The 288,358-nt window shown below is 40.0% G+C and overlaps 2 protein-coding genes across 2 annotated transcripts in view; both read left to right on the top strand.

The window, feature by feature from the left end:
• Nucleotides 1-84,050: 84,050 nt before the first annotated feature.
• On the top strand, nucleotides 84,051-261,168 carry RPS6KA2 (ribosomal protein S6 kinase A2). Its single transcript, XM_074896652.1, has 21 exons — nucleotides 84,051-84,426; nucleotides 154,970-155,086; nucleotides 159,215-159,296; nucleotides 183,925-184,005; nucleotides 184,817-184,896; nucleotides 187,951-188,057; nucleotides 195,291-195,328; nucleotides 196,076-196,218; nucleotides 204,083-204,153; nucleotides 205,006-205,094; nucleotides 212,774-212,838; nucleotides 221,559-221,661; nucleotides 226,411-226,541; nucleotides 228,272-228,397; nucleotides 243,391-243,480; nucleotides 248,289-248,447; nucleotides 250,637-250,798; nucleotides 255,034-255,110; nucleotides 257,516-257,633; nucleotides 258,790-258,927; nucleotides 259,308-261,168. The coding sequence occupies exons 1-21, from the start codon at nucleotides 84,328-84,330 to the stop codon at nucleotides 259,431-259,433; spliced, it is 2,202 nt and encodes a 733-aa protein (XP_074752753.1). The 5' UTR covers nucleotides 84,051-84,327; the 3' UTR covers nucleotides 259,434-261,168.
• Nucleotides 261,169-280,614: 19,446 nt separating this feature from the next.
• MPC1 (mitochondrial pyruvate carrier 1) overlaps nucleotides 280,615-288,358 on the top strand; it is an 11,405-nt gene continuing 3,661 nt past the window's right edge. The window contains exons 1-2 of the mRNA XM_074896649.1: nucleotides 280,615-280,890; nucleotides 285,945-285,948. Coding sequence (XP_074752750.1) covers nucleotides 280,820-280,890; nucleotides 285,945-285,948 — 75 coding nt within the window. The 5' untranslated portion in view covers nucleotides 280,615-280,819. The remainder of the gene's footprint in view (nucleotides 280,891-285,944; nucleotides 285,949-288,358) is intronic.

Raw genomic sequence — 288,358 nt, 5'->3', positions numbered from 1 at the left:
TGGAATTTGACAGAAACATTTTACCAACTTTCTCTTGCGGTCATTCAGTACTAGAACCTTTTACAAAGACAAGTGAAACTTGACTCCTTAACAACCTTTTTGCTTGTTTTAATATGTAGACTATTTTGGAAAAATTGTTTCTCTGGGCTTTACTTTAAGAAGAATCTTTATTCCCTTGCTGAGTCTAAGGCATCTTAAACTACCATTTTTTTCATGTGTTTCCCCTTAAGGAAAAGCTAGTGGCTGAGCATGGAGATTTTTGTCAGGTCTATTACACCTTCTCCTTGCATTACATCCAATGGATGCAGTTTTGAAAAATGAAACTTCTTTTTCTTTACCTAAATGACTTTAACCTCTTTCTTTGCTAAATACTCCAGTTGTCTTCTGGCATTATCCTTGCATTTTTTGCCTTGTTTTAAAGTGATTTCCCATTTGTTTTGTCTGTATCCAAGATTCAGCACTGTAGCTAACAGCAAAGCACACATGCTGTGCACCTTCTGCTGCAGGCACAAGTCATCCTTCCTGCTAGTAGCTGCTCCAGTATTCTGAATGTCATTCAGGCCAAGTTGTCTTTTCTCTTTTTTTTTTTTTTTTTTTTTTTTTTTGTAACGGTCATCTCTGTCTTTTGCTTTTTCACTTTAATTCATATTGTCTTTCATTTCTTTAATTGCATCCCCATTGAATATGGGTATTGACTGTCTGTGTAGCAGGTATATCCTATATATATTTCTGCGCATGCAGCTCTATTTTTTGCTTGCCATACTGAGTCCAGCAGGTATTAGCACTGACACATTTAATCTTTTTTGTAGTTTTCCAGGGTGATGCAGCATCTTCTTCCAGCAGTCGCTGCTGACCTTCAGAAATTATTTTTAAAAGGGAGAAATATGCAAGTATTCAGTTTTCAAACTCTCAGGAAGTAAAAACTGCAAGCTTGGCACCAATCTTCTCTCAGTGACTCTTGGTGCTACTATATAAAGGTAGGTATGAGTCATGCAAAGAAGGTTCACATACATTTCCAGGTATCATGCAGACATAACTGGCTCTTCCTTTGCTTGGTGTATTTCGTACCTATCTTGGAGGAAATATATTTCTTCCTTGAGAGTATATTTATTTCTTGATAGTAATAAATCCACACTAGTTGTGTAGGTGTAGGGATATCATACCTTTTTCTTACTAGGAGTTGTCAACGCAGCACTGCCATCTTTAACTTGAAAAAATAACTGTGAGATATGTCTTTATTTTCAGCTCTCCAATGGGCATGTCTGTATTCCATCTCTAACTCATTTCCTTTACCAAGCAGCATAATATTCCATCAAGAACATTAGAAACTATTGCTGAAGGTACCTTTGTAACCTAGCATGTAAACCAGGATTTAGTACTTTCTAAGGAAGTATTGTATACTATATTTCTAAGATTGGAGTTTCCCAAAGATACCCTCAGAGGTGAGGAGTGATATGCTGTGGCTGTGAGGTTCACATTAGATCTCAAGTGATGCTCTGAATAGAAGTCATGGGATTGTTCTTTGGCCCAAGCAAAACAGTAAGCTCCTTAGGAAGACTTGTGTCAGACAAACAGTCCCCAAAAGGTAAGACTGGGGTGGAGGGTGTAAAAGAAAAGTGAGACTGATTTTACTAGCTGTAATCCAGGATGCCCACTTTCTCATCTGAATTTCTGGTGATAGTTAAATGAGATTTGCAGCACAGACCATGTATTTTGTTTAATCTGATTTTGCCCCCTTCAATAAATTTTGGTTTCAATTACATTGTTTCAGCCTTTGACTAAAGTGAAGTCAGCCCACCATGACATGTCCTTAAAAGAAAAACAGCTTTCTGGCCAATTGGAAACTGAATCATTTTCCATAGGAAATTATTTTTCTTCAGCTCTGCTCATAGGTTGGTGAAAGTGGTACCATTACCAAAGCAAACAGTGAAGGCCCTTTCATGTAGGTATGGGGTCATGCTCAGTAAGATCTGAAAAATGTCTGTGGGCTGGGGTGCACATTAAGATTAGGGGATAGAAGGTTACAAGTGTGTCTTTTTAGTTTTTCATTAGTGTGTTGAAATCAGGGGTGTTTATGCAATCTTTGAAACTTAAAGGGAAATAGGCAGTGTTGAGGGAAGAGTAAATAATATGTCTTTAATGACCATCTTACAAGGAATTGAGTCTTAAGATAGTTTGCTGACGTTTTTCTACTTTATATTAATAGAATCTAATAGGCACATGGAAGTGTTATCAAAGAAACACAATACATGTCTTTAGCTTGAACTGTGGTTAGCTTTCTCCTCTTTTACCATAAAATTTTATATTGAAGTTTCTTGCTTTTCTCACAGCTCAGAGTTCAGGTATTTCTCAGCTCTGCCTTCAGAGAAGTAAACTATAACAGGAGCCATAGGATTATGATATGATATGATATTCCCCCCCCCCCCCACTAACTGGTTAGAAAACTCTTGTTGTTAAATAATAATGGGTCAACGAATGGACTTTATTCTGGCTTTTTACTTGTTTCTTTGGAATTTGGATTTGCCTTGATGTGGTGGGTCTTTTTCCATGCTAGATTATTTATTCCCTTCCTTATTATGCTGCACTACACTTCTCACTTGTGAAAAACTGCCACACTAAAAAATCTGCAGACAATATATATTTACCAAGTGATCATTTTTATGCTCTTCTCAATCCATTGCTTGATGTTGTTTGAAATGAGCCTCTACAAGCCAGGTGATAGACTTATATAAAAGAAGTATTTTCTGTGTGAAAGTTATTCTCATCCCAAACTGCTTTAAAATTCTGTTGGAAGTTCTCTGCATTGTAACTGTATAATTATATTGTTGTGAGTCATTCAAATCACAGAAATGGGAAGTGAATCTAGATTTTCAAAACAGAGCTTTTGTATGAGCTTACTCACTTGGTGTAGTCATTAGACATTAGCTGCAAGGTGTTTGTACTGGATTTCTGTGGAAGGCTGATGCAGCAAGCAAATCATTCTGTTTCTTAATGCCCAGTTTTTGATAGGAACTCGTTCCCTTTTATTCTCTCCTTCCTATCCTGCCTTCCTGATATTCATACTGTTTTCCTTCTCCCTCAAGGATAAAAGAAAGCCCCAGTATAAAAAAAACCCAACCCCCCTCCCCACAACCCTTTCCCCCCCAACCTCAGTTCACCTTGCTCAACTGTAAGCAGCCTGTAAGTCTAGAAAATAAAGTTGCATTTACATAGACTGAAACAATCAAGGCAACTGCTACAGATGCTCTGGCTTTTCCTTAAGCTTTTGAATAAAAAGGAAAATGAATGCTTACTTAAATTTCATCCCAAGGATATTTTCTCTGGAGGCTTTAACAGAATGTGTTGTTTAGCTCTGAAAATCAAGAAGATCTTGCAGCCATGGGAGCCCTTGTTGTGTTGCACAACAGGTGCAGCTGGTGTTTATCAAGTTTCTGTGTTGAAAAGCTTAGAATTTAATTTTTGGCAAGCTGCAGTGCAAGAGGTGGCAATATAGGGAGAGGTTAAGGAAAGGGGAACAAATCTATGTTATTAAGGTTATGTAATTAATTTAAAAAGTGAAGAAAAAGGGTAGGAATCTTCTAATACTTTTTTCCCTCTGCTTTGAATGATTTTGGGGAAGAATTTGCCTGGGGAGCTGATTCCTGAATTGGGTAACACCAGTCTGTGTTGGTGGACCTTGAACAAAAATCACTGTTAAATTTGTACACCATTTCCAGATTTTCCTCCTACTCGGTCCACTATGTACACAAATTTGTTAGGAGGAAATGGGAAGTAAAATCTTACCACTATTTCATGCTCAGTATTCAAAACTTAAAGCTTTTATTCACAATATTAATGAAAAATTTGCATGATCATGAAGCATAAGACACACTTCCATCAGATACTAGGAAAATAAAAAGTGAGTTAATGTTGTTGAATGTTAGTGTTTTCAGAAAATTGGTATAAACCATTATTTTTTACGCTCTCAACATGTTGTGGCAGGAGAACATAGATTCAGTATAGTAATAAAATCTCAATTTAGAGTTACCATAGAGAAAAGAAGAAAGCAAATGTATAGTTTTAGTCCCTGATGGAAACTTTACACAAGCTCCTCATTTGGCAACCTGTCAGGAGTATTTTACCAGCTCTCCCATTACATTTCAGCATGTGGTTTCTGGTTCCGATCAGGGCGGATGCAGTTCAGGGGTCTGAAGCAGCATGCTGTTTCTGGTATGCTGGGGAAAAAAAGTAATCTCTTGTTTACCTGTTAACATCTGATCCAACCACTTATTCAGTATTAGCAGTAATGAATAGTAGTTTCTCAGTATGCTCTGTGTGTGCATGTATGTGAATACACAAGCTGCTCTGCAGTTCGATGCCTATCTTTAGGAGGGAGGTTGATAAAGAGTAACAGATGTTCTCCTCAAACAGCATTGAAGCTAGCAAGGTTGCATTAGCGACCAGCCTCATGGACAGAAAAGACGCAAAACACAGCCCGCTGAATAAAATATGCCCAAGTCCTGGTTTTAGCCATTGTTTCCATGGCAGTGTGGGGCACCAAGGCCTGATGCAGCTGAGCAAACTGGCCTCCTCAAACCTAGATAATGACCCTCTTGCATGCTTGCCAAGGGAGTGAGAGGGAGAAGTCTCCCCACCTAGGATTGCTGGGCAGCAGTACCTATCACAGAAACAGCTAGAGTTTACAGAAATTAGTTTAAAGGCTGTCAGAAAAAAGTAGGAGATGACAATGAGAACAAGGCAGAAGAACCATCAGAGACAGGGGTGACTGACACTAAGTGTCTGTTCAAAGAGATGTGGGAGTGGGAAGAAAAGGTCAAAGAGAGAGCTGTCAGCACCCGTCTTCAGAAAACTGAGCTGGAAAAAGAAAGCAGGGTGGCTCAAGAGGGGATGGACGTCTATTTTGGGGAAGGTAAAAAGGAAGGTAGGAGGGAGCATCTTCTAAAATGTTGTAAGGACCTGGTTCAGGTGGTCACCGTTTGTGCAGACTGTGAGCCCTCCTTTCTTGGGGCAGATGCCCAGAAAGGATGCAAACAGAGAAGAAGGGAAGCTAATGCTTTTGCTTGCTATTGCTTTACAACTCCTCCCAACCTGCGTCACTCTAGAAGGATCTATATTGTACATTTTTAATTAAGAAGTTTAGTCTGGAATCCTACAAGCCGATTTGAGAACCAGCATTTACAGATGAGTGACTTTTTTAATTTTCCTCTTATGTTCCCAGCAAAAGGCTTGTGAATGAAAAAAAAAAAAAAAAAGACAGACACTGTAACTACTGTAACTCAAGATAAAGTAATGTTTGATGTGGGAAAAGTGCTTGTGATGAAGTTTATAGTCTTCAAGGTCCTGTTAGATTGAGACTGATGTAATTTGAAATAACTTATAATTCTGGCATGAAGTTTATTTTGTGTAAACTGTATTATTGTAACAATATATGATAAAAACACCTGAGTCTGCCTATTTGAGAATATTCCCCAAATGAAACCAATTTGAACCTTTTATTACTAGTGAAAAATATCTAAATTTTATATACCTTTGCAAATAACTGAAATGCAAACTGAAAGGGATCCACAGCTGTAGACGGAGGTCAGCAATGTGATAGTTTCACATTAACTGAATTGAATGAAGGATGAGTACAAAACCATATAAAATCCATTAATTCCTTTAAGCCCCCACTAATCTATGTGATAGTGTCATCCCAAAGGATTATCCACAAAAATCGATATGTAGAGTGTAGTCATAAGCATGATGTTCATCCTTGCAGCATTGCTCGTAATCCAGCAGCGCTTTTCAGAAACTGCATTGCGCATCATTTTCTTCTATTTGACCAAAATATGAGTGTCTTGAAATTTAGAAGTGCCTGTATCATTCTCTTCCTCCTTGTCCTCTGCCTTTGGTTTCCTCAAGAAGCTTACATTGAATGGTAACATGTTTTTCCAAATAGTCTAAGACACAGGTTTTTATTTATTTTGATTGTGCTTAGTCAAGAATGGAAACATTGCAAACAGGAAAGTTCCTGACATGCTGGGAAAAAGCGAATTAACACCTGCATGTTCATCATCTCTCTTTACAAATCACATGTTGTGGCTATTTATTTCAAGCTTAATATTCTTTACTCAAACTACCAGAGATTAATAATGCTCTGTCTACTCTAAAGACCATTTGACCTACCATGGTTTCCTCTCATTCCTTTCTTTTCCTTTTCCACTCCTGCCACTTAGAGAACTTCTCAAGAGAAACAAGCTGGAAAATCCAAACCCTCATCTTAAAGCAAAGAATTAAAAGATGTCTCAGTTATGCCTGAACAAGTTGCTCTTTCTTGTTACATGCATATGTTATTCTTCCTTCACTAATCTCCAGGTTTAGTATTGAGTTTTATTTTCAAAAGATGGAGATGTACTTCAGAGCTGTCTTCAGTCTGTGACACTGGAAAAATTAAGAAGAGGTAGATATGGGGAAAGTGTTTTTACATTTGAGATATCACAGGCTTCATTAGGAATACAATTTAATTGAAAACCAGCTTTGTTTACAGTTTAGCTTCATAAACTTTTATTTACTCTTTGCAGCACTGATTTCTGTGCAAATAGCTCCTTCTAAGCTTCAGCAGCATTACCACCACAACTTGTTCAGACAGATGGTGTGCTGTTAAATCCACCTGACTGCCTTGTCAACAGTGAGGCTAGTCATGAATGGTTTAGCTGGTTTTAGTGAGGGGGCAACCCCAGCATTAATGCTGAAACAAATCGATTCAGCATTGTTCACAGCAGCCCTGACAAGTGATAATGGGAACTCCTGAAAGTCTTGACTAGATATTTTTGTTAATTAGATGGTTCTTTCACTTTACTGTGGTTTTCATGGCCTCATTCTGAACTTGTGATTGTTTGAGCTTTAATATATTGCGCTAGATGAAAATAAACCTAATACTTAAAGATAATTAAAGGGTTCTATTTATTGTGAAGGAATTGCTATCTAAATATGATATCAATTATAATATGTCTTATTGAGAAAGTTAAGAGCAGTAATTAAAAAAAAAAAAGCATCGATCTTGTATGTGTGAATAATCTGCAATGACTCATGCAGGTTGCTGAATCACCTGACTCAAGGACTTTGTTTCTGGTAACCACTATTCCATCAGAAAAGGCCATGGCTATTAATCACTGCCCTTTCTAGACTTGTCAGGAGAGCCTAAATCAAACATATAAATGAAGAAGAAAAAAACCAAACCCCAAAGTATTAGTCTATTTAGTCTCATCCAAAGTGAAAAACTAACTTGGTGAATCTTGCTTAGTTCATGATTTTCCCCTTCTGTATGTGGTTTTTAATATTTACCTGGGAAGCAACTACCCCTGCTACAAGTTTTTCTAGCAGTGGTGAAGGGCTTTTTGGTTTGGTTCCAAAATTTGTGTTGTTTGTACTGGAGTTGGTAGTATGGTGAGAAATGATAGCACAGTATGTACTTCTGACAGTCTGAGAGTTGGCTTGTGTTTTTATGTGGAACTAGTGATTTAGGATCCTCTTTCTATTAACTGATTGCTGTTGCCTTCTATAGCATGTAGAAGTACATAGAGTAGTTTTGGTCCGAGCCAAACTCAAAACACGAAGTTATTCAGACCTACAGAATTTAATCTCACATGTAGAGAAGCTTTTAAGTATATATTTCATTCTTTCAAACACTAAGAATGAATGTGCTTCTTGCATCTACATGTGTATCAGTTATTTCTGTTTGCTCTCAAAACTGCTTTTTCTTTTTATTTATAGTGGAGACAACCCATATATTATTTTCTTGCTTGCAAAAAACTCAGGTTTCATGATTCACTTGGAGCTAAGCCATTTTTGGGGACCTATTGATGTATGGAAATATGTGAAAATAAAGTTCGAAAGCAAGTGGCATGATATGGGACAGAGAGACAGTGGAAAGCGCTTAGCTTTTCTTACTTTGTTTTATTAAAGAAATAAACTTCACACTTTCCTTGGAAAAATTCCTACCACTTTCCCAGGATCACTTAATCTTGAATGAGGAGGTGGGGTGGAAGACTTTAAAAACTGGATGATAAAACACAATGCCATATGAAAAATATAGGAGAGCCTACAGAGATACTACTACAGGATATGAGCCCCAGAAGTAGAAAACTGACCAGCTATTCCTATGAATTCAGAAATTGATGTTTTAATTAATAGCTGCTTGTGTAAAAATAAGGAATCAGAATATACCTCCAAAAATGTATAACTGTAGCCTTTTCAGTCTACTCCAAAGTTTACTTCTCCATCCGCTTCCCCATACCTTCTATCTCATCTATTTTGTTTTGTTATTCGGGTTCACACAGATAAAGTATTTGTTATGGATCCCAGCAGTGTTAGTTCTGATGCACTTAAATAGCTCCTGTGATTCTCCCATAGTCTGCTTCACCCTTAATTTAATTTATTAGAACATTAGCTCCTTCCATCACTTTCCATTACTATGCTTTTCTTCTCTCTCAATTGCATCTTTGAGAATACTGATAATACATGTTATTAACTCCCTGACCCTGGACTTGTGATGTATAGAGAAGCTGTTAAGGGTTTGAAGTATTAACGGTCAGAACTGATGACAAGCTTTTCAAGCATGTTGCTCACCTGATGTACAAGGTTAATGTAACTGTTTGATCTATTTGATGATGACCAATAACATTAAATATTTGCTGAGTAAACTTCCAGGAATCTAATTGGTTATTACAGATAGGAGATAAAATGAGTGCAAGAAGGCCTAATCCATATTAGTTTAAGAGGATGGCCGTGAAAAATGCCCTTGCAGATGTTGTATTATTTAACAGCTCTTAGTTTTGGGCCTCAAGAAGCACCATCAGACACCATGGTTAAAGATTCTGTCCTCCTACCGAATTAGTATTTCTAGACACTTTCTCAGGTAGTGTTAGTAATGGATTATTACAGCTAGATATTTGCAAAAGAAACTGTAATCAAAAATTTTCAGTGATGGCTCTTTAGGCTTTATGTTTCTCTTTTTGCAGTTCAAGACAGGTATCAAAGGAAATCAGTAGTCTCAGTGTGGTCAAAAGAATCCAACACTTGTTCAAATGCTTATGTTCCCCTTGAGGATTGAAACGTGTTTTGTGTATAGCTGGAGAAGAGATTACAGTTTAGTTTTCTCTGAAGGAATACAGTATACATGCACTAAAATTGTTAGGTGATCCAAAGCAACATGAATTAGTGTGGATGATGGGTGGATTTGCTTCACAATTCCATTACTGCTCTTAAATAAAACAGTACTCCAGTCATAGTGATGGAAGGAGATGAATCAGTGTTTTCTAACCTCAGGGAAAGAATGCTATGTGGTAATTAGTGCATCCCTACCTTTCATAGCAGTAAGAGGATAGTTTGTTTTCCACAGGCTAACCTGGGCAGAATTGTTCTCTCATAATTTGTATACCTTGGTCTTCTTTTTTTAGAAGCTAACTTGTATTGTGTAAAATTAAGCATGTGGCTTGATGGCTAGATTGTTCACACACATAATGATGTGGTTTGACTTGTTTATTCCCTGAGTTCTCTTTATGGCCTCATTTTGATATCACATTTTTTCAGTTACTGATGTGAGTAGTTCAGGAGATGGCTGAACACTACAATTTTCCACTTCAGAAATGGCAGTGCAGCAGCTGCAGTGGAAATGTTCACATACATATAATCTTTAGTTTGTATAAATCAAAAGGGTGACACTGATGTACTGCAGCTGGGGATCTAGGCTATCAGAGAGAGAACATACAATGAATAAAATTTGATTGAAGTGTGCTATATGATTCATTTGTGTAAAAGATGTTATTTATGGAAAAAATACATAATACTGCAACTACACAGAGCTGGAAGTATTGCTTAGGTAGACTGTTTTCTAAACAGAGTTAGTAGCCAGCCAAGTTGTGGGCTTTTTACTTTTAACATAAAAGAAAATGATCTCTCTCGAGATGCTCTTTCTTCTGTTGTTGAGTTTTGTGGGGTTTCATAAGCTGCTTAATTTTACTTCCAAGCTTCATAGACTTGATCCCACTTCCCATAGCAAAGCCAAGCTCTGCCAGGTGATGGGAAGTCCCAGCAGAGCTGTTTCTCTTGCCTGTTTTATAGGACTGAGTAGTAGCTGAGAACTTTTCATGGTTCTCTCTTTTTTTTTTTTAATTTTTTTAATTTTTATTTTAACCTAGTTTTCTTCATTTACAGAGTAAGCTCTTATTTCTGAAATTGCTATACTCTTCCTCTACAGGGAACCAAGTGCTTTGGAGCCTGGTGCTTTGCTCTTGGGAAATAACAGCATCCATGTCTGCCTTTCATATTTGTTTTCCATGCTCTTCTTCCAAGAGTTCATCGATCTCTGTTGGAGTATGCAGTGGGACTTTCACTTTTACGTCCCTACTCTACGTAGGATGCACTTAGAATAAAGCAGTAGCACTTTTGCTATTTATTTTGAAAAACATATTTTCTTGGGGAACAATCTCCTTGGAAAGTTCTATGCTAGCAGAATGCCGAGTAAACAGTGAGAAACATGGCATTTGGCTAACATAAGTATTTCAGCTGAGAAGAGAAAAGGAAGTGGATCTGAAGTGCCAACTGTAGAGAGGTTCTAGGAAAAAGGTAAATATTTCTTGGGTTTCGTACTTATGCTAGTAGAATTAGCATGCATAATAATGAACATTCGTACACTTATTTTAAATGAACCAAACACCTATATGCAGACTATTTCTGCTATGATTTCCTCTCTTTGTACACTTCAGACTAACGTTCTGTACTAAGTAAACCTTTCAAATATGTATGAGAAGACAAAATATAAATGATGAAATTCTCTTCTACCTCATTCTTTTGAAAAGCTCTGCATCAGTTCCTTTAACTGTTTAGCTGCCAGAAGAAGCAGCTTTTCACTGATGAATGGAAGAAGTTCTTTACAGTAAAGTGCTGAGATGTTGTTTATTAATTTATGGATGGATTGATTTGAACTAACTTTCTTCTTTTACCACAGATATTCAGAATGTCGTAGACTTGTTAACCATCACAATCCTTTTCAGAACATTTCTTCCACATTTTTTAATAATTTAAACTAGCAAATAATAATTGCCATTCTGTCATCCTAAAATTATTTTGTGATACAGCTGCTAAAATGAGGACTGTATAATGTCACAGAACTGGATTATGGTTTTGCTTCATTAGCAAGCAAAAGATTGTGAGGGAAAATACAGAAAGTTGCAGTCAGGCTGTGTTTATATCCCCTCTTTTCTCCTTGGAAATATGCCCCATTTTGAAAGTTGCGATTTCTTTGTCTCTTCGATAATTGTTTTAGACACTATGAATTGTATGGTTACTTTGCTTTTGATGTTTCCTTGAAAGAATATAATACATATTTGGGCATAAGTATATTTTAAGTTTCCACCACAATGCATAATGTAACAACACTTTGTTGGTTACCAGCAGCGTATCTAATATATTTAACAGGTTCTTTGCACTTCAGAGTTTCTTTGTTAATTTTGTCATCTCTGTTCTCCATTTACACTACATCCTTTTTATTACTGCTTCACAAATAAACTAGGACTTTTCTCTCTCTTTTTAAATATCTAACCATTCTGAGGAATTTCATTTTGTCTGCAGACTTTCTTAATCACAAACCTTTAATCCTTGTTTTCTGTGACAAAAGCTATGATTTATATTTTTTTATACGGGTTGCCCATATGATGTGTTTTATAATTAACATACATCTATTGAACACATCAGCAAATTTTAAGAGGGGAACTCTTAAATAGGAGAATGGAGGATTGTAATATTAATGTGGCAAATGGTGTGTGGAAGTGCTTTTTTTGAATAATTTCATGGAGCACTTTAATTATTCAAGTACTTTAATTCACATTTTTTTGAGGAAAACATTGTTGAACAAGGCTGTTGTCTTACAATTCCAAGGCTGCAATTGAACATTGCTATTTCAGTTTACATGGCAAGCTATTAAAATGTTCCTTTTATATGCTTCAACTGTTGAAGTTGCTGACTTGTTCATAGCTTTATTCTAATGTCTCTCATCAGAAAGAAAATATATAAAGAGTACAGTAACTAGTATATCATTAAAGGGATTTTCATTCAGTATTATCCACACTCATGAGAATATTCTGAGAAACCTAGAGAGGATCTATGGGTTTCAGAGGGCATAATCAGATAAAGAACCTTGCCAGCTCCATGGTGCTGTAGAGAGTTTGAGTGCACACTGTGCATAAGACAACTTGCATTCATACATCTGCTTTCATCCAGAGGACAATAAGATAATTCTTCAGCAAAGATGATTACAGGCCAGGTTCTGCTCTGCCTTATACTTCTTGGAGCTGATAACCACCATGCAAGTCAGTACTTTCTGATAGGGCTGCAGTTTGAACCCCCTTGGCCAGGGTAAGAGACTCCACAGACAAGACTGAAGAGTTTGTCCTTGTTTTTCCTGTGCAGATCATAACACATGGATGAGTTAGACGCTCATCTGATCGCCTCAGTCAGGACTGGGATTTTGCTTTACTAAATGCTGTATAGGCATTCAAGAAAGAAGACTGTCCTGTCCCTAAGCTTGATGACCTGAAACATATGTCTGACAACTTAATGTGGACTGAAAAGCCAAAACGGGTTTCTAAATATATGAAACTTACTGCTTTTTTTCTCCTCCCTTTCTTGCCAGGTCAGAGGAGCTGCTCCAGAAACTGAATATATTAAAACTTTCTAACCTGCTTGAAATTAATTGGTTCTTGGCTGTTGCTCCTCCTGCAGATATGGGATGTAATAATCTTAGACAATGTCGATTTCCTATGGGCCAAATAAGACTTTGAATAGAAATTGATAAAATAAAAAGACTGAGGAATTCCAGTTGTATTAACAGGGGGAAACCTGGTGCCAGGTGGGGTGGGAATGCTGATTGTTTCTTGTAGAACTTAATGCTGGGGAACCACTACAGTATCCTGTGTAGTTTCACTTATTGTTATATCATTTTGGCATGCAGGTCCTGAACACTGTATTTTTTAGCAGAAAAGCAGCATTTTTCAGTGTTTTGGATGAACTATTTATTATTTCTTGTTTCCTTGTCATTTATAGTAGTTATGCCAAGAACCAGTAATAGTTTCCCTTTGGTAATATTTTCATTCATACTCTTATTATCTTTTGATATGCTCTGCTACGCAGTGTCATGCACTTTCACTAAGAGTGGGACTGCCCTATCCATAAACACTTTGTACCATCCAGAAGAGTTACAGCTGAAATGGTTAAAAACAAATGGAAATTGTTTTAAAAAGCCCAAACCCGACAACAACAGCAAAACAAAACATAAATCAACCATGAAGTGAGAGGGAAATGGTTTGCCCTTTCCTCCTATGTTATGCTATAGCTTATAAATTCTTTTTTTAAAAATAATTTGTTTCCTTTCTCTATATTTGAACAGTATATGAGAAAAGGTCTTGGCTACAATGGGAACTTAAGTCTTTGTTATGGATGTTACTATCCAGCTTTCAGAGAGAGTTGACATAACTTCCAAATCAAATGTTAGTGATCGTTTCTTTTTATGTTGTCTTACAAGTACAGAAGAGTTTGGATATTATGCTGTTGATAGCACTGTGGAAAAACAAATAGAGAAGTGGAACAGAATAAAATGTTATTAATAGAAAAAAATATTTCCTCGTTTGCAGATAATCTTTGATTGTTTGTTTTTCCAAGTTAAATTTCTCATTTAAAACTCAGTTTAGCTCAATATTTTTTCTAGTGAGTTTTTTCTCAGACTTTTCAAATCATAACTGTGAGTCAGAATTATCAAAAAGTTATGATAAATACTCACTTGCCATAATTTTGTATTAGCTGATGTACCTGACAAGCTAAAGAGTATCTATAGTACCTGTTGAGGATAATGAGGCATCTCTTCTCTCGTTCTTTAGAAGTTTTGGTATGGCTATTTATTTTGGTGTAACATTTATTTCTCACTTGCTAGAGGCTTTTATTTGAAGTCTATGAAATGCAAAGCTGATAGCACTGAACTTATAGATCCATTTTCCCATTGGTGGTGATAATGTGTTTTTAAACTATGAGTGGCAGTAGTGATACACCTGTGATGGTAAATGGTCTTTTATGAATGTGAAGTTTTCAAAAGTAGAAAATACAGTAACTGCCAGACACCTACTAAAGTTCATCATGTGGTTGACAGCTCTTGAAAACTCTTGTATCTAGTCTCATTGGTGCTTTTTGCTGCCTCTCTCTTCACAGGCCTCTTAGTTTTTACATCAGCATACCCACCTGATGTTGAAAGAATCCAGGTTTTGCTAACTTTTCCACTAGAAGAGCTGTGTATATGTTTTGTGACATGGGGCATTCTGAAAGATCTGAAAATGAATGAAAGTACATCTATAAGAATGCTTAGCAGTACCCTCAGGGTATGACAAAGCTACTGTTGGTTTGGGCAATTAATTAACTAGTTGTTATTAGAATCTGGGAAGTTCTGTAAAGGCTGTGGGAGAAAGGCAGAAAGAGAGAAATTTTTACATACTTGTCCTTTTTGTTCTGCTGCTTCCCCAAACATGTTGTATTTGCACCTCTGAGGCAGGTGCTGGCCTAGCTGATCTGACCCTGGATGTCCTCTTGCTTTTGTGCCTCCATCATATTTGATAAACATGTGAGGTTCTCCTGACTCATTGGGGTAGTTTTAAATACAAGCCTGAGGGAGACATAACTAATGCAGCCTTTTTGAATAGCTTTTCATTAAGGTCACTGCTATTGCAATTTAAGTTCACTGCTGTTAGGCATGGCTTCTGTTCAACGTGTACTGTAGTGATCTGCTTCAGAGTTGACTCTACCTTGAAAGGCAGAAAGTTCTTTCTCCTCCCCACCCCACCCCATTTTTTTCTCAGCTTGATGTGACTTTGTTCTGATTCAACATGGCATGAGACGACTACTTCTGTGGCAGAAATGCCACACAAGAGGTCTACATCTCCTGTTTTCAAAAGTAACCATTATGTAGACTTTTTTTACATTTATTTTTGCTGTAACAGCTGTGTTTGAAATCATAGCTATCTGTATCCCACAGTCCTCAAAAAGGAGGAGTCATTATTAGTTGTAAAATTATATCCATTATGAATTTTGGTTTAGTATCTGCTGTAAAATAACTAGAAATTAATCCCTTCTTGCTACTACTGTAATCCTTCTGTTTGCTCTGTAATAGCTGCCTTTCAGACTAGTATTGATCCACACATGAAGACTGGCAGCATTTGCAAGTTCAAATCAGAAGTAATTGACACTGTTGCCATATGTTGTTTGATACTTTGTTTCAGGCAAGATATTTTAAAAAGCATTTCTGCCTGAGGTTGCCATAGAAAGAAAGAAAAAGGCCACTTTTCATCACCTGTTCTCCTTGCCCATTGTGAATCTAAGGTGTTGGTCAGTAGGCTATTCTGTACCAGAAGTTTTTCAAATTGTTTTGTATATCACCCTCTGAATTGTTTAGGCTAAGTCAAGCAATTTATCAACACATATGCGGAGTTTGCTTCAGAAAACAAAACAAATCTTTCTACCCTGTTACTGCTGCATTTTCATATGACGTTTGACAGTGGAAGTCACGCTCCTATTTCACTGTTGTGACTGAAGTTGTAAGTTCAAGTTCCATGTTCAGCAGCAGGAAGCTTTTGCTCCAAGAGGCCTTTTGGCTGTGTTCTCCCTGCACCCACCAGAGCACTTGCAGTACTGCTGGCATATTCCAGTTCATCACCTGCAAGCCCATTACCCACATAGGCAGGATGCCCTCAGCCCGTGTTGAGATTGCCCCTACATCCACCTGTCCTTGTGGCAGTGCCTTCGTCCTCCTGGGAAGCCTCCTGCCAATGGTCTGTGCCTCTGGGGCACCAGCTGCTGACTGTCTGCGTGCTGTGATCCTCCCTGTTGAGAGTGGTCTGTAGGGAGGTGGGCCTGCATGCAGTTAGTGTTTTCCCTGATGAATACCCCATCCAGCTCTGAGGGAGGCAGGTGTGACATACATGGGGACACTGCTTGAGGTTTGCAGGCATTTAATGTGGCTTTGATATCTGTATGTTTTGTGACCTGGATCAAAGGGATTCTTGTTTTGGAAGCAGTTTATCTTGTGTAAACATACCTTGCCAGGTGCCCAAGAACTGTTTATTCTGAATGAACGTCTTGTGAAGAGTGCGGTGAGATGACCTTAAATTTGCATATCAGCAATTTATGCAATAGGCATCCAAGCTTCTACCTGTATGCTCAACTGTAACTGGTAAATGAGCTGTTCAGTCTGTAGTTGTGCAAAACTGTCTCATATTTCTTTTAAATCAGCTTAACCTTTCCTCCAGCCTTGTTTTTCATACCTGTTAGTATGAGGGGCAGTGTGGCAGCCTCACACAGAGCGTCTTTGGCCAGAGGAAGGAAAACGGCTAACAACAGAGCTCCATCATTGTTTCCTGCTATACTGAATTCGTCTGTCTCATCGTTCTGTCAGATCATTAAAGCTCTGTACTGAAGCATGTCAGCTGCCTGATGTGTTTGGGTCCCTGGGAAATCAAAAATGTGATCTGATATTTCCAGGCTTCTGCAGGATGACATGCAGCTGACTTGCATTGCAATTCATGTTTTGCCAGCTGTGTGCAGTAGGAGCAGGATCTCTGCAGTGTGAGTGGATGACAGTGTTGAGGGGTGAGAAGGGATGGGATGACTGGAATATCATAATACACATGTCCAAACAAGCAGTTAAGCATCTGGTGTTCATTAAGCATCTCTTAGGTAAACATATGCCAATGCTGACTGCTTGCAAAATGGGGAGAGGTACAATTTTACAAACTCAATAGAGATTTGAAGGGTGATCAGACAAGAATTTACAATTTTTTAAAAAAACAACCAAACCTGAAACCAGTAGTGTACCATATTGTAAATATATAAATGCGCTGATTACAACCTCAGGTGCTAATTCTACACTTGAAGCAGTTGAAATGATCGGAGGAGAACGGTTCATAAGGTTTAGGGACAAATGGAAATTTGTGTCTGCCTGCATATAGATGCTTTAGAGTTTATCTGAGAAATTCTACACAAATTTTTGGTTAAATTGGAGCATATTTCTTTAGAAAGAAGGCTTATTCTCAACTTACAGCTTTAAAGATAGAAAAATGTGTGTGCAGAAATATGCAAGTGTTGGCTTATATGCAGCTTTGTTTTCCAGCTAATATGCACATCCAGCTTATGTATTGTTTCTTCCTCAAACGTTACCTTTCAGTTCACAAACCCACTTTGTTCTGCACCATCACATCTGTTGCCATCATGTTCAAGCCTTGTTCCTGGTACAACTCTGCATTTACTTGAAGCTAGCATGTCTCTAGAGCAGGGTACCTAGATCCTTGTGACTTGGCCCCACTGGCAACCCAGTAGTTTTACTTCAGAATAACTTTTCTGCTCCTATGAAGCTGTGGTGCTTATAAGTGACAAACATGACCCTTCTAAAAAATCTGCATGCTTATCTGGCATCCATCCACAGGGTTCTTGGTATCTTTCAAATACGGATTAAAACACTGCTATTAGGACTTGGTATTTTCTCCACTATTTTTTCAGTGAAGTAGAAGAAGAAAGAAAACAAAGTTGACTTAAAATTTTAAATAAAGGCAAAAACTTTCTCATCTACTTCTCCAGTTTTCTCTTTTACTTTAAATCATGTTTTTGCCTGATCTCACCACAGCAACAGTAAGAGGAGGAAGATACAGTGACAGCTGGAGAGAAGTTTCAATGCCTAACAGGAGGCTGGTTTTGGCCCGTTGTTTAAAGGGCTTGAGAGATGTGCAGAACATTTTAGGATTGGTCTAGTAGCTTTTTTTGAGTTAATGGGGCTATTGTGTTATTTGAGTGTCAGGCTTTCTTAGGAAGGAGACTGATAACTTCCTCAGACCCCCCTGTAGTAATTTCGGTGGCTGTCAGAGAGATGGAGGTTGTCTCATTCCTCGCTTATTCCTCAAGCCCTGCCAAAGTGCTTCCATGATCTCTGTAGTTTTGGTATTCTACAAGTTTTGTTACTTGCCAGACCTCTGTGTGGACTGAATCAGGATGCTAAATCAGAAGAACTTTTTAAAAAGTAAAATGAATGGTTTTCTTCCAGTTTATCTCCCTGAAATGATTCCCTGTGGTGCTAGAGCCTGCACACACACAAAAGCTGTCCGTATTGAGTAACACTGTTGTATATACCCACAGGCAAACTTACTTAGAAATGTAGTATGTGATTTGCCAGTGTTTATTTTGTATTAACAAACAATTAAATCCCATCTGTTCTTTCTCAGTTAACATACCTGCAGAATTAGATCTCTTCAAGGTACAATAGTCAGGATAAATGGGTCTTGTTTTATTTGTCTGGTTATTAGTGCTCTCATGGGTTCATTTGTTGCAGTCACCAACACTCTCTAATGGACACACTGAAGCCAGTATAACTCTAGATAGGTGTATCTGGGTTTCCAAAATCTCTTAACAGAGTTTAAAACCAAACCAAACCACCTTGTGCCTGTTATTTGCCATGTGAATTGGTGAATTTTCTTCCCTCTATCCTTTTGTTTGTGGATTTCATATGACAAGCTGTCTAGGGAATGAGTTAGTTTATTTTATTAAAGTGGTGTTTCTGTCAGGTTAAGTGTTTAACAGTAATGATGTTAATAACAGGGTGATTAAGTGGAGTGATGTTTGCTTATTAGTGCTAGGAACCATTGTTCTGAATCTTCCCTTACCCAGGTTTGCTAGGCAGATGTTCAGAGTTCACAAACTCACTTGTACCATTCAGCTTTCAATGATGGTGGAGGAAAAAGATTCACAGTTTTGATTCAGACACAGAGGAATTTAGCTCTTCACCTCAGTGTTTAATGTTCATTGTCATGTATTCTAGCATTATCTTTCAAACCTCAGCTGCTGTAACTCTGCTAATCCATTAGAAATGTGGCTTTAATTTATCTTTTCAAAGCAAAGTATCTACTTGCCCTTCTAGAAGAAGCCTTGAACATGTGATTCAGGTGCAGTATAGTCTGAAAAGCTGTAAGGCAAATAAGAAGAGTTCAATATTAATCGATTCTGGAAAACCTGGTTGGTTTAGATCTAGCCCTGCCATTTCTGGGAGTCAAGCCTCCTCTTTCTGAACTTTTGTGTGGAGCAGCTGTGCAGGCTGAAGGCCCGGGGGGGCTAGCTGGGGCTCTCCCCTGTCCTTGCGTGGCACAGGGGCTGTCACTCCAAACCCCCCTCCAGTGCTGCTGCTCTCCAAGCCCCTGGGCTGGGCTGGGAAGGAGTGCAAGAAGGGAAGTCTAACGAAATTCAAACCCAAATGATTAATTGATCCCTGCCCTGATTTTAAAAGAAATTTATTGAGAACGTGAATCAGGCATACAGACAATGGATAAGGTAACACAAGATGTACGTTGCTTTAAAGACAGGTGTAAGCAGCACCACTTTACAAACTTAATAGAATCCTGATGCTAGAATTCCTACAAGCTGTTGAAAAATCCTAAAAGCTGGCCAGCTTGTTACGGAGGAGTCTGCCCTTAAGCTGGTGTTAAATTGCAAGGTGGGAATTTCTGTAAATGCACAAGATGAATGCTAAGGGCAGGTAGTTTTAGGACATAGACTATTTTTTCTGATGGATTCAGTAATACGAAGGGGCACTATTGCAGACAGGGTACCTGTGATCATTGTAAGATCTTTGGCACAACAGAATATTGGTCCAGGACTGGGATTTCCACTGTAGGGCTGGCAGTCTACATTGTTTCAAAGCTATTGATAACAAATTCTTATTTTGCAACAGTTGAACAAATGTGTATCTTGTGGGACAGATCATATTTGCTCTTCTAAAATATTTTTTTTGCTAGCATCAGTGTATTGCTAAACAAAATTTCATGTTAGAAAACAGAGACAGAATGTTTTCGTAGTCCTTCATTTATGTCGTTTATGCTTCATAGCTTTCACTATGGTAAGAGGTATCTTCCATGGTTACATTTTCAGTTTTTTAAAAAAACATTGAGTTGCAGTATATTGTTTGACCACTGAATGTCTCTGAAAACCATGTAAAGTTCTAGGAGCAGCAACTATGTCACCAATAAAGAGCAGAAAAACCCACGTAACCTGAATTCCACAGTTGTCACTGGTGATAGTCACTCAGCAAATTATTCCAAATTATACTTCCTGTGATTTAGCATATTCTGATAATTGGCCCTTTTCTTCAAGTTACTCTGCTTCTTCCTACTTCACGTATTTACAGAGTATAAGCCTGGAGTGAGCTCCTGCACTGTGTATCCTGCTGGCCATCTGGTTATCCCTGGGTTATCCTGCACAGAGCCTGCAATTAGCACTTACAAGAGAGTGCCCAGGAGACAGCCAGACTTCACTGAAAGACTTCAAGAGACAGATGCATTCTTCACATCTCGTTTATTCCTGTGTCTAGTAACTTTTGCTCAAAAATTTTTTTGCCTTACTGGAAATATGAAAGTGGTGGATTATGGACTCTGCCATTGTTTCTTGATGTGTCCTCCTCAGCTCAGGTAAAAGTGTATTAGGGGATCTAATGTGTCCTATAGTTATGACACCTCCTTAAAGAGCTGATTCTATTGAGTTTATCAAAAAGGGAAAGAATATGTCCCTTAGGATGTTCTTTAGCTGTTGGTTCATACTTTCTTCAACTTCTCTGACTTTTCTACAGTTTTCTAGAAAAGTGGACCCCAGACCTGGATCAGCCCCATTTGCAGAGGTAAAATCCCAGAGAATTCTCACTGCAGAGCAGTGTCAGGAGTGAGAATATGGGTTTCTGAATTTTCCATTTAAATCTCATTCTTGAGTCACACCATTTTTTCTATGCAGTGGTGACTATTCTTCATGTAATCTGTTGTCCACAGTACCTTCTATCCACTTGATTTTGGTCCTGCCCATTCTCTAAATTTTCTCCTAAACTTCTCCACAGAGACACAGAGCTTCTTGTTTCTTGACAGAGAAGTATTTGTAGTAACCTGAGTCTATTACTTTTTGATCTAGTAATGTTAAGCACCTTGAAAGGGTTTTCATTAACATTTAATCTTAAACTGAGCAACTCACAACTTTTATTTGAATACCTAATCAAATGTAATCTACTTGTTTCAAGCCTGAAAGCCCTTCGTCATGGAGAGATGATGTTCAGTAGGGAAGTAGGGGTCAGGACTTTGGTTTGGAGAGTAATATTGATTTTAGATATGGATTTGGGCTGTTTATCTTAACACTTCAGCTTACTTATGAGCATGTGCATCTCTGCTTCAGAAGGGTATTGAGATGTTTTAGACAATGGTTTTATAGGTCTTTGAAATCCTACAAGAACGGCTTCTGTATATGTTTATTTCCAACAATAACAGATTAGAAATAATTATTTTCCTTTATTTGAACTTTGGACATTGAGCTGTTCTGTGTGGATTATTTCATTGCTTGAAGAATGACCTATGAAGTAATGAAGAAAAAAAGGAAAAAATTATTCCCAACAAGAAAAAAATCTCTACAATTATTAAATGTTGATAAAAGGCATGACTCACTGTGCTTAAAACAGAGTTGACATTTATTATTGAATTTTAGAATAACAATTTTTAGTAGAGTTGAGTTTGTTATCAAATTTCCAACTCCTTGTGCTTTGATGGGCAGAGGGGGGGCAATATATCTGGCTGGTTGGTTTCAGGACCAAAACTTATCATGCAAACATTTTGTCAAGAAAGCTTTCCTCAGGTCGAGGTAAGGAAGTGCTTCTGGGGGTGTGGAAGACAGAGCAGGTGCATATGGTGACACCCAAACCAGGGGTCGTGGAGGAGGGACAAAGACTGTACATGTGCTCACAGTGGTTGCCTGTCCCCTTGAATCAGGGCTGAGCCAGGAGATACAAGAAGGAGCTAAGGAGGGACAAGGGGGCATTGCAGGGGGCAGAGCCAGTGTGTGGTGGGGAACATGTTTGTTTAAAGCTGTGTAGAGTGTGAGTTGCAGGGAAAAGGTTGTGGCAGTGTAAGATACGGATCTGTAAAATGGACTTCTTCAGTCCCGTGTGCACAGAACAGGCTTGCTAATTGCCTTTATAGTTTGGCAAAGTGTTACATATGTCATGATTTTCTGAGCTGTTTAACGAATTTTAGGGGGAAAGTTTATGATGCCTAATAATACATTGTTTTTACGTGAAGAATGTCTTGGGTTGCCATGGATGGATGTTGCTGAGAAGCAGTATCTGCAGTACAGATGTTTGTAATGGTTAGAAACCATTAGACACAGTGGTGTGCCTGACCATATTTCACAGCAAAGTAACTGCAGTTTATATCCTACCCTATTTTTCCTATGTGTGCAGTTCTTTATATAAAAGATCTGAATTGTTGGTTTCAAGAGCGACAGTAAGTGCTAATGTTGCTACCAAAACATAAAGGTTTTCTTTTTTAAATAGATCACAACTGAACTTGACCCCAGTCCATGGGTAGCAGTGGTAGAGTTTCCACAGCCATGTAAATGGAAAACATGTGGAAGTGATCACGTGTGTAAGTGCATAGGAGGGTACTTGGGCAGGTACAACTGCTGGGTAGGATTTTCTGTCACTGCAGTTCATTTAAGACTTTCATGTTTCTAATCCATCTAGGTTGCAAACACTTTAAAATACAGATTGAGAAGTAACTACCACAATGTGATGATCCTTGATATCTGTTTACAGTGTTTGATATACAGAATTTGGCCTAGGATGTGAGTTTTTATTTATCATCAAATAAAAGCATAATATTTTTCTAAAAGTTATTTTTGTATTTGCTCTTTACACTAACAATAAGGTTACAACTTTCTTGCTCTCTGCCTCTGTAACAAAATCTACAGGTGTTTCCTGGGGAAGGTACACATTCTGGGAAAGCAAATGTCATGTTGCAATCATTAAAATTAAATAAATTAACCTACAAAAATGCTGTTTGTACTGTGACAATGCCCAGAGGCTTCAGAACTGTGGAGGCGTGTTAGGCACCAAACAAGCATCAAGAAAGATGACTGTGGGAGGAAGAATCTTGAGCTGGAGGAGTTAACCAGCAACCTTACACCTGTTACAGTCAAGAGATTTCTTTGAATAGGCTTGTGTAAGGAACTAGGAGCTCTAGCGGCCTCCAGCAGACAACGGGTTAGAGACCTGGGCTGTGATCACACAGTGTCCACTTTGTAGGGTATGGGCTTTGAAGGATGATAACTATTTTATACCATATTGAAGTGACTTATAAAGTACACTTATTTCCTATTGAGAGGTGTGGTAATCTACCAGAGAAACAGGAAGGTGGTGGTCAAAGATATACAGGAATCAGAGATTGAATGGGAAATTCTTACCCTGCTCTGCGTTAAGTCTTTCAGATATATAATCCCCACACACGAGTCTGGCAAGGAAAAAGGAGAGAGCACTGTTGTTGGCCTAGAGCAGTGTTTTGGTTTTGTTCTTGTTTGTTGTTGTATTTAAGAAGGGGGTGGGGAAAGAAGAAAGAAAAAGAGCAGTCTGATCTCATTTGTCCTGAGACTGGACCAGAATCTGTGAGTTCAAGTACTATATAGACCTTTTGAAGTTGTTACTGGCAAACACAGCTTGGTGTTTTCTTGATAAAGTGTTTCTGCACGCCCACTGTTGATAAAGATCATATGTTTTTGAAAATCTGTCCCTAGAAATAATGGGCTCTACCACTGCAGGGCATTGCAGCCTTTAAAAAACACTTCATCAGGTCTGAAAGACAAAAACCTTCTAGCTGAAAAATTAAAAGAAAAATGATAAAGCAAAGTATGAAGGGATGAATTCTATTATCTACTTTTTTTTTTTTTTTTTTTAATGAGCCTTTTAAAAAGAAAGAGCTAAGAAACTGCTGAGGTCTGTGTGGCTGTCACTGGCATCTTGGAGAACATATGAGTGCAGGGGACACTTCCCTGCCTGCCCTGGTTCAGCAAAACCTAAATTCAGAGAGGCTGCTTGTGCTACCTGTTGCTGTTCAGCTGGCAGAAGTTCCTACAGTTAGGTAATTTCTTTTGGATGATTTATATAACATCTGCTATTTATCTACCTCTCTTATTACACAGGAGACTTTGGAGAGAATATGCTGTTTAAAACCATTGCCAAAATAAGAATTGTAGGGTATTTAATACTTGGTGTTGCATGAGTAATAGCACTGAACTAGAGATGTGTAGAGCAATGCTCCCTGTAGCTCTTCTGATCAGTTAAAAATTATTTATAATTATTTAATAAGACATATTTGCATGCATTTTTAATTTGGTAATTTATGGATCAAGTCATAATTCTGACACAATTTAAGATTATAATAACCTTAATTTTGATGCTGCCCCTTTCACGGTCCTTGCAATAAGTAGCTCACTGGCAAAAATCATCTACCAGAGCTTGCCAAGAGATAAATTTTTGTAGTTTTGAGGAACGCACTTTAGATACGATCTTTAGGTGGGGGGAAAAAAAGGATGCTTCATTCGCAGTAAAGTTTCTAGCTTTACCTATGATTTGTTTCAATTTTATGAAAAGAATAACTTCATTAAGGCTAAAGGGAACAGATTCAGCTAAAACGAAACATTTTGCCTGTCACGTTGAAGTATTTTCCTCTTCCCCTCCAAACATTTACAAAGATATTTTGTGTTTAGAAATTACAGAAAAACAACTTCATAAAATGGCTGTGATAATCGTGGAAATAGACTATACACTTCTCTGTTATTTTAGATGCACCCGTCCCCTGTTATTTAGGCAGCTATACACCCTTTAGAGGTGAGGATGGGATTTTACCCTAGTTTTACAGACCAGTAAGGCACAGGCAAATTGTGGTTTCTGTGTTGTGCAGGGAGTTGGTGACTGGGAGGGAATTGAATCCAGGCTTCTTGAAGCCTGAGCTAATAATGCCTTTCCTCCTGCTGTGGAAAGGAGAGAGAGTCCTCAACAAATTTAATATATCCTGCCAGGACTAGAGAGACAGGGTACAGTTGTTCTATTTGTGTAAAGTTCAGAGGGGTAGAGGACATCAGGATTCAGTCCTCCTCTAGTGCTGGACAGTTTATAGAATCTTTCACAGTCCTGGTGTTTGGTGGCATCTCTGTTGCTGAACAGGGCTGGTTCTTTTTCAGAACATATTGGAGGCAGTTGGGTGATATTTGTGTAGCTTCTTTTCCTTCATTTTTCCTTAAGTATATTTGAGATAAATCTACTGTTGCAGAGGAAAGAGTGAGGATTTGGAAGAATTTAGAGCTTGTCAATATGGAGGATTCCTGTCACTTCTACTTCAGGCATGTTTTTGTCTAAGCAGCACAAAAAGCTTTGCATATACTTGATTTAAATGCATGAAAAAATTCAGAAATTTGGGACTTGGCACTGATACAGAGATCCATATTGGTTCAGAGATCTTAATCTTTGTCTTAACAAAATGTTAGATTTTGCTTTCATTCACGCTAGTATAAGTCATAACGCACTGAAAACCACTGATTTATTCCAGACTTGCGTGACAGAGGAGAAGTTGCTTCATTAATTTTGTCTAAGAGCAAAGACTGGAGTATCTAAGTAACTGAGTGATGGTACTTAAAGTGAATTACTTCCTGTATTATATTTTTTTCCAGCAAAAAAATTGTGTGGTGGTTGCCATTTTTTTTGTGGTTTTTTTTGTTAAAAGATTTGTAAGGATTTGCAGTCAGCCTCGTCAGGCTGTAGCCAGCCTCTCTGCGTGAGCTGTGTGCCATTGCCTGTGGCTTGTGCTGTGGAACTGACACCCAAGCAGGTGATTCAGATGTCTGGGCTTTGGCCCAGTTCCCTTTTTGTTCTGGCTGTCACTTTTTCCCTTTCCTTGTGCCAAGATTACCCTCTGCCTTGGGTATTGCCTCTCGTGTCTCTAGGAAGGGTCACCCTGAGGCACCTCCTTGCAAGCTGGTACCACACATGGTGCGTGCCAAGTACTGGAACAAACTGTAGAGAGACTCTGGTGCAAGGAGCGAAGCAAGCCTGCAGCTACTCTACCCCTTCCTGTCGGTCAGATCACTTACGAGTTCATAAGAACAGAGCCTGGCTCTCTTTGTGCATTGATTTTGGATTATCCCTGTGTGTGTATATATATATATAAAGGCGGTTATTTACTGAGGGAAGTGGATTCTTGCAGTCTGTTCCTATTGCTTCTTGTAATAGCTCTTCTTGACACTTTCCTGGCTCTTGTCACCCGAGAATTTTTGAATGGTTTATGGGTATAAATTTATTTAAGCATTAGTGCACTCCTGTGATACTTGGAGGCCAGAGTGAGAAAAGCAGTTAACACTGCACTACTATTTCTCTGTCTGTCTAGGTTTGGAAAATTGCTCTCTCTTCACCTTCCAAAGGATAGCATAGCTAGCAGGCCATAGGTAGTTTGGTCAATATCATATGCTGAATCACAGAAAAAGAACAAGGATATCTGTTTCATTGATTTTTTTTTTTTTTGATTTTTTTTTTTTTTTTTTTTTTAGTGATGACTAGGAACATTCCTTCCCCTGTTTAAGATGGGAATGAGTGGGTTAGGTGCAGGGGAAGGTGGTCAGCATTTCATAGCTAGCTGTCCTTTTGCTGATCCAGTCCTCAAGAACTGCATTATAGTGTTGTCCTTTAGCAGAGAACTGTACTTGCTGAGGAAAGCAAGTGCTTTGCAGGATGAAGATACCTGTCTGTAACTGGTTAGAAATAATTCAGGAGGAAGATGCAGAGAATATATCCCCTTTCACTTGCTTGTCAGGTACAAAGTTTTTTAACATGTAGGGTTTTAAATGTGCTTGTCAAAGATTTAGCAAAAGATCTCACAATATTGTGGTTGAATAGTGCCTAGGAAGTGGAACAGTTCCACCACTGCATGAAATTTAGCTATATGGCCAGCTGTGCAACCCAGGAACAAATCTAACAATCTCTTTGCAGGAATTAAGGGATGTTTCTGTTTAGATGGATTTAGTTAGGTTGTCAGAATGACTGAGGTGCTTCTACAGCATGTCTTACAATAATGGATTGTGCTAATTGCTACTAAAACTTTGTCAGAAAAAATCAAAATGGCTTGAAGAATCACAGGCAAAAACATCCTTGGAAAACTTCCAGTTCTGCGTTCATAATCACATATACATCTCAGGAACAGAGGAGTACCTTCTCTTCAGACCTACTGTAGACTCATGAGGACTAGGGGGAAATAAAACACCTACACACAAAATCCTTTTCTTCACTGTTTTTAATGATTTTTCTTTCATTGATTATGCCCATTAAATATATCGTAGTCTGAGAGATACTGAAATTAGTAGGAAAATAATCCACTCTGAATTTCTGCCATTTCAGTTTTCCTACCTGCTTCCAACAATAGATATGACCTGATGTATCAGCTTACTTATAAATCTATTAATGATACTTTAACTTTCTGAATGCTGTAAATAAATTTATACAATACTTTATTATTAATAAAAGTATTGATGTATTAACCATATGTGTTTATAGGCATTATTCTAGGCAGTGATTTTCCTTCTACTTCTATAAAAATCTGGTTATTGTTTCAAGATTTTATTACTCCTTAGTTAAAACCCTTTAACCTCTTTTATAACTAATTAGAGATAAAGTTTATGTGACTTAGGAGCCTGACAGGTGCTTTATACTTTCTAGCACATGGGAAAAGAAGGAGGTGCACCTCAGGTTTTCCAAGGGAGGGTAAGGAAGAAAAATGCAAATGAAATTAAGCTGAGAAAATTTGAAAGTAAACATAGATGACATTTCTCTAAGTGATACCTATAAACTTATGCAATTATTTCTCAAGAAAAGTGCTATAGATCATGCTATTTGTTTCTTTTCTGAACAAGCAACAGGGAAGACAGATCTTCACTCTAGGAACTCAACTGCAGTTTAACCATGTGGTTTCTTACATTCATAATTCTCTTAAGTCCTGACAGTGTAACTGGTGAAGTGTATGATACAGTATGAAATGTCAGAAAGAGAAGACAGGATTTGGGAAAACTATTATTTTTTTTCTAACCCATACGGGTTATTATTTCCTTCAGGGGAATAACTTATTTCCTTCAGTATACTTTTGTTTATGTCTTTGACACTTCTGTTCCTCTTGCCTTTGAGCTGCTTTTACAAGACTTATTATAAAATAATTGCAGAGTGCCAGGGCTTGATGCTGCAGCCATCTGGGTGTGGATGGTGGCAAGGACAAGCAGTCTGGATGAATAGCTGCTGTCTTGCTCTTTAGCATGGTGCACACATGCTGTGGGGTGGTAATGGGAAAGGAGATCTCCCTGCCCAATAAATCCTCACCTGTAATTCTGTTGGGATGGAGGGACTGGTATTGTGTCTCTCATTTTCCATAGTAAGTCTAGTAAAATTGTAGCTTAAGCTAGACATCACTGAATGAACCTGTTTGGCTGGAGAAGGACATCCTAAATAATTCCTATTTACCAGGGCAAGTAGGGGCACTCCATTTTCAAGTAAAAGAGGGAGCACTCATGAAATAATATTTTTATTTCTGAGAGTACAGTCTCTTTTCCATCTGTGTGCTCTTCAAAGGGCTGATAAAGGAGCCCTTACCTGACAAGACTCACCTTTTTGGTATGCAGTAGAGAAAATGAGGTAGCTACAGTCAGCTGAAAAATCAGTGCTGAGGAGTGTACAAGTCAGTTGCGATTGCCATCAGTGAGAGTTAGGTAGCTGACTGAAGTGCTTTTCAGGAAAAACGCTTGAAATACAATGCTTTTCCATGTAAAGAAGTGAAGGAGTATAGCTGTGTTTAAAGATTTATTAATCTTATATCTTCTATCGTAGCTTGGAAAAATTCAGTCACAGATTATCTTAACATATGTAGTTGTCATATTGAAAAGATATCTATGGGAAAATATCGGGATTTTAAATTTTATACTGTTGTTCTGATTATGGCCGATTACGGATAAGTTGTAATGTAAGAGAATAATTAAAAAGTATGGAAATAAGTCTATCTTGTGGGTTTAAGTGAGGACTTTTATAACTTTCTGATTCTGTTTTAATTGATGTGACTGTACAATCTGAAGTGTAATTTAGTGCTTCTTATATTGGGAAAACATACTCAGCTGTTTCTCAGCTTGGATAGCTGAAGAAAGTGAAGTTTTTCAAAGTCCTGAATAAACATCTGTTCTGAGTATGCAAGTATTTGGTGAAGCAAAGCCATAAGATGTGCATAACAATGCTTCATTCGCTATCGTTTGTTTCAGTTCAGGTTCCTCATTGCAGTCTGTTTCAGCTCACAAATTAGCATGCCAGTAGCCTTTTACTGCATTGATTACAATTTTTTTCAAGGAGCAACAGCGAACTGTTTGGAGGGTCTCAGACCAGATGGCAAAAAGCTTGGAGCCTGATTCTGATCCTGCTTAAATGAGGAGAAACAAGAAATAGTGGTGTTTACATCAGTGAAACAGTGTAGAATAAAATCATTTCAGAGGGATCAGAATGAAACCCATAGTGTTTTCCCTACTCCCCAGAAAGTCTTAAACTAAGACATTCATATTTATTCCATCTGAATTACATTCAAATTTTAAATTTCTAAGCAATCTCAACCTTTGAATGCTTCAATTAATATTCTGAGCCAGATCTTACCTAGGTGCAACTCCACTGAAGTTGGTAGACTTACATTCAGAATTAAATTGGTTCCTAAATTTTGTTTTTCTAGCACAATGTGAAACCGATTCCCAGAGATCTGATATGTCACATATATTTTGTTTTAAAATGAACCTGAGTTTTAATATAGTCTGGATTTTAAGTGTATTGGTTTTGTCTCATTTTCTGCTTTTTATTCTATTCTTTTGTACAGTGATATTTGTTCTAATGGTAATTATTCCTTATGTGATTTCTCTAAAGGCACAAAGAACTTCAAAAGCCACAATGAAGATATGCAGCATTCTTAGGAATTTGGCAAGTGTCATCACAACCTTTTGAGTGATCAGCATATCTGGTCAAAACAAAGATGATTTTTTTTTAATTTTTTTTTTTTCCTGGATTTCAAGATCTGGGAACTTTAACCATTATCTCAAAGTGATAGCTGCTAATCCAGGTATGAATAAAGAGGATCCTCAATTAAAGATATCTGATAAAAATACTTCTATGGATTATTTTTGCAACATTTTAGTATATTTTGTTCAAGTGTGTAAATTGGTGAGAGATGAACCAGTTAATTGTGTTTCCAGCATTTTGAGGTTGATTTGTGTGAAGTGTACAGCAGCTGTGATGAGGGAAGCTCATATAATGTCTCAATGTTGTTTCAGGTGCCCAAACATAGAGACAGGCAGAATTTGTGTACGCCACCTGAGTTAGAGCCAACACAACCCATTTGGATAATGTTAATTTTCTGTGCATGTTCAGTAATTCCGTCATGTTGGGTAGAAGGTTGTTGAAGAAGAGTGCAGGAAAAGGCAGAGAGTTTTCATCTCCCTGAGTAGCTTCCCCACTGGACCCTTCTCTTGAATGGCTCCTGTTGACCTGAACTTACTTACCCTATATATATTTTCTTTTTCGTTTTACTTTTAGTAGGTAAAATAAACCGTCTGGCCAATAACTGCTGTTTAAGAGTGACTTGGAAGATTATGGATATGTTATATTGACACTGAGTCAGCAGTCGTCTTGTTGTACACATGTCAGAATGAGGTTTTGGCTGGCAGCCAAAAGCCATTTGTAGCATATTTCTTCACAGAACTCTGCTGTAGTAAGGAAGAGTTGGTAGATTTAATTGCCAGACTCCCAATTTTTGAAATATGTCTTCAGTATCCTTTAACTGTGGCCTTTTGTAGTAATTTTTGTTCAACTTCGTCTACGAAATTCAATTATTGGTGATTTAATTAAATGATAAAGGTATAAAGCAACATTGAGAGAGCTAGTGAGAACAAGGCTACTTGAAGGTCTGCCCTGAGCAGCTCTAATTTGCAGTGTGTAAAGAGAGCTTGTGCATGCTGTAGCCACATCCATGTCAAGGCACATGGCAGTGCAGGGAGGCACTCTGGGAGTACAGGCAAAACCAGGGTTTTGCAGCGGGTCTCACTGCAAAACAAGTATTCTGCTCATGTATGCAGGTAGGTTTTAATATTTGATTTTGACCTTACACCGAAGAGAGGCAGAGACATACAGAAATATTCTGCATTCAAAAGCATTTGGATGGAGAAGCCCTTGATGCAGAGCAGTCATCAAGAAAGAATCTGGCTCTTCCCACAGTCCAGATAAGAAGACTCTGTGAATCAACTGATTCTGGAAGAATTTGGTTTACAAAAATAGTAGTAGGAAAAATTGCCCTCAAAATGAGATGGTCCAAGCAAATTGTGCTTAGAAGACTGAAAACATTCTGCATCTTTTTTCAAACTGCTAAGTGAGATTAACTTCAAATGAACTCAGGAATAATAAAACACAGTTTAAAATGTTGTAGAATTCCATTTGAATTGCAAAAAGACACCAGAAGGAAGTAATTTTATTGTTTCAAGCCAAAGAATTCAAAAGGCTGGGGTTAAAAAGACAAACTTGTGATTTTTGAGTACTTGTGGCTATGTGGTCTGATGCTGCAACAGTCACGTAAATACTTCCTTTGGAAGTGCCTCATTCCTTGAACAGAATTGAGAGTGTTCAGTTAATTCGTGTACATTGACTTTTCTTTCATCTCTTTCAACATGTGGTTGAAGGATTGAACTTACTACATGTTACTCTTACCTACTCTGAAGATCACGTTGTTCATTTCCTTTAGGTGCTTTTATACGCTGTGTGGTGTTAGAATCTGAGGTGCTTTACCAAAAACACCATTATGAGATAAATGAGCTGTTCTGCAGCTTGAAGATGGGGAAACTGTCATAGATATGAAAATAAAAGTATTCCGGAAAAAAAAATATAATTGAGCTCTACGGTTTTAACTGAAGCTTCCCTACAGAAGTCCTGTGGCAGGGAACTGACTGGAGAGAATTCTTGAAAGATGCTGTAGCCCTGCCTTGTAACAGCAGCAGACCTGCTTGTTGATGCTTTGAACGTATGTATTTCATTCAGCATTTTCTTTCCTAACAATTTGGTCTGTAATTTTGTCCAAGAAAGAAGTTAGACTAACGTAGGAATTGTATTTAAGAAAAAAAAAAAATTTAACAGCGCAGGGGTAGAGCAGAAATGAGACATGAATCATATGTGTCAACTTGTGTGATACACAGTGAAGAGGAGACACTTTCAGACCCTCTTCAACAGTGTATCTTTACAGTCCAAGTCTGAGTAATTAGTGTTGCGTACTGTGCTGCTCTACTAAGTTTTTAACATGAAGATGGCACATAAGTTGATGGCATGGTTATGCAATGCTGTTTGCAATATCTGTTGCATTTTGTCTCAAATCACATCAGACCTGTTGCCATGCTGGTTTTTATGCTTTCTCAGCTTTGAAGAGCAAGAGTGCCAAATATCTATTGATTTTGTTGGCTGAATTAAAGATGCAATATGCACAAAACCTAAACTAATCCTAGCAACTATATCAAAATCTTTAATTTTCTGAGTCTTTCGTGCTAGTAAGATGAACATGGTAGAGGGTCTAAGCAGATACCACTTGATCTGTGATCTTATAGTTTAAACTCTGACAAATCTCTCCCAAGATATGCAAGAGGGATGGTACTGAGTAAGATATCTCAGTGTTGTCCCATGTCCCAGAATACTTTTAGATGTTGCTGGAGGTGTTATTGTCAAAGGTGTTTGCACAACAGAGCTCAAGAATAAATGCTTCAGTTCTCTCCACAAGAGTAGGGGCTGTTTACAGTGGTGTCACAGCCAAGCCCTTGTTAGGTGAACCATTAGGACTGCAGATAATTTTCTTCTGATTTACAAAGACTTACAGTGTTTGGTTTTTTTTTCATTAGGTTCTGTGTGGAGAAGGGTGTAAGCTATTGGAATTAACCCATATAGGCATTACCAAGTGACTTCCTGATGGTTTACAAGGGAGTTTGTGGCAGAGCAGCAAGATGAACTTGGGCTTTCTGAAAAATAGGGTAGAAATCTGACCATAGAAACAGTCTGGTTTTCCTCAGACTAATCTGTAGAACTGGAGGAGACTTCCTTCTAGGTATTTATTTTTGATTGCCAGTAGTAGAGAAATGCTAAAAGTTAGATCACACCCACCTAACAGAATCTCTTCAAGCATTTGGTGTTTCTATGGCATGTGCTGCTTCTGACTCACTGGCATCATTAGGAAAAAAGCATTATCAGAAAGTATTTGAGCCTCTTTCCTGAGTAGCTGAATAAACTGCTTTCTTGAGGCAAATATTGTTGTACTGTAGACGGAAATTTTTATCGTGGTTTAGTCTGAAGCTACAAGATATTTCTTGCCTTCCTTTCCTCTTCCCTTCACCCCATCTGCTCCTATTCAGCCTCTTACTAAAAGGCTTCAGTGTAACAAAAGACATAAGTTGTCCTTGGAAGCCACAGTGTGTATGAGAGCAAAGGCATATTTTTGCTGTCGGTTAGCAAAGTAGCAGACCATGTTTTCAAACTGTTGATGAAGGGGTGAGGCATTTTAATCCCCTTGAAAATCTGGTTTCTACTCATAACCTTTTCTTCCTCTGTTTAAAGAAGATACTAGTTAAGGGTCATTCTGCCTTTTTTTGACACAAATACTTATTAATTGTTTCTTCAGGCAGACTTCCTGTGGATTTGATGAGAATGTAGAAAACAATATGGGAGAACATTGTTTAGCAGCTTATGGGAGAAGATTGTTTAGCAGCTGTTAGTACAAGAGGATACAGGATAACTGGAAATGCTGGCTATAAATATTAAGCAGCAGGATCAACTAACTTTGGCAGTCCCTCACACCTGGTGTGTTCCGAACACACCCTTTAGGCTGTCTCTAGCCAGCTTATCTGTCTCAACCACTTACCCTGACAACCAAAGCCTCCTTCCAGAACACATCATGGCTCTCTACAAGTGGACACAGCAAGCAGCCTGCTAGATTTGGTACTGTCTTTTGCTCACAGTGAACTTCAGTTTCACCATTTTTTCTCCCCTGAGGTTGAAGATGGGCCTGGGTCTTCAGAGTGGGAAATGAGTATCATCAACTCACTTTCCTGGAACAGTTGGAACTTCATTCAGTAGGATGTCTCTTATTTCTCCAGAGACCCATATGCCTGAGAGCTCTATCTTCTCAATTAAACCACAGCCCCTCTCTTTTTCAATTTCCTGTTACTGCTGAAAGGTGATTTTTCTTGTACTTGTTACCATTTCTTTAGGGTTTTTTCTTCGTTTCTTTGTCATTATCTGTATTCCTAGTGGAATTTGACTGTGTTAACAACTTGTTTGTGGGTATCTGAATAAGGATTTTCCAGGGCTGGAAGGGTGGTTGTGTTTAAAAGGGGGCTGTTTGCAAATTACCTGTGTTCCAGTTCATTCAATGACTGAGACTGCAATGGAGAGTAAAGAAGAGGAAAAAAACCAGAATGCAATAGCATGGAAGATGGGAGAAGAATCCCACACCTGTTTTCTTAGTTAGCACCAAACTTACCCTGTTATCTCCTGGATTTCCCCTATTCAGAAAAGGGAGAGTACAAAACTGTCAGCAAAAGAGGCTCCAGGCCAGGAACTGTGCTTGGTTAAAATCCCTTCTGCAATGAATATATTTTTTATCTCCTGTTTTGGTATTGCATCTTAGCGATCTTCAGTAGCAAGCACAGTGTGGGTTTCTGTTCTTTTCACTCCTCGTGTTAGGCTTTTCCTGTTCTACCGATAATACCAATTTATTGCTCATATTTTGGTTTTGTCTTATCAATTGATCTTTAATCTAGAAAATTTTGACTATATTAGGTTGACTTTTTTTGATCATGTTGCAATTCTTTAGGAAAAAAAAAAAAGGACATAGTATGGAGTCCGTGTTCGTCACCCACCCCAATCTAAGCTCTTTAGGGTGGGTAGTGTCTGTTCATTTTGTTCAAAAGTCAGTCTCAGAGCCCTCCTCTGTATTCACCCACTTGTCTACATTGGTATGCCAGGGAGTAGATGTTTTAATTGGCAGACTGTATGTGAGGGTTTTCCTTGCAGAGGTCTTCACAACTCCCTTCCTCGAGGAGTCTTTTGCAAAGGTTCTGCTGATGCTCAAGTAAAGCTGTTTGCCTTGTGGTCCTTCACAGGGATGTAGGAGTGAGTGATGAGGAGCTGAGCAGAACTAGTTTGATTGCAAATGACAGCAAATCTGTGACAACAGAGGAGCAGAGGCAGGAATGAGAGTTGCTCTGTGATTGCTGAGAGGACTTGGGAGAAAGGATGGATGTGATAAAAGTCTTGAGTTTCAATATTATAGGAACACAAATAATGTTGGTTGTTTCTTTTTCTTACTCTGAGATAAATATGGACACCTATAGCTCCAGCTGCAGAATGAGGAACTATTCAGACAAACAGTAAAAAATGGATGCCAGATAAAAGCAATTCAAAATAGATATCTTCCTTTCTGAGGGATTCCATGAGTATTCCTTATCCAGGATTACTTGCCACTGAATAAGGGACAGGTAATGCAGGATACGGAAACTTGAAGTTGCTTTCTTCATATGTTTTCAGAAAAGGGAGAGTCAAGTGGAGAACCAGACACTAAATAAAAAAGGACATAAAATTATACAATATATAAGTTTTATTTATTAAAATAATATTTGAAAAAACAGGAATGGGCAAAGCTTTGAGTTGTTGAAAGGATCAGACAAGTAGTTTCTGAATTAATATTATGGCTATCAGATCCAGCAAAGTTGTGACCGCACCAGATAACTCATGAAACTTCATGGACTCTGAGTCAGGGAAGCATTCTTTATTATTACATTTATACAACTTCAGTAAAGATACGATGTTGAGAACCTGTAAATATCAAATCCAGGTTATTTGAATCCTGTTACTTTCATGTCTTTATTTGGTTAAGAGACAGAGACAAATATTAATTTTATTGAGAACGAGATAAGTGAAAACAGGTTCCAGCCAGGTAGATCAGCCCTGGGGTGGGAACATGCTGTGCTGAATTGCCCACACAGTGCTGCCAACGTATATGAGTCATGAGTACCAATGCCACTTCCATTTATAGATTCCTTAGGAACAGAGGCAGCTATACATGCCACTGAGTGGCAGGTTTTTTTAAGAAGGTTTGGGCAAAAAACATTGAGCTCCACAGAACTGATTAAATCAATACAAGGTGTCCAGTGTAATTCCCCTTTGAGAAATTACTGAAGTGTTTGCCAGATGCAGCTCTTGTCCTCTGGGGAAGTTCCAAAGCTTCAGTAATTGCTGTTGTCCCCAGAACATTCCAGCCATCAGAAATGGTCATATAAGACATTAAAAAAATTAAGTACTATGCTTTAGAAGAATATCAATAGTTTGAAGTACAGACCTCTTTAAACAAAATGTTTGATTCTTATTTTCCTAAGGGAAGATTCCAAAATACTAAAAGCAAATTGAATTAGACTCACATTCTGAAAATTTCTGGGCTAAAATGTTGCTGGGTTCCAGTTATTTCATCTATAAGGCATAAGCTGATCACAGATTGAAAGACTAGTGTCCCTCGAACTATCTGTATATACCATATGTGAAGTGAGCCATATAAGCTGTGAATAACCTTATACTAGAACAGACTTTAACAGGCTGAGAATATCAGTATAGTGTGCAAATATTCATGTAATACTCATGCACGTACTTATACACATACATATATAATGTATTAGGTAAGTTAATTTACATCTCCATGCACCAAGTATTTATTGAGAAACCAAGGTTCTGAAGGAATAGGAGTTCCAGACTCTTCTTCCAGTATCTTATAGAAAGAATGGTCTTCATGGCCTACATAATTTAAGTTGGAGAATATCCACTGTAGAGAAGATTGTGCCTGAAATAATTATCAGGCACTCTATTGGGATATTTGTTGTTTCTATTTCTTCCGTTTTAAAGAACATTTTTCTTACTCTTTATTCCATGCTGAAAAAGAATTTAGGGAATGTTACTGTTCATACATATATACATACATGTGTGCATATGTATGTATATTTTTATAGTTACAGCTACATCTAGGACAGTCTCTCAACATCAAAATATATCACTTCTCAACAGAGGAAGTTTCTGGCATCCAGATGGGAGCACCTGCCCTGGCAAAGCACACACACAATGTCACATATTAATTCCTATGAATGTAGTTCAGGTTGAGAGCTTGAAATTATCACTTGTGTCCTATATGAATGTCTTAACCTTGAGGCAATTTTTGGGGTGTTATGATTTCAGTCTCTCTTGCGAAAAGAGTTCTGTTTTATGTAAGTAATTAAAATACTAATTGAATCTGGATCTTTCACAACTTGAGATGAGTTCCATAACCAGTGGGCTCAGAAAAACAGCCTTGTTAGCCCTGTGAATGTGTAATTAGTTATACAAGATGAGGTTACTCCAGTAGAATAATTGAGAGCAGCTCACCTGAGAATTGCAGACAGGCTGGTAATTAGTCACTCACCTAGGCTGTAGGAGATCCACTCATTCCTGCTATGACTTAACCTGAGCTGGGATTTGAATTATGGCATCTCAGATATCTAGTGAGGCTGTGACTAGTTAGACTGTGGATTGTTTCAGAGAAAGCTTGTCTAGATTTTCATAAGAATTTTTAGGTGGTTTGGGGTTTCTTTGGGTAAAGAACAAGAGAAAAATAAATTCTTAAAATGTTTTGTAGCAGAAAAGTTTCTTCTCATGTACCGTTAATAAGGATAACTGTACACAAAATTAACAAACTTAAAAAAAAAAAAAGTATTTACCACAAATAAATGACTCCTGAAATCATTAATTTGTTGATATTATGATTTACAATAATACATGATAAAAGTCATTCCTGTTGCTGATAGGAAAAGTAGACAATGGGGTGTTTGCATTGGCCTGTATTTGTGTCTTGATTTCTCTAAGTGTTTATCCATTTTTCTTTCTCCTGATCTCAGAGTTATGGAAAAGCCTCAGGACTGTGTTTATAGTAGACTCTGCATACTTTAACAGCAGTTCCTTTGGGAAAACAAAACTCGAGTATCTAGGAAATGTTGCAACCTATCTGCCTTTCATAGGATATGACAAGCTTCCTCCTTGCACAGTACGTGGTGTCTGCCTGCATGCCTGCTGGCACTCTCCACAGACAGGTCCCAGACACTTCTGATATGGGCTGTTCTCTTCCAGATGTTCTCTACCCACCAAGATGGATCAGTGAAGAATATTGGCGAGACATTGTCGAGTAGCTTGTGCTGCCAAAATACTTGACTGTATTTGTTCCTTGGAATGAATTGAGAGCTTCTCTCCAAAATGGCATGGGACTGTGTATAGCACACTCCTGAGCTCCAAATTGTATTAACCCCTTACAGTATTCTGAGCAGAACACGACTTCGGAGAAAATCTGTTTGTACTCTCTACAGCTCATTGTTTGTGTACAACTAAATAATCTGTGTCATGCCTTAGAAAATAAGAGGCTAAACACTCCTGTGGTAATTGCTGGCTTTGACATTTAGTAGATTATATAACCCTACTCATGCAAAATTGTGCTTTAGCTGTCCAATACTTACTTTAAATTGCTGAATCTGTTTATAAAGCTTATCTGTTCTGTTACCTGCTTTGGTTGTCTGAGAGTAATTTTGCTCCATAATTTGTATGAGGGAACTGGCATGCTGAGGCAGTTACATTTCAAATCAAAATGGTTGCTGTCCTTAACTGCAAACTCGCTTGGCTCCAGAGCCTGTCTTTTTTAAAGAAAATTCCATTGTGTTGCCTGGTACCAGCGAATCATCCTAAAATGTGCCGTTTCTCTCACCTAAGCAGCCTGTGACACTGCCAGACTCGATGGGAGCAGTCCTCTGACCACAGTAGAGAAATAGTAGATGGATCCTTCTACAGCAGCCCCTTTTTATTCTTACTGGCAGTTCTTTGGTTTTTTGGCATTCAGAGACAGATGTTACTGAAGAAGCCTTGTTTGACTTTACTGAACATCATAGAGAGCAGTTATCGGAAGCACTACAGTGAAGCCTAGATCCACTACCATGGGTAGATTGATATTCAGCGGTGAGATAAGTTAATCACTTATTTTTATTCTAACTCTGAGCTGTCTGGTGCCCTGTGCATCAACATCCTCATTTGAGATGTCTTGAAGTTTTGGATGGGAGTTGTTTCTGCTCCTGCACATGTGGGTCAGTCAGAGGACCAAACAGTTTCTCTAATGTCATGTTCCATAATGTTCTCTTTACACCAGTTAACTGGAGATGTAACTATTTAGGTTACTATTCTAGCTCTCCTTTTTGCTTTCCTTCAGTCATCAGGTTATCACTTGATCATATCAGCAGCAGCATTCTTAAAGCACGTGCTAACAAAATCTGTCACTTCCTCCTTGTTAGGCTTTAATATTTTACGTTTGCATGCTCAGCCTGCAGTACCTATTGTATTTCTGTTAAAGGGATTCTGGAGGTCTCCTGTGAGATCTTTTAAATGAGTTAATGTCTTTTATCAAATGCTGTTGTGGAGTTATGTGACACTGCTCCAGGCAAGGAGAACAGATCTAACAATGTGACTGAAAATTTGTATTTAACATAAATTTTGATTGATACTTCTGTTTTATTCCTCTCTTCAAGCTTTTAAAAGTTTATAAAAAACACCCCCGCCTTGGTTTTCTTTGCTTGAATTCTAGGGCAGTTTAATCATCATCATATATTCCACTTGCTAAAAAGGTAAAAATGCTATAAATTTATTGATATTCCTCTGTCTGCTCTAGGGTTGGTTTGGAATAATTATTAGTTCTTTTTTTTCCCCCTTTGTGTCAGTAAAATGACCGATATGTTTTGCTGTATCTGCTAATAACTAGTCTGTTTCTTCCACTTAGAAAGTGAAATTAAAATCATCCAAATGTACCATTTGTCCATGAAAATTCTCAGTTAATCACTGCAGCTATTTTTGTTGCATCCCAGTCATGGTCAGTATTAACAATAACGGGAATATTATACATTCTGGTCTTATTCCAGTTATCATTACAAACAACGAGACTTTCTGACAGCACAGTTGCTATCAAAAGCTTTTTGGAAATCTCTAGTATTTTTCATGAAAGGTGATTGTCACTTCACATTAGTTCTATTAAATGAGAACAGTCACTTGACACTGGTTTAAAATCTGCTTGGTGCTTTCTGGTCCAGAAACCTACTTGCTTCTTGACAGGTTGAAATAGGAAATTGCTCTTGATTTTTATTTCCCCACCTCCCGTGTGTTGAGAATAATACAGGTTTTTGCTAGATGTTGAGGCTGACAATACTACTATCATCCGAAATGCCTGCTCTGAGTCTTTCTTTGGTTGCAGTGGTGTATTTTGTATTTTCTGTATTATTTTTAAAAGCATGAGAAATGACTAATGGACTGTTTGCCACTTGTTTAACAAATGCTCTCTAACCGGTTTTCTCTTTTTGTATTTACTTGCTTTTGTAATTTTTGACACTGAGGCTTTTAAATCAATGTCAGACTATCAGAAGATCTTTATCACCAGATCTTGTCCATCTTTTAGGCTTGATCTGTTTAAGAAATATAGGCATATCTTGAATGTTGCTTTTCCTTTGTACTTGTTCTTTACTGAGAATATTTCTGGTTATATGTGGGGCAGGACTGTTGATACTGCTTTAAAGACCATCCATTGTCTGTTTAGTCTCTTTTGGACACATTTTGGCCTTTCAATCTACATCTCTCTAGACTTTTTGTCACTTTTTTTTTTTTTCTTCTTGCTTCTCAACATCCAGTCTTTTGCTTTCTTTTTCTTACTGCTACCGTAGTAACATCAGAAATTTATTCCTTCCTTTATCATTTAATTCTCTTTGGAAAAGTCTTTCTACTTTTATAACTTTACTATAGTAACAATTGTAGTTATCACATGATGCCTAAGTCTTCAAGGTTTTTACCTTTTTGGCTTTTATTTATGAGCCATTAACTTCAAGCCATTTTTTGAAATTCTCATCTATAATTTTCACTTTAGCCATAGAAAAGTTATTGTTTATATATTTGCTTGTTTGTGTGTGTAAATATTTGCTGAAGAATTGTAAAATTTTACTCTAAATGAAGTCATTCTATATAAAAAGTTGTACATTAATTATAATATTACTTTCTCTTTTCCTGAAAAAAAATAGGGATAGACTTGTAGATTTTCCTTGTGGAAATCACATAGTTCTCTCTGAGAAAAATATTCTGATAACCAAATTAAAGGCAACTTGAATTTAGAATATCTGTACCGCCTTGGAGATACCAGCTCTGTTGTCATGAGGTAAATAGATTCAATCTGTTGGTGATGGTTAAATGCATTTCAACTATTTAATAGAGTGAATTCATTAATTATTTCACCGATAAGTATTTGGAAACAAAATCTATTTCTTCAGTGGTGTGCTGGACAGATTTTGTTCATGCTGTGTAACTGAATGTTTAAACTGTTGCGCCAGGGGGTGTGTTCATGCTGCAGTTCTCATATGTCATTGAAAAATTCAGTTAGATCTTTGCTTTTCCTGGCAACATCGTGGCAACATGCTGACAAGATTTAAGATGCTTAATATCACGTTCTGGCAACTGACTTCCGTGCCTCCACAATACTCAGTATCTAGTTTCTCTGCAAGGGATTTGCAGGGATAAACACCGCTGATTTGGTGACAAGGCAAGGTCGGAGCATTCTTATGCTGCAACTCCCTTTAAAGTCCATGCAAGGATGCTCAGTTATTTTAGAGACATCCCTATTTTGGAAAACAACTGCTGTCACCTCAACTTGCCAGCCTACCAGTGCTCCCCCTAGTTCACTGCCTGGGAGAAAAATAGTAAAAATGAACAATGTCTCCCTACTGGAAGATGTAGTAGTTTGTCCCTTTCACACATGCCTCTTCACTACCCCTGAGCCTTACCTGCATTATAATTTTTTTTTTTTTTTTTTAAGACAAAAGGTGTTCACCTGCCATGACAGTGACAGTGGGGTGCTGAGGGTGCACAGCCCTCAAGTTCTTGCAGCCACTTGCAGTGATAGATCATCTTAAGTCAGCTCAGAGCAATTCACTGGTTTTTGAAAACAGCTGCCAGAGCTGACAAGCCTCAACTGCTGGTCCTGACAGTCTGGATACTATAGTGCTGAGCTGCCATTAGCTGCAGAGGATGCCTTTGTATAGATAAGGCTGTATGTGGGTCAATTTTGAATACTCAAAATCCAATTAAGACTGAGGGCTTTAAATTTGCCCTTCAGCTACCTTGAGGGCAAAATAATCTCAGTTTCCCAAAGAAAACTGTCATTAAAAATGTTTGTCTTGGCATTTTCTATGAGATTTTTTTTTCAGTACAGAAGCAAACTGTACCTTCATCCATCCTGCTCACAAGCAAAAATCCATGTCAGTGCAACATTGTGGTGTTTGCTGTTTATAGAAAACATGCTTACTTAGTGACACTGTGAGCAGTTAAAAAAGAAAAAAAAAACCACAAAAAACCAACACCCAAAAACCCCACCCAAAAAACAAAACCAAACAGAAAATTTGATGGTAAACATTTTGGTATGGATTTTATCTATCCAGATTGCTCAGGTGGTCACAACACAGATTTAGTACACACACAGAAGGAAGCTAATTGAAAAGCATGCATATTTATTTTCTTATTGTATGTTTTATTATTGCTAGCCCTAAACATCTCAACCTTAGTGCATTTAACTTTTTTGTATTTTCCCATTACGTATGCAGGCATAGTGTGGTGAATGCAAATGCTTAGCAAATGGCCATAGTAATACACTGTACTTCAGCAATAATGTTCCTTCCTGTCTTTTGAAAGCCTCTTGATGCTGTTGGTACTCAGGTTACAAGAATTTCTCCATCAGAAACAAAGTGGAACAGCCAAGCGACATGAAAGCTTTCTTCTTATCTGTGGGTGAATATTGTTATAATCCAGCAAGGTTAAGATTCAGTTTGCTCACATTAAAAAAAAAAAAAAAAAAAAAAAAGGCACTTAATTTCTCTGGTGGTTAGAATTGTTCGTAACTGGATTTAGAACCTGGTTTAACTAAAAGCCCATTATAGAAGGGGGCAGTTAGATTTCCATTTTGACTTTGTTTATAAAAACTGCCTAATGAGTGCCCTGTGTGCCAGCTACCACAGCCAATTGAAATGTCCTGGTTCTGCATTCAATAATGGGTATGACAGTGTTGGTATCTGCAGCACTTCCTACACTTCGTATGTGGTGAATGGAATAGCAAACATTGCAGTACCATGCCCGAGATGTCCAAGCCAAACTGCTCGCTGTATTGACTCTGAGTGTTTATTTCCAGAGAGGCAGTGTTTCTTCAGTGGCTTGTCTCTCTGATGCCTCTCCCCCATGCGCGGTGTCATCTTAGTTTCACCAGTCAAGCAGGCATGCTGTCGGTATTGCTCCAATTCCACACACTCAGGTTCAGGCAGTGTGAATTTTGGGGAGAGCCTCATCCTGAACATGGGATAAACTGTTCTAGGCCTGGTTTAGATCAGCAAAGCTGGTTATCTTGTGCTTTGCAGCAGGACAACACAGTAAAATCTTGATCCATGGTTAGGAATCCCAGGTACTATGCAATACAAACAGTTAAGAATATCCCGGTTTCAGGCAAGGTTAAATCCCAACTGTACAGATAACAGCTTTCCTTTCCATGCTGGAAGTTAATGCTAGTCCAGTTCAACTGCTGATTGGTTGATGGCTGAAAGGAGGAAAAACCTCTGATGAAACAAGATATTGGGAACAACTGAGAAATTATATGGACCACTGGTTCTAAGATCTGTTTGTTCTTTTTTCTTTTTCCCTGCACTTAGTAGGATTTTTTTTTTTCCTCCTCTAAGAGCATGAATTTAAGATATGAAGCTTATGCAATTACGCCTTCAGGGATAAATGATGTGAAGATCTTGCAAATCACTCTTAATGCTTCAGACACAGTATGACTAGAGGTTGTCACTGGAGAGGGTAATGGTTTAAAATTGTGTGTTTGGTGGAAGTTTTTCAGTGGAAGAATCTTATTCGGGTTAGTGTATGGATAAGAGAAGAGCCACAGACAGTTTTTAGGATTTAGGAATTGACTATTAGAGCCTGAAATCTGGGAGACCCCTATGGTATGTCTGTCCGAGGCTCCTAAGAAAGCTCAATAGTCATAATAGCAATAAGAGGATCCTCTCATTGAGGAAGAAATGTTTGGAAAATTAGGAAAAGCGGCAAATTAAATGGTAAGCTTTTTCAGTGTAGGAAAGTTACTACCGGGACCTGTGCCATTTATAAAAAATCTGGAAAGGGAGACACAAGGGAAACAATTAGTTTATTGGTACTGTGTCGCTCAACATAGTTAAAGAGAAGGGCTGATTATGAAGAAATTCCAGGACCTTGAAACACTGCATGTGCAATAAAATCACAGATGACATTCAATCCAGATAAATGTAAACTAATGTATGTGGGGAAAAAATAATCTATTTTATATTGGTTGTGAATGTAAACAGTCAGCCACAGCGATTGGCCCTGGGCTGACTGTTGCCACTTGGCGGGAGATGTGGGGGTTATTACAGTTCCATGAAAATGTCAGCACAGTACTCAGTAGCTGTGTAAAACACAATGGACTGCTACAGATTATTAGAGAAAAGCAGAGAACAAAATGAGTGTCTTTATACCATTGTAGAATTGTATGGTGCACCCATGTCTTGAATACTGTATGCATCTCTAGTCCTGCATTTCAGAAGGATGATACTGAAATTAGAACAGTACAAAAAGGAGGTAAAGATGTGAGGAACGATTAAATAACTAAGAACTCTTAGCTTGAAAGAAGACAACTGAGGGAAATGTGGTAGAAACCTACAGAGTCATGGTACTTGGAGGAGGTGAGCAGAGACTGTCCAGCTTCTCCTAATGCAAGAGCATGGGGCTACCAGATGAAACTAGTGAGGGCCTTCTTTAAAGCAATGAAATGAGCTGCTGCTTTTTGGCCTGTGTAATTAAGCTGTGGAACTCCATGTTACCATATGTTAATAGTGTGTGTGGGTTCAAATGGGGCTGGACAAACTATAATGGTATAAGAAACTGTAAGTGGCTATTGAGTGTAAAGACTGCTTTTGGCTCATCACTTCCCTTACAGTCCAGTGCCAGGAAGATATTTGGGAAATATCAGTATGTTCATGCCATGCCCTTTTTCTTTTTGGGCAACTCCTACAGGCTGCTGTTGGAGAGAAAGTACTGGTCTCTGTGGGCCTTTAGTCTGATCCAGTGTACTTTGTTGCAAGACTGATAAATCCCTTGTTTCCATCTTCAGTGTCCCTTGCTCCAGATGTAGCAGACCTCTCCAAGACTCCTGATCAATTTCTAGATCTATACATTTACCAGAGACATTTGATACCTGACATCATAGGACAGATTACCAAGGGTTCCTATTTTGGCTTCAGTAAAAGCTTTAGCAAACCTAAGATATTTCTGAGAAAATATTGGGAGCCATTAAATGGATATCTTCTGACAAAAGTTCAGCTCATCAGGAAATGTTCAGCCAACTCTAGTCTCTAGGAGTTTGGGATGGTCAGCAATTTGCTTCCTAATAAAGGGCAGAAAAGTAAACTGGGTAGTACCACTGCCACCTGTGCCTGTAGGCTCACCAGCAGCTGACATAGAGCAGCAGTGCCATGCAGCTAGCAGTTCTGTTCTCTGCCTGGTTGGGTGAACACCTGCATCAGTGCTTCATCGTATGAGTGGATGTTATCACATTTTAGGCAGTTTGTCTCCATAACAGTGCCCTTTAGTACCGCTGTAGAAAATCCGTGAAATAATAAATCTGCCTGTTCTGTACTGTTCGGTTACTCTGCGGTAACTATTCTGTCTACTGTTTCTTTTTGCTGTGAAAATAACATAATATCTGAAGCACAGACTAGGTAGGAAGTCTAGTCAAGAGAGAAAACCAGCAGGGTTTACAGGTCAAGGAGACAAAGAGAACACTTTTCTAGTTTACTAATTCTGGCCTGTCAAATTTTCCACAGTTCTGCAGCTTGTAGTCAAGTTACTGGCACATACTGTACCTGCAGCTGAAAGCCCTGACTGGGAGTACATGATTTGTTGCACAACCATCCAGGTCTCTCTAGAGACTGATGGCATATTCCTTGTGACAGGTAATACCTGAAGCTACTGTCTGCATCCGGTTAATGTTACCACTAAAAATCTGTCTGTATTGATTAAAGCAATGGATTTAGTATTTTGCAGCACTTCTCTGAAAACAGCTGTTACCTTACAGCTTGTAAGAGCTGTAAAAATATAATCGGATAGATTTCTTTAGGGGACTCATGATCATTCATCTCAGCTCACAATGGATCTTCTTGAACAAGTTTTACAGGGTTGTCTTTGGTGGAGTTACTTCTGATTTGCAGGAAGAAGAACAGAATCATGCCCAAAATATTTACTTCGTTTATGTGGAAACTTCACAGAGCTTTTCCCTGGAAAACCTTTCCCCAACTTACTCATCTACAACCAGTCTCAAAATTGTAAACACTTTACAAGTCCTCTGTGGTGTAATAATGTTTCTCTCTTTTTTTTTTTTTTTTTTTTTTTCTTTCCTTCCTGTTTGTACCACAGTCAGTTTTGTTCAGGGTGTTTCTAAGCCTGGTCAGACAGTGTACAGTTGGAGTATAATAATGCACTGGTCTTTATTCTTTTCCCAGTCTGTGATTCACCAGTCACCCACTGCATTGCTTTTGGATCCCCTGCTTTTCTGCATGCAAGTATTAACTCAGCATCTGGCCCATTTTTTCCTGAAAAAGTAAAGCTGTGTTGACTCAGTACCCTGGCCAAGTTTCAGCCTGGGTAATTACATGCTTGTCTACATAAGTTTCCCTCTGACTTCCATTTCAGTAAATGACTGTATTCTGCTTGTTGCATTTCAAGTCCTCCTACCTTCTGTTTTGTTGTTCAGTTGTTGTCCTGTGCTACCTGGAAGTACCTTCATTTTGAACTGTGGTAATCCATTAAAATATTTTCTCTCTTGACACACAGTGCGTATTGAAACCTTCAGGAAGGAAATATACTTCTATGTGTCACTATTATTAGCTCAATTACTATTATGTAAGAGAAAATATGGGCATATATTCAAGTTAAAGTCAAGGTGAAAAAACAGAGGACAAAAAACAAGAACAACAAAATATTTTAACTAAAAACTCCAAGATTTTAGGTCAACCATTGAAGTTTAAATCTTTTCAGAATGTCTTATACACAAAAGAGTAAAAGAATTCTGGTATCAGCTTATCAAACACAAAATTTAATTTGTATTCATTTTTTTCTTTTTTTTGACACTCTTCTGCTTTCATCCCTGTAGTCTTGGCCCTGAGGAGACAAGTAGGTTCCACAGAGATTTTTGCTAATTGCCAATTAGTTAATTTCCTTTTTTTTTTTTTTTTTTTTTTACAAAGTCATATATTTGCTTTAGTTTATACAATTACAGGGATGGTAAAGGGCCTTTACTTCCAAAACACTTGTCATTGCTCTTCATTAAATTTGTAATTTGTCTGCTTGCAAAGTGGATCCACTTCATACCAGGAGATGGTCATCCTCACAAGTCTGCTGTATTCAAGGACTGTTGTCTGTTAGGTGGAATTAATGATGCTTACCTCTGACATTTTTACAGGTGCAGCATTTTTAACAGGTTTTGTTGTCTCAATAGCAAGATGTCTTTCCGTATTAGCTTCTGTATATATAAACATGCGTAAGTTTAAAGATTAATAAGTGACAGTGTGAAGTCAGTTTTTATTTTTAACTTATCTTTAATCACCAACCTAAGCTGCACTAGGATATTAAACCACACCTCCATTTTGTCTAAAGCTATTGTATTTCTCCACTTTGTTCTCCTCTGCTGTTGACATATATGGCACTTTCCTTCTTCCTACTTCTGCAATTTTTTTCTGGTCATATGTTGATTCATTCATGTGTCTTAGATTCTGATGGACTGGACCTGTTTCTTTCATGGTGTTTATAAAGGGTAAACTTTTATTGCAAGCAGTAACAGCTGATAGTGATCTGTTTTGGGGGCAAACTGCATTTCAGTCTTTCACAGAGACTTTTGAGTTATTTATCTCCTCGCATCTGGAGTTTTTTTAGATACAGTTACTCCTCCATCTCTCAAGAGATGCCCTTTGAAGTCTAGGTAAGATGGGTCAACATTCACTGTGAATATTTCACATTCACTTAAAATACTATGCAGTGGAATTAAGAGGCCCTTTATTGCTACAAAATATGATATTGAGAAGGAAATGCTGCCATCTGAGTCCTTGTAGCCTGCAGACGCAGATTTCATGATTTAGAGCAATGTCCATAGAAGGTGAGTGGGAAATATCCAGTGTCAGATAGGGGAAGAGAATAAGATTCCTTTGTGCCATGCAGCGTTTGTGATAACCTACATACTTCTGCACTGATGAGTTGCTTTAAACAAGTAAACCTCCAAGCTTTAGCACCTTGTGCCAGTGTTCTTCAGGCTGTTCTCTAGAAGCACCGGGTGTATCAGTGCTGACCCTTAACCACAGCTTTTTGCTGAATGTAGTACTGCGACCACTCAGTCTGCCGCCAAGCAAGTTTGATTAGCTTTGTATGGTTCCCCTTAGGGACTGCTGACTATATGAAACAAAAGAGTACAGCGATCATTCACATTCCTTTTGGCAGGTTAATTTATATGACATGAATGTTGGATGGTACCTTCTGGGTGCATTTTACATGACTTGCTGGTAGCTGATGTTCCCTGCCTTGAGGCACTCATCATGACCTAGTATAAGCAAGGATGTATGACTCAAGGAATGTGTTGTCTGCCGGCTGTCCTGGCTGGTGCACTCTTTCAGATGTGTCTCCTGAGGCTAAGGAAAAGAATAAAGCAGCTGGGAAGATTTTGCCCAGCTTTAAAACACTTTCCTTTTGTTTGGGTATGATTTAATCTTTTAACCAATAATTCATTATACAAAACCAATCAAATATTTGTGGTTAAAGTTCAGGGGAATTCATGTGTTGTCCATAAACTTGTCTGAAATAGGATTGTCATAGTCCTAAGTTACAGTTCTTGGTAATTCTCTGTGAAGAAGGAATTGCCCAACCTAATTCATTTAAAGTCGCCTAGTGTTAGGACATCTGTACAATTTTATCACTAGGCTCTCGAAACAAACCATCTGTTAGTACAATTTACATCGGAAAACAGCTTCCCCTCTGAACTGGTCATACAGTGTAGAGAACAATGCTGTTATCTCAGGGAGCTTTGTACTCTGTTTCAGTGTTTGATGATGGATCACAGAAACTTTATCATGCATAACTGTATGCTGCTTGTTCACCAGAACATTTTTTCATAGTTCCCAGTGATTTCTACTGTCTTTCGTCCCTTTTATTTACCTGTGATACCATTCACTCAGTCTGTAGAGAATTTGAAGACAAAAAAGAAATGTAGTGCGTATGCTGGAGTGAGTGTAAACTGAACTCCTCAGCCTTCACAGGGAGACAAATAGTTATACTGTAGTCATTTTTCAGCTTTGATACTTATGCACCCCTGATGGTTACAGTCTGAGATATCAAATTATTTTTTATTTTTTAAAATGGGAGCCAGTTTAGAAATATGTGTGATACCATTTTGTGAATACTGACATTTTATGACAATTACTGTTTTGTAAAGCTGATTTGGGCTGGTTCTTTTCGTTTTCTCTGGAAGTGAAATATTCTTTTCCCTCCGTTCTAGTTATTAATCTGCAGCTAAGACATCACCATTTGGTACTAACAAGACTAGTAAAGTGCAGAAACATTTTGGGTCGCTGCACTCATATTTTTCCCCCTTGCAGATAATTTCCCTCTGCTTGTAAGGAAAAAGGGAGCCTGTTGGAGGATTTGTAAAAAGGAACTTCACAACCCTTAGGTTACTGTAGACCTGATTGTCTCTGTTCCTTGGTCCTCACATTTCTCCTTTTCTAACTGCTCCTCTGTATGGGGAGTAATCCATGTTTGAGTGGAATTGAGTGTAGTTAGTGTTGTGCAGCCCAAGTTTAGGGTCGTGTTATCTGGCCCTGAAAATTATTTAGAAGTCTGTGCTTTCAGGTGCTTAAGTAAAATTCTGAACCGTCTCCAGGGTTATGGTTAAAATAGTTCTCTGCTGCTCTTGTTTGAGTTGACATCTAAACATTAGTGAGGACTGCTGCTGTTCCAGTGCTCTTCCTCAGGTGGCTTTTTTTCACCACCGAGTATCTTTTTTTTTATTTTCTTTTTCCCTACATGGTAGGTGTTCCATCTGCTTCCACGTGTTATTTATTGCAGACTTCAAGGCAGCGCAGAAAAAATATTTTGCAAGGGAAAGTTGAACTGTTACTTGTTTTGAGTGGTAACTTAAAATATTAATGAGGTTAAGTGCTCTAAAATATATTTCTAGGTTTTACAAAAAGTCTTCAACTTACGAACTGTATGTATAAATATGGATGACTTTCCCAACATGTTGTTTAATTCTGATTTGTTTTGCCATTCCTGAATACTGGAGATAGTGGAATGCCAGAATTAATTACAGGAAGAGCCATGAACAAATATTGCAGTCCACGAATATTGCATTGACTCTGAAATGCAAATTTAAAGAGTCTCTTAAGATACTATTTTGTAAACAGTGTTAGTGTAAAGCAGGTGGTTTATGAAATAACTACTGTTGCTTTTATTGTGTTTCCAGCAACATTAAGTGCTGTCCCACCCAGAAAAACAAATTATAGCAACTGGAAAATAAAGATGCCTTTTATTTCTGTAATTTGTATCTTTGTCAAAACAGGGTCTTTTAAAAGTTTTAATGATACAAGCAGGTATAATTTTATGTAAAATATTCCAAACCCATGTTATTAACATAATTTTAAAAGATTTTGCGGCAGTCTTATTGTTGAAAAGTGTTCTGATATGCAGCTTAAATATTCCCTGTTAACTTTATCGTATTGTCTCTAGTTCTGATGCACGTGATCCTCCCTAATACTCCCTTATCATTCCAGTTAGTTTCTCCTTGCTTTTGTGCATTTTAATTCTCTTTTAGCATTTCTTAGTTCTCTACAAATAAATAGAAAAGTAAAATAAAATTGTGTTCATCACATTTGATTCTGTGCGCTACCTTCTGCTCTTGGAGCAGCTGGCCCTGTGTGAAGGTGTGTGCACAGACTTGCTGCCCTACGGCTTTCACTGGGCTTCCTGGCAGCAGCAAGGCTGGTGAGAGCACTGCTGCGCTGCCTGAGATACTGCCGTAGGTTTGGAGGGCAACAACAGTCAGGGGGCGATCAGAAATGAAGAGGTTTATAGCATCTCCCTGAGAATATAACCTGCAGCAGCTCCTGCTTTTACTAGAGATGCTTTTTCAAGGACTTAGAGACACGTGTTCTTCTCCTCAGATGTCTAGTGACTGCTCAGCTGTGTTTCCAGTGACATTCTGAGCTGCTCTCTGGGGAAGGATGATCCAGCCCTCCATAGATTGAAGGATCATGCTATGTCTCTATGCATCATGACAATATTGCAGAAAATGTATTGAACTAAATAGTATTGTTTATTTGGGCTTGGATATTTTTTAAACAATTTTGTTCATGTAAGTGTAGAATAATAATTGCAGTTGAAGGAAAAAAAAAAATGCACTACAGATGTCCCATACTGAACCTATGTCTCAGGCTCCACTAGTTATGTCTGTGGCACCATCCCTGGGTAAAAAACTTCCTAAGTGGTTTTGCTTCTGAGGAAGCAAGATCAGGAGATACTATGTAAAGACCCAGCTATCTGTGATACAATTCTAACTGCAGAAACCTCCCATATTAAAATAAACAGAACAATTACCACAACGTATTTAAAAATGCGTATTAGCTAGATATCTGTAAATATGCATGTATGTATGTCTAGGTACCTGACGTTTCTTTTAAAGATAACAGTAGAAATGGAATGATTTTGTCTTGTTAACAGCTGAAATTCCTTCTTCAGCTTGTGTGATAGCTGTGACTTTGCACACTAAAAGCAATCTGGTGCTCCTGCTAATCCTTTCAGCCCCTCCTGAGTATTTCTGGGGCTATGTAGCCTGAGTTCATCAGTGTTAACATAGAATCAAATAAATATTTTTCAGAGAGTATTAAAAATGTTGTTTATAATAGAAGTCCTGTAATTCCTATCTTAGCCTGTTTTGAACATGCTAGCAGATGGAAGGCTTTCCGTGCAGGCTGTGCTGGGAGAACACCATCTGCTTAGCTGGGCCACCATCTCTGTGCCTCTCTTGCCAATCTGGTTCTGAAGTGTGGCCTGAAAACACTTAGCTTTTGTCTCTGCTCTTCAGACTGTTATGTTTGGGTCTTTCCCTCCCGCATCTCTGTGATTCAGTTTCTCCTGGTGCATTTCTACAGATCACAGCTCTCTGAGCTAGTGGTGTCTTATGTCCCTAACTGTGATGGCAGCCTTGACTCCCCAGTAGTTTTCAGGATATCCTTTCCCAGGATATGTAGCACTCCTTGGGTAGAGCAATGCAGTTCTTCGACCTTTCAAGCTAGTGTAGTCTATATAAAGTTGAAAAATTATTACATTTCTAGTCAGGCCATTTGCTTTTCTAACCTGAGAAGGTAAAGGAAGTAGAGAGTTAATAGCAGCAAAAGCTGAGATAGAAATGCAAACAATTTTATATTTTATTTCTAAAATCTAATAATATAAACTGAACTGGCATATTGTCTTATCCCACCAGTGGCATAAGAAAACATCATAATGGATACTTGCTTAGAAGAATGCTGTGTTTTAAAGGCATCATGCCATGTCCTAAGAAAATCTTTAGAGATACATTAGGTTTTGTCTTAATCTACTAAATGGGACTTGAACATCAGTTTAATTTTCCAAGAAGTCCATTAAACAGCATAAATATTTGAATGTATCAGCAAATTGAGTCATCCAGTTACACTCTTAGCATTGCATGTTTTTGCTTCCCTGCTCCAGAGCGAGCAAAGCAGGGCAGCAGTAAAATTGTAATGAGCTGCTGAGATTCAGTTTCTGGCAAATGACCTTGTAGGGATGTACATTCATTAATCTGCCAAGACTATGACCCAGATCCCTGTTCCTCCTGTGTTGATTGGGTTCACCTAATTACATCAGCTGTCACCTGATTTCTGGTGACATCACAGGTTCACCTGACGTAAGCCCTGTGCTTGAAGCAGGTAATTAAGATGAGCAGAAAAGAGCAGCAACTCAGAAAGACAAACTGGCAGAAGCTGTTCAGCTTTCAGGAATGTAGTTTCAGAAATATTTTCTTATGGAAGGAAGACTGCTCAGTGACTGCTCTGTGGGTTTTGCTTGGGCTTTTTTTACAGACTGGTCATAAAGAAAATCTTTCTTAGTTTTCTTGTTGGCTTTCTAAAATTGTATTCACCTTCCCCTGTACAACTTGTCTTGTACCTACATGGGTGTCCACTACCTCCAGCCTCCTTCCTAGGGCACCTGTCTAGCTTTCCTCTGTACCACCAGACATGGTATATATGAGTTTGGCAGTGGCCTCTGCTGTAACTAGCTGGTTTAGAGATTGCACCCTGATGTTCTGGAGACTTCCATCATCTGTATCCTTGTTGCTTTTCTCTAGGTGTGAGGAGTATGGCACAGGGTCTGCTGGGGGAGACTGCAGTCTCAGGGAATGAGAAAGCCTGTATTTACTTTCTCAGCCATTGTACTCAACAGGTGTGTGCCAGGGGTTAGATTAGAAAATTCTTAGCTTAGTTATGTAAAAAGACAGTGTGAACCTTCAAAAGTAGTCAAGGGAGTTGTAACTTTGATCTCAATTCAAAGTGTATAGTCCTCTTTTGCACAGTGTAGATAGGCTCCCAGAAAAGTTTCTTCCTTTCTGTGAGAAGTATGGAAAATGCTTCAGGCTGCCTACTCAGTTTCAGACAGTCCTAGTCCTTTTCCTGCTCATCTATGCTGGGGAGGAATAGCAACAGCCACCGTGAGTTGCTCTCTACCTTGCATTGACCCAGCCGGTAAGAAATACTTGCCAGAGAATAAGGGGACACCTGGAGAGCTTTGTTTTCTTCTCTGTCAGTTTAAGGGCAGGACAATCCAACAAATTGACATTTGCAGCATGTGAATTTCCATTTGCCATTCTTTGAGGTTTCCTTCCTTGCTCAGACACAAACAACAGTTTATAAATGAAGCTTAAACGTTCCTGTTGGAATAAAGCCCGTAGTCACAAATGCACATTTACTCAAGCAAAATTCTACGTGGAATAAATGATGGCTTGTCCATAATCTTCCAAGTCTTGCATTAATCTAAGAGATTGATTGGTTTTCATTTCCATAACTGTTTAGTTGGCATCTTTTTTACTTAAATGAATAGTAGAAGCTTTAATTATTGGGCTTGCTGGATTTATCTATTCAAAATATTTCTTACTGGAAAGATATGTAACTGAATAGCAAATATTCCAGTAAGAAAATATAAGTTTTGATGGGGTAGAAGAACTCCAAGTGGGATTTCTTGTATTATCTTCGTTTCTTTTGAAGAAAACTGTTTTCCCCTGAAAATTGTCAGAATTTCCACACCCCCCCACACCCCAGATTTGTAAACCTTCATCAGCTGGAGAATGGGAGCTTGGCTGTCTTTTTAACCTGTCTTTCTTTATGAATGTCTTAGTGTTTAGTTCTGAAAATTATTACTCTTGTTTTCATGTGTCAATTTAGAGTATAAATTCTTGAAATCGGTTTTCTACATAAGCCCAGGAAGAACTGTTTAACATGTTGTATTTAATCTGCACAGTGGATTTATAAATTTATTTTGTGTACGTACATCAGGATTAGCAGGATGATAGTGAAATGTACGTATGTTTCAGCCCAGTGTACATACAGATTACCAGCTACGTGAGATCCATTTTGCACTGTTTAAAATTGTAAAGCAAATTTCAGAAAGCATTTCATTTAATCTTTTTGTCTGAAAAAACAATCGTTTTTCAGTGGCAAAAATTTAAAAAGTGCTCTCATCAAAGTCACTTTTTAGCTCTCTAGAACCACATTTTTAAAGGTATGCTTTAATTCTACTACTTTCATAAAGAATGCGTATCTAGCAGTATGTTTACTCTATTAGTAACTTGTCTTCATTTACAGTCCCATGAATAAAGTAACTAGCAGAAGAAGAGGTCTGTATTTGTAATGCAGGCACCACTTTTACTTTTGTGTTAAGTATCAAGCCACAACACTCTGTACATACTTCTAAGCTGCATAAATTGTTCTGGGACTCTGCCAGTCAACTGCAATGCCTTGGACCAGTCAGCTCTCATTACTCTCAGACGGGTCAGCTGCTTCCATTAGTGGTTGTTCTAATGTTCACTGCACAGTCATCTGCGGGTCGCTATGGATAGGGCGATTGCTGTGAACTGCTACATGACCTAGATAGAAAATTCTTCCCACTTCCCAAGCAGCAAATTATCCTTTTGACTGCAATGCACAATGTTGTTCATAACCTGAGCACTCTAGACTGACTTGTAATATTTTTTTAGTTTGACTCGGTGTCAGAGGAAGTAAATTCATGGAGAAATCACTTCATGCCATAATGCAGAATATGGAAGTAATTTGAAACTCTCCAAACAGATGAATTTGAAAAGCTTTTTCAGTATGTATTTAATAGGACTTGTTATTTCCTTCATTGTTTGATTTTTTTTAAAATTATTTTTTTAAGAAGAAGAGATCAGAGTCCTTGAGGCACATTTTGGTTTAAAATAATGTTTTCATTGTGTTAGAAACAATAAGGAGTGGACAGGCCTAAAATTGTAGCTTGTCCTTAATTTCCTCTTTCTGCAGTGGTTTGATTATGTCTCGGAATGAAATTTAATGATGTCAGATGCTGCCTGCTAGCATTATACTTTTCCCATTTTGACCAGATAAAAAGATTTTACTATGGTCCTGGTTGAGTATTACATTCTAGTATAGTACTTACTACATTTTAGTATAGGTCCTGGATACATGTTACACAGTCAACTCTTGCTTCGGCCCTTGTAGTCTTTGGCCCTTGAACTGCTCTGTGCACATTGAAAATATTTCTAACAACAGTGTAAGGTCAGCTTGCCAGCACTGGGGCTGTGCTGGGTTTGCTGAGCAAGCCGAATCCCATACAGTCAGAAGAAATGACCCAAAATAAATGTTATCAAAGGTCTGATTCCCTGGGACCAGTTACATGCTGTAGCTAGACTTATCTTCAGTGAGGCTGTGGAGTCCTAAGAAATCCAACGTCTGTGACCTGTATAATATTCCTGGAGCTCTGTTTGGTATGTAATAGGTGTTGTCTGAAGATATCTTGTATAAGTTATTAGGTTATATGTATTGACTGACCTAGCCAAGTTCTGGGATAAAAGTTTCTTTTCAGTAGAAACTTTCATGTTTTAAAGTTAGGAGGGCATTATTTTCTTTAAGTTGTATTGAAGAGAAAAGGTGACAGTTTCTGCAGTTTCAGGTCCTACCTCTCAGTTTGCAGAGAGGGTCACTGCTGTCATTCTCATGAGGTCATGAGTGCTTCCAACCAGTGATGGCATTTGGGAAAACTTATTTTCACCTCTAATCATCATTACTGTGTGGGGCAGCACAATCTCTTTTATCCTCCTCCTCCTTCTCCTCCTTATTCAATGGATCTTCATCGCTACCCCTGCCAATTTAATTCACTGCTTCATTTCTTTCTCTGTCAAAATATCCAAACTGCTGTACTCTTCATTAGGTGACTAGTACTAAAGGAGCATGACTGAGTTGAGGTACAAATTGATTTGTACAAACTGACAAATTTGAAGTTAGCATATTGTATACCACATGTTGATGGATGTTAACGAGCTCCCTGTTCTCCTAGCTGTGTCACCTCTGATTTGTCATTAAATTACGAAGATCTGAATAATAAAATGTATCTGGAGTACCAGCAATTTATTTCCTGCCATCAGAGAAGATTAATCTGTATCCATTTTTGGGAGAAAATCGACTTGGATTAAATTTTGCTTTGGCCTTATGTGGTACCAAATTAGAGCACATGATGGTATTTTCAGGTTAAGAAAGGGTAGATAGTCCTGCCTGGAGCTGACAGCTGAGAGCAGTATGGCACCTGGCACTCTGGGGGGAACTGTGGCCATTGTGGTACTTTCCCCTTGTCTTGTGTATTTGTTGCTTCCTGCCCTTGTAGCCCTTCAGAAGGGGGGACTAGGCTGTGCAGTGTGCTCTTTAATGGGGTTGAGGTGATGCATATATGTTGTGGTAATGGCAGAAGTGTCATCCGAGCCTTTTTTATCTGTTTTGTGTGCTCTGGGGCTGTCTCTGCTTTGTTTACTGGAGTTTAGTGTCACCAAAACCAGGACCTGGAAACAAAGGCTGGGACGGTCTGTCAGGAGCCTGGGCAGCTGTGAGCAGGGTTTACAAACAAGAGAAGCAGGTTCCATGTCTTGGTACCTCTGCTGGGATCTGGCCTTGACACATCTCACCATCTGCAACTGAACAAGAAAGGTGCGAGCATGCACAGAGTCCAAATGCAGACATTGTTCCACCAAACTTCTTTTCCAGTCACTGTTGACCTTGTGCCAAAGGCTTTTGTGAGGCCAAGCTTTCAGTGCTTTGCCTTAGCCCAAAACTCAATAGTTCTGGAAATTCTGACCTCAGTCTAATTGTCACACAGCTGGTTAAAGTATTCGTTTTCTTTCTTTGGTTTGGTTTTGCCTGTGAGCCTGTCTGAATACAAAGTGCATTATAAACAGCTCATATTAACACCATTTGTGATTAATGTATTATTTAAGATGAAGAGTAAATGATCATACATCCACTACATAAGTTATAATACAACTGCATTACATCCTTTTCTTAAGAGAGTTTTCATTACTGTGAAATAATGATGTTGTCATACTACTATGAATAAAACCTAGTAATATACAAAATAAGTTATATTCATTTTATATCACTTTAACTTGGGTAGATACTGGGCATAATGTAGAACATAGCCCAAAGTGACAAATCTCATTCAGTAGTGGGAATTTAATTTCACATAATTTTTTTCAAGGTCATAATATCTCTGTCATCTGGGGTTTAAAAAAAGGGGGTGAAGGTCAGCTAGTAAACTAATAAATTCATATATACAGGTTTTTAAACATATATTGGATAAATACATAAAGAAATTGTAGTATTTTTAGAGATGTTATCAGTCTTTACTGCTATTCATCATCTGAATTAGGGGTATCTCAAAACTGTTATGTTCAAAATCAAAATGCAGCCTCTATGGAGTGTCTGCTTTAGATTTTAATCTGTTGATTCATAGTACCCACACATCTCTCTACTCTTTCAAGTGTCTGCAATTAATCAGTAACTTAGGTTTAGGTTCTGTTACATTTTTTATACTTCCCCTTTCTTGAATATGATGAAACTTTTGAGAAGCACATTATGGAGTCTCTCACACTGAGGATCCTCCCTTAGATTTCTGAATAATTAGGGAAAATACTAAAATTAAGAAATTTTTCAAAGACAAATTATCTTTTAAAATTGTAACCCCTTGCTGTTGGTATTAACAAGTTATTGCATTTCAAACAGTATGTGCTCATATGCATACATACAAAAGTATCTGGGCAAAAAGACACTGCATGGCATTTTCAAAGGCACAGATGGCAGCTAAACAGTTCAATCTTTCTTGGCCCAACACAGGACCAAATGTTCTGTCACAGCTGTGGGAATTAATAATGTAGTAGGAAAACTGATCGAATGTTATAAATAGGTCAGTTTGCATTTCCAGGAGTCAAGTAGAAAAGAGAAATGTCTCTGTCTGTGTAAGTGCTGGGACTGTATTTGTTTATATTGTAGACCCTTTCCTTTCTTCTGATGATGTGGAGGAGGAGCTACAAGTTGGTGCAAACTATAGTTTTATCCAGTTTTAGGTCTCTTTCTGCTGACAGAGCAGGTCAAGGGAGGTTGTAGTTAAATGATAATGATTCTATTAATTATAATGTTCTGCCCTATGTTATTTTAATGAGGAGAGACTTCAGATGGGAGTGTGAATTTGCTCAGTGGTAGGTGATGTCATTTATTATTCTTCCTTGAAGAACAACCCCGGCTAATAGTTGTAAAGCAGCTTTGGTTACGGAAAAGGCTAAACTCGGGAGGTGCTAAAAAGCACTCTATGATGGATGTGGCAAGTGAGTTTTATGAAGGCCCTTAGAGACCAACGTCCCTGAACGTCACACAGCTTGTCTTTGCATGAGAATTTCTTCTGCATGAAAATCAAGGTGCAAAGGGAGTAAGTGCAATTCAGGATCATCTCCTAAATCTGCAAGCAAGGAAGCACATACATCTGTGAGATCTGATGTCAGGGGACTGAATACTAACCCTGTTTTGATTCTGAATGTCTCTATAATAGCATAGGCTGTCACTTGGGGTGATATGTGTATAATTCTGCTGTGTCATCTGCATACTGGTTTAGGGAATTTGAAATAAATTTCAGCATTACAGGACTCAGTCCTGCAAAGATTTATGTGGAACATTTTGCTCTCTTTCATAAGTGTTACAAGGTCACCTGTGTTACTCCGTAGGAACAAAATTTGCATTTGTTTTCCTTACTAGGAAATTATTGCAGGAACAGTAGTAAAGAGTATGATAAGAAAGATACTTAGTAACCAGTTCTCAGGTTTTGTTTCAAAAATAGACATGATATTCGAACATTCTGTGTAAACATGTTCATGCTTCTCGCTTTTTTTTAAATTTCTGTTTTAGTCTTTTTTAAAACAAAATTTAAAATCTGCCATTTCATTCTGGAGCAGAAATCAGTGGTACAAATTTTAATAACCCTGAAGTTACATGCCCATCCAGTTAATTTTTCCTTTCTCTGCAGCCCTTCCTACTTTTTGCTGTTCTGCTGCTTCCTCCCTGAAATGCCTGAAGCAAACCAGGATAATAAAATCAATAATGAAAATAATAAACTGCAATGCTTTATCAATGGCTAATACAAAATCTACTCTCCTGAATGTTTCTCTCCCAGAAAATCCAAGTGAATATGCTGCTGGGCAGCTCCTGAAAGCTGTGGCATTGAGAAGAAATCAGTTTAACCTACTGAGTGGGTGCTAATCCTCACTGGGATTAGCAATATAATCAAACGAGATGGATAAATATTTGAGAATGTCTGAATTGCTTATAATTACCCTGGTGATGAGAAGTACATAAATCATGGAGGAAAACCTTATGTTATTTGCTTTCTGTGGTCTGTTTTGATTGTTCTTTTTCATGGAAATACTTAAAACTGCAAGGAAGGTAGAGCCTGTTGTACCGAGACTTGATGGCTGCATTGGCTTCCAGGAGGACTTTTTCCCTTCTGAACACTACCTGTGTAATTTACCAGTTACCTCTTCTGTCCCTGAAAGCTCACGCCCTGTTTTCTGAGCTGGGAATATGTTAATGCCTGTCTTCATGGTCTTCATTTGCCAAGGCTAAGTCCAGTGACTGACATATGTCAAACTTCTCTGGTTTATAGGGGAGAGGGAAAAATACTCCAAATAGGAATTGTCATTTTTAGGAGATGGCTGTTGGCCCAGAGTTGGAGGATTGCTTTAACTGAAAGTCTGATTTAATTCAAGAACAGTGAAGTCTGAAACAGAAGTCACATTGCTTTATCTCAAATCCTGGATGGGGCAGACCTTTTGAAATTGCAGGGGAAATTTTTGCAGCTGTTTTGCGTTTGGCTTTCTATGTAGTGACAACAACATTAACATAAATGTGTTGACCATTGATACCCAGGAACAAACTCTACAACTCAGAGCTATAAAGCAGGTATGTTTATTCTGGGGCTGGGGTGCAAGGGGATTTCTCCACAAAGCTTGCACACCCACCACACATTTTACCAGAAACTTATAGAGTGTGGATATCCATATTCATTGGATTACATAATACGAATACACATGTGCCGAAGTAAGGATGGGTTAGTTCAGAAGGCTGGTGTCAGCAGTTTGTTATCATTGCGCCTGCACGTTGCCTCCTGGTGGTCGTTTTCGGGGTTCTTTTGGAGGAAGGCTCACAGTCCTCCTCACCTTGTACTTTTCCTCGGCACACATGCAGATTCTCTTAGCCAATTTCTTGAACAACAAGAGGGATTCCAGCTGGTTTACCACCTCTATCTTATCTAAAAGCACGAGTGTATTAGTTTCTACTGCCCGTATATGGCTATCCATCCACTATAAAGACTCAACTGGTTAGAACGCATCTGCTTTCCAAGGACATGTCTCTTATTTTTGCCGAACATAGTAGTTCTTGGTAAGTTTCCACAGACGGGGCAAGCAGGATTATTAAGGAATATTCAGAAATCATTATAAGTTGCTATAAGTAAGTAAGTTGCAAAGCAGGTGATCATTTCCTTGTATCACCATCTAGAAACAAAACAAGTAACATTACTGCTCCTCTGTTCCCCTTACTGGTTTGCTGATTCATGTTCAGGGAATGGCCCTCTGCTGCAGTAGCCAATTTTGATTTCAGGTGGACTGTTCACAAAGTTATCCTGCTTAGCATAACTCTGCCTGGCTGGCAGTGTACTCAGAGCACAGAATATAGAGCTAATTCTCCTCATGCTTGCTTTTGATTCATTCAGCCTCACAGATTTCAGTAGCGTTCTGATTTCTTTATAGCGCCAATTAGCGTTAGTGAAAAATGAAAGCAGAAGCAATTAGGAATTTATCTTTGAAAAATTGTTGACATTATGCTAACACTTAACAGTATCACCCAAATAGCAAGTGTGGCAGCTGTATGCTGGTCTAATTAAGGTTTTCAGACCAGGTGTGTAAAAACAAAAAGAACACACCAAATGCCCACGTATTTTAATGAGTAAAGCTTCCTTTAATTATGTGTTTACTAGTCATCTGGGCTGAAATGAAAAAGTAACCTTTCTTTATTCTGGATTCTGTTTGATTTTCTCTTTGTTTAATTTGGACATGTCTGTTTTACACATTCAGCTGTTGCTGTTGGACATCATGTGGCTTCATGTGTAAGTATCAGCATTTGCTGTATCTATATCGCTGGCCAGAAATTCCTGCTGAAGGCGGAGCCTTTAATATCATGGATCCATTACAACAAACAGAGACTTCTGCGGAGACATTAGCAGTAAGGTCTTTCACATGATAGGGAATGAGGGCCCCACTGAAATCCAGCTTTCCCTTTAGAAAAGCACAATTATACCCAAGGAAGGGCAGTGTTGATGGGTTATGAAATTTTTGCTTAGAAGCACAGAAAGTAATGAGTTGTTGTAGATGTGTGTCATGTTGTCTGTTGTTTTATGATTGCTGTGGGAACACTCATTACTGAGTACGTGACCAGCATCCTACCTAAACCTGGGAAAGGTTGGGGAACAGATAATACGGATAAAAGTAGATTAGGGTTTCTCAAAAAGGAATTTTAAACAAAATGCCAATCAAAGTGAGCTTTAGAATTAAGTGTTACCATTCCATCTTATTTTCCAGATGTGAGAGATACTATGTATAACTTACAGAAAGCAAAACAACAGCCTTTGACCTTTTTCAAACCTAAACCCTTCTGAATGGTTTTGAGTAGTTTCAAACCTAAACCATCAGCCTTTTAGGGCCTGGATTGTTAAGAAAGTTCCCTGGGATCTGTCGTGAGCTGTATGCTGGGATGGCATGAGGCTGGCCTGTAAGGTAGAGTAACACTGCATCTTCACAGACAAGATGGAGATCAGGTGCATGTATGTGCTATATGAGGAAGTCATATACTAAGAAGACAAGAAAAATAAGTCCTTCAAAAATTCTCTCAGGAATTTATATGAGAGTCTCTTCACTGACAAACCTGTGTGAGCTGATGGAAGTGGTGACATAGGAAATCCTAAGTACCGTATCAGACAATAGAAGTATTTATGTATAGTGAGCTCTTATGATAGAGTTATTGTTCATTCTTTTTTATTCACATATAGAGATTTTTGGAGAAGTAGTAACATTTTGGAACTTCATCTCTACTCAAGATTTTTATAGACTTATAGTGAGAGGGTACTTATTGCTACTTATTTTCTAACATGCAAGCTTATTACATCTAAAATAAACTGAGTGCTTTTGGAGGAAGGTTTGTGGTGAAGCTGAATTGTTGGTTGCATTTTGTATTAAAAATTTCCTTGTGGAAGCATCTATTTTTAAAATTGCTTTTTGAAGGACGGTGCATAAAGACATAGTGGTTTGTGGTGTTCGGGCAGGTTTTTTTGGCCACCTGGAAAAGGAAAGTCTTCAGTTGAAAGTATAACAAAAACTGTCCTTGATAAATGAAAAATGGTGATGATCCTGATGTTTATTGAGTATCAGGTGTGTATTAGGCATGCTTGAAAGCTGAATACAGCTTACATTCAAATAAGCATGCTTTCGTTATCTTAGACTTCCCTGAATTATAGTCAGTTATCTGTAAACTCGTGTTAAAGAGAGATTTTCGTTAATTTGGAATCTAGTAAAACTCAGATCAACCAATAAGACAAAAAAAAATTTGAAAGCATAATCAACAGCTATTCTGATGAGTAAAAAAAAAATGCTGTTATATTTAACATCATATTATTAGATATACAGAAGCCAGCTATGTGAAGTGCAAATTGTTGGAGCATGTAGTTATTTAATATTCTGTTACTGTTTTCCTATATTTGAAATAATTAAAGGTTCTGATTTCTTTATCTGTACTTTTCTGCATTGCCTTTGATTAGCTGTTTCTATATTTTACGAAATGTTTTAGTTCTTCAAATTAAGATGCAGTAATTATTGTTTTTTGCACTATTTTTGTATTAGTCAAGCACCTAATGTGTGCTTAATGCTTATATAAGGAATATGTGTCTTCTCTGTAGATCTGACTGTAAAAAAGGTCTTGATCCTGAGAACACTGAATGATGCAGGTAGCTTTTTGCTGATGAATAATCTCTTCCTGACCAAAATATTGCTTGAGTATATTTCTCCCTATTGAATTAAATGGAAACATGCTTGTATATACTTCAATGAGTCCTGTATGAGAAGTAAAAATACTTGTATTTGTTATGTGTACTCTCTTCTTTTTGTGTAATTTAATTGAAGATGTAATTCTGCAAGTGATTTTTTTTTTTTTTCATATTTGATCTACTGGATGTGGAGACTGAGGGATTTGTTTTGAGGGTTTCTGTTTTTCTCAGTTACAATATTACTGTTCTCTTAATAATTCACAATACTGAATCCTGCAAATCTACTTAATGGCAAGAAATCTATGGTGAACTTCCAGATAATGTCATTGTTGGATGCAGGTTGCCTTCTTCATTCTCTTTTCAAAAAAAGGGGAGGAGGCATTGTGTCATTACTTGTGTCAACTAGTAAATTACTAACTTCTCATCAAGTGTTTTGAATGCAGTAATTAATGTCACTTCATGTCACATTTCAAAGCTTGGCAACCCTGGAGTTCAAAAATGTTTTGAAGTTTTCCAGGCTCATGGGTAAAGAGACACGGTGACAGAATGGATGAAATCTTGCTGTTGGTCCTAGTGTGTGTGTGTTTAAGCCTTGCTCTGGACCTCCACCCTGTGTAAGCACAGAACACCCACAGTGAATTGTACAAGTGATTTGAGCTCTAGTAGGCACACACTGTACGTAGACACGTGTGTGTACTTACCGTGGGGAATCCCAGACAGAAGTGTGGTACCCCCAACCTCCCTGCTGTTCGTCTGCAGTGGGATTATCAGGGCCGTGGAACCACTGACAGCTAATGGCATTAGCCATGTGGCTCCCCTGCATGCTGCTTGCTGCACAAGATGGTTTGTCTTGCCCATGGAAAGCTCAGGATAGACCTTTGACAGCTCTAAAAGAAAACACTACTTCCTCATCAATGATCAGAGCAATCATTCTCAATTCACTTTAAAGAGGGGATCTGGCTGCAAGTAAAATACCTGCCAAAAATATGTGAAAGACATAAAGCTAAAGGCAGTTCAGGGTATGGCGCCAGGTAAGGTCAATTTACAGTACCAGTAATGTCCTGTTCAGCATTTCAACTAAACCCATCTCATGGCCAGCTGTCCTGGAAGGGCACAAACCTGTCTTCCTGCTCCTGCATGCTCCCATAATCTCCCTTTGTTCAGCTACTGAAGCTCATCCAACCTCTCGGGGGCCAGTTCAGGAGCCAAGCCATCAGAAAACTTGTGTGTGTAGGGTACTGCCTCTGTTCCTTGCATCAATCCATGGTAGGCTCCCCAGCAAAAGGCAAGCAAAAGAGTTAAGGGAGAGGAAGAGGGAAGGTGACAGAGCGTGGAACTCCTCTATCAGTAGCAATGGGGTGCTATAATGTTGAACTGTATCACTGTAATGATCATGAACTAAAGCTGTGAATGCCCATCAAGTGAAGCAGATGGTGTTATGTGATGAGGTGTGGAGATGTAAGGGCATGACCCTGTATTTGAGATGGACCCAGGTCTGCTCAACTCTTTCACAGACTTGCTGAGAGTCCTTGAGCAGAGTTTCCCACCTCGTTGCCTGTTTCTGCATTTAAAGTGGCAGTAATAGGGCCTTCTCATCACCACTTGCTATTAGATGTCCTCTGGTAGGGAACATTATGAAAGCAAAACCATAAAGTGCAGAACTCTAAATATGGAAAATTAGTAAAAGACATGCTAATTTTCTGTACTTCAGAGTTGCTTGGACCTACAGGCTTTAAAAAAGGAGCTTCCTTTTAATTAAAGTTAAAGCTTCATTACTCCTGAGTAGATAAGAGCTCAACATGAAAATATCATTGCTATTCAGAACTACCAGAGTCTATTGCAAGTCATTTGTGAATCATCTCTAATTAACAAGGTGCTCTATTACAGGGCTGTCTGAACAATGACAGGCTATTCTTTGAAATCCTCTAAGCTAAAGTCTATTAGCTTTTCATTATCTCAATTATTTTTAATATTCTGGGAAGCTGTTTGTGGGTTTTGCCTGCCAAAGCACTCCAAAAAGCAAAGCTGCCATTGGAAAATAAGGACATGAAATTTGCCTCCGAACTCTCCAAGAAGGATATGCAAATTCCCTGAAATATCTAGAAATCAGAGCCGACGTGGAGTTTCTGTATGATCTGCCTGTATGAGCTGTAGACCCACTGTTCATTTTCAGCCAAGGTACGGCTAGAAAATATGCTAGGTTTGAGAGGCAAAATAAAAGCAAAGAGGGCAACAGAATCACCTCTGTTTAAGTTGAGAGCAAAGATTTACAACGTGCCAATGATTGGAAGACATTCAGTGTGGCTTCCTCATCTCTCTAAAAGACAAGTTACTGACTCTAATAGGTGAGGGAGAAAAGAAAAATAGGTAGGTATTTTCCACACCTAAAACCTGTAAATAGTAAATTTGAGCTGCTAATAGCAAGTTGTCTATATAGCCAATGTGTCTTAGCTTCAGCAACCATCTCAGAGCATTTGAAGAATTCAAACCCAGGATATGGATATGAATTCGTCAGCATTTAATATATATGAAAATAATATATTATGTGCCTGCTGATTTAGAGGTAATACAGTGAAAAGACTACTTATGGAAGTGTTTCTGAGGAATGGATTTCCCACCAAGCATAAAGGGCCTGGCCTGGTTAGGCAATGACCCTTTGGTCATTGAAGGCTTAGGGCAGCTCCATACCCAGTGTGACCCATTTGGTAGTGTCACGTCGTCTCTCACAGGTAGCTGCCAGAATCAGATATGTGTACATACGTTGCTCTTGTATTTTCCAACCTATATGTGCTAAATCTCCATGCTATAGTTCACAAGTGTTTCTTCCTCTTTCCAGGGACATGTAAATTTTTCAGATAACTTTTCCTCCTTTCCCTTCCTTGTGTCTCTTAAAGGGGGAATTTTTTGCTGGTATCTTCCCATGGCTACATAAGTCAGGCTGGGAGGACAGTGAAGATGAGGCTTGTTTTGTTTTCACTGGAAAGAGAGGGGCAGTATGATTAGCAGAAGTTATTAGCATTACTTCACTGAGATTTGAGACACTAAGTGCCAGTAGTTTAGCAAATATATTTTGGATGATGAAGGTAATTAGAACAATGCTAATGCAGTACTGTAATTCAAAACAAAACAAAAAGCTCAGGATATTTACAAACAGGAAAACTGAAATAGAAGCATTGCATAAATTTCATATTCTCCTGTTAACCAGTTTGACGTGTCATTTTGCTGATAGTAGGTCTGTTTTGTGCCTAAGAATAGGAACAGAGAAGCTGTGAGTGACACAGTCACTGTATCTGCTCCGTGCACACCAACAGTTGAAAAGGTAGGATGTTTGGGAAGGGGCTGCAGAAGGATAAAGAAGTTTGACAGTAATGGCCTTGTAGTATGAGAAGTACATAATATCCCATTTACGTTATCTGAAAACATAATCACGGAGGAAATAAGAAAAGTCTAGAAAAAGTGATGCAAATGTCTAGAGACGTACTAGGATTTAGTTAAGAGATCGGCATTATCCAACTTGAACAATAGTGTCTTCAAAACCACAACACAGTAGACAACTCTCTTACTGTATCATTGGTACAATCGTGACATAACTGCAGGAAAATTCGCATTAAAGGACAATAAATGCACATCTAATCCAAGGAAACACAGTGAGCTTGCTGTTAGAAGAGGTTAGCAGCAAGTGCACATTGTGTTGAGAAATTACTGAGGGAAGGGCAGTTTATTTTAAAACTGTCTTCAGATTGTACAACCAAAACAAAGGTAATCCCATATTATCCCTCAGGATATACATGAGTGCACAGAAGTTTCCAGAATATGTGTCATCATGTCCAGAGGCTGCTATGTAAGTGGCTTAGTGAATTGTGTTGTCTTTTTTTTTTTCTTTAAACATTAATTATTGGTCAGTGAAAGACACTTCTTACTGAGTTGTGAGGAACTTTAATCAGTACAAGAAATCCCATGTATCCTTGAAGACTACTTTAAATAATGCAGTTAGTGTTTCCACACTTTATTGCTTATCTTGAATGCATAAAGATTAGCAACAATAATTTCTGGTTCAGGGGTGGTTGCTTTTTTTTTTCCTTTCTGTTTTAATACAGCAAAGTTGCATGGAGAAAGCAATGGTGCTATTGCTAGTAGTCACAGTAGTGTATATTTCAGCTCTGATGCCGAGGTACTTTGAGATAAGAAGGATTTGGGCTGCTTCACTTCTACAAGAATTAAGGAGTCTGGTGAAAAGTGTATATTCAAATGACAGTAATAGTTACAACTAGTTAAAAGCCTTTGTAATATAAATGAGTTTATATATTTTTAAATGAGGTATGCTGAAGTAATTTAAATCTGCACTTTTTTTACTTCAGTTTTGATGACCTTTCTTGCAGAGATAAAAGTGCAGTCACTTCACTTTGAAATTTTGAATTTAAATGTGATTTAAACTTTTGAAGTTTACATATATTAAAGCAATTCTCATTAAAATATAAATAATGATATTTTGTTATTTCATTATACTAGTCATAACACATGCATCCCTGCTATTGACAAGTGTTGTGAAAATATATCTTTTTTTAAATTTAAGAATAACTGTGGGTCACAGTTGCTTCTTACTAATAAATGTATCTTATACTATACTATCCATTTTGGGGAAACCTAAGTCAAGAGGGTTGTTGAAAAAGTGGAAAGGGCTGCCAAGATGGTTGGGCCCTAGAGCACATTATTTACAAGGAGAAGTTGAGGGAACTGGATTTGCATACTTAGTAAAGATGATGCCTAATGGGTGTTGAAAGAGCAATCTACACCTATGTGAAGGATGGTCAGAAGATGAAGGTGCCAAACTCTTCTTGATAACACCAGGCCAAACAGCTGTGATCTGTGGATACAAGTGCCAGCAGGGGAGGCTCAGGTTGGAGGTCAGAAAAAACTTCACCTGCAAGGTAGAGTAACACTGGAGTAGGTCACACAGCAAGTCTTTGGAATCTTCATCTGCAAATATTCAAGATTTAGCTAGAAAAAGTCATAACTGACCTGATCTAGTGCTGTCAGTGGCCCTGCTTTGAGTAAGCGAATGGGCTAGGGACCTGCAGAGGTCCCTTTTCACTCACATTTACGTGCTTTCTATTATATTCTGCTATGGTGAAATAATTCAAAATATTGCATGGTAGTAAAAAATGAGAAAACCATTTAAGAAATGTTCTCTGAGTTTTTCTGAAACTTCACAGAAAATTTTGAGAATGTCCTTTTTGTCTGCCAAGTTGTGCATATTTTTTGGAAATACTGAGTATTAACTATCTCCAAACCAGAGTGCTCTACGAAACCACAGGCTTTAAAATGTCTAAATTCTAGAAGTAATTTAAGAATTTTACATTTATCTCAGAAATATTAGGTGATATTATTTATCCCATGATTGCTTAGCTGCCTTTTTTTTTTTTTTTCAAATAAAAATCCTCAAGAAATATCCAAACAAAACTTCAGTCAAGGTAAGGGTAAAATTCAGATTACGTGTTAGCAGTTCAGAGTGGCAGATTTCTCACAGCAATGTTGAAGTTGTCACCAAAACAAGCATTTTAATACATTCCAAGTTAATGGCATGCTTAAAAGAAATTATTATTTATCAAGGGAAGAAATGCACTGTTAGGGCATATGACCAAGGTGAATTTTGACCACTGATGATTCCAAGATGCAGAAAAATATGAAAAAGCTAATTTAAAACCAAAATAATTTCTTAATTAATGCTCCATAAAATTCAAGACCTGATAGAAGAATTCAGGTGTACAGAAAAGGTCAGAATACTCTACTGATGTGGTAATACAGATAACTAATGACTTCAGTGCAGGATTATGAGGTGGGTTCTTGTCCCAAGGGAGCCATGAAGAAGGAAAAGGGAGATGGCTTATCTGGCTGTAATGCTTCCTTCCTGAATTTGAGAGAGTCCTCAATTTCTTTCTATCTTTATGTCTGTCTTTCTGTCTGTCTTTTTAAAATTAATTTTCTCCCTGTCCCTTGAAATCCTTCCCTTTCTAACCCACACTCTGGATGATCCACGGCTAGATAAATTGGTTTAATGCTGTACGGTTAGGGCAAGTGACTCTGCAGCTCCCCAGAACAAGAACTAGTATTATCAAGCAACCTCATTTTTCTTAATGTGCTTCCCAAATTGGCAGCATAACAAATTTTGCTTTGTCCTCCACTAATTCTTATCTCCCATGTGTCTGAGAATGTAGGTTATTATTTGGAACTTTCTAACAAAGGGAATTGAGAGATGTAAAAGGTCTATAGACAAAAAGGTTGACATATGCCTGATATGCTTTTATTCTGTCAATCCTTTTTCTAAAAGTTGGTCTTATACTCCTACCTCTTATTTTCTAACTACAGCTTGACGTTTTTGCCTGTTGAATGAACATTTAAAAAATCAGATGTGTGTTCACAGTGTGTACGTAGAGTAGCCTGAGAAATAAACATCTTTGATCCCAAGTCAGGGCAGCGTATGAAGCAACTAATGCAAGAAATGTTGCTTTAGAGTTGTAAGAAGCCTTCATAGGTCCAGCAGAACACCTCCCAGCATGCATGAAGCAAAGGAAGGAGGCTTAGGTCCAGTTATAAGCTAGATGTATGCCATTAATATAACAAATAATTAACAAGATTTTGGTTATAATGGTATTTCTAGCTCCAAATGTGTTAAAGATTTTGTCAAAATCCCCAAATCTTAAGACTGTCTTTTAAAATGACACTTTAAAAAAAACCCTTATGTTTTATGTGAGATTAAATACTTTTCAGCCTTTATTGTGTATGGCATGAAATCTTCAGTCTTTGTATGTCTGTGTACCGTCATGTCCAACCCTGTCCCCCCTCTCCCCCAGAAGAATATAAATTCTGTGAAATGACAGGGAAGACAACATACACTGCCTGTAGGAACATCTTCAGCATCAGAAAGGCATTACTGTGAGAGCTTCTGAAGGAGTGATCTTGAGACTGCTCAGTATTTTTATAAATGGCATCAAAACCAAAGCTAAGAAAAAGGTGAATTTGTTGATAGCATAAAATTAGGAACTGTCAACAATACAAAGAAATGCATCATTGTTTCTGTCACTGATTCTGTGATTTTGTGATCATTGCCTAGGAAAAGTGGTTGATGCTCATTTCTGTAGACTGAAATCAATAAATCACTGGGACAAGTCAGGTACTGAAGAAAGGAATTTGTCTCACTCTAGCTGCTTAAAGTTAGGCATCTAATCAAAGATATTTGTCTAGCCTCCTTTTGCAGTCAATGTAAAGGCATTCTAGAAGATCATAGAATCACAGAATCATGAAGGTTGGAAAAGACCTTGAAGATCATCCAGTCCGACCATTAACCTAACACTGACAGTTCCCAACTACACCAGATCCCTCAACGCTACGTCAGCCCGACTCTTAAACCCCTCCAGGGACGGGGACTCCACCACCTCCCTGGGCAGCCCATTCCAACGCCTAACAACCCCTTCTGGAAAGAAATGCTTCCTAATACCCAGTCTAAACCTTCCCTGGTGCAATTTGAGGCCATTTCGTCTTGTCCTGTCGCTTACTGCTTGGTTAAAGAGACTCATCCCCAGCTCTCTGCAACCTCCTTTCAGGGAGCTGTAGAGGGCGTTGAGGTCTCCCCTCAGCCTCCTCTTCTCCAGACTAAACACCCCCAGTTCCCTCAGCCGCTCCTCGTACGACCTGTGCTCCAGACCCTGCACCAGCTCCGTTGCCCTTCTCTGGACACGCTCGAGTCATTCAATGTCCTTTTTGTAGCGAGGGGCCCAAAACTGAACACAGGAATCGAGGTGCGGCCTCACCAGTGCCGAGTCCAGGGGTAAGATCCCTTCCCTGTCCCTGCTGGCCACGCTATTGCTGACACAAGCCAGGATGCCATTGGCCTTCTTCTGGCTCCTGTTCAGCCGGCTGTCAATCAGCACCCCCAGGTCCCTCTCTGACTGGCAGCTCTCCAGCCACTCCTCCCCAAGCCTGTAGCGCTCCTGGGGGTTGTTGTGGCCCAAGGGCAGCCCCTGGCATTTGGCCTTATTGAGACTCCTCCAGTTGGCCTCAGCCCATGGCTCCAGCCTGTCCAGATCTCTCTGCAGAGCCTCCCTGCCCTCGAGCAGATCAACACTCCCACCCAACTTGGTGTCATCTGCAAACTGACTGAGGGTGCACTCGATCCCCTCATTGAGATCATCAGTAAAGATGTTAAACAGGAGTGGCCCCAAAACCCAGCCCTGGGGGACACCACTCGTGACTGGCCGCCAACCGGATTTAACTCCCTTCGCCACAACTCTTTGGGCCCAGTCGTCCAGCCAGTTTTTTACCCAGCAAAGCGTGTACCCATCCAAGCTGTGAGCAGCCAGTTTTGCCAGGAAAATGCTGTGGGAAACAGTCAAAGGCCTTACTAAAGTCAAGGTAGACAAATAGATAAATGACTCCTCTTACCCTTTGCACCTCAGAAGATCTAAAGTGAGCTTTCTGTCTCTCTCCATTGAGTACACAACAGGTGTTGAAATTGTTGTTCAAGTATAGCACTGAGAAAGACTGGGTTTGTCTCCTGCTCAGTTACAGGGCAACAGTGAACCACAACTCTGAAATAATCATGGAAAAATTGAGGAAAACCCTGAAGCACTTCTTGTGATGAAGAACTTCTGGTTAATGCCACTCCCGAGGCTCTGATCAAGCCTCTTCTGTTCATGGCATCTACAGGGAAAATGAATATAGACATGAACAAGTCTAGGACAGAGCTGTCTATTGGGACACAAGCATGGAGAGGTGATTGATTGACAGGAGGCTAAAAGAACCTGCTATCATTTAGCACAGACAAATCAAGGCAGGGAGGAGATATTATTACCCTTTCAAAAGCAAAATTTGATTATAGGTAGGAAAAAGGAATACTTGAGTTAAAGATGCTGACAGAGGAGCAAATCATTTTAAGTTGGTTGTGGTGCATCAAGGCTAGACTCTAGAGTGAATAGGAAGTTGAGTTTCTAGACAGCCTCCTAAGGGTAGCAGCAAGTACTGGAAACTTAAGTAACTGCATGATGACTTTGTGATGGCATTAAACCAAGTTTATAAGAGTTCAAGTAATTTGTATGTTGATTGGATGCCTGTGGTTACATCCGTGTTTCATTTGATAGAGGTTCTCAGATTCACTGAGCAATGTGTGTCAAACGCATCCAAACTGTAGAGCTCAGGTCACATCATTTGTATTCACATTGATGTCTCAGACCTGTAGCACCTAACCTGTATGCAAGTTCTGCATGTACTAGCATAAGTGCTAGTTATGTACAGAGATTTGTAAGAGGTGCATGTTCGTGCGTGCAGTTATACAGATGTAACAGAGCATGGAATAGCCTGATAGGGGAAGTGTTAGCAGCCACAGAAGATTAGATCAGACAAATGCCAGATAATATCATTCAGAAAATCAAATAGTGCGGTGCCAGTTAACACCCCTGTAATTTTCAGTCTTAGTTCTGCACTGCACTCCCAGTGGTTGCATGCTGCACTGAAGAGGTGCCCAATCAATTCCAGTAGGGTTCTTGGCTTTCCCAGTGGGTGGGCTTGGCACCTCTGAATCAATTAAACAGCAGTATAGCCTCCTGAATTACTGTAGCACAGTTATCGGTTACTCTCTCACACCCTTTGGGATCTTTTTCCTTTTAAACAAGCTGAGAACCTTTTATAGATTCAACTTTTTGGAAAGCATATAATGGCAATGCATGATTTCAGTTTTTGTATGCATTTAGCAAGTTCACTTCTGCTAGTTTTATAATAGAGAAAAATACTTTGGGACATTTTAAAATGCTCTTTCTACACCAGATCTATCATCTTAACCTTTGCTGTGATCTAAAGGGTAGTTTGATGTGGCCTATTCAGTGATTCTAGTTCTGTTGGGCCAGGCAGCAGCAGCATGCCACTTTCATATGTGGAAAGCAGGCAGTTTATGTTGGTGTAACCCATTCCTGCCAATGAAGAAGACAGAGCCACCTTGCAAGCACATGTTCCTGCCCTGAGCACAGGAAAAATTACTGAGTAGGCACAGGTATTTGTATAGTGAATCAGATCAGGGAACTGAACTGGTTTAAAATTGACATTCCAGGTGTTTTTTAACTTGGACCAGTTCTCCAGTTTGGTTCATCCTGTGGCTGTGTGAATCATTGTGCAAACAGAAAGGAAGAAGAAAATGGTGGCCTGGAGATGGCAGACTGAGGCCACAAGTGATGGCTTATGCTAGGACAAATGATATCCCTCTTACAAGCCAAGATCTTTTTGTGTAAAACACAACAAAACCTCCACATAGCCTCCAAATCCACCGCTAGGCCTGTGAGGAGCAGGTGGTATTAGCTTCACTCCTCCTTCTTGTGAAGAACTTTTTCAATTCCGTTTTTTCAGCATCTCTTACAGCTGCACCTATCTTGCAGCAGGTTAACTGGGCCAGGGCAACCACTTGTATTTTCTTCTTCAGTGAAATCTGATGTTTCTCATATATTGCCATGACTCCAGAAGCTAATAGTTTTTAAAGTCAGGTGTGTTAGGAGACGCCCAAAAATACTGCAAAAATCAGTCATGCTGCTAAAAGGATTTCTCTCTGTCTTTCTGTGACCAGCCTAAGTGTTGCTACATGACAGGTATAGCCTCCAGAATGTCATTTTCTGATTCCTTCTCCCTCATATTTCTTGTATGTTTTCAGATGTCCTGAATTCCAGAGATGTGCCATAAAATAGTCCCTAAAAATCAAGTATGACAAAGCAATCCTGCTTCCTTCAAGCTGAAGTTTTGGGGGCTTCTATTATTATTTCAGCTTTCTCGATTTAAGATATGAGGGTTGAAGGTAAGAAGCAGGGAAAACATTTGAAGAGAAGATCTGAGGAATAGGAAGTGAGAGAAGAGATGAAAGAACTAGACTAAGAAGGAAGAGAGCAAAGATATTGTAGATGTTAAGAACATAGTAAAATCGTGGTAATAAATAAACCAGTTTTGAGTTCCTAAGATGTACAGCTGCAAGGCTCTGATGTGCCTTTTGAAATGCTCCTTGATGGCCTTGTTCGTGCCTTTTTTCTAGGCAGCTCAACCAGAGCAAGCTGCCCTTGAAAAGCTCTGTGGAAGATGTAAAAAGTCTCTGTTGTCTGTAGTGGAAGGAGAAGGGAATCTTGTTACAAGTTTGTGTAGTAATTGCATTAATTGTTCCTCACATTCAAGGTACACATCTGTTTTCTCCTTTGGGAGTTGAAGCAGAAGAACAATCTCACTCTTTGGTGGTCTCCTAAAGGGTAGATGTTCTGTCCCATATTGCTTTGCCATGATAAAATTGCATGTCTGTCATCAAAGGAGGCATCTGAATACAAAACTGGATCCCAGTAACATATCAGGACAAAGGTGTCGTACTTCAGTGAATGTATAACATGTGAATTACTTACTATGCACAACATGATTTGTGAATTTGAGATGGCTGTTTTGTGACGTTAACATAAGTTTCCTGTTCAGAGACAGGTGGTTCCTATTGGAGTTTTCATTGATTCAAAAAATATTAAACATCAGATTGCTGGTGAAGTAATAAATTTAAGATTGCTGTTTTATGTTAAAGCATGTTTCATTTTTTTGAATACCAGTCACTGTATTTAGGTAGACAGTTTCACTTGGAAAGAGTTTTATAACATCTTGGCCACAAGTGTTCATTGTGCCACATAGCATACTAAGGAGGACAGTAGAAGTTCTGTGGGATTTTAATCAATATATCTAAGGGTATGAAGAAGCATTTGAACTTCTCTTAAATGGTATGGATCTCTTTATGGTGGAATTAACTGTACATTTTAATCTCTAGTTGATGAAAAACAGACAAAACAAACTGCCAATTTGGCATTGCACCTACAGGAAATAGATTCTTGTTTCATATGTATTTGTGTTATATGTAGTCAGTGTTGCTTACTTCTATCTATACCTCATGTTGAAGTATAGGGTTATTTCAGGGTATAAAAGGATATACTTAATTTACTGAAAGATGTCAAAGGCTTTAATTGACTTAATATGATGAATTGGCATTTCTTTGTCTGCTAGGTTGTCATTAGGTTAATCAAACATTTGGATGTGGTATATTCTGCATGTGCTCTTTATAACTAATGTCACACACTTGTTGTGTGAGTAGGAAGACATATACAAGATGTTGAAATGTTTTCCAGATATTTGTTGAAGCCTCAGTCAAGACGATTTATCTCCAGTGTGGGCAGGAGCAGTTCTGCAAAAAGAGCCTCATGTACTTTCTGCTGCCTGGTGGCTTAGGCGAGAGAAGTGGCACTACAGTTAAAAGAGAAGGTGACGCTTTATGTAGCTGAATTCAAATAAGGAGAAGATCATCTAACATATTGAAAACATCCAAATTATAACAGGCTCTAGCCTTGTAACAGCAATCAGTCCTAATCCAGAGAATGAGACATTTCATATGGCTTGTCTTTCTTGCCTTTACCTAAGATGCTTTCACTGAACTGTAACACCTGTCTCCAGACCCACCTAGGCCTTGTGGTGTGTGGAGCCCTGTTGTTATCCCTGTGTCTTCGGACAGCTATTGGATGGAGGCTGCTTTGCTTTGCTCCCAAGTGAGCTGCCTGTGCACACACTCCTACAGTGGAGTGCTGCTCTGAGAAGTTATACATGTGGAGCCCAGGGCATGTGGATGTTTTCAAAGTAAACATTTCAAAGTTTCATAGCCAGACAATTTAAGGTTCTTCAAGATCATGCAAAATAGCCTCAGATATATAAGAAGGATATTAATTCAGTTCTAAAAACTTGGGCTTTATTGCTTCCTAATGTCATCAAATCTTAGAGTAGCATAAGTAATTTTGCTGGTACTATTCCCACATCATTCTCAGTTTCTGGTGTTATGAAATCCTGATGCAAATTTCTTTAGCTTTACTATATAAAGTGGATGGAAGCCGAGTTAAAGGCTAGTTTCAGTTTGTTAGCAGTAAAATGGGACATTGCACTATATTGTTCTAGGTGAATTAAGAAATCATTTTGTGGTTTTATAAGTATCAGCTGGAACCTAAATAACTTTTTTGAAGGTTAAAATGATTTTGCATTACTTTTTTTCAGTTTTGCACTTTCTGTGTAGCTGTATTAGAGACAGAAGGACAGGGTGTATCACAACACCCTTTTTTTTTTTTTCTCTGCCTGTTTCTTCAGCTTCCATTTCAAAAACCTCTGCCTGTAATCTGGAATTAAGTACTGTTATTATGGTAATTTAAAGCATTCCTTCAAAATGTGTCAAAACCCAAATAAAACAAGTCCAACAGAGAAGGAAGCCAATGCCCAAGATTTCAAGAGTGACTGTTGGGTTTGTTATTTATTTATGAATCACTTTTGCAGTGTCTAACATGGGGTAGGTGTTCATACAACCTTAAGCCACATTTTCAGTGAGTGTTAGGCATGTAATATTTTGAAACTATCCCATGTAATTTGCCCTTCTACATGGAAGGTAAATTACCAAGGTAAATTTGCATGTCTTATTGGTTTATTCTTTTTTGACACAGTTGATCTGTTAACTGTTAATCTGTTTCTGTAAACAAAATTATCAAATATGTGCCAGGCTTAAACTGAAATTTTGGCTATGATCATTGTATTTACTCTGAAAGAGCTCTCATGCAGTGGCAGAGTGCTCCAGCCCTATTTTGTCAAAGGAGGTTTGAAACAGAGAGGTGACTAAACTGCAGTGTAGGTGCAAACCTTTGGAGGCCTGAGTTTTACACACTCAAAATCAGGAACCTCACTGGAGTGCTCTCTGGCTCCTTTCTGGCTAAAAATACCTGGGCTTTCTTCAGTGGAGACACGAGGTGCCAGTAAGAAAGAGTAAGAGCAAACCAGTGCAATCTATGCCCCCATTCTAATAGAGGCTCAGGATGTGACTGGGATTTGTACATGCCCTAGAGCTAGACATAGCCAGAGAATTTAAGGTTCTTCAAGGTCACACAAAATAGCCTCAGGTATAGAAGAAGGATATTAATTCAGGTTACTCAGCTCAACTAAATATGATGCTTTTTGTCTACCTAGTTTGCTTTTGTGCCTTGGTGTGTAGTTTTGTTAGCTAATAGAAGGAAGAAGTTTTACCTAAAATTGATATGTTCCTGAATAAAGTTTGCAAGCCTCATTCTACACTTGTCACTCTCTCAGGATCTCTAGCTTTTCTGCCTAGTGCAGTGTCAGTTTGGTCTATGATTATTAAAAGTAAAAATGAGGGGTTTGGTAAATGTTCCACACATTATTTCTCCTATTAGGTGTTTGATACTTTTCAGAGCCTATCAAGGTAAATTTGTCTATTAGCAGAGTTCTAGTGAATTCCTTTTTAGTATTGTTCATGGCTAGTCTGAATAAACAGTAAACATATGCTGTGCATAATGAAATTCTTTTATCCAGTTCTGTATTGTATAATGTTCACCCAGTGTGGATTTTCATAAATATTCATGTGATAAGACTGTTCATACTTCAATTACCAAGTAGCACCCTTCTTTCTAGAAAACTTCTAGTCCATTATAGGACAACAGTATGATTTTCTGCATATTATCCAAAGGCAAGAAAGCAGAATTTAATCTTCAGCAAACTCCTTCAACAGTACTGGAGCAGAAGCTTACATAATGTAAAGGAGATTGGGTTTTGGGGTTCTTTGCCTTATATTTCTGTCTAAACCACCAAAATCCAGGAAGACCAGTATACAGTATCAGTCAAAAAAGTAAAACTCTTGGTGACATCAATAAAAAAAAAAAAAAAAAGAAAATTTAAGCTGACACTTCCTGGCCTGTTTTCAATGGAAATTGCTAGACGACCTGATCCCATCCTAGAAGTAGTCCACCGCCAACTGACATGTATGTGGCCAGTGATGCTGTTGCACGTTCGTGTGAGTCTGTAAGCAGCAATGCTCATACGGGAGCAGTCAGAACAGCAGTTGTGATGCCAATCTGATGCTCAAGCGTTAACACAAGATGCTTTTGTGAGAGTTAAAACATCTGTCATCTGCTGAAAATTCAGTCAAATCTTGTTATCTTGGAGATACTACTACTTCTGCAGCAGTCCCAGTTTTCCCTGCACAAATAAGAACAAGCCATATGTCCTCATAGTGCTCCCTGTTTGATATCTCTGTAAGTAACATTATCATCATGTGACTGGTGGGTGTTTAGCAGGGATTGAGGAAGTAGATTTTTAGGAGACCCCTTCTGCACCAGCATGACAAACACAGAGATTGTTTGCCCTCTCAGTGCCACTAATTTTTTTTAATCTCATCTGCTGAAGTAGTCTATTAGAGAGAAAAGTACAGAAGACTTGCAGTCTAAGATACTTGCTTAGATGCAAAATATTGGTTTCAAATCTATTAAGAATTTATTTTGATGCCTAGTTTTAAGAACATTTGAAGCTGTTGAATGGAATCCACTAATCGGAACATCGCTATGTTGAGCAAAACTGGTCTTTTCAAAGCAAGTAATTCTCTCCTGTGATTGCTGCAGTTGTATATCACTTGTCAACTTTCATATAATTGCCAGTGTGTTGGACAATGCTTTTAGCAATTATGGAATTAAAGATACGTGGATATAAGAGATCCTCTGTCTTTGCCCATACTCCCAAGGCCTTGAGGCTATGAGTACAAGATCAAACAGGTACTGTAGGTCTGTTATGTTGCTCCTTGGAGCAGAGAAGGCTGTGGCTGAGTCATCCGCATCTTGTCAATTCATCGGACACAGACAAGATGTATGTTTGTGCTATCTTCTTCCTTCTGAGCAGTGATTTTAATTTTCAAAATGGCCGAGGGGGCCTGCACCTCCATTGGAATCTTTTAATAGTTCATACATGGGAAAGGCTGAAAATTACTGAAGTTTGTGACATACCAATAGGAGCAGGAGGAGCTGAGAGAAGGGAGAATAAGCACTTTCTTTCCTGCTTATTCCCCTACATCCCCACCTAGCCAATGTTGCTGATCACTTATCACTGCTGGTGAGAAGCATGTTTGAGATGACAAGCTACTGCATGGTGCTGGCTTGGCAGTGGATCCTTTTTTTGAGACAGAGAAAACTCCAGTCAAGTAAGTGGCATGCTAAAATGGACAAGGTGTTTAACTAGGTATGGCAGCTGAAGAGGCTGGGACCCACGCTGGTATGCTGATCTAATGAGATCAAAGCCCAGGCATTTCTTCGAGCAAACCCCATCATGTTTTTTTAAAAGAAACATCAAGAAAAATAACCCTTTTGCTTGTTCATTGAGGAAACAAAAGCCATATGGAAATTTATCCGGCATTCAAGATCAGGAAACAGCAATCACTGAAAGAGTCATGTACCATCTAATCACTTGGGGGAAAGTGTTTCTTATTCTGCTCATTGGCGTCTCTTGGAAACATCTGCTCTTGCTCCTGATTTTCTTTAATGAGAGCATAAATGGTACTGTGTAATTCACCTTTTCTGTAGCATTGTCTCTTGGGCCTCTGTTGTGGGAGTCTCATTTTCCCTTTCTCTGCATGCCATGTTCTGCTAATCTTATTTGTTCTGTCTATGGTGTCTGTGCCTCTGACACTTTCTTCCTTTTTTCTGGGTTTTTTTGTTTTTCTGATGAACTTATTGAGGAGGGGCAGGTAATACTGATTGCACTTGCAAGGAATATACTATCAACTCATATGTTTTACAGTGATCTCCAAATTTGCTCAAGTTAGCAGAGTCATTCTGGTTTTGCTCATAAATTGTTGATTCACATATAAAAGTTAGAGGGTCCATTTTGGAAATATGGCCTGTGGTGCTGTGTAATATAGCGATACAAAATTTCTCTCAGTAATTTTATCATCCAGCCTGTGGTTTGTGGTAGATGTCTTGGACTTCCGCATTCTTTGGTGCAAACAATTATCGCAAGTGACTTTGTTTCTTTAGAAATTGATGATTCATCCAGCAGCAGCCACTGGCATCCTCCCTGCTTGAGTTCTGTGCAGACTGCTTTGATGCCCGGTGTGAATACCCTAAATCTAGGTCCTTCAGCCTGTTACTGCTCTTGGTATGGTCCCTCTAGAGGTACACGTGAGAAAAGAACCTTTGGCTTTCTTTGATATTAATTGGGAATTCTCCATTTATCTTTTAAAAATTAGATCCTGGGATGTGTAATATCTAATTTCAAGTGGTTTCTATTGGAAAGTTTGTCTGGAATCCTGGTTTTGGGCTTTTTTTTTTTTTTCCTGTTTGCTTGGTTTTTTAAGCCTTTTCCCAGTGGAAGCAAACTTTGTTTTGCTATTAACTTCACTGGGAGCAGGAGCAGCCATGGTCTTGTATTTATTTATTTTGTGTTACACCAAATATGACTCGTTCTAAAAAGTATAATTCAGAATACTGAGTATTGGTGGTTGATGCCGATGAGTCATATGCCCCCTCCACCAGTTTTGCTGTTTGTTCTTGTCCTAAACAGAGACATTTGGTGGATTTCTTTTTCCATCAAGTTCCTCAGCAGTTAAAATTGCTCAGAGGGGAGCTAATAAATAATTTACAGCCATGAATTTCTAAGTGCAATGAATTTTTTACATTGTAGGTTGATTTGACAGTTGTATGTTTATAAATATAACGATGAATGTTCCAGTTTAATCTGATTTATTTTTTGCTTGTGCCTTTTTATTAGAGTCATTGGGAAAACTGGATATTGGCTGACTAGCTGAAAGTTTGAGTTAATATTTTTGAAGCATGTGAATGCAACTGTAGTAGAATTTGCTCTTCAGGTAGCTATCCCTATGCTTTAGTTTTACATGCTTATGTATTTTATTTTTGTATTTGTACTCTTATGTACAGTTTTGCAACTCAGTTGCTTTTGATTTTTACTGTTGGGAGATACGCTCTGTAATATGTCTATTGCTCTGCTGCCCAGCAGTTCAAGAGCAGTGTCCTGGCACTGGTGGTTGGTTGTGCTTCTGTATTTAATCCACCTTGTTGAAAGGGGAGTAAGAAAACAAGGAGATCATGCCTATCTCCTTGCCCGTGTCTTGGCAGAGATGCACAAAGAGACTTACTTCTTAGCATGCTGTTTGTGTTACAGTCTAACCTTTATCATCAAAGACTAGCTTTTGCTCTGGTGTACACAATAAATTGCTAATACATTGTAACAGATTTTTTTCTCTTTTGTGGTAAAGAACACAATTCTGAATGTAATAAGTGTACCTGATAGGTATAAAGTCATAGCCTGTGTAATCTTCTCAGAAGTTTATTACAGAGCAGGTACACTTAATTGTGACTGCATGTCCTTGTATGTTAACGTACTATGTGCGTAATGGGATGGGACAGTGTAAATAGTAACAGCCTGTCATATACTGCTTATTACATAGAGCAAAATAGTACCCTGTGTATTCAAAGCTGGGAAATTACCATCTCCTCTGCATAAATAAAGATGTCAGTGCCCAGGTGGGACTTTGTTGTATCTGTGATGGGAAGGGTTCAGGGAGTTACCCTGATCTTGTCTGATTGCTATTTAAAGCTCAAGTGGCTAACAAAGGTAAGAATGTGCGTGGCTGCCAAAAGCCTTTGCCAGCGTGAAGCCTAGCCTAACTCATGTCAGGACACCTTTTTGCCAGACAGAGGGCAGGGCACAGGAAGAAGCAGTTTGACAGTTACACCAACCACATGGCTTTCTTACCTGTTTATTGTTTTGCTTGTCAAAAGGGTTTTGGTGTACCATAGATAGCTCATTTTTGCTAGAGCAGTTGCTTCCTTTCCAGGATATTTTGCCTGTTAAGAGTGGCAAAGGGCTTCCAGGCTTACCATGGTTTACACCGGGGCAGCACCTTGAAAGCAACCCCAGAATATACACTTCTGTTGCAAACCAAGAGAATTAGAGAAGTGAGCAGAAGGAGGCACTGAGAAGAGAAAGGGATAAAGCAGATTCCCACTGTGCTATAGTTATCTTAGGCTGGGGGAGACAGCAGTGGTCCAGGCACAGAAGAGTCAGAGGCTGTAGGAGATTATAGAGCCCAACACTGAAGGTAATGACTCCAATCTGCCCTCCTTCTTAATTAAATCATAAATGCCAAAATACCAAAATATTTTTCTTTTTTCTTTTTCCCTTTTTTTTTTTTTTTTTTCCTAAGGTATATATAGACTGTGTGGGCTTTAGACAGAGGAGAGGGACAGAGAACCTGTGAACAAAGCAGGTCGTCACAGGCATGACCTGCCAACATAGTTCACAGCAGAGTCCAGACATACAATTAAGGCAAAATGCATCTCTCTCTTTTAGAGCAGATTGACTGGAGTGGTATTGTCATTTAACCTCTGAGAGTCTTCTCGGGAAGAGGTGTCAGCTCTCTCTGGGTTTATTTATCAGAGTCGTTAATAAGTCATCAGAGTCATTCACCTTCTGTATGAGGTTATGGGAGAAAGACATGTCTGGGTGCTGCTTGGTAGTCAGAAAGGAAAGGCTGCCAGGGACAAGGAGCCCGAGCTGTGTGCGGCAGGCAGAGAAAGCTCTTCAGTCTCTGGATCACACTGAGATTCATTAGTTTTTGAAGAAAGGCTGAAAAATGTGATTATGTTGGGGAGGTGGGGGGGCAGCTCTAAGTCTGCATGCTTGCAGCATAGCGAGCAGCTCAAAATTACAGCCTGTAAATAGATGTACATATTTAACCTCTTAGAAGGGCTGTAGCTCCCTGCTGTAGTACAATAAGAATAGTAATACTTACCATTTAGATTGTGCTTTCTATTTTTAGAGCTGTGCCAGGGTTAGGTATTTTAATGTAAAGCGGGCGGGTAACCTGTGAACAGGATTTTAAGCTTTTTCTTTTCTTTTTTTTTTTTTTTTTTTTTTTGGGGGGGGGGAGTGGGTGGGTGGGATGGGGGCAGTGTCGTTTTGCATACTCCCCAGAATAAAAGAAGGTTCAGACCCTTCTGCTCAGGCAGTGGGGTCATGGCGTCTTTCAGCCTTCTCCCAGGAGAGACTGTCATGCGGGAGCTGATTTCTTCTCGGATCTGACCACCATAGCCCTCAGTAATTATAGCAGCGTTGAAATTCCGAGCTAAAAACAGAAGTGCAGCATGTGCCTATTCCCCATGTGATTCAGAAACCAGGAAATTGAAAGAGCCTGACTGAGAAGAGAGGGAGTGTAAAAGCAATAGACACATCTATTTCTCTCCAACCTGCTCCGCCTGGGACGCAGGAGCTGTCATCTGCCGGAGCCGATTATGCGTGCAGGCAAAGCTGAGCCTGATTGGATGTAGTAGGACCTAAGGCGAGGGGGAGAGGGAGCGGAGCGAGAGTTGGGCTCGCCGCACCGAAATGTAAACACTGGAAAGCGAGAGGGAGTATAACGCCTGTCCGCTCCGAGCGGCAAGCAGCAGGCTCCTCTGGCTCCGGCAGCGTACCTCTTGCAGGTCTAGCGGTGCCCGGCTTGATGACCAGAAGCAGGCACCTCGGAGGCTCTCCTGCCTGTGGATATAAATAGGGGCAGCGGGATGCGGTAGCTTTCTCCGGCGGCGCCGCAGCTCCTCCGTGCTCCGCGCCGCAGCTGGGACAGGGCAATGGACATGAACATGAAGAAGTTCACAGTGCGTCGCTTCTTCTCGGTCTACCTCCGCAAGAAGTCTCGGTCAAAGAGCTCGAGCCTAAGTAGATTTGAGGTAAAATTCGCCTTAACTTTGTTAAATGTAGCAAATACCGTTAGGTGCTGGTAACAGAGGTATAGGAGAGTGCCTGCGCTGACTGACGGGATAAATAAAGGTGGTCTTGCCCTGGAGGTGATGATGTTCGCACCTGATGTTCTTTGTTTCGGTGTAATTCAGTGCTTTTTCTCAGTAGTACTCAATACGTTGCATAATATATTTAGTGTGTTGCTAAGGCTCCTTTTATCAGCCCGGCAGGGGAGGAGGAAGCTGGTTCAGGACATCATGAAGTTGTAGGAAATAATTATGAATTCACTTAAAATAACACAAATGGCACTATACTTCGCAATAGCCTCATATTTTAGTCTTCCTCTCCTATGCACGTACCATTCTCTCTCAGTGCCAGATTTCCAAATAATTAATCAGTTTGCTAGTGCCTTTTGTATAGATGGTATGTTAGGGATTTTCTTGCTTGTCTGTAGGTTCTCCTGGTTGCACAAATTTTTGCATGTATTTTCTCTCCCATGCATCCTGTTTGGTTTTGGGTTTTTTTTAAATTTCGTTGTAAGGAGAAGCTGTTCTTCAGGAGCAGGGGGACAATGTTACATTAATCTGCAACAGTTTAGCACTGTGGGGAGATGAAGGCAGTTCAAGTCGGAGGTATTAGCAGATAGGAATGTGTGAATGGGTTAGAATCAGGATTTCTGCCTCTCTTCCTCGAACCATTGTTCTTCATCCCTATATTTGGAGCTGTAAATAGTCGGCAGGATGTGAGATCAATTGAATAGATGTCAGTTATGTTTGTGTTGTACACTTTATCGTTGCAGATGATCTGCAACCTCTGCATTAAAAGAGAGGTAGATGGGGCCTGATTCCCCTCTGCCTCACATTTGTTTTGTGCTGGTGTACTTCAACTGACCTCGGAGGAGTTACTCTGATTTGTACCAGTGTTCCCAGGAGGAGAATTAGTCTCATGCTGTGTGAATACATTTTAAAATGTTATTCCCTTAGTGTCCTATTTAAAGTATCAGGTAATTTGAACATAAAGTTCTTCATGTGTCATTGCTTAAACAGGACATGAGGAAAAGTGGAGTTTTTGGCTGGTTGTTTTGTTGTTTTTTTTTTTTTTTTTTTTCCTTTCTTAACTCTTTAAAATCAGCTTTCTTGAAAAATGATCATGTAAGGTACCTAATTTTATTTCACTTATCAGATAGTCATGCTATACATTTAAAGTAAACTAACAAATGAAAGTTGTTAAAGCTTCCTTCTTGCACCATCTCTGTCCCTCTAGGACTGAGGGGAGAGGGGGGAACCTTTTCTTTCCCTGTTAAAAATGCAGAATTGCAAAGGCTAAACTGAAATAGATGTTCCTTATAACACACTGAAAAGTCACTAAGCTTGTGCTCCAACAGAAAGTAGACCTGGAGTTACATGGAGCAACTTGGAGACAGACAAGTGTCTTCAAGCTGCCAGTGTCAGGGCACGATGTTAGGAGGGGAGGAGATTTTGAGACAGCAGAGCCCCACCAGACCTCGTAACTACTCATTTGACAGTGCTGTAGTTTAGGATTCCACCACACTAATTAATTAATTTACTGGGTAATCTAGCGTGAATGACCAGTACAACTCAGCATTTATAACAGGCCGGACTCGCTTCATTTAAAAACAAACAAAAAAAGCCTTTACAGTCCCTTTGATCATCTCTATTATATCAGATTTACTGGACTTTTTTCAATATCTACAAACTTAGTTTTCCCTTATGTGAGTTGTCTTATAATGATTTTTTCTTTCTGATTTTAAATAATTTTCTTCAAGAAGCAGCCTGATATGTATCCTATCACACATGTACGTTCAGAGCATTTCGTCTTAATTCCCTCCTCTCCCTTGACTTGGCAGTAATGACCAACTTTATGCAAAATGACTCAGTATTATAATGCAACAGGGAATAGGGGTTGTTCCAATCAGGAAGAAAAAATGATTCATAAAATCTGTTCTGCTATTTAAGTGTGAAAATCATCAGAGATGTTCCCGCTAAGAGGGGGGAAAAACCAAACATGAACATCAAGCCCCCTCTGTGATTTCCATTCCTGAGTACTGCTGTGTATGAATTTGTAATTGCAGGCTAATGAGTGCTTGTCAGCCAAACAGAAAGTTCAAGGATGCCTGTTGTCAGGCTATTCTTCATCCTAATAGTTAGATATTTTTAAAGAGTCAGTAAAAACACACAGGTTATTATATCATGGAACAAGTAAGAGAGAAATAAAGGCAAGAAATTTGGAGAAAACACATGTGGCATTGCTTTGCTTAATGAGTGTTAGCTAATAGACCTGGCAGAAGTTATGTATTGCTAGATATCATTTGAAATTTGGAAGGGGACTCTTGTTCCTAGGTTACATGGGATTTTTGTTGTTGTGTTCTTTTGGCCAGGTGGGAAAGAGGGTTGAAGGGTTTAAGATAGATACTCCTGGATTAAAGCATTTGATATTTTAAAAATACCACTATTAGAGTAGATTCAAAATAATACGAGTTAGTAATATCATATGATTAATTACTTTTGCTGCTGTGGTATTCTGCTGCGCTTTAAATTCACTTGCAGTGAGCTTCATAACTTACAAAGCAGGGATATAGATGCAGAAAATGACTTAGCAAATCACAGCTTGTAACTTGACCTTTACTTAATCATTTCATATGCCAATATCATTGCGGTATCTGAGACAGGATCATTACCTTATGTAGATAGCTGGGTTTCACTCTTTGTCCTGCTGAAGGAGGCAGAGCACACTCTGGTAAATGAGATAGATATTAAGGGGTTTTGTTTCATATTGCCTAAAATGTATGCCTTTTTGATTATTCTAGGAAAACCTGGTTGAATTTTGAACTTACTTGGCTACACTTTTGCGTTTTCAGTTTATATTATTTTTCAGTATGGCCTGCATTGCCCTTCATTTCTAAGGTATCTAGTGATGTAATTTTATTAAATGTGCAGAGCCAAGTTTTGCCCTTCCACATGCACAGAGTTCTTATTGAAGTCAGCTGAAAATCCAGCAAGTCAATGGGAACTGCATGTGTGCAACTGAGAGAAGGGCTTTGTTTATGGTTCTTGCTGAGTGTTGATGAACACGAATGTGAAACCATCAGGAGAAAGTACACACTGTAGATCTGCTAAAGACTTTGAGCCCCAGTGGAACGCATCTTATGGCAGTGAGCAATATCCCTTTTATAAATCAGAAGTTAAATATGCCATTTGAATAAGCTAGGAAAGACCTAAGCATGCAGAGAATTTGATTATATTTGTTCCAGTGATGCAGAAGCCTTTTTTTTTTTTTTTTTTTAAGAAAATGATCAATTAAAACATTGCCCTTGTTTCTTTTGGGAGATGTTTCCAACCTTTGCATTCCTGATGTATCTTTAATCCGTTATTCTTTAATTCTTTTATTTCTTGTTTTGTCTTACTGGTAATAGTGAATCCAAATTTTGTTTGGTTTATGTATGGGCTTAGAGCCTAGCAAAGTTCTTGCAAATTAATTCAAATTTAATTTGGAGCCTTATGTATCTCTGCACAGTCAGTTATGAGAGGCAGGACCTCCTGTGGGTGATTCAAGTGTGGGTCCTGCTCGGGTTGCAGCATTGGCATGTAGGAAATGGAAAGCAAGTTTATGCAGTTTGATAAGGAATAGTGCGGAAAGACCGGCACTGGCTTTATAATACTTTGTTGTGAGAGATTTTGGGGTCTGATCTTCAGCTCTGATTCTGATTTCCTACAGGCTCAAGTTACAGCAGCCTTAGGAAAGTGGTCAGCAAACGCTGAGCTAGACTGCTCCTTTTGCACAGTGGGCTTCACTTGGCAACACTTGTGAGCTCTTCTGTGCTTGTATAAAGAACAATTCTGTTGTAGTTTGTCCTTTATTCTGCCTTTTTTATTATTTTTATAGATAAACACTTGATAGAGGAATATAGTCTTTTTGTCAACAGTTAAACAGAAGGAGGCAAGTTAAAGCATGGAGATACGGATTAACAGTCCAGGATCAGCTCTGCAAGGTGCAAGTCCTGAGGAAGCTTTAGATATTTTTTTTTTTTCCCTTGGTAATGATCATCTTTGTGATGTGTGTTCTTGTTACAGCAGAAGTTGCTGACACTATTGTAGTCTGACTTCCCCCAGCTGCAAGCAAGACTTTTATGAGGAAATGCTGCAATTCTTGTAATCTTGCATGGCTTGCTAGGGGGAAGGGAGGCAGGGCAAGGGAGGGAGAGCAGGAGTGTGTAGTCCATCAAGTCCATCAGATAGGGCACTTGAGGAGCCAGGAAATCCAGCTTTCAGGCTCATTTTGATAACTTGACATGTCATTACAGATGGTTCAGACCCCTGTGCCATGCATTTCCCGTTTGTAAAAAACATTATTATTTATAAATATATATATATATATATATTTATGATGATTATTCAAGTCCTTTGTAACAATTCTAACTATTTACATTGGGTTTGGTGGTAAGAGAGCTTATTCACATGTGTATACATTCATAATAAAGAAATCACTCCCTAACTTTCCAAATACTTCTGACTTTATCCCAAATAAACAGTCTCTTGTGCCTCAGGCCTGCTATGTGCTCCTTCCCACAAGCCTCAAGTTAACTGCTGAGCTACAGAAAAGGAAAATTAAGCAAGCATGTGTAGGGATAACTTGTCCACAAAAAAATCATAGCAAACAGGGCTGGGAAAAAACCTTAATCTGTACTCCTTGTCCTCCTTAGACAGCATCAGCTATATCTAAGCTATTCCACCAAACCAAAAATGTTTTTCCAACCTCTTCCTAAAGGCCTGGAATGGTAAATGTCCATAACCTCCCCAGGGAAGGTATATTTTGCAACATTTGCATTTCTTAGCATCTAAGACTTTTTCTAATGTCTAACTTTTTTTTCTTACAGCAATTTAAGCCTGTGTCTTCTTGTCCTGCCCATTGTACCTGTGAAAAAGAGATTGTTTCCATTCATTTGCAGGATTTTTACGCATTTGAAAGCTTTTCAAATCCCCTTTCCTCAGTATTTGCTGTAGGGTGGGAAAACTGGCTTTCCTCCTTTCTGAAATTTCGGGACTTTAAGGAGCCAAGACCCTGTACCAGCCGCAGGAACACTGTTAGAGAGAAGCTCTTCCTTTCTTTCAGATGCTAATGGTCCCTTGACAAAGGACCCTACCTTGTCAAAGACCAATCCAAATTGTCATTTTATGTTCCATTTCCACCATCTAAATGCCTGCATGATGCCTTGGTCTGATGGTATCTGCCATCCAGTCCAGAGCTGACAGACCCTATCCATGGGCTCTCATGTCAGATCAATTCTGACACACATCACACTATTGAACACAGACCCTGGTCATATAGGCAGGGTACATGCATGTCTGGGCACAGAGTAGGGGCCTGATACTCTCATATAACAGAGGAGGTCTTCATTTGGTTGTGGGATGGCTCCTGTTCGATCAGCTGATGGAACACACACGTGTACCTTATGTGGCTGGTGATGACGCAGTGATATGATGAATGCATGTTTGGTCATGATCATGAACAAATGATGAAATGAATGAAATGGAGAGGCCAGTGCCTTTCCACTGCGTCAGTGGGCCCTAGTTCCCTGAACCTGGAGCATCTGTGTGAGGGTGTTCAGGAGGATAACAGCTGAACCTGGTGGACTAGTTGGGACCTGTGGGCAGCTGAGCCCCCACCTAGCAGTAATTTGGAGTAACTTGGTTTTATGCAGGTAGAAAATGTGTAATTTCATTCTAGATTTTAGCTCATGATATTATGGCTTGTCTGACTCTGTAGCACAAAAAGTCTGTTCTCAGAGGCCTGAACTCTCCTGCACCTATTTATATTATCAGTAACATCTGATTCATCCATTTTTCTGCTTGTGTGAGCAGAAGACTGCTTTTGTGTGTGCTTTTTGCATTTGTGTCCTCACAGGTAACTGGAAATATTTCTAAAGACAGACAGAACATTCAAACAAAAAAACCTCCTTATGTTTATTTGCCAGTTACTCAAGTATAAATACTTTAAATATTTGCTAGTCAGCTCCTTTTGTTCACTTAGTAAGACTTACAGTCCCAGTTCTGCAATGATTCTATAAAAGTATTTGCTGTTAAGAAAGACTGAAAGTACTACAGAGAAACAGCAGTTAGTTCTGCACTCAGGACATTCTCTGTCTGTATTTGTGTGTGTGTGATGCCATCAGTTCTTACAGGGCACAGATTTTCTTCCTGGAGAACAAAGCCTCAGGAAATGGGAAAGAATGAGTGGACCACTGAATCTGCCTTGAAAATAGCTTCCTGACTGAGGATGTGTAAGGAAGCAAGCAATACATCTATTCAAGGTCCTTGCAGCACAGCTACAATTCGCACCCAAGGAAGTGCCTAGGCAAGCAGTTTGGGATGCAGGTTCCCTCCGTGGGTGCATGCATGGTGATGAGGTGACCACAGCATGGCTTTGGGAGACTTGGAAAGCAGCAGCCATCCTTTAGCTGTGAAATCTCTCTCGCTGCTTTGAAATGTGCTGCCAGCATCAGTATTTCAACAGAGCTGCTTTTACTGTGGGATGCAGGAGAGCCTAGAGCTCCCTTCTAGCTGAGTGCCAGGAGTTCAAGAATACTGGAAGTGCAAACCACTGAGAGCACAGAAGACAGAGCTGCAATGTTTCCAATGATGGGAATTTTTTTCTCAGGTTGCAGTGATGTGTAGCAGTGCATGGTAAAAAAGGGGAGATACAGACTGCTAGCATGCTTTCAGATGATAAGTAATGATTGTAACTGGCTAAATACCAAATATTTTATGAAACCTAAATAAATGAGCTCATATAATCTCTCAGTGTAATTAAAGGGTGTCATGCCTCTTTCCTGCAGGGCCAAATTTGGACCTGTGCATGACTGGTAGAAAGGCAGTAAATGGTTCTCTTCAAGAGTCGTTATGAATAAACCAAAGGCTTTACAAGGAAGGGAACAGAGTGTGTGGCTTTTATCTATAAAATTCACCTTTACTTGTTAAACAACAGAGGCTCCCCAGTCCTGCTTGTTTGCAGAAGTACCACCCTCCAGAGAAGTTTGTGATACCTTCTTGTGATGCCCAGCAGGACAGTGTCAGATCAGTCTGCAACATGGGGCTTCTTTAGGGTATTCTGAATGCTGGGAGGTGTCAGTTCCTGCTATAAGTTATGAGTAAAAAGTAGTGGTGAGCTGAGAGTGATGGTAAGCAGGAAATTTTTTTTTTTTCAATTTTCATGTAAACATGTGGAATATATTTTATGCACATGTATATATGTTCAGGGTCTGGAATTTTATGTTGTGCTTTTTTTTTTTTTTAAGTTCAGTAGAACTCAACAAGGAGAACTGGTATCATTTTTTTAAAGTTTGTGTGGAAATTCAGTTTTAAAACTACAGAATTTAATAGAAGCTGCTGTTTCTAGTACAAATAATGAAATAATATCTAAGCATAACAAAAACCTGACATTTTTATTCCAGAGGAATATTAGAGGTTGGCCTTAAAAACTACAAAGAAAACTTAACTCTGTGCTGAATTTGTGAGTCTTTTCTATCATTATTTACAAGATCAAGCCTTAGACATCTCCATATATCAGTTAACACAAATATGTATTCCAGACTCAAAGCTTTACGATGTCCCTAGGAGAGAAGGAATCCAGTAATTCCTTCAGCCAGCAGTATGGCACAGGCCACTGTATGCCATAAAGAGTGAGTGAACTAGTTGGTGGTAAAAACTGTTGACAAACACTCAAAAACATTTGATAAAGTTCAAACCTATTGATTTGAAAGATCTGTGTATTGTACAACCTGCTTTAGGACTGAGCCTTTTTTGAGGTGGTAACACTTTGGAGAAATAGGGTGTGGCATTTGCCAGGCCTGACCATCCCTAAAGTCAGTACTTTTGTCCCTCATTTGGACACAGGACTAACCGTGCTATGTAATTTATATGTAAAGTTGGCCAGCACTGATAAATGATATGAAAAAAACCCTCCAATAATATATGCTCGTATGAGCAATTTTTCTGACAAATAAATAAAAGGCTTGGGCAGATAATTGTTTTTTTGGTCAGAGGAGAGAGTTTTTTCTATGGAAATTAGTGGAAATTTCTGTTGTTTTGCTAGTGAGTAACAAAGAAAATCCTGAAGCACTTGAACTTCGTCTTGGCCACTTCCATGATGGGGGCAACTAGTGGACAGGTCTTGTGACTGTGGCAGGTATCTTTGCCTTTAACTTCTGCATCAGCACATCTCCATGCCAGTCTTTCCTGTATGAGACAATGTCTGGACTAGAAAATACCTGGAACAACAATTAAATATTGTAGTTGCATTAATTATAAAGTCGTCTCTCTAAATATCTTAAACCCTGACGCATCTGCTGCTAGCCTGCACAGTATCTACCTCATTCTTGTATGATTATGTGTTGCAATTATTATTAAACTATAATCTTGAAAGCAAAGCTTTATATTCGATTATTTCCATGACACAGTTCAAGACCATGTCACTGAATTTGAATTTTTGATTACTAAATGTGTGCAGATGTTAAATAGTACATACTTCAGAAGTTTTTTAATAACATCTCATTATGTTGAAAAGACTTGAAGCTTTTTTCTGGCAAGTAAAATCGCTAATTTTTCTTCCAAAATGAACTACTTAACATTTCATTAAGTCAGTACTATCAAGATAGCTAACCCAAGACATTTTCAAAATGTGAAGGGTTTTCATGTGATGGCAATACAAAGGAATTTTTAAGTGTTGGCATTTTACAGCTGATTTTAAACACATTGCAGCACCTTAATCTCAAAGAATACAGGCTTCTCTGGAGAAGATGATGTATCTGTCCTTGTTTTCCAGATTCTTGTACCCTTGGGAGTTACCTTCTCCTTTGTACATGGCAACCAGTGAAAGAGGCAAAAAAGGAGGAAAAGAAAGTGTGGTAGTTAATCTTAGCTCTTCTGCATTCTGTCAACTTCTTTTCAACTTTTCCTTCCAAAGGAGGACCATGTGTTTAGGCTCACTCGAGAAGTGGGTGGAAGTGTGTTATGTGAATCCACACAGAAAAAGCTCTGTGTGGTGTAAGGGCAGGAAAGCCCCCACTGAAGTAGTCATCAGCTAATCCCTCTCAGTCTCTCCAGCATGGCAAACTTGTCTGGGTTTACGATGCCTGCCAGTCTGAGGTAATAAAACTATTTTCATTACTGAAGCCTCCTTTGTCCATGGAGAAGGTTTAGCAATTGTAAAGCAGAAAATACGTAAAGCTACTAAAGCAGAAGTTGGGTCAAACTAAGCTGGAGGAGAGTGAGGAGAGACATTGCTTTTTCCTTTAAAAACTTTTAATGTACATTATCCTTAGTTTGCTGGCTAACTCAAGCCTTTATTTTATAAGGATGAACACTTCTGGGGCGTTAACTCAGGTCAGAAAAAAATAAAGCTGCATGTACCATGTTAACTGCAAACTGATAGGAGAAAAAAAAATCACCAGTATTACCAGATCTGGAAACCATAGTTTTCCACCATGGTCTGTAACCAAGATAATTTTTTTCCCTGTGATTTTGATTTTTTTTTTTTTTTTTTTTTGCATTTGCAGAAAAGAAGAAGCACTTTTTTTTTTCCTACATTTTTGTGAAAAGTTAATGTCACATCATAATACATTGAGCAGCAATGCTGATAAGTACAGTGGGCAGCAGAACTTACTATACCTGCAGAGTAAGATAATTATTCACGGACTTCCTTCTGTTTCACCAGTGCAAACATGGCAGCATCCTGATGTTCTCTTTTCCTTTTCTATGCCTGTTAATGCCATTGATGCTATAGAATCCTTTCTTGCAAAGCAGAGAGATTCAGCCTGTATTTACTTTTCTCTGAAAGGCCATGTGCTGAAAAACATAGTTGATGGCATCTTTTGCCTGATGGTATGAAAAGAATTTCTAAAAGCCTTCTCAACAATAGGGATTTTGTAATCAAGCAAACAAATTTCTCATTTTTCCAAGTCAGGAAAACGCATATGGGACATTAGAAGGAATATCATTAATGGTTTTGAGGACTGACACTTCCAAAGCCATGGATTAGCTATAGTGATTATCTGCCAAAAGATACTTATTTTATCTCAACTGTCTTTTTGAAAATATTCTCTCCAAACATCAGGATAAAGTTTACAATTTACTTTTGAAATTTGGTATTCTTCTATAAAAGTGTATAAGTTACCTATAATCATATCGTTTGCTTAGGAAAGATTACGTGAATGGTGCCAACTACCTGTTCTTCCCCTGCTTGGTTTAAAAGTGTTTTCTCCTTCTGTCACAGACTTATAAAAGAAGCCATAAAATTCATTTGAGTAATGTTTGTATTGAAAGAAAAGCTGTAACAGGCAGATGAGTGTGATGTTATGGGAGAAGTTGATCTTGGACATCTTTGTATGGAAGATTTTCCCTGGAGTTGCAAGGAAGGTCTTACGTTTTTGATTTAATATTTCCATCTTTCTCATAACACATGTCAAATGAGTGGATTAAAAATGTAATCTTTTCTAATGCAAACAATCTGGGTCGTTTCAAAACCAGAGCTTTTTGTAGAGCCTTATTTATGAAAAATAGATCAGTGCTTTGCTTCTGCTCTTGGCCGCTTGTTCTTTTATTGATTGGTTTAGGTTTCTTAGACTGTCTCTTCTTTTGTGCTTGGCTGTTCCTCTCTGTTGTTTTCCACATGCACAACCATGGCATTTATAACCCATCCCTTGGGAAGTGGGGACTTACAGAACATTTAACATATTGTACACTCCACAACTAAGGGAAAGTTTGCCCTTTTCCCCTTTGTTTTTTTAAATCCTTTTGCTGGTGTGACATTCATGGGACTGAAACAGAAATAAGAATAAGCTCTTTCCATGGAGGACCACTGTGGCTGACAAGCACTAATTTATCTTTCTGATGATTAGAGAGCTGTTGCTGTCTGGGATTTTGTATAATTTTTTCAGGGAGGCACATCAACTCCCCATTTTCCGGTTACTGAGGAGAAGAAATTAAGTTGTTCTGCCCTCCTGGGATGATTCTTCACTCTTGTCTTCAGGCTTTTCTTCCCTCTTGTAAATAAAGGTTGAGGATTTGAACATGCCGTGCACTGGCATGTAGAGTCCCACAGCCAGACTGCGGAAATGCTGAGCTCCGCACTCATGGAAACTGTACTCTTGAGACCAGGCTCTTGGCTCTTGGTTTCTACTGAAACTCTCCTTTGGCCTTCTCAGATGTTTCCCTTGTAAGGTAAGAGTTCTGCTTTCTCCTTCTTCCTCACCCTATCGTTCATCTGATTCAGCTTTTTAAATTTATGCTTTAGACTCAGACAATGGGAATCACATGTTTTTTGCTTTTCTTGTACTGCCTCTGTTTTGGTACTTTCCACCCTCAGTTTACTGAGGGTAAGTCAGGAGTCATCAGTGAAAACAAAGCTTTGTTTGAGGAACTGCTGATTCAGAGGAGACAGCTCCAAGGCTGGGCAGCGGTCAGATATCTCCAAAGCAAATCCCAAATCCAGAACATACTATATATTTCAGAAATGTCCCCCTTATACATACTTCTTACCTATTTCTCTTCAAATGTCCCTGCATTCTGGCTTTCCATAGTTTAAATGCCTTGTGATTGTTTCAGAGAGAGCATCAGCAAAAACTCCTAGAGAGTCCTCTTGCATCACAGGCTCCCGAATGTATTGTTGAGGGTTTCATACCTATGACTCAACTCTGTTTCCAGCTGAGTATGAACGTCTGTCTGGGATTTTAGCTCTATATAGTACCATTTTCACAGCACCGTACTCTGTTTTTAAAGCATGGTTACTATGGAATCTACAATATCTTGGAAAATAGTGAAATAAAGATACTCATGTTACCATTTTGCATTGCATGACAACTTTTGTTCCTGTTTTGCCTCTGTTTTCACCCTCTGGGTTTTCTTTTGAACTTTGAACAAAAAACCTCAAAGTGAAAATCAGCTACCAACTTTGGTCCATTGTCATTTTAGATATGTGAAGTCTTGCAAAGCCATCAGGCTTTGCGTGGTTTCCGCTAGGTCATCATCCATTTCAACTTGCTGAAAGAAGTAAGCTTGTGTAGTTGTTCATCTTGGGATTTTCATGACAAATTTCAAACTAGCCTGCATCAATTTAGGCATTTATGATAAAAAGATCTCTCATTCAAAGCACCTTACCCTGGTAGTTAAGGGCTCCTTCTCCCTTTACAGTGCTATAAAACCTAAACTTGTGCAAACCTACACAGTTCGAAGCAAAAGGAAAAGCAAATCAAATTGCTCTTTTTTTCCTTCTGGAATTCTAATCAGATCTGAATTACAAGAAAACTTATATTATTTTTGTTGTGACACTTAACACATTACCAGACTGGCATTGTTGTTGTTGATACAGCAGTATTCCTTCCTCCCTGCCAAAATGCGAGATGTGACAGAATGCTTTAACAGCCTACTCTAGGTAAACCTCCTTGGCTTCTGTCTGTCTCCTGGTTGGTGGCCTCAAGTTGCCAGCAAGGGTTACACCAAACAGATGTTACCTTCTATTTAAGTGCCTTTTAAATTACTACCAACTTCTGGGCTAGCACAAAACTGGTGTCCTTATAAGTGGACATGTAAAGGAGAGCTATCTCCTGACCGAGCCTGTGAACCGGGTAGGCTAACTTTGCTTGAGCTGGAAGCTAAAGTGTAGGATGGCAACACATCTGGATCTGAAATTACAATATTCTGTACATTTGGTCTCTAAAATGATATTGAGATTGTTAAACTGGGAATCTTCCTTTTCCTCACTGTAATTCTAACTGTTGCCTAACTGAATCTTAGTGTCTTGTTCTTTCCTCCTAAATTGAAAAATCTTCAAGGCATAGGAGAAAGAAACGGTCAAATTGTAGGTGGCAGGCCCTTGGATGTATGTGTGTGCACCAGGAGTGTTGAATTCATGGGAAATTTTTATCTATCTGTTTTCATTAAATAAACCCAAATAAGTGAATTTTGAGCTGTTGAGGCTCCGAACCAGCAGTGGATGAATGAGATGTTCTGTTATCTCATCAGAAGCCAGTTCCCTTGTAGGCAAACTAAAATGTCAGGGTCTTAGATTGTTTCTCATTTACTTTTCTGAAATGGTGATCTGTCAGCACACTGTATGTCTGTAGCACAGCATCTGAAGGGGATTATCTGTGTGTGAACACAGGAAATTACTGAAAAACTGAATTGTTGATTTGGATTAATTTTTAGCCTAGTTTCCTAAAGAAACGAGGCTTTATACATATCCACCACAAACCCCCCCCCACCACCATTTGCTTTGAAAGCATTGTCAAATTCAGCAGATAGGCAGAAGAATAGTGTTCTTAAAAACATAATGTTCATGTAAGATTCGTGAAAACAGGGGGCTAGAGAGACACCACTACTACCACAAAATGAAGGAACAGGGGGAACAAGACTGTTCAAAGCGTAGTCCTTAGCCACTAAAGAAGGCGAGCAGAGGGGGATAACAGGAGAGAGGACATAAGAAACTGCACTGCTTACGGAACAGTTTCTATACTTCAGTGCTAGGAAGCAAGCTAGGATCATTTAGCAAAGAGTATATTTGGATTTGCTGCAGAAACAAGTGTCAGTCTATTTAATTGAATACATATTTGGGCTTTGAAATACTATAGTCCCAAATAATGAGATTATTTATTGTAATAGTGTGTTTTTTTACTAATATTTTTCTCATACTATGAAATAAACTAGCTCTCTTGTTTTAGTAATTCCTACTTCTAATCAAATGGGTGAGGCAGAAGTAAGTAGTAACAGCATTTTGTCAAGGTTACTGAAATGCTTTTGATCTAAGGGGGAGGTAACGCGTGATGCTGGCTGGTTTTGGAATCCAGTAATCATCTTTGTGTTGAAATATATTAAAGATGTTTGTTTGGAGCTATGGTATACTATAATATGGTGTACTGAGGGTGAAAAAAGAGGCATCGTACTATAATTTCTGGAGACAAAACTCACAGAATTTAACATGAAATGACTGATTTATCAGTAGAATTATTTTAACAATCCTACAGATGTTAGTAGAAAGTGTAGGCTGCCAAAGAAAGAATCCATCAGAAAAATTATCATAGTACAGTAATTCACAATGTTTTAGAATGCTTGTTACAGAATTACAATAGACCATCAGTATTTGCTTGAAACATCTTGTCTTGCTAGCTGATATTGGTTTTGCTGGCATGAATAATTAATTTCTCTGTATAAAAGTGGATATTTAGACTAGGTAGTAAGTGAGGCTTTGGAGTGTGCAGTGAAGAGTCCTCAGGCAGGAATCTCTGGAGCAAACAAGTCTGGGAAGACTACTGTTTTTTACTTGTGCTCTCCTTGAAATAATGCATTATAATAATTACTACAAAATTCTGTTAGATAGGACTATATTTATACATTGTCAAATTACTTAGTTTGATGTCTCATTTTCATGCTGAATGGTCAAATGGGTCAATATACAAAATTTTGACATTTTCTGCTGATTGCAGGATATGTAAATAGAACAGCAAGATTTCTTCATGATGACACTGTGGAGCTGCTAAATTTGTTAGCCAAGCCCTGGCTATATACCTGTGCCCCACAACCTGGAATTAAAACTGACCTGTTTTGTACAGTCTCCTCACACTTTGCCTCTGAATTACAAATGAGGCATTAATGTGTACACGAGAGAAGGGGACTTATGTGGGCATGTATAACAAATGCTTTACACTAACCAGATTATACACATCTTTTTGTCAGACAATCTGTTCTGCTGTTTGCGATAAAGGAAACATAAGCAAATAATGCCTAGTGGCATTTTGCTCCTTTTTGGGATAGTTTCTGAACAGGATTCAGGTTATACAACATATAAAGAATATGTTGTAATTAAAGCCATATTTTGTGTGTGTGTGTGTATATAGCATTTATATGAATAATGCGTGGTAACAGTGTAAATACATATAATATGACAGTTGTAAATACATACAATATAGCAGGGAAAATGCTACTAAGAGGATTAGAGTTTGATCTCATAACACTATACGCAACCTCTCATTGACTCAGAGTAGAGGTTTGTTTAGTTCTGGACATCAAACAGATTAGCAACTCAGGTTTTTGCTGCTGACATTCCTTTTGGATTACAAATTTCTGCAAAGTTCACTCTTTTTTATTCATGGAAATCTCTCCCAAAAAACGGTATTGTGTAACTTATTTTAAAAATTGTGTCTCCCTTTCAGGATCTTCACTCCTCTTTAAAGTGATTTTCAGGGCACTATTGAATAACTTCTGACCTTCTTCCTTCCCTTTTGTTCTCGTGATTGAGCTGCTTTTCTAGATCATCTCCTGTCCCCACAGGTGTAGGCTTTTTCCCTTCTGCTCTTCAAGAGGCTTTTCCTGCCCCTGAAAAGTGCTGCTAGTCAAATCATCTTTTTCCCAGTTGCTTCAGATGTATCTTCTATTCCACTGCTGAAGCCCATTCTGTAGATTAAGCCACTTCCCTCTTCTTGTTTAAATATCTTATAAACACCCATCCTTGCCACTAACTGAAACAAACAAGTTCAGCGGAACATACCCTGCTGTAAGCGTCCTTTCCTTGAAACTCTTGTGATCCTTCTGTTGCCTTCATTTTCACTCTGTAGCCTTTCCCTTTGTCCTCCCTTCTGGTGTCATAGCAAAGGCTGTGGACCCCCTTTGGCCAGAGAATGTCTGCTAGTCATGGAGATCCACGTTCATATTGAAATCCTAAGTACTGAGAGTTATTCTTACCATTGCACAGGCGTTTTTCTAATCCACACTGTGCACCATCTACTAGTGACACACACAGGTTTTCACCCAGCAAAATTAAATGTGAAATCACTAGTTGCATAACTTTTTGGAGTTTTTCAAATACCTTTGATGTTTTACAAAGTCCTCCAGCTTTTGCTTTCATAGTTATTGACACGAGGGAAATGAATGACTTGCACCCAGTGCTCCCCTTTAGCTGCCAATGCATTTACTAACATGAAGACTATCAGAGTTATTGATTCTGTGGTGTAATCAAAGCTGTTTACATGATTATAATGGTAAAACTTTGAAGCAGAATTCCGGACAACTCTACCTCCACCCCCTCTGTTCACAAGCTACTTCTTATTGTTAGAAACTTGAAGATAGGAAACATGGACCTATGCATTCTCATCTGTCCTGATTTCAGTTGTGCTGCAGCCAAGTTCTTGAGAACCAGCTTTATGCTTACTACACCTACACTAAAGACACTCTAAGTGTCTCTGGGTCAACCAACACCAAACTCCCCAGTAGTCTTAAGTACACTTTTCCCAGAGCTTTCATCATGTGTGCACTCTGGATTCACATTCAGGGGCTCCTGGTAGTTTGAGTAAGGAGACACAGGTATTGTAAGGTTTCCAAAGCCAAATCGTTTTATCTTACTTACAGGGGAAAAAAAGCAGTGTCAAAAAAATAAAAAAGTTTGCATGTGTTTTCTTGCCTTTGTTTCTTCCCCTGTCTTAGGTGTTCCTTGGCTTTGATCAGGCTGCTCTAAGGGGTTTTATGGATTAATATTCAGATCTCTGTTTCTGATTTAGGGAAAAAGTTTTCTGTCCTACCCAATCCTGTACAGCTTCTCATCCCAGTTACTCTTCTGAAAGGATTTGTGCTCTAACCGCATTGTTTCTGTTCCTGTGACTAGTCACATTCAACAATACCCCTCTCTGGAGGGGTGTATAAACAGGAAAACAACTAAATATAGATCACAGACAGAGAAGGAATAGAATGCAACAGTGTGCATAAAGAGAAGGAGTGCTTGGACAGATGGTGTAGGGCCTAGAGGAAATCTGGAGGGAGAGAGAAAGAGGCTTGGGAATGAACAACAGAGACGGGTGGGGGTGGGGAGAGATTTACCCATGGCGTAACTGGTCTGTGGGAGAAAAGAGGCAGACAGAACATTCCTCTGTTTCCTGGAGCAGCCTGTAACAAACTGAGTTAGCATGACCAGAGAGCAGGGGCCACACCAGACCTGAAACCTTGTTTACTTTGTGAGCGTCTGCTGCCTTGATCACAAGCCGGTCAGCAGAACAGTCCTGGGTACCACGGCCACCTCCTCCTGAGCAGTGTGCTTTGGTAGAGCTGAGTCTTTGTATTAAACAGAACATAAACATTATTCAGTGGAATGGCAAACCATGAGAAATTTAGTGAGGTGCTATTTCAGATATCTTCCTGACTTGATCCCTTACTATTTTATTCTCTTCTTTCTGTATTTATTCTCTTCTTTCGGCTGAGGGAACTGGGGTTTAGTCTGGAGGAGGCAGAGGGGAGACCTCATCGCCCTCTACAGCTCCCTGAAAGGAGGTTGCAGAGAGCTGGGGATGAGTCTCTAACCAAGTAACAAGCTATAGGACAAGAGGGAATGGCCTCAAGTTGTGCCAGGGAAGGTTTAGACTGGATATTAGGAAGCATTTCTTTCCAGAAGGGGTTGTTAGGCGTTGGAATGGGCTGCCCAGGGAAGTGGTGGAGTCCCCATCCCTGGAGGTGTTTAAGAGTCGGATCGACATAGCGCTGAGGGATCTGGTGTAGTTGGGAACTGTCCGTGTTAATCTTCTAGGTCTTTTCCAACCTAGGTGATTCTGTGATTCTGTATTAACATCAGTTAAAGCAGTCTAGTAGACTCCGGTCAACAGACTGGTTTAGAGGAGAAACAGGGGCCTTACATGTCTCCTCCTCCTTTCTGCAGCTCTTACCCAGCTCTTACCTTCCCTGCCCAAGCCAGGTAGGATGTGACTGTGACATACTGCTGTGTGCTTACACATGCATACCAGGACCCAGCTGTATTCCCAGTTATCACTCACTGCAACTCTCAGCAGGCATGCGTTGCTACAAGTGCCTCTAAACTGGAAAGATGAAGTACTCCTGCAGTGGGTTTTCTGCCTTGCAGCAATGGCAGGAGGAGGGAATGGGTGGCCATGCTTTGGTAGCCTGCAGATGTCTGATTGGTGTGCTAGCTCAAATTATGAATGGAGCAGGGCTGGCACTAATGCACTGGGCTGTGAAATGGAGCAGTGATGGGCAGATGCACTATTTGTTCTGCTGCCTCTGACAAAGGGGCACTAATCTCCAAGGTGCAAATGGTTGGAAGCAAAACCATCTTTGATTGCCATTGATAAATCTGCCAAACCCTGATGGTTGGAGCCTCAAGGCATTCATGGAAGGACACTCAGGGATCTGGGTAAATTAGGACTGGATTCAAAACCTTCTGCTTCTTTCTCTGCTCAAAGTGGCTTCTCTGTCTGTTCTCTTTTCTGTGGCATGCTGTCTGTCTTTTTCTTTCCCAGCATCCTTCCAACAGATCTGCACAGGCTAAACTCCTAGTTGCTGATGACCTCTTTTTGGAACATGGGGCTTTTTATATTGCCAAGCAATTTTATACTGTTTTTCTTTTTCTTCTATGTTTAAGTCTTGTTTAGAAACACATTTGGAAGAAAAATACAGTGACAGAAAATAGCCATCCTATATCCCATTTAATGTTTAGCAACATTCTTCATCCCGTTTTTTATTCTTGAAGTTCATTTGATGAAAATTTTTCTTGTTTGAGCAGGCATAAGGAAAAATAAGATCATTATAGAAAAGCTTTAAGAGGCATAGTTTTCTGGAAATATGGCAAGCAGCACAGGTAATAGCATTTTAAAACATTCTAAAATTAGGAATCATTCAGTTATTTTGTTTTTTTAAATTTACCAACTTATTCAGAAGAATATTATTTATACAGTTGTGAGAGACGAGAGTCACTTGTCTCCCTCGTCTGAGCGGGACGTGACAACAGTTAATGTGTTTTTTACAAACCATGCATATCTGTATGAGTATTGTTGGATTTAAAGCACTGGAGAGCTAAATCTGATATTCATGTGACTGTGGAAAGGCATGTCATCTTTGGTGAGACTGTATCTTATATGCACATGTCTCTGCTGGATTGAAGCATGGGTCTTTGTACTTTTTAACTGTTTTCACCCAAGTACCTCAAGCTTCATTTTTTTCAGGAAGTGATCATAAGGAACGTATTGATTTTGATATTTTGTGAGTTTTGAGTCAGAATATTTTAACATTGGTACAGAAGGACATAGCAGTTAGTAAAATGAAGTTCTTTGAAGGCAGAAACATTTGTAAAGATTGTTAATATAGCCTGAAGTCTAAAACATTCTATTGCGCTTGCAATTACTCAAGCTTTAAAATCGAAGATACATGTAGTCAGATATTTTGCACCGAGTTTACTTTTTTTTTGTTTTGACTGTCCGGAAACACTACCTAATGTTGAGGAAGAACCAGTAATTGTATTTATATTACAGTAAAATTATGAGGAGTAAAGGCAACATACACCATTTGTTCAGTAGTCTTCAAAATACTGCAGACTGACTCCACCCCATATTCTCCTCTGTGGTAAAATCTATGGGTGTACCTGCAAGGTTTTGGTTTTAATTCCTGATTTCAGACTGTCAGAGCTGATACTTTACCATTTGAAAGGATTAGACCAATTAGAACACAGTAATAAAGGACCACAGATCTTATCCCTTCTGACCCCTGCAACATGGAGGTGCCCCTGGCAGGAGAAACTAGTGCAGGGAGGGCTGCAGAGTTCTGTACCCATCCAGTGTCAAATAGAAATATGCCGTTGGTCCGTTAGAGCTGGGGTCCTGCTGCAGACTCCAAATTGTTCTATGACTTTTTTTTTTTTTTTTACCAAGGAGGTTATCTAAGAGAGAATTTGGATTGTTTTCTAACATGGTACTAATTGGCATTATTTTTGATGTTGAAAGTCTTTAATGGCAGTGCTTGTTATATATGTCTAATCTCTGTTAGACAACCGTCAATGAAAAGGAAGGTAAATGGTCAAGAATCTGGTTTCTACAAGCCAAATAAAGCTTACTGTCATGTATTGCTAATGGAGATCTGTATTTTTGAAGCTCTACATATTAGCTCTTATTCTAAAAGTAGATAATATATTGTGCAACTTTAAACGTTATGTGTGAGATTGTAATTCAGATGGACAATCAGATAGCGATGAGTTGAAGCCTTTGGTTTCTTTACCCAACATACACACATAAAGCACTGTAGATTCTCCATTGCCTCTGCCTGCTTTCCCCAGTTCTGGCTCCGCAGTCTTGCTGCAGTCACTGGACACCCACAGGTGTGTGCACACAAATTCATGCGCACACACATCCGCCTTTCCTACCTTGTCCATGCTCTGGACAGCTTATTTTAGTTTTTCAAGCCTGTCCCCACCTGGGAACCAGCAGCCACCACAGCCTGACTCCTTCGGTCCATGCCCTGAGCCTTGGGCATGCCTGAGAAGAGGCTGGGATGTGAGGGAGGAATGAAGGATTACAAATACTTTTCTTTTTAAGATGTTTTGTCTCACTAGACATGTAAGAGGAGCGGTGAGCTTTCAGTTCAGTTGAGTAGCCATTACTATGACTGTGGCTATTCCATGTTGGTACTCACCAGCTAAGTGAGAACAGGACATGGCTGTGCTGGGTACTTTGTGAAGATAGAAAATGCCTTGAGGACTTTGTAAGTAGCAGATGTGATGTGGGGCTGGTAATGAGGGGCTGTAGGACAAAGAGGAAGTTCAGCAAAACTCAGACTCATGAAGATGCAGTGCTTCTGGAAGGGAGGAAGGCTCACTTAGAACTAAATCTAAAATGGGAATAGAGAGAGGAACATGGCAGAGAGGGGGCAAAGGAGGCACGAGTAAGTAAAGGGCAGAGAAACAAGAGTGTGGAGAGGATTGGAGTGAACAAGCAATCAACACAAGGCCACAAGGCTGAGAAACTCTCACTCAGAAGCATACAGTGTGCTGGATGTCTGGAAAAAAAACCCTGTTTTGACTGTTTCAGCAGCTGTTCCTGCCAGCTGGTTTTGTACTCTGCAAATCTTGCCCCCCCGTTCCCCCACCCCTGTCCCCCCCCCCCCCCCCTTCCCTGAAGTGCAGTGTAGTGAATAACAACTGGTAACTCCTTCTGCTGTAGATGCAGAGCTTGAGCTGAGAAAAGTTAATATCCTCTGGGGTTTCCAGTTTTTGGCTGGAAATCCTGTGAGTGATAGATAATCCACAGGCTCCTGCTTCTTCTAGCATAACAAAGTCCAGCAGCTTGCACCTGCAATATTACAGGGGAATGCAATAAAACATCTCCCTGAAAGATGGAAGCAAACCCAGCAAGAGGACTGTGGCTGCTCAGAGTTACATCTGTGTACCAGGCAACATTTCTTTTTCATGTTCACAAATAACAAAGCTAGGCCAGCAAAACTCTGATGTTGTAGATCAAACCTAAAACGCTACTGACATAATCCCAGCAAATTTAATTTCTCATTTTCAGTAACATCTTTTCCAAGTTAGATTTTGCTGGTTTGTAACATATTCAGTAGAGCATCACTGGCAATCTGCCATTTAAGATTTTGTTTAAGTGCTTTACTAAAAGAAGAACCTGCTCTTTACAACATCTACTGCATGTGCATGGGGTTACAGTCATGATCCGGAAAACATCACTAGCGTGATGTTATTAGGTTATTATACACATGTTTTTTCTAGATCAGGTTTTTATTACTCTGTAATACAAAAATGCTAGTAATTTTTGAAATCTCACTTGGACTTTACTTTTTACATGGTTCAGGTACTTTATATTCCCCTAAATCAACAGATTTTATTTTTTTTTCTTTACAGTCAGAGACCACTGTGTTAGTTTTATTGGAAAAAATGGGCCCGGAGACTTAAATATTCATGTGTCAAGGTCACTAGCTATTGAGAATGTAGGGCCCATGCCAGTTTTTCAAAAAACACTGTGTTAATTTCTGTAGAATATATGGGACTAGAGAGAAAAACATCTGTGTGGCTCTATCTCTACAAAGCATTAAAGATGGGTACAAAACCAAGGTCCCTTATTTAACTCTTCAATAATTATTTCATTTATTAAAATTACTAGCATAGCTCTGAAAAGCAATGCTATTCCTTTCAAAACCAATTCTGTTGACAAAAAATATTTTTTAATATAACTTCATTTGATGATATGTTTAAGAAAGGCTTTCAACGTGAAATCTAGGTATTGAATTTAAAATGACATACCTTTTCAGGACTTCAGCCAATGTTACTTGCTGAGACAAAGTGCCATTTAACATAGAATATAAAAGTAATACTTTAGAGTACAATGAAAACTAAAGCTTAAGGCTTAGCTATTATACACTCACTCTGAAGCCTTGACTGAGGCTTCGACCCATGTCATAGCCTCTTAGATCAAGTTTTCATCTGAAGGGAACGTTTTGTAGTACTGCAAACTGTATAAAACAGCAGTAGCAACCCACAAAAACATGCTCCCAGTCTTGCGCTTATGATGAGTGTGCATTTCTAGTTGTATGTGAGTCAGTAATCATTTGATAGTAAACTGGACCATGGTACTGGGTAACATTTCCAGCTACAAGTCAGAAGAATGAGTTATTTTCTATGAGCATGAAGTGTAAGCAGATGATCAGTTTCTGTTGGGATGACATGCTGCAGTGCACTTGTTCACTGGGCTGCCCAGGCAAGTGATTCAGAGCTGCTGGTGTGTGAGCTTGCTGTCATTAGCAGTAATGGACTAGGTTTTTCTAAACCTTCCCCAGTACTTTTAGCAAACTGTGATTCTCTTCCTTTGAACTCTTAAGTCTGTAAGATCATGGGATCTATTGTGTCATGTGAACTAAGCATTAATGTGGAAAAACAAATCAGTAATACACAGTACTCTTGTGTCAGCAAGTGAATGTCCAGCTCCTAGGCTATCTTGGGCACTAGTTTTACCACCAGTTAATGTAAAAGCCTAATGCATCCTCTTCCTGACAGTTTTGTCCTCTTGCTGTTGACAGGATGTAGTAAAAATAACCTCCAGCCTATAGATATCTAAACAATGAAATTTACTGATACAACTTGGAGGGAGGGTGGGTTGCCCCCAAACTATTCATTAGCACTAAGCAGCAGCAGGAGGCAAAACTGGTTTCAATAGATTTAGCTGAGTAAAAATTTCTCCTGAGGTTAGAATATAATTTCTTCCTCATTTTGTTTTCAGGGAATAGTTGAGATAGGGTAGAAATATACTTTTCCCTTGAGGAGCAGAGCAGTTTGTTTTAAATTTCCATAGTAATCTGTACACAGCTCAGAAATTTATCTAGCAAACCTGAAGGATAAGTGAGCTCCAGCATGCAGAAATTAATGGAATTTCACGTTCTGCTTGAGACGAATATGGCTGTTTCCAGTTATGGTGCCTGATTAAAAGGCTGTAAGTCTTAATGGTTATGAATAAGGTGATCTTAGAAATAGGTGAGTTGATTCTGGTTTGTCTTCTAAAATGGAGCAAGGTAGAGATGAATATCTGTACTCATCTCAAGGCAGACAGTGAGATTCTGCTTTTTTAAATACATTTACTGTACCAGTCTCTGTTGAGGCAGTTTATGCTCGTTCTGATTGTTGTATGTTTACTTTTTGCACTGAGCATGGTTAAGGCTTGCAACCTCTACACCATTGTCCCCAACAAGGGATACAGCTGGGGTCTTTGGCCCGTTCCCACCACTGCAGGTCTGCGGGTGTGTTGTGACAGGCCATTATTAAGGAATATACAAGAGAAACTGTTTGCTCTGGAGTGCACGTGGGAGCTGAAGCTCAGTTCACCCTTAGACCTGCTGGGAAGATTTGAGGAGTCTAAGCAGGTCAGTGAAGGTATGGATCTGTGGCCATGGGCCAAATGCACCTCATATTGAGGAGTTTATGAGAAAGGCAAACCAGTTTATTTCCCCATCACATTATCAAACTTGATATAACCTACATTGGAATGTATCATCTGAACCGTATTTATGCTGTTTTGTGGGTGGATGGGAGATAGGAAATATGTTTTACTATTAAAAGCAATGTGTGACCTTGTAGTGCTATTTACATGCTTATTATTAACGATGTAGCCTAATGCATACTAGGAAAAGAAGGCAGATGTTACACTGCTGCATTTGTCATACAAATCATAATCACTAGGCAAGTCCAGGCAAAGACTGCTAAAATGCTTATGAATAATACAGCACTATATGTTTTAGTTGTGATTGGCTCTTCGCAAAAATTTTTACTATTTCAGGAAGGTGAATGAGCTTCCCCTTAAATAATGCTCACTAGCTCTCAAAAGGAAAAAGATTGTTGGTCTGCACATCCTGTAGCTCTTACTTCTCACCACCACCCACTACATTGTCCCAGGGGTTTTTTTTTGCTGACCTCAGGTGGTCTTCTCTGCTTTGTTTCCTTCCTCTGTTACCTTCTATGTGGTCCCATGTGCATTCACTGCTGTTGATTTCTCTATTTCTAGTAGGTCAGAAACATTCTCCCTCTTGCGTGGAGGCACACAGTGTTAAGCCAGAGAGGCTGCCTATGTGGCATGCAAGCTTCTTATCATCCATACCCATGACTGCCAGTAAGGTCTGGCAAGGAACGATGAAAGATGTTTGGAAGTTGTAGGGACACAAGCAGATTCAGGCCATCAGCATCCCCTCATCAGTTCTACTCCTATATTCATCTGTGTCATGAGGCTGAAGAGATACAGTGCACTATGTGTCTTCCTCTGTCCCAAAGCTTATCTCTAGCCATGACTCTGCATGGCTTGATGTCATGTCGTGCAACTGAGGGACTACAGATGACAGGAAATTTCAGGAACCCTCCTTGACCAATGCATCCCAGGTTCCACTAGGGATACAGGCTGACCTTAAACCTCCTGAGGTTTCTTTTCGGGCAAGATAATAGAAAACTAGAGTTGAAGAGTTTATTTTGACAATAAAACAGTAATCTGAATGTAAATGAGGTTGAATTTTGGAAGCAGTTAAAAAAAAGGGATTTACGTCACGATGTCAAATCCCAGTGTTCTTTCTCTCCCTCTTCTCTAGTTGTTCACGTGATTTCCCGTGGCATGTGTCAAAAGTGTGCCTCTATGCACTTGGCTGGTGAATGATGAAGTGTGTGAGCCTTTCACTCTTGTGCTATGCTTAGGTAGAGAGGCATTTCTGAGAAGTGGGTACAAATTGTGATGAAAAAACTGCCTGAGAGAGTCTGATAGTGTGCCTTAGAGATGCTCTCGTTTCACTTGACCTCATCACCTCTAGCAATGTCTTTTACAGCTCAGGTTTTTCATCCAGTAATACCTTACCTCTGTTTCTCATGTGCTTTGCTGTGGTCTCTGCATCAACATGCAATGGTGGAGCTCCCCTAGGTGATCATGAGGAAGGAATACAAGTCATGGGCTACTTCCACCCTAAGGAAAAGTAAGCCATTTCTAGATCAAGTGGCAAAAATTAAAATGAAAACAATGACATTAATACTTACTCGACAGCTTCCTTTGGTAGATGAAATTATGCTCCACTTAGCTTAAAGTTGTATGTGTGACTGCAAGTATTAAAATCAGATGAACTAACTTTAAAAATATGTTTGGGAACATCAGAGTTCTGAAATGGTTAGATATACCTGCAAGCCTCTACTTTTTTCGGTGTCTTGCTAGAAGCAGATCTCTCCTCAGTAGTAATTGTCATGAATTGTTGAATACAGGGATTTGCTTGGCAAATATGCATTTATAGTATTTTCATTAGTAATAAGGTCCAAGATTTTCTGCTGATTTTTTTTTTCTCTTGTCCTTTTTTGACAAAGTGCAAGCAAGAAGAAATAATTTTATTGAATTTTCTGAGTGACATGTCACACCTGACTGCCTCCCTGCATTTTGATTCCAATAGACATGAGTTGTAGCACAGTCCAAAACTGTCATGACAGAATGACATATTTTAATACCTCGCTTGGGAAATATGAAAAGGGCAGCAGTCTGTGGAGCAGACAGTCAAAGAACTTTGGTTTTCAAAGAAAAAAGAATCTTTAGGCAACCATGCTTCTTGTTCTTGGAAGGAGTGGGGTGGGAATGTAGCTGTTAGATAGAATACATTGGAAAGTGCAGGAGATTTTTACTCTTGCAGTTTCCTTTCCATTCTTCATCCCTTTCTTGGCGTGTTCTTTCACTCCCACCTTTGTAATGCCTTTTACAGCTGGAGTTGCCATCTGTCTGTCTGAAAAATACCAAACAAAAAACCAGTGACCTCAGACAAACAGTTTCTGTGTGTGCAGATATTGGGCCCACAAAAGCAGCATCTTCAGAGAATCCAGGACATAGGAGATCTAGTACAAACTGACTTGATGTGCCAGGTTAGCAGGTAGAATATTGTGTGCCAACCAAAAAACCAGCACGGCCAAGTGGAGAGGAGGCAGCCTCTGTCTTGGTCACTCAAGTCAGTGGATTACTTGCACAGGAGCTGTTCTAATACACAGGTATACGTGCAGTTTCAAAATGAGTTTTTTGTGTTGGGGAATTTTCTCTGCCTTGCAAAAGGTCTGGCATGCAAAGGGCACTGAAGAACTGTGCCAGATACAGCAGTGAGGTGGAATGGCCCCTTGGGCTGTCCCACATTTCTAGAAGCTATGGGTGAATGTCAGGACACTTCATACTGACCTGTGTCCAGCAGAGGAGGAAGAGGATGTTCAACTGCTGCAAGTTGCCTTAGCTCGCATCAGCTGTCCCCAGAGGTTTACCCAAGCCTTATCAACAGTGACCATTTCCTTTGACTCTTGTAGGAATTTAGTGTGGGGAGGAAAACTGATGGATTCACAGCTTTGCAAACCAACAAGTCATTTTGTTTATGAACAGCAGAATCAAGCATACCTTTGCTACTTTACTAATGCACTTCGGATCTAATAGAAGCACGACTAGATAATAATTAAGTTTTTATACGCAGTCATATTCCTGCTGATCATGTGGCATGAGGTAGCAGTGATCAACACACACATTTATAAGGAATTCATTGTAGAGCGTAATTTACACAATTTAGTTTGCTTCTGATAAGTACAACCTGGCAGCATTTTAATAAATAATAAATTTAATATCTCATCAGTCAATATTGCAGCCTTGACCTCATCAGGTTACAGTCTTGCTTTTCTTCCTAAATGCCACCATTTTTGTATTCAGAAAGGTGGGGTTTGCTTTTGGCATCACAAATAGTCTGCAGCTGCAGCACTAAAAAAATCTCTAGCAAGCACTTAAACTGTTTCAGAGTTGTTTTTCAATTTCTTATTTTCTTCTGTTTCCCTTCTCGCAAGTTGTTACTGTTCCCTTTCAACCATGATCTGGTGAAAAAACAGCTGTTTATGGTAAGCTGTGTGCAAACTACAAACAGAACGGTTCACACCTTGAGGCAGCTGCCCATAAACATCTGGGGGTTTTCTTTTTTCTTTCTCTTTTTTTTTTTTTTAACCTTCCTGAGAGCTTGAAGGTATTATTTCAGAGGGTCCAGGATAGATAGCAGTTCATTAACAGTCCTTTTTTGAAGGCACATCATATGCTGATGGTGACCTTTATCATAACAGTTTTTTGCTTTGTGACTGCTGTCTGGGCTTGCAAATGAAATATGGCCTTTGAAGGTTTATACTGCATTGCTAGCAGTGCATCTAAGGTGGCAGCAATTGCTCTGACAGTAGTCAGAGTTCAAAATTTGGACTTGTTTTTCATCCTTTGCTAGAGGCCCTTTCCTAAAATGGTCAAGAGATTCCAGATAATGAATAAGATTATCTTCAGCATCAGAAGCCAAATTACAAAAAAAAACAAAAATCCAAAAACAAAACCAGAAGTGGAAATACAAATCTGTCATGTGGGCAAGAGCAGTAAGATGAAACAACAAAAGCCAACTGTGAACTATTGGATAAGCATATTCATGGAAGCGGAGAGAGAAGTGCCTTCAGTTTCCTCTTGAGTAACTGGAATTCTTTATCTGCGTGTCACTGGAAAATAGTAAAAGGTTATGGGAAAAAAGTATCTCAGCTCTCTGCTGGTCTGTTCCATAGATGAGAAGGATGAATGGGAGGTGCCCCCTAGAACTAATGACAGAATTTGACTCATTGTATTTACTTAGGTTTTTTTAAATGTTAGGTTTAGTAGTGATTTTTAGCAGTTTACTTAGAGCATGCAGGGACTAGGGATATTTTGTCAGAATTGCTGAGCTGTGACTCTCCCACTCAGTCCTCATGAGATTTTCATATTGTGAACATTTCTGGTTCTCAAATACACCAAATCAGGCAGAATTGTGGAACTGTCTCTGCAGTATGTTTTCTTTCCATTTATTAAATTTATATTTTAAAATCTTGCTTCAAGACTGCACCTACCATTTCCTTTTATGGGACAATATACTATCATACTCTTTTCCACTGTTCGATTTGCAGTTGATTGCTTTCTTCAGTAAGGCTGGAAAATTAATTTGGATACACATTAAAGTAACATTTCAAAGATAACACATTTTTGCTTCAGTGGAAGACAAAAAAGGCTTTTGGTGAAATATAGAGTACCTCTGAACTAGTACTAAATCCAATGGCTTGGTTTCGTGGCAACAAGGATGCAAATTTTACAATTTTTTTGTTCTTGTTAAGGCTGTGGATGAGGAGTTGGGAGTTAGGCATTTTATTGCAAGACTGTGATAAATATTTTCAGGCATGTATAGAAGAAAGCACAGCATGTTGCCATGTTCCTATACTAGCTGGAGTCTCAAGAACATTATAAATCATCAACACAGGGCTGGACAATCCTGTAGAGACATGATTAATGAATCTGGCAAAGTGTTTGCAATATGGTTCATACTTCTTAGGTCCCAAGCTGGAGTCTCTGTTTAGCTCCATGTTAGCTCCATGAGGTACTTAAGTCCCTAATTGTCATATAATTGTTCATAGAGTAATTTGGAAGTGTGGTGTGCTGTGAGTGACTGGGGTTTTTTATTTTTGTTCCAAAATACGGATTGGAAATATGGCTGAATTGAAAGGAAACTGAGAATTAAGCCCATATCCTGCAGACACTTATGCAGATGTAGCAGATGAGTAGGCATGCTTATATTTAATCATGTGCATAAATGTTTACGTGAATAGTGCTTCAGTTTCTATTTTTAAAGGGATAAGGAACTTTTAAGTTGTCAATTCACGTGTTACAAAATTTCAATACCTTTTCTTTATAGCTTCTTGAAAAATCTGCTCGTAGTGCAAAAGGTCTGTTCAGATTTGTCACAGTACACATTGTATAGTTCTAAAGAACTAGTGCAGATACCAGAATTATCCAGTAAAATAATTTTGGTCGAATCAAAGTCAGAATTCAGATGCATTTCAATTAAGAACCATATAGAGCATATAGTTTCTGACTTGTAAAACAAAAGCCCTCAATACTTGCAAATACTTCAGACACACAAGAAACTTCATGCAGGTGAGTTGTTCCCTTGAACTTCAAATTACTGCAAATTGCTTCAAAATGTTTAATTTGGAACATTTCAAATATATGAATGTGGTGGGTTGACCCTGGCTGGACACTAGGTGCCCATCAAAGCCACTCTGTCACTCCCCATCCTCAACTAGATAGATGAGAGAAAATATATTAAAAAAACCTTATGGGTCAGGATAAAGGCAGTATAATAAAAGCAAAAGCAAAGGCTCTGCGCAGAAGCAAAGGAACAAAAGATTTATTCTCTACTTCCCATCAGCAGGCGATGTGCAGTCACTTTCTGGGAAGTAGGGCTTCAGTACCTGAAGCAATTGCTCTGGAAGACAAATGCTGTAATAGCAAATGCAGCCCCCTTTCTCTTAGCTTTTATTGCTGAGCAGATGTCATATGGTATGGAATATCCCTTTGGTCACTTTGGGTCAGCTGGCCTGGTTATGTCCCCTCCAAAGACCTTGCCCACCCCCAGCCTCCTGGTGAGGGGGGAGCATTGGAGAGACAGCCTTGATGCTGTAAGAGCACTGCTCAGCAGTAGCCAAAACACTGGTGTGCTATCAACACCTTGATAGATACCAATACAAATCACAGCACTGTGAGGGCTGCTATGAGGCAAAGTAACTCCATCTCAACCAGACACAAGAGAGTGAAAATCCTCCTCTGCTCACATTGGAGCTAAAGCACAGTGCAAGTAGCTATTACCAGTTTCTTATCAAACTGCTTAACCAGGGACATACAAGGATTCAGTCTCCCAAAGACCCATCTCCAGTACGCAAAGTCTTCATCAACTGTAATGCGGGACTGACTTTATTACCCCTTCTCCAGGCAAGTAAATTGCAACTATTGATTCAGAATGTATAGGGTTAACCCCTCTAATTAACTGAAGCAAATACCACCTCACCTCAAAACTCAAAAAAACGAATTTTTGTTGAGACTTGATATGATCTCAGGAATGTGAAAATTTCATTTTAAAAATTTCATTTTAATTGGCAGGGGGGGGTTGGCTGAGAGTCTGTGTCAGCTTTCAGTTGGCCTTAACTTCTCATAATATCTCAAAATGCAAACTGGAAATGTAGCGGTGCCCAGTGCTATGTGGCAGTGGAGCCACACCAACAAAGATTTCAAGAGTGTGCGCTCTGTGAAGGCTTGAGTAAAATCTTGCTGAAACTGGTTTAACACTTACCGTTTATTTAGAGTAAAGGTGAGCGAAGAAGGTCCTTCACAGAGCTCATAGGAAAAACACTAAGGACCATTGCCTTACGCAAGGCAAAGTAGTCCAAAATGGTTTGCCTAAACTCAGGGGAATGAATAGAGCCAAATGAAACTGTGTGTGAGAAGATGTGAACAAGGAGGCCCACAGAAGACACCTCAGAAGCTGGACTGCACTTTCTGCGTGGCCTCAGGAGAACGTCTTGGCAGAGAATACTTGCCGGTCAGGGTCTTGCAGCTGGGGTTGAAGGCCCAGTTTCTCCTCTTCTGTGGCTGTCCTTGCTTTGTAGATAGGATTGCATAAAGTAGCTAATTCCATCAGCTCCGTTCTTCCAGTAAAAGTGGTCATAAATATTAGCCATTCCTTGGATGAAAGAGGTCAACAGGTATATTATTAAATAAACCTACAAGTTTTTTCATCATACTGCATTAAATTGAGGAAATTAATGTAGCTTAAGCCTTTACATCAGAAGTGATTATGGGGATTCACTTACTCTGGTGGTTTGAATCAAATATGTATGTGTAAAACGCTCTAAATTTCATTTGTGGGTTGATGGGCAGGCAAGTATTTGTAAAATATATTTGGTCTTAGTTATTAGATTTTCAACAGAGGAAGTTGATAGCATGGTTTATTTTCCTACAAAGCATTTTTCAAAGATATGAAAAATAATGGAAACCAGCAGATTGGAAGCAGTAAAAGTATGAGCTACACTAAGTAGACATGTTGTCTGAAATTTACAGAAGACCTACAGAAATCAGCTAACACTATTGAAAATACGGGCCATAGTATTTATATAAGCTATTGTACTCAGTATCTGATTTTTTTTTTTTCTCCCCAATGTGTCTTTTGTGACTCATCTTTCTTAAAATAGTTCATCTGGTAATTCACCAAAGACAATACATCACATATACTTTTTCCTGCAGAACTGCAGGGTGGTAATGAGGAAAGATTTAAATAAACATATCTATCTACAGAAGAGAGCAGAGCTGAGGCTGGCTGCAGGGAACAGTAAAAGTTCTGTCTCCTGGATAAAACACATGTAGAAAAAATGTCTGTATCGTATTTAAAGAAACAAAATTGAAGTATTTAACCAATAGGAGAGTGGCAGGCAAATGAATCAATATTTAGTTCTGGTATCAATCTATCTAAAGGAAGAGTACAAAGCCAGAAAAAAGAAAGAGGACTTGATCTGGTTTCTGATTTGCATCTATCAAAATACTGCTGAAGAACATGCCCAAATTCTGCTGTACTCTTATGAACTTTGGAAAATAGCAGAAGCAGTAGGAAAGAGAAAGAGGAAGCCAACAAAGGCAGAGAAATAAGTTACAGAAATGAAAGGTATTTCCAGTATCAATGAGAAAACTGTTTCTGGAATCAGATATCTGTTGAATGAGTTCTTCTCATACAGAGGACAGGGGAAAACAAAAGGATAAAAACTTCTTTTTGTGTGCGTGTCCTATTATGTACCAGCTTCACCGTATCATCTCAAAACTACTATTTACCATTCACCCTTTGCTCTTCTTAGATAGGAATAAGTATTTTCAATAATTGTCAGAGTAGATGATGTAGGATTTTTAATTTTTTTTTTCTTTTTTTAGTAGACTGTTGGTGATGGCTGTAGCAGAACATAGGCCAGCAAAATTAGCATTGTGGTAAAACAACTAAAAATGGTCCGGCCTTCCTGAGGAGGGCTGCAACTACAGATACTGCTTTGTAGGTGTCATTGTCAGGACACCTGTCCTTATGCTATTGGAGGGGAGCTCAGCCATGGGGGACACTGAGCGTGTAGTGTGTTGTGCAGTCAGAAAGAGCCATGAAAGGACATGGATGGAAAAAGTAACAAAAATTGCATGCAGATCCCTCCCTCTTCCCTACATCTTTCAAGAGTTTTTCAGACCTATCAGTTTTCAAAAAAATTTTTTGTCTAACTCTTCCTGTCCCACCTCATTTTCTGATCTCTTCCTGTGTTTTCTTAAAAAGCTCTTGGGAGCACAACCTTTTAACAAAAAATGTCAGTTTCGATTGTAACATACCTATGATTCTTCTCTAAGGGCTTCAAGTTCTTCACATGACTGATCACCTGTTCATCTGTCACCATATATTCATATCGTATATTTACCAGGTTCATGTATCCAGTGTTACACTTCAGGATGAGAGAGGCATATGTATAAGCTGCTTTTTGGTTTGTATTCCTGCTGTTAAGATGAAACAACAGCTCAGTTTCAGGAAGGCTGTCTCTCCACTCCTTTCCATACTGATCACACTCTCTCAAAGGAAAGAGCTGATGACCCAGGTGTACCTGCTGCTGCAGCCCACAGGTGCAGAAGAGCATACAGTCCAGATGGTGTCCAAGGAGGTAAAAGAATCAGATTTGTCCCTCTGGAGGCACAAAGCGTGGGTTGCAGAGGGTATGTGATCAGACAGAGTGGAATTATCCTTGCAACCAAAGTACTGTTTCTTCAAAATCCATCCAAATTACATGCCATGCGTTCTCACATCCCTTTGGCTAATGCAGTTAATGATGCAGTTGCTCAAATTGGAATGGAGGAAAACTGTCATCCTTCAGCTGGGGCTGGGACAGGGGAGGTGTGGGTAAAAATTGCTATAGGCTTTAACTCTGTTCAAATCGTGGAGGTTTTAAAGCATGCAATGTAACACATATGTCTACTAGTGCGTATAATTTTTATGTTTTATTTTCACATTCTGAATTTACTTCGAAGTACTTTCAGGAATTCTTTTTAATGAAATCTTTGTGGAGAAGGAAAACCCAGATCAGAAATTAGCATCAGCTAAATGAGGAGAGTTAAGCAGATGGCCAGCTGCTGCATAAAGCTTAGAGAAAACTACCTAGTGTGCAGACTTGGAGTTGGGGCATTGGCCTTCTGTTTGTCTTCAAGTTTAAAAGCTTGAGTGGAGTTTAATGTTACCTAGTGTTACTTAAAATATTTCTATTCCTGCTGTGAAACTACTTTCAAAGGCTATCGTTCCAACATTGAATTAAAATGGCTACAGTCTTTAAGACCAAAAGTCTTAAAATATATCAAATCTCGTAACTGCTATTCTTTCAGATGTAGAATCTGTCAAAAAATCTCTGCTTTGAACTCAAATGCATGGCTATATTTAAAGTATGCGCTATACTTAACTATGGTTTTTTTAAACAGCATTATTTATGCTGGATTAAAGTATGTACAGCCTTCTGAAAATCTTCAGTGCAGCAGAAATCTAGATATTGGTCAGTCAGTTTCAACATCACCTCTGAAGCCACAATTCCAAAGCCTCACCCCAACACCCCCACCCCCCCCACCCCCCCCTTTTTCTTTTTTTTTTTTAACCTTTCCAGCTCCAGATTTCCACCTGGCCACATTTTTGAGATACACTGAGTAATTTCAACATAACAGAAGGTATATTATTTAAAAACAGTTGAACTCTGGAAATCATGAAATTCAAGGATTCAAGGCTTAAACTGTGCCCTAGTCTACACTGTTGGACCTGTTGAAAAAGACTATGAGAATGCGGTTGTGTATCATCCAGTGAGGCTTTGCTGTGAGTTACATTTCTCCTGAGAACAATGCTTGGGCAGTGAGCAGATATGTGTTAAGGACCAGTTTACAGTGGTGTGTTGCAATTCATTGTAATCTACCTGCCTGTATTTCTTGTGTATGAGCTTGAGTGCTCCTAGCAAGTAATAATAGAGTCTTATGGCCTTCAATGACCATTTGAAACAGACTCTAAATCCCTTATTTAGGCACATGTTTAAAGATAGATTTGACAGTAGCAGCAGCATCTCCATTTAGTTAGTTGTCATATGTATTTTATATTTGCTTGGCTACAAGTACTGAATTGCACAATATATCCCTTCCTCTTTCCCCACCTCCCCACCTTCATGAAAAGTGGTGAGCTAAATTATCTATGAGACTGTGAACCCGTATGACATTTCTGTGAAAAGATTTTGCTTTAGAGAATGAAGCGGCTACTTCACAAAATTAAGTGTTTGAGATCTTTATCATCAAAACACTGGGTCATTTTATGGATTGATTTGCCAAATGCGTTTACGAGTATGTATACCTCGCACTAGTAATTCAAGCTAGTTTGCTGACGTTATCATACTTGCCTTTGCTTCCAAGTGCACAGAGCAGGAAAGTATATACATATCCCTACCAAGGATCTCTTAGGTCTGGATGATGTTATTGACTTTAACTCTCTAGAAATGTGTCTGTGGACAGTATACACCTATGTGGTTTATTCACTCTAAATACTATGTTTGTAGCTACAATGCATAAAGGAAAGTTGCCTGACAGCATTGTATGAAGCATAATTTCCTAGTCCAAGGTGGAGTCCTGGGTCCAAGTTGGTGTTAACACTTGGAGCTCACGAATTCAGGACCTCTCTATGACGCCCCGATACAGATGAGGTTTTGTTTGCATACTTTGGGATTGCTTTACACAGAGGACTCAGACAGAATTTAACAGGTGAGCAGCATGTGTCTTCCATGGAAGCTGGAAGGAACACACACTGGAGAGACTTCCAGTGTCTTCAAGGTTCTGAGGGATTTTTTTCTTACTGTGAAATACAGTGCTTTACTTGGGTGCTAGTTCTTAAACTTCATAGGGTTTGTTTGGCTTTCAGATCCAAATTATATTGGTACCTTTTATATATGCAAAATAGTTTCTGTATTAACTTCTTTATCATCATTTGGGAGTGAAAATAATACTAGTGTTTTGTCAACTGTTTGTACTTGCTCCTGGATTACCTTGGAGAAATGTAAAGCATTGGTGTGTAAGTGTATTTATCTGTGATTGAGGAGGAAAATTTAAAAGCTAACAGATAGAGTGTGCAATGTCAAAAGTTTGGGAGTATTGTGCATGTGGTAAATTAATTGCTTAGATGGATTCCAGGAGTACCTAGTGAAGTACCTTGGTTGAGCTGTATGGCCAGACAAAATAGTCAAATACAGTCTGCCTTCAGGTGATCAGGTCAACAGAAAAAGCAGTAGAAGATTAAGGACTATTCTAAGTTTTGTTAATTGCTAGAAAATTTTTATTTGTAGTGTTTTAGCCTCTGAAAACTACTTTCACCTTTAAAATATAGCTAGAGGTGAAAATTCCATTAAAGCGGATGCAGGATGACACTATTCTTGTATTAATATATTGAGGTTTTATCCCATTAAGCCAGGATCAAAAGCAATGCTTGGTTTGTGATTTAAGTCTATACATGGGATTGGGAGAAAACAAAAAAAAAACAATAAAATTATGTTTAATTAATGTAAAGTTTGATGAAGGCCATTTGGGTTTTGGACCATGAGGTTTTTATTTGTGGAAGAGGATGTGTATAGTTGAGGGAGGAGGAAGAAATGGTAGTTGACCCAGCAACGACCGAATATAAGCTTGATGGTGTCAGGTTAACTAAGTACATTAAGAACAGCTGCTTTTCATGTATACTAAACAGGATCCCTGACTATCAGCTATCAACTTTTCTAACCAGCATCTGGAATTCCAAATGTGATACACAGCAGCCCATTACTATTTTGAACGAGACCTCATATTTCTTTTTCTGAAGATATATGAGAAACTGCAGTTCTGGTGACCTCTAGGAGACCTGTATGACTTAAGCACCCAGGATCTCATTTCTTCCTTGATAATTGTTTTTCTCCTCCATATCTCCCTTGAAAATTGAAGGTATTAGCTTGTTTCAATCATGTGTGACACGGGTACTCTCTAAGCTCTGCATTAGAAATCAGTGATGTGGAGCTAGCCTGGCTTGTCATACAGGATGAGGTTCTGGAGGATGGAAAGTGGAGGGGTCCTTGCTCCGAGTCCCTCCCTGATAATCCCGATCAGTAATGAAGAACTTGCTGAAATGGAATTTGTGTATAAATTAGATTTTTTGGGGGTATAGAGCATGTACATCAGAGTAATATCGGAATACCAAAAAAAAAGTAATTTACAGAAGCTACTTGAATAAAAACCTTTCCTGTTCTGTGTTACACTAATGAGAGAGGATGAAGGAGTTGCACTGAATAGGGAAATGTGAGTAGCTTTCCAGTGGTTGTCCCTCCTGAGGCAATTAGCAAGCTCCCTTCTTGGGCACAGACCCTATTCAGAAAAAAAAAAAAAAAAAAATTACGTTGACTTTGGCACAGACATATGTCTGTAGCTCTGGGAGTAACTTGTCCCTGACTGAGTGGCATAGAGGATTTGCATTCAATTTTTATGAACCCTTATAAAGCCATTGTTCTCCAATTTCTGATTGATTATCTTTATGTAATTAGGATAACTAATATAGACTTGTCAGAGTGACTGAGGAAGGTCAGCTGTGACCGCTTCAGTTTAACAGAAGCTGCTAAGGTTGCAGGATGAATTATGGTTTTTTGCATGCAGCGAAAAGAACATTATTGAAGTGGGAGTTTTTTTAACCAATGCCTGAGGAATGAGCTTTCTCCCTCTAAATCTTACTCTATCATACAATAGTCCTAATTGCAATTTTATCTCAGGTTGATTGATATCCTCTGGCCCCAGTCCCTCTGTCAGTTTTGGAAGGTTGATGTGGAGTAAATGTTTTCGGAAGGCCCTGATGAGGCACCCCTCTAGAGGAGGGGTGTCAGTTTTCAGAGCAGGCAATCAGTCACAACTCAGAATGAACAAGATCCATAAGTATTCAGCATCACAGAAAGTCAAGCCCAGGTGTTCTGTTGTGGACACCTAGTATTATTCATTACTTGTGCTGCCGTGGAGTAAGGGTAGGTAAATGAGAGACTGTAGACTCTTCAATAAAATCTTCTTAAGGCCTGCAATTTTACTTCATACAATCCCCAGCTCAGTTGCATTATATATATTACAGGGTAATGCTGAAGGGTGTGTTGATGTGGGCATGACAGTGGTGCCTGAATCACCTGTCTGGACTTCTGCAATAAAAAAAAATCGTCACTTCTGCCAGACAGCCTCAGTCACAGACCCAGAGCCCATTGCATCAGCCCTCCACAAAACCAACACACGAACAGGGCAGTTCTGCAGAGAAGTAAAGCTGTCCTGGGTGCACCCTTGCACCCAAGCTGGAGTATCAGAAGGAGCTACGGGCTGCAGTTAATCTCAGATGAGGTTCCCAAACTGTCCTCTTCTGTCCCTCCACCGCCCAGACTCCATACACAGTCCAGAGGTCCCCACACCAGCCCCAGAGCCTCCCAACACTTCCACCCACTCTGGAGTTCCCCACTGATCCTAGCACAAACCTATTCATAGTCCTTATTCTGCCCCAAATACTCTTTAACTTGAGCCACACACAGAGACAACATCATCTGCTGTAGATCTTTCCCAACTACTCCCTGTTTACTCTCCCAGTCCCAATTCCCTTCCCACCTGCACCATTTTCCCAATGTCAAGTTTCCTCTTGGCATTCCTCTCCAACCTCACCTCTAGGTCCCTAGGGTCCTACTCCCATCTTACCCTCTGCTTCTTTGTTGCCGCTACTGACTTCTTGGTGGCCACTGCTGCTTCCCTGTATGTCAGACCTGACCCCACTGTGAGCTCTCTTGAGGCACCTCCATTCTGGGCTCCCCTTTCAGAAGAAAACCCTTGTCTCCTGGTGTAGGGCTGTAAAAAGCTCAAGTATGAACTGCATCCACCAAAATTACACAAAATAGAAGGCAGAAGACTCAGAGGTTTGCTTCTGTTTGCTCAGCTCCCTGTTTGTTGTCCATCTCAGAGAAGCTTGTCCAGTGGGCCACTTGTCACCCTGGAACAAGTGGTTCAATTCTTGAGGCTCTACAGCTACACCAGGTTTAGTTTGTCTCTATTTTGCTGCTGGATACTGGGCCCTGCACCTAAGCTGCCAGTCCTCATGACACAATGTCTCATCTTAGTTCACTTGTTATGTAGGTTGCTCACCATTGTCTCTCGTAGGGCTCTCCACTTAGTGGATGTTCTTTACAGCCTGAACTCCTCTACTTCAGCCTTAGTCTGGCAATGCCACCCCTGGGACAGGGTAAGAGCCACACAGTCCTCTTGTCTCAAAGGGAAGGGAATCTTCCTAACTGAAGGGCTTTTTCTTTCCCTTGAGAAAAGGCCTCTTGGAGCAACCTTTGCCTACCAGTTCAATTCACACCAATAGTAAAGACAGTAGTTGTTCAGCACTGGAGCACAGACACAGAAGGGTTTTCCTTGTCTGAGTATGACTGTAAATGCCATAATTTTCTGGGCTTTACCGCTCAGCTGGTTTTAGCAGAAAGTTCCCCTGTGTGTGGCAAAAAATACTGCTCCACTGCAAGCAGTTCCTGTCCTCCAACACCGGCTGAACAAATTTGCTTTACCAGTGCATAGGAATGGACTGCATTGTGTCTCTGGTGTCAGGCTGCTAGGCTCACAAAAATCATAATAGTTCTGTCTGTGCGTATTTATATGTATAGTTCAGAGGGTAATTTTGGTGATCTGACTGACTTTCCAGCCCTCAAGGCAGAGAAACTGGAAAACCATTCATGGAAGTCTTGTCAGGGAAAGCGGATTTTCTAAGTGGGTGAAAAGAGAGTTCCTGATAAGAGATGTGTTACTGCCTCATTTTTATATCTGAACAGATTTTAATTCTGTTGTATTGTGAATTATAATCTGAGAGGCAGCTAATTTAGTATAATTGCAAGTATATTAGTACTGGTTGTATATTTTCTACATGCTATGCCGTTAAATTAAATGGCCATTGTATGAAGTTGCATCAAATACTTTCCTGGTTATAAATTCTGATGGCCAAGTCATGCTGTAAAAGTCTTGGTACCAATCTTCACAAATATGTTGAAAATATTTTCTGTAATTAAGACTTTTACATCCAGACAGTGGCACTTCACTGTGGTGAGATTCACTAATTACAGCTCTTTGGTCAGACTTCTGTGTTCTGTGTGGCTGGTGTCATGACCTCAAAAGGGAGCAGACCTTCAGTAAAGGTTCAGGTTTCCCCAACATGTTGTTTGTGGGGTAAGTGGGTGATAGGGTGAATATTTTGGAGAAAGGTGACACTCAAACTGGCTTTGTGTTTTGATCTGTTGCCAGAAGGATTTAGCTTTCTTGCTGTGTTGGATGGTAAGTGGTGCCCCAGGGCTTGGTAGAAAAAGGTTCAGGGGACCTTTTTGGACTCTGCCTATACAGCATGTCTGCATCTTCTTGTGAGACCTGGTGACAACAGCATTTCTATATAGACTATTTCTCTGTCATTATAGAAAGTTTTGGTGGCAGACCTTTACACGTAGCTGAAATAAAAATATAAAAGTCTAACTGTATAAAAATGAATCATGAAATAAGTATTGACTGTGAATTAAACAAATTAATGGCGTTGGTAAATCCATGGATTGCTGTTTGCAAACACAACTCTTAAGAAAATCTGCCTGGATTTAAGTACTTAAGCATAATCCATGGGAACATTGTGTTAATTGTAGGATGAGAGGTGATGTTTTTTATGCTGTGCTCCTGTACCCTGTAAATAATGTATAAAATCGTGAAGATAGATGTTAAGAACAAAACACTCTTACCAACAGGTAAGAGGTTAGTGTATGGAAATCGGTGTAGTTTAGATGGTGGGTCTTGACTCCTGTGTTTGTTGCTGTTACAGTTTGAAGGGACCTGTATTGAGAATATATGTAATATATTCCTGGAGAAGGCCTTTTTACATTTCCTGAGTGACATGAAGGAAACTGTGGAATAGTTTTAACTGCAAAGTAGAAACATCCTTGTAGACATTGATTTACATTAGTACTCAGATTGCCAAGTAAAAAAACCAAAGTCTTATGAAAAATAGCATTGAATGTAATAGAGCATTTGAGAAGCTGACACTGGGAGGGGGAGAGCAGAACTTATTTAAAAAGTCCCCTTGCCTACAGTACTGCCCTCAAATTATCTCCTTTCCACTCTGCGACCCTGTCTGGCCTCAGAGCTGGCTTCAGTGGTAGCACTGTATTTTCAGCAATATTCCTCACTAGGCAGCTTTTTGTTTTGACTTATTTTATATTTCTTCTGCCGAACAGCAAATTTAGTGATAAATCTGTATGAGAAAATTATTTTTAAATTGTCTTTAAAAATGAATGTTCCTATTTGGTATTGTTGTGCTCTTCCGTTCTGCCATCTGTAGCTTTTCTGTGCTTGCAGAATAGAGGCTAGGTAGAAAATCTGATTTAGGATTAGGGTCAATCTCTGGCTAAATCTGACCTGGATGGCACTGAACAGTGAAGGATTCACTGCTAATAAATAATTTTATCAATCATCTTCACAGAGTTCATTAGAGTATTAATTTATAATTTTAGCTCAAGAATTTTGTAATACAAACTTTGAAACAAAAATTAAAGTATGTTTTATACATCATCTATTTATACAGAAATTTAAGAATTTTCCTGATAAAACCAGTAATTATTCACAAAGAGAAAAAAGATTATTTTTTTATTGATAAGTTGATATGAGGTGTGATAATTTTTATAGCTTTGCATACCTAGAAATGAGGATATTTTAAAAGGTATGACTAATGTAATAGATTTAGCAAATGAATAAGAACGTTTTTGTTGAGAAAAGGTGCATATAATTCATTCGGGCATTCTATACATCACTAAATTGGTTGAATTTGTTTCTTAATTTTCAGTGCTACTGTTAAGGGTGTATTAATATAATTTTATTCAGGCTTGCATCTATCTTTCAATAATAGTTGCCTGATTTATTTCAATGCAATTATTTAATCTTTGAATTCATGGTAGTTCCTGTAATAATCTCAATTTACATTTAAATTTGTCTTTCTTTGTAGAAGTTAAATTTGATAGAATTGAATTCGGTTTTTCTGCAAAAGTTTTGCAGGTGGTTTTCCCTGTCACTTGAGACTTGTCTGCCACAGAGTCAGGTGCATGAGTCTCAGCAGAGGGGTGGGATGTCAGAAGTGGCAGTGATCATTGCACCTGCTCTCCTGGGCAGCGGTGGGTCTGCAGCCTTCCCTCTTATGCCTCTGAGACTGAAGTCTGGCATCTGCAGCATCTGGCTACACCGGGAGACAAGTTGTTAGAGAAGCAGTTTGTGGCAAGTGAGTGCCCTGAGCTGCTGCCATACCAGGTGCTCTTTGCAAAAACGCAGTTACTTCCACTGTGCATCCTTTGAACGTGGAGATGTTTCACACTTAGCTGTTTGGAGACCCTTTTAGTGCAAGGCACATCAAGTACCCTGTTTAATATTGTCTTGTCTCATCACATAAAATCCATGCATTTCAGAAAAAATGTTTTGCCATTTAATGTGATTGCTTTGCAGCAAGAAATGAAGTTTCTGCAGCATAGGGTCTCTTCTGCACTCATGGCTGTGTTGTGTTTGTAGGTGTATGTACTGTTCTCAGTCTTGCCTCTAATGGAGTTAAGTGCCTTTGAAGCACAAGTGGAGTTTTTTAATGAGACACAATCTCATTATGTGCTTTTATCCGATCCTATCATTGCTTGTTCCCGACATTGTAGGAAAAGCTAAGCTCCCTGAAATCTTGTTCTGAAGTGTGGAATTGGTGTGAAATCTTTCTTTTTAACAGGAGGCTGGCAGGGAGGGAAGGGAGTGGATCAAAGATCAGAAACACAGTGCACCAATAAAGTGTTTTAGACAACATTTGGCTTTGGTTTGGTGTTTATTTGTTTGCTTTTCCCAAAGCTGAATGATTAGAGGATTTCAGTGATTTCTCTCCTTTGTTTTGTTATAATTCTCGTTAATTATATTGCTAATCTCTGAACTGTAAACTAAAGCTCCAGTTCCTTTGAAGTTGTGACCCTCTTTTCGATTTATCCATAGTGCTTGTTAAGCATCTAACTCTAGTGGGTTTTATGTGTTATTATTTTCTGTTGTACTCAAGCCTACAGTGAAACAGAGGTATTACTCAGCAAATGTCTGTGGCAACAGTGGGTTGTAATTGCTAATTAGGCAAATTATAGTAATTTAGCAAGTGAGATATTTTAGACATCCTTGATTTAACTATGTTCTGTATGGGTTTGAATAGCACATGAAGAACTAGAGAGGGAAAATGCATCACAGATTGCTCAGATTCCTTCATTAAACAGAGTTTGGCTTTTCCTTGGGATATAGTTTTAATAAACCATTTTAAGTAGACTATCTCCTTTAGGAATTCAGGCGTAAGTCACTGCCTGAAAAAATGTCATTCATTATTCACAGCAGGTCTCAGCCATTGACAGTTGGTCCCTGCTTCACAGGGGAAGGTTACCTCCTGTCTAAGTGTTTGTATTGCTAAAATTCCTGCAGATTTTCTATAGGTGTGGAGCACTGCAGATTTGCTGAAACAATATATAGTTATTTCCTCCTTACATGTATAATCTGTGAAATACTTACAATCTGCACAAGTAGTGGATGTGTTCTTTTCTTCCAGAATATATTCATGGTGTGTGGGGGGACAGGAGGAGGAAGGAGTGAAGTGGCATGTTCCATTTTAAATTTTCCAACATTTTTAAATATAGTAGGCTGGATACTCCACTCCAGCAAGTTTCTTTGATTGATACAACATGGTATGCAGTGAATGTGGAAGACAAGTGGAAATCCTCACATAAAACTCTTCCTAATTAGGGTCATTTCCGTCTACATATTGGTCTCTTCTACGGAATGCCTCCTTCTCTTCTCCTCCTGGAATAGAAGAGATGAGGCAGAACATGTGGTGGAAGGGGAGGATATTGCTCCTCTGCTGGTGCTGCTCTCTCATTTTTGCCAAAAAAGGTACTTACAGCTCCAGAAGCTGCAAACGAACCTTTTTGCTTCTGAGTCTGATGCTTGCCATGTCAGAGTACAGCTTAGGTAAAGGAGAACTAAGCACGTTGTTACCTATGAGATATTTTTAAAGGGTTGAATGTTTTCTAGCTGTAAGGCACCATGCAGAGATGATGGAGCTGCACCTGGCAACACAGCTGCATTAGGGCTTCTCATATCACAGTAATGTCCTCTTGCTCTCCTGGCAGCATAGTATTGCTACCTGGATCTAAAACAGATGACACACTTTATATTTGTCACTTTGGTGGGTAAGAGGGAAGTCAAAGCAGAACTGAGAGCCATACCTCTTTCTCAGCACAATGCCCCACACTTCACATGTCCATTAGGGGGAGGTCCAAAGAGCTGGGTTGTGCATGGAGTTTGAGCTCCAGGCAGGAAAGAGGGAATTTAGAACAGCTTTTTGATCTTAAAGTATTTTTACGTTATCTACTAGTTTTATGTTCCATAAAATGTATGTCCAATAATAATTTGTTATAAATTATTTATTGCAGAAATCAGTTATTCCAAAGTTATATTCCCTTTCCCTTTCAGAAAGTATCCACCCTTCTCTGCCTGACATTTCATTCTTATTCATGAGCAGCATTATTGAAGCAGGTGTATAATGTAATTTTTTTTGCACAAGAAATACCTGACTATAGTATCCACAGTTCATTCCAGTGAGGAAGAGGCATTGAGGTAGGCTGCTGAAAATGAAAGCTGTTCTCTCTGCTTCTGAAAGCTGTAAATATGTTCAAATACTAAACAGAAGACCCTGACTTCTTCAGGTTGTAGCAGTAAATAGTGGCAGCAATCAACCCTGAAAAGCAATTAATTTACACAATAATTAGTAATCAGTTGCTTTTATATGTAAATCAAAGGTTGACAGCTTTTCTCAAGCACTGAATGATCTGAAACTTGGTTCCAAAGCCAGCTGGTCTTCCATGTCCCAGCTTCAGTGGTGTAGAATTTGCTGTAGTGGGTTTGCTGCCAGACACTAAGGTTGAGTGACAGATCTTTATTAGCAGCAGGGCTGCAGATCTGCATCTTCTCTTTCACAGTGTTTTCAGTCATACTTTTATGGTTCAGCTTCCTGCAGTCTGTCTATTACTGCCTGACAGCATTTGTTTGTCTTTCTGTCGGGTCCCAGGTAGATGACTGGGGTTAGTTCGGTGCATATTCCAAACCATTTTAATGATACAACTTAAGGATTTTGGAAGGCATTTCAGTACTCTGAGAATGGGAACTCAGCTTTTTCAAATATCAGGGCATATGTGAAATAAGCCACATCAGAATTCTATGTAATGATTCATAATTGCCAGGAGGCTGTGATATTAGTATGTAGACAGTTATATATTGTTTAGATGTGCGCAATTTGGTATAGAAAAAGTCTGAGAGCCTAGTAACAATGTTTCAACCAACCTGTTTTGGATAAATTCAGGTCATATTTATCTTAGATTGACTCCCAGAATGATGTGTCTTGGAGTGTTTCCAAAAAATAATCAATACATGTGGTGTGATAAACTGTTTTTAAAATGCGCATGACCGTTTTTCAGTTTTAGATCAGTCATGATAGGCAGATTATCAGCTCCCACTGAACTCCTAAGCAAGCTAAATCATTCACCACAGTGATGGGGTCAAAATCCTATGATCAGGGGCCTGGCAAAACACCAACAGGTTGCCCAGAACATTTGATAGGAATAAGGAAGAAGTTCTCCAACCTCTCAGGTTTCTTGTAAGGAACTCCTCCCTTCCCGCTCCCCTCAGCGGAACTGTGAAGTTTGGGCAGGATTTTGCCTAGGGAAAGAAGACAAATATAAATGCAGGAGACTAATAGTCGCTAGTTGCATCAAATGCAAATGGAATTTTCACCATTGTTATTGCTTATTGTATGTATTGCTGAAATGAGCAGCATCCCTGGCCAGGAGCCATGGTCCTCCACTCTGGCACTCCACAGGGGACAGAAGACAGTCTTGCCCAGGGATCTTGCCAGGCACATGCAAGATGGTGGAAAATAAGACAAGACAGACAGACACAATGGCAGACAAGGGAGTACGAAGAAACACTAGAACTGGGCAAACTAAAAAGCAAAATGCTCAGCAACCGCTAACCCTAATGACAGACAGTTTTGTTTTTTCTTTTTTTTCCCCATAAAGTAGATGTTTGATATACTCCTTATTTTTTACTAGTGAGATGTTAATCCTGTCAGTAATTCATTGTCCACATCAGTTCCTGCTAACTAAATCCTGACATTTCCAGAACACAATGCACATGACACAAAAATGAAAATGTTACACCGGATGTGGGGAAGACTTGCATACTTGACCTTAAGAGAATGAGTAAGAAGATGAAAACCTCAGTAAAAAGGGACATCTGTCATGTTTGGGTAGTTTTCTCAGGAAAGGGTAGATGGTCAAGAATAGTGAAACAAATGTTTTCATTTGCACCCTCTGAATCTTAACATTGTTCTCATCAGTGGCTTGGTTGAATATTGCTTGACATATTAGGGCTGCGTGTGATGCTGTTGAGGGCCGCCACAGTTGCAGAAGGGCTTTGAGGACTGTTCTGCTTTGCAAATGATGTTCTTTCAGTCTTGGCAATTTTTGAAAGTCACGCAGCATTTATGACAGCATGTAAGGAATGTCAGTAGTAAATATTAAGAACAAATTCTGGGAATATTTGAGTAATTTCCTCTGGGAAGGGTAACTGCCTGCTATGGAATGGTTTATGCCAATATTTGTGGGTGAAACGTGAGCCCAAGGGTTGTAAATGGTTAAGAGGCATCATGCAGGTATAAAAAGCAGAGTTCCTTTCCTCTTAATTTTATCCATGATGGAAATTAAAGAGTCAAATGTTAATTTTTTCATTCTTATTCTATGACAAATCTCATAGATCTTCTAATTTCTTGAATATATGTCTGGAATATGCAGTAGAAATTTTCAGCAGATAATTTCATGTTAGAAATGACAGTGACCCATATGACTGATCCCCAAATATAACACTGTGGATTTTATATGTCAGATTTCATTTTTGACATTTCAGTTGCAATTAGAAATTCTTACTCAATACATATTTGAGATTGGGTGTAATTTTAAATAAAAAGATACTTTACAAGATCCTTAGGGCACTTGATATTGAACTAATAGATGCCACTAGGAAAATCATAGCACCAGTTCTAAAGTCTGATGGAGTGATCCAAAAAGATTATCATCTTCTAAAAAGAGAAATAAAACATGCTCATAGCTTTTAGCTTCTAACACTGATGGGTACTCAATGTGTAGGTGTAATTAGCAGCATATGAAAAGTCCATTTTTTCTGTAAGACAAAAAAGACAGTTACTTTGCCCTTGATGATAATGCTGCTAGATGTGAGTAATCTTTAGGGTTTTATTGAATTGATGAGCAATCATCTGAAGTAACTGCATAGAGCTTTTAAAACTCAGTAGCAGTTTTTTAATTAGCCTTTTTTTTTTTTTTCTTTTGGTCTTAAAATTCAATTCCCTATAGAGAAAGCTAATATGAAATTGGCATTTCTGTGTTATTTAAACGTTACTTTACTGAAAAGTGACCAAAATCTTTAATTCTGCTAGGAATAAAGATGGATCAGTTTGGTAGTGGTTTACTACAACAGGTAAAACAAAAGTATTACAGCATTGTGAACTTTGTATGACTATACTTGTAGTAAAATGTAGAGAATAATATTCTTCAGATGTGTGTATGCAACTCTATGTCTTGCTATCTGCTTATATATTATTTTCTGTACGTTATATTACTCATAGGAAAAATTAAAAGCTCAATTAATACTTCAGAAGCTCTACTGCATAGAAACCAGTGTTGCACCAACTTCCTTTCTCTAACAAAGTTGCCTAACTTTAGCCTTTTCTTAGAGGGATCTGAACTACATGTTGACTATGACTGGGAGTTGAAAACTTCTACTGGGGAATGGAATGTACCATAGGTACGCTTGGTGCTGGCCTTGACATCAGTTTTAGAAGATGGAGTTTTCCCTGGGAAAGCCATTGTGGGTGCTCTGAAAACGGCAGTATTCCCACAGCTCTGCTGATTGTCAGGTTAACTGCCTGGAGCTGGAGTTATCCTGGGTCAAGGGATAGGGGGAATGACAGCACTTTGGGAGCTGAAAACTCTTCTTCATGGCAAACTGTAGCAGGAGGGGAGGTTTGGTTGCTGATGTGGAAGGTGCTGTAGTACCAAGGTAACAGCACCTGCTAAACTAGGCTGGACCACAAGCTCCCCGGCACAGACTGCTGTAACAGTAACAGAGCCTGCACATGGCTAGCTGACTTATTTGAAGGGGAAAATTAAACAAGAATAAGCAAAAAAAGATGAAATAAGTATGTTTACAAGTAACTTGGTTCAGTGGATTTCAAGGGTCGGTGAATTCTGTGAATTACTTTTTGCATAAACCTTTTTTTCAAAGCACTTTCATATCTGTGAGCTTCTTCGGTACTTTCCTCCATGGCCAGAGGAAAGCACGCAACCCTCAGGGAGGCAGTAAGTGTCACTGTTAATGAAGCTGAGCAACTCCACACTCAAAGTCAACAGGATGGCTGCAGTCAGTGGGTTTTGTGGTAAGCATAAGCAGCACAACTTCCATTTGCCATCTCCTCAATCTTCAGGATTGTTTGGATGTGTGAAATGAATGAATGTGTTCATCTTTGGTTTCTGTAGTCCTTAAAAGTCAGTGACAGTGCAGGTCTACCTCCAGCTGAGGAACCAGAAGAAGGAGCTGGTGGTGATCAGAGGCACAGAGTGCTACAATGGTCTGACTGAAAATGAATTGAAGTCATTGATTGACTTTAGCTGGCTTCAGTTCAAGCCTTAATTCCCAACAGTGCTGAGCTTCTCTTATTGTGGTGAGCCTATGCCATAAGCTGGACCATAGAGGACCAGCCTCTTGAGGCCTGGCTAGAAGGGACAGGGGCCTGCACCTCCTGGGGCTCCTGTGGCCAAGGCAGCCCCTGCTCATCTCCCACCCACCCCAGTCACCACAACAACGATGAGGAGTTCAGGGGTTTTACCCAGCAGCACAAGCTTCGTTTGGTTCATGTTGCTGTCAAAATGCTAGTTCTGAATTTATTTACTTTGGATCTAATGCAAGGCATTGCATAACCTTAATTTTGTTCTTTTCGGAGTGTTTAGCCAGCAGCACCTCAGGCTGGGAGAGATGGTGTCCTTAACTGCCTTTATACAGAGGTTTTATGGCCCTGGTTTATATAAGCCACTTAAATCTTTTTTTTCCTTATATTGTTGCCAAATGGCACCCCTTGTACGTGTTTGCCCTTTACGGCTCACTTAGCTTTTCTTGACCAGTGCTCTGCCTCTCTGCCCAAGAGGGAGCAGACAGCTCGGAAAGGGACGTTGTGCTTGACCAAGGACAAGGGAGCAGAGCATGGTCCCACCGTTCCCAACAGCCATTCCATAGCTCCAACTGGCTCATTCATCTGGCGACAAGGTGGCTCTGAATCTGCTCCGTGGTCTCACGTTCAGCCCTGGGGAGAGAGGAGCACCTGTACTTTCTGCAGTGGCTGTCGACCCCACATCAGTTCTGTGGGAAGACCCCTGTATGCAACTTTATGAATGAAGGTGAAAGAACTTCTGAAAGAACTGTGTCACACAGTGGTCAGTGTATTTCATTTATTTTAAATAGGTACGGTGGCATGTCCAGGCTGCTGTCACAAAATTTTCCAATAATTTGAAGTTTACTGAGGTCTTTAAGATTTCTGCTTTTAAAGTCCATACCAGGTACCTGTGGCTGCATACAGGGTTGCACAGTGAACTCCCTCTTTTCCAGGACAAGCATTCAGTCACCGGCACAATCCAGGTGACACCAGGAGACCTCAGAAGTCTCCAGCATCATGACCAGTCTGGTCTCTGGCAGGGCAAATGGTTCTGTCCGGGTTTATTTTTCTAATTTTGGAATGAATTGGTTAGTCCTGTGCTGTTCCCCGCGTAGAGAGAGGTGCTATGAAATACTGTCATTTGAGGTAACAACAGGCCTGGAAGATTTTGTGCCTATGTGTGTGTGTGTGCCTTCCATCTCAGCCTTACCCACGCCTCCTCCTGTTACTCTAGTATGTTTACTTCCACAATAACTAATTTAAATTGCAGATACCTAGCCAACATGATTTTCCATGCAGACATTTTTTATTTAACTGGGGGGGGGGGGTGGTTTAAGTCACCAAGTCATAATGTTTATAACAGTTTTCAAAAGTTGCTTTAATTTTATAAACACTTCCCCAGAATTTTTGCTTGAAAACTGTCATGCTTTTGGTATATAGTTTTTCAGTTTTTGTCTTGCGATGTTCTTGAAAAGCAGCATCTTATTTTTTTTAAATTTACCTTCAAGCTAAGATGAAACCGGAATTTTTTAAAATGAGGGAAAATCGCTTTTTACAACATCTTTTAAAGATCTATTATAAAACCCCAGCTCAGAAACTGTTTTCAAAACATGCTTGATTAAAGAAAAAATCTAGTTCTAGTTTTTATATATGTAAAAATGAACTTTGTTACAAAATCCAAAATCCAAAAAAATCCAAAATAAAATTTCCAACAGATCCTTAGTTGAGTACAATATTCTTTCTAGTAATAGATTTCTCAAATTAAAAACAAAACAAGATGAAGTCTATTAGAGGTTGAAAAGTGTTCTTACATTACAGGTGAGTTGGAGTTCTTCAAGAATGCATGTCTTTATTTTAGTATTATCCAAGTAACTGGGGTAACTGGATGCCTCCGGTTCCGCTATTGAACACATGTATGCTGCTGTACATGCAGGTTGTCCCAGAGGTTCATGAAGAGGTGATTGTCAGTGAGAGCTGAAGCTGTTACGGATTAAATGGTTTTGGTTTTCTTTCCCTCATGCTTAGTCCCTTATTCTGGAATTGGTTAATCACTAGAAGTATGACACAATCTACATTTAGTGACACTGCAAGCACCAGTTTAATTGTTTATTTCCTGAAATACTGGAGTTGACATTTTTGGAAACTGAGAAACCTATTTCATTGTGTTTGCTACTTATAAGATTAAAATACTCTTTCTGTGCAAATACTGTCTGCCTCTAGGATTACTGTAATTGATGGCTCTGTTGTATTTGTGGAGATGGCTATTTTCAGAATGTTTGCAGGTAATGACTGTTCTCTGACTTGTTAATCTCTTCGACTTATCAGAGCAGATGTTGCTTAACCTATGAAACGGTTAGGACTAGTAAGATCTGAAAGACCAATAAAGCGTGCAAGTCAGGGGAACTTTTAATAAAAAGGTGGCGAAGAGACAGTCAGTTGGCAAGAGAGGTGAAGGCACAATGAAGACAATGAAGCTAAAAATAAAATTTGAAATTGTATTTTGCACGTGCAAAACTTTCTGGAATGGTAGACTTTGGTTTTAGGCAAGTACTGGTGGTAGTTTCAGAACACAGAAAGGCTTGTCCACCTGTATGGTGATCTGAAGCGTGCGTGCTTCTCTGCTTCTTCTGTGACCTGTGCAAATGATGAGTTTCTGAAGACTGGGTACATGCAGCTCATCTTGGCTCTCCACATTTGGGGGCTCTTAGGACCTCTGGAAAAAGTCAGTTTGGGTTTCCTGCAGAGAGATGTGTTGGGCACATTTGTATCAGCAGAAGCAGGACTGGGGAACAGGCAGTAGAATCCTATAGTGGTTTCTCTTAACAAACTGCTTGTTTGATCTCTTGGAAACCCAAATATCCTTTGAGTGCAGGGTAGGTAACCCGCCGCCAACACACAGTGGGTACTTATCCCAACTAGTGGGCATATGATGAATATCTGTAAAATCTAATGGGACTGACTTCTCATTGTGGCATTTCAAGGGAGCTGTGCTTGCAAGGGCAGGGTCAAGGCTGTGCCTGCCTTACATAAAGAGGAGCTGTATGGAAACGTCCCAGGCAGCCCTCTGCAAGCTGATTGCCAGCTCTGATGACATGAGTAATCAAACCCAAGAGCTGCATACAGTTCTCTAAGCATTAGCATGTTCTAAGCAGCACAGTGTTTTGATATGGGCCATTTCATTTCCATTAAACTAAAACAAGCTTTTAGTGTACTTAATTCTTTTGAATCTGAAGTGAAACATTAATACCTGCTGTTTACAAACTCTGGAGATTTAGACATACAAATTATACAGATGGTTAAATTAAAATTTAGTAAATACATCAGTGTTGTCTTGTGATAAGGCTGGAGAATCAGTGAATTTGGGATTTATTCCTCGTCCTGTCAAATTCACTGTTTGACCATAGACAGGCAGCTTAACCTCACAGTGTCTGAGGTTAATACATACCCAACTTACAGGGGTTTTTGAGAGTAGATTAGTGTTTCTGTTGTTACTTTGACATCCTGCAGTAGATGATGTTTACAGTGCATGTGCTGTTGGTAATAATAATATGGAAAAATGAAATGTAGATTACTCTTCATTATTTGTTACAGATGAAAAAATACAGAAATTACAGCCTATGGGTGTTAACATTTTGAAGAATGCTGCATAGTATTTGATAGAAACAGTTACATATAATCAAGCGAGGAACTTTTGGTAACAATTCATTTTTTGTTTGTTTTTAGACATGTGATTAATCCTAGGTTTTTGATGACCCAAATTAGGTCAGCACTGCAGCCACTTTAGCAGTGCAGGAGTACAGAAACTCTTCAATGGAAAATTGTAGCAGTGGATTCCCCGAGGAAAGAAATGTACAAAACAACCCTTTCTATAGCAGTCAAAAAGAAACCATCAATTTTTCATTGCTTTATAGATGCAGCTACAAATTGCAAAACTCATCTTCTTTCAGAGTAAGTGGTTTGAGGGCCTTTGGCATTAGTGGTCAGTGGAGTAAATCCTGTGTTTGGATTGTTGAAATGTTTTTCAATGGCAGCGGAAACTCTGAAGAGAATTTAATTTCCCCCTCACAGAGAGGGAAAGCAAAAATGAAGGGATGTTGCAGTACTAATGCAATGCTGCAGTGTTCCTCAGGCAGTTACTTTATGTGCTTAGAAGCAAAGGCTGTGTATTCACCTCCTGTAGTCATGTAGTTTTGTTTGGCAAATTATTTTAACTGGATTAGTAAAGGTTCTGAATCTTTCATAAACCAGATGAACCATGCAGCTTCTCACTTAGCTTTCAGTTGAATTAGTTTTGAATTACTGGATTTGATGAAGATCTATATTACAGAAAGATTTTTGTAAAGACTGCAACGTTTGCTGGCATCCTGTGCAAGTAGCTTTCAAATTTGGATGAAAACCTAGATTTTCATATCCATTTTCTATATATCTGGGGGTTTTTTTGTTAATTGATCATGTACTCAGACTTGTGTCACTTTAGGAAATATTTCTTTAAATACCTATGCCACTTACAAGATTATTTTTAATCCACTTTGTTTATGGTTGCTTTTTGTGTAGCATTATATTCTGGAACTGAGCTCTTTTGCACTGAGGAGTGCTAAAATATAAATGGCTATGGAGCTGGAACTCTTCTGACTGGGATGGTGTATCAGGAGCACTGGGAATTGCCCCCTGCAAACATCCACATCAGGAGTAAGTGGTCCAGGTGCCACCTTCTGCATACAAAGAGTAGGTGGCATTTATCTTTTCCAGAGAAGACTTGCATTCTAAAGGGAGATAAGATGGTGGAATTCTGGATTTTCCTTCTACTGTCCTTTACAACAAGAAGTGGAATAATACATTATCTGGTAGTTGTCTAGACTGATGCAGCCAAGTAGCAAGCAAAATAAAGGCCTAATTCTTCAAACCTTTATGACTTCATCAATATAGTGTAGTCACACTGTTGGAAATCCACAATCAGGATCCTAATAATTTATTCTTTTCTCAAATAATGTTTAAAAACCAAAGTAATGAATCCTTGACTTTGCTTCATGGAGTGATGCTATGTATATATTTTGATCCTGATCTAAAGTCTGTAGAAAGTCCTTTGATGGTCTTTGAATTGAGACAGTAATTTGTTAACAGGATGTTTCCATCTTCTTTTACTGATTCAAACTTACTGAAAACAAATTTAGAAACTCTCCCTGTTTACAAAGGAGATGACAGTGCTAGTTGATTCAAAGGGGACTAATTTGTTGCCCCACTTATCTCATTTTGTTGGTTAGCTGCAACAGACGGTGATGCCCAATTCACTTTTTAAATGAGTAAATTTGGCACATATGCATGACAGTTCCTCCTCTTCTTGTACCGTCATCAGCAGGCTCTAACTAACTGGCATTCTGCCACCATGGAAAGCAAGAGTTGTTTTCACTCAGCGTGCATCTTGTGTTCACCATCTGTATCCTCCATTTTCAGGGCCTGATCCTTAAAACTATTACAAGAGCTGTTTCTTCTCAAACATCTACTTACATTGCTAGTAATGGAGTAAAACCATAAATCATAATTATGCCTATTGGTAAAGTCAGGTTTTTTTTAGATCTGGACCCTGTATTTGTAAAGTGGATCCTCAATATCTGCTATAAATCTTGAAATATCCACCATTTCTTAATAGTATTTATTGTATTTACAACCATGTGCATACACTGTGGGCACCTGAAAAACACAAAAAAAGAGTGTAATATCGGATAGTATAAAACAAAAAAGAGGCAGTTGAAGGGAGGTAGGATACAAGTTGGTTACGCGTTAAGTGGCATCTGTTCTGGTGTTTCTCTGCTTTTGCCAGGGTGAGGATTTTTCTGATGTCTAACCTGAATCTTTCATGCTGTGATTAGGTTTATGGCTCCTAACTTTATCCATAATATAATTTAGATTTGATTCATGTCTCCGCTCTTGCATAACTGGCTAATTAGAGTAGGTAGCCATTATCAGGCTTGGTTAAGGACTTGCAGTTTCCATGAGCAGATTAGAAGGTGGGGAATGGCTCCAGTTTAGACCAGCAGTGTTACTGGTTTTCCCCAAGTTCCAGAGTGAGCCTGGGAGGTGGTTGCAAGATCAAGTCTGAGAGCTCCCCTGGTACCTGTCTGCCGTGTTTGCACAGGTTACAAACCTGTTTGTTGCCTTTGCTCAGGATTTCTGTGGCATTTATAGTAGCCAAGGGATTGCTCTGCACTGTTGAATAGTTGTGTGGCTGTGGCGGCTGGGAGATTATGTCAGATTCCTTCAGCATGTCTCTCACAACCTTAACCCTTCCATCATCAATATGAGGCCGTGCTGCTGGAACGTGCCCTGTGTGTTTTGCCTTACATCTCTCCCAGAGCTGACCGCAATTGCCACATGTCCTGGCTCCTTTCATTAAGGCTGCTTCTCCAGGGTGTTATACACTATGTGAGCTTCAACCTCACTTGCCCACAGCTCAGTTTCAACTTGGGATTTAAGAGTCTGGTTACAACTTCCCAAGCGCAGAGCAGCTGAAGACCTATTTGAGGCAGGGTCGGGGAGCTGGTGATGGACCAAGGGGTGGCTGCTCTGCTTATCTCCCCATTGTGCCCTTTGTGATGCTGGCAGGGCTTCTGGGGACGTGCGGCTGCACCCCACCCCGACTCCTGCCCAGCCCAGACCTGCTGCTCCTCTCAGCATTCTCCCAGACTCAGCTTATGACCCAAATTTTTGCGATGGGATGACTGGAAGGAAGGCAGGAGGTTTTCAGGCATGGTGAGAAGGAACCGGGTTTGCTTTCTTGTTGGTAAAGAAAATACTGCAAGGGATTATGTGCTGTTCGTTGGTGACTACTGAGGGAGAGGTGCTCAGTAGCTAATTTGACTGATAGTCACTGTTTAGTATGTGGTGGACTCCTTAGGTCTTTAGATGAACTTGTATAAAAAAATAATTTTCTTCTGATTTTGCTCCAGATAAAATCCAGTATATATATGTATGCATACACATTTTTTTCTTTTTAATAATTGGAAATAGTGTGTATTTCCTCTAATACTTATCATGTATGGTATGGGTCACTCTGGGTCAGCTTGCAGCCCGTGTACAAAAGGCTAGCTCTATTTTCAGTACCCTTAACTGTAAGAAAAATGGCTTAGATTGTTCTGCTCTCTGCAGTTCCAGGAATCTTAGTTATAAATGCACCTAATCAACCTTCAGTGTCCTTAAAACATACAGTTACAGCTTATTGGCATAAAAGTAGTTACAGAAATGAGAAGCTGATGTGAATTTTTCCTTCTCTTTTACCTCCAAATGAAGACTATTTACACAGCAGTGTTGTGTGTCACCCAGCTTTACTTACTTCTGCATATGACTGGAAGTTTAGATACTGCAGATGTTCAGGGCTGTAATTATGTTACTTTACTTTTCAGATGGATCCAGCAACATAGCTTAACGCAGACTCACTGATGACATCCATGTGTATCTTCACAAGCATAAGGTGTTTTATGAGGACTAAAGATTTTGATATTGCCCTGTACAAAAAGTTTCAGTTATAAGGTCTGGATAAAGTTCAAGGATAGCAGATGTCAATTTGCTCAGCCTTTGTGGGTAAAGAAACATTTCAAACATTGAAAATCAATCAGAAAAAACACAGTCCAAAAATAATGTTTTTGAGAAAACTGAGCATTTAACCAAGCAAACTGTAACTCTGCTTTGGCACAGCGGGACCCTTCTGTGTAGTCAGCAATGAAGAAGAACAGTTTTAAACGTAAATAAGTTTTAAGAATACAAACAATGCAAAATTTGTGGCAAATTCGTAATCAGCTTTTCACCGTGTTTTACATTACAGATTTTTTTGCTTCCAGTATTGGCTTAAATTACAGAAACTTTACCTCCTATGGCTTCTTGGAAAAACTGTGGCATTGCTCATTGTTTATGACAGGGCAAATGGAGAAAACAAATGAGCACTGGACTTGTGTGTTTGATTAAACACTTCTTTGAAGTACGACTTTTGTGTGGTTTCAGCTTTCCTCTTTGGCTTTCACTTGTCATCTTCTGATTGTATTGTCTAGTTTTTCTTTGTCCATAATATTAATTTTAGCTTCCTGTTGTTGCTGATTGAATGAATTACTTCTCTTGCCATTCAGTTGTCTTTATGCTATTGTTTATAAAACATTAATATAGTAACAAGTGGTGCAGATATGTTTAGTTGGCTAGGGTTATAAAATAAGATTCAATATAAAGGCTGTGTAAAATCTACTGCAGACGTAAATGCCTAGGATTCACAGAGTAGCACAATAAGTGCCTTATCTGTAAAGAAACAGGAGTAGCTGTTGCTTGGTGTCCTGTGTTTCATACAGGATTACTCAGTTCAAGTGGGCTTCCAATTTTTTATGCAGAAAAAAAAAGCAAGTGATGATGCGGTTGCATCAGTTTCTTCAGAATTTTGTCTCCTAGCTGCATTAAACATTTCACTGGCATCGCAGCCCAGTGGAGCCAGCTGGTGATTTTGACTATCAGTGTGATCATGTCCACCATACAGACCATCAATAACCATTTTTCTTTTATTAGCTTTATATTAAAACATCGGCTTCTGCATGTGTGAAGTGTGGCATTGTATTTTGCTGTTCATTTGTCTTTATTTAGTTTACTAACTGAATCTATATTTTAAATTAATGTTAAAAGTAGAATATGAAGAATTCCTTTAGTCTGTATTCATTCCATTTTCTCTGAATAGGAGTTCTAAACAGCTTTGTGGCTGATCTGACTATAGGAACAATCCTGACAGTCTTGCAGTTTACTGTACAGCAGCCTTTAACTCCTCCACTTCCACTTATGGGAAAGGTCATGAAGTTGCACTATGCACTTTTTGTTGGTGGTTCAAAAATAATAAAGTTCTCTATCTGTGCTCTGGTCTTTTTGTAGGTGTAGTTCTGTAATCACTTATGAGCAAATCTGTCTGTTCAGTAGGACAGGAGGTATGGGTTTGTCTTCTCTCTCCACCTTGTCCACTTACAGTGTGCAGCAAAGGGAACTGCAGAGTCTAGTATCCTTTGGGATTGAATTGCCTATGGGGCCAGAAGGAGACTGTCCCACATACTTGCCGAGGCTGGCAGGCATGAAAAGATCTGGGTTCTGGGTTTGCTGCTTACAACACAAAAACATTGAGTTTCACAGTAAATCCCTTTGTGTCGTGATTTCACCCTGAAGATGTGCCGTATGTTGTCAGGAAAATGTGTATCAGTCTAGGCCAATCATAATTTTCAGTAAAGCCATTTGGATAATTTTTTTTTTTTTTTTAAAAAAACCCTCAACAGGTAGATGCCATGTGGATTTGTTCTAACAGTTTTCAGCCAGAATGGGAAAATGTTGAAATAGGCACAGGTCAATGAAAAGTATCTGGCAGGAACTTGATAATCTCAGTTTGACCTTCTGCATGTTTGCATATACATTAAAAAAAAAAATGCTTATAGAATGTAGGTTAGAACAGTGAATTTGCTCTAAAACTGGCATCCTCAATACTTTAAAACCCTGGAGGCTTCTGCATAGAAATGTATTAAACAAAAAGAGCTCCTTTCCACTGCTTTCCTTTGTCATCATGTACCTTTGCTTTCAATAGGGCTTTTGTGAATAAAGTGGTTGAAGATGAGAACCAAGAACATTTGATGTAAATGTGGCTTTAGGTGACTGTGACAGCAGGGCAGCTGAAAGCCATATTTCACAGGCAAGTGGTGATAAGCACTGCAACTGAGCTCAGTTATAAGTTGTCTGTCTTCTAACTGATGTCAGGGGATCTAGTGGGCCAAATACTGCAAGGATTGTGCTAAAGAGAAAAAGGTATTTTCCATTAAGAGACTGAAGAAACTGGTATTTTCTCATATTTGTTGAATCTTCCACCAGTGTGAAAGCTTGGCATGATGTCTGACATAGTGTTGTGGTTTTGCTTCCAGTTTCATGTCCAAGATTTCTCTGATTCATGGTGGCAGGTCGTGGCAGTAGCCAGGCGGGGTAAGAATGTCCCTGCAAAAGTATGTTGCAATAGTTGGTATAAGTATACATCAGGCCAGAAAGATTAAATGATGGGAGCATCTCACATTGTCTGTTGGAGACTGTAGAAAATCCATAGTGAAAAAGGTGGGTTGATCAAAGACTGACCTGGAAATATCTGGTATAGTGCAACATACATCTTTTGAAAAGCACATATACTCTATCTGATGCTAAAGGATTCATTGAGGCACACGGGAAGGGAGTATTAATCTGTATCTGAACTCCTCAGCATAGACTTCTTTACAGTCAGCAGAGAGAAAGGGACATATTTGCTAAGTCCTGTTTCAGAGGCCTGCTTTTGCCTGATAAAAATTAAAGCCTAAAAGCTCCTATTTCTTTGTCAGCTGTACAGAAGTTTAGACAGCTACCTCTGACAGAGACATATGTTTGGTTGAATCCTGCTCCAGAAATCCTTCCAGACTTCATTAGACTGTAGATCAGTTTTGGCTGAACTGTTGTTGGTTCATTTCTGTATTTGAGCATATTAATTTAATGGCTCTTTTCCACACTTATATATATAGTTGTTATATAAATAATAATTAAAATCTAAAAAAAAAAAGTCTGATTGTATTTAGGAATTTGGCGTTACAATGTTATACGCAAATCTTTTGATTTTTGTAGCTGTGAAGCTGTAATGATAAGCTCATCAAGATCCCTATCAGCTGAGAACCATGAAACTTAGCACACATGCACTTTTGTTACACAAAAACACATTATACGTTGAAAATCTCTACAAAAGGGCAAGCCTGGTGCGGCAGTTTGACCCCTTTGAAATGAGAGAGTTTTCCAAACAATGTTGCAAAGGTGTTTCTTTGTGTGCAGGATTTTCTGCATTATGTTTATTCTCATTCCTAAACTACACATCTTTTCAGTGCAGTGTATATACGTAATATAAGCTTCTCTTTAGTACTGTATAATTTGTAAACAATTTTTGCCATCGCAAAAAAGAGGATGTGTGATAATCAGCTAGCAGCTTGTTCCTTTGAGTTCCACTGTATTAATCTTCGAGGGACATGAACTAAACGAGAGGCTTCTTAGTAGTTCACAAAACCGCAAAATGTAATGGGCTTTTTCCTGGGCCAGATTGCCAGCAGACTGCTGAAAATCTGTTTAGACAGGTACTTGCGTGGTAACAGTCCTTAGGCACTGAAATACATACTTCTGCAAATAATGACCTGGGTCTCAGCCATGGATGTGATAAAAGTACACAGCTGAAGAGATAAATATGCCATTCTAGTATCCCTTGTTAAATATTTGTCCGAGAAACTGAAGCCCAGCATGAGATGAGATATTGTCATGTATGTTGTGTGACTTTTTTTCATTTCATCTGTGCGCTTTTTGTATCAGTTAAAGAATTAAAGCCAGAGTCTACATAAATAAGGAGAGCCTGGATCCACAGCATTCGTTTGTGTTTTGGCAGCCCAGCTGAGTTACTGCGTAACCCCAGGGCTCTTAGCTGTAGCTGTGCAGCAAAGCCTGTCGGGCTCTCACCCTTTATTTTGGGAGCAGTTCTGAGCATACAAGGGCTGCTCACCAGCTTCCCCAGCGGATTGTTCCACTTACATACATGCATGCCTGCACTATCTGGCCTCAGCCCAGGTAGATGGCTAAGTATTTAAATAGGATTAAGCTGCTGCATAAAAGGGACAAAAGTGGCATTTCAAGTTGTTTAATATTACAGTTATGATAGCTTGCAAAGTTAAAACAATTTTCTCCCAGTCTTCTCTCAGTTTATTTCTCTGTTGGCATAGACACAAACCACAGTTGCCTTTGTCCTGTAAATCCGGTATCTTTTTTGATATCCCCTTTTCTGACTGACCTCCATGTCTTATTCCTCTGTCCATGTTGCTAAATCTTGTCATTTCTCTGTGGCACTTCCCTTCTGCAATCTTCTCTCTGCCTAACTCACTTCCATCACCCTCTCTCCTTCAGTGCCTTCACTGAAGCTCCAAGCTGTGAACAGTAGCAGTAAAACCAATCTGTATTTGCCTTGATTCAGTAATGACCTCCCATTAGTCCATTTCCCTATTAATACTCTGCCTGTAAAATGCCACTGAGATAACAAACCTCATTACAACATATTTTTTCCTAACACAATAGCGACAGTATTCCTGTTTGTGAAGTACAAGCTGGTTGAACCCTTAGCTGATGCTTAATTTAATTAATGAGAGGACACAAAATGTGCTATCAGGCTAGTAGTCCTCTCAGAGAGAAAATTGTAATTACCAAACCCTACAAGTGATTTTTTTGAACAACAGACTAGTATTTTTCCTAAACTGACTAATCCAACATTTCAGTAACGTGATTATCTCTCATTACAGCCTTTTGTCCACTCTGCCTCACAGTTCCAGATGAAATCTGGTATTTTTCCTTTAATACACATATTAAAGATTATTCAGTTCTTTAAAATCACCATGCAAATGCACCAGGGCTTTGTTACATTATTTTCCACTTACTGGGCTGTGGTGCTATTTACACTGCTGTGGTGAGCAGTATTTTATTTGGATCACTTGAGAAACGGTGAGGAAATTATTGCAAATATGTTTTGCTTAAGCAGTTTATCTTCCTAGTGCAGTTGGAGTTTTTATTTCACACTCATATGCACTAGTGAAACATCAGGCACTTTTTTTTCTGAGTACAGCAATAAGGGAACTGGAGCCATTGAGTAAGTATTTATATTTCTTGAATAGTATCCTAAACAGATAGACCTTTTTGTCTGCCTGCCTTCTTATCTGAGCTTAATAACCTAGTACCTGAACATTTCATAGTCTTCCCAGTGCCCTTATAGTAACCCCATGAAACAGGAAGATGGCCTTACCTGCATTTCACAGATGTAAAGCTGGGATGGGGATGTGGGGGCTGCCTGTACCCTGTCATGAAAGTGGATAAACAATAGGTTGCCACCACAATAGGACTGTCGCATCAGGGCTTCCCTGTGAGGGCTGGTATGTTGCAGCAGCTGCCAGGCAGCCCGTATGAGCAGGCATCAGTGGTGGGAAGCAGTGGCACCCCTGGGAAGGAGGCTTTCCTTCACAGAAAGTCTGCAAGTGGCTCAGACAAGAACACGTGGGGCATGTTACTGACCGGGGAGCAGGACTTCATCTGTAGTGGAGGGTAAAATATGAAAGGCTACTCTATAAAGTTGTTTTGTTGGTTGTTTTTTTTTTAATTGCAGTGATGTATACTGTCCCCTACTATGCCTGTATTCTTCATAACCCTGTTTGGCGGTGATACAACATCATCCTAAGGAAACAAGAATACTGCTGGTGTAACAACAGTTTCTTCTAGGCACTGGATCCAGACTTCCTTGCAGTTAGTTCCTTGGTGAATGAGCATCAAATGTTCTTCTTTTGCCTAATCACCAACAGAAACAATCAGTAGTGGACCTTACAGCCCTTCTGAGATGTAAAGGCCAAAGGCACACCTGTAAACCATGCCAAGTAGGATGTTGATGAAAATATTCTTGCTCTTATTTACTGTAGCTTAGAGCAATACAACTGAGTTATTTGTCCTTTAATGGTGTGACTCATTTTGAGACTGTTTCTGTTAAAGTTCACAAAGGTATTTGAGTATTTGTAGAGTGCTGCTGTATGAGTAAGGCTGGCCAACTGTTTTCATTTTTTGTGACCAGATGGTTCTGCTTTTGTTCTGCCTTTTCTAACCCTTGCTTCAATATTTTTTTTTAATGAGCTCTTTCTACTCACCACTTCACATAAACTATTGCAGTTTACACCAGAATTAACATAAAAATTAGAGTTACTCTGGCTAATGATTTGAGTCCAAAGCTGAAAGTTAGGTCAAGAATTGGAGTCTCCTCTACTTCATGTATATCTGCACTTCGAATAGGACGATTTCTTTTCATGCATCTTCAACAGTCATTGTGTTCTGTATCTTTGTTCTACTCAGGAACTGAGTTTCTAAAGACACTACAGTCATCAGATAAGGAGCACCAACCTTGAAGACCATGATGTCTCAATCTGAGCTAAAGGAGAACCCAGTTGGAGGCCACCTGATACTATTTATTACTGGATACATTTCAGATGATTTGTCTATCCCTTACTGAAGTATGAGATAATTTCACTTTTTTTCTGTGCTAATTCTCACAGTATTCCTGTGAGAAAGAAAAAAACAACTATCCCTGTTTTTCAGGTTGGGGAGGAAGTAGAAATAATGCCTAATTTACCAGACTTGCAAAATCCTGATAATTGGATTACTTCCAACAGCTTAGAGTACTTTTTAAGTCCTTGAATGTTTCAAGTATTTCAGTTCGTTTGAAAAATATTTAATTTCAATAGAAGTTCTGTTAAAATTTCCATGGCATGTATCTGCAAACATCTTTCTTGTAATGCCATTAAAAATCTGGCCACAATATTACTCTATTTAAGTGTATTTCAGAATTTTACAGTAAACATGAAATCATCTCATGCAACTGCAGAAGCCTTAATCTCAGCAAGTGATCTCAGTCTTTCTTCATAGTCAGCAGAGAGAAATGTGCACTTTTAGGGTGTGACTTCATCTGATCTCTTTTAATCATGAAGTGCCTGCTTCTCTCTATTGACTGTAAAGTAAGACTAGACAATTAGTTCAAAACATTTGTTTCCTGCACTATATTCCTGCACTATAAATTCTTGCATTCATTGAGCTGAATCCAACCTTAAAGTGATTCCTCAGATTTACATAGGAAGCCTGGTAGCACAAAAGATTGAACCCAAATCTCCCAAATATTAACCTCCAACTCGTGGACTTCACCAATCTATCCATCAGATTGTATTCACTCCCTTTGCTCTCTGTGATTTCTCTCTTTACATTTAGTTTGTTTGATTTTAGCTGAACCTCCACTGTAGAGATATGCATTAGGGAGAAGAAAGAAAAAATGTAGGATAAAACTTTAGAGAGAAGTACTAAAGAGTGTAATAAGTGTTCTTTTTGAAGAAAGTTTGCTGAATTTAACAGGGACTGAGAGTGTTGCGCTCCACAGAAACTGTTCTAAGGTTTTTGTTTTCCACTGAGTTTTGGCCTGCTTGGTTGAATTCCATATGCAAGATAACACTTTCTGTTCCCATTTGTCAAAGATCTGGGAAAGAAATCCCAACCTCTCTAAAATTTATTGTGTATTATTTTAACTCTATATGACCTTTTGAGAAGGTAGGTGACCCTATGCTTGAAAGCCAGCACAGACCTGGCACAATGTCCAGTGAATTCACTGTGAGTTCCACATGCTACTCTAAGGGCTCGGTAAGTCCAATTCATTGTTGCTAAAGCAAATGTTAGTTTGACAGTAGAGGACACAACAACCAGACCCATTTACGGTATTATTGCTCAGTTTACATCTTTCCAGACAAAAATAAAAGTCAGAATTTGGATTAAAAACCATTTAAAATGGAAGATTTCTTTTTCAAATTTTACTCCAGCTGCTGGAGACTGACTTGGGAAGAGGCTAATGAGAATTCTCCTATACTTTTTTTTTTTTTAATGTGGATACTTGTCCTCAAAGAACTGAACACAGGCCAGCAATTCATTTCCTGCACTAGGCAGCATTTGAATAGCCTATTATGTCTGGACAAAAACTACTCTCTTATGGGCTGAGCCAGATTGGAACCTGTGAAACAGAGGTGGAAACCTGGCTTCATCTTTATCAGACATATCCTTCCTAACTATTCCCATATCAGAGTTTTAAATATGCTTTCCTAATGAACCATATTATTTTGGAATGCTCTATTGCCTGTGATACTTGGAAGTTAAATAGTTGTGGTTTGGGCTTATATTAGGTCGTGTGGTGGGTTGACCCTGGCTGAACACCACATGCTCACCAAAGCTGCTCTATCACTCCTCCTCCTCAACTGGACAGGGGAGAGAAAATACAACAAAACGCTCGTGGGTTGAGATAAGGACAGGGAGGGATCACTCAGCAATTGCAGTCATGAGCAAAACAGGCTCAACTTGGGGAAAATTAATTTATTACCAATCAAATCAGAGGATAGTGAGAAATAAACCCAAATCTTAAAAACATCTTTCGCCCACCCCTCCCTTCTTCCCAGGTTTAATTTTACTCCCAATTTTCTCTACCCTTCTCCCCTCCAGCAGTGCAAAGGGGCAGGGGATGGGCAGTCAGTTCATCACACTGCAGCTGTCTCTGCTTTTCCTTCCTCCTCAGGGGGAGGACTCCTCACATTCTCTCCCAGCTTCAGCATGGGGTTCCTCCCATGGGAGACAGTCCTCCATGAACTTCTCCAACGTCAGTCCTTCCCATGGGCTTCAGTTCTTCATGAACTGCTCCAGTGTGGGTCCCTCCCATGGGGCTCAGTCCTTCAGGCACAGGCTGCCCCAGTGTGGGTCCCCCGCGGGGTCACAAGTCCTGATGGAAAATCTGCTCCAGTGTGGGCTCCTCTCTTCATGGGGCGACAGGTCCTGCCAGGGGCCTGCTCCAGCGTGGGCTTCCCATGGGGCCACAGCCTCCTTCAGGGGCATCCACCTGCTCTGGCGTGGCGTCTGCCCTGGGCTGCAGGTGGATCTGCTCCACCATGGACCTCCATGGGTGCAGGGGCACAGCCTGCCCCCCCATGGGCTGCACCACGGGCTACACCACGGGCTGCAGGGGAGTCTCTGCTCTGGCACCTGGAGCATCTCCTCCCCTTTCTTCTTCTTCACTGACCTTGGTGCCTGCAGAGTCGTTTCTCTCACATATTCTCTCTCCTCTCTCTGCCTGCAGTTGCTCTTGAGCAGTAACTCTTTCCCTTCTTAAATATGTTCTCACAGAGGTGCTACCACTGTCGCTGATGGACTCAGACTTGGGCAGTGACGACTGTGTCTTGGAGCCAGCTGACATTGGCTCTATCGGACATGTGGGAACCTTCTAGCAGCTTCTCCCAGGAGTCACCTCTGTGGCCCTCCTGCTATCAAAACCTTGCCTTGCAAACCCAATATAGGTGGTAACCTGCCAAATGGCAAGACTAGTAACAAAATAAAGTCTGTATCTTGATCATATGCTTTAGACAAATAACAGTTATCTCAAAGAACAATACATTCTCTTTAGAGTTACAATTATTTCTTATTTCCTCTTGCCACATTTTCATTCATTTCTTCACTGGCCTCAGGTTCCTTAAAGCATTCAAGCCCAACAGATCTGAAGGATGTAGAACTGACACATCAAAACTGCACATATTTTTATTGGAAAATTAAGCTTACCATTTATGGTCAAACCTGCACGGCAGTCTTGATCCTGTGCAACTGGGGAGATGGCCAGGCAAGGAATAAAAATAAGAATCCTATCTTACTGATTTTGCCAAAACAATAATCTTACATTAGCACCATAGCTTTTTCCTATGTGATATGGTTGCATAAAATTGTCTATCACTAAAAGCAGATGATTCTGGAATGACCCCCTCTCCAGATGTTTCAGATCATTTCAGGAAGTCTTGGTGAGGAAAGTTTTGCATGTGGTTGAAATATATTGGGCACAATTAAGGTGGTCTCTGGATCTGAGGATGACTTTAGCTCTGCTCCTTCAAAAATGTGTTGGGAAGGAGCCAGATAAGACTCCAAAAGGGGCTTAATTGCTCTGTTTTCTAGGAGGCATTCTTTCTATAATGTTTGCTGAGAGGCTGTGGAGCAGTGAACATAAGAGGCTGTACAGCTGAAGAGCAAATTGCTACACTCTAGGAAGGCCTGCCCTTTTGCATGACTTTTTGTACCCCTTTCTCAGGTCTATACCCCTACACTTCCTGATCATACTCAGACACATTGACAGTGATTTGGGAAGTATTGCTGCAGTCGGAAGAGTTTTCTGTGGTTGGTCTCCAGCAGTCATCAAGGATTAGTGCCTCCCTTTCTCCAAGGTCTGCATGAGGACATCTTGAAAGTGAGCTGAGATTAGTGCTACAGGGGACAGCTGCCTCCAGGGTGCGTCAAAACAGACATGCCTGTGCCTTACACAGTCACAGGGCAAGAACAGGGGCTAACTTCTCCTACGTCCCAAAGGAAAGGAAATCAAAATGGCCTTTCCATTCAAATACTGGGTTACTTGTGTGTCCAAAACCTCTGCCAATTTGAGGGGTTTGAGGGGAAGCCTTTAAGTGAACAATGCAATATAGAATCAGACCCTGAATAAGTCTTTCTTGTATTAATGTAGAGAAGCACTCTCCATTCCTCTTTTTTCATGTATTCCAGTTCATTGCCCTCCCTCCCCTCGTCTGTGCTTCTTGACCATGTGCTTTCTTCAAGCCGCTGAGAACATCCATCTCACTTTTGTCACGGGATGATGCTTTTTATGCAAAGATAAATATTTAGAGAAGTTTACAAAAGATTATTCCTGCTAATCCAGTGTCGGGACAAGTCAGCAGGGAGCAAGAGCCTGGGCTGCTGTGCACAGCTGTTGCAAGACCAAACTGTGGAATTTTTGTCTCCGCCGATTTCACTGATCAAAACCATTTAGGAATTTGGCTCATGGTTTTTTCCAGAGAGAAATCCTCTCCATCAAAACAGCTTCTTTAGCGTGCAGGCCTTGTCCACATTGTGAATCTCTTGCCTCAGTTTTATTGTTGTGAGGCAAATTACTAATGCAGATATGCTGCACTTGCTGGACCAGTGAAAGGAATCCATGTTAGAGAAGTCCCTAAGGTGCAACTCAGAGCAAAAATAGTTGAGAAGTCTACCCACAATGCTTGTGCACTGATAGTTTGGGTTTCACTCTGATCATCAGTACCTGAGAAACAGTATGCCACATTCCATATTAGTTTAATACAGGGAGACTTCAAAAGACATAAATGATAAGGGAAAATCCCAAGTAAGAATATTAAAAGGGAATTGTAAAACTGTTGGTTTGTGGGTTTTTTTTCTAGTAGTCATTCCAGAATGACAGAAGTCACTTCAGAATTCATGTGGCAAAATAAATAATAAGAATATAGAAATACATGTAAGGCAAGTGGTTGCAAGTGTGCAAACACATCAGCGTATATTTCCTTTAAGGGGCTGTGTCCATCTTTAGTCTCAAGTACTGACAGTTTGACTTTTTGCTCCGCTGGGAAGTTGATTTGTCATACCAGCTAAAATATATCTACCTCTTGGACAGCTCACAAGTAACGCTACTGTAGTGTTGATCAGTGAAAGAGGAGCTGTCTGGCATGCTTTTCTTCAGTGCTGCTTTGCTGCCTCTTTCTAGTGAGAAGACCACAGGAAATCCACAGGAAACCCTAGAAAAATACCCTGCTTCCTCCTAAGGACCTGTGGAGCAGGCAGCTTGATATGACTGCAGACATTTCTGAGCTAGGCAAATCGAAAGAGAATAGTCTTTCATAGGAAGTGTCTCAAGTCTCATTGTTTGAGACACTGAGAACACAGTGGACGAAAACCAGATGGTCTGATCAAATGTCGGTGATATATTGGGCAGGAGTGTTGGGCTAGATGACCCTCAGAATCCCCTTCTAACCAACATTTTTGTATTTCTTTGAAGTCACATAATCTAACAGGCTTTTTCCATCTTCAAAATCTGTGCTTCTCTGATAAACACTCCTAGGCCTTGTATTTGGTCCCATTGTTTTTAAGTAATTTATTTCTGAGATTTTAATTAAAGATACATGTAATCAAAGTGTTGTTTTTATTGCAAGTTATGAATTAATTATGCTGTTCTCTGGGAACACTAGAATTTTTTAAGCATTCTTCCAGTAAACTGAATTATCTTCACTTCAATACTTCCAATATATTCCTATAACTGAACACATTTCATGAACCTAAAGAAGCTATATTAAATTTAATAATACCATGAGAAATATGCTTAAGGTTGTAGGCCTGTGACTTTGATGACTAATATGAATGAACAAATTGAAACTCATTCATCATTTAAACTTGCAAATGTAGCTGAAGCAACTACATGGTTCAGGCTGAAATACAATCTAACTGAATTTTAAAATGTTGCTTTTTGTGGTAGATCTCATCCACAGTTTCTGCAATCAAGGTGTCAGCTCAAAGGAGAAGTAAATCTGAGTGTACATAAAATATCTGGTGTACATAAAATTGGGGTTAGTTTCTTATTTGGAGAGCTTTGTCTCCTGAATACATTTCAAAATTTGGATCCACATCCTGCTTCACCTGGTTGCAGTGGATGGTCCTTGCTCTGCTGTGCTTCTGTGCAAAACATAGGTGGGCAAAATCATGAAATGGTGGCAAGGTGCCCTCAAGCTGCACTGACCTGAGAAAAGATCATGCAGTTTTTCATTGTATGATAGCTGTAAGGGCGGTGTCCACACACAGAGACTGGCCTGCAGAAGCCAGTCTTACCAAACTCTGCCTCTGCTCAATGGAGAGCAAACTCCCAAGAGTATGAGGTCTAGTGTAGACGTGATTCAGAAGCCAGACTCTGGGGAGTAATTTTTAGCCTCAGCGAGTAACCGCTGACCAAGATGGGTGGTGAGCCCTGCAGACCAGATACTTTACCTAAACTGTAGTGTCGCAGGGCAAGCTAAATTCGCAATAATGTTCTTACCAGTGTCCAAGTCTTTCAGCTGCAGGCAGTTTACTTAAAGACTTGTGTCCCTCAGTATGAAAGCTCATCATTTCAGAACGTGGTGAAGCCTTTGATAACACCATGTAGGTAGTTCCTGGTTTCCTTAGGAAATAGCTAATAGAGTATATCGAATTTGTATCCATTTACTATTGTTTCTCTCATCAAGAAAAAATTGAAAAATTGAATATTTTTAATATTGGAAAGATAGTTTGTCTCCCACAGCAATTAAAGTCAGAAAAACAAGAGGAGAAGTCCTGGCAGTTATATACTTAAAAACCTTTCAATCTTTCTGTGAAAACTCGTCATTGGCTTTAAGCCTTTCCTTTCAGGCAAACCTTAAACTACAGGAAAATTAGTTTCTGTAAGATTCAGAAAAATGAGTTTCTGTAAGATGATGATTATTTTCCATGATTCTGGTAGCATGCACGAAGTAGAGGAAGCTTTTCAAACCAAGAAGACGATATAGTCCCTGTTCCAAAGGACATGAGCATAAACAGGCAGGGTAGGGAAGAAGAGGAATGAAGATACAGTATAGAGAGCAATCCAGGCAATGCTAGCCATGCATCAGATGAATTACAGCTGGTAGAAAGTGATAGCAATTTTTCTGGAGGTGAAAGGAATCAAATTTATTCTTGTTTAGTAAATGAATGTATTTTAGCCAGAATTTTTTGTGAATGTATTTGAATTTTAAGATGTTATTTATATTTTCTGCACATTAGTTGTTAAGAATGGGAAACAAATGTTATATTTCCAGGTTTTATCAAAATATTTTCTTGGGGAAAGAAGACAATTGGAGGAAAATTCCATGTAAAAATCATGTTTATGAGATTCCAGTTATTTCTGCTGCGTGCAGAAATATTCAAACCTATTCCTAAATGAATAGTTCCCTTCAATGTGGGAGTTTAAACAAAAAAGTTTCATACTCACAAACCACATTTTAGTTGTAGAGAAGTTAGAACGAGTAGTTTGAATAGGAAAAAAATCTCAAATGTAGGCATACAAAACACTACAGAAATAAAAAGGTGTGTAAATGTTGTCTTTCCTCACCAGTGTGTCCTTGAAAAGCGAGTCCTTTCTTCCAGGTTTCTTTTCAGCTCAGTGACTTTCTGGGTTACTGCAAACTATGTAGTCCCTCTGCGTCTCACATGATCTGGTCACTCTCTTTTTAGAGGAACATGACAAAATAGCATAAAATAAATGCCATATGTTATAACTTGCAAGGTAAAAGTCCTAGTTCAACTGGTGTCTTTGAGACGTGTGCATCTATTGACAGTGGAAATGTTTTTTTAAAAGAACCTGGAAAATGCAAAGTGTTTAAAGCTAATTCCTGCAAGCAAGAAAGCATGTCATTCTTCCTCCCACTACCACCCCGTTTTCACATCTAAATCATTAACTTGTTTTCTATTTAGTTTACTGGTAGTGACTTTCAATTCTTTGAGGTAAATCGGGAGAGATGCTTTTAGCAATGCCTTTTCTTTATTGCCTACCCATAAGAGGAATTGCTGCTTACAACAGGAAGCTTTTAAAGATGGATTTAAATGATGCTTTGAGGAAGAATGAGAAAGTATAATATATGGAGAGAAGTGTGCTGGAGCCTCTGTAGTACAGATCTGAGTACACGCCACTCTGCTGGCAAGGTCTGTGATGGGTACACCAAGCTCTGCAGTATATTTGTGTGTTTCAGCTTGCATGTTTTATCTTTACCTAGTCATATCTTGAGGCTCAATAAACAGAAGTAGCAGGCCTGGATGTCCCAACATTACCTTACCCAGCCAGTAGCGGGCACGTGGAATATTTGGGCAAGCATTTGTTTCTGTTTTCAAAATTTCATACATGATTGTAGCATCACAGAAGATGAGATTTTACTAAGCAATATGTTTCCTTAGGATAACAGCTCTGATGTGGGGATTTTGTATTTTGTTGTTTCCTTTGCAGGAAGACGGTATCGTGAAGGAAATAGACATCAGTCATCATGTGAAGGAAGGTTTTGAAAAAGCAGATCCTTCTCAGTTTGAGCTGCTGAAAGTATTAGGACAAGGTTCATATGGAAAGGTAATTTTTAATGCCATCTAATCACCTAGAGCAACACTGAAAATGTCATGTCCTTTCTCTGAGTTCACTTACATTGATAACATCGTCCATCTATAAATTACATTGTAAAGGCAGATAAGCAAGCCCAAAAAGCTTCTAACTTTTGTCTCTTAGATGATTCCTGTATATAAAACAGTTTAGGAAATAGTGTTTATGGCTCTGGATGTGGATTAATCAGCAGAAGTGAGCATTAGTGAGCATTGCTGTTTATAAAATCAGCCCACCCCACCTCTTTCTGACCTACCCATCAGGGAGGTGAGTGGCCACTGCTGCTTGGCTGGAGGATGTGAATACAAACATTCAAAGGCTTAAAGTTAGCTGCCCAATTCTCGCTGAGGGCAAATGGGATCTCAAGCACATTTCAAAGTTCCAGACTGCTCTTAGCCCACACTCAGAGGCCCATATGCTTTGCTGAGAGAATCCTGGAGTCATACCCCAGTGCTGAAGAGAGCAATTGTTGTGGTGAGAGCATGAGGGAAAAAAAACCTATCTGTATGACCACAAGCTAATTTGTGGAGAAACAACATTTTTTTACTTTTCTTACTGCCAAGGACAATTCTTCTTTGGCAGGATGTGTCAGTTAGGAATGAGAATAGGAAGGAAAGATACAGAGAAAGAGGGAGTAGTCAGTTCAGTCTTAAACTCTTTCCATGGTTTAAATAAGTAAGACTTTGAAACCTGTGAAACAGTGAGCCTAATTTAAACCAGGCGTGGAAGTCCCTATAATTTAAAGTATATTATTTTGTGGAATTTAAAAAAAATATTTTCCAGCCTCCAATTCAATGGTGGATCATTCTGGCTAACTTGAAAAACTGACTTATACCTAAAAGTTGCTGAGGTACCTAGCACAAAGCTGGGCACCCTGGTGGTAAATCAGGGCCTTAGTTTTATTCCTGAAAGCAACTATATTGAGAGTATTTAACAACTTCCTGGCTATTCTTGAATTATATTGATAAGCAAGTCGTTTAGAAGTTCTCTGAGATGAGAGACATTAGGAAAGTTAGCGTTCACTAGCAAGTTTTGATCTAGAGAATTTTTTGGGAGCACAGCAATGGTATTTGAGCTTTAAATATTAAAGAAATGTGAAAAATCAAACAACTCAAAATTAGTTTTACTGTATGACTCAATACAAGAGGGAGAACAAGTGTTTTGCAAAAGTAGCAGAGGCAGAATGGCAGTTTTCAGATTCAGGCAGTAAAGAGTTTAGAAATAGTTCACTGGCTGTCTTAGACTGTACTGATGTATTTTATTATTAACTGTTTGAGCTGGCTTTCTAGCTTTAGGCATTTTGTAACCAAAATGCTTAATCTCTGCCATCGCTTCCAAAAAGGAGATCTGATTTCTGGAATATGCTCCACCCAGTTTGCTGACATCTTACCTTTTTGGAGCTGTGTGATTGCAAATCATTTTCTCTATCTTACATGAAACAAGTCAGCAAACTCCCCAGAGCAACAAAGACACAGGGGAGGGAAGTCTGCGCTGTGTTTCTTATGCAGGCTCCAACCACCTAAATTTTCATCACCTTGATATTTGAGTTAATGTTCAAATCCATAAATCTCTGGGGATGCAAACCAGTTGGTTTTCAAGTTGCTCACCTGAGGTCTAAATAATTTCTTGCAGAATTAGAGAAGATACCTTCGGTGTCAGAGGGAGTGCTCTCAATACTCTTGTAAATCACAGCACTTGCTTAGCTTTCTAGGTCAGGATTGAGGTGATATGCCCATTGCTCCAGCTAGGGGAGTTTTCCTAGTTCAGGTGTTAATAACCTGAGGTGTTTGCATGCATATCAAACTAGAAAATTGAAAGTCATGCTCAGCCACTTGTTTGTGCTATTCTGGCAAACTAATATAGTGTAGCTAACATAACCAGTCAAGTAAACTCTAGGACCACTTGCTGCTTTCAAGAACAATGTAACTTTACCTTTAAGAATAATCAGGATTACATCATTTTGCAATACAATGCATTTTCATTTGTTCTGTTTCCTTTCTGGTTTGATGATTATTCTGATGTCCTCTGAAACAGTACACAGTGTTCTTGACTCATCTGTTTTGGAGGGAATGTAGACAAGTGCCTTATCCCGTGCTACAGGGAACAGCTGACTAGTGACTAGTAACGTAAATTGATAATTTTGCTTATTACAGCAATACGAGTATTACAGGCTTTGCAAGATTACATGGCAGATAAGACATTTCTACAACTGCAGCCTAGTATTTCTGCAGATGCAGCATGCTGTGCTGTTCTGTGTGCAGTACAGTTTAAAATCATTATCTTAAGGGTTTGGGTTTTTGGTTTTTGGATAAAGATTCCATAACCATTTTTGGTTATTACTCTGCAACATTTTTGCAGAATAATAATACAGCTGAAACTCTAGTGTTTGGGCAGGTTTACTTTTGACTTTTTCCTCCCTTTCAGTGTAATGCAAAAATTAAATCTTACTTGGGCTGGATAGAAAAATATCCCAACATTTCCCTGTCGAACTGAACTTCTAAATGAATTGACTTCCTGTTAATGCTGGAGCAGCTGAGCTTAATTTATCATGAATTTATCATGAACAAAAACCACTTCAGAAAGTCTTATGTGTTCCCATGGCATCCAGATTTCATCATTTGTTCCTGCAGTTGTGAGCACCGAGGTATTTGTATGTTCATCAAACTGGGAAACAGGAGATGTGCCCAAGTACAGCTAGTTAGCACAGCTTGGCTGAAGAACTGCATATCTCATATGTACAAGAAACATCTTGAGAAGAAAAGTCTCGCCAAAAACATATCAGATCATATTGCAGAAGTGTTGTTGCCGTGATGCTGTCAGGTGTAAGAGCTCTGGTTAAGGTGTTCATGGAAAATTTACCTTTTTTTTTTTTTTTTCAGCTTCTTTACCTGTTAAAGGTTGTTCTCCCTCCCCACAAACCTTTCCTCAAAGGGTGTTTGAGAAAATCATAGTCTGTTTAGAGATTTTTTTTTCAGGAGGAATTGTCTTTCTACTTGCAAATAATGTGATAGAAGCAGACTTCTTCCCTTCTTTACTTGATTTTTATATTTTGAGTGGAGACAGTTAACAAAGCTGTGTGGCTCCTGAACAGACAGTAAATAAAATAATTGCCACAGATTTTTGTAATCCAACTAGGCACTCATAATTTATATAATTTCACCTATCTTTTTGTTAATTTATAAAAGTATATGCTATATCTGTGGGCTTGTATTTATTTCTGCCTTGGGCCTTACTTCTGCTTCTGTCCAGGAACACAAGTGCTGAAATAAAAAAAAAGAGACACTGTTGTCTGGTATGTCTGACCTCAGCAGACAGAGTGGGTCTTGAGAATCAGCTAAAAGATTTCTTAATTTCATTTTCAATTATTAAACCCCTGAAAGTCTTCTAAAGACCAAACTAACTGATTCCTTTGTTCACTACCCCTCCAGTGCTCAGATGCATTCAGGGCAGATAAGAAATAGTTGCATGCAGTAAAACAAAAAAGATCAGAATTTTAGCGGCAGTTTTAGCTTATTTCAATGACAAATTTACACTGTCAAAAGATGTAACATAGGTAACTATAACAGGGAAAACTGTGTTTATTATAATAACCTATTAATCAAAATAGTCCTACTTTTTGTTAAGTGTGCACAACCAGGTTTTCAGCTGTATGAACTTTTTGCTTCACTTATATCTTAGGCTAGTCACCAGTCATGACTTACAACATAAATTAAACCAAATTGTTTTTTCTCCTTAATTTAATTGATGGCAATAATCTTAAGACACTGCACATTCCTAAGCACAAATCAGACATAACATTTTTTCATATAAATCTGAAGAATATGAAGAGATGTGCACATGCTGATTATGACTATTTACCCATCTTTAATTGAATGTGTAAGGGTAATCAGTAACGTTGAACATATTTTCTTTGTGAGGTAGTAGAGGTTTAAAAATGAAGCTTTTCAGAGCTAGTTCAACCAGTTGCAGGTGAAATAGATACAGAGTCCTTTCAGCTAATAGTTTTCATTAGAATTCCTGAATCTATTCCTCTATCGAATGCCACAAAGCTTGTAACTGGAAGTTCAGTACTCATCTACATAAGACATCTGCTTTTTACAGGTATTTCTAGTGAGGAAGATCAAAGGATCTGATGCGGGTCAGCTTTATGCCATGAAGGTACTTAAGAAGGCAACTCTGAAAGGTAAGGATTAGGACAGTGGCTGCAGTCTCTATTTTGTGCTACTTTGTAATTTACTTGTCATCTTTTGCATTGCTGCTGTCTTACAGTATGTAAGAGTCACACAAATATGTTTCCACCAAAATTCTGCCTTGCTGTAGTGAATGTTATAAAAAAGTGTACACAAAAACATTACCTATATACAGTGTGGGAGCAAGAAAACAGGGCTTTGGAGTCTTCCAGCTATATGACTTCTATTGGGCATACATTAATTTGTATGGCAGTGGCAATATCTGTCTGTTGCTGAAATAAACTGAAATAAGTATTTCTAAATAAGGATACTGCTGAAGTAAAACATGACTCCTACTGGGCAGGAAGGCCTTCCAGCTGGTGCTTCTCACTATAGGCCTGAAAATTCATGGGAGCATATTTTCAGGTGCAACGAGTAATTCTGAGATTGTTGAGAACATGCTGTTTCCTAACTCAGAACAAGTCAGCGCATGGTATACAGTAGGCTGGGGCCACATGACTAATGTTTGGATCTGGTCATACTCTTCTGGGGCCATTGGCTGCTACAGCCTCACTCAGACCAAAAAGAAATTTCAAATAAAACACAAGACTGAAAAGCAAACAGTGTAAGTTTGGTCTGAGCTGAAGTACTTACATTCCTCCACAGAGTTAGGAAGATCCAGTCATCTTCTTGTTTCCCAGACCTATTACTGTACTCTGATTTTTCCCCTCAAAAGCCTGTCATTTTTTGAAGGTAAGGTGGATAGCATTTGTTTTACCCAGAGCAGCTCTTTTGCTTTTTCTTGGACAGTGTAGGTTTGCACAATGCAATATAATGCCTAAATTTCAGTCATAATATGAAGCAAGATCATTTTGAGATAGTTCTGATGACTTAAAAACCCAAATCGCTTTAGCATCCCTCAATCTGGGGAACTGAGGAAAGAATGAAGGTCCAGTAATTGCAAGGTAAACTTACAGTGAGCGGTGGCAGGCAGACACAGCACCTCTTCTGAGTACTAGTCAAAATGGGGAAGTGGCAAACCAAGTGTTTATACAGCCCTTTCCCCTAAGAAAGCCTTTTCAAAGAAATGTTAGTTTGAAGCAATGCTGGCGTGCTGATCTTTTTGTTTGGAATGTAGATGGGAAAGTTTGTTCTGGCAGAACAGCGTGGTGTAAATAACCACTTAAATAGTACTGAGCGTAATACATAAAAAGTAAAAGGTCAGGTCTGTGTACACAGTATATATAATAGAGTGATTCTCTGACTTCTCAACCAAGAGCAGAACCCTGAAGTGCCCAAACTGAGTCAAACTCAACTCTCAGAGCCTTCCTCACCAGGGAAAGACATCTCCTGCTGGGCACAGTGTTTGAGGAAGAACTGTGTGATCCCTCTGATGTCAACTCTGTACTACAGAGACTCGTTTCAGTTTCTTTTGAGAGCCCACAACTTTTCACCTAAGATGAAAAATTGATATTATCTATTTTTACGTATAACTCCGAGGTGTGTGGATCAGAAAGAGCTTTGCAGCAGGATTTCTTCTGCATCCCCAAACACACACAAATATTTAATAGCTAAATCTGTAGTGTTAGATTCCACTGGGGGGGGGGGAAATCTGTATTATGACAATATTTTAGGAATTCTCAAAACTTGCATGGTGATTTTAAACTACTCAGAGTGGTTTAATCTCTGTTCCATCAAGAACAGGCAATTCTAGATGCCCTCTGTGTTTGCGGTTCCTCAGTTTGTTATACCACTGAACCACTGCCTCTCTCCTCCCCTGGCCATTACAGCAGGCTATTTATTGTGTTCTCAAGCCTGGATCACAAGATACAAAAGTTGAGGCTGCTTTGTGATTTTGCTGGATGGCATTTCTCTCCCATTGAGACTACTTACCCCCCTGACTGGTGGCTCTGTATTTCCCACTAATCTCAAGATAACTAGCACATTGTTAGGAACTAATTTATCCACACTAGTTCCTACAAATAAGTTAAACTTGACAGCTGTTTAACTCGAAGCACAAAGATAAGGCAAAACCCCATAGGCACAGGGCAAGTGAGATGAGCGACAAGGAGGATTGCTGTCAGTGAGCTTCCTGTGAACTTTTGGCACAGAGATAATATTTGTGACAGCTTAATTTCATCTTTTAAGTGAGAATTGTTGCTGCCTACCTACCCTCAAACAGTCTGGAAGTCACTCCAACGTGAAGTATTTATTACCATGTCAAGTAATGGGAGCAAAGCCATAAGTACTTGTTAGCACTGCATTCAGTATTTACTGACAAAAGGCATGCTGTGAGACAAATTTCTCAATGATTTTGCTTCCCAACCTGTACTCTGCACAGTACAGCATGGAGCAGGAAAGTCAGCTGTCAGTGCTAGTGCCACTGACATGGCCACACAGCCCTAAATATCATAGCAGTTATTTTCTTTAGTGAAATATATTTGTAAAACACATAAAATGGAGAAATGAGAAAGAAAAGAGGAGTGGGTAGCAAAACTGTTTTTTCTTTTCTGGATTAGTATGAAGAATTAAAACCTAAATAAATAATGTGAGGAAGTTAAATGCCTTCGGGAGTGATGGGTTAAAACTAGCTTTGTACGTTGCTCTGAAGAACAACCATAGTGGGTCCTGCCTAAGGGTTCCCTATCTCAGGAACCTGACCCTGGCCATGGCTGGCTGGTAATGGTTAGGAAGAAGAAGAAGTACAAAACTATGCTTCCTCCAGTGAGTCTGCTGTCTCCTGCCTCTTTCCAGGGTAGTTGTCTCTTGTTAGCATGATCCCAACTTCACCCACATCAAAGGATAGTGTAAGAAAGGTACAGCAATCAGCAGCGGTGCTCTTCAAGCATTTACAGCTCCAAAAAGTTGTTTGATACAAAAGAGGCTTTGTAGATCAATTACATGTGTAGATTTAAGCTTGGAAGATATCTGCTAAACAGCAGAACCGCTCCTGCTTTGAAGGGAAAACTAGATTCCAAAATATTCCAGTTTAGATTGTAAACTGAGCACACAAACATTTTGCGAAAATGTTTTTAATCTTTACCTCATGAAAGTTTATATTAAATGTAGAGTATATCTGAATAAGCACCTATAACAGCATGGATCCTTGAAAGTGAGAAAGCCACTGCTCCTCTCAGTTGTAAATGAGAGCATCACACACAAGTTGCTTTCCTTCATGCCTCATTTCTTTTGGCAGGAGCTTGTGGGTATCTGTTTTTTAAAGCAGAGAACTTCCTGAAGAAAGTAGATAAGCGTTTCATTCTAATTATTAATTTTAGGAAAACGTTGTCCAAAATGTTTGAGAATGTTATGTATATTAGGTGCCAGATGGTGAATACATCAGATTTGAGACTACATGCGTGTATAATTCTAACTCATCTGACTTTGAAACACTATTTATTGAATTACGATACCCTAATAGCTACCTTTGCAAATATAAACCCTTTTTTTTTTTTTTGGGGGGGGGGGGGGGGGGAGGTGTCTAGCTGCTCAAAGACATTTAGGCACTTAAATACTTTCCGAGAGTGAGACTTTTGCCTTTCAGAATGTCATTAGAGAATACTATTAATACCATCTTAAAATGTTTCTTTCACATCTTCATTACACCCTACTTTTTTTTTTTCCTTGAAAATCAGATTTTTAGATTAAAAAACTGAAAGAGAATAAAGTTGGTCTATATGTTTAAAAACTTGCAGATATATGTCAGTGAGTCTTGACTGTGTGGTCTGAATGCACTGTGAGGCTGAGGAAACAGAAAGAAAACAGAGACTGTTTATTCTGTGTACATGTGCCTTGTATTCACCAGCAAAGCTGGAACAGAGAGGAGGGGCAGGCTGATTATTTTGATTCACTCAATATTTCTTTCAAGGTGTCTCAGGCTCCATCAGCTTTACTGGATGTGCTTCAGGATTCTGTGAACAATAGCTGTTTGGATCACTTACAGTATAAGCCTCATGAACCACCCGTGAAGTGCCCATAAATTCCCAACAAGTTGCTGTGCTGGAATATAAGACTTGCCTCTGGAGCTTGAAAATCAAAGACTCGTCCCTCCAGGAGACATGCAATTTTAGAGAAAGAGGCATGAAGCCATAATTCACTGACATAATGCTTATGAAGTTTGAATATTTCAGTGCTGATCTGGTGAAGGTTATGTGATGGGTCACAAGGAAGTAATTTGCAGCTGCCCATCTTGTTGGTGATGGGCTGTGTAAATCTCGACACTGGAAGCTGTTTGACCCTGAGAACTGAGAGAGTCTACCTGTTTCTGCTTATGCGATTTAGAAATGATAATCTGTTTTGTCAAAAGCTCTGAAGCGCTTTGCGGTTTATGATCCCCTCAGTCTAAGCCAGCAGGCTTATGGGTTTACAGTTGTGCTGAGTGCGTGTGGTGGTTATAGATGCAGTAAGCGGTGAGCGCAGCTTTAGTGACTCACAGAGAACTTGCGGTGTTCTCGGGGATGTTGGATTGGTGATAGTAATTATACACTAAATTGAACAAGTAACTTAGATGTCACCAGATGGACTGTGATTTCCATCTAAACCATTGATAAAATTGTAATAGTGGCTTCCCAGTTTGGACACCAACTGAAGTACCTTCTTCAGTTTTTCTCTGTATGTGGCTCAGTTTCCCTGGCATGATTGTGGCGCCTGGATCTAAGATACTGAACTCCAGTGGTTTCCTTCTGGTTTGAAGGGATCGAAAATCCAGCAAAACAAAAAACTGAGGACAATTTAACCTTTTAAGGCAGAACTCAGAGCCTTCACTTCCAATAAACCTAGCGCTTTGGTGCTGAGCTTCTCAAGGTGTCTTGTTCTATTTTGTTCAGCCCCTGTGTTTTGTGAGAGGACCTGATATTTACCCAGGTTCACCCTTTGAATTCTAGTTTATTATCTTCTCTTAAAGTGTTCTTCCATATGTTTTATATCCTCCTGGGCCTCTTTATCACCCTTCTCTAAACAATTCAGGAAAATTCTGACCCCACATCCAGTTTACTCTGAGTCCAGACCCCGCAGCAGAGGTTCCCTTGCCCTGCTATTTGGAGGAAAGACTGCATGCTCTGCATCCTTGGGAACTATTGCCCTTCTATGGCTTCTTTACCCTGAGAATTATAACTCTTCAAATGTCAGGGCTCTGAGCTCAAAAAAAACATTGCTGGACCTGAAGTACCTTTAAAGATCCAGCTGAGCCACAGGGTCATCCCTCTCCACAAACAGCCATACACTAAATTTTCAGTCTGGGAAGGAAGTAGCAATTTCTGTGTCCACAAACACAATAACATTTGATTCCTCTGTATGTTTCATAAGTAGCTCTAAAATGTAGAGATCAGCCTAGTTGGTATGTGCTCAGCCACACAGCAATGCTCTTGGGTTACCATCTGGACCTTGCCCATTCACATGCAAGTTTTGTGGGCTGGGAGTCAAGGAGAAGATCTCCAGCTTTGTGCTGAGCTGCGGAATGTGCCAACGTTGCCCATCACAATTTGGGAGCAAGCTGGAATTAGTAGTTGTCATCTGAGGAAGCAGAATTTTCTTTCCCCCCGTGGGAATTTTGAAAATGAAACCGAAAAGATCCTCAACTCTTAGTGCTTAGAGATCATTATTGGCCTTGTGGCTTTATAATGCCTTTGCAAGGCTTCTTGGATCAGGTCATCTCTTTCCTCCTTCCCTAAAAAGTCAGCTTATCTAGGGTTTGCTTTCTGAAGGGGAAAAGGGTACAGTACATTTGAGAAATTAACTGTGGTTAGACAACTAGCTCACTGTGTGTCAGCATATATTATAGACCGTCCCAGCCTGAATATACAGCAGACTAGACAGGTCAAAAATGACAAAAAGCATTGCTGGAAGTTTATTTTCATAGCATTTACTAAAGAGCATTGACTTGTGTTCATCGAGATTGTAGCATCTGGGTTAGATACTTAATACTCTTTAGTGATTCTGTACAGGGTTTGGGTTCAGGTTTGGATGAGAAGGGAGAAGTTTTGCCTATAAATATAAACTGAATATGCATCACTTAAAGATTTTATTAGCTGTTTCTATTCAAGCCATGTGGGACTTCTCATTGTATGAAGTCCTGATTAAATTATAGCCTCTTCACAATGCTGAGTGCATCATGAAGATCCTGTTATCAGGCAAAAGTTCCCACTGTTAAGACATTCATGAAATGAACTCTGGATAATAAAAATGCTCTCTGCTTTGTAGCGTGGGAGCATTTGGGCTGGTTTGTTTTTATACAAAAACCTTTTGTTCCTCTTCTCCTAAGGGCCAAAGAAAATTCAGCTTCCTCTTCATGAAAATTTTGACTGTTGAGTTCTGTATTGGGTCACTTTGTTAAAATGATGCTAGATAGCAAGTTCTTCCTGTTGTCCTAAGGAGGACAGAATTACTAAAAATTATAATCAACTTTCCCATCTTTCTCCCTGCCAAACTGATTTGCATGGGAGCACACACTTCTACACTTGTCATATATGCTGTAGGTAAATGCAGCAGTATTACTCAGTCCTTTCCTGTCCACACGTTCCTGTCCAGTACAACTCTACTATTACAGTAATATGAAAATATAGCTCACTGCATCGTTGGATGTTCATTTGGAACGCAGCTTCAGCAGCTTAGTATGTTGCTGCCTGAAATAGTTTTTTCTTCTCCCCAAAGAAAGCACAGGACAGGACTCATAAGCAAACCCCAGCTTTCTGCATGAGAAATTCACTGGTGTAGCCGAAACTGTATGGATGTCCTAGCATCCAACAGCACTGGTGATTTGGCTTGGACTGGGCTTCTGAAGCAATTCTTCCAGCCATCTCCATTTGCTGTGCCTTGGTTTGCCAGGACATAAGCAAGTTTTGGAACACATAAGCTAGGTTCCCTCCTGATGAAACTAAACCAGGAGCACAACCAGTGCCCTCCAGCCTCTCATGGGCATTCAGACCATGGGACCAAAATGAGACATCAAGTGTGGGGCAACTTCAGGTCCCAGCACGCACTGTTACTTTCCATAGATTGCTGTCTGCACCACACTGTTTGACAGTGCAGTCATAGATTTAAGCCAGTTTTAGACTTTGCTATGAAGACATTGAGTGCACCTCTGTTTGCGTTTTTCACTAGGTACAGCACAAAGCTGTCTTAAATTTTCCCATCTTTTTGCTAAGTTAACATGCCCACGCCCTTAGTTTCTATTCCTTGAGCAGTTCCATGGGCCCTCTTAGCAGCAGCTGAAAGTGTTGCATTATTCGGGTAGTCATATGATGATTCCTTAGAGAGCACAAAGGAGATTCAAATCTGAAGTCAGAGGAAGAGAGCACTAAAAAGTCTGCTGATTTCTTTGGCAGAAAAGATACGTTCTTCACCTGTGATCAAATTATACAAGTTTGTTTTAAATGTTTGTTGAGTCACAGTCTTCTGTCAATGAAATATGGAAAGAATGACTTCTTTAAAGAAGGTTCTGAAAAGCAGCATCTCTTGCAGGTTTGAATGTGTCCCCTGGCTATTCCAGCCAGACAAGGAATGGTGGCTGCTTGTTTTCAGGAATGAATAGTCCATCATACTCGTTTCTTTTGATAGTAAAAAGCAATTTTCCAAATTGCCTTGTAATTTTCAGTCAATTTGTCATCTATCTCGTTAAAGTTTCAGCTGATTCTGCTGTGCGTGACACAGCGAATAAGTAGCAATGGAGACACTTGAAACTGCAGCTCCTGCAAGTGCCACCAGTAAAAACCTTTCAGACCAAACTCATTCTTTAAAGTGCCCATAGTAGACTTGATCAAGGGCTTTCACTACTGCTTGCTTTCCCTTGAATTATTCTTTTTGTCATATTCATTGCACTGTATATCTAATGACAGATATTTGCAGTTATTCCCAAATCGGTTGTCTCTTTATGGAAAAGACCACATTTGATATTTTTTTATTATCAAGTAGCAGATTGCTGTTAGTTGCTTTTGGTGTAGTTTCAGGAATGGAAAGACTAAGGGAGAGTTGCCCTGAAGACACGAGTGAAATGTTTATCCTGTTTGACAAATGCAGTGCAATTCCATTTCATCTGTAGAAAGCCCACTTTTACCAGGAAAGGACTGGGAGGTGCAATGGCCTTTGTCAGTCCTCACCAGCAATAGCTGGAAATCACAGAGAAAGGAGAGAAGAGCACAGCTTAGTTTAACTGGAACAGATCTATGAAGACTGACATGAAGCTCCAGGTGAATTAATGAGTCTGGAGTGAGAGAGGGACTGCTGGCTGTGTGCAGTACTCTGCCTCAGCCAAGTACTTGGGAGTAAGGACTGGCTGATCCCCAGGGACAACCACAGAGGCTCAGTGGTTCTGCTTTGGAAGCCTAACTCATGTCCCTGCCTGGGTCTGCACCAGGTACACCCACTGGTGTGGGACTCTTGGAGAGCACCCCATGTCTTGCACTGCTACTAAAGCATTGGCTGGAAGGCACCTGAAGAAGTCCTGCAGCCCACCTCTGACCTAGGGTGGCACAGCTATGCTTTTGTGTTTTCCTCACAGATGTTTGCCTAACTCGGTCTTAGACTGTCTCTATCCCTACTGTTATAAAATGCTTCCTAAGATCCTGTATCTGCCTTGCCACAGCTGAAACCATTGGTCCACATCCGCCCCTCTGAGAACAGTTTCCTCTCTGCAGTTTTCTTCCACATCTTGAAGATTGTTATCATGTTTAGCTTCCATCTTCTGTAGGCTGAGAATCTTGTATCTTCCTTTCCTTCCTCAGGGTTCATTTTTTCTAGATGTCTGGGTTAGAAAAAGGTTTAGCTATATATTAAATGTTAGAGGTGACTGTTAAGCAAAATGTGATCTCCTCTGCCTGCATGTTCAGATCTCAGGTTCTCTGTGAATGTTTTGTTCTAACAGAAGTAGCAGCAGTATCCCTGTTCTACCAAACAGACTGTTGAAAATTCAGGATTTTTAATTGAACGGGTAAAATGTTCTACTGCAAAGATGGCAGAATGGTCATATAGTTAAAACGTTGAATGTTTGTTCCTTTAGGGACTCCCACTCAGAGAAAGTTCCTAGGAAAAGACAGTCTTTGGGTAGAAGGATTTGTAATACAATTCTTCTTTGCATTGCTGCTCAAGATAGCAGCATTTCTGGAGGGTGGTTCTAGTTCCTCATGGTTGCCTGCAGCTGTCAAACTCCATTCACCTTCTCTCATATGCTTAGCTTCAGAATTAAGCAGAACATCAGTGGGCAGAACGGACCCAGACCAGACAGGCTTTACCAGTGATAACATAACACTGGTCACTGGTTTATCTTTCCTGCTGCCCTTTTCCTTCTGCCTTTCTGGCTGGTGTCCTGTAGGCCAAATGGAAATCTTCATGTAAAGGTCTGCTTCTCTGATTTTCTTTTGTTTTGGTCTTGGGTCTCGAAATTTTGTATGTCTTGTTTATCTTGAGCTGTCTTTAAGGAGCTTTGTAAACTTCGTTTGCTTTTAATGCCTTAAGAAACTCGCTGCTGAAAAAGAGAAGCTATTGCTGGCAACCCACTGAGTCAGCTGCGCAGCACGTGAATGAACCACTGGGAGCCTTTTAATCCTGCCTGACGCCCAAGAGCTTGCTGTTGGTACCACGAGGCTGCATGAATTACAGGAAGAGAAAAATTGCTCTTTTGGCAAATACAGGCACAAATGCTTTTAGTCTTCATCTCCTGTGAATTTATGTCATGTAGTTCTTTCATGGCAGGCTTTGTTTAATATAGGAGCTGATACCCTAGTTTAGGAGTTACAAGACTTTGGCTTTGCCTGCATCTCTGCCACCAGCCTGATGCATGAGCATAAACCAGTAACTATTACTGCTACTCCTCAATCTCCTTATGTGTAATATTAACCTAATTATGCCAGCCTCCTCTTCACAGTGCTCGATGTCCTTATGAAAAGTAATAATCAGATATTAATGGAGATGTTATTAACACTCCTCCTCACTTAAGTGCAATCTGCCGCATTATGGAATTTAATGGCTAAAGAATCCAAACCAAGAAATTGTTAGGAAGTATCTCTTCTTATAATGCATTGACTATTTGAAATAATCAGAGCTATGAATCAACTGTACTTTTGCACAACTTTGTTGCTGTAGTGGAAAGCGAAACTGGAATCACAATAACTAAATATCCCTGGGATTTTAACCTCCCTGATGGACTCTGCAAGTCTTTGGCCGTGGTACAAATCCATTATCTATATGAAAAGCATTTGTTTGTTTTGTTCACTGAATAAGTTGCACCAGTTGGAGCATCCAACATAATTGCCATTTAACCATTTTTAACTGCCTGCAACTGCAGTGCATTTGTAGTTTGTTGGAAACCAAATTCACATGCATCCTCTGGGTGTTTTATCCCACTGCTTTTACTGGTTCCCATAATGCAACAGAAAAATGTTATTTCCTTTCAAGCATGAGGACAGATTAACAGAGAGGTCAACACTGCCACTCGATGCCATTTCAAGTCAGAGTGATGGCAGAGGGTAGGGGGTCAGTTGCACAGGTGACGTTTTGTCTCACAGCACTGCAGTTGGATCGCTTGTAAACCTTCACTAAACAGCTGGCCAGGCGTTCTGTTCACAGCTGCTGCTGGAGGCGTGCTAGCACTCAGCTGGCTCTCCATAAAAGTTACATGGCACAGTGTGGGAGACTACCATCTGGGATTTGTTTCAACGGAAACAAAATTATTCTCTGTGTTTTTATACTCTTCATGTGGGTTACACATGTCAGTTACGGCTTCCTCATGGCTGTGGCATTTGCTCCAAGTTGGAGGTTTTGATGATGTTCAAAGAGAGACTAGCAATCAGTGTCAATGACAGCCTCTCCTTTCTATTCTGTCTACAGCATTTTCTATCTGCACGCGACTGTAATTGACACACTTGAGAGGTTTCCAAGGCACAGTAATTTAACTGACATTTTTTTCAACACCGGTAGATTATTTTTGTAAATTTGGGCAAAACCTGAATTTCTCAGATATTTGTGCTGTGTCTCTGGTCATCTTTCAGACTTTGTGGTGTATGACATAGTTGCCTTTTAGTGGGCAATTGTCATCATCAACACTGTTAACTCAGAGCTGCCTTTCATGTTCAGAGGGAGTTTCAGGTTTATGGGATTGTACTGCTCTATAGGTTTTGTCAATGCTGATAATTCAATTTTGTTTTCATTATGGATACAATAAGATATACAATGTAGAATATTAATGTCATACATCTAAGTAGGATGTAAATAGATGCAGGTACTAACTTGACCCTTACATGTTATCATAAGAAAGAAATCTTTTCACATGTACCTTTAGAAGGACTGTTTTGTATTTTTGTTTTTACATTTTGTTTCCCATATTTGGGTCACCTTTGCCACCTATCTGTCTCCTAGAAAACTTTGCCCACAAAGGGAAAAGGATGGGTCCCCAGCTTGTGCCCCCTCTCTCTTGCTTTGTTCAGGAAAATAGCCAGTGGCTTTGCTCAGCAGATCCAGAAAGCACTCAGGAGCAGACTTTTACACAGAAGATGGTTTCTTCAGCAGCACATTTTGACCTTGGTACCAAGGAACCCAAGAGGCTCTTCCTAGGCCACCCCACTAAATTCACAGCCTTCATTTAGTTGAATTTCCAACCTACTTAAATCCAGACATTATAATTTCCCAGAAGCCCCTCAGCTGACCCCAGGTGAGCTGGTGTCCTCCAGATTCCTGAGGGTGGCTTTCTGGGGCAGGGGAAAGCTGCCATCTGCTGAGCCAAGCAGTCAGGTGTAGCAGCGGGCTTGGAGTTGTGATCTACTGTGTGGAGCCAAGGGAAAGGCAGTAGGAAGGACAAAACTGCAAATTGAGAAGTGGGGGGCTGTGAAGATAGAGGGCTGTGGATCATGGGCAGCACTTGCTCCAGGTGTCATTTCAAGGAGAAGACTAAGCTTTGTGGTGGGAGTGAGACACAGACAGAAATAGTCTTCTCTGCAACTTTGGGAAGCATGTGATAGCTGTCTGCCAGCTTCTCCAGAGCATCACCCCTCCTGCCTCCTTCTGTTTGGTACCTGAGGGGAGGCTGCAAGGGAAGAAGGCTCCTCAGCTTCAGTGCCAGCAGAGCGGGTGCTCGGTGGCTTCCCTTGGCAGAGAAGGGAAACAGCAGGAGTGAGGCTGTTCAGCCCTGGCATCAGGGCAGGGATGGAAGGGATTTGAAGAGTGACTATAGGTGAGACTAGGGAGTACAATGGAGGTCCTCATGAGGTGTAAGACTTGACTTTGCTACATGCTGTTTTCCAGTGTCATAGGACAGCTTACATGCATCTTCATTAGAAATATTCAGAACCCCTGCTGTGATGTTATGACACACTTGGTTTTTAGTTTGCTATAGAGAGTTTATCACATGAGAGGGTTTGAGAGCACTTTTTCACAAGCAGAACAAAGCAAGCAACTTCCAAAGCAAAGCCTTGAGGAAGCCTGAAAGTTTGCACTCTGTATGTGAGGAGTATGGTTTGCTGAGCTGTCAGTAGAAGGACTGTCACAGGACTGGTGGCCGCTGTGCTGGGTGGCCTTGGACGAGCTGCATTACCCCTCTGCATTACTCCAAACTATCACTTACAGGGTAACAGGCATAGTGATCCCTGGCTCTTGATAACGCTATTTGAGATATCAGAATTAAAAGCACTGTGTGGAAGCTAAACTCCTTATGGTAACTCTTCACAAGGTTTTCAAGTCCATTTCCAATATGAATTTTTAGTTTCTCTTGTTTTTGTTTTTGTTTTGTTTTTTTCATTTTGCTGAAATATTCCAACATAATGTAGCAGGTATTAATCCTGGTACAAATGCCCTGTTTTGGTCAATCTCCCAGACACTTGCACATAGTAGTGAAATCTAGAAAAAAAAAAAATTTAAAGCATGCTTTATTGAGGTGGAGTCACTGCAGAAAAGTAGCACCTAGTGAAAGATGCAATCTCATTCCTCTGCAGCTAGAGCAAGCTGGTATCTTACTAAATCATCATTCTGTTCAGTTTTGTTTTAAAATATGCCAAGTGATGAGGCTTCAATCCCAACCCTTCACTCTGCTCCACAGGGGTTCATCCGGTTACAGTTTGCCTGACACAGCATACATTTCCTTTTTTTTCTGTTTCACTTACTCCTTCTATTTATATTCCTTTCTTTCCTTTTATTTTGATAAATAAGTCTTCTCTGTCATTCATGTTTATATCCTTTAAATATTTATCCACTCTCCTCCTGTCTCCCTTTAGTCATTGCTTAATACGGTTTATGTTTAGCTCTTGGCAGTTACCCAGTGACATAGGAAAAAAGATTTCCTTTTCAGTTAGGTACTCTTTTAGAGTTCAAGCAGCTATGTATATTTTCAGAACTGTATACAGGGACTGAGATGTAGATTGTGAGATCCTATTAATGTCAACAGCAGTTTTACTACTGACTGGTTTAGGGCCATGATTTCACCCAGAAACTCTCTGAACTTAGTCATATCTTCCATGAGGCTCCCTATACAGTAGTGGAATCCAGGCTGAAAGATTATTTGTGGTTATTTGAGCACTGTGTTTCTCTCCTCACAGGAGAAAACACTAGATTAGCCTTTTTTTCTTGCTGTTTGTGTGGCCAAGGCTTACTGGTTGCAAAGCTTTAGTCATTGTGTTGGTAATGATGCGAGACCAGGCTTTTCCTTATGCTCTAATTTAGGAAATGACCTTGCCTTGACTTCACACCCTCCTTGCTGATGGGACTGGAAGCTTCTTCGATGACAGACAGCCGTCTCGCAGATGCTCATTTATTTTTATGAGGCAAACATGTCAACGGAGCTATATTAAGCATGTCTGCGTAGCATATCAGGGCCTGGGCAAAGCAAAGATTTGGTTTGCTGGAATGTTGACATTGAATGCCCCAATTTTCTTGAAATATTTGAGTTCTAAATTACGATCTATTTTGTGTACAAGTAGCTCAGAAGGCAAAATTGCAGGCAACCTGATAAACCTCATCCTGCATGGTTTACAAATAGAACCTGTCTCAGGGCTTCATATCTCCTAAATCATCTGACTGTCCTCAGTGTTGGATGATAAGCCACTATCCCAGTTTCCTCAGTGATGCCTTAAATATACTAGTTACTTATTTCACAAACCAAAATATTTGGAATTCAGTAACTAAAATGCTTGTCCTAAACATTTTGTTAGAGCAAGTCAGATTGGATTGGTTCTGTGTTTGCCACATCCAAGCAGCCTAATGGACAGTGTTTAGAGTGAGAAGTCAGCCTAGTGCAGTCATGGCCAGGGCTGCTGCGTAGCACAGGGTGAATGTTATAATTTGTCTCATGCTTTGCAACCAATCCATCCATACCCTCCCTCCCTTCTGAGAAATACACCTCTCAGCGTCCAGCCACTGCCTTATGTTAACCTGTATCAGCACTAAGCTGGCAAACTGCTCTCCGATTAGGCCAGTTACAAAAACATTACTTCGTAGTATTGCATGTTTACGCTACGGTTGTAAGATGGGGGGTCCTGTTTTAAAAATTCCTGGTGGACTCCGTGAACATATTTTTCCTGAAGCACCCATAAAGCTTCTTTTTTATTACTTCATCTTCTGAATGAATATTACAATTGATTAAAAAAAAGATTCAGTGTAATGTTTCTGGTAGTGTCCATCCACAGGAACAGGAGTGTTGGGTGAAATTTCGCTTGAAAAAACATCGGTAATAAGCATTTCAGCAGAATGCTCTGGTTTGATTGTATTTCTTTTTAGAAATTTTTATAGTTATACATTGTAATTACTGTTTAATAGTAGATCAATAATAAATTAAAGCCCTTAACAAAACAGTACTTTGATGCACCCAAAACAATTTTTTTTCAATTTTGGCTTTTTTTCCAATTCAGAACAAAAGCATAAGCATCTTTGAAAATATTCAGAATTACAAGTTTCAAGCAGTTCTACAGAAAACATTTACCAGGATTAGTTCAGCCTATGAGCTAGACTGCCTGGTGATAAATGACAGCATCCCAATACATACATTTTCCACAGAGGGATAATACCACATTTCTGCTTCTTCCAGGAATTCTTACTCAATATTATATAAAATATTGTTGGTCTTGTCCATAAACATCCCAACTGGATGAGGCAGAAGGTTCTATACTGTGACATTAAATTAAATAGTAGGGGCTCATATAACAAAATAGAAGGCACTTGGGTGGGCTTTAAATCACTCTCCCACGGGGGTATTTTGCCCTGAGTTAGTGACCTGAGGAGCTCCCTGAGGAGCTCCAGCACCATCCTCACCTCCTTCCAGCACTGCCAGACTTTGCATGTGAATTAATAGTTGCTCAAAGTTCTTGAAGGAGAAGAAACTTTCCTTTCAGTACAACTGACTTTTTAGATCTGGAGAGACTAAATAAAGGGAACTTTTTTTTTTTTTTTTTCTGTTGAAGGCTGGTATAATAGTGAATGTCTTTGCATATTCACTGCTGAGCCAGTGGTCACTCCCAATACTTTTCAATTGTAAAAGCTATATTTTTGCCTTTGATGATACACTGCAGAACGTATTTGTGGTGAATACTGAAGCACAGACAGTTTTCACACTTCCAGAGTAAAGTAATTCACAAACTTTATCCAGTCCTGCCTGTAAGACCCACAAAACAGGTGTGTTTTGAGAACAAGGAGCAGCAACGGTGGGTTAAACCATGCTGGGCTTCAAGTTTAGAAGGCAAGCAGTGAAACTCGTTACCCTGAGAGACCCAGCAGTTCCTGGACATCTGCATCCTCTCCATCTTAAGCAGGACAAGAGAAAAACAATTTCTTCATTGCTTCTGTTGACGTAGCAACATCACAATAGCAAACACAAGGCAAATGCTCATTTAATACTGGAATGCCCCACGGGTAGGAAACTTGAGGCTCAGTGCTGCCTCTCCTTTGCAGCTGCCTGCGAGTTAGCCAGTGCTGCAGCAGAGCAGTAGCTGCAGGGGAATTAGAGTCTGACAGGAGGTACGAGAGAAGTTTGATGGAACAAATTCATCCTTCTTTGGACAGCATTTAAGAGTAGGACTGAGGACTATATGTACCTGTATATCTTTTCTCTGTTGGATTTGTGTAGGCTGGAACTAAATTGTATGTATCTATTTTGTGAGGTGAAAAAAGACCAACTGTTTCATAACTGTTTTAAGTAACTTTATTGCAAAACTACATGAAACAGCCACCAGTTTCTCCCTTCACATCATCATAATTTCCAGAGCTACTGATGCATGGTGTTTACTGGGATGTCTGAATTCCAGGGTCAGCACTCTTAGTGCTTAGTTTGTCATTTTGAAATTATGCCTATTCCTAGAACATAGGTAATTATTGTCTGTCAGTAAGAGTTAATATTGAAATTGTTGCTATTGACTGCAGTAGTAATAATGATAATAATTATATATCTGTTCAATTGGAAGAAATCTAATAAAAAATAAGAGTATGTTACAGTAGTATTCAATAAACAGATATATTACTTCCTGGATCATTTGACAGGATATAGCATCCACTAAGGTAAATAAATTTAAAAAAAACATATGCTTTACATCCAAAGAAAAAAAAAAATGACCCAGGTGCAGCTATGCAGAGGTGTTGAAGGCTTTCTGTTTTGCACGAGTCATGGACAGATGTATTTCCAGCTGTAGGTTTTGGCTTTTTGGAGGAAGTTCCACACTAGTAAATGACAGCTTTCTCTGCTCTTAATTGAGCCATTTATTCAGTTTGTTTTTAATGATGTTAGCCAGAACTGATGTATGCAATTGTAAGGGGTGTAATTCTGACTTTATTGGTGTTGTACATCACCATAGGATTTGGCTTATTGGATATCATTGCACATCTGCAGCTTACAGACCTTGCGGGGGAATAGGTTCACCTGGGAGCTGTGCACAAGCACATTTGTGTATATTCAGTTCGTCTAATCCTGTTTAAAAATACACAAAAATTGAAATTTCACCTCTGCATAAGGACATGAGGTTTATACGATCATCTGGCTGGTCTGTTGGTCAGTACTTCTCTAATGACAGGGCTGAACCCACTGGCTAATTTCAACCAAAAATCTAAAACACATTTAAGCTCCTGCAGCGTCTGTGGTATTTTGGGCCGGGGAAAGAAATCCAAATTGGTGTCTCAGTGGGGAAACAGCAGGAGGTCACAGCTGCCAGAGGCTCCAGTGGGCAGGAGGGAGCCCACCGAGCAGCACCCACAGAGCTGAGACCTGCTGCAGCCTCTGCAGGCTGCTCCTCCCTGGGCAAGGGTGGCAGGAGAACACAGGGAGAGCTCAGGTTTCTGCTGTGAGAATTTTTTTTCACCAGAGTTAGTATGTCCTAGAAACCCATGTTTGCTCCTGACAACTCCCATATGATTTTTTTTTTTTCTAGCATTAGACTTCATCAATCTGTTCTCCTTGTTAGAAAATTGGGCAGAGGTACTTCAGAGGGATATTGCAAGATTTAATTAACTTTTCCAAATATTTAGAGAGAATAATAAATAGGTGATAAATAATGTAAATGGCAGACCAATATTAAAATTTAGGATTAATATAGAGACATCTTTAATTCCAAATCTGAACAGTGAAGCATCCGAGCTACTTTAAAAAAATTATAGAAACAAATAAACAAACAAAGGAAATTCTTTGATTTCTTTAAAGCAAAATGTGTTGTTTCATGTAAAAGGAGAAAAAAATGGAGTGGAGGAGGAGATAAAATGACCTCTTCCAGACCCTGGACTCCTAAAAAGCAGTCTGAGTTTGTATTGATTTTGCAGAGTGCCCTTCCACAAAGGAGTGTCTCCTGCTCTATGAATCTGGTTTTTTCCCTTTGCTGCAGCAGCACTAGGGCTGAGTGGTAAAGCTCTGTTTTTAATGGCTCTTTCCCCATCTCTAAAAGGTTCTGTATTTGGGGACAGAAAGTATCTTTCTTCCAGAAAAATAACCTTCACAAAATCCTATTTATAAATATATTATAATATAAATATATTTTAAATATATTCATACATATTTATATTGTATGTATTTATAGAAAAGAAATGCACATAAAATCCCTACGTGACATTATTGGTGTATTTCTACATTCAGGTGTCAACAGGACACTTCTGTTTTCCTTTGTGTTGTAATAATGCTCTGCTTATAAGGTACGACATGAAAGGCTGCTCTTTAGAAGATTTGAGTGTAATACTGTGTGGAGCAGAAACACAGTAATGCAAATAGTATTTCCAAGCAGAACCACTGAAGCCAGATTATGATCTTTTTTGGAAAGCCTGTATTTCTCCATATCTTCGGCAATTAGTCACCACACAAGTACTTTGTCTTCCAGACATACACAGTGTGGATTTGAAGTTAGAATCCAGTTCTTTGCCTTTGTCTATAACAGCCAGCATTAAAAACAGATGAAAATAACAGAAATAGAATTGAAAAGACTGTTGCACATAGTTTTGTGCATATATTCCATTTTATATATCACTGCATGTACCAGTGCTATGTGAAGAATTTGAAACTGAGTTGCGTGCTCCTGAATCTGAGTTATATTTTGCTTTTGTTCCACTCAAGGCATGGTGCTGAGTTTTAGGGAAGTGAGGAAGATGATGGATGAAATTTAAATCCATCGTTTTATTCACAATTTATTTCTCCTGATACCAGTATTTTTCAATGGTGATTTAATTAAGTTAACATAGTTTCTAACTCCCCCCGTTCTTGCTCTGTTAATTAATTAGTGCTCTGCTCCTGGCTGAGAAGGGACATGTCTTATCAAAAGGTTGTTTTGAAAGGTAGGGACAGGCAAATAATTTCGAACCAATAACGCTTTTTTCCAAGCATCTCTGTGAAACTTTTGACACTATTCATGTAATTTCTTTGTGTATCTTCCTGCAGGAACAGCTTTCTGTAAGGGACAGTTGCTGGTGTCAGACACGCAGGGGGTGTTCTTTCCCTGGTGTTGCAGCTCAGGGGATTCAACAGCACTGCGTAAAGTTGTCAGAAAGGACAAAAGGCTGTAAGGACAAGTATCTGAAGCACCAAATCCACTGTCTGATAATGCATTCCTAGTTGAAAAAAAAAAAAATAATCAAGCTTTCAAACGCCAATTTCAGCCTGGTGACACCAAGAAGGTTGTCTCCAAAATCAGTGGAGAGAGATTGGCCCACTCAGAGAGGCATCCAGAGCACCAGGTCCTGCCCTGAGCCACCTCCAGAGGACTCTGGGAAGCAACCAGGCTCCTGTGTCTCAAGGCAGACAGCAAGAATTCACACTGGGATTAGAGTTATAAAAAGGATCTATCCACCTAACACCAACTTACAATAAATCAGAGTTCACTTCAGTGCTATTGAAAAGTGGTAGATGTGTCTTCAGCTTTAGATGCCTTGCAGAGCCCACAAAACCTATCTCCATCCCCTTTTTAAAAAGGATTTAGTCTAGAAGTAATTTAGTTATTTCTAGAAGTGTATTGGAGGATCCAAGTGCTCTGTTTGCATTTGTGAGGCTGCATCCGTAAGTCAGAGATGTTCACAGGGCATGATCAGGCAAATGACTGCAGTCATGAGCAAACCAAAATTGTGGTGGACCTCAACTAATGTGTACAGAAAATATTTCATCCATGAGATTCTGTGCAGTCAACCAACAGAGGTGAGAGCAACACCCAAGTTTGGCACCTATTGAGGAAGTTGGAATATACTGCATAAGTCTCCACACCATCTGTATGCGCAGCCAAAACCCAGCTCCTTGCATTGTGCTGATCCCCAGAACGGGCAGGATGGAGGCAGACATCCTCCTTTGCTCCATGCTGGTTTTCCTCATGGACACACATCTTGGCTCCTGTCTCTTAGCCCTGACGCACCACATCACCATTCCTCCCGTGGGTGAACCTGAGACGGATGCATTGAGGATTTTGCTGCTTAGGAAGTCTGATTTGCAGATCAGTGCCTTTAGCTAAGGCATTAGGATGTCTTACATAACCATTGCTGAATCTTGCCCTGCAAAAACCTTTTAAAGAGGAAAGCCATAAGTGGAAAATGGTATCAGTCATGGGAGCACTAGCTTAAAGCATCCGTGTCCTGACAGGATCCAGCTGGGACCAGGGGAAGCATGGTGTGGGACACATGCACAGCACCAGGGGCGTTGTAGCCCAGGAAGGAGAGCAGAAGGAAAAGCTATTTCATTTTTATTTGAAATTTAAAAATTGAATTAATACCAATTTAAATCTAATGTATGGCTCAGCTTCTACAAGGCTGTAGGTAAAACCCTCATGCCTTGTAACACCAAATCTATATGCAAAAAGCAAAACTGTACTGCAAGTTAAATTGAAAATTACTTCTCATGAAGTAGAAACATCAACTTTTACTCCAGGTAATTCTGAAGACAGAGAAAAGATCAGCAAAGTATTACACGCTAGTTTCAGGATTATCTTCTTCTAGTAGAACTAAGAATTACTCTGAACAGCAGTGAGAAGGGTACTATTAAGTAAAAATGTTTGGAAGTTATTCTTTGGCCAAAATGATCTGAGAAGCAATACTGTGGTGCCACTGAAACCGATGCCTGAACAGTGTTTAACTTCACAGAGCTGTGACTTCAGCTCAGCTAGCCAGTCACTAGATACATGACAAGTTACTTTCCCCTTATGGTGAATTACTTATAAATTTTAATCAGTATTACAGTGAATAAATTAGTATATCTTGTATAAACCCCCTTTACAACTCCTGTAGGCCATGATTTACTAATTAAAGTTCTCGATGGGTTGGCTCCACATCCTGCTGAACTGATACATCAAAGGATGTCCCTAGATCATCATTACTTGACAGTGTACATAGCTTAGAGATGCACTGACTCTTAGTTTTTAAATGAAACATATGGATGAGAAGTTCATTGGCTTTATTTAATTTATATTTCCATATTTAAATCTCAACCAAAGTTGATAATCATGAGAGCTTCAGAGAGAGAAGCAGAATTACAGTTTTATTTTCTTATTCAGAAAATATACAGCTAGTCATTTATTGAGAAGAAACTTTTTTTCTCATCTTGGAAGATGCTCTGAATATACTTTTCCCTTTTCCCCATTCCCTCTGTTTCTTGGTTATTCAAATTAAAACAGCCCAAGAAGTAAAAGTTCATATGTTAAATAAAACCATCTCCTTAAGCATTCAGTGTTAAATAAAGTAAGCAGTAACATCCTCCTCTTTCATGTTCAAAGCTAGACAGACAGAAGTGGGTAAGCTCTATTTATTTGCACATATCCTCAGCTGTCTCCACTTCTCTTTCATACCAATTAATACCTGGAAATGGGAACTGTTTTTATTTCAAGGTAGCAGGTGCTTCCTCTGCTGTTACAGGCTCCACCAGTCTCATGACACCAGGCATTATTTCAGGGAGAGCTAATTTGTCCAAGAGCATATAAACAATCTGCATGACTTTGTACTTATTGCGCCGGGTTGTGTTCTCTGCTTCTGTCTGACATATAATTTAAAGATAAGTGGCAAAACTCCCCTTTCAAACCAAATTTGATAGTGGGTAGAAAGCGCAAGGGTTTAGCAGTCAAACACTGTTTCCAATGAATATTTTAATGATAGAGGTAAACATCTGGTGTAAGCATTACCTGCCCAAGCTGACTGTGTGCTGCATTGAGGCCCCTGCAAGTGGTCAAAGTGAGGATAGGGAAGCTGGGTTATTTGTACTTTTGTCTGTGTCTTTGGCACACATCCCCTGACATTACAGAGAGGTGGGCAGATGGGGAAGCTGTTCTGCAGCACCGGGCAGGTCCCTGTGCAGGGAGAGCTCGGCCCTGTGCTGAGCAGTGCTGAAATGAGTCCCTCTGCCATCTTCCCTGTGGCTACTGTGCTGGTTTTGCAGTTCTTTGGTAAGACCATCAGAGAAAAGAGATTCACTCAGAAAGGAATCCATAGAAATGGCTCCTTGTCAGAGATCCAGTCATTTTGGAAATGAGTGGAGAAATTCATGGTGGTACATGTTCACTGATCCCCAGATGAGACTAAGCAAAGACACATGTTTGCCTCACCACCTGTGTAGAAGTATCTTTAATGTTCAGGCCTTATCATCCCTGGCACTGCCAGCAGCTGTTCAGACCCTGTCTATCTCTCCCCACGCTGCTGGAGGAGCCCCTTCATAGCCAGGATCTAGCAAGCTCAATAGGCAGCCAGAAATAATTCAGATGATGCTTGAGCAAGTCAATCTAATTATCTGACTGCCACGATGTAAGAACTAGAAGGGAGACTCCCTCAGCAGAGCAGACTGGGGCTGCTGAATACTAGAAAAAAAATTCCAAAGTGCAGAAGAGAGGCACTTTCCCACTCACTGTACCTGGAAGACGACGTAGGAGTCGGATGAAGCCAGAGCCTCATGCTGTTGAAATGTTATGTCAAAGTGTAATCTCTTCTTAAAACCTTTCCTGATTGATTGTAAGACCCGCATTGCCCCAATCCCAAAAATACAAGAGGGAGGAAGAGTAGGGAAATTCCTATTTCCAGGTGTATCTGGAATAAGAGAAAATAATTCTTCCCTCCTGCTCTGACAGAATTAATAGTAAAAGGAGAAGAGATTTAACCTTGCCCATTTATGAAATGTCATGACAGTGGATTTGCAGCATTTAGTACAATAACTGACAGTGCCCTGTGGTATATAAGCTGGTGCAAGCACGTAGATACCTCTAGGGAGGCTACTTTTGAGGTTAAGATCAGGCAGGACCAAGGCATATGGAAGTGATAGGGTAAGAACAGGACAGTGGGAGAAAGCAAGTGGACTTGTCTTTTTAGATACTATGATTAATCGCTTCTTGGTGGGTAGGGTTGTATAAAACTCTGGGCCTGTATAGTTTCTGCACTCAGAGCATTTAAATCAGACAGTATTTGATGCTGGAAGATGGGGAGGACAGGTCACTAATTCACGTGCCAAACTGTAATCCTACTAACAGGTTCCAGTTACTTTTTTTGGAAGCGACTGTGAAAGGTGGTGATTAGAGCAGCTTTGGAGCAGACTAGGTTCAGAGCGGTTACAGGGCCATGACTCCAGAGAATGAGGTGTCTTCTGTGTTGACATAACCTTTTCCTTAATGTTGCTGTGGCTGCTCTATACGTGTGGGGAGGGGGGTGAAATGGCAGCCTGACAGGTCCACAGACTGTAACCACCATAGAAGTGAGCAGGGCACAGCGCAGGGGGCTTTGGCAAAGCACCTGGCTGCACGGCTGTGCCTTTACCTGTTTGGAGGTTGAAATGTTGAGGACAGGAGGGTGCACTGCCGTTCTGCCAGCCTCCTCACACACCTGTGCAGTGCAAGCACAGAGAGGCACTTTGTTAGCCTCTCCAACCAGGATTAATGGGAAGTGTCCCACACAGAGTGTTCAGCAATGCCCACCTGTCCAACAAGAATTCCTGCCTGGGAACATTGCTGATCTACAGCATGAGAAATGCTCTATACTTTTACATAGGTTAAGCATTTTGTGAATGTATGGTGTGTGATTTTTTTACTGTGAGTTAAGACTAAAATTCTGAGATTCCCTTTGTTTTGATTTTTAGCCACAAGGTAGCTTAGGTTGAGCATTGTAAAGCTTGCATTGCTGTTGACCTAGGTAAAGCATCAAAATAGCAAGAAATCTGAGTGTCCCTCCACTCCTATTTCAGGTTTTCAGATCAGCTGTTTTGGACCTATTTCTGTGTATCAATTTTTGATGTACAGCAACAGAATATGTGGTTTCATTATGGCATGTTCATTACCTGGGTGCTGAGAGTGCTCAGCTTCTGAGCAGCTCCACAGCATATACAGGCAATGACAGGATCTCACTGAGATCTCAGTCTTTACTGCCTCAAATAGTCTCATAACATCCATTGTAGATGCTTTCAGCTGAAAAGTATATTGGCATAGTGTAATGCAGAGTAAGAAAAAATGTCAATACTTTCAGAATTATTAAAACTGTGATTGACTGAAAAATGAATCTATAAGATCAAGAGCTGATAATGTGGGGACTGACTTCAGACACTTCTCAGTGTCTGAACATTCTGCTAAATGTGTTTGCTATGAAATCTTCAGCATCAGTTTTGATTAGTTTGAACCCAGTTCACCTCTTTAACTATTTTTTCTCTTACTCTCTATTCATCTCAACCACAAAGAGTATTTTTCTTTCTGCTGTCACATAGTAATTTATCTCTAAAATATTTTTTTATATTTTTAATCAGCCTTTTTTATTTATTACTGATTGTTTGGGTGGTTTATTGGAAGCTTAAAATATTTTATATAAATCTCTTCCAGAGAATGCTATTGAGTAATATCTCATAAACGCTGCATCAGCATAGTACAAAAAGTTAATTTGCACAAGGTTAACCTGATGAGCTCTGGGACAAGTACATTCTGTTTAATCTGAGATAGAGTTATTAATCTGATATAATTTTAATTTTCAAATTAACATTCTCTTCTGCAAAGCATAATCACCTTTCTGTTGTTTGTAATACTACAGTCCTTTTAGTTAGAGCTGTTCTCTACAGAGGAAGACATGGTGCCTTACTGAATAGCTTACTCTTAGTAGAGAAAAGACAGGTATTAAAAGGGGACACTGGAGAGTGACATGGTTTGCCAAAGGTCACACCACAAGCCATCAGCAGAGCGAGAAGCAGAATCTAAATTACCTAAACCTCATTCCAGTACCGTATCCAGTGACCATGCTGCCTCTTAATATGTCGTTATTCTTACTGTTTTTTCTTTGTAGTTCGGGATCGGGTGCGATCAAAAATGGAGAGAGATATTTTGGCAGAAGTGAATCATCCTTTCATAGTCAAGCTTCATTATGGTAACTATAATAAAATATAATCCGTGTTTGTTCTTAGATTGGTTGGGGAATTGTAACTAGATGTGTTATAATTTCATACAGATACCCTCTGCCTACTTTTGACTCTGTCTCTAACAACATCACAGAGGCTACCTGTGTACAATTCTTCATTTATGCTAAAGGAGAATTTCATTATAAGTAGGTTTTAGCCATTCCTCCATTAAAATCCATTTGTCTTAAAGTCTGATGTGATAGTGCTCATGGTGTAGTTGGTGAGTATACATCTGCCAACTCCTTCACCTGCTGTCAGGTATCATTTAGAAAACCAGAGCATGTAAATAAAAACTGTTTTTAATAATCAGCCTCACTCCAGATTTGTATATGTGAGTGTATGAATGGGGTGTCTTGCTAGAGCTGCCTTCCTCTTCCTCACCAGCTCCCCGAGGAGCCCCATTATTACTGTAAAGGGTCTTCTGAGGACATTTTGGATTGTGAAAGCTCTCCTTCCACACAAACCTGGGAGCTTCTCTCTATGCTTAGTCCTCAGTGACTCCTGGTACCTTGTGCAGTGGAAGGCAATATTAATTCATAGGTACTTAGCATGGAAAAGAATATATTAGTAATGCATTGTTGTCTCTCAGCTGATACCATTTTTTCCCATAGTCTAAGCTTGATTGCTTAGTTCTATACAGAAATTAAATTTTTCTGTTCTCAAAGTGCAGAAACAACAGGGAAGCTAATGGCATGAATGATACACTTCTAGTCAAGATTCATTCTTTGGAGAATTTATCTTGATTCAAACTTCCAACATCTCCATCCTTTTCTAATGCAGCATTTCAAACAGAGGGAAAGTTGTATCTAATACTAGATTTCCTGCGGGGAGGGGACCTTTTCACAAGACTCTCCAAAGAGGTAAGCAGATAGATTTTTAACTTACAAATTAAAGACTGTCCTGGATTTTCAAAACTTGGATTAAATAGCTGGGAATGAAAAATGGCCTTGGGAATAGTCCTGCTATATATATGTAATAGAGCTGTATCATCTTGCATCTTTAAGTTGATTCTTAATAATTTTAGTCAAATTATGGCGTAGTTATACGTTATGGCACCACTAGTAAGCCATTCCCATAGCAAAGTAGCCCCAGACTCATTGCTTGCAAAATATGTCTTGGATGTGATGAGAAACAGTCTGAGAAATCAATCCTCAATACATTTTGTCCAAGACACGGGCAGAAAACTGCTGGAAAATCACAGTCACTGCCAGCAGAAAGAAGAGGTGTCCCCAGCCCCTGCAGCGAGTGTGCAGACAGCCAGGCATCAGCCAGCGAGTAGGGCAAGGGCCTTCTCCTGCAGCAGCTGCTGGGAGCAGTCTGGAGGCCATGCGCCACCCTGGGGCTTGGAGGTCTGCTGTCACAGCCCTTACTTGCTCTCCTCTTTCTCCTCCTGCCTGCCTGGGGGCAGCTGCTGCTTCTCTCACCTCCCTGGGCTCCCATCCCTTCCCTGTCCTCTGCAGCCACTGCCCCTGGAGAGGTGTTGCTGCTGGAGAAAATGGCAACCAGGGACTGGTCCAAACCTGAGTCTCACTAATGCCTGTGGAGAGCGGCAGTGGCAGGCTTTTGAGGTTCATCTAGCACTTGCGTGATCTCCAAATGCCTCTTAGAGCCCACTGTCTGCGTTGCTTGTGGCAGTGCATCCTCATGCATGTAGCCTCAGAGAGGGCTCTGCAGGCGGACAGGAGGCTCCCACCAGGCAGCCCTCCAGCCTCAGGGCATTCTGTCACCAACAGGATGTCCCCAGACCTTGGTCACTTTCTCGGGTGTGTGGACACAGGGGTGCAGACAACCACTTAACACCCAACCTTGAAGAGGTTTCAAATTTTCTTTTCAAAAGAGACATTTCAAATGCCACCTTGAGGGGAAGCTCTGTTCACTCTTCTTGGTTTGTGGAGTTATTGATGGACTAAAAAAGCTGTGAGAACAGTACTTTTATTCAAAAGTTCCCTGGCTTTTTTTTTCCCCTTCTGATTCCTGGTTCGGTGACATGCTGCAGGCTGCTATGTGCACCACAGCTTGAGACACCAAGTATTTGCTTTCAAGACTTGTTTGCTAATGTGAGAAGACATTAGTGACAGGTTAATTACACTCTGAGTAATGATACTTGTAAAACTACTCAGGACATCATAGCAGTTATTTTTAATATGAATAAAAAACATTAAAGAAAATACTCTTCTGCTGTTTGTTCATGAAATCAGGCTTTGTTAGTGAGACAGCATGCTGTCTTAGCAAGGGCCTCTCCAATTTCATGGAAGAAGAGAGAAAAAGTGATTTTTCCCTACAGAGGGCAGTTAGAGCAGTTACCCGTTCTGCACAGTCAGTGAACTCAAAAGTGGAAGAAAACAGCTCAGATTTTGTACTCTTTTAAAACTTCACATTTTTCCCAAGGCTTTTCCATTGCAATTCCAATACTATCAAGAATGCCTCTTCTTAACTTGACAGTCCTTTTGAATGATTCTTTTTTCAATGTTTGTAGCTCATCTTGTCTACCTGTACTTTGCAGCTGTTTAGTGGCAAGGTATCACAAGGGAAGAAATTGTGGGAAAACGTCTACTGCTTGCAATTTGTTAGTTTTGGATTTGGTCAAATGGTATTGATTTCAGTGGACTTTCAGTCAAATCCCATAAACTACAGAATGCATGCATGCAAAGCTTGTCTCTCTCTTATTCTGTCTTAGACATCTGACTCTACATATATATGTATAGATTAGATTTTTGCTGATTCTACTGATTTTATCTCTTGTCTACATTATTTATTTTAAACCTTATAAATAATTTAAATTTATTTTTATAATTAATACAATTTTTATGTTCAGACCAATTAAATTTTTAGTCAGTTTTTGCTTTTGTATCCTTTTCCTTTCTAGCCTTTGCAGTGATATTCTTAATTATGTGACATTTGTTCTCTGAATCCTCTCTTTTTGCTCTCAGCCCTCTGCGGCTTCTTAGAGCACTCAATTATTGTGGCTACCCCTTTCCAAGAGCAAAGACTTAATTTTAAAAATAAGCTTAGCAACTTCTACTGTAGATATTTACATTTACAAGTGATGTGTAGATTTCTACTGGGCCTACTCATTTTACTTCTGTCATACATAGTATTCACACCTGTGTATCCAATATATCAGCTTCTCTTTCTGCATTATTATTGCTGTACACATTGAAATATAATTAAAGAGAACTTAATAACATCTGGGATATAATGAAAGTTGAACCAAAGGGGTTTCTTGCCATCTGAGTTTTTCCAAACTTAGTGGTTTTTCAACTACAGAAGTTTCTTCCCATCTAAACCAGAGCTTTCAGTGTTAGCAGTATCCATATCAGCTACAGAAAGGAAATAACTGCTCTCACTTTAAACTTTATCAGGCCCTGGATGTTAGACAGCACGTCACTGCTTAGGGTACCTGCACTGAAATTCTTTGAACCCTCAATGCCCAGCATTTTAAATCCATCTCTGAGTCTCCTCGTGCTGCATATTCTTCTCAGATTTGGAAGCATTTCACTGCCCCAAAGAGGTTACCCCATGTTATTTTGTGGGAATTTGGCAACCAAATGCCAAGGGTTTAGCAAATTAATAGATATGAAAGTAATAAGGGCTGCACTGAACATATTGAATTTTACCATTTGTTGCCAAAGGCTAAGGGGTTAGAACCTTATTCATCTTATTGTGACATAGGGTCATCTAAACAGATCAAACAGATGAGAGCAGCATGTTTTAAGGAACAGAGTACTCAATGGATCAAACTTTGTTTTTTAAGAATTGTTAGTGTGAACTCAGCCAACTTATGGAAAATTGAACCTGATATGATGGTCCTTCCAGCATTCCTGAATTAGACCATTCCTTCTCATGTCCGTTTAATGCAAGCCAGCCCACTACTGTCCAGTAAAGAGATGTGTTCTTCTCTTCCTTCTCTCTAGGTGATGTTTACAGAAGAGGATGTCAAGTTCTACTTAGCTGAGCTGGCCTTGGCATTAGACCACCTCCATGGTCTTGGAATTATTTACAGGGATCTAAAACCAGAAAAGTAAGTTAATGAGAAAGTGTGAATTGAAACATAAGTACATGAGCTTTTAGGGTGTTTCTGCTCCTTGTCACTCTAGTAAGTCCGAAGGTGTCAAAGGCTCTACCTTCCTTCTTGTATGTGAGACTGTAGACGTGAGACCCTCACCATCAGCAGTGGGGTCTTCCTATCATATCATTTTAGCATGAGGCCAAATATTTTGACTGAGCTCCAGTATGATGGGGTCTCTGTGTGCCTGGCCTTCAGTTTAGTGAATGACCTCAGCACGAGATTCAGATCTCTGTGCCTTTGACTTCAGTAGCACTGTTCTCCATTTGAAGCATTTAATCTGGCCTTCCCTTTGGTGCAGTATGAACTGCTCAAAGCAAGTCCACTTCCAGCTCATAGAAAACATGTGGCACTGTTCAGTTTTATTGTAGTCGTTGCTTAAAGTAAATGAGCATCTCTGAAAACTAGTGTGCATATTAGCTCACAAGAGACACAATAATCAGGATTTTCAAAACACTTTTATTAACAATCTGAAGTATTTTTCCAAGAATTATTCCCACTTATATTTGCAGTTATTTTCTATTCCTAATGTGGTGTTATGGAGAATTTTCCTTTCTCTTTTTTCTTTGTGGTACATTAGTAGATTAAATGACACCTTCAGCACTATCACTGGGAGTGATGTGATACTGTTTCCATTCTGTGTCACATGCCTGGGGCTTTGCCTACATCTTCTGTCCAGTCTCCAATAAAACAGGCTGAAATGTTTCAAAGGTACCAGCCTTCTTAATGTCGTGGTCACCGTCATTTAAAAAAGATGACCACCAAGAGCAGTCTCTTTGGCTGCTGTTGCTTACACTTCCAAAGTATAACAGAAGAGCTGCCTTTTCCTTCTGTGACATGAAATTAAAAAGTATACAGCACTTTCTTTAAAATGGAGTGCTACTGCTTTTACACTTATGGACAAATTAAGAGAGACTAAAAGTTATGGAAGGTGGACTCTGTAGGTGAGCAGTTGAAGAGAACACTGTTTATCTACAATACAGTGCTATGTGATTTAAACTTTAAATTCAGTTCTATGTTTTGGTTACAAAAATAGTAGTAGTAGTAGTAGTAGTAGTAGTATATGAATTCACAGAGATGTATGTAACAAGCTCTCAGTCCTTTGGGCTAGAGACCCTTTCACAGGTGACTGAAATTTCCAGTCTTGACCATTTATGCAACCAAAACTGAAAACCAGAGTCTTTGGCAAATACAGGAAGCCATCCTCCATATTAAACAACTGGAGGGAGAAAGGTACCAGTTTGTTACTACTATGAAACATAGGTAGGCAGCAGTCACGCCATAGCTGCCACTGCCATGTGCTGTTACACCGTCTACCAGCAGCTCTTCAGTTTCAACTTCGTTCTGAATTGCTATTTTATTCATTCAGCATCAACAAACATGTACATAATAGAATAACTCCAATTATAGGTTTCAGTTTTAAACTTTTTTTCTAGTGAGCGTGAGTATGAATCACGCACTACTTTCTGGTGTTAAATGAAGCTGGCTTTCAAGCTAACACGTGATACATGAAGCTGTTATTAGAAGGTATGCAAATATGAGCCTGTATATTCAAATATAAGTCACAGTGCTGTTACATTTATAGGTACATGCCATAATTTTTTGCTTTAGGAGAAGTTAAAAACTGAGGAGAAAATTAAGTTCGTGTCAAAACTATTCATTGTATTTGAGAGACTGAGGACCTCATTTTTCAGAGTTCTCAGCATTGAGTGTCACTGTGCATTTCAAAGCACATCTCTCACTGACTTCAGTTGCAAGTGAGAGCACTTAAAATTTCTGCAGACCAAACTGCACTGCCTCAAATCAGGGATCAGTGAACTGAAAAATTAAAGCTCACCTAAGAAAAGAAGGTGTCATTGATTTATCATTGTCACATAGAAGCATGTCAAATCCAGTTCTTTGTGCATTTTTATCTGAGCTGAGACCAGCCAGCCATTCCCCTTCATTGCTCTGCTAGAATCCTTGAGTATTACCTGTTCTGCCACCTTAGGCAAGATTTCTCTGGAAGAAAACAAAAAGTATCATCATGTAACTAAAGACCTTTATACAGTGAGATCACTGTGTAAAGTTAACGTGACAGTCCTCGTGCTTGTATTTCCTAACTTTTGAATATATGGTTTATGGTCTTTGATGGACATTTAAATAGATACCAGTGATACAGTTGAATCTGGATACAATTGTCATAGTATAAAATTAGTTTACATGAACATGACTATTCTTGTACAGGAAAGGGAATGACACAGACTGGTATAACTCAAGTTCATACTTGGGGATAAATCAAGGCATCTGTTTGACTGAAAACCATATGCATCAAAAATAGCTTTATAAGTGCAAAGCCTATGCGTAGCCATGCCTAGGACAGCAGAGCATGACAGCCTATGATTTCACTGGAACTTTAGGTTTACAGTAAAAAACAAGATACAGCAGAAAAAAAATATTTATTCTGAAGGGAAAAAAAATGCTCTATTTTTAAGTTACCTCTGGGAAAGGATAGCTTTCTAAATAAGATGATAAAAGAAAATTAGGGTCATCCCAACATGTTCTCATGCTCCCCTTGCCTCTGGGCAGGGACAAATATATCAAGACCATTACAGGTGTGTTGCTAACCTAGTCTTAAAATAGCTGATGGAGACCCCATGGTCTCCATAGGAGGCCTCTTGGCAGTGCTCCACCAGCTGTACATCTAGCAAGTTGCTCCTAGTAGCTAATTTGAAAATTCTTTGCTGCAGTTGCAGGCCACTGCTCCTTGGCCTGTCCTCCTGGACTCCCCAGCCTGCTCATTCCGCTCTCAGCAGCAGCCTCAGGGGATTGGGAGCACATCCTTGTCCTTGGACCCTCTTCTGTACCCTAAACAATCGAGCTACTGAACTCTTCTTTACTGGCCAGTCTTTCTAGGTCTTCAGTCATTCTCATTCCTCTGCTTTGGTTTCTCTTGATCCGTATCTCCTTTGAAGTGCAATGTGCAGAATTACACCCATGTCTTCAGGAGAAGCATTACCAGTCTAATTAGAGCACAAGGCTTACTCTATCAGATTTGCAGAACTGGAGAGAAATGAATTAGTTTGTAACTTCCCAATTCTCTCTCTCCCCTTTTGTTAAAGATAGGGACTGCATTTGACCTTCTTTCATTGTTCAGTGTTTTTGCTGTCCTCCAGAAGCTCCCAAACATAAATGCTAATAGATTTGAGTTCTCTTCAGTTGGTTCTGTAAGTATCCTGAAATGAAGTTCATCAGAATTATCAAAGAAGACTAGATAGAAAATAACACTGTTCAGACCACTTGAAAGAACCTTAAATTTTAAGCTTCAACTTTTTTTTAAGATTTCCTGAGCAAAAATCCATATTAACAATTCAAAGCTGTGAATTAATTTTAAGTGCAACCAGAATATAGACTCTGGAAGTTGTTATAAAGTTAGCTGTACCTCAAAAAGGCAAGCTATTGACTTTTCTGGTTAACATCTTGTTTCGAACAAGCACATGCTTTACTTGAATTGTTGCAGCCAAATTCTTCTCCTTGAGTTGTCTTGGTGGTTTCAGTGGCATCCCTTGTGGAACAAGGTACTGTTCAGTCACACTGAAACCCATGGAGTTACTTTACATGGTGAGGCATGTTTCTGTTTAAGAACTGCAGGATCAAGCTATTAAACATGGTAAATATAATGAAACAGAAAAATAAGAACTTATAAAGTAGTATATGATGCATATGTATTTCTTACGTGTGGCTTAAGGGTATGAGTGACTTAGAAGTAACTCAACCTTCTGAAAATGCACAGACTTTTTTTATTTACCTTCGCCTTTTCTATCTCCAGGTACCCAAATGCATCTAGATACAGTTCTGTCGTAGGGGCTTTGATTACCAAGGAGTGGTTTATGTTGTAAAGACCTCAGTGTCTTTACAAGGGACAGCTCCTATAACTGCTCATATAACAACTCCTGAATTGCTGAACTGTATTTAAAAAAACCCAGACGACTGCTGCTTAATGCACCATGTTGTAAACTGTGGAAATTCATTCATGAATGTAGCTGCCCTGTGTAGGGAGGAAAGATCTGAGAATCAGTAAAGGACAGAGACTTATGGTAGAAAATAGCCATTATCTTCCATCGAAGTAAGCAGTCCCTTTTTGGGTCTTCATGGTGTCAAAAAAGCTACAGTAGAGATGAGTTTGGCTTAGGACTCTTCAGCATGGTGAGATAGTATGGGTCATGCAAGCACTGAAATATCACAAAACATGGTCAGTTTCTGAGAACCTTCATCTCTTTGGGAGATATTTGAATATTTCACTCTATCCAGTACTTTCATAACAAAACATGCAATCAAATTAAACATACTTTATGAAGTTTCAGGTTTTCTTTCCAACCTGAAAATTTGGCTACAATTTCTGAAAGACATAAAGCATGGGTTGAATTCTTTGCAAAACTGAGCTGACTTGTAAAGAAACTTAAATAATCTGAAAAATCCCCCAGCATTCTAGTTTTAATAGATTTGACAGAACTTCACATTGGTTTGGGTATGCTGGAGTTCAGAGTGAAGCCTAAAAGACATTACTCAAAGACAGAAATAAAGAGAGAGTGGCTTTGGCCTTGATTTCAGATATGTTATAAAATAAAGTCAGTAACTAATAACAAAGGCTTTTTACCTCTGTGCTGAAGGTGCAGCAAAAAAACTACTATAGAATTTGCAGGCCTAGCTCTACTATGAGCTTTTCCTGTAACTTGGACGGTCATTCCCCTGCTGCTAATTTAGCTGCCCAGCCTCTAACGTGGAGATTTTCAGCCTTTCTCAAGGCGTACTTTTAAACTGAAGTCAGTGAAAGCAGTCTGAATGTTCATGGGATGATCCTGAGGCTAAAATGTTGTTATTGTTTTGAAATAAAGAATGGGTTGACACTGACAGTATCCTGTAAACACACTAATACCTTAAACTGAACAAATAAAATGGAAAAATCTCATAGTGAAAGGTAATCGCTCAATGCGATTATAGCCTAGTTTAACATTTAAAAGTAGTCTACTTCTCATGTTTTTATAATTTTCAAACATTTTTTTAGAGGAAATATTTTTTCTCAAGTCTGATTCACATTAACAGCTTCTAGTTCTTTTTTCCCTTCTGCAAAATAATACTATCTTATTTCAGATTAGCTGATGCTGCAAACCATAGCTAAAATAATTGTGATTGTCACAATAGAATTTCTATTATGGACAGTGTGGAATTAAAAGGAACTGTAGAGCGACAAAGATAAAAAGAGAAGACAGAAAGTATGATCAGATAATGTTTGCTTTTACAGCCAAAGGAGTGCTATTTGTCGTGATTTGGATGTTTAGAAGCAGGTACATTGTTCTTTGCTTCTTAATGTCACTCTAGGCTGATTCAGTGCAAGTTATCTTTTTTCTCACTGTTAGCATATTCTTTCCTTTTTACATCAAGTGTCATTTTCCATTCATAGCCATAGTATCATACATGTTGGCAGATGGCAAATGTGGAAACACCCAGCTGTCCAAAGGATACTGCCAGGGGCCACAGGGGAAGCTGCAGGCGGCTGAGGGCACTGTAGAAGGGTGATTAGGGAACACGAGACAGAAGAGGGACTGGAGATCAAGTTTTAGGGGATATAGGATACACACCCATAGGAAACCAGGACCCATTCATTTTGCTGCTCATGCGAACACTGAGTGTGCGAAAGTCTGTTGTATGCTTCTGGCTCACTTAACCTAAGACAGTATTATCAGTCTGATAGCCTCCATCCCTTTAATGAGAGCAAAGGTATGAATAATGTGTTGTGTACATAGAAAAGCAGCATGGATTTTCAGTAGAAAATCTATGAAATATAAAATCAACGTTTCTGGAGAAAATCCCACAACCTTTGAATTGCATTGTTATTCACAGGGGCTTCCTGGGCGTATGACAAAATTTGGGGTGATTTCTGCTCCCCCTTGCCATTCTTCCAGAGCCAGGTCTATGGGGTTCATACATTCACTCTCACTTCCACGCTGGCAGATGTTTTATTCTGTTCTTTTCTGAAGCACAAGCCTCTTGTTTAGGGATTGCAGTCACAAAAGTACATTTAAACATGCCTGTTATGGACTAGTAATTAAAAATTATGCCTCTTCAAGAAATCTGGGGAGAAAGAATAAAGATAAAGATGCTTTTATCAAGAAGAAAAAGTTTTAATTATTGAACACATAGTAGTGACTCAGCTGCTGGCCTTTGTTTGATGTATTGCAGAGTAACAGTCTGTTCTAAACACACAAATTAATGACAGAAGATCATTTCTTTTTCAGTTATGTTTCAGTACAAAGACAACCTTTCACAAAAGTATAGCCCAATGTGTTTGTTTCACTTCTGTCTTATTTTCTTCCTGAATAATTAAAGTGACTAAAAGAGGAATACAAAAATAGCTGACACCTTGCTAGACCATTTTGAAAAGAGAAATAATCCTGAATGTAACTAGAACTGAAGAAACACTACCCTCATTACTGTGTTGGTATTTATAGGCAGAAAAGTTACCAAAAGCATTATTTTTCAGTTTCATTGTTCCTTCTTGTTTCTATAAAAATTAGCAGTGCTTTTTGTGACCTACAGTCATTTTTCTCACAGAAATGTTGGAGTGTCTGTGTGAGAATAAAACATGTTGGCAGGTGGCAAACATGAGAACACTTGAGCTTGGCTTCCAGGCTGAATTTTCATTTGTGCTTCTGGACAGAATAAATTAGCAGGGGCTGAGATCCAGTGAGGCAGTTAGGCTGTGACTAGACATTGTACTCTACAATCACTTTTATTCAGCATGAACGTATCTACCTTTGGAGTTTATTTTAGGTCCAGTGAGTTCAAGCCCTGATTATATGTGTGCTTGCCTTTATTATTATGAGAAGAGAAGAAACCTGTAGCTCCTTCTCCTGCTGGAAGCAGATTCTCTCTTTCTGAACTCAGTTTGCATGCCCACCCTGAGCATGCTATGGAGTAAGGAGGCTCCCCATGCAACTTGCCACAGGCCGTGCATGCTTCAAACACAAGATTAGGCAGACCTTTGAGGATCACACTTCTTTCTGGAGGCATATAATACACTGAGGGTTTGTTGGCACACGTATTGGAGTCTTGCATATCTCCTTACCTGTCTTAAACATGTTTTATTCATGTTTGTTACTGTACTCTGCACCTGCCTACTGAATGACTGTTTGCTTTTTTGCTTTACAGCATTCTTCTTGATGAAGAGGGCCACATTAAGATAACAGGTATGTGAGGAACAGAAAACTTAATGTCTACAAGCTGATGTTTTTCTGCAGTATGTTCCATGCATCTTGGTCTTTGCTTGGAAAGAGTTTGCTTACAAAAACTCACAAGCCAGAGGAGTTTGAGTGTTAGACTTTTCTTCTCTGGCAATTCGTCAAGGGCCTGTGCTGCACAGCACATGGAGAACATAGCGTTTTCTTAGTAAAATTGCACTCTTGACTGATGTGAAGCATGCAGGCTTGGCTGCCTACCACTGTGGATGGAAGGATGCTTCCAATATGACTGCTTACTCCAGATTAAATTCTCTAAATTATAACTGTGCAGAGGACACCTAGAAAGACATTCCTTTTCCACCCTGAAGGGGCTGTCTGGCCATCCTTTTAACTGGTGTCCATCTAGGATTATTATTCCTAATGTTTTGGTTATCTGAGCAAGAATCCTTACCAGTATTGTCTTAATCAAACCTGAGCTGTGCATTTCTGATTGTTTAAACTCTCTTCTGCTTTGGGACAGAACTTCATTCTCAACAGAGAAAATGATACACCTACTTTCAGGACATATTTACAAATGACAACTAGGCAGTCCATGTAGGCAGGGCTTCAGCACACGTGCTTGTGGCCTTTCTGCACATAGACAGAAGGGTGCTTCATCAGCTGGTTGGTGTGTTTTGTTTGAACAGTTTAAGTGAGCAAAAGTGAAAATAATAATTTTATAGATCTGACAAGTTTTTTTCATTTCAATTTATTTAGACTTTGGTCTGAGTAAAGAAGCCATTGACCATGACAAGAGAGCATATTCATTCTGTGGGACAATAGAGTACATGGCTCCAGAGGTGGTCAACCGACGAGGACACACACAGAGTGCCGACTGGTGGTCTTTCGGTGTGCTCATGGTAATGGAAAAGTTGTATTTGTTTGTTGGAGGGGTGGCCGTAGGAGTGATCAGATCCGTTGGATGAAAAGTACTGTTTTCAGCAATTGAGAGTTGATAGAAAAGGAGATGTGTAATGATTGCTTAGTCATTTTCATTGCATCAGCGATAGCGAACCAGCTGCTCCTGGCAGGGTATGAGGTAGCATTTGGCGCCAGATTCTCTCTTCCTTCCCACAGTCCTTTGCTATCTTGGTTGGTTACCATGAGCTGTGAATATTTCTACTGCACAGAAACAGGGCAGGGCAAGCTCAGAAGAGCAGAAGCATTCCAGAAGAAACACCTGCCTAGTTACTAACATGGTTCCTGTTATTAAACAATTCCCTAAGCAGCAATTTTCAGATACTAGGGACATCCTCTTAGAGAAACTCAGAATTTTACTCTTTTTCTGAAAAATATAAATTGAAAAGGACAGAGCACTCTGAGTGTTTCACAGGACCTCAGTGGTTCTTTTGCCATTTGTCTGTCTTCACATCAGCATTGCTGACTGTTGTTCCACTAATGAGATTCATGTGGTTTTTGTACTGGCAGTGGATCTCCTTTAGTCTTATTAGCTGGTGGGAGAATGTCACTCATAAGCTTCTCTTTTTCCTGGTGGAAAAAGAAAACAAAAACAGATGGGCACCGTGTCATCCTCCTTTCTTCTTCTGTACCATTTTGCTGTGTCTTGATTATGACTAGTCTGGGATGTTTTCTTTGTCCTGAATGCGTGATGAAGCTAGCTTCAAAATGATGTACGTGAAACAGTTTTTAAATGACTGCTCTTCACAGGGGAAGGGAAATCACCAGAAACAGACACAAATATACCAATTGGCACAGACAAATAGCTAGGAATTAATCTTTTTCTTAGACGTCTTTGCATTGGATTAACTATACAAAAGTTGCAGTTTTTCCCCACTGTTACTCAACCTTTAAGAGTTCTGCAAGCTGTTCTGGAGGTAGTTTACATAGAATCAATATGAGAAACTGTGCTAATTCATTTTTTTATACATGGAAATCGATTAAAAGTTAGTTAAAATGCAACATGAGTTTACCATAAATCAGTCATGCTAGATTAATATGATATTTTACTTGATGAGGTAGTCAACTTTTTCTAAACAGAGTAAATTAAGTGGATCTCATGTGTCTCCATTATAATAAAGTCATTGATACAGTGTTGAATGGGAAATTCATTAATTGAAGATGCTTATTAGTCCAGTAATAGTCCAAAGATGGTATAGGTACTAAATACATCACAGGGAAAAATACCACAGAGAAAAAAGGAGCTGTTTCAGCTAAAGAGTAACGTTGCCTTAAGAAAAGGTAGGAATAAACTCATCGTGTAGTTAACCTCTCATCGTGAAGTGTAGTTAACCTGGAAAGCAGAAGAAAGCTCCTGACTGCTTAAGAAGTGAGGCCCTGGAAAACACTTTCTAAGAAGAGCTCTGTGAGAGATCTCTGACAACAGAGGAGCTGCTTGGCTTGTGAGAAGGACTCAGTAACATCCTCCTGAGTGCTGCAGTGTTTGACACTGGGATGCAGTGTCAGGAAAGTTTTTCAGAGAGGTATTGAAGCCTCTTCAAGCCAGCCATCTAAAGTTAGGTGCTCAGGTGCTAACCTGCTCCCTCCTGCACCCATCCAGCTGCTTGCTTCAGTCTGTGGTGCCATTGCTGCTGAGGAAGATGAAGAGATTATGGAGAAGTTGGTCTGTGACACTGTGATTTTTTAAAAGCTATATGTTTTTTGAAGCAGTTACTCCCAGCATCATTTTATCAGGCATAGTGCTGTCCCTTGAGCCCAGACACCATGCATTTATTACACTCACAGGGATGAGGCTGCTGTCTCCCGAAGTGTGCAGGCTGCAGGTCCACCCAGGTGCTCTGTGCACGGCCACCAGCAGGCAACGCAACACAGCGCAGCACTGCAGCTGTACTTCACATTGCACCTCACCATGGTTGTTACGGCTCTCCTGCAGAACCAGGGCAGAAGCTTAAATTTACATAGCAATCTGCTCTTCTAATACAACTCCATTTCCTGTGATATGGAAGCTATCTGAGGTAGCTATATATTACACTACATGCTGCAATCCATAGACTGTGTTTAAATTTTGTTTACTCTAAGTAGACAGCTGGTGCCACCGAAGGAAGTAAGGATAGGAAGCAATGTGAAAACTAGTGAAAATTTAGCGTGGGAATGGCCTACAACATGGTTCTAGCTGGTTGACAGGAATTAATCTAATTAAATATTGTCATTTATTACCTGAATTTAAAGGGAGTGGAACATCCTTATCTCCTATGGCTGCAAATCCATTTGTGGATACTCAGCATTTCTGAACCATGTATGTTTATTCAGAAAAATCAATAGGTTATGCCTCATATAATAAATATATCCCAACCCTTTAAATTTTTTATTATATATTTAGTTTTGGAGGATAGCTCTGCCTTCTCACTATCTGTCTGCAGTTAAATGATGCTGTATTTGGTGTATAGATTGTTTTTATTTCACCTGCTAATGAACTTGGCTCCTTCCCCCCTTTTTTTTGCTAGGCTTTCTTTTTTTCCTTTTTTTGTTTTTTTTCCCTCCATCTCTCTTTTCATCCCCTCCCCCGAGGATTCAGTGTATTAGAATTAGAAAAGATAAGAATCCATATAAAAGGAGATGAGATAAAGAGAGTAAAATCTTTTTAACTGTAAGCTAATGCTTTATGCCTTTGAGTGCTACCAGACAGAGAAAAATAGCTCTAATCAGTTCAGTCTTTTCTCCTCTTTAACAATTAACTGCTTGGGGCAGAAAAAAGGTATTTCCATACACTAAAAGTGCAGGAGGATTTTCTGGTGCTGTCTTTCACTCTGCTCATTTCTCTTGTTTTCCTTGGTCTGTTATTTGTATGTTCTATCAGGGAAGCTGTTTTTCTGCCACACTGAAAAACTGAAGAGAATTAAATGGTATCCAAATGATTTATTAGCATTTCTCTCTACATAATTTGCAGTATGATGTGAAATATATGAAGAAAATATACCAGTTGGTGAAATATGCATAGATTGAAAGGAAGTGAATGTGATAGTGTAATTTTCATATCTAAATTTTGATCAAAAGAGGGAACATATTAGGCATAGTGGTAAAATGGCCTGTATCCTAGCCATCAGAAGAGCAACCAATCAATTTCTTGTCTGTTCTGTTCTGTGAAGACGGATTAATGCTACAATATGAAGAGTCAGGTTGTGCTAGCAGCTCCTTGCCAACCTGGCACAAGCTAGAATCAAACTGAATGATCCTTATTAAATGTGTCATGTTGTGATTATTAATAGCAAAACAAACGTACCTGAAAAAGACTAACTTCTGGTCTTGACTTATTAATTATTTTATTAATTATTATTCGATGGGAGTTTTACTATCAACAACAGTAAAACTTCATTTACCACCAGGTAAGTCTTTGACACAGGCCACAAAACCAAAAATGTTACCTGCTCTCTTTGCTGCTCAGTTTGTTTGAATTGTTTTATGGTAACTTAATATATGTCAACTCCTAGAGTAGGACAGATCTTGACATCTTGAAATTAACCGTTTCCAAGCATTCCAGAGGACAGTTCCTGCCTCTCAATGAGTATGTGATGACAACTGCTGGGACCCAATTAAAATTTTGTGCTGGCGAGTTTATGTGGTTTATCATGACCAAACAGATTTTGTTTTCTGCCTTCCTGCATCTTACTCATTGCATTGGAGATTTTGGATGGAATGTATTCTACAAAGGCTTTTCATCAAGAGATCTGCATTAATAAGCAATTGACTTAAGTTGTTAAAAAGTTGTGTATATGACCAATACCTTTTCAGCTGCATGGCAAGAGCCTTGATGCCCACTCTGCTGTCTCTGAAGCCCAGATAAACAGGTCTGCATGATACAATATGCACAAGTCTCCTGGAAGGCCTCTCAGAGCAGTGGTTTTGTAGTTCATCATACCAGCTTATTTACAAGGCCACAGACCTCATGGAAATTGTATCTCTTTTCAGTTCAGGAAAAAACACTGTACAACTTTGAGAGGCATGTGAGCAGGGAGGGGAATATAATTAGAGAAAGAAGGGGTGTGATGTCTCAGTAGGCAATCCCAAATAAAAAGAAATGTGTTTATATTTGGCAGCAATGTAGTGAATATTTAGGTAGTGAAGTCTTCACAAGAAAATAAAATATCCTTTTGGTATCCAGATAGAGTAGTCAGCTCTGTAATAATTTTGTAGTAACTGTACAGTAGCATTGGAAAAATCAGTACATCAAAGCAATATGATTATTTATAAAATCCCATCGTAACACTTGTTTTATTCTCAGTACAAAAGATGGTCTTCATGAACAGTATTTTGAATGTTTATGTTAGCTGCTATATGAAAGTGTTCAAACCCTTTACAAACACCTGGCTAATAATGAAAAATATTTAATGCATTTTACAAATGGAAAAAACTGAGTGGCTGACCAGCTCCCAGCTACCGGGAAAATTACTGTAAGTGTTGAAAGGGGAACCTGGCCATTCTGACAAGAGTGTCTCTGCTCTCCAAAACTATCAAGTTTCTTTGTAAGCCTGAATTTTATCCTAGGCTCACAATACTTCAACAGACTTGAGCTGAAGTAATTTGCACAGTCTGCTCTCCTTCCATCTGCTAGGATAATTGATTTTGGCAGTTACCATAGGCTGTGGATTTTTTCTTGTTCGTTATCTTCCTCAGTGACCTACCAGTGTTGCTTCTTGAACCCATTCCCTCAGGAAATGTGGCCCTCTTTCCCAAGGTCTTCACACTTGTATGTCTTCTGGGGTCTCCAGTGCTGGTGTTTTGCCTGCTGAAATTGGCAATTGCCCTGAAAACTAAAGGAAGAAAGGAAGCACTGCAGAGTACATTGAGACCTAAGCAGGGTCTGGTTTAGGTGACACCAGGCTCTTCCAGGTGACACCAGGAGGCCTCTTCCCATCGGGTTTTAATTCTGTGGTTCCCTTAATAGCTGAACTGGAACAGGGAATATTTGCCCTTCTTGCTGAATATTGGTACAGAAATAAAGTCAAGGTTGGAGGAAAGCACAACCTTCTGAAGTTCTGGCAAAGACAATGTGGCCCTACAGAATACCCAGGAAGCAAATCATTGGGAGACAAGGAGCAGACAGATGGTTTATACAGATGGGGAAGGGGGGAAGAGTGAAAACTGAGTCTCCCAGCAAAAACAAGGTCTGCTTTAATAGCCAAAAATACTGCAGTTTCTTCACACCTAGGCTCAGCTCCTTGTGAACCTGCTGTGACCCATACAACTCTGTATTTATGTGCAAGGGTGTTAGCAGCAAGTGCTCACTTCTGTCTGCATGTTTGCATTTAGCAAGATTTTTGATTTTTTGAAAAAATAAGCAAGAAACAGGTTGCTGTGCAGTAAAGCAGTAGCTTTAATTGATGAGATGAACTATTTCAATATATATTTCTTTTTGAGTCTCATTATTTCATTTTTAACCTTCAACAGATTCAACCTGGACTGAAATTGATAAACCAGTGCTTTCTTCCAGCTGCTGCTTAGTTGAGTTCATTAAAGTAAAAAGCTCTGGTACATTTAACTCATGTAGCTGCCTTTCACTTTAAATATTGATGTTAAGTGCATTTTTTCTGAATCTGAATTAGTCTCAACATTATACTTGCGTAATTGTAGACATGTGGTAACAAAGTGCTAGCCATTAAAGCAGTGCAGTAAATATTCCCTGCAACCTCCAGGATGGTCATTGCCCCTGCTCCCTCCTGTAACTTAAATTCCTCCCTCCCTCCCTCTTGGACACTTCATCTGAATTTTTTGCCTTCAGGTTTCTTGGCCCCTTACAATCACGATGCATTTGCAGATCCTTCTGGTGGGTGGGAACTACAGTCATCTTCTTCCCACTAGTCACTGACCAAGCAGTTGCTTATATCTGTATCATCTGCATCAGCAGTATCAAGCCCATTTCTGCCAAAATAAGTGAGCTGTAGCAGTCATTGTTAGTTCTGTTAAATTAGATTTATTATAATAAAATAACATGAGCCAAGTGTAAGGGAACATTAGGTAGTGAGCACAAGCGTAAATGCTTCAGAAATTGTGAGGAGGGTTTAGTGCAATATGTACCACTTCTGCTGCTGTCCTGGGAAACAGTGTTCTCTGCTGTCCCTGATCCCCAGTATATCTGAACACTTTTATGAGGACTGAGGCTCTAATAGGTCAGAATTACTTTGAAAATGGTGCTTGAGCTCCTGTGTGATTTAGACAGTTTTAAAACTTCTCCCCCATCACATTTCTCTGTAGAAGATGAGCTGCTTTCCTCCAGCTCTACCAGGCAGCTCTTCTCTTAATTCTCCTAGACCAAGCAGGAGTTAACATATTTGTGTTTTCTAAATCTTGTTTATATTTGTCAGCCATACACACTTTTAAAAAGTATTTTTAGCTTCTAAGTGGTCTATTGCCTTGAGGTAATTTGTTAATAATGCAGATTTATCCTTCAATTAATTATAGTCAATTAGTTATCTGGCTTCTAAACCTCTCCTCTGTCCTCCTCCCAAAACTAGCATAACAGTTTCATGGTTACAGTTTTGGTATGTTTTCTTATATTTTTCTTACGGTATGGCTGTATTTAATCTGGGAAAACGGAAGAGTCAGGCTGTGGGGAAGTCTGACACAGGTTTTGGTAATGAAAGGATCCTTTCTTGCACAAATGTGCTTCCTGAGAACAGTTAAGCTACTTGTGTAATAAGGTACAAAAACTATGTAAGGACTGCAGAGTCTGTCCTGCATTAACAGGTATTGAATTATAACAATGAATATTAATTAATAGGTACTTACTATAGTAGAAGAGATCCAAAGCCTGAGTCACAGACATAAGCAAGTAACAGTTCTCCTCACCCTCAATGGACACTGTCCTCCTTTGTGCCCAGGCTGAATTATGTTCTTGATGTTTTTGTATTTGGTGATGCATAACCTTCATCATCCCTTGGTCAGAGGAACTAGCTGCCACTCAAACCCCCATGAAACACTGTGTCAAGAGCTGGTGTTGAATCCATATGAGGCAAGCTTCTTGGGTTGGGTTTTTATTTCTTATGTTACAAACGTGCAATTCCTGTCAAATTTACTGAAAGCACTAAAATGTTTCAAACAAACCATAACTGATTGATGTTTTCATGTGTGAGTTAGGCAAATAATTGATGATGATTGCTCAGTTTTGCTTTGAGATTTGGGTTCAGTTAAATGTGACACTTGCAAAATTTATCACTGAATACAGCCAGGGGAACCAAAGTAGGAGAAAAAAAAACACACTCAAATGCCTTGAGAACATGTTGTTTGTGCATATTTCTCCTGCAAAGTACAGCAGGGTGCAAATGGTGCAATGGTACAGCAAGTAGTGCAAATATACAATTGAAAAGGTGGTTTGACTCAAGCTAAGGAGATGGGCAGTGGCATGTTGAACCCATTTACCTCGCACCACAGTTCATGCTAAAGACTTAGGGGCAGCCATATCCATTCAGACTAAGGGTCCCTCCAGCCAAACATCTCATCTCCAGCATTGGCCATAAAATGGGTGCTAGAAGAAACAGCATATGTGATACTTCTCAAATGTACCAAAACTTGACCCCAGGTATCAGTGTAAACAATTTGTAACAATACTCTTGAATGAAACAGTCAGGTTGGTCCTTCATGTTCGGCATAATTCGGACTTGCTGTGTCATTTTTTTCTGAAGTACAGCTTGTTGGACCATTTCTTTTCCTCAAGTTTTCAGTTGTGTTAGAAATAGAAGGTGGGTGTGGTGTCTATCAGCTATGCAGACTGTCTCAACACATTTGATTTAACATTTTGTTGTTACTCCACAGTTTGAGATGCTGACAGGGTCGTTACCCTTCCAGGGAAAAGACAGAAAGGAGACAATGGCACTTATTCTCAAGTGAGTACTGAAACTGCTTTTGTTCCTGTAACTATAAGTTAACTATATCCTCTGGACAGCCTATAGGTCCTAAGTATATGAAGGATAGAGAATAATAATGTGAATAATGCATTTTTCAAAGCTATGTAAGGCATGAATTTGGTAATGCCTGAATTTGGTAACAGCTGATGCCTGCATGTGGCTCTAAAATTGCCTTCAGAATAAATAGAAAGTGAATTACTGAGAGGACCTTGCAAAAGAAAAGTATCTTACTTTCTCTAATAATGTCATTATCCGCACAAAAGTGGGAACAGTCACATTTCTGCAGGATGACTTCTGTTTTATTGTCACCAAGTTTAAAATCTTTTCCTTTGCAAATTTTCTGTTCATTTAATGTTAAGTGCAGACATAAGTATTTTAAGCTTATCTTTGCTCAATACTGCATTTTTTCTCTGTAGCAGTGAATCATCAAGGAATAAGTTTTATTCTCTTTAATCAATATGTGGTTTAGTGTAATTATTTTCATGAAGTTTTATTTCTTTGTTTAAATTTCTCTTGATTCCCAAATTTATACCAACAATCTAAAAAAAAGAAAAAATTTCTGTAGGAAAATGACCTATTTAGGCTGTAAAAGGTGTTGCGAGATTCATTAGATCTACTCTACCTCTAGTGAAGCCAGTGGTAAAACCTTCTTTAACTTCAAAAGAACAAGATCAGGTCCTTGCTCTGTGTTGCATTATACTTCGGTAGCCTTTGTTCACCATATTCATGTGTTTGCCTGTCATGACTACTACAGTTCCGCTTTTTAAACCACAGTGGGATGGAGAAATTTTTGAAAAATCTATTTTCTTTTCAAGTGTTGTGTTCTTTCAGAGCCAAGCTGGGAATGCCGCAGTTCCTGAGCATAGAAGCCCAGAGCCTGCTGCGAGCCCTCTTCAAAAGAAACCCCTCCAACAGATTGGGTATGCGTGCACATTTGTTTGGGGCATTTGTTATGTGCGCTCTGCCTTGTCAGGTGGCGATCGTTTCTCTCAGTGCATCTTCCCTGATAGTTATCCTCCTCATTATGTGGCATTTTGCATTCCTTCCCAGAGCACAGTGAACCTTAGGCATTACTAGAGAAATTTACAAAGAGCACAGGCAAACCACTGGAATCTAAAACATGCTATTAGCTTCTATTTATTTTTTCGGTGAAGATGGAGAATAAACCCCCAACATTTATGAAAGGTTTAAGATAGCTGCTGCATATGAAAACATAGGGAATTGAGGAACAGATATCTTTCTAAAATCTGTATAATTTAGCTGCAAACCTGAGGTGGGGAGCAAAAGGGAGTAGAATTTGTCTCTTCCATTCTCAAATACATTTCAGTGCTGTCTCGTTCTGTGTGCTAGGAACATTTTCACAGTAAGCTTTCTTCTTTACTGCCCTAAATGTATTATCTCTTTTTTTACTCATGTGTCTTCACCCTTTGTTAATAATCCTATTTAAATTTTGATAAACAAGAAGTATGTATTGAATCATGTATCTTTTGCCATCTGTACCTTTGTTTGGGAATTTTATTAAGAAACTCATTGCATTTGACAAGGTCATGGACAATGCCTGGTGCCATTGTTATGGACAATGCCTGGTGCATGATTTTCATTGTAAATTTGGTCTTCATTTTTTACGTGGAAAAATAAAAACAGTCATAGCACGTGAATTATATGAAAATAATAACACTGTATTTTTTAAAATTTTAAAATCGTATCTAGTTCTGTGAAAACTTTGGGGGTTATCTTTTTTCCTCAGAAGTCTCATATTCTGCATTTTGGATGAACAAGGGAAAAATTTGCTTCTGAAGGAAAGGAGCAAATCTTTCCATCATACCTCTGTTGGGTTTTTTGTGACCTTAGGAGCAGGAATTGACCTTAGGAGCAGGAATTTAATTCTCCATTTCTGTAAACTGTATCACAAGAAGAGAGCTGATGGGTCATACTTAAATATGTGCTTGACTGTTATTGCCATCCTTTGGAGTTTTGGCAGCTAATAAATGACTAGAGAATGGCATAGAGTGGCTAAATATTGAGATTTGTGATAAGCAATTTGCTGTTCTCTCTTGCAGCTGTTTATGCTTGTAAGATTGTTTCAGATTGGAGATGTAAAGTTAGAAGCAAAAAGCTAAATTAGGAAATAGCTTCTTCTGAGATGTGGAAAGAGCACGAGATGTAAGAGAAGTTTCTTTCTTTCCTTCTTGCAGTACACACTCACTTTTCAAATGCTGGAGGTGGTGCTGCTGGAGGTCTGCTGCATGGTGCTTTTGGTCCACTGTGTAGCACAGTAGCGGCCAAACACACGGCAGAGCACAAAATGTTTGACCGCCCACTTCCATCACCCTCTGCCTGAGCAATGGCTCCTGCAGTTTCTAATGGGCACACATGGGTGTGCACGTACACGTGTGGAAGATGGACACTCTGCTCTGTGCCCTTGAACTTCTGCTTGATCTTTTCATGCTCTGGTAGCTCTGTCCCTTGCTTCAGGTGGGGCAGCATGTGGGCTATTCCAGCCCTTTGCTTTATACGGAGCGCCATCAGACTGTCACATTTTAGGTGAACAGATGGTTTCAGCCTGACGGCAAAAACTCAGCCAGAGCCCCTGCCTCACGCAGAGGCCAGACATGGTGGCTCAGCTGTTTCTGAGAGACCTTTCCTCCTGTGGACAAGGACAGTATGGAGCAGGCTGCCTCTCACTGTGACTGCTGGGGAGAGCAGGAGCCAAGTGCCCTCACTTTACACAGGGACCAGGGGACAACCGGACCTCCCACAAGTCTGGGCAAGAACAGGAGCCAGTCCCTCAGCATGCTGCTGTGGCCCCTCTCCTCCCAGGGGGATGCCCACACAGCCCACGGAGGGAATGCCCTCCCACAGCTTTTACCTCTTGACATAAATGGTAGCTCTTGTAGTCTGATATGCTGTAGAGATGATAGTGAGAAAACACATTTTCTCAGCAGATTTCAATTGCTCTCAAGCAATTTGCTTGACATTAGATGAAATTAGAGTCTTGGGATTTCTGGGTTTAATCTATGTTCAGAAAAATGCTGCAGCAAATATAAACTTTTTCCCATTCGTTCTCTCTGTTCCTTTCTGCTGTTTCCTCCCTGTCTCCATCTCGTGGTTTTGTTCTGCTCTGCTCGTTTTGTGGCTTCCCACAAGCTGCTATCCATCCAAAATGGGGCTCCAGTGAAGCCAGTGGGGGATTCTAGATACCAGTCCTTAAATAAAAAGCTACTCACTAAAATAAGCACAGTTGCTTAGTTTTAGCCATGACAATTCTAGCCCCCATATCATCTCCCTTTTAATAATGGGGAGTTGCTGAAGGTCAAGATTTTAAACCTGAGGTTTATTGAAATACTGGGAAGGCTGGGAGAAAGGAAGAGGTTATTTATAACACAAACATCCAAGGAAATAAAATCTAAAAGAGTAAGAGAAAATTAGATCTTAACATTTCAGGGATAGCAGTGGAAAGCTCTGAAGACACTCTGTTTTAACTGATTGAGATTCAGCACAAACAACAATGTAAACAGACTTGTTAGTAATGAAAGAAGGAATACTTAAATAGTTGGCCTCAATACTGTACTGAAGTCAGCAGATAAAAGGACTGCTTCAACTTTGTAGATTTTAGCTTTTTCTGGGAAAAGAATAATAGTCTGTAGTTAAAAGAAAAGTAGGCTTAGACATCCCATTTTGAAAAATCTTTGGAAAATTAATGAAGCATGCTAAAATAAATGAACCATATTATGGATCAAATGCTTATTTTCAACCATTGTTTCAGAAGTTTGTGAATCTGAAGAGTATATTTCATTCCAAAGTGTTTTTACTATTGGCAAGATGAAACATGCTGAGCTTTGAAAATCATTTTATTCTGAATACCATCTTCCTTTTTGCCATTTGATTGTGATATCTTAACAAATAGAAGTACAGATTGATCACATTTTCTAAAATTTTGCTTTGTAACTTTGTTTTGAAACTTTAGATTGTTAGAGTTGAAGGAAGATAGTGAGACACGGCAGAGAGGAATTTAGTAATCCAGTTTACCGGATTTTATTTTTAAGTCTGGTGCCCATATTAATGTTTTAGAACAAATTTTTAAGGAATGGAAAGTCTTCCTTCCTTTGGCATCCCTTGTTATGGGTGCTGTCTGTCCTTTCCTGAGCCTATACACTCTGCTGTACAAATAGTCTGCATAGCACTGCTTTGGTAGTATTGCTCTGATTAAGTACAACAAATTTCAGATTATGGACAAGCATAATTTTTAATTCTTAAAAGAAACTAACTGGAATATCCAGGCAAATAAGCAGTAAGCATCTCAGGAAATTGTACGATGATAGTGTCGGTTCATTACATTGCCAGGAACTTAGGTGAGGGACTAATTCTTACTTGTCCTAAGGCCTGGATCTGTTCAGGTAGGTAAATGAATGTAAAGAGCATTTCTGGAACTCCCTACACTGGCTGAGCAGTTTAAAGGTTCCAGAGTCCTTATAATCGAGAAGCTTGGCCAAGAAAGTATAAAGTAAAAGAATGCACTAGCACAGAGTAAAAGCCAAAGGAATAGTTACTATTTCCTTAATCCCATGTTCTCAGAGAAGATACATTTTGCTTTGGCACATACCAAACTTTGGTTTTCAATTTAATAAGATGATGAGTTTTAAAAAACATGTTTCACCTTTGTCAGAATGGCTATGCATCTTTCTTGTAAACTTCAGGAATGCATTTCAAATAATCCAGCCCACTAAAAAGATTCTGAAGCTGTGGAGACACTAAAATTTTATTATCTGAAACTAAAAATCTGGAAACTCTTTCTGCTCATTTTGAATATCCAAGTAATCAACTTTCAAATTTCATATATCTTGCTTTCTCCCCTTAATATATTTCAAGGCTTATACTGTCAATAATGATTCAACAATCAAAACCAATTACAAATAAAACATTCTGCTGTTACTGCTCACAGACACTTTTATTACAGGCATAAAGCAATCTTAGATAATCAGGTTCTTGCTTGTTAACATGAGGCTGCTTTTATATAAATCCTTGCACTCTGTAATGTGTTTAAACTGGCAATTTGATCTGAAAGCATTATTTATCTTCTCGGACCCTTGTGAGACAGGATGATACATAAGAATATTTGCAGGCAGGTTTGATTGTACTGATTATTCTTTACAGATAGCTTTGATTACTAAATTGAAGTTAAAGTGAAGTTAAAAAAGCAATTAGAAACCTAGAGGGAGGTGAAAGTTTTGCAGTCGTGTGCTGTGCCATTGTGTGCTGCACTTCAGCAGTTTGCTAAATACCCATCTCTGTACCATGAAATGTACATCCTCGTGAATCAGGGCTCTCCAGTTATGACCTCTCCAAGTGCTTCTCTTTTCTCTGTGAAAATACATCTCTTTCCATTACCACTTTAGATTTGCAGATGGTAGATGAGTGGCTGAAACATGCTGAGCAAATCCGGAGAGACTCCACCATAAGCACTGGTGCCTAACCTCTCCCATGGACTCCTGCAGCAGGGTCAGGGTTGGCCCTCCAGGCTCTCAGAGCTGCCCCTGAACACACCCCTTGGGCCACCTCCCTCCTACAGCAGAGGAGAGGACCAAGCCACACGGTGCTGCCTGTGGCCACAGCACACAGCCCAAGAGAGAGCCATGGGCTACACCAGCAGGTCTTATGGCAGGGAAAATCAGGGAATAAAAACTACAGGAAGCGCTGAATCTTCTCCATGGTGTAAAATCGGTTGCTGGGAATTAGAAGCCCTTCACTCTTTGCAAAACTAAGCTATTACCATTCTAAATCTCTTCAGTGCATTAAGCTAATCAGAGATGGAATCAAGACCTGGGACTCCTAACAACATATTCCTTCTGTGCCAGAGCTCTGAATTGGCTCCAAGTGAGAAATGCCAATTTTTAGAACAAATGCCTGTGTCAACTGCATGGTGCATTCCTAACTGCACACTGCAGTCTCCCACTAAGAGAAGTAGCTATGGGTGGGCTTTTTCCTTGATCCTGATTTCTATGGTTTTTGTGGAAAAAATAACAACAGTAGCAAAAAAAGTGTGGCTTTCAAATCAATCATCTGAAAAAGGTAGATCATTCCCATCACACAATGGGGTATCCATAAGCCTGCAAGAGAGGGAAAAGGGAAGCAGTGGAGTAGGGACAGAGCACAGAAGATTGCTACCAGTATGCTACCAATGAGCATATGAATGCTACCAATAGCTTAGTGTCTGTAGCATTTGTCCCAGTCCTTCAAAATCAGTGTGGCACTTGGGTTTCATCCTTCTGTAGCAAAGAACATCTACTGCACATTACAAAGTTTCCAGTCCCTGCCACTGAACACAAAACATTTTTCACAGATACTTCTTCTCTGAAGAGTTGCTTAATGTAATTCTCTTCAGAGTAACTATGTTGGTTTCGTGTTTCTGTTAGCATTGCTAAAATCAGAATGAATCTGCCAGAAGAATCTAGTGCAGACTTTAGACTGTGCATTGAAACAACATGCTAGGGAAGACATAGAACAAGTCTTCTCACTATTAAAGTCTTAGTATTTTCTTGTTCAGTACCCACGGGACATAAATAACTGCTTAGGGAAGAGTAAGAATAGGGTAAGCATATGTGATACTTCACCCAAATTCTCTCCCAGTCTACACCTGCTTTAAGGTCAAGCAAGGGGTTTCCTGAACCTCTTGTGGTTTGTCAGTGGAGTAATCTTCAACATTCTTTTCAACATACTTTTCTGGCCTCCCCCTGAACCCATATAGATATTTTGCATTCACATCATCTTTTCCAAGGAATTCTACATTACACAACTATCTGTTGCCTGAGGAAACATCTCCAGGTTGTTCTGAACCTGATTCCTGCTAGCGTCATTTAATGATCTATCGTAAACCTCCTCAGTCATCTTTTCCCAAGTTGAAAAGTCATGGCCTACTCAGTCATTCTATACCATTCCTTGTTGCCCTTTGATTTTTCCTACCTTAGATCAGTACACCATTTTATAGGCAAGGATGTCAACTACATTCCGTGCTCAAGTTGTAGGTGTACAAAAGACTTATACAGTGACAATGTAAATTATGTTCTCCCTTTTGTCCTCTTTTCGCTTTCTAAGTTTTGATTTCATGTTGTGTTTGTCTAAAACTGTCTGTTCGTCATAACCCAAAGACCTCACTTTTCAGTGGGGCTGATCATGTCTGAGCACATAATTTTGTATGGTGTGCTAGAAGTGTTTGTCCTCATGTGCATAACTTAACATTTCTCTATACTGTATGATTACCAGGATGGGGAAGTAATCACAACATTCCTCTTGTGTTAGTATCCAGCAGGCCTGACAGACAATCCTGCATGTTATGTTCACAAAGTTTTTGCTTTTTGTATCCATTCATCAGTGAATGTTAAGCAGGCCGTAGGAAGCCATTCCTGATGAATGCATTTTGGCAAACATCAATAATGTCTTGTACACAAGAAGAGTAGATGTCACATTTTACGAAAACTTGAGTTGACAAGACCTTTCTAAAGCAGCTTGTAATGTTGATCTTCACAAAGTACAAATGCTATATACAAAAAGCTGATTCCTCTGAGGTGCTGAGTGCCTTTTTCAAGGTGCTTCCCAAATCAGTTTGGGAATCAAGGATGCTCAGCATCCTTGTAAAGAAATGCTGGGTACCTTTCAGGAACTGGTTCCAAAATTGCAATGCAAAGCCTTTGCTTCCAGATGTTATTTTTCCTACTGGAAAATGAAAGGTGCTATTAATAAAGTCAAATCAACCCCCAAAATGGCATGCTAAATCATCCCTGACAGTTGTTTAATTATTGCTGAGCACCTGTTGGTTTTTGCAATGGCACTGAAGCAAATACTTTGTTTTAAAGGAATTAAAAAATCAGTCTTCAGTGAAGAAATAAGGCAAAAGTAATGAAGGAATTAAATTCATTACCAGATCTCAGAAGAGTTTCCCTAAATTTCCTATAGTAATGTAACAGAAATTTAACAGTGAAGGAAACACACCAGTGAGAATGCTGATTTTGGGACTCATGCAGATTTGAAGATGGTATTTGAAAAGGGGGAACCTAAAACCCTGGCTTACCTCAAGGTCTACCTACCTTTGGAGCCTTTGGTATTTTGATTCTGAACTTATCTGTAATGCAGCTTTCTCTGCCTGTGGAGAATGAGTAATTAGACAGGGTTTGAAAGTTGGTGCAGATAAACGAGCTGCTGCTGGTGGCAGGGAGCAGCAGTAACCTTGCCATAGCATCAGGACATCTTGGGGCCTCTCCTGGCCTTGCTGGTGCGTGTGCTCTGCTGTGGCTGAAATCTTGAGTCTCATCTGAAGCCTGAAGAGAGCAGCTATTCAGCCTCGGCACCAGACGCTATTAGAGAAAAGAAAAAAACCCTCAGCCATCAGATTTTCATTAATGAAGTGCTCTTGTCTGTATTTATAGTAGTTTATACTGTTATGGCAGTTGCACTGTTCAGGGTTTCTTGACTGGAAGAAATGTTTAGATGGTGACACTGACTTTGTCAGAAGAAAAGAGGGGATGGGGAGGAAGGCTGGCGAAGAGGTGTCATGCAGCACTCTTCTAAGCATGACTTCATTTTGAGTCTTTCATTCTCTTGTCAGGTGCTGGATTCGATGGAGTGGAAGAAATTAAACGTCACCCTTTCTTTGTTACTATAGACTGGAACGTAAGTGGAGCAACATTGTTTTATAATTTTTTTTTCTTAGCTAGATTTTTGAAGACAAACTGCCATACTTAGAAAAAAGCTGAAGTGAACTCAACATAACATAGAGAACCCAGGAGCTAGAGCATTTTAAGTGGGTAGCTATGTCTATTGCATACAAATTTGGCAGTGTTAGGTTTACAGTTGGACTTAATGATCTTAAAGGTCTTTTCCAACCTAAATGATTCTATAATTCTATACATAAATTTGTTCACATACCCACAAATGAATGAAATAGAAAGCTTTTTTCAGCATTGCCAGTTTTTTCTCTTTGTCTCTGTTTTGTTTGATGGTCTGGCTTATCGCAGTACAACCTGAGGCTGTTTGCAGTGTTCTGCAGAATAATTTCCACATTCAGCTCTAATAAACATGGCACATTGACTGTGGGAGATGGGCTGGGATGAAAATGAGCAGCTTTAAATGTAAAAATCCCTGTAATATTTCAGTCGCAAAAGAAAAGAAAGCCAAAGGACTGAGCTTGAAAACGATATGCCAGAGGGAAGCAGTGTGATGCTGTAGGTCCCTCCATCTTTCCGCTTTCATGTTCCATATTGAAATACTTGTCCATTCTCACTGGGTTGGGCGAGCTGGACTAAATGCTAGTTTTATTCTTTCTGATATCAGGGAACTCCAGGAATACTTTTCTCTCTTGGAACTGTTCAGAGCAGCCCCATGTCTGCTCTTACACATCTGCTGACAGTAGCTCCAATTGCTCCAAGACCTCCAGGTGCCTATTCCCAAACACAGCATGGTGCTGGTGGAACTGTCTGGGTATCTGTAGAGCTGGTACAGCAGGCTGTACAGCAGGTTGAGCTACTTTATGCTGGAGGAATCATAAATCTTTCAGCGGGATAGCTTTGTTAACCCCCTCTTGTCACTTTTGGCCTAAATGACCATAGGACAGGATCTGGCCCTTCTGCTGTATTGCAGTGGGGGCTATAGAAAAGCACAACACAGATGGATTTTCAGAATAGTGATTTTACATCACTGAGTACACAAGTCAAACAGCCAGAACAGGAAACAGCAACTCCTCTTATAAGTGGTGGATGTTTTATTGAGGTGAGTCATTAATTTAACATCAGCACTCAAAATTGGAACAGCAAACATTTGATCAAATGTAACATGGTTCAAATAAGACATGTCAGACATGATTAACAGAATGGTCAACAGGGATTTATTTTATTGCTATTAGCTACAGCTCATAAAGCTGGCCGTAGAGATTAGCAAAGTATTCAATTTAGACTTGTAACAGTTTAAACCTCACATTTTCAGCATCATATTTGTTCAAACTGACTTATTTTAGACAAACCTCGAGGCAAACACTTTTCATTCGTGATCTGAACATCTGCCAGTGCATCAGAGCTCTGGTTTGCCACAACCTCTAGAATTTTCTAGTTTAATTTTATCTGACCTGTGTTATGGTATTGTTATGTTTCTTTAATATCTGATCTGAACTCACTCATGAATGCTAATGTAACAGGTCATATTGGTGTAGTTCTCACTATACTAGTAAAACAGCATGAATATATGTGACAGAGCCATTCCAAACTGCTGCCCAGGGCTTTCCAATAAAGCTAATTCCTGTGTGAAAGCACATTTTGTGGTGCCCCGATGGCCTTTGAAAAGCCCACAGAATAATTTATTTTGGAAAAACATATTAATCTCATTTGAATTGCATGTTGAAGAGTTGGCATGATTCATGAATATATTAAGAGATGATCAATGAAACTTTGAGATTTTCCTTTATGGTCCAGCTGAATTTTAGTTCCGTTACCTATGTTTTGCAGTCTAGATTCTCTTTCCTCTTCAGCTTCTTACTAATCATGAGATTCTGTATAAAGACTTTATATTTATGAAAACATTAAGTGAAAAGAAAAACATAAGAGAATCCCGAAGAGTTGGGTTCTTTATTATTACTATTTTCTGTATTCCTCTGATACCTCTACAGTCCTCAGCTTTGCAGTCAAGATACGGGTCAGGGTGCATGCATTTTAACACATAATAACGAACACTGGAGCAGTGAGAGGGTTTCTACTTCTTCTGTGTTTGCTAGTGGAGGAGCTCAGTAACTCATCACAGAGGAATGAGGCTCTGCATATTGGAAAGGTTTTCAGCAAAGTCAGTTCTGGACTGTGAGACTTCCCAAGACCATCTTCTCTTGTGATGATTGGTGATTGTCTCAAGCTCAGTTCTTTTGGGAACAATTTCATGCCTGTCTTAAGGAAACTGTACAGATATCCATCATTTGATAAAGCTCTTATGGATGGGTTAGGAGCTAGGAATGCTTGAACATGACTTGGAGCTAGAGGAGAAGGTGGCTTTAATTGCCCTTTGGTGTCTTATCTAGCCCTCTAACTTTGCCGTAAAATGTAGATGTAGAGATCCATTTTAATCCCACATAATTACTGCTTATTGCACTCTTTTGGAGACAAACAGATTATTATTACACAGATCAGCTATCATCTTTGTAATATATTCGCTCATTTAGTCCTATTTTTACTATTACTCATGGAGACCTTGGGAGGCTTATCTAGTTACAGCAGCAGTATTGTACGCATTTCATAGTGGTGTGAGCCAGCCTGGCCCTGAGCTGAAGCCTGGTCTTTGCCTTATGATGATCATCCAACCAACTGTTAACATGTTCTTCATGGATAGAAACAGAGCAGGGTCAGAGAACAGAAATGTATCAGGCACAGATGTTTAGTGCTGATCTCTGTACGGTTGTAGGAAAAGAGTCCCTGATGCCCTCATTTTGTTCTCCCATCACGTATACAGAATCTCTCACATCAATTCGCAGGCAGCCAGCAAACAACATTGTTGAGGCAGGACATGAATGTTGATTTATTTTATACCTTGGTAATATAAAGACCTCAGAGAGCAAGAGGCAAGCTCTTTTGGAGAGCTTCTGTACTACCTTGGCAGTATGATAGACAGGACTGCTGCGACTGACAGCACAGAAACTTTCAGCAACTGTAGTAAAATGATCCTCCATCAAGAGCCCCCTTATCACAAAGGGTCAGAATGAGTTAGTGTCTTATAGAAACTCAGTGCAAAACAGATCTTTTTTTAATCAAGATTTTCCTACAAGAGTAACGTGATAACCAGAAACTAATTACCAAACTGCTTCATCTAATTTTAAAAAGAGATTCAAAACAGAAATGAGTTGGATGCCTGCTTCCAAGTTGTGTGTGAAGTCTAGATACTGCAGTGATTAAGTCATTAGAATCGCAGACAGAAATATATAAATTGGACCTTCATTTCAAAATACTGTCAGAGTTGTTCGCTCGGGTTTTGGATTGGGGCTTGGTTATTGTCTCTAATGCTGAAGTGTTTCCCTGTTGGAGTATCTTTTCCCACTTGTTTCCCATCTTTCACTGTCTTCAGACACAACCAGACATAGTGTCTGTTTTGGATGAAGGCAACAAACACAGTGGAAACAACATACTCAGTGTGAAAAAGCCCCCTGTTAGGATGCTGCAGATGCTCCTGCCAAGCACAGCAGTGCTGACAGCGTATGACCACTGCATGCAGAGGCGATAAGTGTGATCCTGGAAAACATGAGTGTGGCCAGAGAACAACTGTCCTCCTCCCACCCATTCCCAAATACCATTTCCATGTTGCAGGGTGCCATTCTTCAGCACAAATCTCCAGTCACCCTCGGTTTAACTTCTGGTATATAAGTAGCACTAAATGAATTGTGGACAATCTGACACAGAGTTTTTATGCTCAGACTTAAATTGTGGCATGAGCTAATCTCTGTCAGAGTCTCATTTTTACAGCTATTGTCACCCAGTAACAAAACCCTAAATTCCCACTTCCCAGGGTGAAAAATAGATTAAGGTTTCTGCAAATATCAGTCTTACTGCTCTAAGGCATTTACTAGGCACTGTGATGCAAATTCAATAGATCCTTTGTTAAATGAATGGACTGTCTTTCATAATCAAGGCTGGGATTCACAAGGAGGTTAGATGTCCAGTTCTTTCTGAGTTTTACCTGCATACTACCCTTGCACGCCCTTTTCTCCCCAAGACAGGCAGACCCAAACCAAGTTGACCTCAGATAATTTCAGTCATTGGCCCTGAGAAAGCACAGTCTGGTTCCTGATATTTTTTAACTGTTTCTTCTTTCCAGGTCATGCATAAAAAATTTCTGGCTTTTCATTGAAAATGAAAACTGAAATCCCTTTTCACAAACTACAGTTGGAGGAGCGGGCTATAAACAGTAGTTTTTATTTAGATGACAGGCTAAATTGGAACCAGAGCAAATGACATGCTAGAAAATTAACTGTCAAATACAGTTGAGGGAAGGAGTGGGAAGAAAGTGGACTCAAGTTCTATTTCCTTCAATATTAATCAGAGATCCAACTAAGCTGAAAACATGAATTATTTAATGGCAGATTTTACCAACAGCAAAAATTGATCCCAAGATCTGAATTCAGCTAGCTTTTCTATCTTTTGCAGGCAATAACATTGAGTCATTAATCTAGGAGAGAGCAAGCATTTTAGAAGGTAGTTCATCCTTTTGTCTCCTCATTGGATTTTCCATGACAGGTATATGTATCAAGGGAGTTTATTCTCACACTGCAAGTGCGTCACTCTGGAGGGTAACATCTTTCTATTTCTAGAAGGTGTCTAAGGAATAATTCAATTCTTTATCAAAGAAACTCAGTTGAGGAAATGACTAAATAGTTTTTAATTAAATTAAACCATTTTCTTTTGCTTGATATTTGCCAGGCACATATACGGGGCATTTACATCTGGGTAGGGGTTTTTTTTTTTTGATGTACATTTAAAAGATGACAGAAAATGAACTGCTTATAAATGAGAAGAGATAGACACATATTGCAACATTTTGTTACTAGTCTCTGTGATGTACAGAGGTGAGGGGGTGTTCAGATGAAACTCATATTAGGGATCTAGCAACATACATTAAGAAAAGGTCATTGGGACCTGGGGGAAAATTAGTTATTTAGAAAAAAAATAAAGGGGGTTGTCCCAAATCAGAAAGGAAGCTGATAGAAGCTCATAGTTTCTCAAACTGCTATAGAACTGTGTTCTAGTTAATTTGTAGGTACTTATTAGTCTGAAGGTACTGATTATCGAAGTCTCAGAAGGATGTGAGAGGTTGATAAGTAGACAGAAGCATGGATATGTATCCAGGTCTGAATATCTAAATCAGAACTTTCACACTTGGAGTTCATCCTTCTCATTCTGTGAATTATGCACTCTATCTGCACAGCCTCTGGATCCAACAGCCGTGCATGATGCACAGTGGTTCCTGATACCAATCAGTTGAATTTTCTGTGATAAGTCAATGCTCTGGCCAGTTTAGAAAAATGGCAGTAGGATGTGGGGAATTATTCTTTACTGTGAAAGAGAGAGAAATTACATTCTCAATAAAATATTAAGGGCTAAGGGACACATTTCTCCTTTACAGATGTGGAAGCAATGTGGAAGAAAAAAAAAAATCTTCAACTTCTTATACTCATGAAAAATAATACACATATAATGATCTTAAGTACCCAACCTGAAATTTAAATGCTCCAGTTAACATTAACGTATTAAAAGTCTCTTTTGAATGCCTAATAAGATGCCCCAAAATAATAATTTGGATATGAAAACTTGGATTTAAACTGGGACAGCTGGGACCCTGTTCCCATTAAAATAGATGGTGGAACTCCCAGTGACTTCTGCTTATGGAATGAGGATTACTGTGACTTGGGAAGTAGATAACTGTTTAACTTACCAGAAGTTACATGACAGCCTGATAGAAATGGTCAAAGACAAGATTTGAAACTTGGCTTGCTATTCCACTCTGGTTGGTTTCTGTTGGAAGAGATCAAGTGATCCATCAGCCCCAAATATTTTTTGGACCGTGGTAAGAAATAATAGATTGATATATTTCACCTAAATTTAGAAATATTCTTGGAAAATCCAGAAGGTTCTCAAATCCTCCAAGAGATTTGTTCTCTCTGTCTATAGAAAACAACAGCTGTGATTCTTACTGTTTTCTTAGGTCAGCTGGGGTCACATTGTGTTTTGTAGTCTACAGGATGCGGGTTTTTAAAGGAAAAAGTGCTCTGCCTGCAGCAAGCCTTCATGTTTGACTGTGTTGGGCTGCCCTGTGGTTTAGTGTGCTTCAGTGAATTGGCTTTGGTTGTAGTGGCTCATTCAGAGAACTGGAGCCAGTGTGAAATGGGAAAGCCCGGAGATGACAGTGCTTTGCTTGTTGTTGTTCCTCCAAGATTTCATTTAGTTAGCCAATTTAAGAGCTTGGGCGAAAAAGGCAGTGTACCTTTTGCTGTTTCTAGCTGTCGAGTCAGAAGCACCAGAAAAAATTTTTATCACAAGTGGAAAAGGGAGTCATTTGGGTTGTGCTCAGAGGAGGTGCCCTTCACTCACACAAACAACTTCTTTGTTTCCATCCCCTCTTAGCAAGCAAATTTGTGATTACACATCTTTAGGTGGCATGTGATTCATGATTAATCCCTCCCTGGTGGTGGAGGATGTGGGTTAGGGATTCAAAATACAAATGTAGCTCCAAGAGCACTTAAGAAGCTACAGATGGGGGGAGGAATTAAGAGGCCAGAGAGAATATGGTTACGATAATCAAAAGAGAGTGCAGTTCCTGAATTATGTACAACTCTAAAACATTTTCCAATTTTTGGACCTCACAGGATGAGGGGTAAATTTAATTCAAGGAGGAAGCATGTGTGTGTGACCATATTGCTTTCTGCAGTAGAAGGACTGCAGTTGTGAATTAAGACAAATAAAGGGAAGCTGGAAGCAAATAGATTTCACAAGGGGAAATCCTAGGAACAGAAAAACCTGCTGTAAGTGCCGAGTTCTCTTCTAAAGTTCTGTGCGGACAGAAAAAGATATATGTTAATTAGTAGGTTGATATTTTTCTGTTGATGAGTGACACTTCCTGCTTAAAATTGCAATTGGCTTTTAATTATTTGGAAGACTGGCTTTCCATTGTGGCTCACAGCAATTATTAATCTCTTTTTCTCACAGAAGATACAGAGCAGTTTTATGCAAGCAGGAACTTTTTATAGTGAAATGGCTATTAATTATTGCAGTCATTTCCAGCCTCACCATTCTGCTTTTCCAGGGAATCATAGTTCAGCCACAAACATATGCTTTATGCTAATGATAATACTATACCACAAAATGCCCTGCCTCAAGAACCTTTATTTATCTTTGCAAAATCTAGTTCAAATTATGTTGATGTGTATATATCTTAGGTTTGACCACATGCTTTATATTACAGAAGTTAATTTCACCACAAAACCCACAGTTAAAAAGAATCTTCCTGCATGCAAAGAGCTGAACAAGCATGTATTAATCTCCATTAAATATTTTGAAAAATCAGCTCATTATGAAGTTGTTTTAAGAGCTAGCCTGAAAATACATGCTACAAACAGTCATAAAATTGAGCTCTCCAGCTCATGATTTGAAAGTTTGGATGAAACATTATATTTATGCTGAGACACGTTAATTATTGGGCACTGTTTGTGGCAACTAATTCAGCCCCTTGAAACCTGATAAGAAAAGCGTTACTAGAAAGAGAATGAAGTCTAGGGCCTGAAATATAGGGCAGGGAATCTAACTGGAGCTGTTTCCCATGCTGCCATCAGCATGATACTCAGTTTTTGCCATTTGAAGCAGACATGATGCAAAGATCACTGAAATCAATAGGACTCTTTCCATTAACCTCTGTAGGCTTTGGATCAGATCCAGACATGCTGCATGTCAGTTTGTTCATCTCCCAGAGTGTGTGTGTGTGTGTGTGTGTGTATGAATGCTTGCAAAGGAGCCAGTGAAGCCATTGCTTAACGATCCCTAAGCATGAGTAAAGAGGCCACGAAATCCCTGCTAATAAAAGCAGTGCATGCATTTATGGTGAGTGTTACTTATGTGATCCCTTACTTATATGATCACCCACCGGCACAAACTCACACACCTAGCAGTGCTTATCTGTTATATACCTTCCTCTCTTCCTTATGTTTTTCCTTGGTTTCACTCCTTTGCTCAAGCCACTTTTAGGCTTTCAACATGATTTCCCAACCATCTGCAGTGCTTTCTTCCTAACATCTTTTGATGGGAATTTAATCTGATCTTCAGATGTGAGTCCCTTCCCTTTTACCAGATATGCCAGCAGAACAAGTTTCTTGTTTAGGTTGTGAGCACCAAGGCAGCCAGGCCTGTTGCTCAGCTCAGTCTGGCAGACTGTCAAACATGTTGCTAGTTCTTGACAAATAGTAAATGCTAAACCAGCCACCGCTTCCTAGCGGTTCTTTGTGCTTATTGCCATTGCTGCGCTGCTGAACTCACCCATGCAGTTTCCTGGTGTTACCATTGCACGTTCCAGTCCTGCCCTTAAGATGAGCGAATTTCCAGATGCCTCAGCTGGAATATTGTGCCAGTCTATGGACTAAATTTTTACCGGAAACATCTGTGGTTTTATTCCTGGATTCCAGTAACTAGAAAGTGCAGGGACCATCCAGAGCACTGTTTTAAGCCCACCAGTCAAGCAGGAGCCAGAGCTATGGATACACCATCCTTTTTTTGTCCTTGCCTTCTGCAAGGATGGCACAGAGGAAAACAAAGCCGAGGAGCCAATCTGCAGATGCTGAAGGCGAACAGATTGTTGTTGATTGTGATCTGTTCTTCTCCTTGTAGAAACTATACAGGAAAGAAATCAAGCCACCTTTCAAGCCCGCAGTGGGACGGCCAGAAGACACCTTTCATTTTGATCCAGAGTTCACATCTCGGACCCCCACAGGTTAGTAAGGTGGAACATGGGTAATGCATCTTTTCAGTGGGCAAATTAATTTTTCCTTCCCCTCCCATTCCAGCGGGGTCTGATCACCTGTGGGATTACTGGGTTTTGCAATATCCAGCAGGAAGCAAAGACTGTTTAGCATTTCCAGGAAAAGAAGCTCATAAGCATTTCACCAACTTTATATTAATTTGTCTTCAGGAAGGACAGATTTCACATTTTTAATAGGAAAAACAGCTATTGATTTGATATTTTATTATTGTTGCTTATATTAGCTGAATTTAACTATTTAAAATTACCTCAGCTTCAGAGAACTTTGCATCTCTGCAAGTTAGTGTATAATTATATATTCCATAGATGTTTTCTTTAATTCTGAAATCCCATAGACTATGGAATGTTGCAAGTTAACACATGGTTAACAGTAATGAAAAATCATCAAGTTCTCAAATCAGTGGAGTTATGCTAACAGGAAATTTGGCCCACAATATTTAGAAAATCCTTACAGTGAGAATGTTGTTCCTATAATTTGCTTCCTAACAGGAATACCACATTTTGTGCACTACATGTATGAAGGTGATTGTTACACAAAATACCATTTTCCACTCTTCTACTTCAAAGCAAGAATATCAGTAACCTCAGAGTGGTAATCCCAGTTGTAATGTTGCCTCTTGCTAGACATGGATAAGCTACTTTATACTTCTGCTTGTGATATTCCTGTGTAAAGAAGTACTTATTCATATGTTCTAAAATGAAAAAATTTAATTAACTGTTGTTTGTAAAAGACTATGAAGATAGTAAGTACTGTAAATATCACATAGCATTGTTGTAATAACCAAGTATAAGGTCTCACACTTCAACTCTCAAATCACCCCAGAAGTGTTGCAGTAAGGTATCTGAGCTTTCATTACGAAAACCTCTGCATTATAGCACTTGAATCAGAGCTAAGATTCCCTGTAGTTTTTGTTCAGGTTCATTGTGACCTTCAGCCTTTTTCTTAAAACTAGCCCAAACGTCTTTTCAAAGTCTGGCTCAAACCTCCTTTCATGGGTATGAAATAGTGGTATCTACTCAAAATCTTAGTTCCTGGGTTTTTTTGGCAAGGGTGTGCCAACTTTCACAAGCTATAAAAATATTGCACTCCAGTTATTTGAGTCCAGCTGGAACATTCACCTGTCTCCAGTATATGTTAGTAATGTTTCAATATTCCTATCCCACTGCAAGGAAACAAATGATCTTTGAATACCCAACATTTCACACCTTTGATTTTAGCTCTGATTCAGATTTCAGAGGAACTAATTTCTCTGAAATATTGGAAACATCAGATTAGTCTGATCTTGAGAGAAGATCAGGCTTGTACGGCCTGGAAAGTCTCAAGAGAAGCATTAAGAATTTAGATTGCTTTGGAAGTTCACACTTCATTGGTTGTACTGGCCTGAAAACCCTTGTACTTCATGCATGTGCTGATGCCCAGGGTTATATTTTACACTCTACATGCATGTTTTTACTGTTGCTTAATTCAATTTGATATCTCGTGAAAGACACTGACTTGGAAGGTTTGTCTTGGGGTAGTGGCTGGGGTGGGGAGATGGCCTGACTCAGTTCTGCTTCGTACTATCATGGAAAGTGACCTGAGAATCAAACCCTGACATTTCAAAATAGTAATTGGAAGTGTGGATCCCTTTACCTTTCCAGAGTGATAGAAAAGCCTTTGCAAACTGGCAGCATAATTTGCAGACACTGGGTCAACCAGAAGGGGAGAGCATCACAAGATCATTTAATACTGGCTCATATTGCTGGTGGAATCAAACAAGAACCTTTTTTATTTCGCGTGTTTTCTTTAATGACATAGGCCCCATGCAAACTAACCCCATTACTGAGAGTGTACTCAGACAGAAAGCACTGTAATAATTCCTGTTTCATGATGATAATGCAGTCATTGTGTTTTAATGAATCTGTCAGAAAGATATCACCAAGGAGGGGACACAGATACATACAGTCATCTTGCACTCTCTTTATGAATGAGTTCCCCTGCCTGGAAACAGGTTTATGTCAAAGTTTTGGATCCAGTAACTTGCCAGTCCAGTAATTTGCCCTATCTCAAAAAGTTTCTTTAGCCTGAACGTTGAAACCACTTTCTGTCAATTCCTAACCTCAGCTCTGAGAGCAATAAAGATGTGGTTTCTGACATTGACTGTTCATCCCTATGGCTATAGTTTCCCATCATTTTTTTTTGAGGGATTCATCTGAGCTGGAGTCAGTTTTTCTGGCCACTTGTTTCCTAAGTCCACCACTGTGGACCCACATCTCGTTTGTGCTGTCTCAGCTCCTCACAGGGAGCAGGAGACTGAAACAATCCAGGTTATAAATGGTGACTTGAACAAGACCAAGATCATCCTGGTGATCCAACTTAAATTTCAGTTCACAAATGTTTGTACTTTTGTAAGTGATAGGACAGCATGCTGTAACCAGCAGGGATATCTTAAACTGGCTTTACTGCTGAGAAAAAATATGTAAAATTGCACCTGAAGTATCTAAATTTCCTCCTCTGCAAATAAAATATTATTTGCTAACCCCAGTGAAGCATACTGAAGTAAATTACTTAAGATTTATGAAACCTTTGAAAATCCTATGAAATTAGATCCTCTAGTGGGATAAAGCATTATGACTTTCACAGGGAGAAAGATAACCATTATACAAGATAGGTGTTTGCAAGTGGGTCTAATTCAGACATATTAAATAATTCTGGATTTATCAAGACTAGAAAATTGATTTAGGTTTCATAGCTATGAGTTAATTAACATGATTTAAACATAATTTAGCATTTAACACAGGTGTTCTAACATTTAATTCATATGATGGGCATATCAGTTGGTGATGATGAATATATTGAAACCAAATAATTAGTAGTTCTTCTACAGTGTTTCATAAAGAGATTGGCAATGAATTATGAAGGAACAGATATTTTTAAATAGATGACCTAGCACTGACGTTTTAGAGCCGGATCACAGCTTTTCTGAAGTTCAGGAGTGTTCAGGTTTGAGTTATTGTCATTCCTTTTTATAAGAAAAACATTCTTTCCTCTTAATTAATCCCTCTTGAGAAATCACTGTTATATATATGCCATTGTAGGAAGGACCCAGTGATGCAAAAGGTCTGGTGTGATTCATCCATGTATTTGCAAGGAGAGTGCCCGTCAGTACATTGAGATAAACAAATAGCCTATGACATTTTACTAAAAGACAAGCTTCTCCACATACCATGCAGTGAGGTCTGACTTGCTGTGCTTATTTCTGACTCCTGGCAAAGATGAGGTGGCTTTGTAATGAGATACAGAATTAACTGTAGTCTCAATTTTGTTTATTTCTGAGCAGATAATTTGTTTTTACCATATTCTGGCTTCAGATCTTCTGTTCAGTTGACCGGTAGATTTATACAGGGAATGTCCCCACAAGGTGATACATCCTCACATATTTTCAGGACCTCAGGCAGTATTCAGTCTTTCATACCATTGCCCTTTACACTAATGGGAGGTGCTGATGGTGTATTTAGGTGAGTCAGATGTAAGATCCAGTGGGGATGTATTTTCTTTAATGCAACTGGGTACTTAAACACTTGTAAAAGGAGATAGCTTTCTAAAGGAGTTTTGGCTTTGTAACCTTGCCAAGGTAAATCACATCTTGTACTGCAAGAAATGTGAAGGGGGGACAGCGGGGGAAGGAACGAAAAAAGAACAAATGAGCAAATTTGGGTACTGTAGGTTCTATAATACCCAGCCAGCTACCCAGCTGCCCAGGAATGGTTTGCAATGTGACTCTTACTTGTTTATGAAAATACCTGGGACAAAACGTAACTGGAGAGAAAGATCTCTTTAAAGCTTTTCAGAATTTTAAGTGAAGTGCAACTTTTCTTGGTTTGGCAGGCTGTTTCTCTCACTGAGCAGTGGCATAGGTACCAGGAACTGATCTCTAGTTATTTCATTCAAAAGGTAGAATAATTCAGGATTCTTTTATCTCCAGTTGTTCCTTCCCTGGGTTTGCCACGTCAGGGAAAGGAGTGGGGAGAAAATCTCCATGAAGGTTAGTTAAAACAGTCCTACCCATTTTGTTCATCTGAGGACAAGTCAACCAGCATCTTCCCAGGAATAGGTCCCAGCTCCTAAAACTACTGCAGAAAGATCCTTATGAGACTGAAAACCGCTGCTACTGTGGCATCGTGCTTTTACACCTGCCTCAGGTCCTGTCTCTTCTACATTCTCCTGACCCAGACAGCATACCACATTACCCAGAAAGCACTTTAGCCTTTGTAATTTCTGTAGTCAAGGTGTGCCAGGAAGGATAAATATAGAGTTTTGCATCTTTTTTCCACTCCCTAGAGAGCCTCTGCTGAGCCAGAGGGGTGCCCTGCCTTGAGCCATCCATCTTTCTCCTAGCCTCACCATCCTGTGCCTTCTCTCTGTGTGGACTGCTGGCACAGGCAGTGCTTTGATTAAGAATGAACACGCACTGTGAAAAAACCCTCTGTATCTGAGATATCCTTGCAAACAGTACCCCTGCACTGTTCAGATCCAGAGGAAGGGGATGGAGAAGGCACATCAAAGTCTTGATATGGAGGTGGATTATATTCATGTGTGTCTGCCAGTTTAGCAAGATCTGCTGTGGACTGGCAGGGGTGACTTTGTCTGTTGCAGGTACTGTGCTATTACTTTCTGACCTTTTGTGCAGCATATGAGGCCATTTTCTCTCTCTCCTACAGATTCCCCGGGTGTTCCTCCAAGTGCCAATGCTCATCACCTTTTCAGAGGGTTCAGCTTTGTTGCCTCTAACTTAGTGCAGGAGCCTGCACAGCAAGATGTGCACAAAATCACCATCCATCCAATTGTGCAGGTACTGATGCTGATATTACACTTCACGTTTGATAGGCAGATACATATGTGCATAGTGTATTCAAACTGCTTCAGCATTCTCACTGGTATTTCACAGCTACCTAGTGTAGGTAGGAGGTGTTTACATGCATCATGTAGGAGGTGGAAAATGAGTATTTTTTTCCCAAAGGCTTTTATCTTTAAGTTCACATGCTCCACAGCCTTTACAAAGGAAACAGGAATCTCACCTTATCACAACTGAAATGAAAAGTACTTCTGAATACCTGAAACATTATTCCAGTTGTGCATACAGGGCAGGTAATGAAGTGCTCTTTTTTCAGTGAATGCGTGTCATTATCAACAGTTTTTTCTTGGATTATATGATACAGTCTGTGTTGGCAAAGAGGCTTAACGAACTACTGCTGTAGGCTCCCACAGCCCAAGCCCCTGGGTGTAAGAGGCCACCATGCTCCTGCTGCTATTGCACGAGAGCCTGAGTGTACTCACATAACCCAGAGCCCCTTGATGGGGGAAGGACATTTGCCAGATGCTTGGTTCTTTGCTGCCATTCCCCTACAACATGTGCTCCAGCTACTGTAGTTTAAGCCAGAAATAAATAGCTACAAATGGCTCAATACATCAGAGGAATAGAGCATTGGGAGAAAGAACTGGGCTGCTCAAAGATGCAGTAAGTTTTCCCACAAAGTTCCTCTTCTACCCACAACCAGAGGTATGCATGCCTCAAGGGGAGAGCCACAGCCTGTGCTTTTCATAGTTTTCATCCCTATTTTAATAATTTACAGTGGAATATGTCATATTCTTAAAGATTTTCTTATGCAACAGTAAGTAAAATGTTACCCAAGCAATTACATACCAGAAATTTCATATATATTCCTGTGGTTTGCTTTGGAAAAAATGTATTGAATGTTTACATATGCATGTCTTATAATTTAGAAAGCTCTGTGTGGACTTTGCTAGTGAGGTGACATTTTTAGACAGAGGACCCTAGAGGGTTTTTTAAGAGCTGCTGGTTGTTTCTTGAGTCCTGGGATAGAATTTGCAGCAAGGCCTCAGATTTGGGTTTCACCATCTAAGCAATCCACCTTCCCAGACATTTTCCAAAAGGCATGTGAACTAATGATGCCGTAGCTCATTTTGTACCCTTCCATAAATAAAATTAGAAATTTAGAAGTCTTTCCTACTATTTTCACTAGTAATATATTTTGTTAAATTAGGTTGGCTTAAAATAGTAACTTTTCTCTCACAGACAAGTCATAATTAAGCATATCCTGGACAAGACCTCCAGTGGTCTGGAGGTACACCCCATATGTGGGGTATCTGTTCTGAAGACTGTGAAGCTATTAGTAGTTTATAAGTTATCTGGCTCCTCATTAATTAGAAATAAGTTTATGTTGTCAAGATACGTGACTTTGTCAAGGGATTTGGGCACACAATTTCCTGTGAATTTCTAATAGGAGGTGATGGTCTACATTCTATAGTTTAGAAAATCACTGCTTTTTTTGCCATTACTTCTACATGGACAACTCCATCTCACAGACTGAAAAAAGGTAAAAAGGGAGGAGACACACTTGTTTAAGTAGAACTTCAGATTTTTAAACTGGATATAGAAAACCTCCTAAGGACAAGAGAGTTCTGTGAAGGAGATGAGATCAAGCACTTCCTTCAGAGGCTAGTCCTTGCTTTTACATAGCCATGTCCTGATGACCTTGTTTCTTTTGTCTTTCCCTATAGCAGTTACATGGGAACAACATTCATTTTACAGATGGATATGAGATCAAGGAGGACATAGGAATTGGCTCCTATTCAGTGTGCAAGAGATGCATTCATAAAGCTACAGAAACAGAGTTTGCAGTGAAGGTAAGAAAGTTTTCTGATTAATGCCAGAAATGTGGTTGAGACTGCTCTGCCAGCCTGGGCAGCAGTGCAGTCAGTGGATATTGTGTTGGCTTATTTCTTGTTTGGTCGATGTTGCTTTTTTTTTTTCTTTTTTTTGGAAGATGACAGGTTTTATGGTAAGCCTTACATGATTTCTCACACCTTCATCTCATCAAGTAAAATTTCTGGATGGAAAAAACCTTTACAGTGTTGCATGGAAATGCTACTAATTGTTTCAGCCAATGTCCTTGCAAACTAGATAAGATTTTTAATAGACCCTACATTGAATCATCATATAAATAAACAATAACATATAAAATGCTTGCAAAGTTGAAATAGTATTTTATTTTTATTTATCAAGTTCTTCTGACACTTTCTATTGTAATTAGATTTGTCAGTGAAAACCATGATCCTTTCAAAAACTTAGATTTCCTTTTGTCTCCTTGACATTCAACACCAACATGCTACACAAAGAAGCAAAAGGCAATCTCCAGCAGAGATTTAAAATACTAATTCTGTGGAATTTAGTTGGATATTAAGGACAAGTCAGTAAACTTCAAGCAACACAACATAAAACAGAGTCACCGCAGCTGCAGAGGCCGGGACGCTGCTAGGATGTAGGTATGAAGGAACCTTTTCTGATAGGGAAGAACTTCAGCAGAACTGGTTTGGAAGCTCATGCTCAGAGGACTAAGTCACAGTCTCTATTAAATGCTATTGAATAAACAGCATGCAGCTATTACAGAGGGCAGAACAGGTGATTGTGAGGTTACAGCTCAGAGGAAGAGTTCCAAACATTCAATTTTCTTTAAGAAAAAGTTGTAGCAATTAAAACACTCATATGTTAGAAAAATATTTCATGTTTTTGTTCTTGTACCAAAAAGAGACAGGATTGGATTAAATGAGGAATTAGTGTAATGAATTTGAAAAGACATGGACGGTTAAATCAGATGCTTTCATTCTGTATAATCTCATGGGAACAGATTGCCTAAATGAGCATAAGACAAAAAGTAGCTCCTTGAAATCAGTACATAGAAAAATGTGTTTACCCAACGCAGTAAATGAGGGATTCTAGCCAATTGCCACTCTACTTTTCTTAGTTTAAAACTTTAGAAAAGATATGTAAACTGATCTTATAAATTAAATTATGTCTTTGCTATTAAATGAGATGATGGAAGCTTAAAGAAGTGATCCAGACTGCAGTCCATGAAATAAATGAGCTGCAGGTAGTCAATAGAATAATATTAAACCTTCTATTCAGTCTTATTTTCCATTACAAGACTGATGATAATGCAGTATCCACTAAAGTTTTGGTATCTCCTCAGGGTGGCCACAAAAATCAGGAAACCACTAATAACTGACAAACTGTTGATGTCACTATTCAAATAACAGTTGATTTTTCTAGCCTACACCATAATTAGGAGCATGGACCTATTAACAGTTCCATGGGCTTGCGCATGAACATGCTAGGATTTTAATTTCTAACGAATGGAAGAATTAGATTTTGATTTTTATTTCATATGAAGATTATATCATTTTGTCATCAAAGTAGCTCTCTTTCATAAAGACTGCACAATGCCAGCCATTTCAAGTAATTAACACAGGTGTTTCAACTGATATTATCATAATTATGTATCAGTCCCTTTTGACATGCATCCTTTAACTCTCTCTATAAAAATCACTGTAATTAGACTCTTTTGATTTTTTTCAGTAACTATAATTTTCTCAATGCTCCCTAATACAGAAGATTCACAGGAAAACATATCAGCAGTGATAGTTTGTATGATAGGCAGCAGCCCCATTTACCTGGCATTACCTCATTAAAACTTCCCTAGCAGAAGCCGGCGACAGGGAAGGAGTTAAGGAAATGACGTGGTAGCATCACCGCGGGAGGACACACATCATGTTGCTGGGTAAATAATCCCTCCACGGAGACTGCCACTCACCAGGCCGTATTTACTATTGCTGTGTAGTGCCATACTGAGACAGCAGAGTACCAAGCCAGAGTAACTTGAGTCAAGAGCTACAGCCAGAAAATCCACAGAGAAAAACAAAATCTTTCCTAGCTGAGAAACAGAATATATTTATTAAAATGCAAAACATTTCATACCTTTTCCTTTTGCTGGCCATCTGCAACTAATTGGGGGCCATCTTATAGAGATAATTAGATGTCTGGCAGTGCAAAGAAGTTCTTTGCTGATGTTGTAAAAGCACTTGAACTGATCTGGAATTTCACTTGTTTCAGAGTTCAGTAAGACTGGGCACATCACTCACTGGGGTGCTTTTGGAAGTCCCCGTAGACACCTCTCTGCACCTTTAGGTGCCTAACTACCTTTGTAAATCCAATCACTGAACCTGCAGAAGAGAATTTTCTTGCAACCTGTTCCCGCTTCTTTGTCATCTGTAAAAATGAAATGCTAATAATAAACTCTAAATCTATTTTAGATGTGTCCTCAGGCTCCTAAATACAATATTTAAGAATTCAGACTTACATCTCCACCTTTCAAAGCATTTCAATACCATGCAACAGAAAACCTTGTAGACAGCCAGATATCCTGCAAACTGAGTCTACCCTGAAACTAACAGCCACCTCCCTGGGTCAGTGCAGGTAGATGTTGATTTAGCAAATAATATCATATTCTACTGCATGTACATACTCTGAAGTACTTTTAAAATTTTACTCTTACACTTTTTTTCCATCGCTTCCCAAGTGAAAAAAAAAAAAAAAAGTAATGAAATACAAGTACATATATTTTTCATTCTTCTGAATGCTTTATAAGACTCTGGTATAAAGAAGACCACTGGGGAAAAAGAGTGTTTCTCCTCTGACAGACCTCTCAGATTCTTCTAGTAGAATATTGATCATCCTGACTACAGCAGGCATCATGATTTTTAATAGCAAAGAGAACTGGCATTGTCGATCACAGTTACAAGCTTCACATGGGTATAAATGTAACAGTGAGGTCAGAAGCAAAGGAAAATCAGATCAAACTATTTCAGTCACATCAGTATCTAGAGAAAACAAGTCAATTAAGTAAAAGAATGATACTAGAGCAGATGGGAGGGATTTCTGTGGATAGAAGAAAGCCTATAGTGGAAGCCTAAACAGATTAAGAGCTCTCTTTTGTAAAACAAAGGAAATGCTACAGTTCAGAGTTCTTGGTGAATCAAATTTTTCAAAACCTGCTCGAGATTTGATGCAATTGGTGTATTCCAAAAGTTTTTCTTTACTTAAAAACATTGCACTCGCTTCAAGCTTGGATCCTTACTTGTAGTGAAGCTTTCAAGCTGGATTTTCAGATGTGTTTCTTACTTATGCCAAATTAAGTGTATTTGAAAGGGCATGATTGCATCTCCCTTTTTCTAAAGGTTTCTTTGTTTAGATTGACTCTACCTCCAGCACAGATTGCTGGTAGATAACAGCCAAAGTAGAAACTGCTGGTGCTATGTCCTGTCCTACTCCCAGTATGGTATCTGCCCCAAACATTGCAGAGGTGTGTGTGCATAGGGGCCAGATTCAACAGCATTGATGCCAACTGTTTTCTTCTCCAGGTCAAAAGAATATCTTACTGGTTAAGCCTTATAGATTTTTAGTCCTTCCATGTTGTTAGAGCCAGGGGGAACAACTGGGTAAAAGGACAGGATATACATTTCTCCCTCCCTTGAAGAAGAAAAACATGCAGTAGAGATAGTCCCAAATGACAAGTCCATTTTTGGAGGTACCAGTATTACAGTGGAATTTGGATCTTGAAACACATGTGAATTTCGTGACTTTTTCCTATCTCTCTAACCTGCTAGCCTACAGTTTGGCTCCACATGTTCCACAGCTGTGAACAAAGCCAAATTTTGCAGTCTACATCTGCCTCTGGGATACAGGTTAGTTTATGAGAGAGTCCTAGTAAATCCTACAGTTCATATATAATTTTGGTAATTACGAAGCACTGGAAGTACATCTATCTCAGCATGTTTTGGTATGTGCAGACTGAAGAGAAGGTGCATTTTAATTAACTATAAAAATGAGATACCAGCAGAGAACTGATGTCAACATGCTATCAATAAATAGATGTCAGTAACTCGTGACAGCTGGTTTTAGCAGGCTTGTGTAATCAGACTTGCCGTATAACTATTTATTTTCTAATAATGGTGAGTGACATAGTGACCAAAAACTATATGAATTCCAGAGTTGTTTCATAATTTCTTTAAACTTCATTTTCCTCTTCTGTTGATGTTCATGGTCTTGGTTTGCTTGTTTTTAGGTGGATGGCGTAAGTAGATACAATAACATGCTAATCTGAAGGCTGGATCTTACACAGGGTTATTTAGTTGGCTCTGCAATATTTTCTCCATAATCTATGTTATGGTTGTGTCAGGAATTCAGTGCTGAATGCAGAAAGCATGAATGACAAAAAAAAAGGTAGTCTTCTAAGACTGACTGCAGTGTGGTGCAGTCTTTTGCAGTTCTTTTAAAGAAAATAGGATTCCTGAGTACATGTAGGTTTATTAAATGAAACAGGAAAAGGAAAAAAAAAAAAAGAAGAAAAAAGATCAGTCCAAAGGTCATCAAATCTCCTTGACAGTTAAGGTGTCTGTAGAGCTAGAGACATTTGCTTAGATTTGTTTCTCCTTAACCGTAGAAAGTCACTAAAGTGACTTTCCACTAAAGTGAAACAGACTGTGAAATTTTCAGGGGAAGATTTGTGTCTGTTTTTATCTGTCTGGGAGGTACCAAGTGTCTGGTGTAACATGGATAAATATATCAATATTTTAATAGGCAAGTCAATGGAAAGTTTGCTGGATAACCTCAGATTTCTTGGCCCTGAGTCTGCCAGCTTGTCAACACCAGCAGGTACCCATTCACTGATTGTCTGACCTTTCCTCCCTCTGTCTGCACCAGAACATGGTACAGGGGTCAGGCCCCAGGGTATGTGCAGAGATCTCTGGATCAGATCTACTGATAAATGTATCCTCTTTAAATTTAGCTGTGAAATTTAGCAGAAATTACCTGCTGCTGGAGCAGAGCAGTAACAGGACTCTGCAAGGGAGAGGATGAGTTGCATGGGTATTGATCAAATGTTGAGGTCCTGTCTCAGTTCTCATTCGATTCCTAGTCACACAAACTCCTCTTGACTGGATGCCACTCTTTGCTAGGTGGCTGTTACAGTAAGGTTTGCGTGAATGTGAGTATGGCTTTGTCATGCCTCACACTCTGGGGGAGAAATGGCATCAGGAAGAATATAATGTGATGTGAAGAGAACCCATTAAAAAACCTGCCACCCAGCTGAAGGGAAATGGGAGTGATAACTATGACTCCATAAACCTGTAACTGTCCTGGCTCTTCCCCGAGATGGCTTATCAAATTATCTATGAGGAGTGTATGTCTTGTCTCTGCAAGGTCATACTGGTGATTCTGAAAGATACTTTCCAATATTTTACTGAGAGAAAGTATCTCTGCAGTCTCTCAAAAAATTTTCGTTCTTACTTGCTTTTATTCCCTGAATGATATGTAATGCAATATACTCAATTACTTCTTAGGATAGAAATAAAAAGATCTGAATACAACATCAGACAAGCATTGCATAGTGTTGCTAGTGTAGTTAAAGCTTTATTAATGAAATTGAAAATCAAATCTATAGATTTCTGTCTTACTAACATGCTTGCATAGAAGTGAGTTTTGTAGTACCTGAGTAGGACTGTTAAATCCTGTGGGACCATGTGCTATTTTGGTATCCGTGGTTTAAAATAGAATATAAACAAATTAGAGGAAATCTATAGCAGAAAATATGAAAGAATTACAAGGCGAGCTCTATCAAGAAAGCTACAAATATATATGATGTTAAGACAGACAAGAGTCCAGTGGGATGCAATCAAAATCTATAAATATCTCTAAGGTGATATAAATGATGGATTGCAACCATTTGGCTGCTAAAGACAGCAAGACAAGACAGAATGTCTTGAAGCTAAAATAGGGAGTTTCAGGAAAAAAAAGTCTGATGGTGAGAGCAGTTGGTAAAACAGACGCTTCAAGAAGATGACCAAGATGTCCTCCCCCTCATATGCAAAGAAGTTGAATCTGTCATATTAATGGAAATGCAGCCTTACAAAATGCAGAGTTAGAGGTATAAAACCCCTTCTTAACCCTGATAAACTACAGAGAACACTTACCATGTTCTCCCATGAAATTTGGTTTATAAAGCTGAGATTCTGGAAATTCTCTTGTCCAGACACTTCAGTAAAAGATGTTTTTCGCTGTCTGAAAGATACTTAAGCTGGTAGTGTGCCACCAGATTCAGTAGGCAGTAGGGTGCCACATAGAAGATACAGGCTTCAGAGCAGATTTACGCTCAAATCTCTGTGCTTCTTTGCATTTGCATAGGGAAGGCTGTTTTCCAGAGTGCTCTGCAAAGAAGCCAGCATAAAAAGCCCTAGACTCCAACTGGGATCCATGACAGATATGGTAAGAGTGCTTACGAACAGCATGGACTGCTGTCCTCTAGATATGATGGAAAGATAAAATTAGTTGCAGTAAAATGGATGAAGTAGCAAAGGAGTGCAGTGGAGAAAATTGTCTGTAAGGATCTTATGTCTGATATGTGTGAGTATTTTGAAGGTTTGCCTGGCTTTCCCATTTTTAGCAACTTCATCAAAGGGCCTGACCCAGGGACTGCTGTATACAATTTCACTCACCACAGCAGGAGGCAACGTAGCATATTTTACATGCCGTCCTCATTTTTTAAGATTTGGGTTTAGTCAAATACCTGCAAAGCTTCAATGAGTCTCACTTTTCTATTGTCTGAATTGAGCATGTTCAGGTTTCAGCCAGATACTCCCCCCACAGAAGTAAGTCAGTTCTCCCAGGAGGCACTGCTTGAATAGGCAAGACCCTGCAGCTACAGCTTCAGAAAGGATGGGCCAGTACAGAGTGCTGGGCTCTGCCTGAAGCAGGAGGGGAAGCAGGACAGAAAGCCAGGAGTGCCTTGAGCACTTTCTACAAGCAGCAAGCTTGTTTGTAGCAGCCATTGCTGGCTGGTGGCTTTTTGCGTAAATGGGATTAAGGCACTGATTAAGTCTTAACAAAATAAACAGAGGAGGCAGATGGAAATACAGAAATGTGTGCAGACCCCCCCTTAAACTCAGCTTCAGAGCAAATCTTAGATGTGCAGTGGTTGTACATCCCCTCTGATGTAAGGATTCTTGCAGCCTCCTTCCCATTTGGTCACAAAGCTCACAGTGCCTCTCTCCTTCACATGGCTGAGCCTCTGAAGATGTGAGATGATGCTATTTCACTGCTAACTAGATCTTTTCTGAGACTTAGGATCAGGCAGCAGTTTTCCTACAGCTTAGTAATATCATGTTTCTCGTCTCTAGCTTTCTTGCCAAATAACTAAGTATTCTGCACAGAATTTGGTCCTTTGTGGCTCTGTTTCTCTTTTGGGGCCATTTAAACCGTGTTTCTTGTATTTGTCTTCCATACTGATGTAATAATTTTCCCCTTTTATAAGATCTGAATATGATATACTGGTTTCCATCCCTGAAGCTTTTTGTAAAAGAAGGTGGGAGTAGCACTGCAGTCATTTTACAGACTGAAAACTCATCAGTCTGATCCAAGGATGTGTGTTAGGTCTGAACAGAGCAGACTAAAACACAGTACAGAGCCTTTCCCACTGAGCTATTCTGCCTCTGAAACTGCAGACATCTCTCTAAAGTGAGCTTTTGTGTTTCACAGGTGATACTGGAAAAAAATTTGTTAATGTTTCTGCGTTGCTTAGAAAATGTGTGCTACTGTATAAATGCTAATTAGTAAGTACTACAGTTGCAGTTGACAGCTTAGAAGTGCTGTCAGCAAACACTGGCAGCAAGTGGGCATGCTCTTGTGTGCAGAAAATTTAATGTCTCACCCACACAGCTTGATCTGATGGCCAGTGCTTATTTCAGAAAAGTTTTTTTATTAGCAAGTATTGCTAATTAGGACCGTTTCTTTTAATATGCATTTCACTATTTTTTCTGAAAGATTTAAGCATGGATGGGGGTAATGAATCTCTAGAGCTAATCAAAACTAATAGCACAGCAAATAGTCCCTCAGAAACTATTAAACTTGCAATAGTTCTCCTTGGAGACATCTTAAGTGTAACATTATACCATGTCCTTTTAAATAATGTTAGCCTTTCTGCGGTGATTTTCATCCAGCTTGAGTAATTTCACATCAAAAAAGGAACCAAATTGGCATGAATAGGGCTTATTTTTAGTAGTAAATATTACTGGAACGGAAACCTGTACATTTTCCAACAGCACAGAACTTCAGAACTCTCTCTCTTTCATCGGAATTAATATCGTAGATGAAACTGTCAGATTAAAATCTCTGCATATGTTATTGCACTTCCTTTCTTCAGAAGGATGCGAATCCCACCTATAGTCGGTTCCACCAGTGGTAACCTGAATTTTCAAATATATCATAGATATGGTGTAGACATAATGTGCAAAGGGACACAAAATTAATTCTTCCTTTGCTCATACCTCCTCTCCCAGAAAAGGAAGGGATTTCTACAGGGAGTATCGCATCACACAGTGTTATATGGCTCTCTTCTTAAATGTGATTAACCCGTACTTACACTCCAAACAGGCTTTAGAAAAAACTGTAATAAAAAATAAAGCAGCTTTTAAAAGTGCATAAAGCTCTCTTTCTCCTTCATGCTTTTTCCACAAAGACACTGTAAGTTCCCTGGTGCTGGTCAAAAGGCTCTTCAGGTAGCCTCACTGGCTAAACAGACCAGCAGCCTCAGCTGTGGCTGGTTAAGGTATTGCAGTGCCCATGTGTCTGCCCTGACCTGCTGGACTTCCAGTTGCTGTAGCCAGAACAGCAGGTTAGGACTGTAGCAGCGACTCAGTTGCCTCAGTTCAAACGCTTGTATCTCAGTTTCAACTGCTAGGAAATGTCACTTGGGGCAGTTGAAGAAGAGGCAGACACTGGTCCAATTTGAGACTGAGGGAGAATAAAGGGCAGCCAAGGAGAGATACGCCTTATGCCCCTGCAGCACAACCCACCAAAGCTCCTCAGTCAAAGCTCCACAACCTACTTATTATCTGTGCCCATGCTGCAGGGTGTACCTTTAATGCCTCCCAATATTTGTGGTTGATGTTGTGAAATAAATCCATTAAAATAAAATGGAGAATTTTTGCTGCAGTCCATGCTAGTGGCACACACCACAGTGTTAAGGCTTATACCATAGTGCCAGTGTTAGGTACATTTAGCTTGACTTTCCCAAGAAGGGTCTACCATTTCCCATTTCGACTGACGTGATTAGACAGAGCTTTTGTGTCCTGTTTCACTTAAGGGGAAATATCAAGTCAGAGCCAAGAAGATGTTTTTGCGCAGTCTTGTTTGTTCATTAAAGATGCACAAAGTCCTTTCTCCCCAGCACAGGAAGACCCAACAACAGACAGCAGTTTCCTCACTGCTAACTCCAGTTTAGCCTGGCCAGAGCCCCATCCTTTCTCCTAAGGTCCATATCACTGCTCTTCCCATCAGTGCATCTCATGTTTCTTTTCTTTCTTCTCACTTTGTTGCTTTTCTCTCACCCTTTCTTTTAGGCTGTTCATTTTTCAGACAGCAAAGGCAGTTAAATTGTCACCTCCTACCTCTTGCCTTTTTCCAATCTCACAACCGTAGTGATGGAGAACTCCATGTAAGAAAAACAGCCGTCCTCCTCATGCAAGGTCACCCAAGTTAATTTCAGCTGCTTGAAAAGGCAGTTTCTATTAATGGGGCTAATTCTGCCCAAAGCAGGTTAGGGAGTGCTCATACATACCATTTCCTTGACAGGGCTGTGAAGGCTGTAACCCCCAGCTGGTGGATGGTATCAAACAGCTAAGGACTGTAACATCTGCTAATGGCATAACCAGATCCAGAAGAAGAAATTTATCTACACAGCTGAAGGTGCGCAAGTACCTTCACAAAACTTGTAAAAACTGTCCAGACACATTAATTAGGATTCTAAAAGTATTCTCTCCTGATCCTTTCTTCCTTGATACAGTTCAGCATTGTCCTCTGATGGAGTTTTACTCATTTTAAAATACCATGAGGTTCTTGCCCTAAATTCCGCTGAAGAAAATGCATCTTTTCTTTCAGCTAGTCAGTAAAATACACAAAGGATGTGATAGTCAAAGAACAAACAAGTCCCCTATTAGAACAAAGAATGCTATTGCATGTGCTGAGCTCATTTTACTCTGAAATTGTTTCACCCACTGTTTAATACAGATGAGTTTCTAAGCAATCCCTGGGTGTCCAATACATAGAGAAAAGTCTATTTGTTAAATGGCTCAGTTTCTTATTTTTCCAAACGACAATAGAAGAGCCCTGTGCTTCATAGCTCTTCCCTGCCAAAATACAACAGAGCTCTTGTTACGTTTTCAGTTAAGTTATTTATACTTTGTGATGACTTTCTGAGTTGGTGTTCTTCACCACACATCTACAGAGAGAAATAGAAAAGTAGCATAATTGCATATTACTCAAAACCTCAGGACTAGTAGCAGAGAAAATCTTTCCTTAATTTTGTAACAAGAGGGTGTTTATGTAGACATTTTAGCTGAGTTCAAATCAGAATGAATTTCCTAAAGAAAAGACATCATTCCTTGCACAAGAACTGCTGCAGGAGGTTCATGGGCTGTCACAGAGAGGAATAGAGAAGAACCTGTCTTCATGCAAAACACAACATCTCAGAGGAAACAGAGTGACCAGGGTAGCAAGTGCTCTTTGTTACCACAAAAGATATGTAGAAATTACACAGTTTTCCTCAGCTTTTAATCAGGGTTTAAGAGTGTCATTGCCTATCTAAAATTCAGACGGACATATTTAGCTTGCCAGCATCCAACAGTAGAGCTTGAAAGCTACTAGATAGGAAAACAATTAACTGATTAATAGTAATACTAATTCTGAACAAGAGCAGACACTCTGTCACATGCTGTGGCCATGTGTGTATCCCACGTGTTCCTGTATTCTAATCTATAACATTAAAAGTTTTTTTCTTCTTTGTAGCATCGGAGCTTTCAGTATATAGGTAGAAAACAATCCAGAGCCTTTGGTCGTTATTGGAACAGGGTAGCCAACAGGCTATCTTTGTGGGGTCTCTCTGGGCAGCCTGAAAGCATAGCTCTGAGAGATGTTTTATTAAAATTAATTTGAGGACATGCCTAACTGCTACATTGGTTGTGTGTGAAGTGCCACATATGCTGTGGTTCACAATCTGCACTGGTTGAATTCAGTGGACAAAGCTAAAACCTCCCCATATGCAGAGGTCGACTGACAATAAAGCTGATCTTTCAAAATTAGAGATAATTAAACTCTAAAGCAGGAGAAGGAGGAAGAAACAGTAACACAGAAAAGGAAAGCCAAGTGCGTGGCATGGGTGTCTGCTCTGGTAGTGGTTCACTGCCGGTCAAAGCCCACTGGAAAGAACATCCGTGTCCCCACTCTGGGAGAGCCCAGGGGCACCAGAGCTCAGTGCAGTGGGAACACAGCCCCAAGGAGCCAGCAGATGCTTGCCAGGTCCCCTCTGGAAAGGACCAGCGAGAAGAGTGCCTTGGTTTGTTTCCAGGAGGTAGAGTACAACCACGCTTAGACTTTGGAATGCCTCCCTCACCTTCTCTGGCAATCGCTAGGTCTCACTCAGTGAACACTTTTCAAATTACAGTCAAGACTGCTTCATATATCTTGGCATTGATCCACTGCAGGAAGCGGGGGGTGTGTGTAGATAACGTAGGATTGTAGATGAAGTGTTCACACTGATTTTGGACTCTGTGCCCAGCAGCCTGGGTGTTACTGTCTGGAGAAGGAAGGAGTTACTGCACAAGTACAGCAGAAGACACGTGCTTTTGCCAGGAGGCCAAACAGCCCAGCAGCTGGATGGTGAGCGAGAGGACAGTATGCAGAGAGTGCCATGCCAGGGCTGCCTCTGTTCTGTCTCTCTCCTGCCACATCTGCACAAGGTGCTCAGAGCATGCTTCTTCTCCATGTTATGTACAGCAACACTCTCACTGAAAATTAGAAAGTACAGCTGCACAAAAAGCTCTTATTTAACACCTGTCTGGTGAAACCACTGCCTTTTACTTACATAATTTAATTAATTTATTCTGATACTTTTTGAGAATCTCAGAACTACTTGTGAATATCTCTGGAAGTCCACAACACATCTTCCTTAGCCCCTCTGTTCGATAAGGAGCACCGGGCCTGCATTTTACCACAGCTCATTTTGGCACTAAGCTGGGCCAAGATTTGCAGGTGTTTTGGGGATGCAGCATCTCATGTTGTGTTGCAGACATCTCTGGGTGCAAAAGGAGGCAGCAACCACTGGCTGAACCACTCTGACACATCAGCTTCCATCTTTCGAAAATCTGGTGTGGGTTTAGCAACACACAGAAACAATTTCTGAAGAGGAAGACCAGGAGAATCAGGTATCACAGTGGAGCTATGGGGCATATTTAGGAGCTGCTTTGGCCATTGCAGTGTGTGGATAAAGAAACTGTGCATACTGCAGCCAGTCTGAGCTGAGGAGAAATTTCTGTGGAAGTTGCAGCAGCCACCTCCTTTGCTGCTTTATTAGTTGCAGACCAGGTGAAAGTCACAGGCACACTGAAGAGAGGCACTGTCAGGGTGACAGCCTCTCACTGTGGAGGAAAAAAATGGTTCTGGTCTGTCCAACCAGACTGCACAGGGACTGAGAGGAATTTGGCAGGTCCCTTCACAGCTCTGTCAATGTTTTGTTGTGTGGCCGAGGGCAGCTTGTCCGTTTAATCACTGTATCACAGCTTGTGCACGCATTAAAGCAAAAAGCATGCATATTTAGCGGCACTGTCTTGCGATTTGTATTTATATAGCATATTGAGAGTTAGAAGCATTACATATCATCTACTGCTGTTGCTACTAAATCAGTAGCAGACTGCTTCAGGTTATGTTATTTTGAGCTTTGTGTCAATAGCTGAGACTATTTTTAGTTCGGATTTTTTTTAAGCCATATATATACATTTATAGTCCTGCATTATTAATAGTTGCTTAAAATTTTCCATAGCTCTGGATATTTCCTTTCACAGGAAAATACAACAGAAAAGGAATCTGGAATATATTGCTAACTACAGTACCACAGTGATAGTAGTACTTGCTGCAGTAAATTCTGCTGGTTTGTAAAAGGCAGGCAGATCCTAACAGAAGCACGTGTATGTAACTCCATTAACTTGGCAAGAGCTGTATTAATTTAGCCAAGGAAGTGGCCCTGAGGATCTTTTTATATGTTAGAGTTACTGGTTGAGTGGGACACATTCAGTCGCTTTGGTTGTATTTATGAGGAGTCATTCAATCAGGGTTTCATTGGCTTTTTGAGAATGTCTCAACTAAACTGAGAGAACAACATTATATTCTAAGGAGAAATTGCTATTATGTTTTCTTTCACTCACCTGTTTTTGAGTTTTTTCCTTCATTTGTTCGAATGTGGACAACAGCCATCTACCTGCATCAGCTCCCTGTTGCACCTTCACTTGTCACACTGCTATTAATTCAGAATCAAATAACTGATATGGCTTCAAATGCATACCTCAGCCATGGACAACTACTGACCATTATTATCACTGCCAATGCATGCCAGTCATGATGACTACAAAACCTCGGATATGCATTCAAGTAGGCACTAACTGTTGCATAAAATTCTAGACATGTACTTAAATGTCTTTCACCATAATTAAGTCATAAAAAATGCATGCAAAAGCAGCCATCTCATTAACAAATGAGATTTTTTAAAAAGTTGTTTCCCTGCAAACACCATTGTTTTAAATCTGTGGTCTGTTCTTAGTCTGTCTAGTTCTTAGAGAGAGCTAACCACATTTAAAGTTGAAAGCCTTGAAATCCAAGCCAATAATGGAATTACGATTTTCTGCAAAAGCACCCATTCCTCTTCGGTAAACATGTTATTCCAAAGTACTGCTGCTGGCTTTGAGCAATAAGAAATTGTGCTAAAATACTGTACTCCTAATGAGTTTCTAGTGGAAAGTCTTCTGCTATTCCCTGTGCAGTTGCATTTGAGATTCCAAAATGAAGAGATCTCCCTTGGATTTTTTTATAGCTATTTCTTGTCTCATATTTATCATTTAAGTCTGCAAAGTGAGAAGCATTAATTAGTGCTCTCAGCTGGGCAAATGATCAAAGCTCTTTGACTGACATGACAAATATATGTAATAGAATCATTGCCTAACAGCAGGCTTTACATGCAGTGATGCTCTCTAAGCAGTAGGTGTCATGTTTTTCTGAGCCCTGCTGCTATAAAACTAAAAAGTTTTAGTGTTTCATTATACTCTCTGTTAAGACAAAAGATGCTGAATACAAAAAAGTGATATATAGAGCAGACTTCTTTCTAGCTTAGGAATGGGCAGAGTTTGGTTACATGGCTAAATACCATCTCTGGCGACTCTCTTGTTCGTTACAACAGCATGGCCCAAAGAGCCAAGTGATTACCAATAGCTTCAAGTCAGATAACCCCTGATGGTAAATGTCTATACTTCTTCATTTCTGACAGACCTGCCTGATAAGTAATTTCTATTAATGTATCAGCAGATATACAAGCATATGCCAATATTATGAATGTATCCATTTTTAACGTCAAAGAGGTAATTTTAAAACTATTATTATTCTAAAACTCGACAGGTTGTTTGATTTCTAAATGACACTTCTTATAACTGCCATTATTTATGGGCAAACAAAATTGTAGGCATCAAAAAAATAGGCCTGCGCCTTCAGAATCTGAACTAATTATTGCTCCATCTGCTTTGGCATATAGTCAGCGTGGCTCTCATTTGCAGAGAGTTTGGACTGTCCTCTCCTAGAATAATAATTAATAGAAGAATTTTAAGTACTAATTTCTTTAAACTGTAGAAATTGCTTGTTTTGTGCTTAGTGCTGCTAGCTAGTATCTTATTACACTATGCTTCATTTATTCCAGATAATTGATAAGAGCAAGAGAGACCCCTCAGAAGAAATTGAGATCCTCTTGCGGTATGGACAGCATCCAAACATTATTACTCTTAAAGATGTGAGTAGTCTTTGAGCACTTCAGCATTAAATGATTTTCACCTTAAGGTCAGGCTCACCTACTACTCTGTCTGTAAAATTCTTCAGTTGATGGTCAGAGCTAAAGTCATACCCATTGAAATCAAGGAAAAAAATGTGACTTAAGAAATTCCTGGATAGCAGTTGAGAAGACTGGTCAGGTTATACATTCTCCAATTATTTTCTAACCAACTGCAGAGAAAAGCAAAGGGGCACAGTGCTGGAGAACAACAAAATGTGTTTGGTTTTGCAGCACTTTTTAGAAGTTTTCAGAAGTTTCAGAAACACCTAGTTGGGTGTTTTCGAGCAAGTTGCTGGGCATGCACAGTGCTGCTGCTGGGCAGGGGCTCCTCTTTCATGAGCAGCAGCCATTCCCATATGGCCTCTGATATCTGCTTTGTTGGGAAGAAGAGAGCTGACAAAGTCACTAGGGTTTCCCTCAATAGTGTTTTAATGCCAGGGAGTATTTACCTTCTATCAAGCAGCGTGAGAAGATATGAAGATTTCTCCAGCATTTCATATGAGGAAGAGTCCTCACTATGCTTACATGTGGTATGACCTTTAGCCAGAGATGTTTTACTTACACTGCCTGAAGTGTCACCTAGAATTGTCCACACTATGTCAAATTCAGAGTTTACAGAACAAAATCCTACTGGTGTCCGTGGCCAGTAGGTTACAGTTTGGACCTTAGAGAAGTATATAAAAAGTTTCTAATCACATGCCCACAGGCAAGTCTCACCTAATTCCTAAGTGTTAAAGAGTATCTTAAAATCTGTGCAAAAAAGATTTTATACTCGTTTCCAAAATCATTTGGCTTTGATGACTGTAACACTGTCTATTATTGCAGTCCAGATAAAAGACTATGATATGAAAATGGCCACAGAACACAGAATCATTCAGGTTGGAAAAGACCCTTGGGATCATCGGGTCCAACCATCAGCCCTGCTCTACATCTCTCCTGCCCTACTCTCCTCTACACCATATTTCCCAGCACCTCATCTAAACGACCCTTAAACACATCCAGGGATGGTGACTCCACCACATCCCTGGGCAGCCTATTCCACTGTCTGAACACTCTCTCTGTGAAATTTTTTTTCCTAATGTCCAGTCTAAACCTCCCCTGTTGGAGTTTAAAGCCATTCCCCCTTGTTCTGTCATTAATCACCTGTGAGAAGAGACCAGCACCAACCTCTCTACAGTAGTGTCCTTTCAGGTAGTTGTAGGGAGCGATGAGGTCTCCCCTCAGCCTTCTCTTCCTCAAGCTGAACAGTCCCAGCTCCTTCAATCGCTCCTCACAGGATCTGTTCTCCAGGCCCTTCACCAGCTTCGTTGCCCTCCTCTGCACTCGCTCCAGCACCTCAACATCTCTCTCGCATTGAGGTGCCCAAAAGTGGACACAGTACTCCAGGTGTGGCCTCACCAGTGCAGAGTACAGGGGGACTATCACCTCTCTACTTCTGCTGGTCACACTGTTTCTGATACAAGCCAGGATGCTGTTGTCTTTCTTGGTCATCCGGGCACACTGCCGGCTCATATTCAGCTGCTTGTCAATTAGAACCCCCAGATCCTTCTCTTCCAGACAGATCTCCAGCCACACCTCCCGAAGCCTGTAGCCATGCATGGGGTTGTTGTGGCCCAAGTGCAGGACCTGGCACTTGGCCTTGTTGAAACTCATCCCGTTAATGTTGGCCCACCGATCTAATCTAACCAAGTCTCTGTAGAGCCTCCCTATCCTCATGCAGATCGACATTCCCGCTTAACTTGATGTCATCTGCAAATTTACTGATAATACACTCTATGTCCTTATCAAGATCATCAATAAAGATGTTAAACAGAAATGGTCCCAACACCGAGCCCTGGGGAACACCACTTGTGACCAGCCACCAGCTGGATTGAGCTCCACTGACCACCACTCTCTGGGACCAGCGAGCCAGTGCTTGACCCAGCAGACCGTACACTCATCCTGGCCATGAGCAGCCAGTTCTATGAGAATTCTATGGGGAACTGTATAGAATGCTTTTCAAAAATCGAGGTAGACAATATCCACAGCTTTTCCCTCATTCTGTAGTTGAGTCATCTTGTCGTAGAAGGAGATCAGGTTTGTCAGGCAGGACCTGCCTTTCATAAACCCATGCTGACTAAGCCTGATCCCCTGGTTGTCCATTATATGACTATTAAAGGCACTCGAGATGACCTGCCCTATGACCTTCCCTGGCACCAAGGTCAGACTGACAGGTCTATAGTTTCCTGGATCCTCCTTTCTGCCTTTCTTGTAGCTGGGTGTCACATTTGCCACCCTCCAGTCCAATGGAACCTCCCCAGTTAGCCATGATTTCAGGTAAATCATGGACAGCAGCTTGGCGAGCACATCTGCCAACTCTCTCAGCACCCTTGAGTGTAACCCATCCGGTCCCACAGACTTGTGTGCATCCAAGTGGTGTAGCAGGTCTCTGACCACCTCCTCTTTAATTGTGCTGACCTCATTCGGCTTCCCCTCCCCATCTCCCAGCTCATGAGGCTGGGTGTCCAGGGAACAGCCAGTTCCACTGCTAAAGACTGAGGCAAAGTAGGCATTGAGCACCTCAGCCTTTTCCTCATCCTTAGTTACCATGTTTCCCTCTGCATCCAGTAAAGGAGGGAGATTTTCCCTAATCCTCCTTTTACTGTTAATGAATTTATAGAAATATTTTTTGTTATCCTTAACAGCTGCAGCCAAGTTGAGCTCTAGCTGTGCCTTGGCTCTCCTAATGTTCCCCCTGCATAACTTCACTACATCTTTATAGTCTTCATGAGAGACCTGCCCCCTCTTCCAAAGGCAATAGATTCTCCTTTTGTTCTTGAGATCCAGCCAAAGGTCCCTGTTTAGACAGGCTGGTCTCCTTCCCCTCCTGCTTGTTTTTCAGCATGCAGGAACAGCCTGCTCCTGTGCCTTTAAGACTCCTCTCTTGAAGCATGTCCAGCCTTCCTGGACTCCCATTTCCTTCAAGGCAGCCTCCCAAGGGATTTTGTTAATCAGTCTTTTGAACAGGTCAAAGTCAGCCCTGCAGAAGTCTAAGGTGGCAGTTTTACTAACCCCTCTCTTTGTTTCTCCAAGGACCAAAAACTCAATCATCTCATGACCACTGCACCCTAGATGGCCTCCAACCTTTACCTCCCCCAGAAGCTCTTCCCTGTTCACAAGAAGCAGGCCCAGGAGGGCACCATCCCTGGTCGGCTCACTCACCAGCTGTGTGAGGCAGTTATCCTCCACACATTCCAGGAACCTCCTGGATTGTTCCCTCTCTGCTGTGCTGTGATCCCAGCAGATACCCTACAAGAACAATGGCAAGTGACCATGAGGTTTCTCCCAACTGTTTATAGAAAGCTTCATCCACCTCACTGCTTTGGTTGGGGGGTCTACAGCAGACTCCCACAGCAAGATCCGCTTTATTGGCCCTTAACCTAAACCAAACACTCTCAACCCCATCATCACTGTACTTGATTTCTGAGTTCTCATAACATTCTCTAACATACAGGGCCACTCCACCACCTCTCCTTCCCTGTCTGTCCCTTCTGAAGAGCTTGTAGCCATTGATTCCAGCACTCCAGTCATGTGAGGCATCCCACCACGTTTCTGTTATAACTACTATGTCATAGTTCTCCTGCTGCATCATGGCCTCAAGCTGCCCCTGTTTGTTGCTCATACTGCGTGCATTGGTATAGATGCACTTGAGATGAGCTAATGAATCCAACACCTTTTTGTGAGTGTGGGCCCCATTTCTTGTCAGGGCTTTCTCAGGTGCTTCCACGGTTTCTAAACGTCTTTCCCTTCTCTCAAATGAAGTAGCAGAGGGAGAGCCCTCACCAGTCCACCATCCTTCAAGCCTTGGTATGCTTCCCTTGAGCTTATTCCTAACAGGCCCAGTTATCTCCCCTTTCCCCTTCATACCTAGTTTAAAGCCCTGTCAATAAGCCCTGATAACTCCTGCCCCAAAATCCTTTTCCCTCTCTGGTCTGGGACAGCTGCATCCCACCTGTTCCATTTGTTGCCAACAGACCAGGTGCCTTATAAACTTTGCCATGATCAAAGAACCCAAAATTCCAGCGGTGGCACCAGTCTCTGAGCCATGTGTTAATCAGATGCATTTTCCACCCTCTTTCAGTGGTTTTCCCTTCCACTTGAGGGATTGATAAAAACACAACCTGAGCTCCTGAGCCTTCAACTAGCCATTCATCTTCCAATTTTGACAAAAAAAGTCTTTTACCCCATGCAATTGATGCTGGAGGTAAAAACACCTTGCAGCTGATGTCAACAATGTATTCGCCAGATTTACAAATATAAACTACATGATATAATTGGAAGCAGGTCTTGGCCAACAGTATAATACAGTTCATTTAGCTGATCGTGATTCAAAGGGAAATATTGATATTTGAAATGGCAAATGTTACCCTTCAGAGAGAACACTACTGAGAAGGAGGCTTGGGTGACAGCCAGTAGACATTTCAGGCTGTGTGAAGTGATGCTGCTTTTAGCAGCTTGGTCTACTCTGCTACATGATAGCAGACCAGGAAAGCTGCATTTCTGTGTGGACAAATCATCAGGCTGCTACAGGCATGAGAAAAAAGTAATGATTAAGTCATTTTATATGGTTTCCTTTTCTGTTGTTAAGCATAATAAGCACATTTCCCACACATTAGCTGACATTTTCTTCTTGCAACATCTCACACAAGCAAGCCAACACTGTGATTAAAGGACTAACCGTCACCAAGTTAATGGATCCAAAATATATATTTATTCTACTACTCTTCCAGGTCTATGATGATGGGAAATACGTGTACTTGGTGATGGAGCTGATGAGGGGAGGTGAACTCCTGGACCGCATTCTTCGGCAGAAGTGTTTCTCAGAGAGAGAGGCCAGCGCTGTGCTGTGCACCATCACCAGGACTGTGGACTACCTGCACTCTCAGGGCGTAAGCATTGGTTTTTTGGGCTATCTGCATCAACCTTCTTAAAAAATTCCTTTTAGAAAAAGCAAATAGCGGTGATTTTGCTTCTCTGAAATGTAAATACATTTTTTAAAAAAATCTTTCTCCATATTTATAATTAGATTTTGTGAAATAGGATCATGGACTTTTTAGCCAACTGAACTGCAGTATGTTGAAGTGGCATTTTCATCCCCAAATTACACTGATTTTCAAGTTCGTGTACCTTGTTGAGGTATTAGCTGTTTACTTTTTATCACAGTCATTATTGCAGTACCTGATCTTTTTAACAGAATTTCAGATAGGGTAGCTGAATCAGCAGATAAGCAGAAAATCAAATGCTCAGCTTTCCAAACAAAATGGCAGTTTGAGCAGCTGATGAGAAAGGTTTCTGACATGCTGTTAAAGAGCTGGCTTTTAAAATCTAAGCTTTCTATATACAGCATTTTGAAAACCACTTTTCAGGGACAAGCAGTTTGAATGACTAGTCAAATATTTGCTGCTTTTTCTGTTTCATGGTTAAAACAAGTGCATTTTGTGCTTGGGCTTATATGTTTTCATGATAGGTTTTCAGTCCTGCTATAACCAGTGGAGGTTGTTTTCCCACCACTGAAATGCAGCACCTCTGGTAAAACACACAGCCACTTGAAAGTTGCATGTCTACAGAAAGAATTTTTGTGAATACATTTTGAAATGAGGAAAAAAAGATCCTTCCCTTCAAGTGTGACCCACTCACATGGGCAATCACCAGAAGACCCTTACACACTTTCCTTCTCTGATGGTTGTGTTGGGCTTGCGAGGCAAGGTTTTGGTAGCGGGGGGCCACAGGGAAAACCTGCAGGAGCCTGCTAGAAGCTTCCCCTGTGTCTGATAGAGCCAATGCCAGCCAGCTCAAAGACAGACCTGCCACTGGCCGAGGCTGAACCCATTGGCAATGGTGGTAGCGCCTTTGTGAGAACATATTTAAGCAGGAAAAAAAACTGCTGGGGTAACCTGCATCAGAGAGAGGAGTGAGAATATATGAGAGAAACGACTCTGCAGGCACCAAGGCCAGTGAAGAAGGAGGGGGAGCAGATGCTCCAGGCGCCAGAGCAGAGACTCCCCTGCAGCCCGTGGTGCAGCCCATGGTGGGGCAGGCTGTGCCCCTGCACCCATGGAGGTCCATGGTGGAGCAGAGATCCACCTGCAGCCCAGGGCAGACCCCACGCCAGAGCAGGTGGATGCTTGAAGGAGGCTGTGACCCCATGGGAAGCCCACGCTGGAGCAGGCCCCTGGCAGGACCTGTGGCCCCATGGAGAGAGGTCCCGTACTGGAGCAGGTTTGCTATCAGGACTTGTGACCCCGTGGGGGACCCATGCTGGAACAGTCTGTTCCTGAAGGACTGCCCCATAGGAGGGACCCACGCTGGAGCAGAGGAAGAGTGTGAGTTCTCCCCCTGAGGAGGAAGGAGCTGCAGAGACAAAGTGTGATGAACTGGCCACAACTTCTGTCCCCTGCTCCCCTGAGCCACTGAGGGTTAGGAGGTAGAGAAAATCGGGAGTGAAGTTGAGCCCAGGAAGAAAGGGTGGGGGAGGAAGGTGTTTTAAAGATTTGATTTTATTTCTCATTATCCTGCTCTGATTTGATTGGTAATAAATGTAATTAATTTTTCCTCAAGTCAAGTCTGTTTTGACCATGACGATAATTTGTGTGTGATCCCTCCCTGTCCTTAGTTCAATCCACAAGCTTTTTGTTATATTTTCTCTCCCCTGTCCAGTTGAGGAGAGGGAGTGATAGAGCGGCTTTGGTGGACACCTGGTATCCAGCCAGGGTCAACCCACCACAGACAGGATTTCTTCTTTGCCTTTCAGCTGGCTGTCAGGTTCCAAGAGACTCTGACGCCAAGGTGTTTGTACAGCAACACCCTCTGACCACCCTAGGAAAAGTATCCTCCCACAGAGCAGCAGCTCCATCTTAATACACAGCACAGGCTGTCAAACAAGTTCTTTCTGATTTTAAGAGACATTAACATTTCTTTTCCCTTCATTTGCCCAAGGATTTTAAGCAGTTTTTCTCCAAAACTTAAATATTTTAGGCATGAGCTCTTGACCGACCTCAAACAGCAGACCAGAAATGGCAGCCAAGCCTGGATGCTCCCTGACCTCTGCTCACTTGTTACTCATTGCTTTCTTGCTAAGGTGGTGCACCGAGATCTGAAGCCAAGTAATATCCTCTACATGGATGAGTCAGGAAACCCAGATTCCATCAGGATCTGTGACTTTGGGTTTGCCAAGCAACTGAGAGCGGAGAACGGGCTGCTCATGACTCCCTGCTACACAGCCAACTTTGTGGCCCCTGAGGTAGGATCACATTTCAAAGCCGTGAGTAATGAACATGTTTTAAGAAGCAGTCCTTCCTCCCTTTCCCTTTTTCTCAATGCCTTTACAAGAGGACCAAGGCAGAAACCAGGCTACTGGCACTTGCACAGCCTCTGTTACCGTAAATTTCCTATTCCTGGCCTTGTCAGGCCAGTTGTTTTTCTCCAGATGGAAGTCAGTATCTGTCTCAGACTGACATACACAATGACTTGGCTCATTACTAGGATAAATACCCTTTTTTCGTAGCTGCTTCTGCTCAGCTTCTCCTCTAGTGCACTGCATCAGAACGGAATAAGGCTTAAGAGGAAAGTCTTGATGTTAGGAGTAAGACTTAAGAGAAAAATCCATGCATGAATTCCTTACCATGCTGAAGTCAGTGGGAGCTTTATTGTTGACTTCATTGAGCTAGAGTAACATCTCTCCACTTGGGCTTTCCTAGTACCCATCCCCCCTGTTATGGGGCATGTAGGAAAGGGCTGCTTTCCCATTTTTACAGACAGGCAAATGGAGGCAGACCAAACAGCCTGCCCCAGGCACAGAGAGAGGTGGCTCTGCATTGCTGGTGAGTGCTGTTCCTTCCATTCAGTCCCACGGGAGTGGGTTTGAGTCCCACAGCTGTTTGAATGGTTTGGGCTGTTTGCTGTATTTGACCCCTGAGACGTTCATAGCTGCTTCCTTCCAATGAAGTAGCAGGAAGTTAATTTCCTGGGTAATCATCCATTTCTTGGAGTGATGCTTATCAGAAATTTTAGTATTTGCAATACACAACTTCAAATGTGTGTCTTCCTCTGCTTGTTATGATCCTTATAAGAAAAATACAAAACTATTGCCTTTCAGTACTTCATCTGTCCTCTACTGTCAAATACCACTTGGTATCATTCAGCCATCTTTTCTTCCCCATAACTGTCCTCCATCCAGTGTTCATCTGAGTGGTATGTAACTGGGAAGAGAAAAATGGTGTCATCTTTCTGTACAAGGTCCTTTCATGATACTAAAAGTTACAGGAATCACAGACTTCTAGCATGAGAAGGAGAATTTGTTAAATTGAGACCATTGCTGGGGCAGTATAAATTCAAAGCAGATTTTCTTCAGAAAAAAATCTTCCATTGCCAAGACAGATTGATTTTTTATTTTATTGCTGTTTGGTTGGGTTTTCATTTTAGAAACTAGAATGAGCTGTTGAAAATTTATCCAAATATGTAAAAAAAGGTCTGTGGCACCACAGCAGTTGCATAGCTAAACTGAAAAATAATCATGTTTTCAGTATTTAAAGCACTCAGATTTTCTCCAAGATACAATGTGCTTAAAATAGGTGTAGCTATTTTTCATGATGAGCTATTTTGTATAGTGTTTGTAATCACAAACATTGGCAGCCCAATGCAGTTTCAGATCAGACTGCAGAAGTCACGCTCCCAGACGTTTGTGATGAGTAAGACAGATCCTGCTAATGCAGGAAACGCTGGAGATCAATTGAAACATTACCAGAACTGGCAGAGAGCTTACATAAAGCCTTGAGCGCTTTTACATTTTACCTGTGATGTAATACTGCCCTCCAGCCTGGACTTGACTTTCATGTTCCCTGCCTGAGCCCCGCTGCGACGTCTGCTGTGCACCCTTGAAAGTAAACAAGAAGGCAGAAAGTCAGCTGAGCTGATGGCACAAGAGGACTGTGGCAGAGGAAGGAGGATATGTTGTCCGCTTGGATCCCCCTTGATTTTGGAAGCCCTTCGCGCGGGGTCCAGCTGAGCACAGGAGTGGGGTGAAGGCTCTCCAGGCAGGGGACACGCTGCCGTCTGCTGTGAGTCGTGCTGCGAGTGGGGAGCGAAGAACGAGGCCAGGTCCGGAGGGAGAATGCAGCCTACCAGTTCCCTGCTGATGCAGCAGGGCACTTCTGGAGAAAGTAAAAATATTTTATTCTACGGTTTTCTTCCAAAATCCATGAAGAACTACTGTTTTGGCATTTGGAATTATGAGCCTGTTTATTTGTTTTCATGCCCATACACGTCCCTGCTTGTGTCACAACTGAGAAAAGCCTGTATTTGTAACATTGTTAATCCAATAAATCAAAGCCTATCGAAACAAAAAGGGTTTGGATAAATATCTGAGCCATTAACAGAATTGGATGGACCAGAGGAAGTTTGTTCCTTGCCACCACAACACCCTGCCATCTGTGGCACTAAGAGCCAGCTCCTGCCTGTTTTTCAGATACCAGAAAATTCTTGAGGTGACCTAAACCTCTTCATGGGTGGTAAATTCGTCAGCATCCTTTGGAGCAGGAGGCCACTGCATCTTTTGCAAAGGTCTTTCCCTGACTGACTTATTTCTAACACACGTGCCTGTTACTCTTTGATAATATCTGCCCCCTAGATCAAACATTAATCTTTTTGGCCAAGGTTTCCCACACTCCTGCCAGCTCAGTGTTCTTGCTTTAACCACAGTTGCACAGACCTGCTGGATACATTTTCAAATAGCAGTGACACTAACTGGTAACTCTTGCTAGCTCCTGTTGTTATCCATGGGGTGAAGTTGCTGTCAATAAAAAGTAATTTCCAGCAAAGCTTTCCCTAGACACTGGCACAGAGTGAATGCCCCTGTTTTCTAGCAGTGTTCTTGCAAACTAAATGATAGAACACAGCGACACCTGCCCATCACAGTGGTTGTGTAAGCGCTTGCTTAATACCCTGCTCCACTAAATACCATCACTCCCCCATTTTTCTGACATTTGCCTTGGACTTGACTGTCCTTGGTTATTGGAGGAATACAGTGATGGCAATGAAAAAAGAAGCAAGGACGATGGCCACAGCTAAAGATAAATTTTGGGTATTCAGTCTCTCAGGTGAAGCAAGAAGCAACTGAGTTTGTCAAATAGCAAAAAGGTTTTTCCCATAAAAATTATCGTTTATAGAGGGGAAATGAATGCAGAAACTGAATAAATGAAAACAAACAATACAGTCACAGAGTGTATATATGATGTGCAGGAGAGAGAGGCGGAAGTAGGATTTTACCAGCTTTGTCAACAGGAGTAAATGTAGCTTTTTTTCCAGGTAGCAAATGTTCGCTCAGCAGCATACCTGGCAGATGGTTGCTTTACCACTCATCATTTGTAAAATCTCTTGAAGCAAGATTTTCTGAAACTTTTTTTTCCTAGCAGTCCTTTCTGTGATAGACTTCAGATAGCTGAAATCACTCCTTAGTAGTAAGGCTGCATGTCAGAGAAAGACTTGCTGAATTTGTACATTCCTTTTTCATGTGCTTTGCAAAAAATTAATGTATCTACTGATCCATCAGCAGGGGAAAAAACTCTCCTTATATGTCATAACTGAATAAACAGAAGGGTAGTTTGCTTTTACAAGTGAGTGGAAGATCTGGAGGTGGTCCCTGAGCTTTTCTGAGCCAAACAGAAATTAAGTTCTTCCCCTAATCTCAGCAGTGCTGCCTCAGTTAGTGACTTCACTTTCACTGGGACCTGCACTGACTCAAATAGACATTTCTTCTAGTATGCACTAGCATAAATGAAATCTAGATTTTACCCTTACTGCTATAACTTACTATTCTGTACCAATATTGAACCTACTGGTCAGATCTCTGCTGAGTACCATGGGTCTTGTTTTCCCCATAAGAAAAAGGGATCAAGTTTTAGCCTGCTGTCTGTTAAGTCCAGTCTAAATGTGGTCACTTCGCTTAATACAGAAGTAAGTAAGTAAGCTTTTTAGTTTTCTCTGCAGTTGTCATGCATCTTTACTAGTCTGACATTAGATAAGTGTTAGTGTGCATCCATTTGTTGTATCAAATCCAAAGTGAGCTCAGACATGTCTATCATGCTCAGCCCTATGCTGGTTGTATTCACAGTGTCCTTGGTAACCTTTATGTTAGGAGGATATGTTTCAAAGTATTAACAAGCTTTTTTTAAGAAACATTTTAAAACACTGAAATGTTGTCTGGTCTGCTGTGTTAGATGGTCAGAGAGGCTCCCAGAGCCTCCAACAAACTGCACTCATCTCTGTCACTGTGGAGGTGACAGATGTGCTGGGCTTGAACATCAACCAGCTCATTCCAGCCTGGGCTTCACCTTGCTCCTCACCACTACTGAACATTTTGATCCTGAGGCAGCCACCTGTTCAAGCCAGATATACAGTTAAGCCCTGGAAATGTCAACAGATACGACCACTAACTGATGCTTTTTAACCTATTTTCATCTTTCTTTTTCCTTCACATAGGTCCTTAAACGCCAAGGTTACGATGCAGCCTGTGACATTTGGAGCCTGGGGATCCTACTGTATACCATGTTGGCAGGGTGAGTGAAGAGGTTTTTCTGGAGCCACAGTCTCCAGTGGGCTCAGCATTTCAGCACTGATTAAGCCAAAAAGGAGTCACAGATAGAGACAGCAAATTGCCTGACCTCCTTTGAGAAATGTGCTCAGTTGTACGAGGCACAAAAATAGATGCTAAGACCTAGAATTAAAATTAGTTTTTCCAGAACACATAAATATCTTCGATACTTCACAAGTTGTTTAGGTGTTTATCAGCCTGTGCCTGTAAACTGCTTTGAGACCTAGACTCCTAAAAGGCTTACTCACCGCTTAAGCAGTGTGAAAGTTTTACACGAAGAGAGGAGCAGAGGAGTACGAACAGCCATATCATGTTCACCTTATCCATAACAGGGTGTTCATTCGTTTCCGTTAATACATGTATTCTCTTCAGCTTCATTCTTCATCTACTGTTCTTATCGAGGTTCCTGAGCACCTTTAAAGGCTAAAAAACCCCATCAAACATAGTTTTCAGGTGCTGTTAGAAAATTATGCTGCAGAAAGGACAGAAAGTAAATTAACAGACCATCAAGAACAGCAACAGGAAGCAGGAACTTTTGGTGGGTGTTTGGCAAAAATACCCCTACTAATGTGTTGGCTAAAAAATATTGACACAAGAAGACTCAGAGGAAGAGACAGATTGAAATAAGCAGTGAAGGACAGGAATAAGATATGATGGGGTGAATGGGAAACGCAGTGTACAAACCTAATCTGGAATTACCAGGCCCCTGAATTTAATTTCTCAGAGTATGGTATGTGCACAGTTGTGCAGCTTGAAAGTCTTCCATAACCTCTCACAGCTCTTTAATCTGCTTCATGATCATTCAGCTGTGGCGAGAAGCTTGGATTCATTCCTAGATTTATACAAAAAACAAAGAGTTTGACCCTGCCTTTCTCTTATTTGTGTGTCTTACCTCATAGATTATAGAAAAGGAGTTTCTATCCCATCTGTTTTGTTCCTGAGTACAAATGTGTTCACCATTAGCTGAAATATATTGTGACTTTTTGGAGCAGTCTCTCAGTCTGCTGGGATCTCCAAAAACCCATTTCTGTTTCTCTAATGCCATAGATTTTAAGTGATACAAAACCAGAATCGGTAAAACAAAACCAACACATTACCCACAGTCATGTTTGTCTAGCTGGTTATATTTGAAATGCTTCTTTTTTAAATGTCAAAAAATCCAAATATATTTGAATCTGAAATCCACTTAGCAGATATGAAATTTGACAACAAGTGCTGTTAACTTGTATCTCACTTTTTTCTGCACTTACAAGAGAAAATAAGAGTAATGCAAACAGTTGAGAAGTGCTGACTTTTTAGGTGCCACCACTGCATTTAGGGATGGTCTTCCTCTTCATCAGAGGAGAGTTAGTAGGAACTGACTATTGTTTGCATCTAGGATTTTATTCTCCTCTGATCATTACTGTGAGCAGAGAGGGCTCAGACACCCAGAACGAGAGCACAAGCCTGTAAACCTGTTAAGGCAGAAAGTGACAGACCTCAGAGTTTTAGCCAGTCCTTAACTCTTAGTGCATCACTCCTGATGGTTATAGATTGGAATAATATTACGTATCTCTTTGGGCTGAACACCTCTGAAGTCTGAAATGTTTTCAAAATTAGAAAATCAGCATGAGGAATCTAATTTGCTACTAGAAACCATGTGGGATAGGAAACTGTGGCCAAACCAACTGTTTAACAATCTAAAAATCACTCTGGCGAGTTTTCAGAAGAAAAGGGAGAGGTGGAAGTAAAGTATACAAATCCCAAATGCCCTCTTCTTCTAAACCTACACAGCTGTTCAAGATTGAAAAGTAAAATTTGGCCTGGTAGATTTTAGTCAGCTGGAAAAATTTTATTGTTTGTCACTTTATGAAGACAAAAAGTGTGCCCTCCACATATGACACTAATTTTGTAAAGCTGGACGCAGATCATTTGTTTTGCCCAACAGACTTGTATATCATCGTTAATAAAGCATTGCAAAATAGATTATAAAGGATTCTTTTTTCTTTCCCTTTTTTCTGTTTCAGATCCTAATTTTTCTCCTTATTTTTATCCTTTCTTGGCATTATCAATTATTGTTATTGGCCATAAAGCAGAATTAAACCAATTAAAGAGGTAAAAACCTGTCTATATTTTTAAAAGAATATTTCATTCCTAAAAAATGAGAACAGAACAAAAATTTAAAAAAACAATTAAGGAATCAGTCTTTTCCTCTGCAGAACAACTTAATATGAGGAATCACTGGACTGTATAGTTTGAGTGAAAATGAAGCAACAATGTCTATGGTCCATTCTGGAACTAAATTCCTGTCGTAATTAGGAGCAGTTAGCATTAGATCCTAGAAATCCTGTACTTGCAAATTACACTGTATTTTTTCCTTTTTTCAAATAGGTTCACTCCTTTTGCAAATGGACCAGATGACACCCCAGAGGAGATTCTGGCCAGGATTGGCAGTGGCAAATATGCACTTACAGGAGGAAACTGGGATTCAGTATCTGACACTGCAAAGGTCAGTGAACATTTTCTCAGATTTTTTTCTTGTTCTCTGAAATGAACTTGCAGTCTGCAGTTGTAACAAATTAAAGTGAAAGATAGTCAGAAGTGTTATTTTTCCATGCCTCGTGAAATAAAAACTTAACTTCTTTATGTTTCAACCACTCTGTATGAAATAGTGTTTCAGGAATTTTGGTAGTTTATTTCATTAAACTAAAGCATAATTAGCACCATCAGTTGTGAATGCTCTTGAGATTCAAACAGCACAGAACTCTTCTTTGGTGCAACTGAACTTTTAAAAGTGTGGGGTGGTCAGTGCCACAAATGTATGGCCTATATGTGAATCACCTTTTTGCTCCTCAAAGTTAACCGGGAGCAGGCAGTTTACAAACCAGCATTTTAAACTCCTGTATAGTTCACAGTTTAGGCTGCCCCTCTATTACAAAGCATGGAAACCCCAGGATATAAAATTCATCTGGTGTTGAGTCTTTCGAGCATGAATCTGTGCACTAGTCTATGAGACAGTTAGATGGGCAGGAAAGCTGGCAAGCTTCCAGTTGCTTGGCATTAATCAGAAACTTTGACAAGATTTAGAGATTCCTCCAAGAGATTTCAGTTTTAGCAACTGGCAGTATCCAGTGAAAGAACATTGATATATGCCACCACAAAACTGCAAGCAATCCTAGTAACATATTAATCTTGCTACCAACACCTGTGAGCCTCACAGTGTATTTTTTATCAGATGTCCAGTTTTGAAATGAAAACATTCAGATGTGGTAGAACTGATCTCATTGAATTTTAGCCTTCTGAATGTTAAATTTCTATTCTAAGGTTCTTTTGTAAGCATGCTTTGGAGTCAGTGAGGAGGTGCCTCCAGATAGAATCCCCTGTAGGTGGAGTTTATCACTCCTACGAGGTCACCTGTAATTAACAGTAAACTGAATACCCTCCACATTATCTTTTGACTGGATTATCAATGAGAGTTGAATATTACACTTAAAAATTTTGAAGATCAGACTTTACATAACAAATGTAAAGCATATCTAAAGTGCACCCTTCTGTCCACTGGACATGCTGGTGATGACACTGCCACCGGGAAAATCTTAGTAAAAGCTGCACTGCTATTAATTACCTTTTTCTCCCTTCTACTATTTTCTTCCTTTTAAACCCAGGACATTGTATCTAAGATGCTTCATGTAGACCCTCATCAGCGCCTTACAGCAGTCCAAGTCCTAAGACATCCATGGATAGTGAACAGGGAGTATCTATCTCAAAACCAACTCAGCAGACAGGATGTTCACCTGGTGAAGGTACATTCCACACCGCTGCCTTTTTTTTCCCTGCAGAATGAGCTGTCATTTGTACAAATATTCTGGAAAGCGATAGAGTAATTGGGACGATTATTTCCCACAGGCCAAATTTAATATACTACAGTAACAGTAAAGATTGTCCTGTCACCTGCTTGATATTTTTAACTTCAAGCTGCCTTGTAGTGGCCTGGTGGCATTCTGTGCACATACTGCTACCCACCGCTTTGAATCAGACACCCCAGATGTCTGCCAGCCTAAATGTTATAATTTCATGGAAATCATCCATGCACTTCCATTTTTTCAGGGGACTGAATAGGGGAAGGGAGGGGAAAACCATCAAAGGACTGAATTTCATCATTTTCTCTTTCTCTATTTTACAGGGTGCAATGGCAGCCACATACTTTGCTTTAAACCGAGCACCTCAGGCACCAAAGCTGGAGCCTGTATTGTCCTCCAGTCTGGCTCAGCGGCGGGGCATGAAAAGACTTACCTCTACCAGGTTGTAGCAGTACCCCAAAAAGCCCTCTTTGAAAACCCACTGTTTATTATTTGAGAAATTCATCTTTACTTGGCTAGCAGAACCTTTTTGGACAACCTGCACATGAAATCGCCAGAACTAGCAGAAGCCCAGCGTAAGGCAAAGTTCTCCTTTGCTCTGTCATTTCTTTTACATTCCAGCCAGGGTCCCAAGTTTAACAACTTCACAAAGATGTGCCAATTTTGCCAGTAGCAATGTTTCCTTACTGAGATAAAGCTAAATAAAGTAGGTGTGCTCCATCTTTCCCACCCTAGGAAATACTGGTTTTGAGTCCTTAAGATGTTCCATGGGAACACTGTTTTCACTTTGTTTCTCAAGAAAAGCACTTTTTGCTATGAAGAAGTTGGGTTTGAATGTTTTCAGCTGTTCCAGCATGTGTCATGATGAAGTGACTTGGCTATTCACCAGTAGTCACCTACTGATCTCCACTCACCCCAGGAAGAGTGAAGGCTGCAGTCACACATGAATAACACCTTACTTGAAACAAGTGCTATACAACATGAAGGAGAGCAAGCTGTTGTTGGTGGAAATACCTTCTGATTTCAAGAAATCTTTTGCACTTTGCCCCTGCCCTCTCTGGAATGAAGACAGCACTGCTTGAGGAACACCTGCACCAGCCCTGACTTACTCAGAGGTCTCTGAGAGCAGAAAACTTCTGAGAAACTCAGTCCTCTGAGGAAATTACTTGGTCTTATGAGACTGTGGGAAAGCATTAACGTAAACCAGTGTGAGTAGGACCCTGTGGATCAGGGGAGAAAAAGGTGTCTGGTCTTGACCAGCAAGCAGGATACTGCTGGGAGGACTAGGTGAGGGCGCTGGGGAACCAAGCAGAGGGAGGGAAAGGCTCAGGCAATTTTGAGCACAGTAGGCAAAAAGACCCATGGCAGTATGGTGGGGAGTACTGCAAAGGGAACTAACCACATGTGCTTGGGGGACAAACTGGGACTCCCTTTAAAATTGAGGGACAGTCCTTCTTCAGTGGCTGGTACAGAAGCGGCTGGGTGAGCGGCTGGGCTGCCGAGGGACTGGGTGGGTTGGTGCAGCCATCGTTCTACACCGCCACCGCGTCTGCTCTCAGAGACTGGCTCTGGCAGGCCAGAGTGCCACCCTGGAGCAAGCAAGGCCATTAATAGTCATTGCTCCCTGCCCTTTCCTGGCTGCTCACCCACATCTGCCTCCATCACCCAACATTTTATGTCCCTTCCTGGCTGTTCTGCACTAGTAGAGCTAAACTCCCTGTGCTGTGTGTCTGCAGAGAGCACCCACTTCTGAAGAGTCCAGCTAACTCTGTTACAAGCTTTAATAATAATAAATTATGAGGAAAAATGGGAGGATGCTCTGCTTTTATATTTATATAAATATGTACATGTGTATTTATATACATATAAAACAAAAGTTCTGTATCCTAATACCTGGATTTTCCAGGTTCAGGGAAAGAAAAATTTGTTGAAATGGTCTCAGCAAAATGGACCTTTTTTCTCATTCCCTGATTTTGTAGAAAGTGAGCAAGGTTTGTGGTGCCGGATGTGAACTATTTTTTAATTCTTTTTCTTACCCGTCTTGGTTTATAGTGGTCACAAGCTGATCAGGATTCTTCTTTGTACTGCTTTTGTTAATTTTTATTTTTCAAGTAAATTTTGTCACTTCAGATGCTTTGTGGGAAAAGCTAATATGCTATGTTGGCTTTTTTTTTTTTTTTTTTGTGATGGGAAAAAGAGAAAAATGTGAACATGGAGCTTCATATGCTAGAGATGGTAATGTTTCCTTGCTGAGTAGTGTGTGCATCTCAGTGCTGGACTGGAGTTACCAGATCGTTGCCTCAGACTGTCCAAGGGAACAAGGAGTTGCATTTGCTATAGCAATATGCTTCCTAAAACTAGCTCTGTTCCAATGTTGACTGAAATTTGTTTCTTTGCATTAGTCTATTTTTCAATTTAAATTTATTCTTAATAATTTAAACCAATATTTAATGTTCAGATTTATGTGCTGTGCACAGAGGACTGCTGCAAAGCAGCTCTCCTTGAAGCCCTTCTCTTTCCAGAATAAACAATGCTGTGAAACTTCACACAGTGGCTGAATTGGCTTGGACTGATGTGTGCAAACATGCACAGGTATGTGTCTGTGGTTATATACACAGCAGCCCTCATTCTCTCCTCTGGCCAGGCTGTGCTCAGTATCGGCTTCTGGCTGCCTTTACACTTTTCTTCTTGTTAGAAGTTCTCTCATTTATTTCTGTTAGCAACACACTGTGAGGCAAGTCCACAGACAGGGGTTATCCTGGCTGATGCAGAAATGCTCTGGCCAGGCCTTGTTTCCCTGGAAGTGACTTCTATCCTGGAAGAAGGCAAGGTGGGCTCAAGGATATTAATGGCAACCTGGAAGGAGAGCTGGATTTTCTGGGGTCCCAGATGATTTGTGCTGTTTCAACACAATATATTTTTAATGGTCAGTGTAATTGTATTGTATATGGGCAGGAAGAGTGTTGTAAATATTATGTACAGTTTTTGTCTCCCCCTGAGATTTCCTGGTCATCTTTCATTGCTTCAGTCTGCTTTCTTTTCACAGCCATGGAACCAGTCTAAATCCCTCTTGATATACTGAGTCTTAATTCTTTGAGCGTTTTTTTCATCTGAATATTATTGTAGGCCAAGCTCACAGGATGTTCCTCTTTCCAACGTTGAATGGTTTGAATCTCTTCCTGATTTAGCTCTCTCTAACCCACCAGCTATCACTCTATTTACCATTCAAAGTTATAGACACATAGAGACATCAACATGTATCATATGTTGATGCTCATTGATTACTTTATAAGCCTATAAATTACATATAATGGAGTTTGCTTATTAAGATTTTGTTGCCAGTGCATCCAGACATATGCACACGTGTGTGTGTATGTGAATACATACACAAAAAAAGTTCTGTCCCATCCTGTCCAAATGAGGATAGAATTGTAGTCAGTGCTTAAGGTGATACTCCAAAGAGTTTTGTCTGCAATGTTCTTGAAAATCTGTCATTGGAAATGGCAGTGGTTACTCTGGGTGTGTACAGTTCCCACCCATGGTAGAAGCTGTCCTGTCTAGCCTCCCCTCTGTCCCAGCTGTGCATCCCTGCGCACCCCCAAGGCAGATCAGCACCCCTTCCCCAGGGTTGCTATGGAAGGTGCTCTTCTGAGGGTTTTCTGACCTCTTTCAGTCAAGATGAACCCAATTAAACCATTTCCACTGTCTTGCTGATTCAGCTCACTTGGACTGAAATGCAAGAGCATCCCTCAGTAAAGGTGGTCACTCCTGTTAGAGGGGGAGGGATATGCCATTGGCACTCATTATTTCAGACTGATAGCACCCAGCACTTCCCCTGGCCCAGCTGGATCCAAGCAAAGATGCATGGCCATGGCCTAATTACTGCTACAGCTGCTTTTATACCAGTATCTTCTTTCCAGACTCCTTGCTACAGTATAGCTCAGCAATAAGCATTTATTCTTTCTAGGAGAAAACTTAACTGAAAAAGGCTTAGCCTCTCACTCTCCCTCTCTCTTCCATCTTAAGGGACTTTTACTAAATGTTGTTTAACTCCTGAAAGCCTAAAAATCACTTTGAATTAGATCATACCATCTTGAAGGTTATGAGTCCACAAAGTGATCTAGTGCCTTAGGCCATTACAAATAGTATAGTTACATTTCTGAACCATCAAGGTGTGCAAAGCAATGACTGTCCAAGGCATACTAAACTGTATCTGTCACAGACATACTCAGCTCATCTGGAGAGCCACTTCAAAAGCTGGCATTCAGCTCAATAGAGCGGAGTCTGTACATCAGGGAGGAAGCATCTCCCCACACTTCACAGAGCTGGACACCACCACTGCAGCTCCAGGACTTTGAAGCCAAATGGCCCTGAATAAGAAGATCGTGGGAAGAGTTACCCCAGTTCTTATACAGCAACACAGCTTGTGTATATGGCAATGGTGTGGGAGATGCTGCTCAGAGGGAGAGCTGACCCCTGCCCCCAGTGCCCCATGAATTTTTACTTGTTTAAAATCTGTTTATTTTTTTCTAAGCAAGTTTTAACAGCAGGTAACGTCTATAAAGCCTGACTTTTTCAGCAAACCACAGCTGACCCTTACAGACACTTTGTAATCTGTTTCTACGTCTGGAAAAAGAGTTCATCTGACAATAGATTCTGGTTTGCTTCTCCAGAAAATCATCTTCAGCAGCTGCCTGGGACAGCCCTTGGTACTGCAGATAACCCAGGTACAAAGAGCTGGGAGAAGCATGTCTTGTGTGACATGACATCATGACATGACGTTGCATGTCACACTCTTACAAAGTACAGATTGTGTGTATTGGAACTCTTCAGCCAAACTTCTGGTTGAATAGGTTTTGGACTGAGTTTGAAAGGGACAATAAATCTGTTGTCTTACAGGGTAGATCAAACTCTATTAGCAATCAGTATGCAGATCTTTAAGGGACAGGCTGGTTTTGCCTGTCTAGTGCAGTGCTCTCCTAACAGCTGCTACCCAGCTCTGGTACATCCAAATACACCTGAACCTTGGTCAAGTATGGCAATTACTGTGTGACTATGACATGAATTATGCCAGGGCTTGGATCATCCCCTAAACCATGAGTACCACAAGGGTTTCTTTTGTCACCAGGCTGCAGAGCTTACACCAGCATATGCAAGTGCTGATGCTAAAAGAGGCAGGCAGTCACGTTCTTTTGACCTCAGCTGCTCATCTATCCTTTGCACCTCCCTTATCCAGGTCACCATGGGTCAAAGCAAATGTTTGTGCATCAGAACGAGTGGCTGGGGACAGAGGAAGGCAACAGCATCTTTTTTGACAGCAGTGCTGTCAACACATTGGTGTGGCTACTTCAGTGTCACCTCTGTCCCTCTGTTTCTGAGTTATGCTGAGCTGAGCCCAGGTGTGGCTCAGAGTCAAGACAGTATGTTTGTACAGCAGCAGGTTACCACTGCCAAGCTGTGCACACAGAGGGGGAGGACAAGTCCAGGTTTCTGAAAATTCACCACAAGTTCATATAAACTCCCTGTAACCAGAAGGTGTAGGGTCACAGATGACATGCCATGGTGAAATAATGTTGATTTTGTGTATTTTTGCTACTGTTGACTTTATAAAGAGGATAGAAAAAATCCCAGAGTTTGTTTTTATATCATCCATTTTTACAGAGGAAATTCATGATTTTGTGGAGTGCTACAACTTTCTAGATCCTAGTAGGAGTAAGGCAGACAAACATGGAAGATAGAGCAGAGTACTGTAGCAGAAAACAAGATATCTTTAGCTTTCACTGGAAAATTATTTTCATTCAGGTGTTTTGAAGCTCTGTCTTAAGATGTGTGTAGCAAAATTGCCAAAGCAAATATTTAGAAGCAAAGTTCTCTTGCTGAACGTCTATAGATGGCACATTTAAACAAGAGCCACATAAGCTCCAAGGTCACATACCTGAATCCTAAAAGACAAGCAGCACAACTGGGCTAACCACTTCAGATATTCCTTACATTAAAATAAAAAGGCCTAAAATAATGTTAATAAGATGTTTTAATATAGTTCATAAAAAAAGGAAAATGTGCAATCCCATTTTCTTCTCTTTTGAAGTATACTCCATAATCCTTTAGAAGTGTGTATTCTTACCTCTTAGCTGACCCTGCTCCTAAAACCCTGTATTGCCCCGAGGCATTGCAGCTAAACTGCTTCTGGTACCTCAGTTCCCGTGTGAACACAGTTCCATGCTCCCTCCTCCATGTCTGCCCACAGCAGACACAAGCAACAATTGCACATCCACTCATATTCTGAAAGTTAGCAAAAATTTGAGCATTTAAACTCAGAAGATAAAATGAAAAAGTAAGGTTCTGACTGTGCACAGAACCAAAATTCTCAGTATTTAGGTGATGGGTGTGTAGAATCCTCTGCAGAACAAGAATGTTAAAGAGCAAATAAAGTCACAGTACTTCTTAGAGCCAAATTTTAGCTAAAATATATTCGTAAGTTTTGTGAGCCTAGACCTTGCATTTCCATGTGCAACTACGTGACAACACATGCATGTCAGCCAGCTAACCAGGCATCTGATCATGAATGTCAGTACAGGCTTGCACGTGGAAATGTTTTGCAGCCCAAAGTTTAGAGTCTAAAATTCAGAATTTGGCCCTTTGCGTGAGCCTGTGTTAATGTAAACCGTGATGTTCAGTGTTGAGCTGTACAGCCACTGCTTCTTGCTTTGGTATATGTAGTTACAGAGTCAAATTGTGCTCCGTTACGTCTCCTAAATGGATGTTATGGTCATGGTGTTCAGAGACGCTGTAGCCTGAAAGGCAAATGAAGAAAATGCCTGCCCTCTTTGAATAAAGGCAGATTTTGAAAGGAGAGGCTGGAAATAAACATTTGAAGTGCAGAAAATGAAAGCCAGTTGCTAAAAGATTGTTTCTGATTTGCTACACAGAGCCAAATCTTGCCTCCTTCACTCTTGTTGTTTTAGTTCCTTAATCTGTATGCACCTTCAGTGAAAGGAGGGGGACAGCTCAGAGCAGGGTCCTCTTTCCTGTGGCAGTGGTGGAGTCTGATCATTAGGTGAAGACGTGTGCAAGGGGTTTACTTAGGTAGTATTAAATGAATTTGACAAAATATGAACCGTGATCTAGCACTTTGTTTACAGGCTCCATATTCATGTTTACAAACGATGATTTCTGAGGCTCACGCTTTTTACGTTTCCTGTATGAAAAGGGCAGCCAGTGTACAGATATTTATTATGTTTACCAGCGTTTCTGAATAGATTTTTTTTATAGTACATGGTTTTATGAAGTGTAATATTTTTATAGCAGAATGATGATCTTTGGACTTTCTATATTGTTACCTACAACTGTTTTCAAATAAGCTCTTTGCTCCCTTTTTTCTGTGCACTGTATCCAGTGTTGCTGCTGCTACTGTTGCTGGCCTCAGCTGCTGCTGCCCCACCCTGATGTGGGCTGATGGTTTTGTGAAACTGCAAACTAACTTCAAAGAGTTGTGATTGTGCAGAAGGGCTGGCTTTATGCTGGGTCCCTCCTGGCAGGAGGGATGGGGATCTGTACTCTACCAGGGCAAGAGTTTATCGTGGAAGGCCCCCGAGGAGAAGCCTCAGTGCTCACCTTTGTATGTACTCTGCCATTTTGGCTTGGCATGCCCATCCTTTCCTTTCTTTATAAAGAAATAAAAAAGAAAAAAAAGGATCCTGCTTGTTTTTGCATAATTCCTTTCCAGTCCCCAAGCACTGTCCATGTTTGAATGCCATGTGTTGGTCACAGTAAAAAGCACACAGTTACCTTTTCAAATTTTACCTGGAGCTGTTACCTCTGTGCAGCCTGAATACTCAAACCTGCACTTTGGGAAGCAACAAGTAAGCCTTTAACCCCTCGTTGGTCAGACAGCCAGAGAAATTTAGGATTTCACTGCCAGACAAACGAGCGCTTTCACAGAAGCTGCCTGGCATGGATTGCCCTTGCACCTTAGAGATCTTCTGAGGTACAGTTCTAGAAACTGCTGGTCACTGGCAGGCAGCCTGCATAGCCTTTTCGGCTCGCTGAACTTACTAGTGACCACAAAAGCAAAATCAACCTCTCCTCCTTTGAGGGATTGGTTCTGCTTCCCTGGCATTACCACGTCTGAGCCTGTGCACCATTACACTGGCGTTCATGTCTGTGGGTTTCCATCGTCCCCCAGCAGCATTGCAGAGGTGGCTAGTCCGGCTCAGGCTCCCCGCAGGAACATGTGGTACCAGATATGGAGAAACTGCATCTGATCCAGGTCTAAGAAGCATAACCAAGCAAACTTGGACTCCAAATATGTTACTCATGGGATTTCTGCTCTGACCATAGGTATTCTCATGCCTCTGTTCTCCTGCCAGCTGCTCCTGTCCTCCTCCCACTTCTGTCCTCCCTTTCTTTTCTCTGTCCCTAAAAGAAACAACCCTTTCTGCTCCTTTAGTCCTCATGGTCATTCAGCACTAGGACACGTGTATGTCCTTCCTCATCCTCTTCCTCTGCACTCCAGTGCCTACCATGAATTATTATTCCCCCTTCCCCTTACCAAGCTTCTGTCCCACAGGTCCATCTTGTGGTTTTTATAGCCTCCTCTGGCAGGCAGGCCAATGACTCCTGTACACCTGTCTTTATAGGCCCAGTGGTTAAAAAAGGAGGCTTTTCTGGGGAACTGTAATCATATACAAGAACATCCAAATGGGAAAACTGAAGGGAAAAAAACAAAACAGGCTTTCTCTTTCCTTCCCTCTTCTAATTCCTTCTTTAACATCACCACGATCAGGAGTGAACCAAGTTCAGCCACTGTTGGACATGCATAACTTTTCAGAGGCCTTGGTAGAAAGCCCTGTGCAACAGCAGGCCCTGGGCAGGCAGATGCGAGTCTTTCCCTCCAACCCCAGGAAACAAAAAAATGAGATGTCTAAGAGGAAGGTTTTCCAGAGTATGCTGATACGAGACATGGCACTTTTAGGGAATTTGCATCAGCAACCATCTTCAGTCTCTGCACTTACTCATAAGTAATGATGCTTTTTTTTTCCCTGAATGGATAACTTAAAAAAAACCCAACAAAGTAGCAAACAACTTCCTCCCCCTTGTAATTCTGCTCTTCAGTCAGCATTCATTTCCTTCTTATATCTTCCTCCTGCTTTATCCCATCCCGGTTCACCCTTGGCTGCTTCACCCCCTTTTTGTGTCCCACTTGTTTTGTACCATGAGAACTGTCCTGAGGCTCAGAAAGCCTTGTTATATGCCTGAATAGCATCTTGTTTAAGGGCAGCCTACCTGCTGGCTGAGCACCTCAGGCACTACAGCAAGGCAAATAATAGGCGATAACAATAATGGCTAATGTCTGAAGATCACAAGGATCAGAGATTTTATTTTAAAAGCTTTGGAGAGCTAAAGACAAGGATTTTAGGCTATGCCCAGCTGTTCAGGTTAACCATAGATAACTCTGCAGTGCACTGGGTGCTAAAGATGCTGTACTCCCACTGTCTGGATGCAAGGAGGGGATCTCTGTCCATTCATCTAGATGTACTGAAGAGCTGTTTGTGGTGCTCTCACTGTTTTCTAAACAACAAAAGCTGACCTGATCTCAATTCCATTCTTTGTTGAGGAAATTAGTTAATAAAAAGGCTGGTGACTCACCATCTGTGGTGAGGCTGCGCATTGTTTTGGCTTGGCATGCTCCTGCCTAGTTGATTCTTCCCGTCCTTCAGGTTCTGCAGTCACTGGTATAAATAACCACAGTCGCAAAGCCTCACGCTTTCCCTACTGTAGAAAGCAGGCCTCAATTTTAATGATAGTCTCCTTGTTAAAGCATGCTAATGAAGAGTCAGTGATTTCCAGTGCATTTACCCAGACCTTCCAATTGTCATATTATTGTCTGGGCTCTTCTCTCTATTGTAAACTCAGCTATAATCACTTATTTGCTTTACTTACCCATTCAGGATAGCTGCTTCTCCAACTGGATAGTAAGAGTGAAGCATGAAGGTGTGTTTGACCTTAACATTTGGCTTGGACAAGTGGGTCGATTTCAGACATGAATCTCCACTAACTGCTATTATCTACAGTGACCTCAACTGAGTTGGACACAGTGGGGAGGTCATCCCCTAATGTCAGTAACCATATCCCCTCAAAGTCAGAACCAGTGTACTGAGAAATGAACATTATAGGATTTAAGCATATGAGACTTTTCCTAGAGGCCTAAATTTATTTCACCTGTTGGTACTAAAACAATTTAGCATTTAACGACATTAGTTGTTACAATGGAGCCTTAAACACAGAGAACAGAAACAACCTGCATTTCACTTCAGAGAAGTGATAAGAATGACCCCTCAGGTTTTAAACGCTGTTGGAAGTGTTGATCTTTTGCTATTTGGACCTCCGATCTCACTTTAACCACTGTTTTGCTGCCACCTGTTACACTCTGAGTGGAGCTGCACATCAACTACAGGGTTGCAGTCTTTCTGTTGGGACTGTGGACTAACACACACAGATAAAAACTCTGTCCAGGAATGAACAACATTTTCCTCGATGTGTTCTTAGATGGGCAGGAATAAAGTGGAATGCACAGCTGAGTTGTCTGTGTGCTTTTTGGCCCAGCCAAAAAAAGTTCACATTCAGCTGAGCAAAGGTGAGGATTATTTATTCTGCGATTCAAATGCAAATTTGTTACTACACTCCTAAGCCCAGGAATGACAGCAGCCTTCTGTGAAGCTCATGTCAGATATCCGACATGCACATTCACACAACTTGCACAATCACCAGTTCCAGGAAGTCTCCAAGTGGCCCCATGTTCTTCTACCATTGGATAGTCTATGAGGAAAAATACAGCACTGGCATTTGAACCAGGTTGAGTTATATATTAGTATGTCCACCAACACATGCAGAAATCATTGGTCTTACACTAACATGACCTTTAAACTTGGTATGTTTTTATACCGTTTATAGCAATTCAATTCAAGAACACCTCCACCGTGATACAGTTAGCAGCTAAAAACTCAGTCTGAAACAGGCTGGGTGGCTCCCTCAGTCACAGAAGCTTTCTTCCAGATTATGCTTCATTTCAAGTAGAATGCCTAACTGGGGAAGATCCGTTGCCATTGGCCATATCCTATCTTTAAACACCAGTGCTTCTCAAAACTTTCAGTCAATATCATCAACAAGCACTTGACACTCTTAAAACTCGATCTGTAAGAATTACGAGGAAAAACCCCACCAACTTAATTGGAAGCTTCATCCCTGGTTCCTAAAAAAAAAGTGGGAGATTAGGCAGTATATGTTAAAGATAAGAAAATGTCATGCAAAACCCCATCATTCAGGTCTCAAATGACATTTTTAAAACTACCAACTAATATCACTGAATATATTTAAAGGGTTAGTGTTCAAATGTGGGGGAAAACCACAAAATGCCTGCCACGGAGATGATTAAACACCCTCATCTGTTCAGCTCAGCCTGGAGATGTCCGAGAGGTGACTTGATTATTGCCTACAAGAATCTTCACAGGGAGAAAAATCCCACATTCTGGAAGCGCAGAGAGCCAGACTGGAGAAAAAAATCAGGCAAATGTCTGGGTGCAAAATTCACACAGCTGCAGAATGGAAATAAGGTAGCAATAGTTTTAAAAGTGAGGCTGGTTATTCATTAGATGAAAACGTTTAAAAGAGAAAAGGGGTTTTCCCTTACTCTCAGTCACTTTCAGTAGATATGCCTTAGCAGACAAAAGGTTAGTATGACTTCGGTAGTCTGTAGTAATCTGGAAATAATTTTAAATGCTATGATGGTCTCTTTTGGCCTCAAATGTGGCACGTATTCGTATCGCCCTACCACAAGTAGTCAGCCCTGAGTAAAGAGATCAGGCTTCAATAGGATTGATGGATGAACTCCAAAGATGAATTTGAAGATTGTTAGGCCACAAACAACCAGAATAATCAACTTTGTTTAAACTTGTGTCTTTATTGTGGTACATGTGGAGAATCTTTGCTGTCTTTGACAATATAGAATATCCCTCTGAAATTTTGTGATGTTTATGACTATCTATAATGTTCATTTAAAACACCGTTTCACATCATTGGTGCAATATGGTTAAAACCTGTAGCAAGACTGGGTAAAAGGCGTTCCCCCAAAAAAGTAAAAAACTCACTGCCTTAAAATGAAAATGTTACAATAGCATTAGTAGTGCACTAATCCTGTGAACCACAGGGGGGCCTTATACAAATAGATCTTTCCAGTACAAAGAGCTAAAGAAGGCTTTAATCTTGAATAAACTCTCCAATTAGAGTTAAGCTGTTTAAAAGAGTGAAAATTAGACCACAAAACTTTGAATTCTTAAATTTCCAATGCCTGGAGCTGAGTGATGACTTGTGAACTGACTGACTTAATGCAGCTTCTGCACATCCATAAGATATGATAGAAAGGCTGCAAGATCCTAATCACAGTATCCTGGATATTAAAAAGAAGGAAGAAGCGAAGTAAATTATCAATAACAAATGCAAACGCTGTTCATAAGAATGCATAGTGACAGTGAAAGAAGACGTTTCTCCCGGGAAAACACTACCCCGCTCCCCCACTCAGCGTCAAGATTATAAATCTTAGCAGTTCCCACAAGAACTATTTTTGGTGAATCCTAAACACTAAAGATCACATGTAGTGAGGGTTGTTCCATCTCTATGAAAAATATTGCTGGAGCAGCCTCCCTGAAGTGTGATGTGGCAGAGATTTGTGCAGAGCAGCCACTAAGTATGCTGTATAGCCACCCCCATCGGGGTGTTCTGCTGCCATGACAGTCCCTCCTTTTAGCACAAAGAGCCTTAAATAATCCTACACGGTTAGAAGCTTGAATCACGCTCCCAGGAGGTGGGATGTGTGGGTCTGACCAACATCAGCCTGAGGAAGGAGATGATGGGGTTCCCTGCTCTGATCTGCAGCACTCTGCAAGTACTGGAACCACAGGGTTTTCATGTGATGCAGAGATGATGCTTATGCTGCTTCTTCCTGAGCTTTCCACAGAAAAGAAGGAGGTGCTCTCAGTGGGTAGTAAAACATACTTCTGCACAGCCTTCAGGAGGGACACCCTGAACAGAAAGAAGCACCAAAGTCACAGGGTGATATCATGATAAGGGCACTCCTCTACTCCAGATTTCCTCTTGATTGGGTTCTGCTGAGCTTTCTGCTCAGTGTGGAAGGTTTGGCTTCTGCTCTGGCAGAGCTAACCCTCCCCTCCTTGCCCACACAGTGAAGCTGGGTGTGCAGGGCAGACGCTGGGGTCTGCTCCAGGTGCCAAGGATCCGTAGCTAAGTATTGTACAGCTTTTGGATGTAGGCTCTCGTATTTAAATTATAAGGCTCTCAATGTAAAAACCAAGATATCGCTTGTAAAAACCGAGATAGTCCTTGTGAACTGAAAGTGTAGCAGCACCACCTAATATCAATGTTTATTGGAAAGACCACTACCCATGCAAAAGATGGCCTTAGACATCTGTGGGATACAGTATTTCAAATCTTTCTGATAAGAAAAGGACCCTTGCTCCAGAGTTTGGAGGTTGTCTACAACCACCCATCTCACTTCTGCACATGCACATTTTTAAAAGCATAAACACTTGAATCAATGCTTTTTTTTCCTGTTAGACCTTGTATAAACCTAAATGACTCCCTGTTGAGTCCTGACTGGCCTTGTAGAAGTCCACCAGGACCTATTGTTTATTTCACTTTGATCCCAGTAGCTTTGGAAAGGACTTTGGCATGTTTACCTTCAAGTTACTCATCTTGTATGCTCATGGTTTGTTTATCCACTGTAGTCTACTGAAATTTAACCCCCCCCCCTTTTTTTTTTTTTTGTTAAAGAAATAGGTCAAAGGTGATTTCAAGGTCCCTATCTGGATATGCATCACCAATTCGATCAAAGACAACCTTTGGCTTCCTCTAGTAAGTCAGGGGCTTTCCAGATACCATCTTGCTCTCACAGTTCTCCAGTGGGTGAGAGAAATCTCAGTCTATCAAGCGAAAAATTGACCCTAACTTAAGCAGATTTGACACCACCAAGGATACTGTAACTAGACCAAAGTGAGCCCTGGTGTAATCATGCTCTTATGGCTCAAGCGTGCTAGCCTGACTTTTTTTCATAAACCAAGCCTACCAGTATTTTTGTTCAAGGTTTTCCAGTAGGCAGTAGTTGGGTTGCTTGTACTTTAACAGAGGAAGGGCTGTAAGAGGAGAGCAGAGAATCATACTTTTATACCAGTAATGATCCCCCACTCCTGGCTGTCCCCCAGCCTCACTTGGGTTATTTAGGCTGGGGAGAGCCAAGGGACCTGGAAACAGCACATTTAAATATCATAAGTGAATTTATTAGTCATAAAACATACCAGGAGCCTATACTGTATCATTTTCTATTAAGTTTTTATTTATTCAGCTCAGTAAAGATCCATATTCCTGAGGAAAGGATTACATAGCTAAAATGACTGTCATTAATTAACAGCGTGTCTCAACTTTGACCCTTTCACTTTCTGCCATCAGTCAGAACCCTGATTTTAGGCTTATCCTTACAACATTTTAGACATTTTTATTGGATAAAACACTTTAAGAAGGACATAGAAATCTTGGGAGAAAACCCGTGACTAGTTCTTCTCATGCAATACAAGTGTTTCAGCAGATACTTTGCAAGGCAGTAATGGAAGAAGTAAACCTCCTGACAACCTTACTTGAGATGTTCATGCCACATCATTGACACTCCTTCCCCAGAAAAAGGAAATAGTTTTTTAAAATAGAATAGAAAACTAGGTTGTTGGTTTGGGGTTTTTTTTTCCTGTTGAATTCATTGCCAAGGCAGGTTTTCCATAACGAGGAGACTAACTCTGCTTTGCAGCCCAGTTCAATGACTGCTAGGAGGTGCTGCCTGGCAAGTGAGCACTACCAGCCCTCCTGCTTGGCTCCTCTTGACATGATAATTACAGTGATGAAGTGATTATATGTCATTTAACTGTAAAAGATTTCCCTATCTGAGTGAAGAAGGAGAATTTTACAAGGTGGTGTTATAAGAAGAGGCTCTCTTACCCCAGCTGACCTGATTTAGCAATATAAAGTCCAGAGTGCACCTCACTGAACAAGCAGCCCTCATTCCTTCCTTCCCAAACACAAGATAATCATCAACAATTGCTTCAGGGATACCAGCGATGCCGTGGTGGAGTACTAGAAACAGTAGTTCAGTGCCTCTTCTCACATGGATGTGGGGGCATGATTTTTTTAAAAATGACCATTTATTATCATAATTCCGTTACTTAAGAGAATCTTATAAGTTAAAAACCAAATATTGTTGTAAAATTCCATTTTTAAATAGCAATGACTACACCTTTGTAGCCCAGCACCTGTACTTACATTACCAACTGGAAGTATAAGTAAGCAGTGAATAAACCCATTAATTGGATTTTTTCCCCATGTTGTAAAAACTGATTTACTCTAAACAGACCTATGAATATAGTTTTATATTTAAAAACAGAATCTACAATTATCTCATCTGAAGAATTATTCAATAAGTAAACTTTAGAGATGAGCTTCAGCCCAGAAAAAGATCTTAAAACACTTTAAATCAATTCAGTCTTCATAACGGTAAAAACAGATGGATATAGCCATCACTGCTATTTCAGCATGAAATTGGCTTAAGTAATTTCAGCTGCAATTTTGGTTGTCTGTTTTATCATGTGTGACTAATTGAAGACTCAGAACAACCTCATCATAGAAAAGCCACATCCTCCTGCTGCCCTAAGGCTCCACTGGACCACACACATCAAGTGCTACTCGGGCAGGGTGCATTCTTCATCTACAGCCATTTGGCTTTTAGGAAAAAAGTTCTTAGAAGAAAACTTGCCCTTAGAAACAGTTGTACTGTAGGCTGAAGTAGGGGAAGATATTGTTGGGGGGTGGTTTTTGTTTGATTTGGGATGGTTTTGTTTTCTTCCCACCCCTGGAACAGGGTTTGAAGCTGGCAGTCAGTCCAGCAGTGGGGTCCTGCCTCCCGTCCTTGAGCAGTGGCCTCCAGCTCATCCAGGCTGCTTCCTGCACACTGAGAAAAAGCACCTGCATAGCTTTGCTGCAAACCCAGCTGCCACTCTGCCAGAGTGTTGTACTCTGTTTCCCCTTGTCTATACAGCTTTGGACATTCTATGCTTTCCACAGCACAGGACTAGCTGTTTTCTATGCAGCTATGATACAGATCATGTTAGGGCCAGAGTTCGTGTGATTCCTATGTATTTAGACTGACACGTATAACTATGCTAATAAAAGCTTCCAAGTGCCCAGACCTGCCTGACCATAATCTAATCATGACAGACAGGTCTTTCTGCATGTAAGGCAGAGAAAAGCAGTGATAGTTGCAACAATTGCCTGGAATACTTGTCTTCTACACTGACAAAATACTTTTTTTCTTTGTTATAGGTAGCACCCCTTGCTTCAGTTCCTGCTGCCCAGCTGTTGCCTGGCTTGCCTACAATGACTGTTAATCACAGCAGCAGCTAATTTGCCAATTTTGATGTCTCAGCAATCCAAATTTTTTCCAGATCCATTTTGTACCTATTTTACTCTTCACTTCTTGACTTTATTCATTATAATTCTTACATCATAGTGCTCCTTTGGCTATAAATAGAGGAGGGTCTGTCTTTTTCTTGTGGTTTTATAGATGTTACACCACTGTCTTATTTGCAGGTCCTCAGCTAGAAAGAAATGTTTTTATTTTGATGCTTGATCCTCCTCCAGATCCTACTGAGAACTGCACATGATGAAATGCCTCTTGCTCTACAATGTAACCATTTATCCTAATTGATCAAATTTTACATAGAAACTATTACTCTCACAAAAGATACATGCTGATCTTGTGGGATAGCATGCCAGCTCCATGGTCAGTGTGAGAATAGTTACCTGATAGCTGCTATATTTTTCAACACTGAGAAGTATTTCTGCACTTCAGAAAAGGTTTTCTAAAATGAGGTGTAGCTTCTTCTAGAGCGATTTAGTTGTTATGTGCTTATTTCAGTTTTCTTTAGAATAATACTAAATTCATATTTCTACTAGGATGTCCCTGCAAATGTGTCAGGGTTGACCATGCATTTTACAGAGATTATTTATAGAAGGCAGCCTCCTGAGTTAGCATTCTCAGGTGTTCAGTCTACTTAGTTACTGCTGTATGCTCCACATGGAACAAAACTCCTCAAGCATCATGCCAGCACATCGGGATAATGTATCTGTAATCAAAGTTGCAAAGATAAATGCAGGTGTCACATCAAGCTGTGGCTATTGCTTGGCTCCATTTGATATTGCAGGCTGATTAAATGTAATAGTCAATGGCTCTAGTCAATATTCTCGTCTACCTACCAGATGATTTCTGTCCACTTTAATGAACAGGTATTTCATTACAAGATCTAAGAAGACTATCCAAACAATACATCCTTTTTTTGTATTTCTGTGCAACTTTGAAGCTATCACAGTAGGGAAATAATAACTACTTCAGTCCTGAAGTGACAGTTTCATGGACAGCTTTTTTAATTGTCTCTTGTCTGTCATGCAACACTCCAAATAATGTTTTCCTTGGGAAAAGGCACCATAATTTCCCCCGCCAAGGTTTGTTAACAGTTACATCAGATACATTCTTTAGGACTGACTTTATGCCAGAAGGATAATTACTGCATAGCACTAGTAGATTGTTCTGCAATGTCCATAACACATTTTTCTTCATTGGTTTTATTGCCAGACAGGTAGCACATTCCTCTCTCTCTGACAAGGACATGCCACCATGCATGTGCCTGCAAAGGCATGTCAAGAGGAAGAAAGAGATGTGATAAAAGGATTAAAAATGCAGGCTGCTTTACCTGGATCTGCATCTGTTGCAGTCAAGAACTACTGGTTCCTGAGCCACAGTTCTGGGATGAGGAGAACAGGAAGGGCCATATGTCCCCCGCAGCTGGAAGGCTCGTCCCTGCCACCCCCCCACACAGCAATGGGAAATGTGGGGTATGGAGACTCTCTTCTGAGGAAGACACAGTATTCATTTGCTAAACAGACCCTCATCTAACAGCTCACCTCCTCACCAAGACAAAATCCAGGACACTGTGAAAAATTACTAAGGCTCACCCAGCCCTGGCTACCTTATGTATGTGTCCTTGTGGGCAAAAATGCCAGGACTAGGTATGCTAGCACTGAAGATTTGTGGAACCGACGATGAAGGAGCCAGGAATGCTCTCCTCCAGGCATCGGGCAGCAGTTCAGATGCATGCTGGCAGCAAGGGATGGTGAGCTGCAGAAACGGTATCTACAGAAAGCCTCTGTTAGAGAGTGTCCCATGTAGAGTAACTACTGGACAACCCTATTTTAGTCTATCTGCTAAAACCAAGGAAGGGAATTCAAGCGCATCAGCTTGCTAATCTAACGAGAAAGAGTTTAAAGTAAAGACCGCCAGTAACAAAACTCTGTAAGTAAGTTAAAAAAGTAGTGACCTGGCCAAAGGCTGAGGGAAAACAAGGAGAATAACTAGTCAGACTAATAAACTTCAGAGGCATCTCCTTGCAGAGGTCAGAAGTACAAGACCATCAAGAAAAAAATTAAAGCAATGGGAATTCCAGGAAGAAATTCCAGGAAATTGCAGGTAGGATTCTTGTGAAGATAATCTATGGGATAAAAGATGGCAGGGGATCTGTCTGTTTGAAAACCAAACCAGCTAATGTTACCTGTTCCAATTAGAAGAAACATTGGAGACATCCTTAGAGATATGTGGCTTGGCTTATTCACAAGCACCTAATGACCTAAAAATCAAAAGAGATTATACAGTAAATAGACAAAAGGACATATGAATAGATAAAAATAAAGAAACAGTGTCAGCCTGCAAATAACAGAATCAGGTTAAGGCATGAATCAGTCTCAACTATCATGGGACATAACACAACTAAAGAAGTTTGATGAAGGCTTTAGAACAAGACAAAGTCATTAAATTATGCAGAAAGACCCCATAAGAGGTAAAAACAGAAGTATGGTAATAATAATAATTAAAAATACGTCTGAATTCAGGGTGAAAAATAGATGGAAGAATCGTTCAGATCAGGAAAAGAATAGGTGAAATATATTTTAGAAAAAATGTGTAGCGGAACCTAACAAAACTTGCTCTGCAGAACACCAGACCCCAGCAGAAGCACTTTGAGATCATCAGTGATTATCTTCCAGTTCATGGAGAGGACAGAGCAGTCCAGCTCTGGAGAAGAGCACATCTGAAGAGAAGGGGTTAACAACAACTTAGCCATAAGCCAAATGGCCTAATTCTGATATCCAAAAAAATGCTAGAATAATTTATTAAACTACCAGTTAATGTTCACTCAGGGAACATGCTTAAAAGTACACCTTAAAATGCTTAAAAGCAACTCTTGTCAAATCCAATCTAATTTCTCTGTTGAACAGGCTAAGGGGGTAAAAGGGAAGCTGTGAATGTGATAAATTAAGTGGGTCTTTTGTATGGCTTTTGATACCCTTGTAAGAAACCTGAAAAACAGTATGCAAATAAAACTACTATAAATACATACAGAACTGCCACAAAAGCAGGCTTCAAATCCTTGCTAGCTGCTTTTGTGTAACTGGTAAAGCCTGTCATGTAGGACTGGTTTCTTCTGGGCACATTACTAGTTAATGATTTTTCCATTAACTACTTTGAAAACAAAGTGTGGTGATACTCTCAGAATTAGAGAAGGGTACTGCACTCTACTAAAGCTTTGACTGAGACATGATGACCCTTGTTGGGGCTCTGCCTTGAGAACGCTGTAAACAAAAATGGAATAAGCAAAAGGTTAAAAGATTTAAAATGCACAGCCTGTGAGAAAAGGCTAAACTTGTTTACTGCAGGAAGAAAACTAAAGAACAATGCTTTCCAGTACAGACAGATTAATTTTTTTTCTCCATATGTAGAGTTAAGAAAAAAATTGACAAATTTTAACTCAGTGAAGGAGAATATGGCTACATTTTTAGGTAAACCTGTTGCTGTAATATTACAGGTTGACTGAGCCTGGCCATATAGGTTATGTGGAATCTCACAGATTTTTGTTTGAACATACAGAACTGATTTCCATAGACCTTCCTTCTGTTGGTGCAAGTCAAATCAACTAGAATAAATGATTCGTTGAGAACTCATTCATATTCACATTGCTGCTTTTAAATGAGGAGTCTCAGTAGTCCACAGAAATACACTGGGGTACACTTTGGCTTTTCATAACACAGTATACCAAGAGGATTAAAACCCTTTCTCCCACACAGCAAAGCCAAGGGTGGTTGTGGGGAAGTCATATGATATGCTGCGGATATAGAAAAAAGGAGTGGATGTGTATACACGATGCTTTTCCTCAAATCTGCTCTTCTCCAAGCAGGCAGCTGGGGGGAGAGGGTGCAGAGCTCTTACTCTTCTTCTTTACTTTTTTTTTTTTTTTCCTCCCCCTGAGATCCAGGAGGGAAACAGAAGGAAAGGAAGCAGCTGTGGCCTCTGCAGAGCTGAGCGTAAGTATTCCCCAGGCTACACTCTCAGGCTAGTTCTAGACTGTAAAAACTGAGGCTGCAAGTCTTTGGAAAGCAGAGGAGATAAACATCCATTTTCACTATCTCTAGTGCACTGAGCAAAGATAAAAGAAGTAATTCACATACAGGTATTTGTTTGGACGGCCCAAATTTTATGGAGATGGTATTAGTAGGATTAGAGTTTATCTTCCCTTCTACATAAGTGACCTCTGCTCAGGTATGAAATAGAAAGTGCTGTTGAGAGATGAGATCTTAGACCATTCCAGGTGCAGAGGGAAAGGCTGAACTGTCGCAGTGCTCTGTCATAACCCTGTACTCCCGGCTCCAAAAATTCAAAGCCCATAAACTTGACTCTTAAAAACCCCATGGGATTATTTTTTTTAAAAATCACTGAGGCAATTATGGGCCGTCTCACTTCCATCTTGCTTTACACGCCATCGCGATACATTAGCTCTGCGACTTTCAGTCACCTCGGCCACCACGGTGAGGGGGAAAACATCGTTTTCTGGAGAGGAAGCCGAGACTCGCCCATTCACCTCCCGAGGGCTCCGGGTGACGGCAAACGGCAGCGCAGACACGCCGGGCCGCCGCCGGAGCGCCGGGAGCTGGCAAAGGCGCTGCCGCCTCCGCGGGGTGCCCTCTCACCCTGCCCTCGCTGCCGGGCTCGGCGCGGCTCGGTACCGGCCCTGGGCGGGAGCTGGCCGGGGGCAGCCACTCCGGCGCCCGTGCGGACGGGCGCAGCCACCGCGTTCCGGGGACTGCACCCTGCCGCGCCGCCACCGCCGCGCCCCCCGCACCCGCCCGCGGCCGGCGACGTGCCCGCCCCGCCCCTGGCACGCGCCACTCAGGGGGGCGGAACGAGACACCGCAGGAGGCGGGATGCGCCCCCCCGGCGACCAATCGGAAGCCACCAGCCGCCGCCCTGCAGCCAATAGCGACTCAGAAAGCCGCCCCGCGGCTCTCCCCCGCGGGCTGCAGAGGAATGCCGGCAGCTCAGCCGATGGCGACCCTCCTCGTCGCGCTTTGCGACAATTTCCCCCCTCCTCCTGCCGCGTTGCTTTACGGCACCCTGCCTTTCCCCCTCCCCATAACCGTCCCGGGGTTTCGGAGCCCGGGAGGAGGGAGGCGGGGCCGCCGCGCCCAATAGGCGCCGAAAGCGCCGCGGTGACGGCGGGGGCGGTGGCGCGGGCGCTGCCGTAAAGCGGGCGCCGGGCGGCGGCGTGGGGGAGTTGTCACCGGCGCCGGTGGCGGCAGTGCGTGAGGCGGGTGGGCTGGGCGCTCCCTGCCACCGAGGGCCGCCATGGCGGGGGCGCTGGGCCGCAAGGCCGTGGACTATGTGCGCAGCAAGGAGTTCAGGGACTACCTGATGAGGTGAGCGCGCGGCGGGGGTTGTCGCCGGTTGCCGCGGCCGCCCCTGCCGCCCCTGTCTCGGGCGGCCCTTCCCGCTGCGCTGCCCGGGCGGGCGGCAGGGACCGGTGCCCCTTCCCTAGCCCGCTCCCCACCGTCCCCCGCAGCCTCGGGGCTCCCGAGACGGTGGCGGCCGGGCGCTGTCGTTTGACCCCGGCCGGGCTCGCTCTCGCCGACGTTTGGGTGGGGAAGCGAGGAGCGCGGGAGGGGGCGGGCGGGCGCCCGTTGAGCGAGGGCGAAGCCAGCCTGGAGGTGCCAAGGGGGAGGTGGCGGGGGGCGGCGAGGGCGCGGGGCCCACCATGCCGTGACGGCGCCTGTGCGCCCCTTGGCGCGGCTGGCGTCACCTCGGCTCGGGGAGGGTGCCAGGGCTGTCAGTCTCCCGCCCGCCCCACCCCGGGGAAACCGCGCTTGACCTTGAAGCGAAGCGACGCGGTTTGAAACTGCCGCGGCAGCTGCGCCGCTCCGTGACCTTCCTTCCCATCCCGCGGGTTCGTGCGGCGCGGAGCGCTGCCCCTCGGCCGGCAGGCGGGCGGAGGGGGCAGCCGGTGCACGGGCACTCTGGCCGCTGCCCGCAGCAAGGGCGGAAGGAGCTCGGTAACAGATGCAGTCTCAAGTCTGAGTATGTGTAGATAGGTACTTGTCACAGAGAACTGTTAGAGCCCCGCTTTCATGGGAATGTGGCTTAAATCATCTCCCAGGACAGCTCAATACTTTTGTCAAGCTTCACTGGGGGGGGGGGGGGGGGGTAAGAGGTACGGCATCTTGAACTGAAATCACAAGATACAGTTGCAGCATGCTTGGTTAAATCCGGTTGAACTGCTGCACAAGAACAGTCTCGAGTAGGTAGGCTGACGTTTCTTTGGCTAACAGTTTGACAAAACTAAACAAATAAAAATGGGCTCTTCCAATAAAGGTGGTTGAGCAACCTTTCACTATAGCTGTTGCTGTTCTACCTAAATCTATTGCAACTGATGTTTGATGTTGAGCAAGCATGTAGGAGGACATCTGTTTATCTCAGAAACTTAGTCTTGGTTAAAGTAGCAGAAGGTGGTGTAAGCCTGCATGGAAGAGAGATTGTAATATAAAAGCTCAGTAAGCAGAACGGGTTGTTAGGCATTTGCAAAATCAAGTCCCACAGAAATGGGGGGCAGTAAGACAAGTAAAATATGAGAAGGAAGAGAACATCCTTGAAGCAAAACAAAGGAAGGTTGGAGTGAGCTTCTCTGTGGATTCCTTTTGAGGATATTGTGTAAGCTTGATAGATGCATTTTAACGTTAACATTTAACTAACTGTGCCACAATTGGTGTGGAGCATGTAAATGGTCAGTAAAACAGTAGTCTGTAATTATAAAAGCAAAAATCTGTAAGAAATAGTGGTTACTTCCTAACACCACCACAGTTATGTACTGAAAGTATCTCTTTCCTTACCGAAGACTGAAAAGGTAGCAGCTGGAATAAATGTTTCGGATGTATTTCGTTCTAGTCTTGAAATAAGCTAAATAAATAAGAATGTATTGAAAAGAGCATTGCACAGGATTCTACCTTTGCGGGATGGGTTCTGCCTTGTTACATATGAAGATACCTGCTTAATTTGTACTTCTGTTACTGGGTGTGTCATGAAGGGCTAAAGTCAGTTGCTCCATCTGGTATGGCATTTCAGCATTGTTTCTTGCTTACTAGGAGACAAGTGTCTTGGGTTGTTCGCTCTATGCTGAGTTTAACATTTAGATAACTGTCAATAAAAGACTGTAATCCCTCTTCTCCACAGAAGAAATAGAGTGTATATACTTCAGAGCTGTTATCTCTTTCCATTCCATTTCCAGCCAAGAAGGCTCTTACTTCCCCAGACTACAGACTCTATCCTGAAGAAAATTCCCTTCTTGCCTTGCTCATAGAGCAAGAGTTTCCTCAAAGCTCTGAGACTATGGTATCTGTTCTAAAAATCAGCATCTAATCACTGCTGTGAAGCAAGGCTTTATAAATGTGAAACTTGTTTGTGGGAAATGATGAATTGAGATATTGTTTGTGATACCAGTGTTGTGCTTTTAAATTGCTTGACCCTAAATAGAATAACTGAAGTTACCTAAAGCAGTGAAATTGAGTGTTCCATTATTATGGCTTGGGGCAATCCAAACTTGCAGGCATCTATGGGAATAAGTAGCTTCAGTTCCAGCTTCATAACTTGAAAACATGAAAGCATGTTTTGTGAAAAATACATGTGAAAACCAGTGCGATGAATGCGTGCTGCTTTTCTCAGGTGAATATATCTGGTGTTAGAATTGCGTTACATCATGAGTTAGCTTTTGGATCTTGCACAAAGAAACAAGATAAATTGCTTTTAAAACTGTCATTAATAATTAATTGTTCTGCCAGTTTCACATCTGCCTTCTCTTAAGTGGTGATTAACAGGGATCTGAATGGCTGTAAATCATGTAAATATAAATTTACCCTAACCAAGTCTTAATGCTTTAAAGTAAGCATAGTAAGAATGTAAACTGTTGGTAGACTTTTCCTACTTGTAAATGGAGCAGTAATGTTAATTTAAAACTAGCTGATTAGCATACGAAAGCTTGGTAGCTCTATATATTGTGAATTTGAAGCTGCATTTTTCCTATAGACTCTAAAAATGTCAGCTGTCACTAAAGTTGTATCATGTAAGCCACTAATAGTAGGCAGCTGAGTCCTCTTACTTCCTATGCTAATGATTTAAAATGGTATTTTCTGAAAATCATCCAGTAAAACAGCTTTCTTCCTCTTTTGAGAGAGACCTATAAGCCATCCCAGGCAAGCTCTGGCATCTTCTTGTGGTAGAAACCCAAACTGCTTTAGTCACATAAGGAATACCAAGGAGTCCTAAAATCTTATGGTAATAGAGAAATAGGTGTGGGGATTGCCATCTTCTGGGGTACTTCTGAAATGTCTCTTCCTGATGACTCAGCAGTAATGCAAATGTAGTGACTTTGTTAATGTAGCTGGCTTTTGAAATAGATAGTTCATCCCTTGTAAAGCTTGAGCTCTTATGTTGACATAAGCTGTCTAGGACCTTTTTTTTTTTAATTGGGATGAACTTTAGAAGAGTTAGCATCAGTAATATAACTAGAATTGGCTGGTCTTCAGTTCTCCTAGTTAGTAAATCTTTAAACACAAGGACATAAGAACTTTAAAAAAAAAATGGTCTGTGCTAGAAACTGAAGGACATGGTGCCTGCTCTTATTGTCTTCTATGCTCTGAGAACTGAACAGCCTAACTTTTGCAGAAAGGTAGTACCTTTTCCACTTAAGGGATGACAGTAAAGGGGAAATGAGTGCTGGCAGTTCATCTATATTTGCAGAATGGTTTCTGGCCTATTAATATCCTCAGTGCCAGTATGAGGAAAATACATGTGAAAACTTTGGGAAAAACAAATCTCCCCCAATATGGCCTCTTTGGAATTAATTATAGTAACAATATAAGGTATTGATCATCTGTTGGTTCCTCTTGTGATGTCTAGACAGAGAGAAACTGAGTAAATCTAACAACTGTTGTCTACAGTTCTGGAAACATTAGTACAAAGTGTTCCCTTTGTCAAGGGATTGAATGTGGTTCTTGGAAACTACTAATCTGGCATGGAGTCACTTCAGGAATAGGTGCGTGCACTTGCTGCAGTATCCCTGCTGTTGGATGTGGTGCATTTGTTGCAGCTGTATTGGCTGCAGAGCTTTGGGGCTGAATGTCTGCTTCTGGAAGAGTCTATCTGACCTTGATCTGTCCTAGGAGTATAATAACTGTTCCAGTCTCATGTGAATGTGAGGACAACCTTGCAAGGCCTTAGCTGGAGCTGCATACACTGTTAAAATAGCATCGGTTTGATTCTATTTTAGGCTTCCACTTGCCTGAAAACAACTTCCACTCGAAAAAATGAAGGCTGACTTCCGTTGGCATAAAAACATTTGAACTCATGTAGTTAAGGTTTTATGAAAAAATTGAAGTGTGCATTTTTCTTGTGAACTTCAATTAACTATTGCTGTTCAGTTAGTAAGAAAACAAACCAGTGGTTACACTAGTCAAGGACATACTAACAAAGCATCTTGAACCAGCCTGTGGCTTGTAATAAAGTCTCTCTAAAATGCACACCCAGTGTGACTTCCTAAGTACACCTGACTGTTCCCTTACTGTAGTTGTTTGTATAACAGATCTAAGATCAGTGTGAGGGAAGTGACTGCTACAAAGTGTTCTGCAGTTGGGAGCAGCAGTTGGTGAGTGGCAATCCATCAGCAGTAGGCTTTCTGTTAGTAGCTGGTTTCTTGGAAGTCATAATTCAGAACCAAGTCCTATTAGTATTTTTGTTAGAAAGATGACGTTTAAAAATTCTGAAGCGTTTTAAAAGGTATGGTAGCAAACAGTCTTAAATATATGCTGTAGTCTAGTTTTCATACATAGATGATTAAATTATTACATAAATTGGTATCTAGATCATCATTTAAATGAACCCCATGCAATTACACTCCAGTCTTGTACGTTAGATAACTGAAATTGTGTTATAGCTCATGTTTGGTACAGCCACAGTTAGCCTGAGCTTAGGGGCAGTAAGATCTCTGGCAATGTTTGGTTTGACCTACTTGAGTAGATATACAGAGAATTCCAAGCAACTTCTTCAAAGCTTCCACAGAGGAATTGTAGCTTTAGCGTTGTGTGACAAACTTTAATGGCTTTTGACTTCCCTTTAGACTAGTTGGCTGGGATCTTGGAGGCTTTGAAGTGTACTGGGGATGAAGGTCTTCCACAGACCATAATAGGTTTTTATCTTTATAGGAAAATGATACTTGAGCAGCAGACACTTGTAACAGTGACAGCTCTTGAGGGAAACGAGATTTTAGTGCTGTTATGTTAATCAAGGTTAATGCCACAGCAGTTTCCTGACTTATCTTCTGTTTGTAGTACACTTCTCTCAATGTTGATTATGAAAGAAACTAACACTTTTTTTCTTCTTTTTTGTATGTGCTTTTTGAATGGAAAACAATGATGGCTCACTTGAACAGTACGGTAAGAAAAATGAGGGGACTTCTGGTTTCAAGTTCTCCCTGACTTCAGTAATGTGCAGTCTTTTTCCTTCACCGCTGTTAGGACCTTGCTTGCATCTGAAAAACATACTGTGAACCTCCAGCCATGATGCACTGGTATTACTTATTTGCAAGTCTGAGGTTAAGGTGACCAAATTAGCTCCTTCAGAGGGTCTTCTAAAGTAATCACTATGAAACAAAAGGGGCTTCACTTTTTCCATATCCTTTGGTAAGATCAGACCCATCTAGAGCTACTCTTCTGCATAGCAACAATAGCGGTACCTAACCAAACTGCTTGGCTTATTTTTAACCAGCTTTGTCAGACAATAAATACCATATAACACTCACTACAGACTCTTCTTTCCTTCAGCCTTTCAGTTTGCTCCTGAAACTGGGAGTGGGTATTTATGCCTGTTATATTGTGAATCATAATGTTATGGAAGACTTGCTGTTATGTGTAGACCAAAGACAAACTGTAAGGTGTAGTTTAATTCTTGTGTGTGGAAACTTCAAAGGGCCTGCCTGCCTGGAGGCACTTAAAACTGGATAACCATCTCAAATGAGAAGGTTCCAAATCTACCTCCCTGGTCAGCAGAGGAAAGTTACTGCTCCAGCACTGCTGGGATGTAAACTGAACAAGCTTGTGCAGCTTGAGCTTGGAAGTGGTCCATAGTCTATAGTGTATTCTTTCTTTATGTTTGAATGCCAGTTGAATTAAATAAAAATGGCAACTTGACTTGATTTACTTTTCAAAACAGAAGTAATCACTAAGACTCTCAAAGCTGTAATTGTTTCATAGATTCAAAAAATCAGGCTTGGAGCCTTAAGGACTTTTTCTAAAACTGCAGTTGTTTAAATGAGATTCCTGAAATGACTGTAAAAACCTCAGCAAGTATATGTACTGTCTCACCATTTACCTTTTCCAGTCTGCTTTAGTGTGGTGATGCTAACACAAGTTGTCTTGCTGTCTTACTGTGCAGGTAATCATGGTTGTGACTAGATGCTTGTTTCTGGTCCTCTTATTGTCCTTTAAAACTATTTAAATACCTACATTAAAGCCTCTAAAACAACATCTTGTGTGCTGCTGAGTTTTCTGTGAATGTTCTTGTTTTGTTGCAACATTTCTCATGAATGGTATTATAGGTACATTTTTTTTACACTATCTAACCATGGTTGTACAGTGTAAATACCATGTAGCCATACAACTCTTCACAGTTATGCTGTTACCTCTGACATGCTTGAGAGGCTTTAACCATTACAGATGTCAATTTTCCTATGAGTATAGTAAACAAATGCATTTATTGCACTCTTCAAAATACTCTTATTATAAATCTGAGTTTGGGCCAATGCATGTTCTGTAGATGCTTGCAGAAATATTATATTGTTTTGCATATTACACTAAGCTTAAACTATAAAAACAGTGTGTACAACTTAACTAAAAAACTATAGAAAAAAGTGAGTTTTAAGTTTTGTAACTCAAATCTGCAGGAAGCAAGTGTGGCTTTTAATCTTACTGTAGTGTTACATGCAAGTATCCAGACTGGCAGCAGGAGTATCTTGGAATTAAAACTGTAAGAAACTCAAATATCCCCTGACAATTAGAAATCATTGTAGTAGCTGCAGTGTTAATTTAGGGGAAGTGTCAGTGGGTATAGTTGGCATCTGCAAAGCTTTTTCTTGCAAGTTTTGTATCTTCTGCCATATCTGACCAAGTTACTTTTTGCATCCTTAGTTTCCCATTAGAAGAAGCTGATGCAAGTACCATGTGCATCCCTTGTGGAAAGAAATCAGCTGAAGCCTTGTTACTCATAACAGTAGTGGAGACTGGATTTATGACACTGTTTTTCTGTTTGGAGTCTTTTAAGACAGTAGCCATCAAATTGAGCTCTTGTCATGGTTTTCTGATTTGATTCTTTCCACTTCTCTCTTTTTTTTTTTTTAGGTGTATACACACCTGTAGCTAATGGCTCTGCTCTTTTCTCTGTCTAATCACTGAGTTTTAGGTAGTCACTAACTTGTTTCAGCAATTGCAGATGAAGCTCTAGGTTACAGTTTGGTTTTGTTGCATGGACCTGCTCTTTCAAAAAAATGGTGTGAGCACTTGGAAGAAGATGCTTGCTGAGTATTTCTTCATTTTCAGCAGAATATGAAAACAGTTCCAGTCCTTCACTTCATCAAGTCTGTGTTTTCATTACATATTTTTAGGAGCCTCATTTGAGAGATGAATACTTATTTTCTGCACAGAGCTGTAAATCTGAGTTTATTATATGACTACATCAATCAGACTGCTTACTGATGGCTGAGGTATAATTACACAAAAATGCATTTCAATGACCTTACAGTAGTTCCTCTCCAGTCTGCAAGAAAATTCAGAGTGGGTTTCTTTTCCTTCC

Source organism: Athene noctua, chromosome 1 (assembly GCF_965140245.1).
Source record: "Athene noctua chromosome 1, bAthNoc1.hap1.1, whole genome shotgun sequence".
NCBI classification, from domain to species: domain Eukaryota; kingdom Metazoa; phylum Chordata; class Aves; order Strigiformes; family Strigidae; genus Athene; species Athene noctua.
This window is presented reverse-complemented; position numbering and strand designations above follow the sequence as displayed.

Bases quoted from the DNA above. Each gene is read 5' to 3' on its own strand.
- RPS6KA2 (XM_074896652.1), top strand. From the start codon at position 84,328: ATGGACATGAACATGAAGAAGTTCACAGTGCGTCGCTTCTTCTCGGTC. The intron at 188,058-195,290 runs GTAAGTTAATGA...TTTGCTTTACAG, and splicing joins AGGGATCTAAAACCAGAAAA to CATTCTTCTTGATGAAGAGG. The intron at 228,398-243,390 runs GTAAGAAAGTTT...CATTTATTCCAG, and splicing joins AAACAGAGTTTGCAGTGAAG to ATAATTGATAAGAGCAAGAG.